We start from the raw sequence: 288,358 nt of genomic DNA, 5'->3' as shown, positions 1-288,358 counted from the left end.
TAGCCATAACATTTATCATTCTTAGCATGATTGATATACAGTTTAAGGCCATATTTTACGATTTCTACCCAGATTGTCGTTATCATTGAACACCAAAAATACCTTATTGATATTTTTCGCCACATTTGTAGGGGATTTTAAAGAACCAGTAGCGGTACCGTCCTTTTTTGTATTTCGCGAGTTTCGGACCGAAATGTGGATAAAAAGTTGTAATTCGGAAAATTGTTAACAAAGGGCAATGTTTTCCATAAACTAAAGGAAACTAATTATTCAATTTTGCTTCAATACTAAATTTAAATCGTTTTTGCTTGCTATTCATTAAGTATATACTTACATAAAGGTTTAAAAATATTGATGTAAAAATTATTCATATTACGAAAAAACTAGAACGTAGCCCCCCTAGATTAGATCCTGGCTAAGCCCTTGTACTTGTATAACTGGCCTTAAATGGCTTTCTTAGTATTGAATGTAAATAAATTGAAATGGATGAGACGATATTTGAAATTTTTCCTGATATATTTGCCCTTACTCTGAATCTGTTGACACAACCTGGACTACCTTAAAATCAATTTTGAAAAAAAGTGAAACAAAATCTGTTATTTTTTATGATGCAAACAGCGCAAATCTAGGTATTAGTGTACTTAGTTTGTGAACTCACCTATCTGTCTATTATAAATATCGAATGTTTCCCGTTGTGTGACAATGATGCATCCATCCATTAGTGTTGTTTTTGTTGGTTGCTTGTTAAGATAGAGATTTGTATAGTTTTTAATTGCACCGAATTTTTATTACGGCAAATTACCTTTAGCTTTGCCAAAATGGATCGTCGCGTTGGGTTGATACATTTCATGGTCCATCATTGATTAACCCCTGTACTACATATATTAGAAGTCACAGCGTACGATTATTGGTTATGTTATAATGTAAGGTACATGGCCTGGCCTCTAAGCTCGAACATGAAGACAAAAGAAAAACCACCAAACGTCTTTGTGTTTTTTTTTTTACTTTTTCATTTGGTTTGGAGAAAATCTAATCTAGAATATTTTCTTTCGTTTTGAATGTCTTCTTTCGTTGTATAGAGTAGGATCCTAATCGATTATCCGTGGTGGTCGAAACTGGAAGCATTACAGATAATTGATTTTCGCGTTGCATTATTAATAGACAGCGGAATTTTATGCAACACCTATTTTTGGTCCGATTCATGTAAAATTTTAGGACAGGGCATCTTTTTGGCTTCTGATTAAATTGCAATCGAAACATATGACATATGCAAAATTATGCAAAATGCATAAATTTATGCATTTTACATATTTTCTTATGCAACAAATATTTCAAAAATAGGTACAAAAATGTTTGTATGTACAATTTTTCTGTTTAAAATTCTTTTCAGACAAGTCAATTAAATAGAGAAATGTATAACCACAGCCTCAACCTTAAAAATACCGGAAATCGGGAGGTACCGTACTATGGGGGCTATATGAAGGCCTGAACCTAAACCGACAAATTTTAGATGGAAAGTTGTTTGCCCCCAAGGAAGACTTAATAACAAATTTCAGCCATTTCGGAGGGATATTGAGGCCACAACCTTCAAAATACCGGAAATCCGGAAGGAGCGTTTTATGGGGGCTATATGAAGACGTGGACCTATACTGACAAATTTCAGGTGGACAGCTTTATACCCGCAAGGAAGACTTAATACCAAATTTCAGCCATTTCGTAGGGATATTAAGGACACAACCTTCAAAATACCAGAAATCCGGAGGTACCGTCGTTCTATGGGGGCTATATGAAGACGTGGACATATACTGACAAATTGCAGGTGGAAAGTTTTATACTCCCAACGAAGACTATCTACAAAATGTCAGCCATTTTAGTGTGATGTTGAGGCTACAACCTTCAAAATATCGGAAATCGGAAGGTACCGTTCTATGGGAGCTATATGAAGACGTGGACCCATGCGGACAAATTTCAGGTGTAAAGTTTCATACCCCTAACGAAGACTTAATACCACATTTCAGCCATTTCGGTGTGATTTTTAGACCACAAACCCTTGTATATATTTTTGCATATGGTTTTGCATATGCTCATTTTATGCAAATATGTAAAAATATATCAGAATATGCACGATATGCAAACATTTCTGGGCCTAATTCGTTTTATTTTGTGATAAAACGAGTTTCTGTCTAATCAGATTTTCTCTACGACCATCCTAACCATATATGCATTTGCATAGAATTCCGCTGTCTAATTATTAATTATGCAATACATGTATTTGAATTTAAAATTAAAAATTGTCAAAAGTTTTGGTAGGGTTTTAAGCAGGGTTTCGGAGTCGGAGTCTACGAGTCGGAGTCGAGCAATTTTGCTGAAGTCGGAGTCTGAGTCGAAAAAAATAACTCGACTCCGACTCCGGGCGAATTTTTTCCACGTTATAGAAATAAAACATTAAATTTGGAACAAGAACATATTTTTAAAAATCATTATTTATTTTAAAAGAAAGGTATAAGAAAACATATATGCTAACGGTATATTATACTAAGTTAAAGGACAATTCACAGGATATTTACTATCCTCTGAAGTGTAGTCTGTTCATCCTTATTTTGTTGATCCAATTGATTTTTTAAAAGTAAAGTTATATGACAATCGAATTAAGATTGGAGCTTTAACCACTTTCGTCAAAAGTCTTACTGGTCTTCTCACAAAGGTCTATTGCTATTCTTATTTTGTTTTTTATGGGAAGTCATTCTTGTTTTCTATTAAAAAAAATTGTGGTCTCTATGGTAAATCTTATCTGGGGGAGGAAAAATCCTTTTCGGAATGAAAGCCCCAATTGAGAACCCCATAGGATCCCATAGCTGAAATTTCTGAGTTATGACATAATGAATTTTTTGACTGACCTCCATCAATCATTGAGAAAAATAGCTTTATATCTCTGTTTGGAGATATAGTTTTATCATTTTTGGATGACATGTTTTCAGTTTAATATAATGAGGAACCTTTCTGTCGAATATGCTGTCCTTCTAGCTCAGTTCCTTCCATGTCCATTTTGTTCTTGAACTCAAAAAGTAAAACAAAATGAAATTTTCTTCAAAAGGTTTCCCATGTCTAAAAAATCTATATTGTCAAGTTTTCATTGTCCTTTATCAGTTTTACTCGTTACTTTGGTGGTCAAATTTTTAAGTCGATCGGAACAATATTGCATAAGCGTTGGATGGCGTAACATTTTTCTCTTTCAGATGAAGAAAAAAATCTGCGAAAAAATTGATTGTTACTCAATTAAGTAAAATGTTGGCTAACATCCAGTTTGAAACTTGGTCATGAATTGCTTATAATTTTTATTGCATGTGGTCCATATGATTTGTATTACCCCTTCATTTTCACATATTTTGAAAGCTTCAAGATTTTCTCACGCGGAAGTATTCCGTCCAGAATATACTCGTGCAAAAAAGGAAAACTTTCTAACTTTGCTATTTTTCAATATTGATATGTTCGAATGTATTCGATTGAATGCCCTTTCTAATGAATATGTAAGGAAAAACTAACGCATTAGCCTATATAGGCCAAAATATAGGAAAAAGTAAAAAATTTGTGCATATTTTATTAATTTTTAGTGGTATAGGAGGAATTCACTCTCGGAGTCGACCCGGAGTCGGAGCCGGAGTCGTGAAAAAAACTCGCCTGGAGTCGGAGTCGAGCCAAAAATACCTCGACTCCGAAACCCTGGTTTTAAGTATAATTTCGTAATGATATCTTATTAATCACACATCTTGAGTGAAACTCTTCTCTTTGATATAAAAAATTGAAAGACCGGTGCATTTTTAATATCAAAGCTCTAAAGGGCTTAAATCGCTAATCAGCAAATCAAAAAATATCTAGAGGTTTTACAAAAAACAATAGGAAATAGAATTTAAAAATTTATACGCACATTTAGAATTAATCGAAAACATGACAAAAATTTTATGTTATATACATACCACTGTGCAACACGAAAATTTTTAGCAATATTCTGACTCCACAGTGTGATAGAAGACCAAAAAAGAAAAGACACGTGCCTCGCCGTTTATCCCCATCTCATCGACATTCGCGGTTGTAGGCTTTGATGTAAAAAGGGGTCATTTTGTCAAGACTATATCTTCCAAACCTTTGGGAAATTTGAATTTATCTCATAGGCAAAGTTGTAGCTCTTGTCTTAAAGAACAAAAATTGTGAACACATATAATCCATAAATCTTCATCTGCAAGGTTAAAATCGCCAAGTTTAAATTTCTTTTAAAATTGTTTCTCGGGTTTTGGTCTACAGCTATCAAACCGATCAAATTTCAAGAAAACAACCAACTACAAAAATGTACCTCAGATCTCAACAAACATCTTTCTAGAACATACGAACTTTGTATAGATTTATAGGTCAAAATAGCAAATAAACTGGGATTTTTATCCTGTTTTCTCTGGTTCTGGTCCACAGATACTAAACCGTTCAATATTCAAGAAAACAACAAACTACAATAATGTAGCAAAGACGAAATGTGTACGAACGGTTCTTAAAGGTGAAAACAGCAAAAAACTTTTGAAAATGTTCAATTTTTATATTTTTTTCTCGGATTCTAGTCCGAATTGCCCAAAAATTAATGATACCGTCAACCAAAAAATGTACCTAAGTTTTCAATAAACAACTTTTTAGAACATATAAAGATTTTAGGAATGATTCTCAAAGCTGAAATTCACGAACAATTTAATTATATTTAACATTTCAACTGCTGAGGTTTGGAAATAACGTACTGCTAAAAACTCAAGGAAATTTGAAAGGTTTGTTATTTACGGATATGAACAGGAAAGAATGATCTAAAATAATCGAATTTTGAGCTTGAAGATTCGTTCTTAGAATCTTCATATGTTCTAGAAACTTGTTTATTGAAATCTAAGGTACATTTTTTAGTTGACTGTATCCTTAATTGTTGGGCGATTCCGTACGGAGAAAACTTGTAAAAGTGGAATATTTTCAAAAGTTTTTTGCTATTTTCACCTTTAAGAACCGTTCGTACACATTTCGTCTTTGCTACAAAATTAGAGAAAACAGGATCCCATTTGCTTTGCTATTTTGACCTTTAAGAACCGACTACACAGAGTTCGTATGTTTTGAATTATGTTTATTGATATCCGAGGTCATTCTTGTAGTTGCTTGTTTGCTTCAAATTTGATCGGTTTGATAGCTTTAGACCAAAACCCGAGAAAAATTTTTAAAATAAATTTGAACTTGGCGATTTTGATCTTGCAGATGAAGTTTGATGGATTATATGTGTTCACAATTTTTGTTCTCTAAAACAAGAGCTACAACTTTGCCTCTGAGATAAATTCAAATTTCCTAATGGTTTGGAACATACTCGAATAGTCTTGACAAAATGACCCCTTTTTACATCAAAGCCTCAATCCTTTGGAGGCCTACAACCACCAAAGTTGATGAGATAGGGAAAAACTGCGAGACACGTGTCTTCTCTTTTTTGGTCTTCTATCACACTGTGGAGTCAGAATATGGTTAATAAAACATTACTCAAAAAATTACACACATCATACTTTACTACAATAATGTATTTGAAGTCTCTTGCGGGTCTTTAAGATTGCTAATTTACGCAGTCAGTTACAGAAGAATTGGGGTATACTAGAGGGATTTGTAATGTAAGTTGCTACAATTCTCTCCTATCCAAGCCTTCTACAAATGTATCTGCATATTATCATAAGCTTATTGAGCTTATTGTCGGGTTAACCTCATTTATGAGGATTTAGTTGCGTATGTATGAATGTGCAATCGACTGGATTTACTAAATGTACTAAGTGTAGTTCCTTGAAGGGCAAAATCCAATTTTTACAGCGAATGACATTTATTAAACAATGACATTTAATATATAATAAATTCAAAGGAATTGTGAATAAGTACATACCTCGTTAAGGAACAATGTGAGTAATTTCTCTCTACTTATTGTCGCCGTAAGGTAGCAATGAGTACCACACCAATTTTGGATATATTAAATACTCATTCCAAACTTGGATTTCTCCACCGTTGATGTTATATTCTTCTCAGAATCATTGGAAACATTGACTTTGTGTGTACAAACGACAAAAGCACAGCCGAATTTGTTTTTAAACAAAATTATTATTTATTGATCATAACTGAATTTATATTCTGACCTATAACTAATGCTAACTGTCATTATAAGTATGTATATCATGTGTATGTGTGTTTTAAACATTGACTAAATTTCGCTTAGCGAATGATGAATTATTGCATTTTTTCGAGTGAGGCGACTTAGAAAGGCATGCAAATTAGAAGAACCAACTTTCATAAGAGGCTATCCAATCGTTGACACTTGCATAGTCGGGAAAACTTTCGACAAATTGTTCATATTTGGGGGTACGTATTTTATCCTGATGAATCCAGTGACCAGCAATGCCAATTTCCAAGACCGGCACATTAAAATTACCATCGGTTTTCTGTTCATATTGGGATAGTAAGTTAGTTTCAAATGGATAAGTATAACGGATATAACACTTTTACCTCTACATCAACTGTGAAATCCAAGGTACCCTTTTCGTCTTTACCATATGAAAAGTAAATGAAATAAGGCTGTTCCCATTCTTCGCGTATCATAGTATCATTGAAAGACCAATCTGTGATTTTTGCTTCACCTTCAAGTCCTATGAAAATCGTCATGTGATCGGGACCAACCAACTTAAATTCGTAACGTCTCGTGGGGCTAGTGGCACCCAAGTCGTAGTCATTCACGAGGGATAACGTTGGCTTGGCACCAGGTAAATTGGGCTTCTCTTCAATGGGTATCCAAAAACTGCGCTCTCTGGCCTTGTGCCAACGGTGATTGTACAATGGCATCCCGCAGAACATTTCCACGTCACAGTATTCACTGATCTTGTGTTTCTCACCAATGAGTTTGATGTATTCTAAGAGGCAAAATAAATGAGATTGATAACGAAATGATTTCCGATCATATCTTACCATCAGCACTGTTGACTCTGCGATCTTGGGGATATACATAGATGCCTGACTCTTGGAGTCGTATGGAACCATTGGCGTTGTGCAATGTTCTTTGTGCATGCTGAAATGGTTCAAAATGAGGATTATAAAAAAAAACTTATTTTGGAAGTGTCCATGTATTAACCTACAATTAGGGAATATCTTTCAGTGGCCGTTTTGGCTTTGTATGGAAAACCAGCAGGAGTTACAGCGATTATGATGAATAGTATGGTTATTGCCAGGAAGGAATAGATAATGGTACGGGTTTTGCGGAAAAACAGGAACAGAGGCATCTACAAAGAGAAAGAGTTGACGGCATGAAATCACTTCTTGAGCGAATCTCTAGAATACTTACAATAAAGCCCGCAAATAATATTGTCATGAAAACGGCAATGCCTGCCATTAAAATATCTGGGTTGGAGGCAGAGCCCGAACGTCCCGTCATTGGCAACATGGTCATATATGTGGCGTGAGCAATTGATGTGTAATACAGGAATGGTAAGATTTGGCAAACCATTGCCGCAATGGCAAACCAATAGGCCTTTCTATGCCACTTCGTAATGAGATTTATTATCAAGGCAGAGATATCGAACAGGACTGCCATCATGCACATAAAAGATGAACGCAAACCAATACTGGTACAGACAATGGTCAGCAGGATCAAGAACAAGCAATGGGAATGCATAAAAAGCTGAATGCGGAAACCCAAACTAAGTTGATCCTAAGAAATGCATCGACAAATTACCAATCTTTGAAGTACTATTCGATGGGGTGACAAATACCTACCTTTTTCGTTTTCTCTAAATAGTAGGCTGGAAGTATGCCCATACCAAAGAACATGGGACAAAAGAAGAGGGGTATCAGTAGCCATGTTTCCGAAAACCAAGTCATGGGTCTACCAACACCATCCATAAAGACAGCAACTAATATAGTCAATCCAGCAGCCAAAGCAATTGATACAATTTGTATGGCGAAAATGGTAAGGTATCTGGTAATCACAGCTTTCCAGCTCAGACCAGATCTGGCAGTCATAAAGAAGAGAGAAACCGCAATTGCTAATAGGGCTATGATGCAAACCACAACATTGATTATGACTCCAGTTGTTTGAGTATAGAAAACCATAAACCAGCCCAGGAAGTCATAAAAGATGACATGGCCTTCGGCATGTTCCTGTCAAACATTATTAAATAGTATTATTTATTATTTAATTCACTTTGGATTTGTGGAGAAGTCAGTCCACTTTTATTTAAAAAGCATGTCTGTTGTTGTTTTCAGCTCAACTCAAGAGGGAAAATACCCGACCTTCATTCTTACCTCTGGATTTTCCATTTCTGGAGCATTTGCCACTCCTTTGGCTAACGCAAGTACATTGTCTCCGGTATTCTGCAGTGATTGTTTGGATATAATATTAACTCTATCGTATTCGGTGTGGTAGACGTAGCCATTGAAAATGTATGCCATATCGAAGCCTGGATTTGATTTTGAAAAAAAATATATTATTTGCCTTATATGTTTTTAACAGGTCTCTTGCGAATTCTTACCAGGTACACCACCATAATCGCGGAAAATACGAAAATCTGTATCCGATGGAATAATTCCAGCTTGGAAAATTTCTTCACCCATTGATGTGGCAAACGGATGTGGTACTTCACGGTAATAACGCATTAACCAGGGATTTTCTGGTCCTGATTGGAACAATACTTCCCGTCCACCACTACCAGCAGCATCTAAGTTAATGAGAGCTCTATAGGAGCAGGAAAAAATAAGCAACATCTATTAGTAAACACAAATCATGTGCTATAATGCAAAATAGTCGGACTTGTCTATGAAGTAGCTGCTAAAGACGAAGAGTTAATAACTTTATACAGAAAATTGGTATGTTTTTTTTTTTTGTGGGAACACATATTTGTATTTTTTAAACAATTTAAATGAATAGATGAAATTGCCTTCGATTAGTCGAATTGAATTGAAATAATCTATTTTTTAAGAGTAAACTCCACTTTGCAAGAGTTTAAGAGTAATAACAATTTTAAGAGTCATATACGTTTTCGTACTGTCGTGTGCGTGGCTATTATAAATACAGATTTAATTTTTTGGTCGATTCGTATCGAATTTAAAGTATCTTCAGTGTATCTTCCATATACATATGTAGTATTAGCCCATGGTAGAACAAATACAAGGTAAAGTTAATACTACAACAAATACAACTCGAACAACAACCACAAAGGAATTTGTTTTTGTTTGTAACGTTACTGCCAGTTGTATTTGTAAACAAAACAAGGAAACGTCTATAAATTATTGGAATTTAAAAAACTAATAATTTTTCACATTTGGTTGAATATTTTGGAAAACATGAATGAAAATTCGTTACATTTTCAATTTGTATGTATGTTTCCACATCATTCCACTAAATGCATAAATTCTCGCAGAAAGTAGAATTCTTGCAGAAAAGTTTGGGGTCGCTGGAAATTCATAGAAAAAGGAGAAGCTGTTTCAATGTTTTGTTTTAGAAATCAAAGAAGCACATGTTTATTAGGGCTTTATTTTTTTAAATTTTAACAAAATACCTCACATATTAACAAATGTTGTATCGCCTCTACAAGCGGGGATTTACTGCGCGGCATATCGTTCGAACTTGGAGGAGGTTACATATCATTGATATGAAGAAGTCTTTCTGGGAAATGGTTTTTTCCGAATGACATATTTTTTTTTCTCAAAAAATATATGTCCCTAATGTACATCGAAATAGAAATAAACGTATAAAATGTCATATGAAATTTGACACTAACGTTACAACCCAGTTCAGTCAGCTGTGTATTGCTGCTACCTTTTCTTATTCTACCATGGTATTAGCCAAAGGGGATTCCGTAACACTGTGCAACATTTTTAAAGTGATCTTGTGCAAACAATTCGAACTGAGGATTTTTTGAAAGTACAGACCCAAACGACAAGAAACCCTAGTGGGGTTTTGTTGTGTCAGATCCAGCTCGGATTTTATGGCGACATCTAAACATAGTTTATTATTGAGTTTTTAAAGAAATTCGGGGCTATATCTCTGAAACCAATGCGAATCTTCTTCTGACCTCTGGAGCAAATTTGTTGATAAGGATAAGAATAAAGTATTTGGAGAAATAACGAACTCGAAAAACTACATTTATTGCATCAAATTTCAAAATATATGCAAATAATCCACAATTTTTATACATTTCGCACCGTATCTCCAAAACCGTTAATTTTTTCTGAATATTTTCTTTTGGAAAAATATTCCCTGGGATGTAATACACAACTCTTCAGAACATGTTGTAAAATGCCTCTATGCTGTTGTTTTCAGGACATTTTCAACGACGATTTAATAAAAATGTCAATAATGTAGTGAAATCCGAAATGCGAGAATAAACTGTTGGTGTGAACTGTGTTTGAAATACGTGTTGTAAAAGATATGATGCAAAATACCGCTGAAACAACATGAAGTAAGCATTTTAGAGTTTCAAAATGTTCTAAAGAATTGTTGAGAACTTTATTTGGAAGATTTTTGCAAAAGGTTACTTGGTCCAACTCCCAATAGTTTAGCCGATACTGACCAGAATTTCAGAAATTATGTAAAACTTTCTATATTTTATAGATTTTGATGCCCTAGATGGAGTTTTTCTTTTTCTTCTGGTTTTTTCAAAAGATAAGTTCTACTAGTTTAGGGCTACAATATTGCTAAAGACAGCAAGGCCAAATTCCTATTCGTTTCTGAGATAAAGGCTTGATAAATGCAAAAAAGTTTAGATTTAGTCCGGTTTAGATGAGGCCCTATTAGGGTTTTTGTAGTCTAAATATGTACTTTCAAAAAATGCATACTAGAAGTTGTTTGAATTTTCGTGTTGCATAGTGCAATACTATGTTTATTGCGAATTAAAGCAAAACAGAAAAAAAACGTTTTACATAATTTGTTTACAGTGAAAATGTACAGTAGGGTGATGACATTTTAGAACCTCATTTCGCTGTATAATATTTTGATGATTTTTTATTTAAGATTAGAGAAAATAAACCTTATTTAATAAATGTTAGAGAATGTTGTGATTGTTTGGAATCCAACATCAATTATTCAAATTAATCGCATAGAAAAGCTGCAAAAGATATTTTTAAAATTCGCTCTTTTTTCTCTAAACTTTACAAACTCTGTGCCATCTTATGGATCACGTTGCCCTCTAATTAATTTACCGTTGTTATACAATTGTAGATGCTTACAAACTAGTATGTATCTATTTAAACTTATTATTGGATCTATTAACTGTCCACATCTTTTAGAACTAATATGTCTCAATGTACCTAATCGTTCTTTAAGGAATACTGAGTTCTTTTATATACCTTTCCATAGAACTATGTACGCCATGAATGGACCAATACAGAATTAATAGGCGATATAATTTAGATTTCTCATATAAATACCTGAATTTAAAACAATTTTAGAAAATATATATATTGAAACTGTCATCTGTAAATATTTTGTATATATTTTGTTTAGTATGTAAAGTTAACACTCATGAATTCATATGTAAACGTTTATACTAATTTAAACATTAATGTGAACCTAGTTTAAGAAAATTCAACCCTGAATTGAATTACAAGTTAATTGATAAAATACAATTATGTCTAGACGAGTTCCTCGCTTCTCATAAGTCCGTGTTTACACACACGGGAAAGTAAATTCAGTTTTTAGGCAATAGGGGGTAGGAAAGAGTATTGAGGAGCTCTTTCCTCTCCGCTCTCTCCCAAAAACTCAATTTACTTTCCCGAGAAATTTGTGTGTCTAAACACAGACTAAGGAGCAGCTAATTCCGTGTTTATACAGGGAAAGTTGATGGGAAAGAAAATTAAGTTTATGGGCGAGGGAGTAGAGAGGAATAAGAGGGGGTACACACACCTCTGTACTGGCAAATTCTGTTTTGTTTCGTTCTTCTTCGTATACAACCTGAAGTTGGCTGCAGATTTGTTTTTGCATTTTCTTTTACTGTATTTTCTCTGTCGAGAAACAAACAACAGCGAAGACAATTGAAAAAATACCTTTTGGAGGAAAAACTATTTTTTTAAGCAAAAACAATTCGAAATAAGTGGAAATATCAAAATTAAAATGCAATTCAAGGGTTCCTTTAATAATTAATTGTTTATCACTTACGTCCTTGGCTTTGTTTTTGAACGGCGTAATGAGAAAATGAGTGTGAAGAAGAATAAGAAAATTTACACAAACATGATTTCCGTGTCTAAACAACAAGGAAATTTTAAAAGAAATTGAGAAGAAAAATTTTCTTTCCAGTTTGAATGTCTAAACACGGTCTAAGTGGAGTAAAATTTAAAAAATTCACTCATTCAGCAAAGTCCATTCAAACGCTTTGCATAGTAACTATCTGATAACTAGACATCGGATATTTGCATATTTTTGAAATTTCAACCAATTGTATGTATGACAGAAATTCGATGTCGTATTGAAAATAATATTACGTACAAAGATCCAGTTTATATTGTTTAATAAACGAATTATTTGCATTATAATTTTCAAAAATATGCAAAAATCCGATGTCTAAAAATGTGAATAAAAGTGTTCATTTGAAATTTAACTTTTCGGTGTTTTTATTTAATTTACCAGTTGAGCGGCAGAACTGTTTCAATATTATTTAACATTAGTCTGTAAGGAACATATTTTCCATAGACGAAACAAATAAATAAATGTTCATTCATTCAGGCAACAGGAAATAATTTTTGAAAAAAGGTGAAAAAGTCATCATCCTAATGTACAGTACAAATGGTCTAAAGGCACTTTCACATTAAAACAATAGCCAAAAGCTATTAAATTATCAGGCGTCTACGATATAAAGTTTGTGAACTAAACTAATCTCTTTAGATGTTAAATAACCATATTTTAGATATTTTTTAAGAAATCACTAAAATTTTGTTTGTGGTTTTTTATAGTTCCTGTCCACGGAGACCCTAAAATACCTAATTTAAGCAATATCTCTTTAAAAGACAATGTCGAAATATGATTTTTTTGTAAGGAATTCGTAATTACAAATTAATTGGAAAATATGGCTAATAAGATCTACAAAATACCTGCTATGGAATATGTGAAAGCATTTATGAAGCCTTTATACTCCCAATAGATTATACATTAGGTAGTAAGTTGTTTACTACTTCACTCTAAATCAGTGATAACGATTTTTTACTTACTTGCAATTCTTGGCCCATTTGTGTTGTGTGATGAAGGCGTGGGATGCCTGTAGAGGATTCTCTTCGGCACCATTGAATAGAAATACAATAGGATGTTTAAGGGGTCCGTCTGATTTCGATATTACCCGCATTACTTCTAACATAACTACGATCATAGAGCCAGCATCTCCAGCACCCGGACTACCAGGCACAGAGTCATAATGACTGTTAATAAGCAAATAATTTTCACTTGTCGAATCTTTGGCACTCATTTTCACCACCACATTCTGAATATTTTGGTACATGTTTATCATGGACCAATGCATATAACTACCAGTGGCCAATTGTACATCAATCTCAAATTGAAAATAATCGCTGGCTTGTGCTTTAATCTCTTCGATTTGTTGCTTCAGAAACTCAACGGCTGTCACTTCATTCGCAATGCTGCCCACTACTTTAGGACCAATACGTGATAAATTGATAAGCTGCATTTCGGCACGTTCTGATATAAAGGCGTCAGGGTGTTTGGCTTCATCTTTCCGATATAATGGATCAGGTAAATGATTTATCTGTGTTACCACCACAGCCAAATAAAGGACAAACCAAAAAGATGCAAACAAGGGGGCATAGTACCATGGTATCTTTTTGGGTACTTCAAAATCAACATCTATGTGGTATTTTGATTTTATCTGAAATAAATAATAATACAATTCGTAATTAATGAGTATGCCTTTAAGCCAAATACAATATTTTTTCTATTAGGCACTATCTTGAACCTAACCATCTATAATAATAAGCAATACATTTCTATGTTATGTCATTTTATGATTATACAGCACCATTCCATCGTTACTTCCAATATTTTTTATAGACAACTAATTTTATAACAACGCAGCAAACGAAAATCGGAATAAACATACGAGATCGGATCGAATACGGTCCGAAAGTCGACTTCGGATGCATGGTTGGTTGACGTGTTCTTTGACCGAAAGTCGGATGAAAATCTGATGTGTTTCCGATTATCGGACCGAATTCGTTCGGATGAACTATCGCATGAATTTCTGACTTATTTACCGACATTCGGAAGTAGAATCTTTTGAAATTCAGAAGTTTTTGTCGACTTTCGGGTGGTATTCGGTACGAATTCTGATCCACTATCGAATGAATTTCTGATTTTTTTTTATCGCCATTTGGACATAATTTGTTTTTACGAGGGCTAATCGAAACGTTTCGAGCCTAATAATGAAATCGCGAATATTTACCATAAAAAATAGTTTTTTTGTTTTCATGATTTATGCACTTGTTCATGCGCTCAAACCACTTGTAAAACGCTTATTCCAGAGAGAGAAATTCTTAAAAAATCGGGCAGAATTCGAACTGAAGTCGGTCAGACGCGTCGGAAAAAACTTTCGACTTTGAGCAGACGCGTCGGACGTCCGACATTTGGTTTGCTGGGAAGGTGTGTAGTCCTGTATGGACATACATATTAAGTTTTGGGAAGGTGAAAAGTAGGCGGTGTCCAAGTCCGGTGAATAATGTGGTTGAGGCATGATAACGGTTTTGTTATTGGCGTTGTTATTGGTGCGTTCTCATGGCGCAACATTCATGATTGGTTTTTCCACAATTCTGTGCGTTTCTGACGAATTTCTTCGCGCAAACGACTCATCACTTCAAGCTAGAATTCCTTATTGGCCGTATGACCTAGTGGTAAAACCTGGCTTTTTAAATCAGATGTCTTTAGGCTTACTGAACCAAAATAATTACAGCGCTCTCGAAATCAATGTATTTTCATAAATGTCCATTGATTACTTCTAGGTTATGCCCTATAACATCGACATAATCTATATTAACTAATATACATATTTTTTGAATGATTAAAATTGCTTGCTAAGTCATTACCATTAAAACTCTTATTTCGTTCATTGTTACGATAATACGATATTGCTTTACACTTAATACCAATTATTATCATTATTATTATCATCATTATTAATTAGTTATGCAATAAGGCACAGTGGTGCCCTTACAACTCTTACACCCTTCATAAGAATGCATGCTTTTGGAATGTAAACAATTTTTGTTCTTCAGCAATGCGTTGCTTAATTTTTTCTTAAATTTCTTATCTCCTTTTTTTCGCAAAATATCGGAACGGCATGGACTTTGAAATAATATTTCTTGGCACTTTATTGAATTATTACAACCCCAAATTTGAGCAGAGCTTCCGTTATGTGAACAAGAATTTCTCTGTTTATTAGACATCATCAAAATTCGGCTGTAAAAAATATATTTGAATTGAATTACTAACGCCTCTTTTTCTGTTAGGAAATTGCTACGATATCTACAACCAATAAATGTAGGAACAAACCCCCAATTTCCTTCTGACCATGATAAAACCATAATAATAATTGCAAATACTATGATAAACTTTTGCGGGCCTTTTTTGAAATTCTTTTCAATTGTATAAAGTCATAAAATGGCAGCCAGCAACTGGTTGATTAGGAGTAGACGTTAGGAAACACACACAACCACCTATGGTGTATCGCAAAAGTATGTATGTATGTTAATACGGACACCTACAAGAAAATGTGTTCGTAATAAAAATATGTGCTACGCTATGGGTTAAAAAGTTAACTTGGTATCTTTTGTTATTGGCTGGATACACTGTAGAGTTGTATAGTTCATGAACGAACTAGTTCAATTGAACGATTCATTGAATAGAGCGTATGAACTAGATCAGTTGATATAGTTCATTATAGTTCAATAGTTCACTGAACTATAATCAGTCGGCGACCGTACGATCAACGAACGAACGATTCACAATCTAGTTCAACATGTCGTTCACATATGCATAAAGTTACGCCGTCGTCAGTGTTAAGTGATGCCTTCGTAATGTGATAAGTTTGTTTACGTTTTGGATCAAGGTACAATGAATAGATGTTGGAAAGTGAAGATTTCTTCAAAAACACAACAAATTCCACATATTCCCATATTGAATGTGCCTTGTTCTGGATAGAAAAAAAAAAATAAACACACACGCACAAAGCTTTTTCGAGCTGACAGTTTCTACACACACACAACATAAGATGTTTGCTATTGTTTGTTTCTCTTTGGTGTATGTATGCGTTTGATAGAACGATTATGATCCGAATGATTGAACTGGATAGTGAACTATGAACTAGATTACTGAACTAGTTCAGTTAAAAGAGCTGAACTATTGAACTAGATCTTTCAAATGAACTAGATTGTACAACTCTAATACACTGTGCACCACAATGGAGGTGAAAGTGTGGAGAACTGAAAATTCCTGTTGGGGAAGAAAGGCCTTGGTGAGTATATTAAGAACCCCGAAGGACAGATCCGCCGTGAGTCGAACATCCGCGTTATGGCGTGATGAAGTTTTTGCTAGAGACCCTGAAAACTATCAGGAATTAGCGTTATATCTTTGTTCGCTATTGCAAAAATGTTGCTCAGAAAATTTTAGGTACGGCTCTCATTGACAAATAATCGATTTTGTCGCGTTTTTATAGTAATTCTTGACATTTACCCCTGTTTGTGTTTTTGTAACGAATATACAAAAAAAAAATATAGTCTTTTTCTGAACAAAAACAGGGTAAATGCAAAAAAAAGAACAACGGTTTAAATAATGATGTAATACCTGAACACCTACTTTGTATTGACATATTTTGGAATCATATTTGCATCATTTTACGTATGGTTACGAATTAGTAATAAGTTGCTCATTCGTCTAGATGTCCACTAAATCTGTATGAAAACTAGATTTACATGACAACAACTGATACCAATTCTTTATGAAGGTTGTTTTATAGCGAAGAGTCTTAAAAGGCAACACGTACCGAGAATCCCTACAAACTATTGTTTAGATAAGTTATGGATACTTATAAAACTGCCTTTGACCTTATCGGGATAATTTTCACTCGTTTTTAGAGTAATGTGTAAAACAACATTCATCATCGAACGAAGTATTTGCAAAATTGTAAAATTAATAAGTTTTAATCAAAACTCATCATGAACTCGGGTGGAGGGCTCGAAATAAATTGTAGGGATCAAAGCGTTTATAAAAAACTCAACGCAGACAATGGCAGGAACATTTTTGTTTTAAGATTGGATACTTTTTTACACTCGCAATTGAAGGCAGAAAATAGTTCAATGAATCAGTCTCTAAAAAATTGTGCGCCAAAATAATATCATGGAAAAATAATTCCAAGCGCAAAGTAATTTTCTATTAATTTGCTGGACAAGGGAAATTTACTATTATTGACTATTTAGAAATATTCTAAAAAATAGTTCTTGTTTACCAAAATACACAGGGCAAGACAGTTAGTTGAGTTTATGCATTGATTGTCAAAAAATGAAAATTTGTTCTTGTGATACAGGCGGCCTGCAATAAAAACCACGAATAAAAATGGTAATTTTATAATATTTTTTTCGAAATTTTGTTTTTGCTTTAACTTGTAATAAATACATCTCTGCTCTCATTTTCATTACTTAAAATAGTTTTTTTTATGTTTGTGTCGAATAATTTAAAACACTAACAGGGTAAGTAGTAAATTGGTCGCTGGTTCTTCTTTTATTACAACATTGCTATTATTATAAAGAAATGCTTGATTTTAACTCATTTCGATTTTGGTCAGACTTTTTAACATCTTTTGCAGATTAAAATGCAGGACATTTATATTTCCAATCGATGACCATGGTTAAAGATTAAGGTTATTCAGGGGCGAATTCCAAAAAAAATACTACTCTGCACCTAAATTTGTCTGATTTTGTTTTAATAAAAAAATTGTATTAATTTCGATTTTACACACCACACAACAAAAAAAGTATTCGTAGGAAATCACGTTTTACGAGACTTTTTATATTTTTTTTTTCATTTTTCACATTTATTTAGTAAACAAACTAATTGCATTTTTCATATTTTTGCAATTGGTAACTATGTTTTTGTTCGATTTCATATCACAACAACATATTTTAACAGCAATTGTTGATATCAGCTGGACTTACTGCATGACCTTATAGGTGGGTCATGATCTAAGTCCTCCACTGACTATATGTGTATATAAAGGTTAGTATATTCTAATGTTGTCACTATTTTGTTATAAGATTTTTAGTTACACGATCCACATTTAGTTTTCTGTTTCAATTCCAGTTGATTGATTTGATTTATACGTACACCCATTTTGTTAGCAACGTTTTCCTTCGAGCGAACCGTCAAAATGTTAGTTTTACTTCGACAATTTTATTTTCTACGTTTATATCCTTTGAAAAGGATATGATAGAAGATACCGTCACTACGTGTCACTTCACTTTTCTCTGTTAGTTACGACAATATGAATTTCAGTTTCAAGAAAAAAATCGAAGGCGTCCTAACGGTAACGACTTTCATATCCAATTGAAGAATTCAATTGATGTTCAGTCTTCAAATATCCAGAAAATAACGTTTCTTCGGCGTTTTGTTGTTTGTGTCATCTTATCAGAAAATGGTTGATATCGTAATCGATAAAAAAGTAAATGGTAGTAATTGCATGTCTATAATGAATGCCTCCTAAATATAAAATTCAGATTACCGTTTTATCATAGCGTCTAAGAGTTTAGTTTACGACAATATTGAGTGTTTGGATGTGTGTTTGTACATACATACATACAAACATACTTTCATTAGTCAACTTTAACATTGAACTTCGTGTGAAACACGAAACATCATTGGTCCATTTGTTGGCCTATAGAGAAGTGGTAAAAGGCAAACAAAACTTATGATACGTAGAGGATGGAGGTATTGATAAGAGTACGTTTGTTCGTTTGGCTGATACTTCATAACTATAGACCCTTATTTGACGTTATCCATACTTACATTTATACATACATTTGTTAAATATATTGATCGAAAAGGTTAGTTAAAAACTGATTTATAGTTTTTCCTGAATTTCCTCCATTTCAAAAGAACTGATTTATTATGTCGATTTGATCGACTTGCGGAAAGTTATTAATCGCAATTCGCTTGTCTGCTATGAAACATTCCATTTAACATTAATCGGCCAACTTGATTAAGATCATATCAAAATGTGGTTCTTTGACTGATATAAGAAACACTCACCTACTAATTAGTGAATCTTTTCGTTAAAACCAATATTCAACATTAATTTTAAAATTGGAGATAATGCTTTAAACATTTGACTTACAGCGGATTATCGGATAATGACAGTCTATTGCAAAATATAGATCGAATATCTTTGACTATATGTCAAATACATACATACAAACGATGTCTATACTGAAACTGACTGACCACTTACATTTCTAATAACCAGGGGCTCAATTCTGTTTCTATAAACATGTGAAATGAAAACTTTTATAAAGGAGAAAACTGTCAAATGAAAAAAATTATAAAGGAAATATTTTTCATTTCAAATTTTCATAGAACAAGAATCCAGCCCCTGGTCACGTAAACAGTACAACAACAACATTTTTCAATTTATTCACAATAACAAAAAATTTGACAGATTGAAACCAAACAATTAACAGTTTTATGCCAGCTTATACTTTCATCAGGAACTAATACATGCAGGAGCTGTTTGGTGACGTAGTAATGAAGGACCTCAAATACTTGGCAAAATACCAACCTAGAATCCTCCAGCCAGATCAGGGGCTGGATTCTTGGCTGGATTTTTTTCATTTGACAGTTTTTTCCTTTATAAAAGTTTTCATTTCACATTTTCATAGAAGCAGAATTGAGCCCCAGGACTGACCCGTCAAATCATTAGCAGTCGGAACGTGATGAATAAAATGTGTATTTTTTATTTCTAATCTAAATCAGTCTGTTCTGAAAGCATGGACTATGTCGTGTGAGGTGATTATAAACAATTATAAAGTCATTAGGGAATAACAATATCTAATCTCTAATAAATTCTTGTATGATTCGAACACACACACATATACATACATATGTGTATTATTTCTGTAGGTACTGTTTAATAAATTATATCGGAAAATTCAAAGAATCTATAAAAGAAATGAATATAAAACTGACGAATCATCAACCAATCACCTATAACGGTAGTAAATAACAATTTAGTTTGTTCTAACGAGAAAGTCTACCTTTTTGGGGAATATAAAATTTCAGTCTATATAGGGAATGGAATGTACTTCAATATAAATGGATGTCAATCTCCAGCAAGATACAATTATGTTCTCTAAGAAACCTGGCAATATATTGTTTATGGATAGTACGGAAACGGGTGAAAATGATTATATGGTGTTAAAAGTAGGCAGCTTTAATTTTTGTTGCATATTTTAATTTATACAAGACATATTTCGCTAAAATAGCTTTTAAACATATGGAAACAGAACTTTTGATCCTTCCCTTGATGCGCATTACAATGAAGTAGCTGTTAAATAACGGAAATGCCTAATGTCCAAGTGTTATTATATAATCGTAATATTTTTCTAAGGTTAATTCCGATACAAAACCAACATTTTTTACTTCTGTCGTTTTAAGGAACCTCCATAAATGGGCCCGGTATGGGACCTTTATTCACAGCAGATCCTCTAAATCAGTCAAAAATGTGAAAAAATTCATTAAATTTATATTGTGTGGGCTTCATAATCAACTATAACCTATTCTTAAGGATGTTCCTAGATTATATTCTCCCGTTATACAATTTCCTAGGACTTTTCCAAACTTATCAAGTGCCTAATAAAAATTAAATTAATGGGTCGCAATTCGGCGACACGAGTCGTGTTGCGTTGCCAGATGCAATTTTTGCATTACGTATGGCAAAAGTAGTCCGACGCCGTCAAGGTTCATTTTCGGGCGACAACAAATTAGCTGTCGCCGTGCATATTTACAAGTGAATAAATACGAAAAATTGAAACATAAGTAACATTTTCATTTATTTTAAGTGTATTAGTTTAATATTATATACGTTTTTTGGTGTTTGAGTACTTATAATGGCAAAAATTTCTACAAAACAACAATTTGAAATGGTGGTTGAAAAAATGGAAGCCCATCCAAACATAGCTCGTGGAGTCAGGCTTTTTTGCGAAACTAAAGCTGGGTACACATTGTCAGTTTTGAATGACAGCTTTGTTGGTGCTTGCTAGTGTGGCCGTTCATTTTTGTCATTCATCATACAACCACAAAATATTTTGTGGTTGCTGGACGGTTGGACAGTTATCGATAATTGCAAAAAATCGTCATTCAAAACTGACAATGTGTACTGTACTTAAGACCACTTTTAAAGAGATATGGAAGGATGTTGCGGAGCAATTAAATAGTTGTGGTACACCAGATGAATGACGCAGAGTTTTGATCCATTTAAAAGCAACAATAAAGATAAAATTTGCTAATAATAAGAATACCGCAACTACACCAACGTTTATACAATTTTTCCTCTATTGACTGCAACAATTCACTGATACCACTGACAATGTGGGTTGAGCCATACCGATGTAAAAAGTCATTGCCATGGGATCTTTGAAAACTTCCCAATGCAAAAAAACCGAAAAGCAGCACACACTTAAAGGAGTGGCTGCATGGCTGTGACATACTGCTTTTTTAACACAGATAAAGCCCCTGGTCGTTTAAACGCCACAAAAAATGGTTGCAAAAATTTACGTAAAACTCTGGTTTTTCGAATATTTTTGTGGTTTTTTTTTTGCATTTTGTTATAGTATTGTATGTTATCTGTTATTTCACGCTTATAAATCTTTATTTGACCCATACATTTCCACGCAATTGGCAATTTTCGACTTTTGATAAAAAATTTAAATTTGCGATAATTAATTAATTAAAATGTTAGAAACGTATAAAGTCAAGGATTTGTTAGGAATATAGTAAGAGTATTTTCTCAATCAAAAACCAACGGATTGGCATATAAGGACATACCCTCCAAAGTTTTTTTGCACTTTTAAAAGAAGGCCCGATTGCAGGAAAGCTATACGTTTTAGAGAAAAAAGTTATTTATTAAAAAATGCTTAAGAAGTTTCCAAAAATATAATTTTCAAAAGAAATTTTAAGTTTTCTCGCAAAAAAATTCTCGGCGCTAAGTGGGTTAAAGTTATTTTAATACCTCTACTATATAAGGAACAGCGTCTTTTGGAAGCCGAAAATAGCATTTAAACCTAAATTATAAACAATTATTTTGATGATTGTTGGAAACAAAACATGTACTACAGTTATAACTGTAGAAAAATATTCCTTTTGTTTACTATTTGTTCTGATATTTTTTTCTCATTTATTCAAATCAAAACAAATAACGCTCCGCTACATCGCCGATAACTTCCTCTCGGGGACTATTTTCTATCGCTTTACGTAATACAAATTTTAAATTTTGTCGCAGAGACGATTGACAATGCGACACGACTCGTGTCGCAATCGACCCATAAAATATTCTGTCCCTATTCATAATGTAACTTTTCTAGCTTTATATTATTGATGTATTCAGTCTTAAAGAGACCGTTAACAAATAAAAATCTGGATATAACATAAAAGTAATGCAAAAAGGCATAATTTTGAGCCTTATTTATATTTTGACGGAGTGAGTTGCAATCGTTTTGTCTTGCTAAAATATGATATATTTTTTCTAAGTACGCTACTAAAAGCAGAACACCGTTATAAGGTACAAAAAAACAATTGTGGGTGTTTTGTTCGGAGTATAAAGAAGAAGAAGAAGAAAGTTGGTTTTTACAAATAAAATAGTATGTGTCAGTTGCAAATGTTTTGTTCGATTCTGTAGATTCGTCACTTTTGCATCAACAACCAAATCAAATAGTTTTAAAAAAATGAAACTTTCTTAAAACTTTTGGAAGATTTGGAAGTATTTGATGCCCCAAACACAACTTCTGTTAATTTTTCACATATATTTTTGGCCGATTTCATGTATTTGACGCACGAAACACAAAATTATACAGATATTTTGAAGAAATTTGGAAAATTTAACGCAATTTGGTCAAGAAAAAATTTAGCCAAATCATATAGTCGGCTCCGCCCGACTTTAATGCTTTCCTTACTGGTTTAACTTTATGATTTTTCCTAGAGAGTAATATTGAAATTATAACCAATATTATTCTCTATTTCTTATTCTTTGCTTATCACAGAGGGCACATAAATATACTTTCTCGACGACAAACTATTTTCATAGTAGTATATCTCCCAAAAATTTGTATTTAATTTTTTTGTATTAAACCAAAAAATATAGTTTTGAAATAATATACCTACAATAAATCTCATTTCCTACTTCTTTATTTCCATTCATTACTTCTTTATTTTCCGTGAAAATGAGAACCATTGTCAGAAATATTAAAGCAAAATCTAATTTTCTCTAATTACTACTAAAACGGAATTTTTAGATATTTATTCTTTATAAGGGATCAAAACCCCCATAACTTTTGGATCAAGGAAAATTGCCTAATATAAATATGGACTTAATTTGTCTTCGTTGGATCGAGTGGCAGTGTCAATGTCGCCAGCATTGGTATCTAATGTGGACTTTAAGTAGGCAAAGGTGGTGGTAGCGGTGGTGCTTATCATTGCATCACGATCAGCGTGACCGTTGTGCCACTAAAGTATCAATTTTGCCACTTTTTTCGGCGTTGATTCTTCTGTGACACTTTTTTATTTTGATACCAAATGTGCCACTTTTTTCAAATATTGTGCCACTTTTTCATACCTTGTGCCACTATTTTTAAATTAAATGCATTGTAATGAAAACTCTCTACTTAAATCACTAAGAGCAGTAGAAAAATCGTCCAACTACACGGGTTTAAATTAGGGAGTTGAAGTAACATATGCGGCACGTTTTCCTATTAGGTTGTATTTTAGGAGATATTTGCATCTATAGGAATGAAGCAAAATGTTTGGTAATGGTAGTCAGACAGTTTGATCCGCATAACGGCTACACTCAAGACTCTTTTTTTCTTATCAAGTGAAGATATTTGCAATGCCATCCTGTCTACATTGGGCCACCGTGGTGCAATGGTTAGCACGTCCGCCTTGCACTCAGAAGGTCTGCGGTTCGAATCCCAGGCCAAGCAACATCAAATTTTCAACGGTGGCAAAATTCCCCCTCAGTAATGCTGGCGACATTTCCTGAGTATTTAAGCCATGAAAAACTTCTCTACAAGTGGTGTCGTAAGACACGCCGTTCGGACTCGGCAATAAAAAGTAGGTCCCATATCTTTGAGCCAATATGAATCGGCGTGCACTCATTGATATGAGAGAAGTCTCCCTTGTCCCATCTGGGATGTTTGTGGAACAATTATTATCCTGTCTACATTAGACTGTCATAACTTTCCGTAAAAGAGTTTTGTGAGAATTTCTACGGATAATGAATTTAGGACCTTTATATCGTATCTTTATAGTAAATTTTTGTTATCCCTTACTTTAAGACAAGTAAGGAATAAAGTTCGCATTACCAGAGATTTTTTATTACATCTCATGTAAGATTTGGTCTGATCCTTCACTTTTAAAAATGGTAATAGTAGCAAATTTTTGAACTACTCTCATATGAATTGTATGGTATCTGAAATAAGGAAATGCTTTTCGAGTAAAAATGGTAAAACTTCAAGATAATTGCACGTTATGTTGGGTTGATTTGAATTTGCTGTCAAATTTTCCATGGTTTTGGTGTATCTTTTTCACTTTCACTTTTAAAAGGAAAGCGAAGTTCCTTTTAAGTTATTTGACACTTATTCTTCAAGCAAACTTGTAAGAATAAAAAACCTGTTATCTGTCCGATAACTTATTAACCCTCAGAAGTTCAAAGAAAATGTGATATAATCTATGTTTTAATATATTATACATTAATACTTATGTATATGTACACGAATTGTTTCTGTTATGCTCTTATATTGTTTTCAGATTTTAATAATAAAAAAGCGTGCTACTTTTTGCGCCACTTTTTCGAAAGACGTGTGCCACTTTTTTCCGAAATGATACTTTTTGTGACACTTTTTGAAATTTTCCAGCGGTCACGCTGATCACGATGGTGAAGTAGGAAAGGAAACACCATTACCCAACCCTCGATGTTGTTAAGAAGGGTGAATGTACTCTGCCATGGACCTTAAAACGAACAATGTTCCTTTTCTTTGAGGCGAAGAAAATTCATACATTCGCATTTTGGGTGTATCTTTTTGGGATTTGGGCAAAATGTGTCAATTTTATATTATTCCATATATGAATGTATTTGTTAGCTTGTTTTATAAAATAATCAGGATCATAATTTTACCACTAAAAAAATTTCATTTGTCCGCTGAATGGGCTCTCTTGATATAAGAGAAGCCTTCCTGTCTATTTATGTTATATTTCCAGGAAAATTTCATTAGCTGGTTGTTACTTAGGATATCCTATTTATGCCACAGAACGTTTTCTACAGAATTTCTCTAATGCATGCAGACAAAATTGCACGCTTTTGTTTGCAACGAAAAAAAAATTGTACCGACAATCTATGACAGAGATATAAAATAACTGCCGAAATACGCGAAACGACGAATCGGCTTATTCGAACGAAATGATGATTGTAAACAAATAAAAAAATTAATGTTTTTGATAAACACAAATTGCCGCTTTGGTGTTTCATTTTTGCCGTTAAGTTGTAAAAGTTTATAAAATGGGACTACTGAAGAAGTCGTAGGTTCAGTAGCTCGTGAAGCGTCCATCGGTAGGGTAGTTGCTCCGGGTTATTCCAACTGAGTTCGGTGTTGACCTCGAAACAAAGACATTGTCGCAAATATTTTTCAAAAGCAAAGAATGATTTTCGGGATCAACTTTTAAATCGACCACAAAAGAAAATCTTCAATCAAGCTAAGAGAACCGAATCAACGTCTTCAAAAGTTTGTACGTTTTCCAATACTCTTTAAATTAATTATAAAGAATCACAACAGCATACTCTTCATATTGATATGTAAAGTGGACACACAGAGAATCTCATCATGCTGACACTCAGAGATAGATGAATGGGATAGAAGCTGGGTAGCAATCATTTCAATTCTCAGTTGTTGTGTTGCATTGAAGGCGTAAACATTTATTCGAACATTTTACCGGCAAGATCATTGCGTCAAAGACATAAAAAACCATTTATATACATACATATATTTCCTTATATATAAAAGCGCGAAATGTTTTAGTCTGTCGGCTGCATTGTTATTCCATGTGTGTACCAGCGAGCCTCCCCATCAAAATGTACAAATGATCAAAGTTCGGTTGCGGTCCAACATATGGTGTGAAAAAAAAATAGTTGTCTGGGCGCTCAGACGCATATTCTATATTAATATTCGCAAATTCTATATTAATAATTGTCATTCTTGGCCAAAATTTGAAAATCTAGTCATGTGTTTTAAACAAAAATAAAAAGAAAATGAAAATACACACATACATATGTATGCATAAAGTACATAATTGGTCAAAGTATCCCAAGTGTTTTTAAATATATTTAAGAAATCAGTGGTCCAATAAAAGTGTTTTAATTTAACATCCATACATATATAACGTGCGATATCGTATGTAAGTAATACGTGGTTGAAACTATAACTGCACTGCGTACATAATGGGACAATAAAAAGTAACGAAACAATATCGAAGTGAAAATACATACATACATATATTTGGTTTATGTATCCATTACTTTAGGGTCTTCGCTATGAAGGCAAAAACAATGATGTGCCTCTTAAAATAATATTTGACTAATGACACAAGCCAATATCAATTTGTACACTCCGCTTTCCAAAACCCGTGAATACACCATTTATTGTTAATGACATTGTTTTCCTATCATTAACAGGATTCGAGTGTTTAAGTATTTGAAGTTCCCTCCTTTTTTAGTGGCAAATTCATGGTACATGAATCGTGCTATAATAATAAATAATACCTGTCGCCAAAGATTTAAATGTCTGACTTAGCTGCACAAAATGAACAACTCAACCCAATATATACATATTACACATCATACATACATATGTATGCATTTCTTTATTCTTGAATATGAATGGCAGACTACTTCGTGTTCGCGGTCTATTTCCCGCTAAAAGGCCAAAACATAAATGCAATAAAATGATAACAAATGCCATTTTCCATTTCGAGAATATTGATTGATAATAATAGGTGGAAATATGACAGGCAGGTTAAGAGTTTACAATAAATCTGGGAAGCTGTATTGACACACTTGAATGGTTTCACAGCATATGTATATTAGGGTTATGCATTTTTTCATAATAATTATTTCCTCTTGTTAGAATGAAGGAACGTTGTTGACTATTAATATATATTTTTGTGAAGAAATACTATGATATAAAAATTTTTTCATGGATTGGAAAATAATTGTGGCATGTAAGGCGATTTTCTGAAAATTCTCCCTTAGACCCCAAATTCTCCCTTAGACCCCAAAGTACTATGGAAATAAAGATCGCTAGGTTGGCACTTTAACCGATCGCTATAAAATTTCATATATAAGTTTTTGGAACAAATGGAATAAATTTAGGGGACAGGAGTTCCAACAAATTTTTGTTTTTTTGTCACTCTATATATGTATGTATCTGCTTACAGTGACTTTACATAATTATCCAAAGCGCGATAATTAATTTATAATTAGTCTTAGTTAAAACTCATCAAAATATGATACAATGTTGTAAAAAAGTCTTAACCCTAATGTATATACAGATAATTGGGATGATAAAAAGTGAATGTAGTTTTAGTTACAGGTATGTGCCTTATACAAATATCCTTAAAATCCGACTTTGTTAAAAAAGACAAAAAATAGTTTTAACTATTAAGGCAATTCAATTGTCCAATGCACTTTTAATAATTAAATATGAAAATATTTAGTAAATTTATGAATCGAAGGAAATGTTTTAGCTTTATTATTGTCTCGTGTATGGGCCCAAGGGGTTTTCAAATATTTCATTCCAAAGTATGCAACATTAGCTCTCCTGAGATTACGTTGTAGATGAATGTTTCTAGTGTGCTTGTAGGTTTATGGTATATGATTTATTTTAAAGGACATATTTCCACGCACTGGCTTGCCAATTAATACCCATTGTTTATACATTCTTTTTAAAAATATTTCCAATTGCAGACACTCAGAGAGGAAATGCGAAATATACAATGTACATATGCGTATGTCGGTCTATCGTAAACACCGAAAAATGTACAATACGTCAGGGAAAACAGATACTGTTCCGATGGCATAAATATCACTGTGCAACATGAAAATTATTAACCATATTCTGACACCGCAGCGTGATAGAAGACCAAAAAATAGAAGACACGTGTCTCGCCGTTGTTCCCTATCTCATCAACTTTCGCGGTTGTAGGCCTCAAAGGTTTGAGGCTTTGATGTAAAAAGGGACCATTTTTCAAGACTATGTCTTCCAAACCGTTGGGAATTTTGAATTTACTTCAGAGGCAGAGTTGTAGATCTTGGCTTAAGGAACAAAAATTGTGAACACATATAATCCATCATATTTTATCTGCAAGGTCAAAATCGACAAGGTCAAATTTCTTTTAAAAATTTTCTCGGGTTTTGGTCTGCAGCTATCAAACCGATCAAATTTGAAGCAAACAACCACCTAAAAAAATGTATCTCAGATCCCAATAAACATCTTTCTAGAACATATGAACTCTGTATAGACGGTTCTTAAAGGTCAAAGTAACAAAGCCAATGGGATTTTTATCCTGTTTTCTCTGGTTCTGATCCACAGATACTAAACGGTTCAATATTCAAGAAAACAACCAACTGCAATAAATTCAAAATTCCCAACGGTTTGGAAGATATAGTCTTGAAAAATGGTCCCTTTTTACATAAAAGTCTCAAACCTTTGGAAGACTACAACCGAGAGACGTGTCTTCTATTTTTTTGGTCTTCTATCACGCTGCGGTGTCAGAATATGGTTAATAAAACATGACTCAAAAAGTTACACACAGTGTATTCTATAGGAGATTTTTTCTATATTAGTTTTGTTCGTATAAATACTTACGATAAGCTTTGCAATATCTACACGTCTATTTTAATCATAATAGTAAGAAATGCTATAGTCGGTCGACCGGTCATGAGCCTGTATCGGATCAAATTGCTTTCAGGATAAAACCAAAGTTATTCTTTTAAGATAAGTGGAAGTGCTTGATTATTAGCGTTTTCCTCGACCAAAACTTTAAACTTGTCAGTATTAAACTATATCTGCGACATCCAGCTTGATTATGGTTACACTGTGGGATCCATGTATGTATATACTAGGCATAGGAAACGTAACTGGCATCAATGGAAAGGTCAAGAGTTCCTCTTCTAAACTTACTATTCCAGAAATAACGATATAATCATTATACAAAATATTTTACCAACTTTCACACAAATGTTTTGGTCCATTTAACCAGCTAATTATTACCTGATCATCATGTTAAATTACAAGCTTCTTCTTCGTCGTAACCCCAAACCTTACTTAAAAACATCATCACCAATGATCACGACGATTGGTCCGTAATTGCGGCCTGTAGTTTGATTACAATTAATACTTGATATATGTGATTAGAGATGGGCGCGTGGCTAACAAATTAGGCACGAACATGCACGAAAACGGACCAAAATTTCAATGCACATTTACGCACAAACACGGCATTTTTCGAGAAGGCACGAACACGCACACTCACGCATGAAACTACAAAAATAGATAAATCGATATAGGTGTACGTTTATGTCTTCAAAAAATATTCATATGTACTTCTAATTTTCCTATTCTTATTTAATTATACCCTCAGCATTTATGCTAACGAGGGTATATACACTTTCATACGGGCAAAATGTGCCTCATCGAAATAATGGTTTTAGACCCCAAGTATGTTTGGACCAAATGTGTTTCAGACAATTTGGAGTCGATTGAGCAATGTCCGTCCGTCTGTCTGTCTGTCTGGCTGGCTGGAGCGCACGATAACTCTCGAACGTATGAACCGATTCGGTTCAAATTTTGGCTTTCGTAATATTTTGCCCAAACTTAGTTTAAGTTCGAAGATGGGATATATCGGTCCACTCCTTCCGGTACCTCCCACACAAAAGTTCGAAAATGTTCGGAAAATTTGTGCGCACGATAGCTCTTGAAGGTTGTAACCGATTTGGTCCATACTTTGCACATTCTGAAATGTATATCAGACTTAGATAAGTTTTCAATGTGGACTCAATCGGTCCACTCCTTCGGGTACCTCCCACACAAAATTTCGGAAAAGTTCAGTTTAGGGTAATCTCTCGAATCGCTTTGATTTTTGTTTTAGCAACTTGTATTTACTGTTCCCCATACGACGGTACAAGTTTCATTAGGGGCAAGTCCATACTTCCTAAGAAAATAGCATGAAAGTTGCAAAAAAAAACCCCAATGACACCGTGTGAGGTGGTTGGAGCACAAGATAACTCTAGAAGGGATCTGCCAATTCGGTCCAACATTTGGCCTTAGTAATATTTTGTCCAAACATAGTTTAAGTTCGAAGATAAGCCATATCGGTCCACTCCTTCAGGTACCTCCCCCACAAAAGTTCAAAAATGTTCGGAAAAATTGTTCGTACGGTAACTCTTGAAAGGAGTGGCCGCATTAGTCCATACTTTACACATCCTAATATATCTACCAGATATATATCAGGTTCAAATATGGACTATATTCGTCCACTCCATCCGGTACCTCCAACACAACATTTCGGATAAGTTCACTTTAAGACCTGATATCGAATCACTTAGAATTTTGGTGGAGCAACTTGCATTCGCTGCCTCAATTACGATGGTAAACTTTTTTTCAGCAGCAAGTCCATACTTCTTGAGCAAACAGCCCGAAGAGTGTAGAAACCCCATAGGCACCATATGTAGTGGCTGGAGATCCACTTTCATAATGGTCAATGTCGATCCATTCCTTTAGTATCTCCTCCGCAAAACTTTTGATCTTTAATCCTAATCAACATTTTTGTCCGTTCAAACGCCCAAAATTTTTAAAACCCCCTAACTACATACGTTTTTTGGGAAAAAAATTTTTCAATATACAAGGCTGAGGGTATGTATATCTCTGTCAGCAATGCCGACTGATACTTTTTTACTTGTTTTTATTCTTATTTAAAAACATTATTTTTTCCAAATTAGAACTGAAAAGTCTAGTACGTCTTTCCTTGAAAATATTTCCAGATGTGGACAAATTTTTCGCTCGTTGCTGAGCTGACGGGTATAGCCAAAAATTTCCTGGCTAATTGTTTTAAATATTTTAGATTAAACTGTTTCCAAAAGTTTAAAACATCAGTCTGGCTAGATACGGCACTCGATAATATGTATCAATTGTAGACTTTTTCATTTTTTGTCTTTTTGTCATTTTGATCCAAAAAATCTGAAAGTTCATGTAAATGTGGCATTGTAATTTCACCATTAGAAAACTTTATGTTCTCACTTGGTATATCAAGTATCATTGCTTTTACATTAGCTATTAAAAAATTCATCTCCTTAGACGGCGGAAATGGTACAAATCGTTTAAGCAATGATTGTTTAGTTCAGCAATCTGCACACAACAACCACAATATTAGCAAACACTGTTGTCAGTGCATGGATTTTCAATCTGTTAAATTGCGTGAGTGGAGAGAGAAGCTCTATTGGCTTGCTCGCGAGTAAAGGGGTGCCGAATGCTGATTTAGTGTTAGCTTTCAAATTTTTCATGAATTTAGAGTCAATGGTATCAATGAGCAGACTTTCAAAAGTCAGATATACGATCAAACTCATTCTTTTGTAGCAAAATACTCTTAATCTCATTCTGGACTTGGTGTATGCTCTGAAGCAATTCCAACGTGTTCTTATATCTTGTTTTAACATTTTCGACAATTTGTTGTTTAGCTCCGAGTGTTTAAAATATCTTACAACGTTTTTTGGGCAGTCAATCAGTTTTTCCGATTCCGGAAAAGGATGTTTTTCCATAACATCATCCTGTGTTTACTTGCGGCAATTGCCAGTTTGTAGGTGAGAGAGGGTGCTGAGATGCAAAGGGTTACCATATGCCTCACCTCTCTCTCCTACAAAATGACAATTGCCGCAAGTAAACTCGCCCAATGTAAATTCGGACATACTCTGGCCTCTCCATAACAAAATGGCAATAAGTACCAGACCACAAAAACGAAGCAAATAATTTTAGGAATTTGGTCGGTTTTATATTCTTGTTCGATTTTCATGTTTAGCATGGTCTCTTGCACGACTTCTAAAGGGAGGCCAAAAATTTAGCACGATCGTGTCACATAGTGCAGATCGTGTTTAGTCAAAACCGTGTCGAACAAAAAACACGATCACGCACGGCGTTTTTCGAGAAGGCACGAACACGCACTACTCACGGCACGACACGCGCCCTCCTCTACATGGGATACCATGAGTTGTGGTCCATAAAATGTGTTTTCCTGCATGGAGCAATTCAATCAACCGCTCTAAATGCTCTAAAATACCAGAAATGATGCTGATACTATTTTTAGGTGGTTTTTTAAAACATGGACCAAAATAGGTCTAATTTAATTTATATTGAAGCTAAAATTTGCTAATTCACAGTGTTTCCTTCTCTAAAAATGTGGATTACGATTAAAGTTCAAAAGTGATGCGAAAAACATAACATGGTGTGACAAGAAGTGCATTGGATAAATTATACCCATAACTCACAAATCGTATGTATATTATAGTACGGTTACATTTGCGGTGTTAACACACTTTATGAGGATTTATTTGACGTTTACGAAATGGAATTGACATCTGAAACCCAAACCCACTGGATTAATACGGTTAAGTGAAACCGGGGTATTATGTCCCTTACACTGTTCAAGTTGATTTAATTAAAGATCATGAAAGTGAAACGCTTGCATACGATTTCGTTTTCTAACAAATAATATTCATTCAGATAACATCACATCATGTTTGTATAAAATCCGGACCCACAAACATATGTATGTATGCATGTATGTATTTAGATAATTTTATCTTGACATTTTCTTTTTATGTGGCAGAGAAATATGACAAAAATATATATATATACATACATAAGCATAGGCATGCATCAGGGCATCATCATATCAAACAACTGCATACATATGTATGTATGTATTCATATGTTCTATTGTGTAACATATAAATATATTGGGTTGGCCCGTAGACACATTAAATAAACGAAATAAATCAAAGAACAAAAGGGGGGATAATGCTGATCCACAACCTTCGTCCCGAAATAAGTAGCTACGTTGTAGAGAAGTTCGACTGTATTTTATGTAATATGTTCCTACATACTGATGAATGAATATCTACAACGATGATATTGTTAAATTATTCTCTATTTGTTTTGAATGGAGAACAATCATCAGTGATCAAATTTGTTGTGCTGTGTGAATAATACAAACAAATATTTTTGGATGCCAATGAATGAATGAATGAATGAATAATATAATACTCATCACCGAAGAACTTTAACGACATTAATTTGTTTATGTAAGTGGTTGGTGATGCAGGTCTAAAGTATGCAAACATTTGTTTTCAATACATACAATTTTATAATCGACATACACATATACTTATGTATGTATGTTTATATATATGTATTTACAAAGTGCCAGTTCCAGAACCTCAGGTTTTCCTTTATGTTATCAAAACAAATAGTAAAAATTGATAAATTCTTGCAGTTCTGGAACAGAACAAAATCAAATGTTCATCGTTGTTTTTCATTTTCAATAATGACAATGATGGAAAAATGTTCGACCTCTACTTCCAATACAAAGCGAATTCATGTATGTTTGTATCGCTTTAATGTAAAAATTGGTTGCCACAGCGCATAAGATTTTCACATTACAATTATATTATATTCAACCTACTATTTCTAATTGCATTATTTATACAGGGGTCTTTTATATCGAGTAGAATTCGATTTTCGAATTCTGAAACTGCACATGTCGAATATCACTTTATGAATGGGAAAGGACAAAAATAAGAGTAGACTATAAGAAAACAACAAAAACCGCAATAAAACATGTGTCTATTGGCTTTTTCTTCATTTTTGTGCAAATTTTTTAGTGGTGTTTAAACAACACCATGGGTTCATGTGGGTTAAAGTATAAAGACGTATTGGTATACAGGACATTGGCAATTGTGGTCTATATCATTAGTTGGTGTTTTGGTAGTAGAAATCCGCGATCGCGTTCGATTTGTTAATACTTTATAATCACCGAAAAGATTCCTAATTAGTACGTGGGACTAAAAACCCCAGAGAACACTGACTTCAGTGCTTGGAATAACTCGATCAAGACCACGTCTTTAAGTACAGCAATGTCTCGATAATTACAACTTGCATTTAAAGGTTATTTCTTATGAATTATGTTTAGGAGAATAAAATAAAAACATATTCAATGAAACAGTAAATTGTTAACAACATGTAAAAACGGCGTTATGTTCAACTGGACCGAACTTCAGTCATTTCGGTTGGATAATGTTGCTAAAACTTTCACAATTCCCAAAAATCGAGAGGTATTGTTCTATGATGGCTATATCAAAACGTAGGCCTATACCGACAATTATATGCTAAAATATTTTATACCTCGAAGGGAGATTAAATACTAAATATAATCATTTCGGTTGAATAAAATCTGGACCTGTACGAAATATTCCATGCGGGAAAGTTTCGTACCCACGGTAGGATAATGAAACTAAAACCTCAAAAATATTTATAATCGGTAGGTAATTTTCTACAGTAGCTATATCAGGACGTGGAACTAAACCAATAATTCTATGTAGAAATATTTTATGCCTATAAAGGCGACGTAATACCGAAATATAGCCATTTCAGCTGATTAATTTAGGTAAATCCCTTAAAAATGCCGAAAACCGGGTGGTACCCTGGGCCTGTATCGACCATTCTATGCGGACATATCCCCAACTAACACTAAACACCAAATTTAAGCCACTTCGGTAGGATAATGCGGCTAAAACCTTATAAATACCGAAAATCGGGTTTTGTACCAAATTACAAAGTTTCAGATGAGGGACGTCAGTATTTTAACTTATTTTTATTCTGATCAAAAAATTCGAAGTGCTACAAACGGGATCAAAAAGTTAGTTATACCCTCTGGTGGAGGGTACAATTGAAGGATTTTTCTATTTTAAATATGGTGATACCATTACATGAAAGTTGTGCTAAAAAATTGTTTTATGAAGTTTCAAGAAGAATGCATAATTATCTTCAATTCTGTTCGAAAAACTAGAGGTATCAATACTACATCTCTTGCAGATGTAATTTTAAACATTCCAGTTGTAATTCGATTATTCCATTTGTAATTCGAATTATTTTATTTGTAATTTGAATTATGCCGTTTGCAATTCGAATTACTCCATTTAAAATTCGTATTATTACATTTGTAATTAGAATAAGTCCACTTGAAATTCGAGACAAAAAAAAAATGGTTGCATTGATTTTATGTTTAGTTTTTCAAATTACAAATGACATGTTTCGAATTAAAAATGGAATAATTCGGGTTACAAATGGAATAATTCGAATTACAAATATAATAATTCGAATTACAAATGGATAAATTCGGATTACAAATGGAGTAATTCGAATTACAGTTGGAATTTTTCGAACTAAAAATGGAATTCTCGAAATACAAATAAAATGTTACGAATTACAAATGGAATTCTCGAATTGCAACTAAAATGATTCGATTATTTTATTCGATTATATATTAAGCATAGTACACACGGTCCAACAAAACTGACAGTCATCGAGGTCTATTTCGTTAATATCAAAGGCTAGCTGAATAATTACTTTTCTAATCACTAAATTATACCTTAAATGTTGTATTTCAATCATTTTTAGCTAACAAAAAGTTTTTATTTGCCAGAAAATTGCCGTAAAAGTACGTTGACTGTCAGTTTTGTTGGACCGTGTGTACTATGCTTTAGAGTTATGACTTTTCTACATTTTTTTCTCAAAAATTGAAATTTGACAATTCTTTGGTGGGAGTATAAAACAAATGGAATAATTCAAATTACAAATGAAATAATTCGAATTACAAATGAAATAATTCGAATTACAAATAGAATAATTCGAATTACAATTAGAATAATTCGAATTACAAATGGAATAATTCGAATTACAAATAGAATTCCCGAATTACAAATGAAACGTTACGAATTACAACTAAAATGTTTCAAATTACATCTGAAAAAGGTGTTGACGAACGAACAAAAATTAGTTACAAAATCTGGGGGTTACTCTGGAAAAATTTGTATCGTTGTATAGGGACCGTGAAAACATTAATTTTTTTGACATTTCCTTATATTGGTTTTTTCGTTGTCATATGAAAGTAAACACTCTAAAACAATGACAATAAGGTTTGTTTTTTAGAAACTTTTATTTGTCGTTATAAATGAATGCTGTCAAAATTAATATGTATTTGTTTACTCAGTTGATACCAAAGTCACGTACGCAGTAACAGCGAAAACAAAAATGATTTTTTTTTCAAAGCAAAATATGGAAATGAGAGGTGGTAGTAAGAGGTGTAAATTTTCAAAAAATGTTGAATAAATATTATTTACAAATAGTATTTTACAAATGGTTTTTTGATAGCTTATAAAATTTTAATTAATTTTTTTAATTCGAATTTTGTTCTAGTCCTAAATAATTTTGTGACACCTCTAAGAAAATCGAAATTACTTTGAAGTCTGTGGATAATAAATTTAAATATATACATTTTTATAGGTTACATTCGTTTAATAAATTCACAAATTTTTGGCTTTTGGCTGTAGCAATGAACAGAATATCAAGTAAGAAAAATTTTCTCAAGATAAAATAGGATCCAACGATTTCTCCACAGATACTCGCCTAAGTAGTATAATGCTAAGATTTCACATAGTGTATGCAAAGTTGTGTCGAAATTGGAAAAATTTCTCAGAAAGTTGACTATTTTCGAAGAAAATTGTCCTACTGGCTTAAATTAAATTTCCAAATGAACGTAGAATCGACAGAACTCCAAATCTCTCTACAGACAAGTAAATAAAATTAATAACAAGTAAATGAGTAAAAATTAGCAAAAGAAGACAAACACAAATTTAAGTACATATGTATCGTCACCATAAATGCCCGAAGGACGTAACCGACATGAAAATCGAAATTAGTTTTTTGATGGAATCTGATACATAAAGCTAAAATACATGCTCTGGCAAAATGTCTTGTTAAAGAGCGCAGAAAGGTGGACTCCTACATTTCTCACTACGAAAATGGTTAACTGATATAATTCGAATGTGAGGCAAAAAGCTCAAACTACCTGTATTCCAGATATGTACCTAAATATAGCTAATCTGGCTGGAAATTGCTAAGAACTTTAAAAAAGCTCATAAAATCAAGTTTGCAACATTGTTTTCTTTAAATTTTGGTTAAAATATATATAAAATATTGACTAACGTGAAAAGTCATGATTTCAGGGCTTAAAATCGTCAAATCGTTATTTTCCAATTTTGAGCCAAAAAATCGTCAAAATTGCGATAAATCGTCAAATTCACTGGGGGCAATACCAAATCATCGACGTACAAAACTAGAAGTACGTATTAAATTACTTTAAACTAAGCTTGGAAGAAATTTTTGAAAAAGTTTTAGAGCTATCTTCCATCTTATCTTTGGAGCTTTTGGGCCATTATCTCAGGAAGTATGGACTTACTAAGGAAAATTTTGTACCGTTGTAAATAGGGTCAATAGGGCAACCTAATGAAAAAAGTATCAAAACGATCCAAGATGCGCTTTAACTTCGCTTTTTCCGAATTTTGTGCGGAAGATACTAGAATTAGTGGACCGAAATAGTCCATGTTCCAACCTGATACATGACTGGATGAAATAATACGATGTACAAAGTATGCACCAATCAGAAACTCCCTGCGAGAATTATCTTGCAGATTTGCCATTTTGGTTGGTGGCGTCAATGTTTGTTGGAGCTTTTAGGCCAATATCTCAGGAAGTATGGACTTAGGCAAGAAAAAAAGTGTACCGTCGTAAAGGAAGCCGCAAGGACAACCTGATGAAAAAAAATTTGAAACGATCCGCGAGGTGTTCTTATACTTCACTTTATCCGAATTTTGTGTGGGAGGTACCCGAAGGAGTGGACCGATATAGTCCATATTCTAACCCGATCTACATATAAGTAATGAAAATTTCTTATCATTTCAATTTTGGGTTTAATGAAATTCAAAGTTCAGGTTGCCGTTATATGGTTTATTAGCAAAAGTCAGAAGTTTGGGTTTCGATTTTGCCCTTATTTAAACGATGAATACTCATCGTTCATTCGAAATTAGGGATTCTATAAAGATGGAAAGTTTTACAAAGGCATCCAGAAAGGGTGCAGGATGTACCAATAGGAAAGTGGATAAATCATTTCTGGTGAGAGTGTGTCAGTTATTTATATATCTTAATAATAATAATGTAAAAAAATTGAATTTATCCAATACTTCATTTCGAAATAAGCTCCTTGTTTTATTTCAAGAAACACTGTTGGTCTATGGTTACCGCAATCATGTTTGTTCGGTGCGCTTCCATTACTTTGTTTTCATAACCCCGGAACCGGCTATATTTGGGACCAGTTATACCAATGCCTTATAAGCTAGGCATTGTTAGGAGTGTTATTATTTTTCATATTCTTTTCTATTACTTTTTTTAGAAATTATTTAGATTTTACTTATATAGTTGCAATACAAGTGTGGCTTTTTAAAACGATGCATATTGTAATAATTTATTGGCACTCAATCATTACAATATAAAGAATTAATTTTATTTATGTAATTAATATCATTTTTAACATTTTACTCACATTTTAAGTTGGCAAAATAAAAACAAATGATTTGAATCATATAAAAATATATATTTTACAAAATATTGAAGATTTTTAAATGGGGATTTTGTTCAGTTTTTACCATTAAAATTAAAGGCGTATTATGTATTTTCATATTTTTTGTTGTACCTACATACATATATCGTGTCAAAACTTTTCATTTTCTTATTTTTGAAGCAATGATTTTTCACTTTCAGAATATATTATTAGGCAAACAATTACGAACGATGGGCGGGTTATATGATTCTAATATGTTTCGGTAATCAAGCATCTGTATACATAACTGAACCTTTGAACCATTACTCACTTCCGAGAGAAATTCTACTTAATCAATTTCAACTTAAAAACACCGTATGAGGGGACCGACAAATATACAGACATCATAAGCAGTATGCATTTCTAAAAAAATAATAGATTATAATTCGTTTATCTCGAAACACTCACTACCAGTCGGATACTAATTCGACGAAGACATACTGACAACAAATAGTTAAGTTTTGAAGTGGCTCTAAATTGGTATTATCAGAAATTGTTTTATGGGCAAATTAACAGTTAAGCGATGCCTGCTGATACAAGGCATTACTTGATATGGGTAGTCGTTGACGACGAGTGTCGGCTCTTTTGAAGAATTTTTGGTAACAGTGATAATCCCTAGGGTAGAATGAACTTTATTTTCGCAAACGTGCTATGACTATTAATTAAAACGTTATATTATCACAACTTGTTGTTGTTGTTTTCTTTTTGTAAATTCAGATATTCAAACGCCACCTCTCGTCGTCATGATGATGAATTCCAAATATGAGAATATGAAAATCATTTACAATCGAAGCAAATTCGGCTGGTATTGGGCTCCGGTGTTTGTAGCATTCTGGTTCCTGCTGTTTTATTTGGCTGTCATACCCAGTTTCCATTACTTCCCCGACACAATAACCATTGACGAAGAAGCAAATAATCCAGGACGTTTTATTGGTGAACGAGCTGAGAATACACTGTTGAGACTTTCGAAAATTGGACCCAAGGTTGTGGGTAGTCCGGCGAATGAACAAGTGGCGGTTCATTTCCTACTCAGCGAAATATCCAGTATTAAAGAAGATGCCCGACTTGATTTGTTCGATATTGAAGAAGATGTTCAGGTTGCTTCCGGAAACTATGTGTTATGGAAAATGGTCAACTACTATCAAACAATACAAAATGTAGTGGTTAAGGTATCACGTAAGAACAGCAACAGTAGTGCAGCCTTGCTGATAAACAGTCATTACGATTCGGTTCCGGGTAGCTCAGGTGCCGGTGATGCCGGTATGATGATTGTGATTATGTTGGAAACTATGAGAATCATAACCAAATATGATACACCTCTGGAGCATCCCATTGTATTTCTTTTCAATGGTGCTGAAGAGAATCCTCTACAGGGTTCGCATGCATTCATAACTCAACATCCATGGGCGAAAAATGTCAGGTAATATCTTTTTTTATTATTATAGCGTTGTATAGAATTTTAATTTCCATTCCTGTTTTATGTTACAGGGCGGTTATTAATTTGGATTCGGCTGGATCTGGAGGTCGCGAAATTCTTTTCCAATCCGGCCCTGATCATCCTTGGCTCATGAAGGTTCGTATGAAAGAGATATTGGACAATTAAGACGTTTAATAAGCTCGAACAAGGCAATTGCTTTGGCAATTTCAGTTTTGACGATAGTTATAAGAGTTATAAGAAGGTCAATATCCCATAAAAAAACATAGCACAGAACCATAATCATGGTTTCGAAAAAAAAAACTTTCAGAAAATCGGTCCAATTTTTAGGAGAAATCAGCAAATTTAAAAAAAAAAATATTCTGAAATTTTAATCGAAAATTAAAACACTCGGACACCGCATGCCAGACATTTTTTTTGCAACCGGCGTTTGGAGGTGAAGTAGAACAAAGAAAATAGTTGTGTATGCATACAATTAGCAATATATCGCACCTTTTCCACAAAAGGGTAGTAACTCAAAATTTCTTATTTTTGAGTAGAGACATAAAATTGTTCATACATTACTAGTAAGGCCATGTTTATATTATAGCCTTTTACAGGGTTAACCTTCTTAATCAGGATTTACTTGACGTATACGAAAAGGAATTGGCATTTGGAACCCAGTGGGTTTGTTAAATCCGGTTATATATAAACGCACTATAACTCTGAAGACATGAAGAACGACATAACGGTTTTTTGATAAAAAAAGTAGACAAAATCATGGAGTGAAAACTTCAAAATTTTGAGTTACTACCCTTTTGTTGAACAGGTGCTATATGTATGTGTTCTGACATTGCTCGTATTGCCAAGATTTGAGAAATCAACATGTGGACATGTGGAGTGCGATGCTGCCGTTACTAGATGTTGATAGACCAACAGAATGAAATGTGTATTCCAGACAGCTCTGCTTGTTTTTCTTAATCAAGGTTACAAGTATTTTCTCCATTGCAGTATTACGGTGCCAATATTGTTCATCCTTATGCATCTACAATTGGTGAAGAACTTTTCCAAAATGGCTTTGTGCCTTCTGAAACAGATTTTCGTATCTTCCGAGACTTTGGAAATATTCCCGGTTTGGATATGGCCCATTCTTATAATGGATTTATTTATCATACAAAGTTCGATCGCTTTAACACAATTCCCAGAAGGACGTACCAGTTGACGGGAAACAACATTTTAAGTCTAACAAAGGCCCTGGCAAACGCGCCAGAATTGGAAGATCCCGAAGTAAGATAAAAATTATAAAGATTTCAAATTTAAATCTCTAAATAAATATTTTTATTTTTTTTTTCAGAAATATGCCGAAGGTCATACTGTTTTCTACGACATTCTTGGCTGGTTTATCGTATACTATTCAGAACAAACCGGCCTAATTGTTAACATTATTGTATGTGTGGCATTCATATTGACTCTGCTGGGCTACATATGGAATATGGCCCATCAAACCGGAATGTTCCGTCGTCGAATTTTCACCAAATTTGGAATCTTGTTTGGTATTCAATTGGCCGCCGTTATCTTATCAATGGGTCTAACAATATTGATTGCAATCTTCATGGATGCTGTAAATCTATCAATGGCATGGTTCTCACAACCATGGATGATTTTTGGTTTATACTTCTGCCCGATGTTCTTTATAATGGGTATCTTACCTGCGATGTACTTTAGCCGAACCAAGGAACATGGTCTACCATTGGCCTATTCCATACAGCTACTTATGCATGCTCACTGCTTGATTTTGACCATTATAACCATAATTATGGTTTCCTTTGGCATACGATCGGCATTTGTCATTATGCTCTGCATTGCATTCTATACATTGTCGGTGTTACTGAATATTGCTACGTGCTTCCATAAGAAAAGTATGTCTTGGCATGGTATAATTTTAATTATTAATTACTGAGCTTTATTTACTTTCGATTTTTCACTTTAGATTTCCATTGGTTGATCCCCCACACGCTTTGCCAAGTTTTGCCATATCTCTTCTACACCTATATCTGTTATGCTTTTTATGTTACATTTATACCAATGCAGGGACGTGATGGTGCAAACAGTAATCCCGAAATTCTAATTGGTGGTTTTACGGCACTGATGTGTCTATTATTTGCAGCATTCTTGGTAAATTATTTTCGATGGTCCATGATATCTCATAATACCTGATGACGGCTTTATTATTTACAGGTTCCACTTCTCTGTTTATTCCGTAAGGCAAAGACAATTATTTCATTATTTGGTGTACTTTGTGTGGTGTTCATCATTGTGGCAGCGACACCCGCTGCTTTCCCCTATGTGGAAAAGGATGCTCCACAAAGATTCTATGCAGTGGTATGTAAATGTAGAATCTGTAACAGATTGTTGTACCTACCTGGCAGGTATTCCAAGTAGTTAGCGTTTTTGTGTGTGAGGGTTTCGATTAATAGTGAATGCCTATTGTTGGGGATGATGAAAGATGAAAGCAGAATAAACGTTTGGATGTTGTTTTTGCTCTTGTCAACTCGTAACGTCAAGCTTAAATCAACTGTTTATTCTGTTTTCAGCTTTATTGTTTACAATTACTCGTGTAATAGAACGCCGTATACATTAGAGCATTTTTGCCGGATTAACCTTCTTTGTCAGGATTTATTTGACATATAACAAATGGAATTGACATTTGAAACCCAGTGGGTTTGTTAAGTCCGGTTATATATAAACGTACTATAGTAGAGTTACATTAGAGTTGTTTGCCAGATTAATCCACTTCATGAGGATTTATTTGACGTTTGTGCTATGGAATTGACATTTGAAACCAAAATCCACTGGGTTAATCCGGTTAAGTGTAACCGGTATATTAGTGGTTAGACACAGACGCCTGCAAACATGGATAATATTATGGCTCTCATGTGGTCATAATGGGAGCTAACGTAGCTAAGCTTGGATTGTCCATGTATACCATTGGGACTTCCTACAACTGTGAACGTGGTGCAATTATCATGGATTGCCATGTAAAATATATTTGCAGTAGTGTGTGAAACCTCTTTTGCCCGAAAGAATATTTTAGTTAACATCTTGGTATAACTATGCTGCAATATTAGTGTCAAATTCCATACGACTTTTTCTATTTTTATTTATATTTTCTATGTACATTATACGGTCCATACACTATTGGCATACAGGGGCTGGATTCTTTTTCTGTGAAAAATTGAAATGAAAAATATTTTCTTTATATTTTTTTCATTTCACATTTATTTCCTTAGTCCCGGTCCACACTAGAGTGATTTCATTGAAAAAATTGCATGAAATTATGCGTGTCTAGATCGACTTACATAGTAGTGTAAAATCATAAAATTGGTGTAGTGGGGAATTCGATTTAAGAACGCCTAATTTCATGAAATTCACGCTAGGGTGGACCGGGACTTAATAAAATTTTTCATTTTTAGATTCACTTTTGGCAGTTTTGTTGAGATGTGTATTATTTTATTGTCGTAAAATAATGCAACTTAATCTCGGGTTTTGTTGTTTTTCATTTCACATTTTCATAGAAACAGAATTGAGTCTCAGGACAGCATTTATAATACTATTATTACATTTTGAAGTATTTGTTATTGTATGTATGAGTATTTTAAGCAGGATAGATATCAAACCAATGATTTTTGTTTATTTTCGAGGTAATCAACAAATAGTTTTCGAAAATAACAAATATTATGCCAATTCTAGAACTTGCAAGAATCTAAAAATTTGTACAGAGATAACAATTGTTTCGTTATGCAGTTCTACATTGTATTGTTATACAATGAACTTCTAGTAGGCATTTTCTGAATGGTACATATTGTTGGATTTTGCAATGTCAGATCGGGTTTGGATTTTATGGCCTCATCTAAACCGGGCTAAAACGACAATTTTTGTACTGATGCGGACTAACTCAGAAACGAATATAAACTTTGGATTGCAGTCTTTAGCAATATTATAGGCCAGAAGTAGTGAAATTAAGTGTCCAACATCATATGTGAAATTTTTCTTCCTGCTCTTATCTACAAGTTTGCTGCTAAGGTTAAATCAAGATTCGAATTGGTTTCAGAGATATAGCGCCGAGAGATTTGATACACATTACACACAAATAATGGTAGTTTTGTATTTCGCGTGTGTAGATTAGGGTTATGACTACTTGTTGAACTTTTTCTTCAAAAATGATTTCCTGTAACGGGGATCAATAGAATTATTAATTCCTAAAATATCGTTCATTCCATTTAATTATTAAAAAAGGTACCGCACAAACCACTTTCAAATTTTGTGTTTGTGAAAAATACTTTGACATTTTTTCTCAAAAAATTATTTCCTGTTGCACGAATGAATGACATTTTGCCCATTAATGACTAACATACGTTTTATTCCATTTAAATATTGAAAAAGGTCACGCACAAACCACCAATTGTTATGGAATAAAACTAGTATATATGATATAAAATGGTATACACACATGTAATGATGATATGATGGTAAAATTGGTGAGAATCAAACGGTTATGTCGTGTGGCTATTAAGCTTGTCTTCAGTGATATACAGACCTGCTCAAAATAATAGATACACCTTGTACATTTTTCGTGAAAGTTCAATATAACGGTTATATTTATTTAAAGAAATTGAGAATATGTTTTTTTTCTTATATGTACCACAATGTCATAAAAGTATAGCAATCAACAACAAACGCAGGTTTCATTTAAAATGAATTAAGTTTATGTAATGTTTCAAATAAGGGCATTAGATTTGCTGCTCATAATAATAAATACACTTCAGTTATAGTCGGAAACAATGAACATTTATTAATTTTGCATGTGAAAAGTTGTTGAAAATAATACAATAGACTAGTAGCTGGTATTTCGAATCTTACCCCTAGCACTTTCCTTACATAATTTGAAATTCCAGACCTCACTTCTTGACTTAGCCCAAGAGGCATTCCGTAGCTTACTTGCATCGTTTTTACCCATAAATATTTACCACAATGTTCGCATTCTGGAGGGAAATGGTATTGTATGCAATAAAAAACAACAGAAATAAGAAAGTATGAAATATTTGAAAAATTTTAGGTGAGAACTGATGAGTGCTCTAAGGACTCCATATCCTTTTTCCTAGTAAAGTAGCATAAACTGGATAGGAACCACTTTAAATAGATGATTTATTAATTAACAATAATTTCAAAGCGGAAATTGGCCCAAAAAAAGCATACTTTCCATTGTACGGATGAATCTACATGGGTGGAACAAGGGTGCCTTCAATAGCATACTGACACCTTCCTGGACTCGAGTACGATGACGTCATATTTTGGAGTGAAATGAACGAAAGCGATTAGTTTTTAATCGAACGTGAATTTGGGCACTATAAGAGTACAAATTAACTCACTTTTGTATTCAAAAACAACTTTTAACCAATAAATACTGCATCTGAAGATTACAGGTCAGTACTCCAACGAAGGTACCTTGTTTCATCCATGTAGATTCATCCGTACAATGGAAAACATTCTTTCTTTGAGCCTATTTCCACTTTGAAATTATTGTTAATTAATAAGTCATCCATTTCAAATGATTCCTGTCTGGTTTATGCCACTTTTTTGGGAAAAGGATATGGAGTCCTTAGAGGACTCATCATTTTTCACCCAAAATTGTTCAAATACTTCATCATTTCGCATTTGGATTCTTATTTTGGTTGCTTTTTATTGGCAAATAATTATGGGAAAAAATTATAAAACACCTTTAAAAACCTTTGGTCAATATTTGTATAAAACAAGAATACACCGGGCTCTTACCAAGAAAATATCAGTGTGTTTGATACATCAAAAATAGGTGTAATGTGTGCTGCATAAACGCTTTGTGTTATGTTCTATACAGTTAAGATACAGACACAAGGTGCAGGTCCGTAAAACTCGTTTTCATCCTCCGTAGAAATTGTTTGCACACGACTAGCTTAAAAATGTTGCACCACAAATTCCTTGACAATTATTACATTTATATCTATGTTTAGCACACTACCCGTACCTTCCACAATGGTGATGCTGCCATGACAGTTAGACGTGAAGATTCAGGTTTCTATGTTGTACCCGTGGATCGCCATCCCCACTCAATTGATTTTATGTTTGAAAATACAAACCTAACCAAAGCTGATCGAGAAGAAGACTGTGAAAATGAAGTGCAATGTGGTTTTCCAATTTACAGCACCCGTTGGCTGGGATGGAGGTAAAATGTTATTAACGGTATTTCTTAAGAATTCCTATTTATGACAAATTTCATTATTTTTATAGAAATCAAAGTTTCTGGGTTCCAGCTTCCCAACCCATACGTAGTGGCTGGCCTACTATGCAAATCATTTCGAAACAGAGCACAGCACCAGATACGGTTGTGTTCAATATGGAGATTTCTGGTCCCAATCACATGAGTATGTTTATACAACCTCAGGAAAATGTGACATTGATGGATTGGTCATTTACCAGATTACCGTTGGAAAATAACTTCGAACCACCATATTTTGTGTATTTTTCGTATGCCTTGGATCCATCACCACTTAAATTCAGCTTAACATTTAAGGCAAGAAAGTTAATAACAAACTAATTAATTTCAACTAATGATAACTTCTTCTACTCATTGCAGCACAAAGATGCCAACTGGTCTGGATCTACATTTGATATTGCCGTTATAGGGCACAAAGTCACAGACAATATCAATATCACCGATGATTTCAGAGAATTCTTATCCAGTTTCCCTCATTGGGCCCATGTCAGTTCCTGGACCAGTTCATATGAGTCGTGGAGATTGTGATTGTTAAAAGAAACAAACAAAAAAACGATAGCTTAGTCTTAAATTATTACAGTAGTCCTACCTTTTTACCAACTAAAATAACCTCGAGAACAAAGTGTTTTAGAAACAAAAAAAAACCGACAACATTCAGATTGTATCTTAAACACCTAAAGTTAAACATAAGTAACTGAATATATTTACATATGTACGTATTGTATTTTATGAAGATTTATTTATTCTGAGTTTTTAATTGTAAGTAAACCCTTTAAAACGTACCGAACAAAATAAACAAACAAAAAAATAAATAAATAAATAGAAGTGTAAGGGCGTGTTTTTATTTCTTAGAAGTATAAACGGTTTAACTGTTTACCCGTTTCCACGGTACGTCGTTCGTTTTCTACTCGTTGTTCGACCCATAACTACAAATAAATGACTTATTTTCCCACACAAATTATATGAACGAACGACGATTTCTCTACGTTGTTCGATTAGAAATACTCTCTGAACGACGAATAAGTGTGTCCCATCCCTAACAAATGAGAGAATTTATCGAAAAAATTAATTATGACATGTCTAAATTCAAAATTGAAAAATTGAAAATTTTGATGAATGAAAATTCATTAAACATTTTATATATGGTCTGTTCCTTTACTTTTGAAAATAGTAAAACCAGCAAAAGTATTAAAAGTTGTAAACTGCTCCCATATGAATTGTACGGTGTCTAAAGTAAAGGAACGCTTTTCGAGTAAAAAGTGGTAAAACTTGAAGATTCTTGCACGTAAAGGAACAGAGCTATAGATGCAGAAGGAAGATGGTTGTGTTTCCTTCTTAATTACACACACATTTCTTGTCCATTAGTTCAAAATCGCGTAAAAATCAGAAACAAAAAGGAAACAACTAACTGAAAGTCTGTATACACAAACATTGTTTTGACATATCTTTCTCGCTTTAATTTTGAAAATAGAAAAATACAAAAATATATTGAAAATACAAAATTGTTCAGAATTTATGGAAAAAATGAATGAAATGTGTGTAGATAAACATAGAAGATACATTTGAAGGAAAGTCTATTGCTTTTCCTATTCATTTAACTGCTAAACCTAAATAACGATGGGACGTACACAAATATTTCAACTTTCTACCACAACAACGCTCTCTGAGCGTCCGTATTACCCAAATACGTTGAGTACAAAATCACATTTAAAACACCAAATACGCGACCAAAACTTATTTAAATGTTGTCATTCGTAGAATAAATAATTTTCCTTTGAAATTGATTGGATTTCAGGTTTTGTTGGGCTTTTGTTTTCAAAATTCGAAAACACCCATACATGCATACAAAACGTTCTGTCATAGTTGAATTTGTTTAACTTACAAAAAGTATACGCTCGAGGTATTTCGGTAGTTCTCATAAGAATACATGTTTTCTACTTTTTTCACCAAACACGCCCTGGGTATACGGACGTATATAGGTATGGGCCTAATGTATATTTTATGTGTTTTCGGTTCAAATTTTCGTAAAAACAAGGAAACAAAAATGAAGGAAATTTTTTTATGTTTCTGTTAATTACGAATGGTGTTGTGGAAACGGTTTAATTCGTGTACGTCGTTCGACAGGCGAACAACGTAATTGAAACGCTCGTGTGAACATGACATTATTTTAAATACAATACATATATTTAATTTCCAAGATTGGTAAGCCAAGCTGTTAAATCCAAAGAATGAGACTGCTTTTACTTCAATTCAGTTGTTTAATGTTTATTTACAAGAAGTTAACTTAAGACTAAAAAAAGGCAGTTTAATTCAAAAGTAGAAAAAATTTTACATATATGGTTGCCATATATTATGAATGTCAAAAACACAAAACAAAGTATAGAGTTGCCATACTAATACTATTAGACACATTTATAAGGTAATACATAACATTTCCTCCCCCTTGTGTATGTTTATTATGGAGAGAATAGGATTCTTTGTCGTCTTGGCCTTAACGATCTCCGTGGTAAAGTAACAGGTTCTCCTTCAGACGTATTCGAAGTAGGTTCCATGCCAACAGATGCGAATCCATGAAAATCTGACTGCGGTGTAGAGAATCCGTCCTTGTTGTTCGGCTCTTCCGATTCACTCTCTGCTAGAGGACCATAATTTACCGCGATGTTTCCGCCATCCAAATTAGAACTTGACCGTTGTGGCGTTGAACCTAACCGAGGAGGTGTTGGGCATCGGATGACATTCCTTGACTCGGCAGGTGCTCAGTTCCCGTTTGCATTATCCTGGACTCTGTTTCTGATCTGGTCAACATGTCTTCTGACTTCCTTCCCTTCATGCAAAATTGCATAATGCAAGTCGCCTGTTCGCCGTATTATTATACCTTTAAGCCATTTATCCAACCTCTTGTTGTTTGATAGAAAGTATACATCTTGCATTGGCTCAAATACGCGATATGACGGGGTGAACTTGATATACTGCTTTTCAGACATGCTAAATTGTAGTTCATCGGGTTTCAACAGATCGAGTCGTGTTCTCAGTTTTCTTCCAAGAAATAATGAATCGGACGATTTGCCAGTGGTTGCATGAGGGGCAATTCTGTAATATCGTAAATACTGATTTAACCGCAGTTGTGGGTTTTCCTTGTTCGCACCCAACGTTTTCATGGCCGCTGTAATGGTTTGCACTAATCTTTCGGCTTGCCCGTTCTTAGCCGGGTGATAGGGGGCAGAGAATTTGTGGTATTTGACTCCAATTTTTGTCAGATAATCTTTGAATTCTTCAGATGCAAATCCCGTACCATTGTCTGATACAACTGTTATCGGAATTCCATAACTCGCAAAAAGCTCATCCAATGCATTAATCGTAGCTGCTGACGAAGTTGATGATGTAATCTTAACTTCAATCCATTTACTGTAAGCATCAGTAACAACCAGCAACATTCTTCCCACAAAGGGACCGGCGTAATCAATGTGGATACGTTCCCATGGCCCATTTGGGTATTGCCAATGATGTCCTCCAAATTTCGCTGGTTCGTTTGCGAACTGTCCACATTCCTCACAAGCCTTCGCCACATCTTCTATATCCTTGTCTAGCCCTTGCCAGTATACAAAAGATCTGGCAACACCTTTCATTTTCACCATGCTAGGTGAGCAGCATGAAGGTCCTTAAGTACCTTGTGTCTGAGTTTCTGCGGAATTACAACACGATGTTCAAATACTAAGCAGTTACCGGACAGTTTGTAATTTACAAGTGATGATTTTTAACCATGCGATTTTAGACATTTCCCCGCTAAGAGTCATTTACAATTTTCTCTTTGGTGCGGTCCACCACAACCCTGGCATTTCTTATCTGTCATTGGACTCGATGTCTTTTCGCTCCGTTGACGTTGCTGAATCCTACCTTAAGCGTTGCTTCTTCTCCGGTATCATGGTGGTTGTTTGCTTTCATTTCATTCGCCGATTTGTGTGAAGCTTCTAACCTTACAGCAATATCATATGCATCATTAAATGTGGTAGGCACTTTTGCAATTATTTCATCACATATATTCCGTGCCTCAAGGCCACAAAGAAATTGTTCCGTCAACATCCTGTCTAAAAATTCACCATACTCACAATGTGCTGCTCCTTGCCGTAGACGTAATTTGTAGGCCGATATTGTTTCCTCCTTTGATTGTATGATGTTTCGAAATTTGATGCTTTCGGCATATTTGTTTTTCTTGCCATCAAAATGGTCACACAGTACCCGCTTCATTTCATCATATTCGACTTCAGTTGGTGACTTAGGACTTACCAACGTCCTGAGAGCGTTATTAAGTTCTGGTCCCATGTGAACTAACAAAAACTTCTTGTATTCACTCGTTGACACACGCCCCAACTGCAGTGCCCATTCATATCTTTCGAAATAATCTTTCACCAATGTTCCTTCTGAACTTTTGTACGGCGAGATGGATACAGCCGCATTTGCTGTTCTTGATCCATCGCCACTGGTTGGCTGTGTCGGTGTTGAACCAACAGATTGTTGCAGAGCTTCAGCAATCAACTTTGCAAGCTGCTTATAATCCTCGTTGTCCAACGGCATTATCCCACTTCTGACACCAAATGTTAAATCCAAAGAATGAGACTGCTTTTACTTCAATTCAGTTGTTTAATGTTTATTTACAAGAAGTTAACTTAAGACTAAAAAAAGGCAGTTTAATTCAAAAGTAGAAAAAATTGTACATATATGGTTGCCATATATTATGAATGTCAAAAACACAAAACAAAGTATAGAGTTGCCATACTAATACTACTAGACACATTTATAAGGTAATACATAACACAAGCCAATAAAGCCGTTTATGCTATAAAAACAATATATATTGTATTGATGTTTATACCCTCAGCATTTATGCTAACGAGGGTATACGAGGGCGGTTCGGAAACTTCTTAGCCTATCAATGAAAGAGAATAGTTAGTTTTTCAAAAATATTTTTATTTTTCAATATAATCTCCTGAAACTTCAATACACTTAGTCCAGCGCTTTTCTAGCAATTCTATCCCTTGATTAAAATAGTTTTCCTCAAGGTCTTCAAAATAGTGGTTTACAACTGTAATTGCATCTTCATTTGAGGTAAAACGCTTACCAGCAAGGAATTTTTTTTTGATTTGGGAACAAGTAAATGTCGCTGGGAGCTATATCAGGAGAATAAGGTGGGTGGTCAAGCAACTCGTACTTTAATTCGTTGATTTTAGCCATTGTTAAAACACTCTTGTGCGCTGGTGCGTTGTCTTGATGAAAAATTATTTTTTTGTGTTGTAAGCCAGGAAGTTTTTCTCGAATTTGTACATTTAATTGATCTAAAAGGTTGCAATAGTACTCTGAATTTATTGTTTTACCCTTTTGCAGATAGTCAATCAATAAAATACCTTTGAAGTCCCAAAAAACCGTTGCCATATCCTTACCAGCCGATTGAATTGTTTTTGCCTTCTTTGGGGCACTTCCTCCAGCTTCAGTCCATTGTTTGGATTGTTCTTTTGTCTCTGGAGTATAGTGGTGGATCCATGTCTCGTCAACAGTTATGAAACGACGCTTAAAATCCATTTTATTTCGCTTAAACGATCCAAACAAGCTTGAGAAATGTTCATTCTTATGCGTTTTTGATCGACTGTTAACAAATGCGGCACCCATCTTGCAGAAAGCTTTTTCATCTGTAGTTCTTCATGCAAAATTAAATGGACTCGATCATTTGAGATGCCCATGATAGTAGCAATTTCACGCACTTTTATTCGTCGATCATTTAATACCATATCATGCACTTTGGCTACAATTTCTGTTGTTGTTGCTGTTTTTGGACGTCCACTACGTGGTTCACCTTCAATGCTTGTACGACCACGTTTAAATTCAGCAACCCAATTTTTGCATATGAAGGAGCACTTTCACCTAACACATTCACCATATCATTATGAATTTCTTGTCCCGATAAAACTTTTTATGTAAATATTTAATGACAGCATGCATTTCTAATTTTTCCATTGTAAAAAAATTTCGGATGCGTCTTTTTTGAACACGTGTTTCTATATGAAGGAGTTGCCAGATCGAAACAAAATTTAACATGTGTTCATAACAGAGATGGAAGTTTCCAAAACAATTAACTTTTTTCTGTTTATACCGCGCTTTTTGTGCTAGGCTAAGAAGTTTCCAAACTGCCCTCGTATACACTTTCATACGGGCAAAATGTGCCTCATCGTAATGGTTGTTTCAGACAATTTGGAGTCGATTGAGCAATGTCCGTCCGTCTGGCTGGCTGGAGCGCACGATAACTCTCGAACTGGTCAACCGTTTCGATCCAAAATTTGGCTTTCGTAATATTTTGTCCAAACTTAGTTTAAGCTCGAAGACGGGCTATATCGATCCACTCCTTCCGGTACCTCCCCCACAAAAGTTCGAAAATGTTCGGAAAATTTGTGCGCACGATAACTCTTGAAGGAAGTAACCGATTTGATCCATACTTTGCACATCGTGAAGTTTTTACTAAACTAAGATGAGGTTCCAAAATGGACTCAATCGGTCTACTCCTTCGGGTACCTCCCACACAAAATTTCGGATAAGTTCAGATTAGGACCTGCTCTAGAATCGCTTTGGGTTTAGTTGCAACAACTTGTATTCATTGCCCCCCATACGACGGTACAAGTTTCATCATACTTCCATACTTCCTGAGAAAATAGCTGAAAGATGCAAAAAGCCCCTATAACAGCGTGTGTAGTGGATGAAGCGCAAGATAACTCTCGAACGGATCTGCCGATTCGGTCCAAAATTTGGCCTTCGTAATATTTTGTCCAAACATAGTTTAAATTCGAAGATAAGCCATATCGGTCCACTCCTTCAGGTACCTCCCCCACAAAAGTTCAACAATGTTCGGAAAAATTGTGCGCACGATAAATCTTGAAGGGAGTGACCGATGTAATCCATACTTTGCACATCCTAATATATCTACCAGATATAGATCAAATTCGAATATGGACTATATTTGTCTACTCCTTCCGGTACCTCTCACACCCAATTTCGGATATGTTCACTTTAAGACCTGCTCTCGAATCACTTCGATTTTTGTTGAAGCGATTTGCATTCGCTACCTCCATTACGACGGTAAAAGTTTTTTCAGGGGCAAGTCCATATTTCTTAGAAAAAACATCCCGAGTACCTCCCCCACAAAGGTTCAACATTTTTGTCTTAGTGCAGTTAATTCCTAATCCACATTTTTGTCGGCAAGTTCAAATGTCCAAAAAGGGCCACAAACTTAATACATTCGATCTGTCCGTAGGTGAGAGTTTCACTTCACATTGGCTGAGGGTATATATCTGTCGGCAAAGCCGTCTGACACTTTTTTACTTGTTTTGGTGGTAATTGTGGTTAAGTTATGCGCAAGCTCAGGCTTATGTTCCATAGACTTTTGCTTACGGTGATCGACCGTACTCTATTATAGAATACAGTACTTTATTTCAGGCATCTGTGCTCTATATTTTTAACACCCTGTATCTACTACTTATTGGTGTGCTTTACAAATATATATGAGTACACACCGATTTTATAAAATCAGAAAGTGCAGAAAATATTTTTTGATTTAAATGAAGTCACTGAGATATCTGTTGGAACAGCGCCCAAAAAAATGTTTAAGGCAAATATCTAATTTATTTATTTATTATTAACAATGTAGTAAATACATAGTTAGTAAAGCAAGATTTAGCATTGGCTACTGTGGCCATCAGCTAAATTGTGAACTAAAATGACGTGTGTTATGAAAATACTTGTGATGGAAATACAGCTTAACCCCCATTATTATATGTCTTCTTTTGTTATAGTTTGGATTTACCGAACAGATTTATAGCGTTCCGGTTAACTTAAAGTTAAAAGTGATGATGGAATTTCAGGGAGGAGCTTCTTGTTATTAACTTTCAATGTGAACATTATATGTTTTATGCCTCCAAGTTGGTTTATTTTGTATTTTCAAATCCATCAGATAGTAAAAGAACACATGTAATAATGGTCCTAAAAGTAATAATAATAATAGCTGCATTCAAAATATCGCTCATTTACTTAAAGAGTGACACATCTCGAAAAATCAAGTTCTGAGAAAAACACGTTTTAAGTTGGCGATTGAAATTTGACTTCCCAACTTGAAAAGATTATTACACTAAAACTAAAATTACTACTTGGGCCATATTTTGCAACCGGATAACCAGATAACAGTGCTAAATTTCTGTGCATGATCAAGCATGATTTGAAGTGTTTTAATGCTTCATAAACTCAAAAAACTTTTGTGTTGGATTATGCGAAACTCGTAGTAAATGAGCTGTAACTCGTCGAGTTTGAGAGATATCAGCATGAAAATTTGACACAAGATAAAGTAGAAATCGTAGAAAAAATAGAAATTGCTAACTCAGAAAACGCATTTTTTGAGTTATGTCACTCTTTGAGTAAAAGAGCGATATGTTTTAGATGATTCAAATCTTTCTAAGATCAATTGAACTCCGGTTGATTTAAAGTAAAAAGTGATTATTGAATTTCAAGGAGGACCATCTTGGAATTAGCTATCACTGTAAAAAATATGTTTTAATTCGTCTAAATTGCTTTATTTTGCGTTTTCAAATCTATCCAATAGAAAGCAAACATATAATGGCCCTTAGTTTTAAGGAGGCTTCGATATTGCATTATAAAATAAATAAAATATTAAAAACACAGTCTTCACTTTGGACCCTAAACTTTTTAAGCGCTTGTGTATATGCACTCTATTTTCATCCAACAATCGGGCATGTTCTGGCATTGACCTCTGCACCTCACGTATCGAACACACCTAAAGCTGTTCTGCAACACACTTTACACCTAATTGGGGTATATTCTTCACACTGTAATTTTGATGGCGAGAGCTGAGAGAATCCTTTTTTTAAAGAAACTAATTGCAAATTCCTACAAAAAAACTGAATAGGACTACAATTTAAGCTTCGTTTCCGTACTTTTTAATAGTAAAACTCGTAAAAGAGAGAAATCATTCTCACATAAAAGTTTTTTGAAATAGTTTGGGAACGGAAAAATGGAAAATACGTAAAAAAAAATCAAAACAAATGTCAAAGTCAGCGTAAAAGCCAATCAGACGCCGGCAACCACTTTACTATTTTTTACACGCTCAAATTCTTCGAGTAAAAAGTTTTTAAAGCAATGGTGAGCAAAATAAGAAAAGAGAACATTTAAGGGAGAATTAATATTTAATTTTTCTTGTTTTTTCATTACATATTAAGACATTTTTAAGCACTAATGTTACCTAAAATCGTGCTACAAATGAATTAGTAAAGAATTATTAAAAAAAATACTTAAACGCCCAAGTGTTGTTGAATTAATTAAATTAAGAGTATTTTACAGAAACCACCAGTGGATGGCCGTGCACAGCATTGTTTTAAAGAGAGCGTCATTAAGCGCCATTTTTGTTTAAAGAGAAGTGAACATTTTACAACATTTTTGTGTTCGGGAACGCTTTTTTGGCTAAAATGTGTAAAAGCGGTAAAAATTGTAAAAACTTTTTAGTTCTGGAACAAAGCTTTAATGTGTTTTCTATGTGTATTTAAAAAAATATTTAATTTTCTTAATACAATATGATTTAAAATGTATTTTTTCTTAAAGTACCAAATTCAACATGTACGCGCTCTTGTAGAAGTTCGTTTCTTTGTTTACGCCTGTTTCGTAAGGCCGCCATCAGACCATCTGCTTTTTCACATGTATGTATGTAGTCACTTTGGGTATACTAATATACAGAACAGCTGATCCCATACATGTGAAGCAGGAACAAAGCGTACATACCCAGCAAACCAAATGTCGGATGTCCGACATATCGGAATAATTTCGGAAGCAAAATCGTTCAGATTTCGTTTCGATTTCTATACGATTTTTGTAGGGGAATTCGTTCAGATTCCGTTCCGATTTCGGAGAAAATGTCGGATGTAAATTTCCCTTCTAATATGCTAATGTTTTTCTTCGGATTTCGTTACGAATTCGGATCGATATGTCGGAAACAAATTTCCCTTCGCACTACAACCACCTTTTGTATATATCAAACAAGCAACATTTTAGTTTGTTGTCGAAAAACAAAATGGTTGGTTATAAAATTCGCATATACAGTTTTTAAAAATTTTAAATAATTTTTGAGGTTTGTTCGGCTATAGGTCTCTTTTTAATAAAACAAAGTTATGTTTGTTTTATTTGTTTTTTATTTCCAATATTTCGGCCGTCTTTGACGGTCATCATCAGGGATCTTTTTTGAAATAAAGGTAAACATAAACATTAATTATATAAATTAACAAACAAAAATACAAAAAACAATAGATATTTACATTTTTTGTATTATGCAACTAATACACAACTTTCATCCTTTGTCACTGCTGATGTTTCTTCTTTGGTTTTGATGTTTTTGGATGACGTTTCGATATATTTGCGCACAGTGTTCCGTGTCCGACTTATAATTTATTCTTTTTTCTGTAGGAACATTTATTATGTGGAGCATTTCCAACATATACCGTCGTTTATAATTGTCTTCTTGACATAAGATCTTCACATCCTTAAAATTTGAAGTGTGACCTGTTTTGGAACAATGTGCTGCTAGAGCAGTTTTTTGTTCTATTGGTTTGTTATTGGCCTTTTGGTCAGACTTATGGCCGCTGAGTCTGGTCTTTAGTTTTGTTTTTGTTGTGCCATGTGTATTTTAAATAATATATAGACTCAACATATTCATACACAAGGTTTGCATTGTTCTACTATAACTACAAAATGATAACAACAGTGAAAATCATTAGATACATAAAGATATTTCTTGTTAGTTCCTTCGATTACTTCCTAAAGATAAGATATATGCTGTTTTTCTATAAAGTGTTTAAAGTCCAAGCCCCTTTCTATAAAGTAGAATTATTTGTTTTAAGCAGGTTGGTGAGGAATAAACAAATCTTTGTACCACATTTGACTTCTTTGTTGGAGAGGTCCTCGTTGTAAGGGTAGCTTGTATGTTCAGTAGTTTGCCACAGTGTCATAAATCGTTCAATGGCTCCGTAAAGTGTTATTTATAGTAGGTTATTGAAATATGCCAATCTCCATGGAATTTACCCCCTGTTTTTGTAACTATTTTTTGTTCGTTCGTCTATATTTGTAATAATTTGGGCATCCATAGCTCAGCCCCTAGATGACATACAGATCTAATTCTTCGTAGACACGTTGTATATATAGTTAAGAATTCCTCATTCAAAAATCAGCGTTTTAAATTTGCGCTAAGGCGAGTAAATCGATCTAAAAAATTTGACAATTCGTGTGAAAACATAAAATTATTTTACAAAAACAGGGGGTTAATGTTTATAGATTTCAGAGTTATTGTTGATTTCTTATTTCCATTAAAGTTATTCATTAACTTTTTTCTTGGTCCTGTGGGCTAGGTTCTCTTTTATGGAAATAAATTAAATAACCTTTAATCATAAATAAATGGTGGGTTTTCTGCAAAAGCATTTTAGGTATAGTTTGTTTTGTATAGTTTACATATTTATTTAATATACCTATATTTGTTTCGCATTAAACTTAATTATTGCCAAAATATGACTTCGGAATAAATGTACATTGTCAAAAATTACTATATACACTTTTCTGAAAAATAAATACATACATATATGGATATGTAAATATGTATAAGAATGCGTCACAAAAGATTATATTCTAGAAATGCCAACTTTCATAGGAGGCAACCCAATGTGTGGGATAGGTCCAATCAGGGAATGAAGCCAAAAACTCATTAAATTCATTTGTGTATGTGTGAGTGTGATATAGAAAATGCGCTCCGATGCCCAAACGGAATGAAGGTCCTGTTAGAATGGCCTCTCTCTGAAATTTAAAATGATTTTTTGTAGAATAATTAAGCGGCTTACAGGTAGCTATATGTCTATATTTATACCTCAACTTCTATCCAAAATAGGAACGGTTTCTCATCCATGGAATAAACATGATATGCAAAATATGGCGTCTCATAATCCTCATCCAAAAGGACCCGATTAAATGACCAATCAATAATTTCATTTCCTGTGTGTGGTTCAATATAAATGACAACTCGATCTGCGGCCTTTAGAGAGAATTCATAGCGTATTTTTGTCGGTTCCAGATACACTTTGGATATTAATTTTAATTCGGTTGGTATAATAGGTTGTGGAGGTCTAGCAGGTATCCATTTTGTGGAATTTCTGTAAAATAGTAGAGATTAGAGGGAATATAGTTTCACAAAGAAGACGATCGTAACAGACTTCCAATTCATCCACCTCGAACTATATAAAGGCAAGCCACAGAACATTTCCGTTTCACATTCTTCATCTGTCCAAGATTGTGGTAAAGCATTCTTTAAAGTAGTGTCATCCAAGCTGTATGGCCTCGTGTCCACTGGTTGAACATAGAAGCCTGTATCGTTTTTAATTACCATGCCTGCATTGTCGTGTATAATTCGTTCGGTGTGCTAAAAACAGTGGAAAACAACAATTTCATATATCCAGAAATGTTAATCGTCAGACGCGACCCCAGCAAAACCAAATAGCACTGGTTCGACTTAAAACGATAATTTCATTCCGAAGAATTGGTGAAAATAGCATCTAAATGAACAGGTCACGCGGGAAGAAACGATTCAACTTATTCGATGTCATTCCAAATCACTTGCATCAATAATAACATTCAACCATTGAAATCGATTGCAATTTCTTGAAAGTACTTGCAACTACTTCTCATTTCTCTTTTACTGAACACGTTTGTTATCGAACAGAATTTCGTAAAAGTTTTTACAAACTAAACTTTTGGGTTATCGAACAGACCTAATGACATTTTAAAGTATTGGAGAAAGTGTGTGTCCTTTCAGTGCCTTAACAGATTTGGAATAAGTTCAAATAAATGAATGAAACTTGCAGCCAACGTTTTTTTTCATTGTCAATTGGCGAAAGTGTGTGTTAGAATAGTGCATCCATTTTTACACCATTTGACAATGATAAAAACTGACAAGATTTAGTACTGAAGATTTTTTTTAGTATTGAAGATTTCGACGCGCTCTAAACACATTCGAAGTTTACTTACCAAAACATAAAATCTTTGCGGATGTACATCTTTCGTATATGGAAACCCGACAGGTGTGGCAGCAAGTATTACAAACACTACGCACAATGCAGCGAACATTGAAGTAATTGTTTTCGATTTCTTGAATTTATTCATAATAGGCATCTGAAATGTGCAATAATAAATTGGCGAGTTGTTATAAGTCTTAAGATTGAATCTTCATTATGTCATATCCACTTACAATAAAACCTCCAAAATGCAACGTACACAGCACGCAAAATGCTGATAGTAACAATTCAGGTTTACTTGTGGGGCCATCACGTCCTTGCATCGGTATGAAAAATGTTAGAAACAAGAATGCCATGTAAGTGTAAAACCAGAATGGCATTATTTGGCAGATGCAATGAACGATGAAATAGTAATCCTCTGTAATAATAATAATATATTCCTTTTTAGGAAGAGTTAGGGGTACGGCAAATATTTTTACTTACTTTTGGTAATTTTGGAAAGAGCCAAATTTATAATTACGGAAAGGGTATAGAAAAACAAAGCTATCATTACAAAGAATGCCGATCGTACGCCAAGTCCGGTCAAAACAATACAGATAACAGCCAATATAAGAGAATGGGCGTGCATAAAGGAAATAATGATGTTGTGTAGGTGCATTGTGTTCTGAAATAACAGAGTTAATTACATACTTATTATTTTATTGCACTTTTTACATCTTTGCGTTTGCACGAATCCATATACTTGATAGGCATTATTATTCTATGACTTTATCACCAACTTCATCAATGAAAATCACAGTAGTTTTAACATAACATCAACATTTACATTTCATGTTTGCAATTGGTATTTTTGGTTTACAAATTTGCCATACATATGTATGTATGTATATGCATCGACCTATTACTATGCACCGATAGTTGATTCACAAGCTGTTAATTTAATTCAGGGAGAAAATTTTCAAGTAATAGCATCAGAGTCTCTTTCAGTTTAATTCCTTGTACATAAGATTGCAAATAACGTCTAAATTTCGTATACAAGTTTCAACTCCATTACACATAACGTCATGTTGTGTAACGAAATCTTAACAGCTTTGTTCCTTTGCTCTTGAATTAAATCAGCGCAATGTTGCATTTATGAAGTCAGCCAAAGTTTCATCATCGCTTACCTTATTTTTCGTCCAATGTATGTAAACTGCAGGCCCCATAGCCAAAACAAAGAACATGGGACAGAAATAAAGGCCAAAAATAAGCCAGGTTTCACTATACCACGACTGAGTAATATTCAGGGCATCAACAATAACAGCAATTAATATCGTTAGGCCGGCTGCAACTGCGACGGTAACAAGCTGTGCAATTACTATAACAAAGAATTGCATATAAAAGGGTTTAGACTCTTCCTTATCTCCCTTTCCGGTCATTAGAAATACACTCAGGAAAATGAAAATAATGGCACAGCAACTTGTTACGACGTTAACGATTGTACCCGTTGTTTTTGTATATGCCACCATAAACCAACCCAAGAAGTCGTAGAAGACCACATGGCCTTCAGCGTGTTCCTAAAAAAAGTATGAAGTATTAACGTAAGAATATTGCATATGTATGAACGTAAATCCTTACTTCGGGATTGGTCAGTTCCTCTGCATTCGCTAAAGCCCACGTTAAGGCAAGCACATTATCACCTGTGGTCTGATAAGTTCCTCTTTCTAAATTATGAAAATTGTCATATTTCGTGTGATAAATATAACCATTAAGAGCATGAGCCATATCCAAACCAGGAACACCACGATGATCACGAAAGATTCGAAAATCAGTATCAGATGGCACAAAATTATTTTGAAACAATTCCTCAGCCAATGTTGTGGCAAAGGGATGGCGGGCAGATTTCTTATAATACTATAAAACGAAATGAAATGGAGTTAGTAGGATGATACATACATATGTATTATACATATGTACATACATATGTAAAAATACCTTTATTAGCCATGGATGATTGGGGCCAGTTTGGAACAGAACTTCTTTACCACCTGAGCCAGTAGAATCTAGATTAATAAGCGCTCTGAAAAAAGAGTGGTATCATTGCTTTCGTATATGCCAAAGTACACAAATGAACCTTTTCTTTAGAATAATGCAAACTCTTTATAAGTCAGTTAAGATGATTCTACAGTCTAAAAACCCAAACTTTAAAATGTCTGCAGAGTCATTTACATAAGTAATGCAAGTCATAAGTAATCCAAAATGTTTGACGGAGACTGATTTATTATTTATTTAATAATATTAATATTATAGTGAATATAATTTTGTTTTTCAAAAGAGTCAGGCTTAATCCGATAGTCGTTGTTTTAATATCCCAGCAAAATTAAATGGAAGTGATTCCATGTGAAATCATGATTTCACTGGTTGTTTTGCATGAGTGCGAAAGGAGTCGTGAAAGATCCCATCTTTTTCATCGAATTTTCATGAGTGCAATTGAAGTCGTGAAAGGTCCGATCTTTTTCATCGAATTTTCATGAGTGCAATCGAAGTCGTGAAAGATCCGATCTTTTTCATCGAATTTTCATGAGTGCAATTGAAGTCGTGAAAGATCCGATCTTTGTCATAATATTGTCATGAGTTCAAATAAATTGATAAGTAACCGCACAATAAATTATCAAATACTCATATACCCGAATAATTGTGTACTTGCAAAAGTAATTGTTAAAATGAAAATAAAAGTCAGATGAAAGTGGTCGATAGTGGCAAAATTTATACATTTTAATTAAAAATGCAATGTAAATTGATATAAAACAAAAGAAAAATATATTTTGTGTTTGGAAACCTGTTTCGTTTTGTGGATATTAAAAAGAAGTATGAAAGAGACCCGGTCTATAAACCACGAGCTCCACCAGCCGACCAACACCGATATAATAAAACATATCGAGCTGCAATTATTGAGTTGACTGGGCCATGTTAACAGGATAGATAAAGATGCCACCGGCATATGAATACGAGCCATTTGACGTTATGCGACCCGAGGGAACAAAACTCCAATTGAAAGATCACGATATCACAAAACATGGCATGCAAAGTGAGAGAAGCAAAGTAGAAGATCGGTAAAATAAGTATAAAAGAGACCATAACGTGGTAACTATTACAGGATAAGCTTTTTCTTTTGAAATAAAATAACAGAATTCAAATTTATACTAGATTTCCCAAACGATGAGCTCGGTTCAGAGATTGACACATAATTTATCGAATATTGGAAAAACGGAACCCCCCAAGTTGAAAGAAGTATCTTGCAGTCATCGGAAGAGATAAATATGATATTGCAGATATTATTTTAATCTGCAATATCATATTTATATAATTTTGAAAATTACATACAAAATAAAGAAAAATAACATCTGGCGATACAAATCATCTGCGCATTGTATTCTTATTAATTCAACAAATTACATATTGTATTTTATTTCTGATTGGCAAAAATCCGGATCCAATGCATTGGTGCAAGAAGCCATGACGATGAACTGGTGCAAGAAGCCATGACAATGAACTGGTGCAAAATGTCATGACAATGAACTGGTGCAAAATGCCGTGACAATGAACTGGTGCAAAATGCCGTGACAATGAACTGGTGCAAAATGTCATGACAATGAACTGGTGCAAAATGCCATGACAATGAACTGGTGCAAGATGCCGTGACAGTGAACTGGTGCAAGATATCGTGACAATGAACAGGTGAAATCAGGTGTCACTCCCTTGTAAATTTCATCGGTGATTCACCTAAATTTGCACCTATGACAAGTCACTTGCACCTATGATTCAACTCATGATCTGTCATCGAACATTTTGCTGGGATTTTATTAAAAAAACTTTAATTTATTAGTGGGAAAAAATTGGCGATGTTTACCAAGGGGTAGGGCAGGGAATACAATAGTTTCGATTCTCGCCACAGAATCTCATCAGTTCCCTTGTTTTTTGTTTGTGGATATTCTCCACCGAAGTTATTTTGCAATAACTTCAATCGTCAGCTCGAAGTATAAAGATAAGCAAAGAAAAAAGTTCAATTAGAAGTTTTTCCTTGGCAACTTCACACAACTCCGACGAGGTTTGAATTGTTTTCGCAGACACTTTCGTCGGAGTTGTGTGAAGTTGCCAAGGAAAAACTTCTCATTGAACTTTTTTCTTTGCTTATCTTAATACTTCTTTATACTAATTATCACGTAAAAAAAACACAGCTAATTACTTACTTGCAATACGGCGCCCACTTATGTTGGGTTATAAAACCATGAGCTGCTAGCAGGTTACTTTCCTCAGCACCATTAAATAAGAATACAATAGGGTTCTTTAGTTCCTTTTCGGATGAAGAAATCACACGTAAAACTTCTAACATAACCACTATCATTACACCAGCATCAGCAGCTGCGGGCGACGCTACTTCGGAATCAAAATGGGAATTCACCAACAAATACGATTCACTTTTGGTATTTTTAGGTGCCAGCTTGACAATAACATTGGATACATTATGATATGAAGTGGCCATTCCCCAAAGTTCAAAATCACCTGATGAATATTGAACATCTACTTCAATATCGTAGAGCTCTTGTCGTGATGACGATTTGATTTTTTCAATTTCATTCAATAAAAATTGTATGGCATAAACTTCATTCTCCACAGTGCCAGTAAGTTTTACACCAATCGATGATAAACCGAGCAATTGTATTTGGGCCCGTTCCCCAATAAACTCATCTGGATGATGACGTTCGTCACGTATCAAATTAGTTTCGGGATATGAGAAAAAGCTCGGAATCACAACGATATAAAAAAGCACAAACCAGAAAACACAGAATAACGGAGCCCAGTACCAATTGATTTTCTTGGATTTTACAAATCCCTTTGGATCAGGATTAACATCGAAACTCTCCTTCATTTCTTTTGCCACTGATCGGAAGTACGCCTAAAACGATACTAAATTCAATATACTACTATGGGTAACGACAGTCGAAAGTAGATCTTATCAAAAGCCAACAATAAACGATATTTGTTATAAAGCAATAAAAACTACCGATTAGAAATGTAGCACTCATTATGAAAAGTAGCCTAATTGGGTTGTTGCCCAAAGTATATTGTTGGCTATTTCATATCTGTTAAGATTAAAATTAGCTAATCCATCGATAGTATGAGATCACATAGGAATTTGAAACATCAACAATTTATTTGTAAGATTAGGTTTGGTAAACGTTAGTTTATTGTGAAGACGTTAGTTGCAGATAATACTCCAAAACTTATTAACATATTTTTAGAATATTCAACACCCGATCAGGAAATGGTATCGACACTGAAAATTTCCTAGAATAACCATGTATCATAGGAAGCGGGCCAAGCAATGGGGTCAACATATTGAGGGAAGCTGGCAAGGAATCTCTTAAATTCTGGCGTCTGTTTATCTTCATCATGATTCCAATGGCCACCAATTCCAATTTCTATATTGGGTTTACTCCAATCACCATCCTTTTTCTGTAATTAAACAAACAACCAAATGAAAAATATTCGTCAAGATATATTCTGCCCAATACGAAGGAACATAAAAAGTTATTTCTCTCGAACATACCAGGAGCAATGCCAGATTCTCTCATGTCAATGAGTACATTCAAATTCTCCAAGTAGTGTTGTACTACAAACAACAAGTCGTTCGGATTCCGAAGAATGCCCTCTTTGACATGGGATAAGTATAACATTGTTCCTACCGGTATATTCTTGGTAATGAGCTTTAAATATTTCTTAAGATGGCATAAATAATTTTAACTCACTTCAATTTCCAACCAAAACTTTAAAGGATCTCCATTGATGCCATAAGAGAAATAAATAAAGTATGGTGGCTCCCAGTCCATGCGCAAAGGTGTCCAATGGAAAGACCATTCTTTTACTTTACCTCCATTCAATGGTCTTATGAAGATACCCATATGATCGGGTCCAGTCAATTCAAAATCATAACGTATTTTTGTTTTACTTATTTGGTTTTTAGAAGTAACATTTATAACAGGCATACTATCGAATGCAGGATCTGGCCCAGGTATCCAAATACTAGAAGCTCTGTAAAATAATGAAAGAAACAATCAAATAAGAAATCATAAGTTTTAGGTTAGTAGCCATTTTTAAATATGTATATCGGAACGCACCTTGATTTATGCCATCTATGGTTGTACAGAGGTAACCCACATAACATTTCCGCTTCACAATCATCCATAATTGGTTTAGCCAGTGTCATATTGATAACATGATCTATTATTTGGATTATATTGATTAGATTTTATAAGGATATCGAGACTAATCAAATTGCTTACTCTTAACTGAATAAGTCCTCCTGTCCTGAGGTAATATATAGTAGCCAGTTTCTACCCGGCGCACTTCATTGTGCATATCACGGAAAGTACGTCGTGTATGTAAAATGGAAAATCGTTGAACATTTGTTTCTGGCCTATATGGAAAGCCCAATGGAGTGGCTGCTATGATCAAGCAAATCAAGGTAATGCCCAGCAAAGAGCAAATAATAGTCTTTGATTTTCTGAACAAATTCAGACAGGGAATCTGGTAGAAACCATTATAGTCTTAAAAATAACAATATTAAAACCTAGTTGAAATGGAATATAACCTACCATAAAACCACCAGTCAATATTCCCACTCCAAGAGTGAAGGCACAAATAATTAGGTCCGGATTTACAGAAGCACCAAAACGTCCAGTCATCGGAATAAATGTAACAAAGAACCCATGTGACAGATATGCATAAAAGATAAACGGTGGAATGCCACAGATAATGTGTGGAATGATCCAAGCCATGGCTAAAATAAATATAAATTAATTATTATGTTCCTACTTTCGATCAATGTATTTCCTACGTTTGTTATGAAGTTTTGTGGCTAAGTTAATTATCAAGGCAGTCGTGTAAAATAGAATAGAAATGGTAAACATGAAAGCTGAACGAATTTTACAAATCGTCATAAGTAATGTTAGCGCAGACAGGAAAAGACAGTGGCAATGTAACAACAACTGTACACGATAACCCATTGGGAAACGATCCTAAAAAAACACGAATTTAATTCATTTTAGTAAATTTAGTAAATTAAGCATTTAAAATCAGTACTTACGTCCTTTGTATAGTGGAAATACAAAGCAGGAATTATTGCAAAGCCAAAGAATAGAGGGCAGAAATATAGACCCAATATCAACCATGAATGGGTAAACCAAGACATTGGCAAGTGTATCAGGTCCATAAATATACCCATTAGGAAAACCAAGGCAGCAGCCACTATGACAGCAATAACTTGGACTAAGAACGTGTGTAAAGAACGTCTCAAAACATGGCGCAACTTCAGACCGGTGCAATTTGACATTTGAAAGAATGAATAACCACAAGCCACGATAGCTGCCAAGCAAACGACAATATTCAAAATTATACCCTCGGTTTCAGTATAGAACACTAAAAATGATCCCATGACATCAAAGAAGATAGTATGACCTTCAGCATATTTCTAATGAAAATAAAAACCATGCAATATGTTATAGCGGGAACTCATAATAGCTTGAAAGCAACTTACCGAGGTGTCCTCTAATTCCCGAGCATTAGCTATTTCTTTTACCAATGCCAAAACATTATCCCCAGTGTTCTGCAAACTACCTCGAGGTAGGATTTCCGGACGATCAAATCGTGTATGATAGACGTAACCGTTATATTGATGAGCCATATCGAGACCTTTAAGAAGAAAGTGCCAAATTTTAGTAAAATTAATAGGAATATGTGGCTAAAACTTGCGTTAGCAGAAGGGTACAATTATATTGTGGATGTTGTTGTAGCAGCATATAATGCTGGGTTGGCAGCCGCTGGCCGAAACACTTTTGGTTTCGGTTCAATCCGGCACGTAAGAACCCGCTGCTGTGGGATTGTTTATTTTGTGGATATACACAATATTCTGCTCTTAATAAATTTAACAACAACTTTTTTGTAATTTCCGAAATTTTTTTCTCATTCCTAATTAATGAAAGTTTCGAATTGTTACCTATAATTAAGTCACATCTTAAATTTTCAATTCAAGCTCTGTGCATTGTATGTTATATTTCCCATTTTAGCACGTTGGTATCCAATGGCAAACATAACTATATTATTACAACAATATTCAAATCGCAATTTTAAACTATAAAGCTTGTTTTGTTATAATTTTTATTTAACAAATGAAAATCTTCTTTGAAATTGAGGTCAGTGTTGTTTATTGTTCCATTTTTTGTTTCGTAATATTTCCACAATTTATGAAATTGCATCTTCATGGGATCACCTACAACGACATTATAATTGTATGAATATTATTAATATACTATCATAGTATTTTTAAGACATTTACCAAACATACAAAAGAGACATTATTGGTCTGTTCCAGTACTGCAAGAATCTACTAATTTTTACTATTTATTTCGATAGCATAAAGGAAAAAAATGTTATCGTAGTAAAAAATGGCAGCTTCTTGCAGGTTCTGGAACAGAGCATATTATTTACTTACAATACGTAAAAATATTAACAGTCAAATAATTTCACTACCAATGTCTGTTCCTTGTAAATATAGCACTGAAGTTACTATGTATTGCATGATCTCTTCTTTGTTAAATACATATCTATAACAGTAGGCTGCATTGTATGTATCGCTCTTGTAATTTATCTTCGTATTTGTTGGTATATTATTGATGTGTATAATCTCCACTGTTAGTCGTCTGTTATAGTAATTTTCTATTTTCACATACATATATCATTTCCCGAAGATCTCATTAAAAAAATTGCGAAATATTGGGAAACAAACAATGAAACAATAAACAAATCTCAAAGATCTTCATTTCTTGAATTACTTTTAAAAGGTCGAAAAAACTCATATGTACTTAAAAATATAATTTTCATATCAAATTATTTGCTCATATTTCTACAAAAATAAACTGTGATTAAATCTTACCGGGCACTTTTCCATGATCTCTGAAAATACGAAAATCGGTATCAGATGGAATGAAATGCCTCTGGAACATTTCTTCGGCAACGGTTGAAGCATATGGATGTACAATTGCGTTTCTATAATGCTATAATCATAATGGAAGGAGTGTTGAGCAAGTGTGACAAGTTTATTGGTATTTTTTACATACCTTCATCAACCAAGGGTGATTAGGGCCAGATTGGAATAAAATTTCACGACCACCACTGCCAGCGGAGTCCAAATTTATCAAAGCCCTTGATTCATTAGAAAACACTTAAAATTATACAAAACGATCTCTTAATTCAATGCATCAACTGAACTTACTTGCAATACTTGGCCCATTTATGTTGTGTAATAAAAGCATGCGATGCCTGCAAAGGATTTTCTTCGGCGCCATTGAACAGAAATACAACTGGATTTCTCAAAGGTTTATCGGCTTGCGATAGTACTCGTATAGTTTCCAACATAATGGCAACCATTGCTCCATCATCACCTGCTCCTGGGCCACTGGGTACTGAATCATAATGACAATTTACCAACAAGTATGATGTTCCGTTGTAGTCTTTTGGTCCAATTTTTATCACAAAGTTTTGTATATTTTGATACATATTGATCATTTCCCAATGTACATAACTGCCAGAAGCAATTTGGACGTCGGCTTCGATTTCGTAAATATCTTTCGCTTCATTCTTTAGTTTTTGCACATAGGTATGGAAATATTTAATGGCTCCTTTCTCATTGGCATCACTACCAACTACGCGTGGCCCAAGTTCAATCAATTTCTGTAAATTTATCTCTGCCCTCTCGGCTATAAATCGATCAGGATATTTTGCTTCATCTTTGATGTTTAGGGGCTTTGGTAGTCGATGGAATGCCGGTATGGCAACAGTAAAATACAAAATTAACCATAGGCCAAGGAATACCGGAGCCCAATACCATTTGATTCTGTTGCGTGTGACAAAGAGACTTTTTAATCCCACATTCTGAAATAAATCAATGAACGAAAGCAAGTTATAAAAATATATGTAATAGAAAAGATAATTTTCGTCTTATAATAAATATTTAACACATACTATATATATATCCTATATCAATCATTACTACCTGGTACTACCTGGTGACTTCAGTATGTATGTACCGTATCTTATCTCACATATTGATGTCTACCCTTCGATATCGAAATCAAATATGTATTTATAAGAACAACTCACCTCATCAGAAACTTGGGTTTGCCTTAGTAATGGATCCGTTGTACTTTGATCGGCACTAGGAGTGTTGACTCGCCGTCTAACATTTTTACCACGACCATCCATTTTTTATGAGGACAGGTAGCCAGCAAACTACTTACTTAATAAATCCGCACCAAATGAAGATTCTCCAATCCACTAAAACACCGTATTTCATCAACACTCTAATACAGACTGACCGACCTGACGACCACCACCTGTTTCTACGTTAGTATGTACATTTTTTGTGAGTTCTTCGTTCGTAAAGCAAATAAACATTGTTTTATTTTTGGTTATGCGATAAAGAAGAAATCAATCGGGGAAATTGCGTATCTTATCTATTGGTTTATTTGGATGGATTTAAACTCACGGCTAGATGCATATTGTTTTGATTACTTGATGTGTGTTAGAGTTATGTAGTACCGGAAAGAACTAGTTCAATGGAACTATTCCGAAACTGGAACGATATCCACATCTCGCTCTTTTTGTTTACATTTACGAAATCCACTCGATTTCAACTGTCAATTCCATTGCTTAAACGTCAAATGAAATCCAATGGATTTCAGATGAGATTTCATTTGACGTATAAGCAAAGGAATTGACAGTTGAAATCCACTCGATTTCGCAAATGTGAATGTACTTTAATTTACTGTAGAGTTGGGCAATTGAACGAGGTCGTTCAAAAACGTATGATTAACATCATACAAACTAACGTGAGGTATTAAGTATACGCATTTGTTCATACAAACGACCAGTGTCAATTGAACTAGATTGTGAACTAGATCGTTCAATTGCCCAACTCTACTTTACTGTACATTAGTAATGGGTACTTTACACGATATGTTTTTTACATATGAGTTGTCACTTCTCCCGTACTAAATATATATGAAAAGTGACAACTCATATGTAAAAAACATATCGTGTAAAGTACCCATAAGTAGAGATTTGTGGTGGTTTTTAACACAACATTTCTGTAGCGATTTTTACATCGGACAGTCGGCATCCCTGGTTATTGACGTGTGTTTATGTCTATATCACACCATATCGCACCTGTTCAACAAAAGGGTAGTAACTCAAAATTTCCTATTTTTCAGTAGAGACAAAAAACTATTTATATTTATGTTAAAGGTATATTATACAAAAAAACTATGCCATCATAAAGATATCTTATCCACTACACTACAGCAGTGGATTTCTTTTTATTTCGTTAAGTTTTTTTGTTATATTTCTAACCATTTTTCGAGTTACTACTATTTTGTTGATAAAATTCTTTGTGTTAGTAGGTATATTACTTCGACTTACGCCCGTTTAACTGAAAAAATGGGCGGCGATTAATAACAAAATGAGGGAACAATTCGAAAAACTACTCTTTTGTTGAAAAAATGGCGATGTAAATGCCTGAAACACGTAGGCGCAACTAGATATACGTCTCTTTTGTTGACATACAGAAGTTACTCTGAAGACATGAAGAGTGACTTAATGGTACTTTTTTATGAAAGAGTTGATAAAACAGTGGGAGATTTTTATAGTAGGTGCAGTTGAATATTGTGTATCGTTTTTCGATGAAAAGTGAAAATTTCAAAATTTGTAGTTACTATCCTATTGTTGAACAGGTGCGATATGCTTTTTCACATGTATGACATCAGCTGGGGCTCAATTCTGTTTCTATGAAAATGTGAAATGAAAACTTTTACAAAGGAGAAAACTGTCAAATGAAAAAAAATATAAAGGAAATATTTTTCATTTCAAATTTTCATAGAACAAGAATCCAGCCCCTGGTCTGTGTATTAGTATACCCAAAGTGACAACATACATGTGAAAAAGCATATGGTGTGATATAGCCATTATGTGTATTGCATCCCAGTAAAAAGTTTGCATCCGCGGATGCAGTTGAATCACTACAAGTGTACGGTACATTTGCCGTTCGAGTACATCTTTTCCTATGAATTCACTTATGAATTTCACAAGAGAGCGCGCAGCTAGGATGCACGCCATTTCGCTTCCACAGCACACAGCTAGGATGCGCTCCATTTTCGATCCAAATTACAACTTTAGATGCAGTGCTTTGGATTCGGATTGCATTTTTAATCAGTCTAAAGATGTAATTAAAATGCAAGCCATTGCGAAATATCCCAAAATAAATAAAATGCATTTATTATTTGTGTAAAACAAGAACACAAAGAACTTTATTATATAAACACAAATTAAAAAAAAAAAATCCATTAAATTAAATCACATTTGAGCTTACTTTCTCCGTTCTCCAATTAATACAAGCGCATCTGATTTTGCTTCATCAGCTTTCGACATGGACTCCATTAAAAATTTCCGTCTCGTATATTACCGCAAAAATGTTCGCAACTTAAGTTGTTATTTCTTTATTTTATACAAAATTCTTCGAAATGTATACACTCTTGTTTATCTTTTGAAGAAATGTGTAGGGATCAACCAACTGTTTTTTTCTTTTCTGCTTATAAAATGTATCGAACGGAGTGCATTTTTCATAACTCTTTTGGACTACATCGAAAGATGTTGTGAAATCATAACTCCAATTGCACAACTTCCAAAATTTTTTGCTGGGTTGTGTTTGGTTTACATTCGGCATCGTTTCGTGATTTTGCGCGAAATCAAGCAAAGTCAGACTAGAGAGGTTTCGTTAAAAAAGTTGGGTTTAATTAGGTGTTCCACAATCGACTTTTCCAATACTGCAATTTTATGATTTTATTCTAGTGTGGATTCCACACTGTGGAAGTCGATTGTAGAACGCCTAATTAAACGCAACTTTTTTTCACGAAACCTCTCTAGTTTGACCATCGACTAAGCGGGAGACGGACATGGACGATAATAAATCTTAAACAGCATCAATGGGCGAAAAAATCCGACGAAGTCCGTAAGAGAAAAGAAAGGCTACAGACAAAATCTGTTGATAAATTTAAAATCCTCCTCGGTTTGACAATGGACCGAGCAAGTGAGGTAGAAAGTACTTACTTTTGAATTGTCAAGCATAAAGTCCATAAAAAGTTGTCATTAAAACTCATTACAAGGGTCAGCAACGCGGACCGGGGTCTGCTAGTAATAAATAATGGAATTGCAATATTTGTAGTGTTTTTCGACAAAAATCAAACAAACATTGAACAATTGACCATCAACATATGATTGAAAAGCAGCTGATCGAACTTGCTAAATTAATGTTGCTGGGAAAAATTCTTCTTGCAGCCTTTAGTCCCGGTCCACGATAGAGCGATTTCAATGAAAAAAATTCATGAAGTTAGGCGTTCGTAGATTGGGTTCCCTACTACAGCAATTTCATAAAATTACTTTATAGCTGGTTTACATTACGAAATCGAGTCGATTTCAAACTGTCAATTCCTTTGTGTATACGTCAGATGAAAACTTATATGAAATCAATTCGATTTCATTTGACGTTTGAGCAAAGGAATTGACAGTTTGAAATCGACTCGATTTCGTAATGTAAACCAGCTATTAGTATGGAACTCGATCTAACAACGCCTTATTACATGAAATTCTTTCATTGATAGCGCTCTAGTGTGAACCGGGACTTACAGTCAGTTTCAATATGTCGAACGAAAAACAACTAAACTCGTGTATGAATTTTAAATTTTGTAATTGTTTTTCGTTCGCAATCATTTTCTTTCTACATAAGCTTTGTTCCTTTACTTTTTTAATGGTAAGGGTGGTAAAAGAGAAAAGTATCAAAATTCCTCTCTCATGAACATTTTTACAACTAAAGGAACACAGCTATAGTGTTACATTTACGGTTACATTAGCTGTGTTCCTTTACTTACCTGAGGTTACCATTTTAACCATTTGTTACCATTTTTAAGCTGCAAAGCGTTCCTTAACCCCGAAAAGTGGCAAAACTGGAAACAATTTTTAAGAGAGTGAGAGTGGAGAGAGAGCGAAAATGGCTTTCTCTTCTACCACAGGCTACCAGCAAAATTTCGGCAGGTAAAAATGGCAGAACTGATTTTTCGACTTTTGTTTGACGATTATTTCACAATGAAAAAGAAAATGGAAGAAAAAATCGAACGCTGACAAAACTAAATTAAAAACTGAGAAATAAAAGACGAAAATTGATTTTTTATGTTTTTTTTTGACATTGCTGCCACATCTACCATTTTTCCGTTCCTTTACTTTTCTGGTAAAAATGTTCATGAGAGAGCAATTTTGACAATTTTTTACCACCCTTACCATTAAAAAAGTAAAGGAACAAAGCTATTATAGTTTTTTTGCCGGGTTATCTTATAGGCCGTTTACATATAACTGGATTAACCCAGTGGGTTTGAGTTTCAAATGCCATTTCCATTGCTTATACTTCAAATAAATCTTCATAAAAAATGTTAACCCTGCAAAAAGCTGTAATATAAACGCCCTATTATATTTATATATAACCGGATTTAAAAAACCCACTGGGTTTCAAATGTCAATTCCTTTGGTCCCGGGCCACACTACAGTAATTTCACTGAAATTTTGACACGAAATTATGCGTCTCTAGATCGAGTTCCATAGTAGAGTAAAATCATAAAAATGCTGTAGTGGGGAATTCGAGCTAAGAACGCCTAATTTCATCAAATTTTTTTATGAAATTCATACTAGTGTGGACCAGGACTAACGTTGAATAAATCCTCATTAAGAAGGTTAACCCTGCAAGAGGCTATAATATAAACATGGCTTTAACCTACTTCATGAGGATTTATTTGACGTTTGACATTTGAAATCCAAACTGATTGGGTTAATCCGGTTGCTAGCAAATTGTTAAAAAGGTACTCTTAATTTTTGTACTCCGTATATGCTTAGGGTGTCTACTATATAATCCAGTATTGAAATGTATAAAGTTCATAGCCCACATGATTCGGCCATAACCTAAAAATCGCCATGAAGTACCATATGAAGATCCTATGACTTCCCCCGATGACGTAATTACAGCTTAAAGTACTCAAAATAAGCAATTTTTACAAGGTCCGTCGTATATTTTCTATATTTTTTTGATATATACTCACCATAAATATTTCAAAAACGACTTGTATCGAGCGTACAACATCTCCTTAATATATTAATGTCGAAAACCCCACAAAAAAATATTTGTTTGTATCCGAAAATAACGAAAGTCTGGGTTAAACTCGCAAAAACACATTTTGAGCTATATCTCAAAAACAAGAGCTGATAGAGAAAAACCGGGACCGGATTTGAAAATAACTCGCCGATTTCATCTAGAAACAACTGCAACTTCGTCTGAAACATCCAACTTTTTCAATTTTGTTGAGCAGTGTTATTTATGAAAGCAACCAGTCCAGTATGGCGATTCTCTAACTCATTTTATGAGTTCCCGACAATTGTCGGTAAAATTAAAATGCTTATATTTTCGGTAATTAACGATATTTTTCGGTAAGTTAGCGACGAATAAGGAGTAGCCGTAAAGTTCTACCGATAGCAAAAGTATTCTCAACTTTTATTTGAACTTTTCATTCATAATTTTGCGTTTTAATGTTAACGATTTTTGTCGGTAACTCAAAAAATGAGTTAGAGAATCGCTCTACTGGGGCATGGTAGTTGTTGTTGTTTAAATGAAGTGACTGCGTAATAAAACTTTACGTTGCAACTCAAATTTAAAGTAAAGGAAATTCAACTAAATTAACTTAAATTTATCAGTTACATTCGAAACAATAGGTCTGTTCGTTTACTCAATAATTTGTACATGTCCTGTAACTTCTTGTAAACGACTAAAGGCCTCGTCACATAAGAGAAATTCTGGCTTAATTCATTAAGTTGCATTAAGTTGCCGGAAGAAGCTTTAAGTCAAAAGTCAAAGCATACGAAAATCGTGTTTCAGCACACATTCAACCGCGTAGAGATGTGCAACTCCACGCGGCTGAATGCATGCTGAAACACGATTTTCGTATGTTTTGACTTAAAGCCGGAAAAACATGCTAATTAATGTATTAAGCCAGAAATCCTCTTATGTGACGAGGACTTATAGTACGTTTATATATAACCGGATTTAACAAACCCACTGGGTTTCAAATGTCAATTCCGTTTGCTTATATTTCAAATAAATCCTCATAAAGAAGGTTAACCCTGCAAAAGGCCATAGTATAAACATGGCCTTAGGGTCTTTTACATTGTACTGTAGAGTAAACGAACAATATCCGGTAACAATTTGTACAAATTTTGAGTAAACGAACACACAATATCTTTGATATTCTTTTGAAAATTCATGCTCGATCAGCTGTGATTATACATCTACCTCGATTATTGTAATGTGTTTGAAATCAACAAAAACAACAAAGAGGTGTATTTCAGGAATTGGTGAAATCCAGTGGATTTTAGAACGTGCGTGCAAACTTGCCTTATGGCCAGCACGAAAAAAACATTTTTCATGTTTTTTACTACTATTTTTTACAACGATAACAAATTTTCCTTTATGAAAAACATAGTAAAAAATTGTAGATTATTGCAGACCAATAAATATATTTGTTAATGGCTATATTACACCATATGCTTTTTAACATGTATAGCTCTGTTCCAGAACTAAAAAGTTTTTAAAATTTTTACCACTTTTACACATTTTGCGTTCCCGTACACAAAATTTATATGAAAATCGTTTACGACTTTTACAACTTTTACCACTTTATAAAGTACGGGAACAGGCCATATGTTGTCACTTTGGGTATACTAATATACAGATCAGCTAATGTCATACATGTGAAAAAGCATATGGGTATACATACATATGTGCATATGTATGCAATCATTTTTGGCAATGAGATGTCAAACACATATTTTTGAAAAAAATGTAAATATATGATTGTCAAAGGTTACCTTTTTTCATTGTACCATGAGATATACAGTGACTGTCACTGAAAATGATGCAACCTGAATTAAAAAATGTAAACGTTGATAAATTGAAAACGAGTTGAGATTTTTTAACAATTCAAAAAAACAATTTTGTAGACTGAAAATATGGCATACAAAAATATTCCGTTTACAGTAACGTTATACTAAAATTTTTTCATGGTCATTTTTTGGAATATAACTTCAAAAACTAGAAATTTCTACCAAATTGACTACAAAGGGACATTTATTACAATCATGCCAAAATTACGTCAGGAACATAATTTTTTATATAGGAATCAATGACAAAGCTACTGAAAACAATAGGGAACCAATTATTCCACCATTCTGATTACTAAAATGGCATAAAAAGCGAAAAATTTGGAAATTATAAATCGATTATTGTGGTGCATCATTTTCAATACATTTATAATATACTAGCAAAGTGCCCGCTACTTTGTAAGCGGAAAAGGAATAATATACAAATAAACAATATTGCATGCTGCGTGTGTGTTAAAAAAAAAAAAAAAAGCATCAAGGCCTACATAAGGTCAGCCAATAAGTCCAGCTGATTATTATGTTTGATGTCAAAAACATTATTGTGATTTAAAATACAAAGAAACTAAAATCACAATAATGTAAAATCTATTATGTTTGTTGTCAAGTGTTGTTAACAGGCTACCACCTTCTGTAGGCCTTGACATGTATTTCAAATTTAAAAAGATGCATTTTGTTTTTGTTTTATTGAACGTACACGCAACACGCAAAGTTATAGGTTTTGGCCATATCATATAACAAGGTTGTTGTTTTCTTTTTGCTAACGAAACGCAGAGCGCAGAGCTTCTTTCAGAAATAAAAAAACCGGCAAACGACATACGTACATATTCTGGTAATACTCTGCTTGTCAAAAAAGCATATCCATGTCCTTGCTGTGCAGAAATAACGGTTACTTGTCACTACCGAAAATTGAAAAGAGAGGAGCAAACACTCGCAGAGCTTTAGTTTGTTGCAGCGCTTTGGTGTGAACGGTCGGAATTGAATTGTAAACGAAGTCCAACGGTATTTGTATCGTCGGTGGTGGTGCAATAAAAGAATAAATAACAAATTGAAAGTGAGTGTTAGAAAAAGGATAATAAATAATATGTTCATAAAAAAATATTGTCCTCGGGCCAAACCGTCTTCTTGAGATATTTACCGCGAATACATATAGTTATATTCTCATTTACAACTGAATATTTATACATATTTGTTACTGAACAAAATATTGTGTATATATACATAACGACATACATTTATGTCATTATCCTAGAAGTTGTATGTGTACATCAAGTACTCATCCATCGCATGTAAGCGTAGACGATATAATGTGTGCCTGTCCACGACAACTTGCTACTCCTAAGTGGAATTTTCAAATTGCAGAAGATTTGTATACAATAACCATGCATACATACATACATTCATACGAACATACCAAGATTAAAAAGAGACTCTTTGTGCCCCATTAAAATGACATTAAGATAATATATTCTATATTCCTATGGATTCTAAACTGTGCAAACATTTATGTAACGTTTCTGGCATTTCATTTCATTGTAGCTGTGCACGTTGTTGTTGTTTCATTGTTTGTTTTTTTTTTTTTTGTACCATCACTCACTGATTGGAACATACATAAAAACAAATCTTCTCACTGGCCTGTAGGGCAAGGCGAATGCTTCTACGGTGGTTAGTAATTCAATAACTGGGTCAAAGACAAAAAATCTCACCCCTATCACATAGCAAATGAATATACGCCCGCTAAAACAAGTTGAGTGCAATGGATGTAAAATGAAAACAGAAGTGCGGCAATTTCGAAATAATATGAATATGTTCACAGGGCTCACATTCAAAGGATAATCGTACAATGTTTCGACATGTGTACATAAACAAATGTACTTATTCATCAACAACGACTACTACTACTACTTTTTGTAAATGCACTACTACTGTTACCCCGACCACTGTCTGCATGGCCATTTATAGTATAAATTTTATACAACCTCCCCTGACCATTTTTTTCTACGGTCGGCTGATAGCAGTTTTACGCCATTTCCATATGTGTTTGCTACCATTGGAAAGTACAGAGTGCTGCAGTAAAATTTACATGGTTATGTTTTGTTTTCACTCCGAACTGTAGAAGTGATTTTCTTTGTAAAGTTTATATTTTAAAACAACACCACAACAAGTATCGTTATTTATCACACAGTATATATGTGTCTTGTTTATTGTACATTGATTTGTTAGCATAGGACTTGGTGTTGTTGCGATTCAAAAATTCGGATTATATTTCATTTCATTCGTTTCCACTCGTCTTTTTGGCGTATTGCCTCTTCCTTCTCTGTTATGTTTCCTTCCATTTCCACTGTCACTCAAGACGCAGAAGTAGGTCAGTAAAAATACTCGAGTACCTCTATTGCAGTGGGTGAGTGAGAACATTCCACCCCAAACCCCAGTTAAGTGCTTATAATTCAGCAAAAAAGGAAAACACCTACAAAGCGAATGCACGCAGTACAAACATGTCAACAACTGGCGCAATTTTGTGTTTTGTGTTTGTCGTTGAATATGGGGCGGCTTAAATTACAGTTATTTTTATTACAGTCGAAATCGTTTATAACATCAGTCAAGGGACCGACCAAAATCGGACGCTATAAGTGATATTCGTTATATTTTATTTTATTTTAATATATTTATTATAATTATAAATTATAATAAAGAAAATTACAAAAAGGACTAGCAATAAAAGCTATCGGCAAAGTCGTTATAAATAATAGCTCTGTTCCTTTACATGCAAGAATCTTCAAGTTTTATCACTTTTTACTCGAAAAGCGTTCCTTTACTTCCGAGACCATACAATTCATATGGGAGCAGTTTACAACTTTTACTACTTTTGCCGGTTTTACCATTTTCAAAAGTAAAGGACAGACCAACTGTTTACAAAAGAGGTGAAATTATATTATGTATAGTGACTTTTGTTGTTTGTTGTTTTATTAAATAAGTAAATATGTAGATTCAATTCAATTTTTTTTTACTTTTTCATTCTATATACATACGTATGAATGACTTAAAAATAAAATAAAAAATAACGATGCATTACGTTAATGGAGGATATGGATCTATTTAAAATAGTCTGTTATTTTAGTTTGGGCTTTTGAATTCCAAAGTAAGTTTTAAATTTAACCCAGATCTACATTTTGAAAGGGTTTCCAAAAAAACATTCTTTGCTTGTAACATCTTCTGACTAAATAATTATTTGAAGAGTTTCTACAGCTAGACACGCCTCAGACACTGACGGTAAGTGAAATTCTGGTTTTGTAGTATCCTCAATTTCTTCGTTAGAATTGCCTTCATCTAAAACTGCCAATATTACGTCGTCATTATATACAGATGTGAAAACATTGTCATCGATGGCGACTAATTCATCAACATCTTCTACGTGTTTGTAGAAATCGTTGAAAGGACCATAAACAAATACCGCATGATGAAAACAATTAGCAATGACAGAAGACGTCACATTTTTCCAGGCTTCATCTAACATTAATACTGCATCTAACACGTTTAATTTCTTACTTTGACCCTTTTCTATTCTTGCCAGTATAGCGGATATTTACCGATTCCGTCAATGCGATTCTAATCCGCATACATGTGAGTCGTAATTTAGTTGTCCAACCCCATCTCAAACATGTTATGCGTATGTTTGGTATTTTATTGTTGTTTGAGTTAAAAAAATCATTAAAAATGATCTTCGATCTAACAGGCAAAATTTCAAAAAATAAAAAACAGCCTGAGCCCGGCTGGGATTTGAACCCACGTCCTTGAAAACATATCAAAACTATTGTCTCGACGTGTTAGAGTTCAAAGCCAAAACTCATAACAAAAGCAGCGCAAAAAAGGCGTTTGTCATGAAGAGAAATACAATTCAACGGCCAAATATCCGTGGTTGTATAAAAACACATTTGCATTTGAAAAACCAAAAGTTCTAGGACAGAGAAACCATCCCAAAGTCGATATGTCTGAAGAGCTGCTCAACTAACAGCGAAACCAGGTCACGTAATTTGGTGACTGTGTGGGTTCGAGTCCTTGGCTTTCCTTTTTTACTTGCAAAAAATTTTCGATCATTAAGCTTAACTCTAAACGAGAAAATTAATAAAAAAAAACAAGATATTGAGAGAATTTTTTTCTTTTTCGTATAGTTCGACGTTATAACCTATAGAAAAGTTTCAATATTTCACAAAAAACTGACGTTACTGACGATATGACGTTATAAGCGGTATTTATTTGTGTGAAATATAAAGGGCGGAAATTCGGGACTTTTGGATTTCGTCGTTATAAGCGATATGACGTTATAAACGACGACGTTACAAGCGATTTCGACTGTATATCATATAAAGCCACTTTAATAGCATATTGGTACAAAACCAACCTCCAATATGGATTAATTGCTGCATAGGCAATAAAAGTTTGAAATCTGTTAAGTCATCTTTGCTTGTAATTTATGTTATCCACCCCGGGGTTTCGATTCGATTTCCAGCTATGTCCCGGTCCACACTAGAGAATTTTCAACAAAGTAATTTCATCGGTTAGGCTAAAACTTTTTTGCAGCTTTAGGAAAATCGGACAGCTGATTACATCTTTTTCTTATGGCCTATTCTGTCAAAAGCAGGGTTGTAATTTTTTACTGTTGTCGACATTATACAATAATAAATATAGACGCATTGGTGAATTGTTCCAACAAAAAACTTCTGCTACAACTCTATATCTTCAAATTGAAAACAAGGACAAAAAAAAAATTATTCGCCTGGCAAAATTTAATTGTTGGTTTTTCAATTGTAATACTTGAAAATAACGATTTGTTAAATATTGATATTATTTGAAGTATGTTCTAAAAGTACGGGAACAGAAAAATCTTGCTATTTTTGGAACACTTTTCTAGCAACGATATTCTGGGGCATAGCTAAAGTGATTTTTATTTTTTACCCTTTCAGTAAATTCTAGAGTTTTTAGCGATGGAGAGAAGGTAGCACAACATTTGTGTTATTTTGTAAAAGTAAAAAAAAATAAAGCCCTAATGAACGTAAGTTTTTTTGATGTCAAAAATAAAAGTTTGAAGCAGCCTTTCATTTCATTAAATTAAATTTCTACCGACCCCAAACATTTTTGTAACAAATATTCTTCATGCTTCATACTATCCATTTAGAGGAATGGATTGGAAACATTAGAATTGAACATAAATCAAATTTTCATTTATGATTTTTAAAGTTCGAAATCGATTTCACATGCCTTTTTGTCCATTCATTACAATACCCAGCAAAAAAATTTCATCCGCGGATGCACTTGAATCACTACAAGTGTACAGTGCAAGTGCCGTTGGAGTACATCTTTATACCCTCAGAATTTATGCTAACGAGGGTATATACTAGGGTTATGACTTTTTTACAACATCATATCCCTGTATCATAGCGTGATGAGTTTTGTCATAAGATTACATAAAATCATAATTATAAGGTGATTCGGTGAAAAAACCACACGCACAAAATGATTTTAAAATTTGAATTTATCAAAATTATGGACAATTTTTTGAAGTCACTGTAAGCAGATATACAATTTAAAACAACCTTTAGAGTCACATGAGATAATTAAACTGACATAACATTTATGTCTCACTAATTTTCTTCAATTCTGAGAATCGTAAAAATGTCGTAAACGCTTTTATTTAAATATATAATTTTTTAACAAAAAACAAAAAATTTCAAATTTTTTCAAAGTGGTTTGTGTATGACCTTTTTCAATATTTGAATGAAATAAACATTATTATAGTTATTAGTAGGCTTATATTTATTCATTCGTGCAACAAAAAATAATTTTTGAAAAAAATTTTTTTTCATTTCATACATTTTTTTCAAAAAATTATATTTTTAAAATCGATTTGTGCGTGAACTTTTTTTATATTTCAATCGAATAAACGATAGCATAGTGATTATTAGGCAAAAGTTCATTCATCCTTGCTACAGGAAATCATTTTTGAGGAAAAATGTCAAAAAGTCATAACCCTAGTATATACACTTTCATACGGGCAAAATGTGCCTCATCGAAATAATGGTTTTAGACCCCAAGTATGTTTGACGAAATGTGTTTCAGACAATTTGGAGTTGATTTAGCCATGTCCGTCTGTCTGGCTGGATGGATGGAGCGCACGATAACTCTCGAACAGGTCAACCGATTCGGTCCAAAATTTGGCTTTCGCAATATTTTGTCCAAACTTAGTTTAAGTTCGAAGATGGCTTATATCGGTCCACGCCTTCCGGTACCTCCCCCACAAAAGCTCGAAAATGTTCGAAAAATTTGTGCGCACGATAACTCTTGAAGTGAGTAACCAATTTGATCCATACTTTGCATATCCTAATATATTTACCAGGCATAGATCAGGTTTAAATAGGGACGATATTTGTCCACACTTTCAGGTACCTGCCACACAGAATTTCGGAAAAGTTTGTTTAGGAGCTGCTCTCAAATCACTTTGATTTTTGCTGTAGCAACTTGTATACACTACCCCCGATACGACGGTATAAGTTTCATCAGGGGCAAGTCCATACTTTCTGATAAAATAGCCTGAAATATGCCAAAAGCCCCTGTGACACCGTGTGTAGTGGTTGGAGCGCAAGATAATTCTGGAACGTATTTGCCGATTCGGTCCAAAAGTTGGCCTTCTTAATATTTTGTTCAAACGTAGTTTAAGTTCGAAGATAAGCCATATCGGTCCACTCCTTCAGGTACCTCTCCCACAAAAGTTCAAAAATGTTCGGAAAAATTGTGACCACGTAACTCTTGAATGGAGTGACTGATTTGGTCCATACTTTACACATCCTAATAGATTTGCAAGACATACATATGTAGATCAGGTTTGAATATGGACTATATTTGTCCACTCCTTCGGGTACCTCCCACACAAAGTTTCGGATAAGTTCAGTTTAGGAATTGTTGAAGCAACTTGCATTCGCTGCCTCAATTACGAATGTAAATGCTTTTTCCGAGGCAAGTCCAAACATCTTCAGAAAACAGTCCGAAAGGGGTAAAAACCCTATGGCACCATTCGTAGTGACTGGAGAGCACGATAACTTCCGAACCGATCAACCAATTTGGTCCAAACTTTGGATCTCCTAATATTTTGTCTAAAATGGCCAATATAGGTCCTCTTCTTAGGGTACCTCTCCCACAAAAGTTAAACGCTTGTGCCTAATGGACTATGTCGGTTCATTCCTTCAAGTACCTCCTCCGCAACACTTTTTAACTTTAGCGCGCAGCTAGAATGCACTCCATTTTGCTTCCACAGCACACAGCTGAGATGCACTCCATTTCGATCCACAGCTTTTGATGTAGTGTATTGGATTGAATTTAAAGACACTCTTCGGATTGTGTTTTTAATCAATCTAAAGATGCAGTAAAAATGCAAGCCATTGCGAAATATCCCAAAATAAATAAAATTCATTTTTTATTTGTTTAAAACAAGAATATTAAGAAATTTATTACATTAGCACAAATTAAAAAATGGTCCGTTAAATTCAATCGCAATTGAGCTTACTTCCTCCGTTCGCCACTAAATCCAAACGCATCTGATTTTGCTTCATCATCCTAAAGGTTTTTTATGTTGCCTTCCCATCACTAGTTCAGTTTTCGACATGGACTTCAACTCCACTCCATTAAGAATTTCCGTCTCGTGAATTACCACAAAAATGTTCGCAACTTAGTTTTTATTTCTTTATTTTATAAAAATTCTTAGAAGTTCATACACTCTTTTTTTGTTTTTGGAAAAAATGATTTCGCCAGCGGCGGGTAGGGATTAACAAACTGGCTTGTTTTGTAGGGATCATTAAGCAAGTGCATATAAAATGTATCCAACGGAGTGGATTTTTCATAACTCCGTGTGGATTGCATCCATCATAACTCTACATGCACAACTTCCAAATTTTTTGCTGGGTATTTAAATTATTATCTTGAAATTATGTGTTTTTCCCAAAAATTTACTCTAGTGTTGGCCGGGACAAATTGTACAAAGGTGAGAAATACATACAGGTGTCACTTATATATGAAGGTGTGACAAAAGTACTTTCAGAAGAAATGTGTTGTCTGCGCACTTTTGGCCACCTATCATCCACTTTCTGTACTTTATGGATTTAAACTCTTAAAATGAAGACATGATTTTTTTTTTTACTTTTGTCGTTGGGCGCATCCACTGTGCTATGGGGTGATAATTTACTATCGTGTTTATTATGGTATAGCCCAATAGAAACCATCCGCAATCAATGTATGATGCTATTATTGTTTATACTCAGTTTCTGGTAATTTTTAATGTTACATGCCGGAAAATTTTGTCAGTTCACATCTGCTTCTTAAGCGATTTTAGATTTTTATTTCCTTCCCTAAGGCGATTCGATTCGACGATTTGCTTGTTTTCTTTGCAACTGCCACTTATTTCAATAGATTATGACTTATTTTTTTCGGCGAGTTTGGGTACTCTTATTTATGGGTACTTTACACGATATGTTTTTTACATATGGGTTGTCACTTTTTGTATACAAAATTTATATGCAAAATTACAGCACATGTGTAAAATAACATATCGTGTAAAGTACTCATTATATTGAATCAACGTTTAACTCCGAATTTATGTAGAAATGTTTGTGTGTATGCATGCCATGTATAGATCCTCAATCGTGTAGCATTTCATCCTGATTATAAATTAAAAAAAAAAACGGATACATCACACAATCGAAGTCGATAGTGAGAACGAATAAAAAAGTGTAATACATTTTTAAGAAAAACAACTCCCAAAACATTCAAACTGTTTTGTGGATGTATTTTATTTGGAAGGGGGCCCGATAACACAAATACGGAAGGCCTAAGGAGTGCTTTAGCCCGTCTACGCAATAGAACGGGCCCCTCAATTCCACAACCATCTCCACCTACCTCACCTCATCCCTCCTCAGCGGGCGTCAATTGCGGACGTGACTTGACCACAAGCACAACAACAGCGAAAACAGCATCCACTACCACAACTACCTTAGCCAACAGCGCCAATGGATCGAAACGGAATGTAAGTAAAAATACCTGTTTTATTAATTTATTTGAAGATAAATGATCATCAGTGTTTACTTTATTTGATTCTTTATAAAAAAAATATTTGCTGTTTTTTATTGTTGTATTTCCATTAAGCTTTAAGACCTTTGATATTTTAAGCAGTAAATTATTGCTTTTATTCAAGACGTTTTGTCGCGTTTTTGGCGACTTCCTCTGGGGACTTTGTGATATTTTGAATGATGATTTAAATCAAGAAATAATAAATATAAAATCGCCTATAACTGAATTCTACCACTGTTTATTTAATAGCAGTATCTTCTTTTAAATTAGAATTTTTGTTTGTTTGCCGATTGTCCGATTCATATATATTTTATTGGATTAACTATGTTTGAGAGATTGTGGAAAGATCGATGGAATGTGGAAAGTAGCAAACATGATCAAGACATTGTACAGTGGCGCCAGCCATTGGCCAAAAATAAAAAAAACTGAATGTCAAATTTTTGGTACAACATCTGCCAATTCTGACATGACACTTTTTAGAAATATATTACTTTTTGTTTCATTCGAACGCGTTCTTCTTAAGAATAGCTCCAAAATCGAAACGTTTGACTAATATTTTTTGTAGTGAGTACAACTTACAATTTAAATATTTTATTGCAAAATATTATAATGGATTTTGAAGGAGGACGTAATAGCTTAATGTTTAAAAAATAATGTTTTAACTTGTTGTAGAATTCCAGTTAGCTGTGTGTATTCTTAGTGTATTTTGCAACGCCAATTCGATCATATACTTCAATTTGACCTAAGGTTTTTTAGTTATGGTGCTTACCAGTGTCAGACTTTAACTGATGGGTCGCAGACTAAAGCTGCCCCACAATATGGTTTATATAGATATATTAGGGTATACCTCTGTTATCTGACCACGTACATTAACACAATTGGCATCAATGGAAAGGTCTAGAATTCTTCTTCCAAATATGACTTACATACGTGGGGGTACGTGTCATCCTGGATGTACGCTATAAGATTGCTTGGAGATTGTTTTGTTTCTCATTCCTATTTTTGTATCATAAGATAATCGGTACTTTTGTGTATGATGAAACGATTCTTACCGTAAAGCCCCTTCATAGGGGAAAGAGGCGAGAATGCTACGCTCATGGTTTCTTAAAATAATCTTCGCAGCAGCACAAAGCTGTACCCAGTAGAGTGGTTTTAAAAATCGGTGCCGGATTTTTTATGCGGTAGTTTAGATTTTAAGGTTGCCAAAGTGTGAGCATAATCGGAATATGGTAACACGTGCCACTGGGGCCTCAAAGTTTCCATAATAATCTGAATGAGGCCAAAGATAAATTTTCACCAAATTTCCCTAAAGGCAACAATCGATGAGATAATTTAACCAGTACCTTGCTGTGGCTAAACAAGTAATTCTACAAAAATTTATGTAAATCGGGTAAGATTTTGATATTGTTTCAATAGTATATTTGGCCAATTGGCCCTATATTAAAATCCAGCAGATTTTCACAATTTTTTGTAGGATTACTTGTTTATCCTCGGTGCCCGGATATAACACCCACGGACATTACTGCCAAAATGATTCTGAGCGATTTTAAACAAAAATGTTTTCACTATCTAAGAATACGAAACTGCTGTAAAAATATGCAAATATTTTAAAAATCGCCGTAGTCTGGAAAAACTTCCCCGAGTTTTAATTTTGAAACTAAGATAAAATTCGTTGGGAGTTATGCCCGTGAGGCAAAACCGACATAACTCCCAGAAAAAACGCGGACATAACTCCCAACGATTTTTATCTTAGTTTCAAAATTAAAATTCGAGGAAGTTTTTCCAGGCTACGGCGATTTTTAAAATATTTGCATATTTTTACAGCAGTTTCGTATTCTTAGATAGTGAAAACATTTTTGTTTAAAATTTCCTAGGTAAGTAATGCAAATAGATATTTCGTTTCTTTGGTGACTTACTGTGAAATTTAGCGGAAAACATTTTTGTCTCTGATGCCATACTTCTAGAATAAGGTTTTGTATGACAATTTTGCCAAAACAAACATTTTTCTGGAGTTTAGGTAAGATATAGAGTTTTGGTGTATTCCAGGACCTATGGTAAAAATTGAAGGCGAACACATTTGTAGAATATTTTGATCTGATCCGAACACATTTTATAGGAGAAGAGACCAGTTTGACCCCATTCATTTTTAGAGTTTTGGCAAGTTTTTTCGTAAAATTGGACAATTGGACTATGTTTGCCTGGTCGAGGAACGACCCTCAGCGTGCAAGGCGGTTAAGCATATCATTGCACCACGGCACAGTAGAAAAAATACCGATCTAGCGCGCCAAAAAGAAAAAAATCACATACCCCAATTTAAAAATTATTCATGCAGTATTGACCTAAGGTGTCCACGGAATCCAACGGCAAACCACGGTCCGCGTTGCTGGCCCGTCGTAATGAGTTTTAATGACAACTTTTTATCGACTTTATGCTTGACAATTCAAAAATAGGTATTTTCTACCTTACTTCTTCGGTCCATTGTCAAACCGAGAAGGCTTTTAAATGTATCACCAGATTTGGTATGTAACCTTCCTTTTCTCTTACGGACTTTTTCGGATTTTTTCGCCAATTTATGCTTTCTAGGATTTATTATCGTCCATGTCCCTGTGATTATACTAAAGCGATCTAATTATAAAAGTTAAAAAATTGTTAAGTAGAACTCACCCGCTTATTGAGACTTACAGTCGGAATCGCTTATAACGTCGTCGTTTATAACGTCATATCGGTTATAACGACGATATCCAAAAGTCCCAAATCTCTGGGGCCCTTTATAGCCCTATCGCTTATAACGACATATCGGTTATAGCGACAAATTCCGTCGGTCCCTTGACCGACGTTATAAGCGATTTCATGTATATGTTTTAGCTTTTCATGGCTGATGGACCGTTGAACCTCACCATTTAAGGAAATTTGTAAATATATAGTTTTTCTTGATCGGGGGCGCAGCCACCGTTGTCTCGAAAATTCATTTGCAACCCGATGCACTCATAAGTTTAGCAAATATAGCGATTATAAAATAATAGGCCCCGAAAATCGTCTATAAATATATAGCATTTTGGACCACGAGACATTCTTGAACATTTTCTTAAAATTAGGTTCAGTAGTTTTGGAAAAATAATGTTTTGAAAAGAGTGGGCGTGGTCATCAGTTTTCAAGATATGACATATTAAAAAAGTGAGCGTGGTCCAAATATGTACCTAGAGTGCATATTTGCTGAAACCGATATAATCATAAGTTTGGCTTATACATATAGCGTTTAAAAGAAAGACATGGGGAAGGTACCCCACCTCTTCCGAAATTCATAAAATATACATAACAATAGCAAACATTGAGCTTTTGCTGCAAATTTTATGGAAATCCCATCAGTAGTATTGGAGTTATGACGTATTAAAAAAAACAAGCGTGGTCGGTTCTTTAGACCCTAATCCTAATCCGTAAATTTTTAAACCGATACATGCATAATTTTTGCAAATATAACGTTTTTTGTATACCCTCCACCATAGGATGGGGGTATATTAAGTTTGTCACTACGTTTGTAACTACTCGAAATAATCATTGTAGACCCCACAAAGTATATATATTCTTGATCAGCGTGCAATTCTACATCGATATAGCCATGTCCGTCCGTCTGTGGAAATCACTCTAGCGTCCGAACGGATTGACGTAGGTTGATGTAATTTTGGGAAAATATGTTATATTTACGTAGGACTTTTGGTATTGAAAGCGGGCTATGTAGGTCCACGCTTTCGTATAGCCCCCATACAAAATGACGCGTGACGCGTCGTCGTTTTAAGGAATTTTTAAGATATTTGGCCCATTTTACCACCGAATTGGTTGTAATTTGGTACTTTGTGTCTCCAGAGGCCAAAAAATATTCCTACCAAAGTTGGGTTATATAGGTCCACGTTTTGGTATAGCCCCCATATAAGGCCCCATATAAAGTACGCGTCATTTTAATATATTTTGAATGTATTAGACCCATTTGACCACAGAATTGGTTGTAATTTGGTATTTTGTGTCTTCAGAGGCCAGAAAACATTCCTACCAAAGTTGGGTTATATAGGTCCACGTTTTGGTATAGTCCCCACATAAGACCCCTTATAAAGTACGCGTCATTTTAATATATTTTGAATGTATTAGACCCACTTGACCAAAGAATCGGTTGTAACTTTGTATTTTGTGTTTCTAGAGGCTAAGAAACATTTCTACCATAAAATGTTTATATAGGTCCACGTGTTGATATAGCCCCCATAATACAAGATCTCCCGATTTTCGATATTTTGAACGGTTTAGCCTCATTATCACACCGATATGGCTGAAATTTGGTATTTAGTCTTCTTTAGGCGTATAAAACTTTCCCCCAGAAATTTTTAGGTATAGGTCCACGCCATCATATACCCCCCATAGAACGGTACCTTCCGAATTTCGGTATTTTGAAGGTTGTGGCCACATTAATCCACCGAAATGGCTGAAATTTGTGGTGGAGGGTATAAAAAGTTCGGCCCGACCGAACTTAACGCTTTTCTTACTTGTTAAATATCGCATATGGGAGGTTCAATAAAATATGACATCTTATGACATCTTATGTTGCCAACAATTGCCGATGCGGCTACATGTGTATTTGTACCATGTTCATAAAGGTAAGGCGTTTTTTTTTTAAATATGCCCCCTTCAAAATTCAAGAAAATATGCATACTATTTTTACCGGGGACCATTCCCTGACATTTCAGGAAAATAAAATATTTTTAACAAAGTAGGGTATGGGGGAAGTACCCCTTCCCTTCCGAAATTCAACTAAATTTGTAGCCTATTTTAACCGGGGGCCATCCCTGTACATTCCCTGGCAAATTTAGGAAAATAGGTTCAGTAGTTTTTGTAGAAATCATAAAAATTTAAAATTGAAAAAAGTGGGCGTAAAAGTGGATGTGGTCAAATTTTCATTGCATAAAACCCAAGTCGGGTTATGACGCACATTTTCAGAAAAAATTATCCAAATCGGTCCAGCCGTTCTCAACAGATGCCATTACCAACGAACGACATTTGATTTTTATTTATATATGTAGATTGTTTTTATTATTATTACACTGTGACACAAAATGGAGGTGAAAATCTGGGGCAGAGATAATTCTGCCCCATATCGTGCCAATATCGATAAGTTGTCAATGAAAACCGTACCTAAAATTTTCTGAGCGACATTTTTGCAGAAAATTTGAAGCATAAAAACGTCATCTTGTGGTACTTTTATAGCGGTTCTTAAAATAAAGGACAAAAAGGACATTGAAGTAAGCGAGTTAGAAGGTCGAAATTCTCAACGAAAATAATCCTCATTTGATTTGACTGAAGACATATAATCTTCTAAATAAGCTAAAACAACAGTTAATAAAGATATAACGCTAATTTCAGATGCCTTACAAGGTCTTCTGCAGAAACTTCAACATGCCATAATTCCGAAGTTCGACTCACGGCGGATCTGTCCATCGGGATTCTTAATATACTCACCAAGGGCTTTCATCCTCAAAACAAATTATCTCTGCCAAAAAATGCCGGTTCACAGTGTTATAAGGCCCTAAGCATTTATGCTAACGAGGGTATATACACTTTCATACGGACACAATGTGCCTCATCGAAATAATGGTTTTAGACCTCAAGTAGGTTTGAAATCTGTTTCAGACAATTTAGAGTCGATCTAGCAATGTCCGTCCGTCTGTCCGGCTGGTGCGTACGATATCTCTCGAACAGATTAACCGATTCGAACCAAATTTTGCAATTCTTAATATTTTGCCAAAGTTTAGTTTAAGTTCGAAGATGGACCACATCTAGGGTGTCCAAAACCGAAACCGGTTAACCGGTTTTGAGTTACAAAACCGAAACCGGTTTTCGCCAAAAACGTCATTTTCGGTTAACCGACAAAACCGGTTATTTGTGTCGGTTAACCAGTTTTAAAAAAAAGTGATATTTTTAATATTTCACTACAATTGTTTCCTTAAAAGTAAACTAAACTTAACTATTAAACTTTAAATTTGAAATATATTTTGTTTAAAATGTAAAGTTGTGCCAATCCAGTTGAACGATCTAGTTCACTACGCAGTTCCAATAGCCCACATCGTTTTTATGTGAAAACTGCGTATACGTAATATCACACGGCAGTTAGTATGACGTTATTCACACGTTTTGGAACTAGTACAGTGAACTAGGAACTAGAGCTGTAGTATCTACAATTTAAAACCAATGTTTAGTCCAACATAGTAATTATTAAACAGATCGCCTAATGTTCACTATGATCAGCCTTACTAGGGGAAGTATGTGCATAATTAACACAATCTTTAGACGAATGTCAGGTTATAAAGGGTAACGGTAACAAAATGAATGTTGGATTCAGGCATTTCACTATAACATGAGGTTGGCAAAGCGAGACGAAGAATCCGGACTTAATGAAATGTAAACTTAATAATTTGATATGGTTTACCATTGCTAGAGCACAATTTCTGTCTTAATTTTGCAGCTCTCTTTTCGAGGTTGAATACCAAATAACAAGGATATTTTGAGATAATTATATAATAACGAAGTCGTTATACTTAATTTGCCCCTTGTCGCACATTTTTAATCAACTATTTATAAATTATGAGCAATTTTGTACCTATTTAACAAAAACGGTTTAAACCGGTTAACCGGTTTTGACAAATGCTGAAAACCGAAAACCGGTTTTTGAAAAATTGAAAAATTCGGTTAACCGAAAACCGTTTTGTTTGGAAAAACCGGTTTTTTGGACACCCTAACCACATCGGTCCACTCCTTTAGCTACCTCCCCCACAAAAGTTCGAAAATGTGTACGAACCATAACTCTTGAAGGGAGAAACCGATTTGGTCCATACTTTGCACATCGTGATATTTCTACCAGACATAGATGAGGTTTCAATATGGAATCTATCGGTCCACTCCTTCGGGTACCACCCACAAAAAATTTCTAAAAAAAGTTCAGTTTAGGTCCTGCTCTCGAATCGCTCTGGTTTTTGTTGTATCTAATGAAATGATCGGTGATCTAATGAAATGATCTAGCAAGGTCGATGATTACCAGAGTTGTGCCAAAAGAACTATATTGAACTATCTAGTTAACTAAACAGTTCCAATTACCCACATCATTTGCATGAATAAACTTCGAATAAGTAATAACACACGTTAGATTTTATGACGTTATTCATAACTCATACGCTTTGAACTATTTACAAAGTAATCTAGGAGCTAGATTACCCAACTAGAATGATTACAGAGATCTAGACAGCCCAACACTATTCCTTAAATACTCTTTCTAATCATAATCTGATAGCTGACTTGATGATATATAAAAAAATTGTGATGTCCGGATAACAGAGTATACTATGTAAACTATATTAGTGTCTGGATCACCGCGTTGTGCGGATTAATTTTTTGTGTCAAGGCTACAACTAATAATTTTTTTATTTAGGAAGGGATGTTCTTTACAAAATAACTTAACAAAGGACCAACAATTTTTAAATACATAAATAAACTTTAAAACCATTTGTGCGTTTTAAAGATTTCTCCCGCCGTAGACGGTGGGACAGAATACCCCGATCTAGCACGCCAAAAATTAAAGTCGATATGTTTTTCGATGTTTATTCATAAGAATAGCCTTAGATTGACAATAGGTCCACGTTTTAATAGAACTGTATTTTCGGTATTTTTATATTTTAGCTACATCATCCAATCGAAATGGGTGAAATCTGATTTGAATATGCATATGCACATAATTTATGATGGACAGCTCAAAGCTCCTGCACTTTTTAGTAATACAAACCTGTATTTGACAGTTTGTTTGGAGACGCATCACTACATTCATTTTCAGACTTTCACCCATTTCGCAGGAAGGGTAGGACGGTCATTTTCAATTTGTATTTTTTTACCTGCTATGCTGTGACCAATTCCAAGTAATATCTGATCTATTATATCAACAATTTTCCCAACATCATGATTTTATTTAAACCAAACTTTAAAAAGCATCCCGCGCCACTTTGACATTTTTCCTTAAAAATGGCAAAAAAGTAGCAGGAAATAATTTAAGACGTTATTCTAGACAGGATATATAAATATTTAAAGGAAAAATTGTAGGGAAACTCGATGGATTCCATCAACGGAAACGTCAGTTGATTTGTATTCGTGCATCAAACAAGGGGTTTTTAGATCGAGTTCCATACTAAAGTAATTTTATGAAGTTGCAGTAGTGTGGAATTCGATTTAAAAACCCCTAGTTTTATGCACGAATACAAATCATCTGACGTTTCGGAAGTCAGCCCCTATTTTAATTGTATATACTTCTAAAAACGATATCGTAAACACTGTAAAAAACATATATGTATTTTAAATGTACCGTTATTCCGTTCTGATTAATTAATTCTAATTATTGTATATGTCGTTAAGTACAATAGTCTACTTTAATGTCTCCCAGTTTCTTTCAAGTCAATTTGTTGATTATTGGAGAGGTAGATCGGAACTTTGTCCCACGCTGCGTAGCTATCTATTTTTACTTTTTATTTTATACTTCCAATGTTATCCACATTATTCATCTTGCTGGGGGTTACGCTTGAAAAGCAAGCGCAACAAGTCCTAGCTGAAGCGTACAAAAATAGAACAGACAAAACACCATGGAAAACCTATTTTTGTTCGATAAGATTTCCTTTTCATATACCTTCATTTAGCTTGTCATTGGTTTATGCATGCTTCAACCAACCGCTTGCTTATAGTATTTATATCTAACAATCGGCGTAACACATCATCGACTTAAGGGGTCATTTCATTCCATCCAAGTCTACATAATTAAGAGGAAAATATAAAAAATACATCCATCGTCCTATCTCTCTTCACAAAGAGACATCAAACGAATTTTATACTTAATTGGGTATAAAATTAAATTAAACTTCTACCCTCGAACAAATACTTGAATATGTCCAAGTAAATGGAAAGTATACACAAACACACATTCACTGTCGTACATAATGTATTTGTGTATATGAGTACACATCATATAGCAATAAACGAAAGGATACATAAGGATGCTTAGTTATGTGTGTTTGACGTTGTTTGTATCCTTCTGCTGCACCACGAGTGAATGAAGGATTCAATGAGTTCTCAATCGCTGATGAAAATGTTGAAAGAAAGGGCAATCGTTTCAAGGAAACGATTGTGAATAATGTTGACATTAATAAGAGTGCTTATGAATATCTTTCATCCCTCTCCCTGCCCATTAGAATGTCCATAATCCAAACACACAATGACGAGCCAATGATTAGGACCTACACTAGCCATTATGATGCGGCACTCAATTCTGTATTTCATAAGTAATTATTTTTTAATAAGTTTGAAATAATGTTCTAAGACTTGTGTAGGATAAGTAGTACACTTTGGCGACTTTCTATGACAGAAACCTGTTCAACCCTCCCAGAGATTAATGTGCTACTCTGCGAGAATTCCCAAGAGGACTCCTTGTTAGTGTACTTTTAGCGATTGTTCTATTGACAGACAACTAGATTGAATCCTAATGGTTACAAATTGAAATATATACAATTATCTATTCATAATGTTGCCAATACATGCTTTGTTCCAGTAATCTGGCCGAAATGTCAAAATCAAAGTATCAGCCAATCAGATGCCAGTCACCATAGTACAAAAGAGCGTCATTAAAGTGCAAGTTGTGGAGAAATAGTACAATTTTGCAGGTAGTGGAACACAACTACAATTGTTGTCTGTTGGAGTCTCTTAGTGTGTGTGAGTATCTATGTTTGTTGGTACCCGTTTAACCCCCTTATTGCCGCCGGTCCAGAGTGGATGCATTTTCATTAGAACAATGAGACAAAAATAGTAAATATTGGTCTATAATCTTAAAACTTAAGTTACTCAGTGTTTATCACTACAGAAGAATCATCACAAATTTTGAGAACGTGTGAATTGAAATGTTTTTCCCAAAATATTATGTATTTAGGGGTTTTCAAAATATATCTATATATATAAACAAGTAAGAACAGACTATAGTCGGACGGGGCCGACCATGTGATACCCTATACCACTATCCCTGTGCACTAGCTTTCCGGGCTAGCTGTTATAAGATGTGCATTAGAAATTTTACCAATTTTCACACAAAAGTTTTGATCAATTTAACCCGCTAAATATTATCCGATCATACCGTTGACTTGCACGCTACTTCTTCATCTCAAACCAAAACTACGTTTAAAATTTCGCGCCGATCGGACTATTATTGCGACCTACAGAGCGGCTACAAAATCGAGCAAAAATTTTGTTTTTGGTCCATTTCATCCCTTTAACATTTCACGATCATCGCCAAAAACTAATCAGTTCTATTCTGGTCCAAACCCGACCTCCATACTAAATTTCGTGACAATCGGTCCATAATTGCGGCCTCTAGCTTGATTACAATTTTTAATGGACGGACAGACGGACGGACGGACGGACGGACACACATCGCTAAATCGCTTTATCTCGTCGAGATATGAAGTTTGGTATACCACATGAGGGGTCTACGACGAATATTTCGCGGCGTTACATGAATTTTTGGGAAAACAAACTTATTATACCCTTTTCCACATTGTGGTATAGGGTATAAAGAGCTTAGTGAGTGAGTGAGTGAGTGACTGACATATCATCGCCCAGACGAAACCGCTGAAGCTAGAAAGCTGAAATTTGGACTGTGGGTTGCTGTCGGTGTGTAGGGGTGAGATAAGGCTGGGTTTTTGGAAATTCGACCTAGAAGGGTACGAAAAGTACTAAAAGGTACTAAATATGGTACCCTTTGTATTAGGCAAACGGGAAGAGCTAGAATTCTGAAATTTGGAATGAGGGTAACTGATGGAGAGTTAGAAAGATGTACCAAAGGGTTTTTGGAAATTCGACCTATAAGTGTACGAAAAGTTACTAAATTTGGTACCAATTGTACATTTTGAGCGGATATAGCTACAATCTTCATATTTGTTATGGGAATCAAGGTTGGGAAGTGGTGTTGATATAAGGAAATGATTTTGGAAGTTCGTACTAATGTGTACGAGTAGTACTAAATGGTACTAAATTTGGTACAATTTGGATTTGGGTGAACGGATAGAGCTGAAAACCTGAAACTTGGAATTTAGATTACCGTTGAAGCGTACGATTGAGATATGGGTGTACTTTTGGAAATTCATACTTATGTGTACGAAAAGTACTAAATGGTACCAAATTTGGTACAATTTGGATTTAGATAGACATGGAAACCTGAAATTTGGAATTAAGATTACTGATGGAGTAAAGGATTGAGGTAGTTTTGGAAATTCTTACTTATGGGTACGAAAAGTAGTAAACGGTACTAAATTTGGTACAAATTGGATTTGGGTGAACGGATAGAGTTGGAATTCTGAAATTTGGAATTTAATTACTTTTGGAGTGTAGGATTAAGTTAGTGTTGGAAATTTATACTTATGGGTACGGAAAATACTAAATGGTACTAAATTTGGTACAATTTAAATTTAGTTGAACGGATAGAGTTGGAATCCTGAAATTTGGAATTAAGGTTACTTATGGAGTGTAGGATTAAGATAGTTTTGGAAATTCATACTTATGGGTACGGAAAGTACTAAATGTACTAAATTTGGTACAATTTATATTTGGGTGAACGGATAGAGTTGGAATCCTGAAATTTCGAATTATGGTTACTGTTGGAGTGTAGGATTGAGGAAGTTTTGGAAATTCTTACTTATGGGTACGAAAAGTACTAAATTTGGTACAATTTGGATGTGAGTGAACGCATAGAGATGGAATACTGAAATTTGGAATTAAAACTACTTTTGAAGTGTAGGATTGAGGTATTTCTGAAATTCGTACTTTTAAGTACGGAAAATACTAAATTTGGTATAAATTGCATTTGGATGGAGAGATGGCGCTATAATCCGGAAATTATAATAAACTAGCAAAGTGCCCGCTACTTCGTATGCGTTAAATATACAAAACAAATAAACAATATATAATATAGAATGGTGGAAACATTTTGTGTACTAATACGTACCACTTTAGTCCGATTTTCGTTACGCCTACACATCAAGAGCAGTCCACATTTTTTGAGATATTTTAATTGAGGTTCTCAGCGCAAATACGGCCTAACCCAACAACCGCCATCCTCATTTCCAGCTTTATCTGTTCCCCCAAAACCAATTATAGAACTATTTAGTACTTTACATGTAAATGCATAAATACGAACCTCCTCCTAAATTCCCTTCACACAATAACAAATTGTACCAAATCCTGTGTAAATCGGACGTTATAAGCAAATGATAACAGTAATCTTAATTCCAAATCTCACGAATCCAGATCTATCCGTTCAACCAATACAAAATTGTACCACACATGGAACCATTTCGTACCCCTAAGTGTACCTAATTCCACATTTTAGGATTCGAGCGCTATAATTTCACCCAAATCCTAATTGTACAAAATGTAGTTCTTTTCGTACTCATAAGTACGAATTTCAAAAACTACTTCCATATCTCAATCCTACACTCCAACAGTAATCTTAATTCCAAATTTCTTGATTCCAACTCTATCCGTTCGCTCAAATCCAAATTGTACCAAATTTAGTACTATTTAGTACTTTTCCTACCCACAACTAAAAATTTTCAAAATTGTATCAATCCTACAATTCAACAGGTATTTTAATTCCAAACTTGAGTATGGCAGCTACATCAGATCACCGAAATCCAAATTGTACCAAATTTAGTACCATTTAGTACTTTTCGCACCCATAAGTACAAATTTTCAAAACTACCTCAGTGCTATGTTCAAACAATAAGCTTAATTCCGAATTTCAGGATTCTAGATATATCCGATAACTCAAATCCAAATTTGGTACCATTTAGTACTATTCGTATCCATAGTACGAATTTCTAAACCTACATCTATCAACACTCCAACATCAACATCACATAAATTAAAATAAAATATCCGTTCAAAATGCAAACTGTATCAAATTTGGTACCATTTAGTACTTTTGTACCCATGAGTACGAATTTCTACAACTACCTCAATCCTACACGCCAACAGTAATCTTAATTCCAAATTTCAGGATTACAGCTGCATCCGATCACCGTAATCCAAATTGTACCAAATTTGATACCATTTAGTACTTTTCTTATCCAAAGTACGAATTTCCAAACCTTCCTCTTTCAACACTCCAACAATAATTCCGAATTTCAGGATTCCAAATGTGTCCGATCACATAAATTAAAATTTGGTACCATTTAGTACTTTTCGTACCCATAACTAAAAATTTCAAAAACTTCATAAATCCTTTTTACCAACAGTAATCCTTATTCCGAATCTCGGGATTCCATCTATATCCGTTCACCCAAATCCAAATTGTACCAGATTTGGTACCATTTAGTACTTTTCGTACACATAAGTACCAATTTTCAAAACTACCTCAGTGCTGTGTTCAAACAATAAGCTTAATTCCGAATTTCAGAATTGCAGATACATCCGATAACTCAAATCCAAATTTGGTACCATTTAGTACTATTCGTATCCAAAGTACGAATTTCCAAACCTACCTCTATCAACACTCCAACAGCAATTTTAATTCCGAATTTCACGATTCCAAATCTATCCCAACATTGAAATCTAAATTGTACCAAATTTAGTACTATTTAGTACTTTTCCTACCCATAACTAAAAATTTCCAAAACTTTATCAATCCTACACTCCAATAGTACTCCTTATTCCAAATCTCGGAATTTCAGCTATATCCGTTCACCCAAACCCAAATTGTACTAAATTTGGTACTATTTAGTACTATTCGTACCCAAGAGTACGAATATCCACAACTACCTCAAGCCTACACGCCAACAGTAATCTTAATTCCAAATTTCAGAATTACAGCTGCATCAGATCACCATAATCCAAATTGTACCAAGTTTAGTACCATTAAGTGCTTTTTGTTCCCATAGGTCCGAATTTCCAAACCTTCCTCTATCCAACACTCCAAAAGTAATCTTAATTTCGAATTTCAGGATTCCAAATGTATCTGATCACCCAAATCCAAATTGTACTAAATTTGGTACCATTTAGTACTTTTCGTTGCCATAAGTACGAATTTCCAAAAGTATACCAATCCCACACTCCAATAGTAATCTTAATTCCAAATTTCACTATTCCAGCTCTATCCGATCACTTAAATTCATATTGTACCAAATTTGGTACCATTTAGTACTTTTCGTACCCAAAAGTACGAATTTCCAAAATACCTCTATCCTACACTCCGACAGTAATCCTAATTCTAAATTTCAGGATTCCGGGTCCATCCGTTCCCCCAAATCCAAATTGTACCTTATTTGGTACTATTTAGTACCTTCCGTACCCATATGTACGAATTTCAAAAACTACCTCCATAACTCAAACCTACACTCCAACAGTAATAGTAATTCCAAATTTCAGTATTCCAACTTTATCGGTTCGCCCAAATTCACATTTTACCAAATTTAGTACTATTTAGTACTATTCGCACACATGAGTACACATTTTCAAAACCACCTCCTAATATCAACTTATCTTCTAAACCTTGATTTTCATTCCAAATTTCAAGATTTTAGCTCTGTCCGTTCACGTTATACCAAATGGTACTAAATTTAGTAACTTTTATTACTCTTCGTACACTTATAGTTCGAATTTCCAAAAACCCTTTGGTACACCTTTCTAACTCTCCATCAGTGAACCTCATTCCAAATTTCAGAATTCTAGCTCTTCGCGTTTGCCTAATACTAAGGGTACCATATTTAGTACTTTTCGTACTGTTCTAGTTCGAATTTCCAAAAACCGAGCCTTATCTGACCTATTCGGACCATGAGTGACCCTCACCCAAAATTTCAAGATTCTAGCTCCAGCCGTTTAGTCTGGGCGTTGATTATCAGTCAGTCAGTCAGTCAGTGAATCAGTGAGTCAGTGAGTCATCATTACTGAACTCTTTTATAAGTATAGATAGTAAATAATAAATCATAAATAATAAATAATCTATATATATAAAAGAGCTTAGTGAGTGAGTGAGTGACTGACATATCATCGCCCAGACGAAACCGCTGAAGCTAGAAAGCTGAAATGTTGACTGTGGGTTGCTTTCGGTGTGTAGGGGTGAGATAAGGCTGGGTTTTTGGAAATTCGACCTAGAAGGGGAAACGGGAAGAGATAGAATTCTGAAATTTGGAATGAGGGTAACTGATGGAGAGTTAGAAAGATGTACCATAGGGTTTATGGAAATTCGACCTATAAGTGTACGAAAAGTTACTAAATTTGGTACCAATTGTATATTTTGAGCGGATATAGCTACAATCTTCATATTTGGTATGGGAATCAAGGTTGGGAAGTAGTGTTGATATAAGGAAATGATTTTGGAAGTTCGTACTTATGTATACAAGAAGTACTAAATGGTACTAAATTTGGTACAATTTGGATTTATGTGAACGGATAGAGCTGAAAACCTGAAATTTGGAATTTAGATTGAAGTGTACGATTGAGATATGGGGGTAGTTTTGGAAGTTCGTACTTATGTGTACGAAAAGTATTAAATGGTACCAAATTTGAAATTTCGAGATAAGGTTACTGTTGGAGTGTGGTATTGAGGAAGTTTTGGAAATTCGTACTTATGGGAAATTTGGAAGTAAGATTACTTATGGAGTGTAGGATTGAGGTAGTTATGGAAATTCGTACTTATAGGTACGGAAAGTAGTAAATGGTACTAAATTTGGTACAATTTAAATTTAGGTGGACGGATAGAGCGTGAATACTGTAGTTTGGAATTAAGATTACTTATGGAGTGTAGGATTGAGGTAGTTATGGAAATTCGTACTTATAGGTACGGAAAGTACTAAATGGTACTAATTTTGGTACATTTTGGATTTGGGTGAACAGATAGAGCTGGAATCCTGAAATCTGTAATTAAGATTACTTATGGAGTGTAGCATTGAGGTAGTTTTGGAAATTCGTGCTTATGGGTACGGAAAATACTAAATGGTACTAAATTTGGTACAATTTAAATTTAGGTGGACGGATAGAGCTGGAATACTGTAATTTGGAATTAAGATTACTTATGGAGTGTAGGATTGAGATAGTTATGGAAATTCGTACTTATAGGTACGGAAAGTACTAAATGGTACTAATTTTGGTACATTTTGGATTTGGGTGAACAGATAGAGCTGGAATCCTGAAATCTGTAATTAAGATTACCTATGGAGTGTAGCATTGAGGTAGTTTTTGAAATTCGTACTTATGGGTACGGAAAATACTAAATGGTACTAAATTTGGTACAATTTATATTTGGGTGAACGAAAAGAGCTGGAATCCTGAAATTTCGAGTTAAGGTTACTGTTGGAGTGTGGTATTGAGGAAGTTTTGGAAATTCGTACTACTAAATTTGGTACAATTTAGATTTGGATGGACGGATAGAGGTGGAATCCTGAAATTCGCAATTACTGTTGGAGATAGTTATTGAAATTCGTACTTTCATACGAAAAGTATTAATGGTATTATGAATAGAGGTGGAATTCGGAAATTTGATATTATAGCCGCTGTTGGTGTGTAGGGTTGAGATATGGATGTGGTTGTGGATATACGTACAATAAGTGTACGAAAATTACTAAGTGGCACAGAATTTGTTCCAAATTGTTATTGTGTAAAGGCGTAGAGCTAAAATTGTGAAATCCGGTATTAGCATAGCAGTTGACGTTTAGAGTGGAGATAGAGAGGAAGTTTTGGAAATTCGTACTAATGTATACGAAAAATACTAAATCGCGGTTGGGATATAGTTTTGGATAAAAGGAAGTAATTTTTGAAACTTATACATACTATAAGTATTAAATTTGGTACCAGTTTGGTGTTGCATGAAGGGATATACATAGGTGGAATTGTTGTATGAGGGATTGTGTTGGTGTTTAGATACGGATTTTTTGAAATGCATACAAATTCTAAAATTAGGCTGAGGGCTGGATGATTTATTGAGAAATACGAAATGTACTAAATGGTATTAAATTTGACGTTGGGTTGGAAGATGGAAAAAAGGCCTAAAAATGTCTCAAGAATTAACTGCTATATATAGGGTAACATCCTCTGAATAATAGTTTTTTTCATCTATATATATAAAATAGAAAAATGTTTGTATGTTTGTTTGTTTGTTTGAAATTTATAGACTCAAAAACCGCTGAACCGATCTTGCTGAAATTTTCAGGGTATATTACTACATCGCCTGAAAGTAACATAGGCTATAAAAAGATTCGAAATTCCGCTCTGATCCGGAGATATAGCATCAGAATCGGAGGTACCTCCAAAAAATTTAAACTTTGTATGCAAATATCTATAGAACGGTTACAGATACAGACTCCAAATTTGAAATGAGTGATGGATTTTAGCCTTAAAATAAATGTGCCAAAATATATCGAAATCGGTCCAGATTTGGATATAGCTCCCATATATATTTTCGTCCGATTTCAAGTATTTGATGTACCAAACACGCTATGTATGTCCGATTTCCATGAAATTTGGAATGCGTGACGGAACGTGGCTTATGATAAAATGTACCAAACTATATCGAAATCGGTTCAGATTTGGATATAGATCCCATATATATTTTCGTCCGATTTCAAGTATTTGATGTACCAAACACGCCATATATGTCCGATTCTAATAAAATTTGGAATGTGTGACGGAATTTGGCCTATAAGTAAATGTACCAAACTATATCGAAATCGGTCCAGATTTGGATATAGCTCCCATATATATTTTCGTCCGATTTCAAGTATTTGATGTACCAAACACGCTATATATGTCCGATTTCCATGAAATTTGGAATGCGTGACGGAACGTGGCTTATGACAAAATGTACCAAACTATATCGAAATCGGTCCAGATTTGGATATAGCTCCCATATATATTTTCGTCCGATTTCAAGTATTTGATGTACCAAACACGCTATGTATGTCCGATTTCCATGAAATTTGGAATGCGTGACGGAACGTGGCTTATGATAAAATGTACCAAACTATATCGAAATCGGTTCAGATTTGGATATAGATCCCATATATATTTTCGTCCGATTTCAAGTATTTGATGTACCAAACACGCCATATATGTCCGATTCTAATAAAATTTGGAATGTGTGACGGAATTTGGCCTATAAGTAAATGTACCAAACTATATCGAAATCGGTCCAGATTATATATTTTCGTCCGATTTCAAGTATTTGATGTACCAAACACGCTATATATGTCCGATTTCCATGAAATTTGGAATGCGTGACCGAACGTGGCTTATGACAAAATGTACCAAACTATATCGAAATCGGTTCAGATTTGGATAAAGCTCCCATATATATTTTCGTCCGATTTCAAATATTTCATGTACCAAACACGCTATATATGTCCGATTCTAATAAAATTTGGAATGTGTGACGGAATTTGGTCTAGAAACAAATGTGCCAATTATATCGAAATCGGTTCATCTTTGGATATTGCCCCTATATATATATTTTCGGCCGATTTCCTGTAATTTATTCACCAAACACTGTATGTATGTCCAATTTCGCTGAAATTTGGAATGTCTGACGGAATTTGGTCTATACATAAATGTGCAAAATTATATCGAAATTGGTTATAATTTGGATATAGCTCCCTTATATATTTTCGGGCGATTTGCTATATTTTATGCACCAAACACGCTATTTATGTCCAATTTCAATGTAATTTGGAATGTGTGACCGAATTTGGTATAGAAATGAATGTGCCAAATTATATCGAAATCGGTTCATATTTGGATATTGCCCCTATATATATTTTCGGCTGATTTTCTGTAATTTATGCACCAAACACGCTATGTGTGTCCAATTTCGCTGAAATTTGGAATGTGTGACGGAATTTGGTGTAAAAATAAATGTGCAAAATGATATCGAGATCTGTTCAGATCGGAATATAGCTCCCATATATATTTTCATGTTTTTGTTACATATGTCTAATTTGAATGAAATTTTGAAGATACTAAGAAGTCATCATTATATACACAAGTACGAGTACTTATAGTTGAGAAGGAATTGACCAAGGCTACAGCATTAAATATTATATCTTTGAGGAGACTTCCTAAGAATAATGTTTTAATATGATATAACTAAATCATTATTTGAGTAAAAATTTTGAATACGAGTGGGTGTTATCCTAAGAGTAATTTCAGATATCACAATATGTTAATGTGTATATGACCTGGAAATAATACGTCCCATTTATAAAATAAATTACAACTATCCTCAAACCTAAGGTTCTCAAACCTGGTTCTATTCTTAATTTTATTCACTCCAAAGCCAATCTGTACAAATAAAGAGAAATTAATACTGTAAGAGTATATAACTACCGTAGGAATACTTATAGTCGAAAAGGCTTTAGGAGGAGTGTTACCTCCTGAAACATACAAAAATACCATAGTAGCTCCAAAACAGCCCTGAATGGGTAGAGAACGCCTTCATATCTCCTATATTTATACGTTAAAATATCAAAAAAGCATTGCATTATATTTTATCTAAGTCGGGGTAGCAAAGCGAACCGGGTTCAGCTAGTATTATATATAACTTTATTTCATATATCATAAAATTTAAAAGTGGTTTATGCGGGACCTTTTTCAATATTTAAATGGAATACAAGCTTTTGTAGTTATTAATAGGCAAAAGATCTTTCTTTCGTGCAAAAGGGGGCCTATTCAGTAACTTTTTAACAACTTTACTAATTGTTTATTTTATAACAATTTCTTTTGTTTGTTTTGTAGTTGTTACAAAAACAAAAGAAATTTAACAACTTTTTAATCGAAACTTACAGAATAGGCCTACAGGAAATATTTTTTGAAAACAAACTTTTCATTTCACAGTATTAAAAAGAAGACATTCAAAGTGGTTTGTGTGGAAGCTTTTTTATAATAAAATGGAATGCTTTTTATTTTAGGCATTAATAGACAAAAGTTCGTTCATTCTCACTACAGGAAATAATTTTTGAGAAAAATGCCAAAAAGTCATAACCCTAATATACATGCCTATGTAAAAGATCCAAAAAATAGTGCTGTCCGGATTATCGAGTAGAAAAATCGCAAAAATCCGGCCAATCGTAGTGTCCGGATTATCAAAACTATAGTGTACATTACATTGTACAACACAAAAAATAATTACAAGATAATTCGGCCAGATTATGAAAGACGGCCGAAAAAAGAAGACACGTGTATAGACGTTTTGTAGGTTTACGTCGAGAAGTAACCTAAATAGGCGTGGCAAGTTCCGGCCATTTCTACAGGTTCAGAAATATTCGATATCAGTATGGAATACTCAGTATGGAATAAATTTTAATTAAGAGTCTAAAGAGTCTACCTATAATATCTAATTTTGTAACGACATTTTCTTAACAAAGTGTTTTCTTAGATATATAGTTTGTATTGGGACTTATAGTGAAATTTTGTGTAGAATATTTCTTCTTTTAACAACTTGCGTCTAAAACTAAATTTCATGTTACTTTCATGCATCAACCCGAAAAAAGAACAAAACAAATTTATTCAAAAAATATTTGGGTGTTTTGTTGGCAAATTTGATGTACATATGTATATATTTTCTTGATATATGTATATTGTAAATACATATTTCATTTATTCGGCGATTTATATTGAAATTTGATGGAAAATATTTTTGTCTTTGACGTCTTCCATCTAGAATGAAGTTTTGTTGGACAAAACTTAATAAACTCAGATAAAGTACAACATTAACCCTAAAACGTGATTTTACTTTTGGCAGATTCCTGGCGTTTAGGTACGATTTATAGTTTTATGACAAATAATTTTGTAGAATATTTTGATCCGATACGATCACATTTTAAAGGAGTTTTTAAACGTTTTTGAAAAATGGGACCAAAAAGACCCCTATACTCGCATGACGGTTAATTTTTTTACCCCGCATTGTTGTCAGTAATATTGCCAAAGACTCTTTATACCTAAAATGCAAGGATTCCAAGGAATCCGATGTCGAATATTTCAAAACCTGTAGAAATGGGCGGAACTTGCCTATTCAGGTTACTTCCCGACGTAAACTTTCAAAACGCCGATACACGTATCTTCCTTTTTTTCGGTCCTCTTTCATAATCTGTGCGGGGTTTCTTGTAACTTAAAAAAAAGTTCAATTTTGTTGTACAGTGTTATAGGCATATTTTCACTTATAATCGTGAATATCGTGTTACAGGTCAATTTATATAAAAAAAATCTTAATGTACAGTACCTAATTATGCCAAGAAAAATATTTCCTCAACTTACATAGAACGCTATCTCCACGTATTAATATAGAGTACAGACAAATTAAATTAAATGACATTAATAATACGTACCATTTATTTTTATCAATCGAAAACAAATACAAAATACATTACAGTTTTATTTCCTGGGTCTTCCTTTGATAATCATATTTTCTATGGCTCCAACATTTGGATCAGCACTTGAGATTGGCCTTTTACCATCCGAATCGTTGCACAAATCAGAAATACAGGAACGATAATAGGTTTTATATGTCGAGTCTGTTACAACAGAATTGTATTCCTGTAACAAAAGATAAATAACAACAACAAACAATTAGTACTCCACAGTCTCCGGCGTCCGACTGGCGGCAGACAATATTAATACAGTATTCTATTTACTTCTAATTTATCTTCACACCCCCGCAGAAATGTTGCCACTTTGCCATGTTCTCGCTGCAAATGAAATGAAATGAAAAGAAAAGAAAAAAAGCTCGAATAAAAACGAACATCAATAAATTAGTTGCTCCATGTCATCTTTGGCAAGCATTGATGAATGTTTTGTGATAGTTACCACCAATTCCTGGCGAACGATGGTGCAGTATTTCTTAGTGCAGTTTGTTTTATGCGTCGGATTTGTAATGCATGAATCATCCACACTGCCCCAGCTGTAACTACAGGTATAACACAACAATGCTGAAAAAGAAGTAATCGCCCAAACAACCATAAATAACTAAATGTACATACTTTTAATAATACATATGTATTAATATTTTGGCAGATCGGTAGAAGTGAGAATAGTGTCCTTTTTTGCTTGCAAATTGTCAGAATTTTAAATGTTGACTTACAATTTTTTTTGGCTCCAAGTGAAATATGTATTTGTAATTCTTCGTGATTATGTTTGCAATTAAATCGGCTTATTGACATGTTCAAGATAATTTTTAAGAATTTTGTGAACAATGTTAACCCTGGCGAATTTAATCTTTCTTGATGATGTTAACATTGAACGTTTCATTGACATTTTACTTCAAATTAGAATGCGTCCTGTCCATAAACTTAAAATTATCTTTGGTCAATTTAATCCAAATTTAGCAATGATAGAGGACAGGAATTCATCGCGGGTGTTGGACGTTCGACCGATCTAAGGAGCTAACATCGACTGGAACCATGCTAAGATGTCAGCGCCATCTGGCAAGAGGAACGCATACTCGATAATTGGGTACTTAGGCATACCCTGCCCCTCCGCAAAAATACCCCATCGTTAATTAACTTATAAAGAATATGTTGCCACAAACATACCCGCGGAGACAGACTTCTCTCATATCAATGACATTCATATTAGCTGAAAGACCCACTTTTTACATAGCTGAAATACTCAGGAAATGTCGCCAACATTGCGCTGAGATGCTCCCCATTGCATCACGGTATCATCCAATGTATACTGTACTAAAGTAATTGAGTCATACTAAGTGGGATTTAAAACTGGTAAATCTACAATAGCACATAGGGGAAAATGGCCCAAAATTACGCGAATATGAAAATTGCGTCCTTATAAAAGAACTGTTGGTACACAGTAACCTGACTCCATTCTTCCTTTTAGAGAGCCATCCTAAACATTATTTTGGTATTTACTTTTGTGAATGTATGTACTATTGTGAATAAAAACAATCGCAAAACGGTCCACGTTTTGATCCATTCAATACCAAACATCCTAGTAGTAATTGAAACTTCTGTACCATATTAAAAAGCTCTACATTAAATATTGGGAACTGTATCTTGATTTCAACAGACGGATGAAAATTGATAAATACTTTATAGGGTCTCCGACGAATATTTCGATGTGTTACAAACGGAATGACAAAGTTAATTATAGCATATATACGATTTTGCAACATTCTTCAGATTTTATAGATATAAGTAAGCCATTCTTGTTGATTTTTTTCCTTAAATTTTTTTACAGTGTTTTATTTAACTTGCTTTGGTTCGTTTAGTTCAAATCTTTTCAGATTTGTTAAACACCTAAGAAATCTATTTTTGTTTAATAAAACTTATAGTGTGGAAACTTTTCACTGTGAGGTAGAACAATCGCAGTTTTAATGAAAGAAGCTGAAGTGGCTACTTTTGATCTCTTTCGGTTTTTGTTGAAACACAATTAAGTGAATGTTTTTCCATTGGTACCCTTTTTTACCATGCAGAATTGTCCTTGCTGACGCAGGAGTTAGAATAATCGTCCTGACTAAGGTTTACCTCCAAAATGGTCAAATAACTCGGAAACTAGATGAACTTTTCGACTGTTTTATTATTTCGGTAGATGCTACTCTTCAAGAGTAGTACGTAGTACGCAAATGACCGCTATACTTCTGTTATTACATACAGGTTGTAAATAACTATAGAGCCGGGATTGCTTGGTAAACAATATAAATTAGTAAAACGTGTCGTTTTTGATCCTTTTTAGGCTGAATTGAGTAAATAAATTCGATTTTTAGCAAAATCAAAAAAAAAAAAAATTGGGAAGAAAATTTGCCTTTCCAGTTTGAAAGTATAAACACAGACTTTCACAGTGTTTTAACGGTGTTTTATTTAACTTGCATTTAAAATCTGGTAACTCATTTTCCATACAGTTGCAGTTGACCAATCGAACTGAAACTTTGCACACTTTTCAAATTTGGATGACAATACATGAATATGGGCCCAATTTTTCCTACAGCTCCCATATAGCGGTACTACCCGATTTCAGGTATTTTGAGGATTTTGTCTTCATTTTTGCCCGAATTAGTTGTCATTTGGCATTTCCAATGATACAGACATTTCCCCATTGTGAACATAGGTCCAGGTTTTGATATAGCCCCCATATAGTGTTACCACCCGATTTCAAGTGTTTTAAGGATTTTATCTTCATTTTTTGTCAGAATTGGCTGTAACTTGGCATTTGAAGTCCCCAATGCACTATGGGACCAATGACAGGTTTTTGAGGCAACAAGTCACTGAAAGCTGCTGGACCTTTCAAATTTCGTACTGATGTTTATAGTGAGCATAAAAATATATCAGCAAAATTTAGAAGGAATCGTTTCAGATATAGATATAGCTTTCGTATATATGTTTCAACCGATTTTATATTTAAGCCGCACTAAGGTCACAATTTGCATCCGATGACTTTACAATTTGCTATGGTACATCCTGATCAATTAAGAATCACATCCAGAAAATTTGGTTCTGATCGGTATAGGTCCGAAATATAAATCCTCCGAAATGGCTGGACCGAATTGGGTAAATTTTTGACTGTAGATTCTTTTGGTCTTAGAATAGATCGCAAGGTAGTTTTTATACCGAAAAATGGAGGCGGCGGGGGACCTCCCCCACAACGGGTTTTAGCCAAACGCGAAATCTCAGAGATTATTTGACGTATTGGGATACAATACAATAGTAATTGTGACCTCCATCATTAATTGATGATTTGGAAGTAGAATACCGCGATCGCGTTCAATTTTTGAATACTTTGTAATTACAGGTCAAGATTTTTAAATTTAGTAGGTTTTTGTACTCCCAATTACTAAATTAAGAGATCTTGAACATAAAAAATTCCAATGCTTGGTATAACTCGATTAAGATAACTATCAAATTTCGCGACTTGTGTAATATTGACAAGTCCAACTCCCAGCCCAGCCCAATACTTAAAAATTTCCAAATTTTTAAGTGTCACGCTATCTGTAAGTATTTTTCTATAAGTTTTCGGATCCATACGGACATGAAATTTTCTACACATATAGTACTCACTATTACCGTCTACCACATACATATATATATAGTTTCGACAATACGCCGCAATACCGAGAGTTCTCTTCCAAAAACCATACAAACTACAATATAAACGACACAAAAAATACACCACAAGTCTACATCAAATATTCCTTACCAAATCTAACTTTTTTAATTCCTAATCAGAATATCCATTAAAAAAAAAAACTGTTTATTATGTTAGCGGTTTTTAATTGTCGAGCGAAACAAATTTGTTCTTCGTTTGATAGATTTTTATACAATTTTAGAATGTAAGATGCAATATCTTTGACAGCCCGGTATGTGGCCATGAAGCGTTGGCAGGTTGAAATGATTTTGTTTCTAAATGGCTCAAAGTGTTAAGAATCTTATCCAAATATATGACTTCAAAAATAGACTTTTTGCCTCAGAAACCTGCAATGGTACAGAAACTTCCCCACCAAAAATTATGGACATGAGTCCGGTACTACACGATTTCAGGCATTTTAAAGTTTTTATCTACATTTTCGGCCTAAATTGAATATAATTTTGTTTCTCAGTGGTCAAAAAATTATATTTACTAAAAAGTTCAAAATAAAATATAATTTAAAAATATTAAGTTTCAGTGTTTTATTTAGAAATGCACTTAAATCTAGGAAATAATTTGTCGCTTAGCCTCAATAAATATATTCTTTCTCATGATGGAATCTCTCAAATAAAGCGCTAGCATTTAAATTATAAATGGTGCCAAAGTTAAACGGCAAGCGTTTTATTTGAGAGATTCCATCATGAGAAAAATATATTTATTGAGGCTAAGCAACAAATTATTTCCTAGATTTAAGTGCATTTCTAAATAAAATACTGAAACTTTTTTTTTAAATTATATTTTATTTAATATATTCTTAAAAAAATATTTAAAAAGTATCATTTCAAAGAATAAGTACCATTTTAATACTTTTTGAAATTTTGAATTTTCCATCGCTTACAACTATCAAAAGGTTCTTAAAGATCAAAAAGGTTCTTAAAGAGCTAAAATTGTGTTGACACAGTGCATTGCAGCAAATATTTGGGGGAAAATTGCTTATAAGTTATAATTTCATCATTGCCCATGAATCCAGAAATTATTTCTGCAATTAAGTCCCCTTCAGCAGTTGAAATGATGGAAAATGTTATTTCAATTTAACCCACTGTTCTAGAACACGGTCAGTTGTCGAAGCGCATGATAACATTTCAAAGCTGTTATAAATTATTACAACTGCACCCAGTTAGTATATGACGCATGTCACTGTACCGAAAGTAAAACCGACAAAATTAGAAAAAGTTTAAACTGCTCACGTATGAATTGTATGGTGTCAGAAGTAAAGGAACGCTTTTCGAGTAAAAAGTGGCAAAACTTGAAGATTCTTGCAAGGAAAGGAACAGAGCTAATCTGACATTATTACTCAAAAAAGAAATTCCCAAAAAAATCCCCAAATATTTTTTAGATTTCCCCAATTCCCCAATTCGAAAATGTTTTCCCCATTTCAAAAAAAAAAAAAAATCCCCAACTTTGGGGAAAATCTCCAATACTGACGACGCTGTATGTGGGTACCACATTAAGTGTGAGATTGTGCGAACATGAAGCAGATATAAGAAAAGGCAAAGAAGACACAGTCTTATGCCTACACATGAAACCAAGGCATATTTATAGAAGGTAGAAGTGACAATCAGCTGTATTCTTACTTTTTTTTTGTAAATTTAATTTTCACAATGTAATAGGGTCTACTCAAGAAATTTGTTACCGTAAAATACTGTTTCTCTTCCTAAATGTGTAATAAAAATTACCTACGACAGTTCTGAATGCTTTATATTTACATTGTAATTCAAATTTATTCTATTTTGGAGGATTTTCAAAACGTATTTATGTTTTTCCTGAGAAAATTTTTGGAACGACCCTATTATTTAATATTTTCTTTGACAATTAGTTTTCAATAACAACCATCTTGTTTTTGTAAATTTGATAGTTGTTTTAATTCATGCATATACCTTCTATAAATTTACCTTGCATGAAACAGTGGGAACATAATGCAGATTTCGAGAGTGTTAAAATACGAGGGCGGTTCGGAAACTTCTTAGCCTATCAATGAAAGAGAATAGTTAGTTTTTCAAAAATATTTTTATTTTTCAATAGCAATTCTATACCTTGATTAAAATAGTTTTCCTCACGATCTTCAAAATAGTGGTATACAACTGTAATTGCATCTTCATTTGAGGTAAAACGCTTGCCAGCAAGGAATTTTTTACCTTTGAAGTCCCAAAAAACCGTTGCCATAACCTTTTCAGCCGATTGAATTGTTTTTGCCTTCTTTGGGGCACTTCCTCCAGCTTCAGTCCATTGTTTGGATTGTTCTTTTGTCTCTGGAGTATAGTGGTGGGTCCATGTCTCATCAACAGTTATGAAACGACGCTTAAAATCCATTTTATTTCGCTTAAAACGATCCAAACAAGCTTGAGAAATGTTCATTCTTATGCGTTTTTGATCGACTGTTAACAAATGCGGCACCCATCTTGCCGAAAGTTTTTTCATCTGTAGTTCTTCATGCAAAATTAAATGGACTCGATCATTTGAGATGCCCATGATATTAGCAATTTCACGCACTTTTATTCGTCGATCATTTAATATCATATTATGCACTTTGGCTGCAATTTCTGTTGTTGTTGCTGTTTTTGGACGTCCACTACGTGGTTCACCTTCAATGCTTGTACGACCACGTTTAAATTCAGCAACCCAATTTTTTACTGTTGCATATGGAAGAGCACTTTCACCTAACACATTCACCATATCATTATGAATTTCTTGTCCCGATAAACCTTTTTTATGTAAATATTTAATGACAGAACGCATTTCTAATTTTTCCATTGTAAAAAAATTGCGGATGCGTCTTTTTTGAACACCTGTTTCTATATGAAGGAGTTGCCAGATCGAAACAAAATTTAACATGTGTTCATAACAGAGATGGAAGTTTCCAAAACACTTAACTTTTTTCTGTTTATACCGTTAAAAGTTCTACTAGGCTAAGAAGTTTCCGAACTGTCCTCGTATTCGATAAAGAACGTAATGAGAAAAAGAGATATACCCTTGAAAGTCTTAGAATCCAAGAGAGGATGCAAACATCCACCCTGCCAGCATTTGGAAGTGAGTTTCTCACTCCCTCGCCTAAGAAGTCACTCCGGAGACACGCCAAGGAAGATCGTTGGTGAATTACACAATTTCTATGGCCTTATTGTGATTACGTTTTATCGCATATGCCGACACTTCGGAGTGACTTCTGAGTGACTTCCAAAGCGATTGTTTACATTTATTTAATGATTCAACACATTTGAACAAATATAGAACATTTTGCTATCTGATGATTATATGAGACGGTGGTGCAGTGGTAAGCATACTCGCTTTGCACTCTGAAGGTCCGAGTTCGCTTCTCAAGTCAGGCAACAAAACATCACAAAACAAAATTAATGTAGGCGGAATTTCCAAAGAATAATGGGCCAAATATGAACAATATCGGCTAATGTTTTGGTATAGCCCCTATATAACGGTACCTTCCGATTTTCGGTATTTTGAGGATTTAAGCCACAATTTCGTAGCAAATTAGCTGTAATTTGGTACTTAGGGTTCCTAGTGGTCACAAAATATTTCCACCAAAAATTATGGACATAGCTACACGTTTTGATATAGCCCCCATTAAGATATTTTGAATATCATGACCACATTTTTAAACCAACTTGACTGTAATTTTGCATTCCGTGTTCTCACTGCTTATAAAATCTTCTTACAAAATATTTTCAATACGGATTTATGTTTCGATTTAGCCCCTTTTATGGTACCCCCGATTCATTGAATTATTATTAATTATCCCATATTTAATAACATATTTAGCTATAATATGGTAATATAGTGTCTCCGGGGGTAGAACTCCTACTTGCAAACATTTCTCAAGATAGGTCCATATTTTGATTTAGCTCCCATACAAATGCACAGCTAAATTTGTATGAATTTCATGCAAAATCCCTTATTTTAAAAGTGCAGTCATCCAAAGATTTGCAGCCCTAATGTAGTTATTCCGTATCCGGAGAGTCCAATTTCATTCCCCAAAAAATAATCGAACCCAAGTTCGGCCAAGTTTACAAGATGCACTCTATAGAACAAGCGCGTACAGCCCATAAAAACACTAAAAAATTTATTTTTTGGAAATTTATTGCTATATAACCAAGTACCTCCAGACCCCAAACTAATTTTTATAATTTAAATCACCCCCTCTGCTATTAATTAAAAATTAATATTGTCCAGTTTCATTACGAATTTATTTCACATTTAAACAAATATGAAGCTAATTTTTTAGCAACCATTTTTTAAAATCTGATGCAACAAAATTTTTTTTTATTTGATAGTGAATAACTGAGCGAATATTTACAACAACAAAAATGAAAAAACAAAATCTTTGTCTGCAAAGTGTCTGTAATCGATACAATGGAAAATATTTCGCAGTTTTATAGTCCGATTTTTTTACTTTCGCGCCGCTAGATCAGTGGTTTCGACCAGTGTGCGGAGGTTACTTCAGGGTGACTTCCGGGACTATCGCCACGACTGTTTTCATCGCCCTGGGCGACAAGCCTAAGTCACTTCCGCGATAGTTTTTGCTAGCAGGGCATGAACACAAAAGAAGATAAAGACAATACTCCGTTGCAATAGTTTGAAAGATGCAGTACTGTAAGTAAGTTTGCTGCAATATTAGTTTATATTTATTTTAGTGATTATTATTTTTATTTATACAAAATTAGTGTCGTAATGTCCCGTTTTTATTATAAAAGAAAATATATAAAACAACCAAAATATGTAAAAATAAACTAATTGTAAGTAAACAACTTCACGATGTCCGCTGTAAAAAAGACTTCTAATTGGAAATTGTTTTTGTTCTTAGAATTTTCTAATAAACAGCTCCTGTAGTGCGATTCTCTAACACATTTTTTGAGTTACCGACAAAAATCTTTTTATTCATCGATAACTTACCGAAAAACATCGCTAATTACCGAAATTATAAGCATTTTAATTTTACCAACAATTGTCGGTAACTCAAAAAATGAGTTAGAGAATCGAACTACTGATGACGTTGGAATAAAGCCAACGAAACGTTGAGCAAAAAATGAAATAAATTAGTTTTATTTACATCATAAAAACTACCTGACCGATTCAGCTCGGTATAATTACAAAACAAAAGTAACAAATAAACAACAGCGCGGTCATAAAATTTAAATCCAACGAAAGCTGTTCATGGAAGAAGACCTTCGAAGCAAATGGTCGTCTGTTTCTTCGAAGTCTCCCGAGAAATTCGTAAAACGAACAAGAGAAGACAAACTATTCGCCCATCCCCCTTGTAGCCTTATTTAATTCCTTTCCGACTGTAAGTACACGCGTACTATAACGATGACTTCTACTGATTTCGAAGTACTATTTCTCAAATACTAGCAAAATGTCCGCAATTTCGTATGCGGAAAGGATATAAACAACAAATAGAGACATTTTCATATGGAAATAGCCAACATTGAAAACTTTGTTGTACTAATACCAATTATAATCAATACTTATTTTTATTTATGTATCGTTCGTGCCACTTTAGTTCGATTTTCAAAAAATCAGCCGTATCTCAACCTTATTAATAAGGGGTTTCTCTACTCAGAAGGTAAACCCTTCTTGTAAAAAAAAATAAATCCAAGACCAATTCCAGCTCAGATCCAAATTGTACCAAATTTAGCACTTTCCGCATCCATAAGTACAAATTTTCAAAACTGCCTCAATGTAGTACTTTTTGTACCCATAAGTACGAATCAAATCGTATCTGTTCGCTCAGATCCAAATTTAGTACTTTCCGTATCCACAAGAACAATTTTCCGAAACTACTTCAATCCAAGGCACATTTATATAAGGTAGAAGTGACAATCAGCTGTATTTTTACTTTTTTGCAAATTTGGGTTGGGTTGGTTCATAAAATACGTGAAATCGGCCGAAAATAATCTAAACCCTTTTCGATATAATCTAAACCGATTTCGATTTCACATTTGAGAAATTTATTTCTACCAAAAATTCCATCACACATTCCAAATTTGGAGATGCGTGATGGTATTAGCATACAAAATCTACATTTTTGGTGCTATTTTCAGGATCGCTGTAGAAACAATACAATATATTTTAATATCTCCTCACCTTTTCAGGGGTTTGCTATTCTTAAGAAGAAGAAAATGCTAGAATAGAGCATTCAAATAAATTGCACTACGATGTATTAGGCGTCCTTGTTTTTTCTACGTGTCAACACCGAACATGTACCCCACCAAATATTGTTGTAACGTCAAATGAAATCATTTCTTTTTAATTTCAATTTGTTAGACATTTTTGTAGCATTTTAACATTTTTTTCCAGCGAAATGGAAACCTGTGTATGTGTATACGATTGTGTTCTTGCTATTTTTTATTTTTTTAATAAAATGTATCGCCTTCATCAGAAATCTCAAAAACAGACACTTATTTAAATGATTTCTCTCTGGGGGACATTGTCACAATTTACGTAGCAATTCACGAAGCAACCATTCACCCACCCACACAATCACTCCCAAATAATTATACGTCATCACTACAAATAGACATTTAAATATGTTTGCAGTCGACATTTGTACAAACGGTTTTTAGAAAACATACAAAGCGAATACAACAAGTCAAGAAAAATACAAATACGTGGACGTGTCTATGTACATACCATCTGTGATGTATATCATGGAGACCATTGTGGTGACCATAGAAATTACCACAAAGAAACGATACATTATTCCTTCAAGCGCACTGAGTAGTGTCTATCTGTTGTTGTTTTTCACTCAAAAGTCCACGGAGTACTGACATCAGATACAGCCACCATGCCAGACCGATAAGACATTTCATTACTGCAATTGGCCAATTAAATGTTATCATCATCTACATTAACATTGGAAGACGTTTGCTTATCTTTTTGACATATTGATATGTATGATATGAATCATCATTTCAATTATAGACAGGTGAATGCTTTGTCGGAATATGATAGGTGAGGCTAGCTGTCTTGATAATGCACCCATTAAAAACATCGATTCCTTAATTCATTTATTTGAAGTTTTGTATGTGTCTTATTGGCAGCTTTTCGATTTCATATGTCCCATGTTTATCTGTGTTTATCTGCGTTATCTGTGAAATTCTTTGGATCAACTACAATCGGTTCACTGAGCGTCGCATCACAACTACCATATAAAACTTCAAGAATATTTGGCATCAATTACGATGCTTTCCTATGTGTGTTGTTAACGTGGCGCTCAATGGACGGATTGGAGATTTTTCAACCTTAAACTTTATGGCTGGAGGTGTCCCCCTCATTCTCGACCTTCACCTGCTGCATGTAAGTTTCTAGCGGGAGCGTAGTAGAGTTGGGCAATCTAGTTCACTGAACGGATTGATCTTTCTCGTTCCTTTTATAAAAAGGAACTACAGTAGGACCTCGATTATCTGTAATGCATTTACGGATAGTCGATTTTCCCGGATAATGGAGTAATACTGTCTCTCATATATGTATTAATATAATAAAATAAAAAAATGCCTTCTTGGAAATATTTATAAATAAGATCAAATATGAATTGAATGTTATTGTTATAAAATAATTCACTTGTGCATGAACCAAAAATTATGTGTTTTCCTTTCCCGGAAAATGGAGGTTTAAGGATAATCGATTCCCGGATAATCGAACTTCGACTGTAATTCCTTAATATCGTTCTCTCGTTCTTTATAGTTCCTTAGTTCATTTGACATTGCCACTCAATCGTTTTTGGGTTAAATCGCTCCTTTGGTTCAATCATGTCGTTTTGTAATTCAAGGTGGAAATACAAGGTAGTTGTGTCGAGCCAATCTGTTTACATACGAAATGTCAAACCCCGACAACCCCAATTTCCCCAACAACATAGAGAAACTTTTTGACATCATATGTACATTCAAATATGTCGACGCCACTACCTTGTATATCTATCTTGCAAGACAAGAACGTATGAATCCGTTGAACAAAAAGAGCGAATGGAACGAAATAAGCGAATAGAACAAGATGAACGAAAGGAAGTATATAAACGAACGAGTCGGATTTCGTTCCAGTATCTCCAGTATTTAAATAGTTCCATTGAACTAGTTCGTTCCGGTACTACACAACTCTAGAGCGTGATGTATTCTATCAGCATTACTTGCCCGGACACTTTATGGCTTCATCTACAGCTGGCTAATCTTAATGCCTAGGTACATAAGAAGCCTCGCCTGCTTGCCTTGCTTGCTTCTGATAAAAGAATAAAATAGAAAAGGGCAACCTAGTTCGAAAATTGGCTCGGTCTTCTTTATTCTTTTATCAGAAGCAAGCAGGCGAGGCTTCTTATGTACCAAGGCCTTTAAGGTAAGGTCACATTAGGCAAATATTTGCTTCAACGACCAGTGCTCTTACTGCGCTTAAGTGAGCGTAAATAAAGCGTTGAAATTTATGCTCACTGGCCCTCTGTAAGCGCACATTGCCGGTTAATGGATAAAATATTTGCCTAATGTAACCTTACCTTCAGTTTGTTTTTATAATTTGTTTGTCTCATACCCGGAAATGGATGGGATTTTATAGCAGTTCCGTACTGCTATTATTTCGCATGGTATACAACGTACTTCCGTTATCTCTATCCATTCACGTTCTCTTACTTTATTCTGTTAAGACTGAACTAAGAATGCCTTAAATGACTAATAATTTTTGTATAATTTTACATATTGTTTATTTTTCATACTTTGCAAATTTTTAATAAACATGACGTTTTTATCTCTGTGTTTCAGAGCGGAAAAAAATCCCCTTGTACAGGTACATTGGTTGAATCAAATCAGATGTTACCGATAACGTCAACCCACAATGGAAAAGGTAAGGAAGCATTTTTGGTGTCAATTAAAGTCATCGCTTAGTACATCAATGTGTAGGTAGCATTTGTGTTTACATAAGTACATATACATACATAAATACAGATCAATTAGATATTGTACATACATACATACATACATACATACATACATACATATATGAAATATACATATTGATGCATGACACATATCAACTCGAATCATTCCAGATGCTGGCCTTCCCGACAATACCTCCCCTACCCACTTCCAGACTCTTAAAAATGTCACCCCAACGAAAACTGTAGTTAGTAAAAATAAAAGCACGCCGAAAACTAGCATCCCCACATCATATACCAGCACAAGATCTGCTGCAGTTATGGCATTGGCTTTAAGAAGCCAAACACCTGCTAGCCAGGGATCGGGACCGAAGAATGGTACAATGTGTCGCCCAAACTCCATGGTTGCCAGTTCGGCCGAATCGACATTCTCCACGAAACTGCAGCAACATTCAGAGCCACTGGATGTGCGACCTGCCACCGCAGTAAGACCTAATGGTATTGGTGAGTTGTATTCGGGTGGATCTAGCAGTTCCGACAACGATGGTGGAAATAATTCCACTTCCTCATCCGCTACGGCATTGCGTCGTTTTTATTTCAAAAGTGGTCGTAGTTCAAAGACGAAAGCCAATGCGAAATCTTCCGCCACTACCAGCAACAAACTAACGAACAACTCTGCTGCTCCTGTTAGTAACACGGCTCTCCTGTACCACGCCTCAGTTGAGGGAACTGTAAGTCATCATAGCAAAACTATGTCCAATAGTAAAACTGTGCCCAAGGTTAGTAGATCAACCCGATTATTTTTATTTATCCCGTTTACTGTACTGTATTTCAATACTCCATTCCGAACACCTCAGGTTGTAGTTATGGGTTCTTCCACTGCCTCAATGGCCGATGCTATTATAAACACATCAACTGATTCAGCATCGACAATGGTTACAAACGTTACCCAGACGGACACCTCTGAGACCTGCGATTCTTTAGATTTAGGTAATGTCTCGTGTTGTTGTACCTTGAGTGAATTATTTTCTGTAGAGTGACGTTGCAAGGCATGTTTCGTGCATGTCCTAACACCCATTCCACGATTTTTTGTTTGTTGTTCATCCAATATCATCACTAGATTTCAAAATGAGACAAATTTTGTTTTCGCAGGTGACAATTCTGGTCAAAGTGAACCAATATTTAGTTCCTTAGAAGAACCCCTACTCACCGCCATACAAGTTGACTCCGAACAAGAAATTACGGAATTTGAATTGACCAGCTGTTCATCCCATTCAAGGCCTGATGTAAATCTTCAAGACAGTACTGAGGAGGTATGTGTTCGTTTTGCGGAAAGTGCACAGTGATTCAGAATTTTGCATTATAATGCAGAATTTTCAATTGTTATATTTTCAGTTTTGTGGAAAGATAGTGATTTGGTCATAGTCAAGGCAAGTTTACGACAAATTTTGAATATGTTATGTCAACATTTTCTTTAAGTAGTTGGGTAAATTATAACAAAAATAATTTTGTTACAAAAGAATAAAGGATACGCAACGAAATATTGATTTCACTATTTTTTTGTTCCTTAAATAGAGGGTGCTTTAGTTTTGCCCACTTATATTTGCGACCTAAAATGTTTTTTTTTGCTTTTCTTTTTAATTTTAACTTTTTTTATTTAATTCAGAATTCTTTAAGTTTTATTTTCTATAATAAAGATATAAATAAATAAATATAAATAAATTAATTAATTAATAAATGAATAAATAAATAAAATGAAAAATTATCATTAAAAAATGTACTGAGAGAGTACTTAAGTTTTGGCTGATACTGTTTTTAAATAGAGAAACTTCCCTGCCAATATTTATTATTGTGGATTGTTTACATTTTTTTCTAAGATGATCGTCCTCATGGTACAAATACACAGGTAGCCGCATCGGCAATTGTTGGTAACATAAGATGTCAAAATTTGACATCAGTTCAATGCAATTGACACATTATGTTACCATCAGCTGGCTTGATAATGCTACCTGTATTATTGTACCATGATCGTCCTAAAGAATTGGCCAACATTGTTACTAACATTTTTGATTTGCTTGTATATAATTCTCATACCCTGCAAACATTTTATATTGAGTAATACTAATTCGTGATTCTTCTGGAAGATCAAATGAATGGCGGAAGAGCGCGCCAAGACATCTCCCGCTTACTACAACAACCTAAAGTAAGTATTTATTCAAAGCGAATCGCTACCAAGAGTCGGAGACGAATCATTTGAAGATGAATAATATATAAAGAAACAAGTAAAAAAGAGTCAGTCGGCTTTGCCGTCAGATACCTACGGACAGATCGAATGTATTTAAGGACTCTTCAGAATTTTGTGGCCCTTTTTGGACATTTGAACTTGCCGACAAAAATCTGGATTAGGAATGAACTGCACTAAGACACAAATGTTGAACTTTTGTGGGTGAGGTACCCTTAGGGAGGTCCGGTATGGTCTATTTTAGAAGTTAAACTAAATTTTGACAAAATATAAGGAGATCTAAAGTTTGGAAAAAATTGGTTGCCCCATTAAAGAGATATCGTCATAGCAATTTGGTCATAGCGACATGAAACTAAGTTTGGATATAATATGACGAAGACCCAATGAGGGACCAAATCGGTTGAACAGCTCGAGAGTTATCGTGCTCTCCGACCGCCGCATATAGCCTTCGGCCTGTTTCCTCAAGAAATAAGGACTTGCCGCTGAAAAAAACTTTTACCGTCGTAATGGAGGTAGCAAATGCAAATCGCTTCAACAAAAATCAAAGTGATTCGAGAGCAGGTCTTAAAGTGAACTTATCAGAAATTTTGTGTGAGAGGTACCAGAAGGAGTAGACAACTATAGTCCATATTCGAACCTGATCTATATCTGGTAGATATATTAGGATGTGCAAAGTATGGATTACATCGGTCACTCCCTTCAAGAGTTATCGTGCGCACACTTTTTCCGAACATTTTTGAACTTTTGTGGGGGCGGTACCTGAAGGAGTGGACCGATATGGCTTATCTTCGAACTTAAACTAAGCTTGCACAAAATATTACGAAGACAAAATTTTGGACCGAATCGGCAGATCCCTTCAAGATTTATCTTGCGCTCCAACCACTACACACGGTGCCATAGGGGCTTTTTGCATCTCTCAGGCTATTTTCTCAGGAAGTACGGACGCGCCCCTGATGAAATTTGTACCGTCGTATGGAGGGCAGTGAATACAAGCTGTTGCAACAAAAGTCGAAGCGATTCGAGAGCAGGTCCTAATCTGAACTTATCCGAAATTTTGTGTGGGAGGTACCCGAAGGAGTGGACCGATTGACTCCATATTCGAACCTCATCTAAGTGTGGTAGAAATTTCACGATGTGGAAAGTATGGATCAAATCGGTTACTTCCTTCAAGAGTTATCGTGCGTACAAATTTTCGGAAATTTTTCGAACTTTTGTGGGGGAGGTACCGGAAGGAGTGGACCGATATAGCCCATCTTCGAACTTAAACTAAGTTTGGGCAAAATATTACCAAAGCCAAATTTTTGACCAAATCGGTTGATCCATTCGAGAGTTATCGTGCGCCCAGCCAGACAGACAGACAGACGGCAGACAGACAGACGGACGGACATTGCTAAATCGACTGCAAATTGTCTGAAACACATTTCGTCCAAACATACTTGGGGTCTAAAACCATTATTTCGATGAGGCACATTTTGCCCGTATGAAAGTGTATATACCCTTTCTAGCCTAAAGGCTGAGGGTATAAAAAGGTAATTTCCTTTTTCGTTCTTCTTTGTTTCTTTCATTTGTTGTCTTTGATTTTTATCCCTTTTGTTTTCTTTCCTGATTTGTTAAGATTTTTAATTATTCCTTATGAAGAAAGTGAAAGTACTAACCACTATTTTCACTTTCTTCATTTCACTTGGCGAAACCTGGACATGTTCAGTTTGTTAATAGCCCGTTTCCACGGTACGTCGTTCGTTCTCTATTCGTTGTTCGACCCATAACTACGAATAAATTACTTATTTCCCCACACAAAATTCTATGAACGAACGACGATGTTTCTACGTTGTTCGATTGGAAATACTCTCTGAACGACGAATAAGTATGTCCCATCCCTAACAAATGAGAGAATTTATCGAAAAAAATAATTATGACATGTCTAAATTCAAAATTGATAAATTTGTTGAAAACACAAAAATGTTATTATAAAACAGGAAAAAGATTAATGAAAATTAATGAACTAGACATTTTATATAGATGCAGAAGGAAGATGGTTGTGTTTCCTTCTTAATTCCACACACATTTCTTGTCCATTAGTTCAAAATCGCGTAAAAAAATCAGAAACAAATAACTGAAAATCTGTATACACAAACATTGTTTTGACATGTCTCTCTCTCTTTAATTTTCAAAATAGAAACATATAAAAATATATTGAAAATACAAAATTATTCAGAATTTATGGAAAAAATGAATGATATGTGTGAAGTTAAATATAGAAGATACATTTGAAGGAAAGTCTTTTGCTTTCCCTATTCATTTAATGCATATTTTATGTGGTTTCGGTTCAAATTTTCATGAAAAAAAGGAAACAAAAATGAAGGAAATTTTGTTTATGTTTCTGTTAATTACGAATGGTGTCGTGGAAACGGGTTAATTCGTGTACGTCGTTCGACAGGCGAACAACGTAATTAAAACGCTCGTGTGAACATGACATAATATTCATAATATTATACGTGACATTTATATCAAAGTTATGTAGAAAGTGTATATGAGTGTATTATAAAAACAGCTTTCAGAAGATGATAGTTTTCCCTGTGGTTATCGATTTTACAGTAATGCAGCATGGTAAAGCTCGGAAATCGACAAAAACTGTCATTAAAGAGGGCATCGGTAGGAAGTAGTTTATCTCGAAAACTTTTCAAGGAAGATTTTCATCCATTATCAATGAAAATTTTCAGCTGATGTATATCGAAGATGAGGCAAAAACCTGTATTCCATATATGTGCCTAAATATAGCCAATCCATCTGGAAATTGCTATAAAACATCAAAAAAGCTCATAAAATCGTGTTTGGAACATTGCTTTCCTTAAAGTCTTTCGTGAAATTTTGGTCAAAGTATAGTTATCGTCTTTTATTTCATGCAATTCTGGATTACGTGAAAAATCGTCATTTTGGACCATTAAATCGTCAAATCGTCATTTTTGAATTTTGGGTCAAAAAATCGTCAAATTCGGAAACACTGGGTAATTGCCAAATTCTAAATGTCAGATACCTTTAAATTTTAAAAATATTTTGTGTCAAATGTATAGTTGTGCCAATCTAGTTGAACTGAACGATCTATGAAAAAATGCGTATACGTAATATCAGAAGGTAGTTTGAATGGCGTTACTCATACGTTTTTGAATTAGTACAATAAACTATGAACTTGTCAAATTTAAGGTTGTAAAGGGTAACGATAACAAAATGCACGATAATTAGAAGTTCTCGCATGAGGGAGAATCCAGACTTAATAAAAAGTAAACATAATTCTTTTGGTACACAATTTTAAATATGTAAGGGTGTTAGAGCACAATTTCTTAATTTTGCTGTCCCCACTTCGAAGTTGAATGTTAAATAACAGGAATATTGTTTTTTTTTTCAAAATAGTCTGGCTTAATCCCATTGTTGTTGTTTTAACATTTTAAAACAACTATTTTATTAGTGGAAAAGATTTGGCATTGTTCGCCAAGGGGTAAGGCAGGGAATACTATAGTTTCGATCCACGCCACTGGATCTCATCAGTTCCCTTGTTTCTTGTTTGTGGATATTCTCCACCGAAGTTATTTTTCAATAACTTCTTCAACAAGAAACTTTTTATACCCAAACATCAATCGTCAGCTCGAAGTATAAAGGTAAGCAAAGAAAAAAGTTCAATGAGAAGTTTTTCCTTGGCAACCTCATACAACTCCGACGAAAGTGTCTGCGAAAACAATTCAAACCTCTTCCACTTGTGTGTGTCGTCGAATTTCGACAAATGCACACACCAAAATTTGGTTGGTTTGCTTTACAGCAAAAACAACACACGTCGTGCCAGTGTCTTCAATTTGAAGCATTGTGGCGTTTTTTTTATTGGGATAGCGTTTGCAATTTTGTTTTTTTTTCATTGAACTTTTTTCTTTGCTTACCTTTATACTTCGAGCTGACGATTGATGTTTGGGTATAAAAAGTTTCTTGTTGAAGAAGTTATTGAAAAATAACTTCGGTGGAGAATATCCACAAACAAGAAACAAGGGAGCTGATGAGATCCAGTGGCGTGGATCGAAACTATAGTATTCCCTGCCTTACCCCTTGGCGAACAATGCCAAATCTTTTCCACTAATAAAATAGTTGTTTTAAAATGTTAAAACAACAACAATGGGATTAAGCCAGACTATTTTGAAAAAAAACAAAATTGCAAACGCTATCCCAATAAAAAAACGCCAGAATGCTTCTAACAGGAATATTATGTGATAATTATATAATAACCATGGTAGAATCATTACAAGGTAGGGCATAGCAAACAGCTGATTACAAATTTTTTATTGGTTTGCTTATTCTTTCAAATCAGTACACACAAATTGTGTATGTATGTGTATGGCTTTGAAAAATATGACATAACATTTTATACATATTAAAATTCAGTCGAAATGAAATTTGTTATTACAACATTTATTATTTGTATTTATTACAACATTAGGTTTGTCCTTGTACTTTCTCAGTAAATATTACTCAGTAACTTGTTTTTAGGGAGTAAAGCATTTTATACTCTTTCAAAGGAAAAAAATTAAAAAAGTAAAAAGACAACATTCAGTAAAAAATTTCAGTTTGATTAATATTTACGAATATGATATTTGAATATTTTAAACTTTTGACAACTACCTGAAGCTACAAAATGTTACTGAACAAAATTCCTTCAGTAAAAATTATAAGTTCTCAGTAATAAAAATTTCAAAACAAGTTTCTCAATTCATTCTCTTTTACTGAACATTTGTGTAAAAAAACAACATTCAGTAATAATTTGTAATAATTATTACAAATTATCGTGTACGCAGACACACTTATTGTGACGAAACAAACTTTTGAACATATACAGAAGCTGACACTGTAAAGAAAACTTAGCCTCCCATTCATTTTTCGCGTTTTTAGTTAATGATCCAAACTATGAAATAAACTGTACAACCTGTTGCATATTCAGTTATGGTAATTCTGACAGAATAAGCAAATACACCCAGGCCTTGTTTTTCAAAATTTATTCGAACCTGACCTACCTTCCAAATTATTGTACCATGATAATAACGAAGTCGTTCCGCACATTTTTAATCAAATGTTTATCAATTATGAGCAATTTTGTACGTATTTTACAAAACCGGTTAGCCGGTTTGAACATTTTTGAAAACCGAAAACCGTTTTTTGAAAAAATTCAAAAATTTCGGTTAACCGAAAACCGTTTTGTTTCAAAAATCCGGTTTTTTGGACACCCTAGGTTCAATCACTGACCAGTGTATTTCTGGCTTTTACATTTCCTGAGTATTTAAGGCCATGAAAAACTTCCCAACAAGTGGTGTCGCAAGACACGCCGCACAGTGTTGCCGCTTCCTTGTAAACGTGGACAAAAATAGAAGGTGTTGACCTAGGTCGATGACTTTTTATACAAGTACTTATGCGGGCATAGGAATGAAAAATTCCCATTTTGGTCCATATCGGTTCAGATTTGGATATACAGTGTTGGTCACACAATTAGCACACCCTGCTACCAACATTTATTTTGCCTAAAAATACCTTCAAAAGTAGTTGTATTTAATAAAGTTTTTGTACTAATATATTCTCAGTAGTATGCTTAAAGAATACAACGCAATAAAGAAACTGAAACATAACTGTCAATTTGAATAACCTCCAAAAATTTAAAAAAATGTCCTAAATTCACTGGACACGTAATTAGCACACCTTAAAAGAATCACTAATATTGTGAATAGTTTCAATATTTTCGTCCATATTCAGTTTTAAATCCCTTTCGTTTGGGAATAAGTTCCAGTCTGCTAGTTATACTCTCCACCAGTCTCCAAAATTTCAGTATCTGAAGGGAATTATATGGGGTACACCTTAGGTCCTAAGGACTGATGGAAATTTCAGTTTTTTTAGTGCTCTTTATCGATTTTTTCACATGTAAACAAATTCATTGAGGCAAGTAGTTCATAGAAACATCAAATAAAACATCATATTCTTGTTCATCTTTGTAAATATGCGAATAGTGGGATGTACCCACCAGCAGTGTGCATCTGTAAAGTCCGTTTGACACAAAAATTTTCATAAAAAACTGTAATATGATGCTTTGAGCTATTGATTTTATAAATACTTATCCATCTGGACTGAATTTTACCGATATGTCGTGGTGTATGCCAAGATAAACCTATGTTCATCTCTATGGGACCTACGCAAATTTCAATAATTTTCTAAACATAAGGCAAATGGGAAATTGTCTAGTGAGACCGCAAGATAATATGTTTCCCGGAGCTTAAAACGATTAAATTTAAAATCAATAATCCAGAAAACATTTATCTTGAATAGTATATGCCTACTTTGATGGATTTTAACCAATTTCAGCAAACCTCAAAATCCTTTATTGTTAGAATGGGGTTATACCTTTAAACATACTCATGTGCTACGTCTTCACCTAGTGCTTTGTTGACAGTTTTGTAGTGATAGGTCTTTGGTGTTATTCAGACGTGTAATTTTGAATAACAAATGGTGTTATAAGTTGATCCTTTTTCACATAAGGGTGCATTTTATTGATCTTCTTTCTATAAACCCCTTCCAAATCGAACATTTTCTCGAATGAATCATCGGCCTTAAACACTTTTTGAAAAGTTTTTGCACTTTATATTTAAATTTCGGTAATCGGTTAACAATTCCAATAATTTCAGATCCAATTGTACATTTGTTTTTAAAGTTTTGGCGACTTTCTGACGTTTAAGTGTACATTACGAAAAATGGTCCGCTATTGGGATATATTTTGAGATTCCGGGGTGATAAATTATTTTTTCTTTCAAAAGATGATTTGTTCAATACGTTTTGAATATGAATTAACTTCAATATAAATTAATTGTTGTATATTAATTGAATTAAATTAAAAAATCTTATTGTGTGCTAATTACATGTCCCCTTGATAAATTGGGAATCTTCACAAAACTTTTATTTTCAAAAAACCACTGATAATACTATTCACTTATATCATTAAATCTGTTTAATACATTATAGAAAAGGATTTAGTTTACGAAAATATTTCAATTTGCCCTATCAAAACTCTTAGCTGACTGAAATCATTTTACCCCAAAGAGGTGTGCTAATTCTGTGACCAACACTGTATCCCCCATTTATATAGTTCTCCGATTCTGCTATAACTCAGCCAATTTTAATTGTACCGCCTTCAAATTTAATATGCGATATTTGCTTGGGCCTCTGATCAGTTTTACCGATTTTGTTAAAAATCGGATCAGATTTCGATATAGCCCCCACATATATATATTTCCCCGATTTTGCTATAACTCAGCCAATTTTAATTGAACCGCCTTCAAATTTAAAATGCGATATTTGCTTGGGCCTCTGATCAGTTTTAGTGATTTTGTTAAAAATCGGATCAGATTTCGATATAGCCCCCATATATATATATTTCTCCGATTTTGCTATAACTCAGCCAGTTTTATTTGAACCGCCTTCAAATTTAATATGCGATATTTGCTTGGGCCTCTGATCAGTTTTACCGATTTTTTTAAAAATCGTTTCATATTTGGATATATAAAACGAAGCAGTCAAATCAAGTGAATTTATCCACTGAGGCAAAACATGCATTCTTGCTCCTTTCGTACAAATTGTTTATGATGATATGGTTGTGGCTCCGAGAATCGGATTTTATAGGATGTAAACTTTGCATTTTTTAATTCGAAAGGGATGTCTGTTTCATGTACCAAATGGTCGAAACTGCAATTTGCTGCAATTTTTAGATACACTCCATGAAAGAAGCGAAATTCGTGAGTTTTGTATAACACGTTACTGTTTCAATCAACATAACGGTACTTTATGTATACGCATTATATGTAAACTTTTTTTCATAAATTGCAAGACTATCGACCACTCTTTAATTCCCTATTCAAAAGTTGTGGGATATGTCAATAACTTCTTTAAAAAACTTCCATGAACATGGGTTGCTTTTTTAAATACATTTTAGTAAATGTCACATACAAAAAATGTTCTATGTTTAACGAGCTATAACTTTATAGTAACACCAAATATCGACAACATCTTTGAGGTTTGTCCTATTTGAAGTGTTCTCAATAAAATAAAACCATAAAATTATAAAAAAGTCAAGAACACATTTTTCGATTTTTGTCCACTGAGGCAACACTGTGCGCCGTACGGACTCGACAATGGAAAGTATGTCCCATATCATTGAGCCAATATGAATAGGCGTGCATTCATTGATGTGAGTGAAGTCTCCATTGACCCTTCGGGGATGTTTTGGGAACATATCGTCCCCATAAATGCCCGAAGACGTAACCCCAAATCGAAATTCGAAATTTCTATGTTCAAAAACAAGTGAGCAAAGGCTATAGTCGGGACGGGCCGACCATGTGATAGCCTACACCACTACTCCTGTGCATACGCTTTCCACTGGTAAACAATTCTTTTACGGAATACAATCCGACTACCACCAAACATAATATGCCTCTTTCTCTAACATGAGCAACCAACATTTCGTGACCATCCGATCAAAATTACGACCTGTAGCGTGATTGCAAAAAATGGAAGAATTGGATGCATTACCGACTATTGTGGTATCTCCCTTGTTTGACTACCTTCGCCAACCTACTTTAAACCAATGTAAAGGTAATATGTTCTTATTCCATTGACAGGCTTTCCCGTTGGAATACCCCTACTAGAAACCGATATATTCACAATGAATAAAACTTTGAATTTTTCCCCATTCCGACCCCTAAATAAATTTTTAATTTTGGCCTAATGAGGCTTAATTATTACATTATGGAATAAATAAATAAATAAATAAAAAATAAATATTATCCGACTATTACCAAAATCAATAGGCTTCTTCTTCTTCGTCCGTGGGGCCCCCATCTACATCCAAAATTTCGTGACTATCCGATCTGAATTTCAAAATATAGCGTGATTACAAAAAATTAAAAAAATTGGATATATTACTGACTTTGGCGATATCTCGGCTGTTTGCCCACTTACGTCAACATAATTTCCATCAATATAATGGAGAAGCGGAGATATTCGCATAAGAAAGAAACGTTGATTTTTCTCCACATAAGCTTTTTGCTTATTCCGGTTTTAGTTTCATTACTTACTCCTATTCGTGCATGATTGATAATACTCCAAATACTGGCCCTTATAAGATTGATATTCTATAAAACAGTTTTTCATTTTATAACGTTTTTTGCTTTCCCTGTAAAGTTGTGGTTTTGTGGGTTACGTTTTCGGGCATTTATGTCTTTCTGTCTTTCTGTGAAAATATCACCCATTAATGTTCCATGCCTGTATAGTTCAAGTCCACTAAAGTTATAAATCGAATTCTGAATCACTGTGCCGTGTAGATTTTAGAGTTTGGCAAGCAAACATATAATTCCGCCAAAAACAAATATGTATACATATGTCAAATTTTTAACAATTTTATCTTTTGGTTTATTTTTTCATCAGAGTCAAGAGTCGTGCCTCTCGATACTGACAGGCGATGTAACATCTACAACACCATTATTGTCATCCCGCCGGAAGTATGATGCATCACTCTCAAGTGTCACGAATGTGGATAAGCCAAGATTACCCAACACGGCGCCACCACCATCCAGCGGTGGTAAACACTTCACATTCGATCAGCCGCAGTCGCCGAAATCTGCTCGTTGTAGTGACAAGTCACGTACTTGTTTTACATTCAAAACAGAAGAAAGTTGTCCACCACAACAGAGGAAATATTCGCAAAGACATAACAGGCAAGTCTCTACCACATGTCTGGATGATGACTCATATGAGATGCAAAAGTATTCCGGCCATTTTCACGGAGAACGTATACATTTGAGTGACACATCACGAAAGTCAAGGAACGAGGCTAGTGTCGCCAAGCAACGCAATAGATATTCGACCGGTGCAACAATTGCCGCCCATAGAACAAGTCCAAAGCGTGAGAGACGGCATTCACCCTCGTCAGCAACATCGAAAGTAAATTCAGCTCCGCCCACAATTAAGGATAGCAACTTTTTCGACAACTCAACTATGCCAACTCGCAAACAACTCTCCCCGACCTCGCAAACCCAACGAAAATACTCATCTAGTTCGTCCTCCGGAGGCAGTGAACGCTACAAGGACACTATTCTTTTCCCCTTCGACAGAGAAGCCCTTGATTATGAGCGCATACAGAGGGAATGCTTTGCCGTCAATGAAAATTCCAGTTCCTCGACCACAACAAGCGATACTGATGAAGCAGAAAATTGTTCCGTTTACGAGAGAACCAAACGCTGCGATACAACCACAAACCCTGCCGATTTTTACCAACAATATACGCTGCTCTCGCAAACAGAGCAAAAACAATTATCCCGCAAGAACTCCAAACGATTGCGCTCAGATTCTTTCGCACAAAAATATGTACCCAAATCAGATGCATTCTGTCCAAAATCCATTAACAGCTCACCGACCAATGTCAATCATTCCCCCAACTCCCACATAGAACTGAGAAAATTCGAAGATATTGCTTCAAAGTTTGAACAAATGGCACCCAAGCATGGTTCCATTTCAAATCTCGCCTTAAAACCGCCCAGTCCCTCCAATTTAAAGAACCTCACTAATATTAACAACAACAGCAACAGCGATTGTTTATCACCAGCTACAAGCAGTCCCAGTCATTCGCGCAGCACCACACCGCCGCTCCCAAACGTGCGCGTGGACTTCTTTGCTGAGAAATTGTCGACAATGCAGTCGCGTAAAATATCGTTTAAAAATAAAACGAGTGTTGTCATCCCAGCCATTGAGGAAATCGAAAGTGTTGCCTGCAGCAATACAGCAGCACACGACTTTTTGGATGACTGCCAATACAATGATGTTGCCGATGGAGGGGGTGCATTGACAGGCCCCAATAATGGTGGTATAAATCTTGCAACAGCAACAAATATAGCTGGTGGACCCATAAATGTAACAGCTAATCCTTTAGAAACGACCCCCGTATGCCCTCAGCCACCGAGAGCCACAATTGTCGTCCAGCAAGTAAGTATAGGCACTTTGTTTAACTTAAAACTTAATTATTGGCTACACACACACACACATACTATGTATGAACATGTACATAGCTACATACATACGTATGTATGTTTGACTGAAATTGCTCCAAATAAAATTGGAAATTTCGCATTAAATTTTGACCACACGCTGTCAACACTCACACATCTGTCTGTATGCACATGTGTTTGTATATTATGTTAATAGGAAAATGGGGATTCACTTGCCATGCCCACGTAAAAGAAAACAAAAGTGAATACAACAACGAAAACAACAACTGAAATTAATAGGAAATAAAATAACAATACACTTTATTATATTTCATCCGAAGAGGGACTGAACTGTGATGCTCTGGACTGGCCGGTAATTCATGATACACATACATATGTACATACATATGTACATGTCTCTGTCAAAATTTGTGAGTTCATCGTCGGTTTGAGGAAATCTGGCCCAATTCTTTATTGTGAAAGGCTAGTAAATCGGTGGTAATGTCATGTTTATCGTGAATATGACAACAATAATATTATCTGGACGATATAAACAAGATCAATCGAAACGCCAGACACAGAGACGCGGAAAAATTAGTGCAAAAGAAATTTGAAATAACATTCACTTCTTTGGCACTGAAAATAATTAGGAAGTATAAATGGACTCAATATTTTTGACGGTGGGTGTAAAGCGGCGATTGGAGAAATAATAAATCTATATATGTATGTAATACCCCGTTTATATATAACCGGATTTAACAAACCGACTGGGTTTTAAATGTCAATTACATTGCTTATATTTCAAACAAATCCTCATAAAGAAGGTTAACCCTGCAAAAAGCTCTAATATAAACAGCATATATGTATATAAAATAGAAAATGTTTGTAACGTTGTTAATTTGTTTGTTTGAAATTTATGAACCCAAAAAACCGCCGAACAGATTTTCCTGAAAAGTTCCAAGTATATTACAGCATCGCCTGAAAGTAAAATAAATTTTTGAAATCCGCGTTGATCTGGATATATAGCATCAGAATCGTGGGTATCTCCAAAACCTATAGATTTTATATGCGAATATCTATAGAGCGGTTACAGATACGGTCTCCAAATTAGAAATATGGAATGGAAGCATAGCATTCCGGTTAACTTAAAGTTAAAAGTGATCGTTAAATTTCAAGGTGTACCTTCTTGGAATTAACTTTAAATGTCCGTGTCAACAGTGTTTGATATACACTAATATATGGATTTGTGTTGCCTCGATTTGCGTTAATAACAAATAATAGGAAGAATCACATAATGTACCGCAGAAAATGAGGTTTAAAAGTCAGTTAAACAATTGTAGTTAAGTTTGTTGTAAATGAACTGATTTTGATGTTTTTATATGTTAATAATAGTATCATTTGCATAAAATATTTATCAATAAATATTAAAAACCACATGTTTTGGATTTTTTAAGAAGGCAGAAAAAAAATCGGAATAAATTTAAACTAATTAAAAAATGCTTCGCACAAATATGTATGTGAAAACATGAGTTTCGATTTGCCTTGAAGTTCGTCGGAACCAATCATTCACGCAAATAAAAAGTATTAGTGTACGAATATTTTGTAAAAGTCATAATATAAGATGGATTTTAGAGCTTCGTAATGATCTAAGGAATTATTTAGGAGATTTTTTGTAAAGGTGACTTGGCTCAACTCCCAACAGTTTTAGCAGTTATTGACATATACATAATTTCTGCTGCCTTAGAGCTACAATACTTCTAACGACTGACATTTTTGACTTTTACAACTGGCTGACAGTCGAAAATCTCGCATTAAAAATCATTAGTTGATTATTATCAATTCTTGTTCTATGAAAATTTGAAACGAATTTGAAATAAAGGAAATAATATACATATAATGGTCTGTTTCTCTAAGATTATTCAAATTCATTTGAATTACTACCAAACTCCTTTCGAATATGTTTCAAAAAAAGCAGAAGTTTGCTAGTAGTTCGAACGAATTTATATTCGAATCGTCTTAGTGAAACAGTCCATAAATGTCTATACTTTCTTTCGGCTTATGTAACATTTTCCTCCTATACACAAAATAAATGCATACATATTCTATGATATTCAAACATTTCAGTTCCCTACAGTAGGTCGATTCAGCAAATTGTTATTTGCTTTAATAGTTCTTTAGTTTTGTTTCTGCAACGTTGCAAAGAAAATATATGCGTTAATCCCGTACTTTTTTAATGGTAAAGCTAGCCAAATAGCAAACTGTCAAAAATTCTGTTTACCGTCAAAATTAATTCAAAATATATTGGAACGGAAAAATGGCAGAACTTGTAAAAAATCTGGCGAAATGTCAAATCAACGTATCAGCCAACCATCAAACAAGCTACTATTTTCTACTCAGACAAATTGGTGTGATAGAAAATAACAGAAGATAGCATCATTTAGTGCCATTTCGTTTTAAACAGAGTGCAATTTTAGCTACATTTTGGAATACGGGAACGATTTTCTAGCACAAAATTGAAAAAAATAGTACTATTTTGCAGGTTCTGGAACACAACAATAAATTAATGGTTCTAATGGTGGTATGCACACCCACCTTGTACGCTGAATGCCCGCGTTCGATTCGCAGGTCGGACAACATCAACATTTGCAAGAGTGGCAAAATACACCTGAGTGTAATATAGGCGACATTTACTGAGTATGTAAAACGTGTAAAAAGTCAGCCAAATACAATAAAAACAAAACAGCAACAACCCTGCAAACATTTGGAAGATTGTTGGACGATTTTTGATCAGATTTTTCTTCTGTGCTCCACCACAACATAAGGGATAATTAAAAATCTCAACGACAAAAATGAATGAAACAAAAAACAAAGAAGAATAAATAATTAAATTTCTTATAATTTGTTCTTTATATTTACTTTTTCTAAAGATCTTCCATGATTCGATGTTTAGGCGCGCTCTTCTGCCATTCACTAGATCTTCCTGGTGAATCGCCAATTATCCTTAAGGTAAGGTCACATCAGGCAAATATTTGCTCCAGCGACCGGCAGTGTGCGCTTACTGAGAGCAAGTGAGTGTAATTAATGCATTGAAATGTATGCTCACTTGCCCTCAGTAAGCGCACACTGCCGTTCGGTGGAGCAAATATTTGTCTAATGTGACCTTACCTTTACGCGATACAAAATGTTTGTAGAGAAAATATACACGTAATAATGTGTCAATACGCACTAACAGCACAATAATCACAGATTGGTGCCCGAATCCTGCCGAATACCAAATGCACGATTTAATCTGACTATCTACCTATCTGCCTTTGTGGTTTTTACGGAATCACCATCGCATCTGTAAATGGTGTAGAAGACAAACAGTTTTTGATTATTTTTATGTGGAAAAGTTCACATTCATGTCATTTTTCCACGAAAAATCTTGTGGTCTTTCTCTCTCAATATGTGCGTGTCTCTCTCCGCTGGCGATGATCTTTTCCTTCACACACAATCGGCACAGAATACTAACCTACATATATAGTTCATATAAAAATGGAAACAGTTGTACGATCTCTTATTATTTGTTTACGATACGTGGTTAAAGGCACACACAAAACAGACAATTCCGCCAAGAAAATTCACACACAATTCTTAAAAAATAACAACAAAACAGAATATTTTAATTACAACAAAATCTATTAAACAAAAAAGAAAAAGTTCGGAGAAAATTAATTTATAAACATTTCGAACAAAGTTCTATATTATCATCAATATTCCTTCCAATTATTTTCAAGTGTTTATTGCAAAAAAAAAACAAAATATACACAAACGACCACATAACAAATATAAACAAAATAAATACGTATATAAATAAAATAAATTCAACAGATTTTAGCTATAAATGGCATCTTAAAAAAAACAGTGAAAGGCACATTACAACACAACAACTATAGTGAGAAAAAATATAAAGAACTACAATGACGACGTTATATAAACGCATCTGTAAAAAACTTTCCTTTCGAAAAAAGGTAAAATTGTTGTGGAAAATCTTCAACAGTGTCCGCATATATGTACATACATACCTACATATGTGGCTTAGAACAAAATTGTTGTTGTACTTTTTATTGTTCTCTTCAGAAGACAAGGGCGAGGTCATCGGTTCTTAAATTAAATCTGACAGTCAGAGAAGGTGACATAAAATATAAAAAGATCATAAATCAAGTCAAGACAAAATTTGTTCGTGGGCAATTAGCCTAAAAATATACATTGTGACGTACACATGTACATATTTAGTTTTACAACCCCAGCAAACCAAATGTCGGATGTCCGACACATCGGAACAATTTCGGAAACAAAATCGTTCAGAATTCTTTCCGATTTCTATACGATTTTTCGTAGGAGATTTCGTTCCGATTTCGGAGAGTATGTCGGATGTAATTTAAATATAAATGCAACATATAATAATTCAAGCTAGTGCTGATAGACTCAACATAGTCGTGCACAAAGTTTACATTGTTCTACTATAACTACAAAATGATAACAATAGTGAAAATAATTACCCAGCAAACCAAATGTCGGATGTCCGACACATCGAAACAATTTCGGAAACAAAATCGTTCAGATTTCTTTCCGATTTCTATACGATTTTTCTTAGGGGATTTCGTTCAGATTTCGTTCCGATTTCGGAGAGTATGTCGGATGTAAATTTCCCTTCGAATATGCTAATGTTTTTCTTCCGATTTCGGCACGAATTCGGATCGATATGTCGGAAATAAATTTCCCTTCGCCCAACATCCACCTTTTGTATGTATCTAACAAGCAACATTTTAGTTTGTTGTCGAAAAACAAAATGGTTGGTTATAAAATTCGCATATAAAATTTTTAACTATTTTAAATATAAATGCAGCATATAATAATTCAAGCTAGTGCTGATAGACTCAACATATTCGTACACAAAGTTTACATTGTCCTACTATCACTAAAAAATGATAACAGCAGTGAAAATTATTAGATACGTTTGAAATTACAATCTTCCAATAAAAAACATAAAAAAGAAAAATTGATCAATAAAAAAGAGACGTCAGGAAAAAAATTTTTTTTTTTTGGATATTCATACGACATTGTTCCAAAATCGTTCAGAAATCTCTACGAAGATTTGGAAGTTACCTCAGATTTTCATACGACATTGTTCCGAAATCGTTCAGAAATCTGTACGAACATTCGGAGGAAAAAATTCGCATTCCGAATTTCCCGAGGATTTTCTTCCGATTTCGTTCCAAATTCTGAACGAAATCGATCCGATTTCGCTCCGACATTTCGTTCCGAAATTATGTCAACCACTCCATACAACTTTCGTTAAGATATCGTTACGATTTCGGATCCGACGGCGGGCGTAGGGTTCGAATTGTGTTCCGATTTCGTTACGATGTCGATACGATTGGTTTGCTGGGACGTTACCGTGAAATATTCTGCACAATATTGGATGCACATACATACCCAGCAAAAAAATACTAGCAAAATAATGGGTTTTGTAAGGGATTTTTGGCAGCCGTAACTACTTACAAACCCATTATTTTAACAAGGGCATGTCGCACTGAATTACTATTTATTGTATGACCACTAGAATAACTGGTTATTCTACTGCCACTGGAAGTTGAAAAATAAGCTATATGTTAAAAAAAATATTTATTTTTTTATTTTTAGAACAGGAATTTGTTTTCAATTTCAACACACTTCATACTTTTATTTTATTTCGCCCCTTACTGGATTTGAAAACACGAACTTCTGCTTTGTAGCCGAACACACGACATACTAGGTCACGCACACGAATATTAAGGGTTGTTTCAATGTTTACATGTGCACCACTAAGTGTTCATTGTTTTTTTTTTTAACAAAACGTACCCTGCCGGCGGTGAGCGTTGAACACACAACACTCTGATTTGTAGTCGGACACACTAGCTCTGTGCCACCGTACTCATAACTTAATAAGGAGTAATTTAAGTATTTTTTTTTGTTTACATTACTTTGTAATGGTTTACATAATGACTAACGGATCCGAATTTTTGCTGGGTACATATGTATTTGATAAAGAAATAAATATGAAAAGTTGGGAAGTCAAATTTCAAACGCCAACTCAAAACGCGTTTTTCTCGAAACTAGATTTTTTGAGAAGTGTCACTCTTTGAGTAAATGAGCGATATGTTATGTTAGGACTGTTGCAAACAAATAATAAGTTTGGATCCAAACACATTATTTGTTTGCACCCAAACATATTATTTGTTTGCTCCATTTTTTTTCTGCGTGTACAAATTATGGAGTACACGGACACACTTCTTGAAGGACATTTTCGAATAATCGAGATCTAAAACATCTTATCGTAATGTAATGTTATTTTTCCCCACTAATAAATCAAAGTTATTTCAATAGCATATTAAATCATCAGCACCGGGCTTCATTTTTCCTTTGTTACATTTTCGGGATATTCGTTGATGGCACTAATCACATGTTGTTATTATTATTTTCTTTACAGCCATCACTTAGCCTAGATAGTACTATAGAAACGCTTTTGATAAAAAGCGAAAATGACTTTATAAGCGTGGAACAAGACAAAGAACCACAACAAAATGCAACAACAATGACCGGACGTAAACGTAATTCCCAACAGATAAATCAGACGACAGCCGCCATGGGAGGTCAACACTATCAACAACAAAAGCGTGATGATAACATAAGGCAATTATTGGATGTAACCAATACCCTAACACTAGAAGAGTTGCGAGATTTTGAAATGAGGTAGGTCACCGCATAAGCGGACATTATTACTTAAAGGTTTAAACGCTTTCATTATTTCATACAGATATGGCTCGCCCCACCACAGCCGATCACAGTCTGTTAAAACTCCTGGCAGTCGGGCGTCGGGTAGACCAAATCAGTTGTGTTTGCCACAACAGCGTTCAAGGTATGTATTTCAAGGTGCGCCGAGTACATTTTAGCTGCAATTGATTTATCTTTATCAAAGGCAACTAACTAACTGACGACTGACGTCTTGTTAGACACACATAAACATACATACATACATGTATATGATATTAAATGCATATGTGTGTAATTCTCATTACTCCTCGTTCTTCTACTTCGTCTTTGTAAAACAATGCATTTTTCACATTTTCATTTCTTTGTTGCAACAGAGTGGCGTCAATGCCAAATACAGGCGTCGAAGAAGAATACTACAGACTGCGGCATTTCTCTATAACAGGAAAAGGTGTAATAAATCGTGGAGATTCATTAAAGAGTCGTCGCAGTCGTTCCAATAACAGTGTGGCCAGCTCGAATTCCAGGTAAATGACAGTAGAAACAATTTATTTTTGAAAGTACTTCTATTATTTATTGCACTTGCAGTAATGAACATCTCACCGCTCCCCAAGTAACGCAATCAACACGTAATTCCGCCACCCACAGTTTAGCATCAAGTCGAGAAAGTAGCACTTCCAATCCTGGCAATGGGCCCTACAGGTATGCACCCATTCTTTTCATAACTTTCGAATACCGTTTGTGACCTCCTGTGGTTACTTAATTATTGTTTTTGTTCTTCCAGAGTGCTTATGATGGGTGGCCCAGCGGTGGGTAAAAGTTCTTTGGTTTCACAATTTATGACGTCAGAATACCTGCATGCCTACGATACCAGCATTGGTAAGTCCACAAAAGAAAAACTTTCGTCTAATAGGTATACCTATTAGTATATTTAATGTGGGTGTGTGTGTGAACTTCGTCCAGAGCATTTCTTTTTAATCACTGATATATTATTTCGATCAGTATTTTTTATGTTTTTGTGTTTGTTTTTTAAAGTAATCCCACTTTCAAAGCCCATATTATTTGTGTAACAGTGTGTGTGCTTAATCATTTTGTGTTCAAGTTGATTGTGGGTGTGTTTGTGTGTGTATTGTTGTGTGTGTTCTTCACATATAAAATTGGAAAACTGAGACCACAAAGTACATACAGTGTTGCGAAAAGCAAAAACAACAAATCAAGGACTTTATTTATTTGATTTTTCAGAGCTGTTGTTTACTTTTATGTACAGATTGCTTACAAAAAGCTATTTTTATAGGACAGGATAACAATGATACTGTGTAAAACAAAGGCAGCAAAGGAAATTATGTGCATTTATATCGGTCAACATTAGTAGTACTTCGGAAGTAAATTTGTTTTTTGGGACAATTAAGAACTATTTTTGGAAATATCAGCAATGTCATAAAACCATCACATCATAACTTGTTTCTGTATATAGTTCCGATCATGGTTCATTTATCCAGGTTACCCAGAAAGCAAATTCAGGCCTTAGTCTTCTCTTGATGTAAAAAGTTTTTGTAGCGAGGAATCCACAAAAAATATAAAACAACGAAATAATATTTGCAAAATTGAAATTAAGCAATTGTAGTATACAGCCTTAAGGTCGAAAGACTGGACATATGAGAAATGAAATAAATAAATATATAGTTTTCTGTTTGCGGCTCTTGCTCATTGCTCTTTCGAAGTCTATTTACAATAATTAGTGCAAAGAGTTATCAGAAACTACGATTTAACGGGATTTGGATTAAACGGTGTTAGTATTAAAAAAACACCATATTAAGGAGGTTTTCATTGGGAATAAATCACAGCATTTACATCTTTGGCAATTATTATTTTTGAAAAATGTCATTCATAAATATTTAGACTAGAGCCACGAGAAAATGCCTTCAAAAAAGTGAAAGTTAAATTTTGCGTGGAAAATCTCTTAGAATATATTTATTATCCACGTAACCAACAAAAATGAAGAATTATTTAAAGTTACACAGACTTCGAAAATCAAGAAAAAATATCGAGGGAACCAAATAGCAAGTAATTTTTACGGATTGTCGCGATTTGTGTCAGGGACCAGTAGTTTATTCCAATGTACCTTTAAAGCGGGGTACCCACCATCAGTTTTGACTGTAGATTTTTCGGAATCAAACGGTACTGTCAAACTATCTAACAATCACAAAACATTTTGCGGTAGCGGTTGCTTGATGACTGAACGGCCACACTAGCAACCAGCCTATATATGAGGAAAAATCGACAGTCAAAACAAAAATGGGCATACTCACCCGTTATGACCACTTATTGAGCACGAAAATTGACATTGTTCATGAATTTTTTGCAAGAAACATATGAAGGTCGGATCATCCGTTTTCGAGCTACAGTAGGCACCGCATTCAAAAATGCCGCGAGAAAACCGCTTTTAAAACTTCGATGTTACATACAAATCACAACAACTAACCTATATCTCAGCTAATTTTGGCCCGATCGCCTCGCAACATATTCTATACTACCTGTACTTTAAATAAATAAATTCGATTTTGTAAGTGGCCATAACCCCTTAAAGTATGAATTCAGCATGAATCATAATAACGCCACTTTTACAAAGAAGTGTCGAAGTAGATTATTATTAGAAGATGAAGTGAGAAACTCACTTACATATGCTTGCAGGGAAACCACATTCACAACACGTAATGCCACCATCAATGTATTTTACTTGCATCATCCTTCAATCAATCAATCAATCTTTTCATTCGACCAGTTAACGAACTTCAGTGTAACTTAATTGAAATCCCTTCCATATCTATAGGTCAGTGTCATTGTTACCTCCTGTGTGCTCCATTTTAATTTATTTCGATTTCATTTCAAATTCTGAATGTAACTAAACAAATGACATTTTGAATATCCCAAAATCTATTTCGCACCCATCCAACCAACCGACAACACCAATCATCATCTATGCATCCAACATGGACGACTAGCAGGCAATATACAGATACACATAGAAAAGCCAGTTGACGGTAAAAAAAATAAATCAAATAATCTGTGCACACAGAAAATAAACAATATACAGAATATCGTACCACTTGCATCCTGTACATAAATACACCATACATATATTTTTATATACGTACATACATATGTATGTACTTCAGGGATATAACTTTTTTGACTGCAATACAACCGACCTTTGCCATGTAGGAAAAATGTTAACACACCGAACTAACTTTTTAAGATACTTTCATTTTTATTTATGTATAATAATGCGGTCTCTTCAAACCTTTAGATTAAAAATACATATCGCTTATTTACTCAAAGAGTGGCATAACTCAAAAATACGTATTCTGAGATAGCAATTTCGATTTTTTCTACAACTTCTATTTTTTCTTGTGTCAAATTTTCATGCTTATATCTCTAAAACTCAACGAGTTACAGTTCATTTACTACGAGTTTGGAATAATTTAACAAAAACGTTTTTTTTTGAGTCTATGAAGCACTAAAACACTTTAAATCATATGGTCCAAGTAGTTATCGCCTTAAATTTAAAACTCTTTTTTCTCGAAACTGGATTTTTTGAGATGTGTCACTCTTTGAGTAAATGAGTGATATGTACATATGGATTGATATTTATATTAGATGCTAACTACTTTTTATAGGCATTTTTATTTTGTTATTGAGAATAAAAAACCAAAAAACCCTAGGTGAGTTTTATCTTCTTAGATTGCGTTTGGATATATAAATCGGTCTAAAACTACCATTCCTGTATTGAAATTAAAATCGATAAAATATAGAAAATGTGAAATAATATCTTGAATTTTGGTCAGTAGCCGCTAAACTATTGGGAGTTGACCACGCAATCCTTTGCAAAAATCTTCCAAATAATGAGCTCAGCAATTCAGTAACTCTAAAATGATTAAATAATTTTCTGTTCATATTACGGATTTCTCTACATTGTTGATATATTTATCAGATTGACTTTGGAAAATATGCCTTAAACAACGTTATAGAGGCATTTTAGAACAATGACATGTGCTGAAGAGTTGTACAGTACATTCGCTACTAGAAAAGTTTCTGACCTAATAATGGAAACGATAATTATGGAATTTGATATTATAAATTTTGAGGCACTAGTATAGTATAGTATAGTATATAGTATATAAGTATTTTCTTCTTGATCTTACTTTAAATTTTACTGCAGAGGTCAAAACGTGATTTGTATTGATTTCAGAGATAAAGCCCCGATTTGTTTTAAAAAACCAATATTTAACCATGTTAAGATGAGGCCATAAAATCCAAAGTCGATCTAATAAAACAAAACCCAAATAGGATTTTTGTCGATTCATACAATTCTCGACAATTGATATCGTATTTAGAATATGTTTGTGCCCTACATGGCTCTGCTGTGGTACATTCCATATTTGAAAAAAAAATTAAGAAGTTATACCCCTAAATACATACATATGTACATATTTGACACTTTTCCCATTGATTGCTAAAATACAAAAAAAAATCCACCGATCGGAATTCCAAACTAGTCCCCACTCAAATTATTTTTCAAATTTGCCTTGATTTACAATTGGTAGGTGAGGGAGTTTGTGAAAAAGATCCAAATCATGAACCAAACATAAGAACATACAATAAGGCGCCTCCTAATATCTGTCAAAATATGTTGTAAATTTAAATCGAAAAAAATGTTTAATATACATAAAGTTTTTTTTTGTGAAAATTGTTAATTTAAGAAGAATAGGTTTGTGTTTGTTTTTATTATGACGTTGTTTTATTTAACTTGCTTTGTTGTCTGTATGGTTTACATTCGAGTAACACTTTTCCACAGTTGCAGTTGACCAATCAAACTAAAACTTTGCAGTTATTTTGAAGCTTTGCCCAATTTTCCGATTTGAATGACAACACATGAATATGAATCGAAAACCAATATGAGTCCATTTTTCCTACAGCCCCCACCCGATTTCACGTATTTTGGTGCTTTTATTTAAATTTTTAGCCAGAATTGTCTGTAAATTGACATTCGGAGTTGCCAACGAATGGTCCAAAAAATTCCCCACCAAAAATTATGGACATAAGACCAAATTTTGATATAACCCCTATATAACGTACAATCAAATTTCAAACATTTTAAAGTTTTCATGTACTTTTTCTACTCAAATTGGTCATAATTTGGCATTTGGGGTTCCCAGCAGTCGGAAATTTTTTGCACTGAAAATTGTCCACATAGGTCCAGGTTTTGATGTAGCTTCCATATAAGGGTACCAAAAAAACCTTTCTTACCAGTAGTGGAATTCTGTAACACGTTTTTTGAGTTACCAAAAAATCGGTAATAATTAAACGTAAAATTATGAATGAAAAGTATCAATAAAAGTTGACAGTAATGATTTTTCAAAATAGTCTGGCTTAATCCCTTTTGTTGTTTTAATATTTAAAACAACAAGTTTATTAGTGGAGAAGGTTTGGCATTTGTTCGCCAAGGGGTAAGGCAAGGGAACTGATGAGATCCAGTGGCGTGGATCGAAACTAGTCTTCCTTGCCTTACCCCTTGGCGAACAAATGCCAAACCTTCTCCACTAATAAACTTGTTGTTTTAAATATTAAAACAACAAAAGGGATTAAGCCAGACTATTTTGAAAAATCAAAATTGTAACAGCTATCCCAATTAAATAAACGCCACCAATGTTCTATTTGACAGTAATGTTTTTATCAGTAGGACTTAGCCACAACTTTATTTTCGATGTTAACATACCGAAATTTTTTCGTTAATTACCGAAATTAAAAGCATTTAAATGTTACCGATATTTGTGGTTATTGGGTTCTTATTTACTAAAAAAATAAAAATAAATAATTAAAAAAATAATTTACAGTGTTTTGTTTTTCAAAATAATCGGGCTTAATCCCATAGTCGTTGTTTTAATATTTTATTAAAACAACTTTAACTTATTAGTGTGGAAATATGGCGATGTTTACCCAGGAATAAGGCAGGAAATATTACAACTTTTGCTATTTTTGCCGGTTTTATCACTTTCAAAAGTAAAGGAACAGGCCAATATGTTATTTGAATTACATGCAGTGTCGGACGAAGGTATTAATTCGTGTACGTAGTTATGAAAGCAAACAAAGTAATTCAAAGGCTTGAGTGTGACGGAAGTAAGGGGTTTTCTTAAGTACAGTACACATTGTCAATTTTAAATGACGATTTTTTGCAGTTATCGATAACTGTCCAACCGTCCAGCAACCACAAAATATTTTGTGGTTATATGATGAATGACAAAAATGAACGGCCACACTAGCAAGCAACAACAAAGCTGTCATTCAAAACTGACAATGTGTACCCAGCTTTACTCTCACCTTGCCCATGAATGGATGGTGTAAATCAAGACAAACATAATCACAATTTCTAATATAAATTACATGCTCCTTTTCTTTTTGCTGTTTTCATGTATTTTGAATGTAATTTGAAGTATTTTTTTTTTTTTAAATTATATGGAATATTAAAAACAAATTTTTGTGGGAAAAGGGTGGGGAGACAATGAAAACGTAAATATTATATCTCCAAAGTTTTTTTCCTTTAAAAAATTTTTACAGTATCTGATTATACTTTTTAGGTTTTTAGAACACAATGACCATTCTCCATTTGTCTATTTGTTTTGAATTTAAATATATCCTTACTTAAATTTATTCAAGTTTTCCTAAATTTAATTTTTGAATGTCTATTGTATAAATTTTATAGGCTTTGCGTAAGACTTATCCCCATCAATCTCCCTATTAAATGGACATGTACAGATGATGTATGTATGTATACTACGGAGACCAAAATAGTTTTTTTTTTCAACGCCTACGCCCTAATTTTTTTCATTTGATCTAAAAACCTTATAAATGAAATTTTATGGTGATCGGGTCCAATCGATGAAACAATTTGAGAACTCGGTCATTATGTCCTCCATGGGTAATAAATTTCTTTAATGTTTTACGTAGCTTCAGTATAAAGGGACATAACAATTAGTGATCATACAACGCGTTTAAAAGAAATTATCAGTCTTTGCGACTTCCCGTATAATTTTGTACTATTCATTTAATTTGATTTCCATATATAATATTTATCTGCCCACTATTTATCAGAGATTTCACATATTTACACATTATGATGGGGATACATCTTTGTTACCATTCGGTAATCCAGACAATTCGATTATCGAGATTATACTATATACATATATATACATATGTATATGAAGAGTAATTGTGCTACCCTTGAACATGTGATGTAGATGTGGCGGAACACTCTATAATAGAAAAGAGCTTCAAAAAGCATATTATCCAAGAGTTTTTTAAAGCTAATTGCATATGTGTAGAAAACAACACACGAGGCTCAATACCAAAAATGATTTTAGGATCAAATTAAGCATTTTCTGTGATAAACCGACGAAAAACTAATTGTCACGATGTTTCATTGTTATCGGGTTCGAAACGAATTCCAAAATGTACAAAGTATAAGTTGTATATGTAGTTTTCTACACAAGGGTAATTTGAGGGGGTTAACTGCCTATGAACTGATCTGTTGAAAATATCAGATCTGACGAGGAATTAATTAACACTACACCAATGAATTGCGTAGGCGAAGTCTCCCTATTCGATTGTTCGCAAAATAATACGGCGGTAAACATCTGTTATCCTATCTACGTACGATAGGATTAGGATTGTAGGCAACTACAACATAAATACTAGTATGTTCTCAACCTTTATTTAGTCCATCAGACACCCAACATTACATTCGATCAATTCTATACATAACAGCTGATGTACATAAATATACAATGAATTTGTGAATAAATTTGAATGTTTTCCTTGTTTTTGATACATATGCATGCCTGCACTACTTTTATATACATAAATATATATTTCGAAATAAGTATATTTGATTATCTTTAGAAATATCACTTCAATTATAATGTAACCTATGATGGCTCTTTTTATAACAGATGATGATTCTGGTGAGAAATCCGTATCAGTATTATTAAGTGGTGAGGAATCAGAGCTAATATTCATTGATCATCCCTACGCTGAGATGACGGTAATTGCGGACGATGGAATAAAGACGGAGAGATGTGTTCTAATAAATGATTCGTTTCTTTTTACAGCCTGACGATTGTTTAACCTGCTACGATCCACACGGATATTGTGTTATATATTCTGCATCGGATCGGGAAAGTTTTAATGTAGCCGAACATATTTTACAAGTTCTATGGACAAATCAAAATATTGCACAAAAAGCAGTTATACTTGTTGCGAATAAAGCCGATTTAGCACGGAGTCGGTCTGTCAGTGCAGATGGTGGGTGCCAACCAGAATTAAGCTTGAAAAATGTGTTTATTATTGTAATTATTATTTGCAGAGGGAAAATCTATGGCAACTGCATACGATTGTAAATTTATAGAAACTTCAGTGGGCATAAATCACAATGTTGATGAATTACTGGTGGGTTTGTTGTCACAAATACGCTTGAAATTGGAGAATCCAGAAAAGTCAAGGTCAGTAGTAAACAAAACTGTAAAGTATGTGAAAAGTACAAAGTCTTTTTATACTAACAGGGATATGTTCCGCAAGCGTTCTATTCGGAAATCCAAACGACGCGCATGTTCACCATTAAGTGGAGCTTGTTTGAGTGGCAATGCAAATGTCAATACTCCACTGGGCCCCACGGCAAATATTATAACGGATGTCAATACACCACCAGGAAGCGCTCATAGCAGGTAAGTTACAAAAAATAAGGAATTCGAGCAAAACCAAAAAACAATTATGTAAACAACTCAATAAATAGGTGTTAAATGCGAATAAATATTAGGGTTATGACTTTTTGAAATTTTTTCTCAAAAATGATTTCCTGTAGCAGGGATGAATGAACTTTTGCCTAATAATCACTACGCTATCGTTTATTCCATTGAAATATAAAAAAGTTCACGCACAAATCGATTTTAAAAATATAATTTTTTGAAAAATGTATGAAATGAAAAAACATTTTTTTTCAAAAACTATTTTTTGTTGCACGAATGAATAAATATAAACCTACTAATAACTATAATAATGTTTATTTCATTCAAATATTGAAAAAGGTCATGCACAAACCACTTTGAAAAAATTTAAATTTTTTTGTTTTTTGTTAAAAAATATATCTTTAAATAAAAGCGTTTACGACATTTTTACGATTGTCAGAATTGAAGAAAATTAGTGAGAAATAAATGCTATGTCAGTTTAATTATCTCATGTGACTCTAACGTTTATTTTCAATTGTATATCTGCTTACAGTGACTTCAAAAAATTGTCCATAATTTTGATAAAATCAAATTTTAAAATCATTTTGTGCGTGAGGTCTTTTCACCGAATCACCTTATAATTATGATTTTATGTAATCTTATGGCAAAACTTATCACGCTATGATACAGGGATATGAGGTTGTAAAAAAGTCATAACCCTATTCTACAAATATCTTAAAAGGCACTCCTAAAATATTGGTAGCATGAACAGAAATATGTTGAGACCTACTCAGATTATAAACGAATCGGACAATCATATTAAAAAGTTTCTCTAATTTAATAAAATTTTCGTCTGTTGTTCCTGATATGACTTCTATACCATAAGAAATTAGTGATATTAGCATAGAATACGCTAGATTTCTTTTCACAAAGAAGGGCAAAAAAATATTTGTAGCGTACAATTTGCGAAGCATATTTATCACTCTAGGATATAAAGCATCAATATGTGCAGAAAAATCTAGTTTAGAATCAATAATAACTCCTAAACACTTTATTTGATTAATAAAATCAATTGCCAAACCATCAATACGTATGTTCAAACTACTATCAACACGACAAATAGTTCCAAACAGGGGCCTAATTATGTGATTCGATATCGAGTTGTTTCGACCTGAGTACTCAAAGTTGGGATGACAACATTCGTTATCGAGTAAAATTATCGAGAAATTGAGCATAAATTTGCGAGTAATTTCTCGAGGCCAAATTACCTATCGTAAACAAATAAAATGAAAGATTTCCTTATTGTCTTTTTGTTTAAAATGTAAAAATTGTTGTTTGTTGTCGTTTTATAGAAGAAAAACGATGTTAGTAAATAATTGGCAGCATTTTTTAGACAATATAACAAGAAAAATTGGGAAAAGTCCTTTGCAGTCGTTTTGAGAAATTGTGATAAATTTAGAATTAAAATGCATGCAATCATTAACCAAAAATTACTTTTGCAGTCGTTAAAAAATAAGTTGAAAAATAAGCATTTCTGGAAAAAAGAAAAAAAAATATTTAATATTAATAGCCTTTATTGTATAAGGGAAGTACATTTTAAACATTTCATCCCCCGTTGTTTACCAAAGAAAATATTCTCTCAGAGAGGCTAATGCAAAACATCCACCAAACTCTCTCTCATTTATTTTGAGAGAGGATTATTAAGGTAGATGTATCAGCAATCCGTTACAACAATGTCAAAAAGATTTTGCAAGAATTAATAATTTTCTTATTTCCATAGCACAACTTCATTCCGAAATTATTATTGAATGTATTGTTAAACAAATTCCACAAATATTTACATTTTTCATTCATAATTTAGTTTTTTTTGGTTCTTGCTTTCAAAAAACACCTTTTTTACATCTACCTTCATAATATTCCCTATAGTACACATAGGTTTTCATAGTTCGATTACCGGTTACTCTCGAAACATTCGATCAACGATTTCGATCGAATCTCGTCATGCCGCTTTTTTATCGTGTCGAAATCTTTTTCACGAGCAAATACTCGATCGAATCGAATCACGTAATTAGGCCCCAGCATAGCTTTGGTCTTGGAAACATTAACTAACAAATGATTGTTTTGCAACCAACGCGAAACAGCTCGTAAGGTATTATTCACATTTAACTCTAATGGAGAAACAGCCTTACCACTGAAAAATAAATGAATATCATCCGCATACAAAAAAGGACGACATTCATTGCTAACAATACATCTACCAATATCATTCATATAGAGAATAAAAAGAAGTGGGCCCAAAATGGATCCTTGGGGTACGCCACTATATATATTACGCCTTCTGGAAGCATTATCGTTAAGAGAAACATACTGGGAACGTCCTGTTAAGTAAGAGGAAATCAACTTGCATGATGTTAGATCAAACATATATTTAGATCTTAGTTTCTCAATCAGCGTTGAATAATCTACTCGATCAAATGCTTTGGACAAGTCCATTTTTTCTTCTATAAACCGACAACAAACAACAATTTTTACATTTTAAACAGAAACACAATAAGAAATCTTTCATTTTGTTAGTTTACGATAGGCAATTTTGCTACGAGTAATTTCTCGCAAATTTTTGTTCAATAACTCGATAACGAATGTTGTCATCCCAACTTTGAGTCCTCGGTTCGAAACAACTCGATATCGAATCATATAATTAGGCCCCTGATTGTATAGTATTTGTAAAATTATAATATACTAGCAAAGTACCCGCTACTTCGTATGCGGAATGGATATACAAAACAAATAATATATAATGTTGAATATGGAAAAATGTGTTGTACTAATACCTATTTTAATTGATATTTATCTCCTGTAAGTACTATTCGTGCCACGTTAGTTTGATTTTCCTCACGCCTACACATCAAGAGCAAGCCACATATTTTGAGATATTTTAATTGAGGTGCTCAGCGCCAAGACGGCCTCACTCACCAACCGTGATCCTCATTTCCCGATTTCATTGGTTTTCCCCATTTTGTAAAGCTAACTAAATTTCCTTCTTGATAATAGTAAATAATTACGCAGTTTGGTGTCTTCTACGCAGCCTAGAGCACGAGAAAAAGCATTTTCCTGTTTTTTAATGCGTTTTTGCCACACTTAAATCACTATAGCTTAACCATTTGTCACCCGATTAAAAATTATGGCTTGTTCGAAAGACATGATTTTCACCTTTTAAATAAAAAATAAGCTGTAAATGTCCGTTATGGAAAAAAGAAGTTATGTCCGTTTTAAATTGAAAATCCAAGAAACCCCGTTTTCACTACATTTACCGTTATAAAATCAAAAAACGAAGTGACCCAAAGAAATCAAAGGTATTTTCGTTTGTCATGGACTCCCACAAAACTGAATATATGCATCAGAACCCCTGCAACAAAATTTTGTCAACTTTTGTAGCACAGTGTTATCAGTCAGTCAGTCATCATTACCCGTTCCTACATCTTGTCTTTAAGAAAAGTAAAGTTTGCATAACGAGGAATTTGTTATTACATCTTCCATTTAGAATAAATGTTATATTTTGTAGAAATAACTTTTGTCACTGTCGATCGCTTTCCTCTGACTTGTATTTTCATCGCAACAATTGCTTTTGGGGTGACGTAGGGGGTGGTTTTAACATGGCAAAGCATAGGTCTCTGTTTCATCTCAAGTGGACACTGACCTAATCGCGGTGTCACCTGGGGAGCTGCCTTCAACATCCGTTATATAAAGGTATTGAGCTAACATGCGCCGCATGTTCAAAAATTGGGTTGAGCGTTGGCCTTCAAAAATAACGTACTTTGAAAAAAAGAGAGAAAAACAAGAAAAACTTCAAAACAAACTTTTGAAGGACCATGATCTGCGAGACTGCACCTAGATAGTCCGGACTCTTCACAGAGCAGTTGCAGATTCACTTCGGCTGATGAGAGAATTGCCACAATCCGTATGAAAGCAAAGTTGTTTTAATATCAGTCTCATCTACGCCCATGCCCGACCGTAGTAAGTGGGACTGCGAAAACGCCATGTACATTGATTATAATTGGTCTGTTCCTGTGCGAATCTCAGTTGACGAACCGGCTATTTCTCAGCAACCAGTTATTTTCAGTTGCAGTGAATATTTTCGAAGAAACAAGAAGTTAAATTGAAAGGAAAAAACATTTTCTTTTTTTTTTGTCTTTTTTTCCTCCTCCGACAATTTTGAACCGATCCAATTTTGGCACATTTTGTCCTCTATCAAGTAGACAACTTCCTTCAATATGTTCGACAATGTAGATTGAGCCATGCAATTGTTGTAATAATCATTGTCATGGGACTTTTGGAAACTTCCCTCCGCAAAAAATCTCAACGCAGCGCACACTTTTAAAAGTGGGGGTGACGCCAATTCCAATGGATTCGACTTGTCCCTCAAATTTCTTCTAATAGATGTCATGCCCTGTACATTTTCTTCATCATCAAAAAATAATTCCACTGAACTTATCACTTTAAAATAGTTTTTTTTTTGCGAATTGTGCTTTTGGATTAATTTAGAGTTTACAGGTTTGAAAAAACACTGATCGATAACAAGTTTATCGACAACCCAGTTAGGTTGACACCAATAATACAACATTTCATCTCAGTTGTGCTGACAATTGACAACGCAACTCAAGTTTAGTGGCAATGCATAATCGACCCCTAAAATTATCAAATTCAAAGACAATGCAGTATGTGAACTATGCCACCATGGCGAAAACAATGTGAAACACACACTTTTTCAGTGCGAAATGTGGGAGGATACCAGAGTGCAATATGAAATATCAAATCTGTTTGAAGGAAAGCTGGAGACAAAGAGATTATGGAGGAAATTAGTCCGGTCAAAATAGACATGCGTATAAGGGGGAAATAGCAAAAATTCCCACAAAGCTGAATTTTGGTGGAGAACTAGGGTTGGCCATTAGAAGCAACGTCCTAAATATCCCCATCGATCCCATGTGTGCAAAACGAGTTATTCGGGGTCAAAGGTCATTTTTGGAGGCATTATTCAGTTTTTTTTTAATTTTTCTCAAAAACGGTAATACTTAGCAAAAGCCCGCTAGAGTAAAAGTTGTAGATTCAATAATTGTCTACAAGATTGGTCTTTATGAATCTTTAAAAAGACTTACCATTTTCGAGATATCTCGATCTAAAGGTCAAATAAAAAATTAGCCGCGTAAGTACATTATGAGGCGAACCGGTTAAAGTAACGACACTATGTGTTAGATACTTCCGTAAGCTTTCAAACGATAACTACTTTGCAGTAATCGGTTCAGTAGAACCGGGTCTAACCCGGTTTTTAAATTTGGCCTTTCGGGTCTAATAACCGGCGAACCGGATCCGCAACCGTTGAAAATTATACATTTCCGTAATCAGCGCAACAAACCCTACCATCAGACAAAACTTGAAAAAAATCGGAGAGTTTTCGTTGGGGTCGTTCCCGTTGGGCTTTCGATTATACATGTGGGTTAAATGGGCTATTTTTGCATAAAATGACTCTAACATTGAATAACTCTACTAAACACAATCCTATTTTGTTGGAATTTTTTTAGAAGATAGCTATAATTTCGCTCTTCAAGAAAATATATATTTTTTGGGGGACAGACCCGACTACTTCGCTTATTTTAGCCGGTTCGTCTGAATATGTGCATATTTCCCTTATAAGTGCATAAAAATCATCTGTTTTTTAGAACATCTATATCTCAAGAATGGTTCCTTCTAAGAAAAAAATTATAAGGGTCAAACTTGTAGATAATTTTTCTGTCTACAATATTTACTTTAGTCACTTTTTGATTAGATCAACCGTTTTCAAAAAATAAATCCGAAAACCTAAAAACTCTTAAATTTTGACCTTTGACCCCGAATAATTTTTTTTTTTGCACACATGGGATCGATGGGGACTTTTAGGACGTTGCTTCTAATGGCAAACCCTAGCTCTCCACCAAAATTCAGCTTTGTGGGAATTATTGCTATTTCAATGTCTATTTTGACCGGACTAAAATATGGAGAAACACAAACATTGCAGAAGACTAATCACAATATACAACTAGGAAAGCTGATAATTCCAGTCTGTGAACTCCCTTCGAACTAATGAGATAGACAGATAGATAACTAGATATATTACAAAGATTTGCACGGAGAACCTAACCAACGGGCCAGCAACGCGGATCCGAGTCAGCTAGTATTAAATACATTTTTGAAATTTGTCGTATAATGTTGGTCTGTTCCAGTACTGCAAGTATCTACTAATTTTTACTACTTTTTTCGATAACATAAAGGAAAAAATGTTATCGTAGTAAAAAATAGTAGCATCTTGCAGGTTCCGGAACAGAGCATATATGTATATAAATCACAAAAACTTAAGATTATATGCAACGAATTGATTAAAAATTTGATTTGAAATTTGAATGTTATAGCTTTCTCGTCGTCAGCATCAGCATGCTGACATGGATACTGCATATCCATTAGAGTGGTTTTAAAACTTGATTGTGGATTTTTTTATGCTGCACACCCCTAAAGTGTTTAGTTATGTCAGATTTTAAGATTGCCAAAGTTTGAGCATAATCGGAATATGTTAACACGTGCCACTGGGGCCTCAAAGTTTCCATAGTAATTTGTATGGGGCCAAAGGTGAATTTTCACGAAATTACCCTAAAGGCAACATTTATTGCCCAACCAATTTTACCAGTTCACTGCTGTGGCTAGAAAAAAAAAATCCTACAAAAATTTATGTAAATCGGGTAAGATTTTGATATTGCTCCAATAGCCTTATAATAAAATCCAGAAGATTTTCCCAATTTTTTGTAGGATTACCAAAACCTTTTTTTCTTTAAACAACTATTAAACTGTTTTTGGTCGCTAACTTACTGAAAATATCGTTAATTACCGATTTTTATCGATAACCCTAATAATGAGTTAGAGAATCGCACATCATGCATAGAAATTTCAAGAAATTATTAAAAATTGTTATATTGTATTCTCGTAATTACGGAACCAAAAGATTTAAATTCCACATTGTCTTATTCTAAGGCTATAACATTTATATAAAACAATGAGATAAAGTCATTTGCTAATGTTCATAGAAATGACAATAATACATATATGTATGTATGTATATTCACCATAATGAGATGAATTCTGAACTTACATCTTAAGAGGCTCCTGTCCCATTGACATTGAAAATCAACATGTCTACATGAGTTAAATATACACCAATTGTAGATAAGTTTCAATTGCAATTAATAACAGGAATAACAGGAATTGTCACCAAAATTACGCTGGAGTAGTCAAATTGGTGCCAGGAAAACTGCTTCCAGGTTATTATCTAGTAAACGTCCGTTATTACTGATTTTAACTTACAAAATTATATGTTTTTGTAACTACTCGGTAATCCGGATTATCGAGACTATACTGTATCATATATGTATCTCGAATCGATAATACATATGTATATTTAAATCACATATCTGTATCTAAATAAATCTAAAGTAATATTTTTTTCTCTTTTTAGCCCCAGAAAATATCGCGGTTCCCGCACATCAACCAGTCTCAAGGTCAAAGGTCTTTTGGGGCGAGTATGGGCCCGAGATTCCAAGTCTAAAAGCTGTGAAAATTTACATGTTTTGTAAACACCGACACATGCAAAAACACACACACACACTACACCAAATGGAAAGAATGTCAAACATTCCCTTTCCAGTCTAATGTTAGTCAACATTGAAATTACCCCGCATTTGTATTGAAGGATCAAGCGAGCTAATATACTGGACAGTCCAGTTCCAACTTGTTCCAGTACATCCGGCCTTAACACTTAATTTACCAGTGTATAAAATGGTTTACTAACGTAACAAATTAAGTCGGGAAATCATCCTCAAAATGGGTCCACATCTACATAATAGGCATTAGACGTAGAAGTTACAACTAACTACTCGTACATATTTATGCATATTACTTTTTACATACAAATATTTATTAAAATTCTTCCTATTTAGGTGTTTAACAAATTGACAACAAGAAAACAAAAACAAAATATGTATACAAAATTTCCCAAAACGTTTTTTCTCGAATCTGATTGTTATCGAGTTTATAAGTATTTTACAAATATTCCCCTAACAAAATTACATATATACATACATAAATATTCGTGACAAAGACATTCATACATACATAATTATGTAAAAGACACTAAATAATAATAAAAAGAAATTGAAATGTATTACTACAAAAATATTAAAAAAAACAGTTCGACTTTACACCCGAACACCATACTTACAACATAAGCAATATGAATAAAAAATCCTATACCAATTTGATTGTTGTCGGAATTTATTCAAAATTAAAGGAAGTGAACCAACTTCGTTTATTAGTCTATACAAGGACAAAATGTTTATACATAACATACATAACCAGTTTCATTCGAATTTTGGAATATGTTAACTTTTTTGTACACAATAGCTTTTTTTAATGTGTTTTAAATATGTAAGTCCCCAATTTGCACATAAAACTCAAGTCACTGTAAGTGTTGCATCCATGAATATGAGACATTTGTCATGCGTTTTGTTTTAGATTAATAAGTTTAAAAAGTGATCAATGTTTTTATCAAAAAAAAAAACACCTTTTTATGGATCATTTACCCTCGACAACTCAATGCACTACTAGAAGAATGTCAGCCACTGTAGTTTCGAAATATTCTCCGAAATGCAACATTGTAACACCTGCAGCCTCAAATTGTACAGTATCCATAAACACAACGCATAATAAGAATGCAATGAAGGTAGTTCGTTTGAACGACCTAGTTCAGTATAAATGTAGTTCAGTGGGCACTGGTCGTTTGTATGAACGAACTGCGTATGAGTTATTTCATTATTTTGTTTTTATGAACTATGATGGTACTGAACTAGTTCATTAGATTTAACAACTCTAAAAGGGAGTACACACACCATCATTCAAAACTGACAGTCAACGTACTTATAGCACAATTTTGTAGCAAATAAAAATGTTTGCTAAAAATGTTTGAAATGCAATATGTTAAGTTTCATATAGAGATTAGGAAAGTAATTGTTATATTTTTATATTAACGAAATATACCTCGATGACTGTCAGTTTTGTTGATCAGTGTGTACTACGCTTAAATAAATGGCCTTCATACATTCGCGAAGTCAGCCGTAGTTTCTGTTATTTTCAAAAACAAAATAAAGTATTGAATGTACCTCGATTTATGAAAGCAATTAATTGCTAGTATTTTGAAGTTTTCCACAAGTCTAGAACAATATAATTGCAAAGTAATTGTACAAATTGTGCAAAGTAATTGTATACAAAACTAATAAAGTTTAAGTTAACTCACTACTTACTCATAGTCCAGGTCTACAGTGATTTCATTGACAAAATTTCGTGAAATTGTGCGTTCTTAGATCGAGTTCCATACTAAAGCTGAAATTGCTGTGGTGGGGAATTCGACCTAAGAACGCATAATTTCATGAAATTATTTCAATGAAAACGTTCTAATGTGGACCATTGGATACAAAGAATCGAAACAGTTATGAAAAGAGGTTTGCAGCCCATATTGAAACCTAAATTCCCGCCACTCCGCCGATGACTGATACAAGTTTTCAAATTTTAGTCACTTTTAAATTTCCAAAAACAAAGAAACTCTAATGTTCCTTCCGATTTTTTCCGACAAAACTTTCCGAATTCGTGGGCACCTTCACACAAATTTGTTCCGATTTCGGAACGAATTCGGCATCAGAATCGGAAACTTGTGCAGAGTTTCGTTCCGAATTCGGAAAAAATTGTTAGCTGGGTATGTACGCTTTGCTCGTTTGATTGTTTACGAAACAGACATAAGGAAAGAAACGAACTTCTTCAAGAGCGTACATGTTGAATTTGATACTTTAAGAAAATATACATTTTTAAATCATACGGGAATGTTCTGGCATTCACCTCTGCATCTCACTTGTATCGAACACACCTAAAGCTGTTCTGCATTGGTTCAAATGAAGTCGTGAAAGATCCGATCTTTTCATCAGCATTTGAACCCATTTAAAGGAAGTCGTGATAGATCCGATCTTTTGATCACGAAATAGTAATTTGCAGTTGGAGACCATGTCAAAATCTGCACTGGGGTTGGGAAGTAAAAAACCAGCGGCGGTGCTAAAACTGCAACAGCTGGACTACCGGAAGTCGAGTATCTCACTAAAGTTCTCAACATGTCGCTAGCCACCCACATCGTTCCCGAAGAAGTCTGGCAAATTTCCCAGCTACTGAAGCCTGGCAAGGATGCCAGAAAATGTGAGTTGTACAGACCGATATCGCTTTTGGCTTTAGTCCTCACTAGCATTCAGAAATAACTGCCCAGTTGCCAATCAATAGCATGGGATCCGTAAGCAGCACAACAACTGAGCTGAACGCCATCTCCACACATATTAGTCGAGGACCCAATCAGAGCAACCCGTGCGATATAACAGTGATAGTGGCACTTGATTTATCAAAACCCTTTGATACTGTCAAGCACCCCACGCTGTTTGAGGTCATCGAGCAGACTACTTGGCCGGAGCAAGTTTGAAACGTTGGATAATAAATTATATGTGTGGACGCCAGTCGTACGTAGAGTGAAACAGGAAGTTGTCCAAGGTGGGGTGATATTGCCGGAACAGTCTAACCTATACCTCTCCTGAATTCTAATCGCTGCAGACGGCATTGAGATCGTAAATTCCTATAGGGCAAGGATTGATGACACCGTGCAAAAGATCTGGCTATCATGCGGCCCAGGCCCGCACGACACACTGCACCTTTCTAATTACCCTACCAAACAAACCATGAAAATAGCCACATTCTTACAACTGACATACAAACATATGTATACCCCCATTATTATAAGTCTTCTTTTGTTATAGATTGGATTTTTCGATCAGATTTATAGCATTCCGCGTAACTTGAATTTGAAAGTGAGCATTCAATTTCAAGGATGAACTTCTTAGCGTTAACTTTTAATGCAAAAATTATATTTTTAATGTCTCCAAATGGGTTTATTTTGCGTTTTCAAATCCATCCAATAGTAAAAGAAAACACATTATAATGGCCCCTTAACTACTGTTACAACAACAACAAACTGCAATTATGGGTGCAAACTTTTTGATGATAATTACATAATAGATATTTCACAAATTCCTATGAATTAATAAAAAATCATGAAAATCATATTTCAATACAGCATTTTCCATTTTCTGAACAAGACGTGAAAACTTCATGCCAAAGTGTTGGTGAAAATGACATGCTAAAGATTAGTGAAAATGCTATTCTAGGCAATCGGTTAAGATGACATGCCAATGGATTGGTATAGATACCATGCCAAACAATTGTTGAAGATGTCATTCCACCGAGTTAGCAAAGATGACATGCTTAGGATCTGAAAATGAATTGCATTTTTTTGGGGGTCACGCTCTTGTAAAAAGAATGAGTGAAGATGCCAAAAAAATTACATTCCATTTCACTTGCATCCATTCATGAATAGCATCTTTGGCATCGAACATTTTGCTGGGACACTTTAACCTAGTTGGGGGTGTATTCCTCACACTGTATTATTTTTTATTATTTTTTAAAGAAACTAATTGAAAATTTCTACAAAAAATTGCATAGGACTAAAATTTAATGTGTTCTCTATGAGCATTTAAAAAAATATTTAATTTTCTTAAAAAAATATTTCTCTTGGTGCTGGGGGAAGTTTTATATCCCCAACGAAGACTAAATACCAAATATCAGCCATCTCGGTGTGATATTGAGGCCAAAACCTTCAAAATATTATGTCGAGTAGTTACAAACGTAGTGACAATCTTAATATACCCTCATCCTATGGTGGAGGGTATAAAAATGTATTTTTTGTTAATGTTCCAAATTCAACATGTAGCTCTTGTAGAAGTTCGTTTCTTTGTTTACGTCTGTTTCGTAAAAAATCAAACGAGCAAGGCGTGCATACCCACACGCATGCGTATTCGTTGATGAGCCAACACAGACTGATATTTGTTCATTGTTAATGATAAGGTTTGAAAGCTCTTATAAAGCTTTCCAAAGTTCTTTCGTGAAATATGAAAGCTCTTTTCACGTGAAATACGGAAACGCAATTGCTTTAACAGGTGAAGTGCATGTGTGATGTGAAATGGATGGACGGTGAATTCCAAAACATGCCCGATATTTTGTTAAGAAATTTAAATATTTTTTGTAAATGCTCATAGAGAACACATTCAATTTTAGTCCTATGCATTTTTTTCTAGAAATTTTCAATTAGTTTCTTTAAAAATAAGGATTCACTCAGCTCTCGCCATCAAAATCACAGTGTGAGGAATACACCCCAACTATGTAGGTGTAAAGTGTGTTGCAGAACAGCTTTAGGTGTGTTCAATACACGTGAGGTGCATAGGTGAATGCCAGAACATGCCCGTATAATTCAGATTTAAAATAAAATTAATATTTCTTGTGTTTGTATTTACTTGTTCAAATTATAAACCGCCTTCATGGTCCTATTGATAGTAGCCCGATAAGATTTAGAAATTAGTTTTGTATTGGTCTGATTTGCTGCACAATGGTATGCATTGCAACAAACAAAATCAAATAAAGTAAAAAAACATTTTTATATTTTTCATTAGAATTTTGCATTACGAATCACAATTGCAATACGATCCATACAAAAAAAAACAATTGCGATCTCAATACAGAGTTTATAGATTTAAGAAATTCCGTTTCTTTACATAGTACAGTGTATTTCCTTAGATAAAACAAACTAAATCAAATTATTATATATTTATTGTATGTAACTGTCTCGTTTTGGTAAAGTAACTTATAAAAATATATACACAAACAATAAAGATAATTTATAAAAATATTAAAACTAATAATTGTTGATGTTTTGTTATTTGAAGTGGACAGGCATATTTCATTGAAAAGCAGAACGTATAACAAGATGAAGTAAAAAGAATAAATAAAAATAAATATTCTGCTCGTGTATGTCGTTCAGTGGATATTGGAATTGGAGCCACCAACGTAATTAATAAAATTGGCTCACATTACGTTATAGAATATATTATCATTTAGTTTAATTTTTATTATTTTATTTGAATATCGCTGAAATTATTTAGTATTTTTTTATTCTGCTATATAGCATTATGCGAGATGTGGAAAGGAACGTATTTACACAATAAGTCAAATATTACTAGCTTATGCCGAAAACATTGATATCATTGGTCGAAAAAGAATACTCTAAAATGGGTCCGACACATGGCAGAACTACCAGGTAGTGGTATCATACCAGCTGATCGAATATGAAAAGTCAAATTCCTTTATAAAAAAATTATTTTTGTTGTAATTTCCCCAACAACATAAAGAAAGATTTGACATAACATATTCAAAATTTTACGATGCCACTACCTGGGTAATTGTGCCATGGTCCGACAGTAAGCGTATATACCAATCTGATGGTATCAATGTATTGGAGCATAGGGCGATAATATCTCACTCGGTTTAGAGCTATATATGTATCTACGCTGATCCCAAGTTAATCCGATAGATCGCATGCATTGCGATATTATTGCCTTCGTGTCGATTTCAAATGCCATCACAATGCACTTTGCATTTCACCCTTTCATAATGTATGTACAAAAAGGAACGTATAAATATTTAAGAATGTGTTTTTTAATCCCACATATACTTCTCATAAAGGCCAATGTCAACATTTTAATAGCCCCTATTCAGAACTTAAAGAATTTCTTCTCTCAACCGGATATGTCAATAAGTGTTAGTGTATTAAATCGTTTTTGATCTGTTGCCTCAGTAAATGTATCAGCCTTAACCCCTGTTTTTTTAAAAAACTTTTATGTTCTCACACGAATTGTCAAATTTTGTAGATCGATTTACTCGCCTTAGCACAAATGTGGAACGCTGATTTTTGAATGAGGAATTCATAACTATATATAGAAGGTGTCAACGAAGAATTAGATCTGTATGTCGTCTAGGGGCTGAGCTATGGATGCCCAAATTATTAGAAATATAGACGAACGAACAAAAAATAGTTACAAAAACAGGTGGTTAGTATTAATTAATTTCAGTTCTATTTTATCAGCAGCAACATTATCTTTTACGAAATGGTGCTTTATATCGATATGTTTGGCTCGTTTAGCTTCTGTAGTTGCCACGAAGCTTGGTACTCCGCTTCGTTGGATGCAACAGGCTGCTGCTTTTAACTACACCATTACATTGTGCTGTCAAATACTTTCAAGACGTAACCGCTTACAGATTTTCTATCAGTTGCATCTGAAGCCCAGTCAGGATCCACGAATCCAATTATTGTTTCATCATTAGGATTAAATTTTTTATGTGATATTGTTCCCTTCAGGTACCTTACTATTCTTTTCAAGTTATGCCAGTGCAATTCAGTCGCATTTTCTTGATAGCGTGTCAAATATCCAACAGCTAAACTTGTATCTGACCTTGAACAAAGCATCAGTATGGCAATTCTCTAACTCATTTTTTGAGTTACCGACAATTATCGGTAAAATTAAAATGCCAATAATTTCGGTAATTACCGATGTTTTTCGGTAAGTCAGCAACGAATAAAAATCAGCCGTAAAGTTCTAACGATAGCAAGAGTGTTCTCAACTTTTATTTGAACTTTTCATTCATAATTTTGCGTTTAAATGTTAACGATTTTTGTCGGTAACTCAAAAAATGAGTTAGAGAATCGCACTACAGGTACATTAAACTTCCGAGCAATTTACGATATGGAAGATTACACTTACATTCGCTTTCATGCAGCAACTTGGGGTTAGGACTTTTCACGGACTTTCCATAGGACGTTCCTCGGAATTGCACTCTGCCATACCAAATTTGTAGAAAACCTTTTGAAGTTTGGTGCTTGTGAAATTGATATTTTGCTTTTGTTAATCTCAATTTTCAGATCTAAGTAAATTTCAGTACTCCACAATCGGTCGTTTCAAATTTGATGGACAGGTCCTTTTTAACCTTTTCAATTGAGGTCAACTTGGCTCCAGCAATAATCAAGTCATCGACGTATAGAACAATTACCAAATCATCATCGTGAGAATTGCTTTAGAATTTGAAAGATTATTTTTACAAAAAAAAAACACATTGCGGAGTCTTTTAAGAGTCCTTTTGGTGATCAAAAACTGATTAAGTCCCTTGTGTGATCAGAAAGAGACTCAAAATTGACTCCCTCTAATTATTAAAAAAATTATAGCAATCGAAAATAAATCAAAGAGGTCCGTATAATGTGACTATTTTTTCGTTATTTTTTGTCACATTTTGAACATCTGAAGATTGAAGTACACTTAATCAAAAAAATGCAGGTGTTTGAAAAGTGATTAGAATTATGTATCTTCTAATCAGATTTTGCAAAGATAGGTGATTAAACAATGATTATTTTGTTTGGTTGTATGTAATTCTCATATACACTTTGTACAAACCTTTGATATAAATGGCACGAAAATATTAACAGTATTGACAAATACAACAAATGTCCGGGTTTTGCCAAGTGAAATCAAGGCATATTTATATAAGGTAAAAGTGATAATCACCTGTATTTTTACCTTTTTTGTAAATTTGGTTTTCAAAATGTAATAGGGTCTACTCATGAAGTTTGAAACTTCGAAATTTGCTACCATAAAATACTTCTTTTCATCGTAAATAACAATGGCCTACGGCAGTTCAGAATACTTTATATGTACATTTTGATTCAATTTGTTTCTATTTTAGAGCATTTTCAAAATGTATATAATGTAATATTATTTTTTTGACATTAAGTTTTCAATAACAACAATATTGTTTTTGTAAATTTTTTAGTTGTTGTAATTCATGCATATACCCTATTATATTAGAGCTGGCAAAAAATCGATGGCACTATCGATAATATCGATTATTATTTAAAAATCCAATATCGATAGATAGTTTTGCCCATCGATATTATCGAAATAAAAACCCCAACCTGAAATCCATTGAAATAAATAGAAATTTCGCTGCTTTTCGGTTATGTGTGTGTAAGAAAGTAATGGGTAATTTACACGATATGTTTTTCACATATGGGTTGTCACTTTTTATATACAAAAGGAATATGCAAAGTGACATAACATATGTAAAATAACATATCGTGTAAAGTACCCATAAGTCCGTAGTCACACGTACACATTTTTCTGTAAAACAAAATGTTTTTTATATTTTTTATAAAATTAAAGCAGTTGTTTATTCTCCTTTACATTTCGGAGCACTACTTTAGCATAATTTCAAGAAAATCATTGCCATTTCCGCCATTTTCATCTCCAAATTAATGGCGATGACAACTTAACGATAATATCGATAGCAATCGATATTTAAAACATTATATCGAAAATATCTAAAGTATAGTACACATTGACAAGCAAAACTGACAGTCATCGAGGTCTATTTCGTGAATATCAAAGCCTAACTGAAAATTTTTTCTTGTAATCTCTAAATAATACCATATATATTGTATTTCAAAAGTTTTTAGCTAAATAAAAGTTGTTATTTGCCGGAAAATTGTCCTAAAAGTACGCTGACTGTCAGTTTTGAATGATAATGTGTACTCCCCTTAATGTTGGGAATATCGATGGTTTGCCAGCTCTATATATATAATGCCTTGTGTCAATTTTTTAATAACCTATAATTAGTTAAATTTTGATGTAAAACTGACGATATATTATTTGTAAGTACATATACATTTTCTTAATGCTAAGAGACGTTGAATGTAAAAAATACGAAAACTAACTATTGTGCCTGACTTCTGTATCGTCAATTGCGCTACAAATTACTGAAAATGTGCGAAGTATTATGTTTCTTAACGCCGTTGCAATTAAAAACCACGAAGCTGCGTGTTTCAAAACATCAAAAATACGCATTTTCAACACAGGTAAAAAGCAAACATGTATCACGTTTATTTCTAATACATTTATGTAGTTGCATTTTCGAGGAACAATGTACAGTGCCCGGCATAATTATGACAAAATTTACATTGGCCTTAGAAGGCGTGTAATTATTGTCAGCATTCATAAAACGGGATATTAACAGCTTAGGGATTTTCTTTGACCCCTCGGCTAAATAAAAATTAATGGATCAAAGAAATTCCAGCTAAATTTCTGATTAGATAGCCCAATGTTTTAATAGGGAGACAAAAGCAAAACAGCATAAGTATTTTGACACGTCATCTTTTGACATTAATGGTACAACATTTCGTCTCAGTCGCGCAGACAACTGACAACGCAACTCAAGTTTAGTGGCAATACAAGATAGACCCATAAATTATTAACATACAAGTAAAAATGTACTTGACAGTTGTACAGAAAGTTGTAACAAAATTTAAAATTACAGTTTCGGTGATAAATGTAGCTAGTGATTAGATATTGCTGCAGTTATTTGTCTTCTGAACAATTTCGATCAGGGTTTAAAAGCCAGCATCTTAAAACATTAGCATTAGCTGTACACTTCAACTGCTACACAATATTCACACACACGGCTAATTAAGCAACCGAACGCATATTTATTTTTGTACATTTTTGCTTATTTGGTTTTTTACGCCTAATCTTTTTTTTTCGTTAGGCATAATCGACAACCACGCTACATATTTAGCAGTCGGCCGACCATTCGTCGCAGCGAATTAGCCAGAGAGGATGTTTTTTATGATTAGAGTTGCCAACGCAGTAATAAAAAAGATGTTATTTAATGTCAAAATGCTCCCATCATATGGGAGAACCTAAAGAAAACTAATTATTATTGTTTAAAAATAAAAAAAAAATATATATTTTAAACGGCTTCACCAAATATTCACATGTCCTTTGAACGAAAAAGTGGAATTAATTATATCGTGATTTTTAATGCATTACACTGGTAACCCTGATCTCAAAAACAACTGTTTGCTGAAAACATGGCTAAGCCGTTAAAACTATGTTGCTTATTCTCTTTTCTGATATGTGTTGATCATGTGTGCTGCAAAATATGAGTATGCGTGCCCGTTGCTTTTTTATTACAGCAACAATATCAAATAGCATCAGCATCGCTAGCAATATTTTTGTGAAATTTGTTGCTACATGTTGCCGTTGTTCATTGTTGCTAAACATATTTCGAAGAAATTTTAGGAGGCAAAGCTGCAAATATTCGGTGCTTTTGCTAATATGGCGTTAGCATTTTAAACCCTGATTTCGATGTCAAAACAAGTTCTCTATTAAGACTAGAACCTCTGGGCATTAGAAAAAAAAATAACTCGAAGTCATATTTTGCTATTCCACTCGGTTGAAAAGGCATAACTACAAAAATTGCCAATTAGATTTTTAATAAAAATCATTTACCCTGCACAGTCATTTTGGTAGAGCATATAATAGACTGATAAAAATATATTTGAACATAATTCATCTTAAAACACACTTTTCAGCAAGCTAGAGTCAAAAAACCGGGTATATTTGGGTATCTTTGTGAAATAAATGTCCTTCTGATGCTATTTTCATGACCAAATGCTCCCAGGCATGGTAGTAAACTGATCGAGGTGTTACGTATTCATTTGCAGAACACTGCTACTATGGTATGGCTGAATTTTGTGGAGCACGTTTTGAGCGTATTTCGGGTTCAAACTTAAAGGCACTTCCTTCAAATATCACATTTTTAAGAGATAAAATTTTCTTACTCACATAAAAAGTCGAAATCCGCTAAATATTCCGAGATAATAAGAGAAAACCATCGAAAATGTTGTTTATTGATAAATCTCTTGAATATCCCTATATCCTTGAAATATCGATCCGTAAATGGGTCCATAATGGTACAGATGTGTGTGAAATATATTATATTATAATACCGTAATGCCGGGCATACACTATGGGCATGCAGGACAGCATTTGTAATAGTATTAGTAAATTTTGAAGTTTTTGTCAATGTATTTGGGAGTAGTTTTGGCAGGATTGAAATCAAAATAGTTTTGATTTTGTAAATGAACCCCTTTCAATCCTATGAATTTTGTTTATTTTCCAAGTAACCAACAAATAATTCTTGAAAACAACAAATATTATTTGTGAGGAAATTAAAAATTTGGAAAACTTCAACCCAAAATCGAGTTCTGGAGGAAATTTCATCATTTTTGCAATATGGATTGAAGGAATGCCACACACTATTCAATCACACACTTACACAAGGGTTCATCGGTTACTGTCGTGCATGCCCATAGTGTATTCCCTGGCATAACTGTTAATAATCAAAAGTATAAATAAGACATTTTTAATTGTTTAGGTCTAAAAATCAATAGAACAATTTTGTCAAAATACTTATGCCACGCAGTGAAATTTTATTTCCATTACAAATGTGCAAGCGTATATTCGAATTGGTAAAATTTATTACTAATTTTAAGTACTCTAGTAAAGGATTAGCCAGAACATTTTTTCATATTTTTGTAGAAGACTAATCCGTAAAAAAACTAAGCACATAATTTTTTTAAGCTTGTCAAAATAATTATGCCATGCACTGTATGAGTGTGAAACTTAAATATTTTGACGAAGTTTAAACAACACAAAGCAAAGCAGCCTGTATCTACATTCGTTGTCGTTGCCAGATTAATAAAACATTATCCCTGAAGATGTTGGGAAATCCCAAAGAAACGTCGGATAGAAAAATGAAATGGTCTTAATTTTCATTGATCACGAAGACCTTATAGCCCGATAAGACGAAGTCTTAAAAAAATCATAAATAAAAAAAGAATTTTCTTACATTATTCTGCCTACCCTTTCTTTTTACAGCTGTACCATGATTCAAACAATTTGCTGACATGTAATTTCGAATTCTGTATAATTATTATGTTAACAGCAAGTTCATAATTTCTTTCTTAATATTACGCTTCTTATCTTCGTCCATTCGTTTAAGCATAGCTGTTACAAGTTCTCCAAATATAACGTCTTCACAACGTTCTGACGTCGATGAAGCTGGCGCGGATGATGTCTCTCCAGATTTGCTGTTAGGATTGCTTTCTCGACACATTTCTTCAGGCCTTTTTTCCGATGCACCAGCACTATTCGCATTTTGTTCTTTAGCTTGATTATGCACTGCTACGCTGTTGTCGCTACTTTGATTAAATTCCTTACCTTTTCCGTCGTCTGATGATTTTGTAACATTACATTTATCTGCAGGTTCAATGGTATTATCAACATCTTCCACTTCTAGAAACATGTTTTCTTCTTTATTACTTCGCCACTCTGCTACATCATCTTCGGTAATTTCAAATTCTGGCCACTTACTGATTTGTGTTTCATTTTTACGCTCAACGAAATCCATAAATTGGCCATATTTGAAATATTCATTCGCTTGATAACGTTTCAGTAATAAATGCCATCGGATTTTCAACAATTGTTCTGAAAAATATGTTTTTATATATTATTTATGTTTGGGAGGAAATTCCTACATAGTTATGGAACATTGGAAACATTATGCATTAACAAAATAAAACTTGATCAGAAACATTTGGTTAAGGCTTAATTTCTTATATCATATTAAAACATCCAACCCACCTAATGAATTGATCTCGGATCTGTGCTTCGCAATTACGGAGCATTGGTCAACATATTTTCCGTTATCATTTCAGATCCTACATCGTTATTGGGTTCGTAAGTTACACCTTCAAAAGAAGTTAAATTGTGGTGAAAAAATTCTACATCCTCATGAGGGTTAAGATAGCAGCCATACCTTTTAGTTCGGCATTGCGTGTACTTAAAGTTCAGGTGACATGTGATCAATAGATTAGTGACAATAGTAATCTATATAGAAAATTTTGACTATACCAAATTCGATCATTTTTATACCCTACACCACTATGTGGGGAGGGTATTATAAGTTGGTTTTTGCCAAAAAGTTTGTAACGCATCGAAATAATGGTCGTAGACCCATACTTATATATACCAAAATGAATGTCTCGACGAGCTGAGTCGATCTGGCTATGTGTGTCCGTCCGTCAGTCCGTCCGTCTGTCCGTCTGTCCATCTAAACCTTGTAATCACGCTACAGGTCGCAATTTTGATCGGATCGTCACGAAATTTTGGATGTTGATGGGGGTCCCGGAGGGGAAGAAGCCTATTGAGTTTGGTGATGGTCGGATAATATTTAGGGGTCGGAAAGGGCAAAAAACTTGGGTGGATAAAAAGACAATGTTTTTTTCCAAAGCGAATATCTCAGCTTCTATATGGGGTATACCAAAAGCAAAACCTGACAATGAAAGCAGAAAATATCGCCTTTCTAATCATGTAAAGTAGGTGCTCGTAGGTGATCAAACAACGAAGATATCACAATAGTAGCAAATAAAACCCCAATTCTAATTTTTGCGATTTTAATTATATTGACGAATATCACAGCTTTGGTTGAAAATTTTCCAAAAGCAAAGCCTGACTATGAAAGTAAAACATACCGTCTTTACAATGATGCAAACTAGGTCGGCGTAGTTAACCAAATAACGGAGATATCGCAATAGTCGGTAATGCATCCCATTTTTCTATTTTTTGGAAATCACGACCTGTAGCAATTTTGATCGGATCGTCACGAAAATTTGAGGGTTAATGGGGGTCTCACAGATGAAGAAGCCTATTGATTTTGGTGATGGTCGGATAATATTTAGGGGTCGGAATGGGCAAACACTTATTTGGAGAAAAGTCAACATTTTATTTCAAAGCCAATATCTCTGTTTCTTTAAGAGGTATATCAAAAGCAAAACCTGGCCAGGAAAGTAGAAAATATCACTTTTACAACGATGTAAAGTAGGTTGTCGTAGGTGGTCAAATAGCAGAGATATGGCAATAGTCGATAATGCATCCCATTTTTCTATTTTTTAGGAAATCACGCTACAGGTCGCAATTTTGATCGAATCGTCACGAAATTTTGGGGGTTAATGGGGGTCCCAAAGAGAAAGAAATCTATTGATTTTGGTGATGGTCGGATAATATTCAGGGGTCGGAATGGCAAACACTTATTTGGAGAAAGGTCAACATTTTATTTCAAAGCCAATATCTCTGTTTCTTTAAGAGGTATATCAAAAGCAAAACTGGCAGGGAAAGTAGAAAATATCACCCTTCCAGCGATGTAAATTAGGTTGTCGTAGGTGGTCAAATAGCAGAGATATGGCAATAGTCGATAATGCATCCCATTTTCCGATTATTTTGTAATCACGCCACAGGTTGCAATTTTGAGCGGATCGTCACGAAAATTTGAGGGTTAATGGGGGTCCCACAGAGGAAGAAGCTTACTGACTTTAATGTAGGTCGGATAACATTTAGGGGTCGGAATGGGCAAAAACTTATTTGGAGAAAAGGTCTACGTTTTATTTCAAAGCCAATATCTCTGTTTCTTTAAGAGGTATATCAAAAGCAAAACCTGGCAAGGAAAGTAGAAAATATCACCTTTACAACGATGTAAAGTAAGTTGTCGTAGCTGCTCAAACAACAGAGATATCGCAATAGTCGGTAATGCATCCCATTTTTCGATTTGTTTGTAATCACGCTACAGGTCGCAATTTTAATCGGATCGTCACGAATTTTTTGGGAGTTGATGCGGGTCCCACAGAGGAAGAAGCCTATTGATTTTGGTGATAGTCGGATAATATTTAGGGGTCGGAATGGGGAAAAACTCATTTGGAGACAAATTCAAAGTTTTATTCTTTGTGAATATATTGGCTTCTAGTAGGGGTATTCCAGCGGCAAAACCTGTCAATGAACGAAGAAAATATTACCTTTACATTGGTGTAAAGCAGGTTGGCGAAGGTGTTCAAACAAGAGAGATACCACAATAGTCGGTAATGCATCCAATTCTTCTATTTTTTGCAATCAAGCTACAGGTCGTAATTTTGATCGGACGGTCACGAAAGTTTGGTTGCTTATGGGGGTCCCAGAAAGAAAGAGGCATATTATTTTTGGTGGTAGTCGGATTATATTCCCTAAAAGAAATGTTTACCAGTGAAAAGCTTATGAACAGGGGTAGTGGTGTAGGGTATCACATGGTCGGCCCCGTCCCGACTATAGCCTTTGCTCACTTGTTATATACAGCGAGTGTCAAAAATATTCGTTTTTCAATTTTACCAATAATAACACCTCAGTATTTTAGAAATCCCTGCGAAATAACCAAAAATCAAATACTAAAAATATGTTGGCCCTGTGGCAATTAAAAAATGTGTATAACATGGATCCACCGTAACCGTATAATCTAGAATAATAAATAAAAGTTTGTTAACCCTGTTTCCGATGCGTCAAAAATATTCGGTTTTAACGTTTTAAATACTTTGCTAAATAACTGGTTATTATCGATCTTTTTCCGCAATATTAGTACACAGATTAATAAATGCGAATATGCGAACCTTTGATCCTGTGTTCAAAAATAATACATTTTATACCAATTTATTAAATTTATGCGCCAAGGAAAAACGCTATCCAATAAAAGGGAAAATCTGTTATATTTCATAATAAAAAGGGCAGAAATAAACAGAAATTGTACTTATTTTTTAATAATTAGTCGAATATAGTTAAAAACATGTGCAACCGTCACAGTAATATAGAAATAACAGATTTCATTTAACTAATAATTCAGCCAAAACCAATGATTGGGTGGGAAGATAATGGAATATTTTTTTCCTGAAATTGGTCAACGAGTCTTAAATGAGTTTAAGAAGAATGAATCAACACTTACATTCCAAAAAATCATAAGGTAACAAGCTTTACATAGCCTTGTAACACATCTCAACCTGACGGTTTATGCACGAAACAAAGAATCCAGAAGATTCGCCTTGAAGTACATACATAAAAACCTTATGTACATAAGAATTTTGATGAAATGGAGTTAGTTTTGAAGACCTAAGAAGAAAAATCATCATACCACCAAGTTTCCGGCCATTTTGTGTACTTCAGGGATACATGTATTTACCAATGACTTATTATGTGTTACAAGGTTTAGCCGTAATTTTTCACAGGATTCCACTATCTTCTCACCAAATCTTTGGTTTTGGCTGAATTATTTGTTTCATGAAAACTGTTATTCATATATTTTTGAGACTATTGCACATGTTTTCAACTTCAACTTTCAACTTAATATTAAAAAAAAGCAAAATTTCTGTTTATTTCTGCCGTTTTGTACCGAAATATAACAGATTTTCCCCTTTCTAGGATAGCTTTTTTCTTGGCGCCAAATTATAATAATTTGGTATAACTGTATTATTTTTTCAAACAGGAGCAAAGGTTCTATTAGCATTGATTAATATTGCGGAAAAATATCTATAATAACCCGTTATTTAACAAAATATTTATAAAAGTTAAAAAAACCGAATATTTTTGACGAACCGAAAACAGGATTAACAAAATTTTATTTATTACACTGCTCAACAAAATTTAAAAAGTTGAATGTTTCAACCGAAGTTGTTGTTGTTTCTATATGAAATCGGCGAGCTATTTTCAAATCTGGTCACGGGTTTTCTCCATCAGCTCTTGTTCTTGAGATATAGCTCAAAATCGGTTTTTACGAGTTTTGCCCAGAATTTGGTTATTTTCGGATACAAACAAATATTTTTTTTGCGGATTTTTCGACACTAATATATTAAGAAGATGTTGTACGCTCGATACAAAATGTTTTTTGAAATAATTATGGCGAGTATTTATCAAAAAATATAGAAAACATACGATGAATCTTGTAAAAATTGCATATTTTGAGTACTTTAAGCCAAGCATGGTCACATTTGGCACGGCGGTGCCGATGATTTTCGGCAATTTACACGCACACGACCCGAATGCACAGAAAGAGCGTACAAAAGATAACAAATGTTTTGATTTGTTATTGTTTTATAGCTTACGTGAATACAAACTTACTAACACACTGTTATAAGTTGCCAATATTTTGAATACATTTACATTTTCTCCGTTCTCTTTTTGGTCATGCCTGCTTTAAGCTGTAATTACGTCATCGGGGGAAGTCATAGAAGCTTCATATGGATATGCTCAGGGTGTCTACTATATAGTCCTGTATTCAAATATATAACATAAAGTTCATAGCGCCCACGATTCGCCCATAACCTAAAAATCGTCATGAAGACTGCTAAAGGGAAATCATTAACCTGTGATATCATTACCAAATATGCCATTTACTTTTCAATGGCAGTCTTCATGACGATTTTTAGGTTATGGGCGAATCGTGGGCGCTATGAACTTTAAATTAAATATTTGAATATAGGACTATATAGCAGACACCCTGATCATATCCGGAATGCCATATGAAGCTTCTATGACTTCCCCCGATGACGTAATTACAGCTTAAAGTACTCAAAATATGCTATTTTTACAAGATTCATCGTATGTTTTCTATATTTTTTGATAAATATTCGCCATAATTATTTCAAAAAACATTTTGTATCGAGCGTACAACATCTTCTTAATATATTAGTGTCGAAAAACCCGCAAAAAAATATTTGTTTGTATCCGAAAATAACGAAATATCTCAAGAACAAGAGCTGATGGAGAAAAACCGTTACCAGATTTGAAAATAGCTCTCCGATTTCATTTAGAAACAACAACAACTGCGGTTGAAACAAAAGCCGTGTTGACCAGTGTTATTCTAAGTTATAGGGTTGCCGTGAATCATTTTTTACACCCTGTTTTTGTAACTCAAATTTTCCGATTCGTTCGTTTTTGTCACACACAAAAACACATTTTGGTTTTTGTATCCAATGATGTTTGTATGTGCGTGAAAACCAAAAGAAACTTTTGATTTCTCTTGATTTGATTTTTATAACAAACAAAATACAAACGAAAACGTCTGAAAAAGACGATAGAAAGAGACAAAACGTCTTGAGCTGAAATTTTGTTGTTTGTTACAGAATTTCGCTGAAAACGCATGCATACGATGGGAGAGAAATTTTTAGATACTGAAACTTGTAAAAATCCGCCATACGGGCCAATTATCATCTTTCAAAAATGTATTTTGACTCATTACACATTACGATTACTGAAATACAATCGATTACTCAAATACAATCGAATACATCGATATGTGTTTTACTTAAAATATATGTGTTAATTACTATTCGACTATAGCTCGGCCAACCTGATAGGTGTGACCGCGGTCACATGGGGGTTAAATTAACTACGCAAGTGTATAGTGTACTTAAACTATGGGACTACATACTTAAACTACTTAACGACTACTAAGTACAATTTATTTACAACTATATACATGGGTCAAAGCAGCCCTAGATCCCGTTACCGGTGTCATCTGTCTTCCACAATCTCATATTACACGCTTCTTTGATACCATTTTCCTCAGATCGCTGTTCGTTATATTGTTGCGTCCTCGCAATAGCTATTTCGGCCTTGTCTCTAATCTCTTTCATACCATATATATTATATTTTTCTATCTTTTGCTTTATCTCTGGGAACCAATAGTGATCTTTTATTTTCAAATAACACTTTTCTACTCACAGGTGACCCAATTTCTCATGAATATTTCTAATCACTTCAGTTTCCATGTCCTTCGGGACGAAAAATCGTAAATCATCGTTCTAATAACCACCCCATTTACCATATCATATCCATTTACAGGGCCCTGTTCCAATTTCGCCTTTAATTCGATCACGTCCTTATCCTTAGCCTGCGCATAGCTGAAAATCTATATCCTCTACTTCCATAGTTGCTACCCTGCTCTACTCTGGACAACGCGTCCACTTGGGCTATTTTTTCGCCTGCCCTATGAACGATGGTGTAACTATAGTTTCTTTTTGCTAGTGTTAACGCGAGTGAATTACAGTCCGTCACTATTTTAAATTGTATTCCCTATAGGTATGCTCTAAATCTTCGTAGTGAATATATGATTGCTAAAGTTTCTAGCTCGAAGCTGTGGTAACTTGTTTCCGCGACAATGCTTCTCTCCGAGAAGTAGGCCACTGGGTGAAAGACTCCATCATCCTGTTTTTGTATTAGGATAGACCAAAATGATGTGTATTTTACCGCGTCCTCTTCTAGCCTCACATGGTAGAAACTGGATTTCAAATCCATTATTGTGAACCATGATTTTCCCTCATGGTACTCTAAACAGTCCTCAGTTAAAGGAAGAGGATAATAGTCCCTAACTATCATTTTATTAAGTGCCCTATAGTCCACGCACACCCAAATTGGCAAGTCTTCTTTAAAACCCAAATTGGCAATACTTCTTTAAAACCCAAATTGGCAATACTTCTTTAAAACCCAAATTGGCAATACTTCTTTAAAACCCAAATTGGCAATACTTCTTTAAAACCCAAGTTGACAAGTCTTCTTTAAAACCCAAATTGGCACTACTTCTTTAAAACCCAAATTGGCAATACTTCTTTAAAACCCAAATTGGCAATACTTCTTTAAAACCCAAATTGGCAAGTCTTCTCTAAAACCCAAATTGACAACTCTTCTTTAAAACCCAAATTGGCAATAATTCTTTAAAACCCAAATTGGCAATACTTCTTTAAAACCCAATACTTCTCTAAAACCCAAATTGGCAATACTTCTTTAAAACCCAAATTGGCAATACTTCATTAAAACCCAAATTGGCAAGTCTTCTCTAAAACCCAAATTGACAAATCTTCTTTAAAACCCAATACTTCTCTAAACCCCAAATTGGCAATACTTCTTTAAAACCCAAATTGGCAAGTCTTCTTTAAAACCCAAATTGTCAAGTCTTCCTTAAAACCCAAATTGGCAATACTTCTTTAAAACCCAAATTGGCAAGTCTTCTCTAAAACCCAAATTGACAAGTCTTCTTTAAAACCCAAATTGACAATACTTCTTTAAAACCCAAATTGGCAAGTCTTCTCTAAAACCCAAATTGACAACTCTTCTTTAAAACCCAAATTGGCAATACTTCTTTAAAACCCAATACTTCTCTAAAACCCAAATTGGCAATACTTCTCTAAAACCCAAATTGGCAATACTTCTTTAAAACCCAAATTGGCAAGTCTTCTCTAAAACCCAAATTGACAACTCTTCTTTAAAACCCAAATTGGCAATACTTCTTTAAAACCCAAATTGGCAATACTTCTTTAAAACCCAAATTGGCAAGTCTTCTCTAAAACCCAAATTGACAACTCTTCTTTAAAACCCAATACTTCTCTAAAACCCAAATTGGCAATACTTCTCTAAAACCCAAATTGACAACTCTTCTTTAAAACCCAAATTGGCAATATTTCTTTAAAACCCAAATTGGCAATACTTCTTTAAAACCCAAGTTTACAAGTCTTCTTTAAAACCCAAATTGGCAATACTTCTTTAAACCCCAAATTGACAAGTCTTCTTTAAACCCCAAATTGGCAATACTTCTTTAAAACCCAAGTTGACAAGTCTTCTTTAAAACCCAAATTGGCAATACTTCTTTAAAACCCAATACTTCTCTAAAACCCAAATTGGCAATACTTCTTTAAAACCCAAATTGGCAAGTCTTCTTTAAAACCCAAATTGGCAATACTTCTTTAAAACCCAATACTTCTCTAAAACCCAAATTGGCAATACTTCTTTAAAACCCAAATTGGCAATACTTCTTTAAAACCCAAATTGGCAAGTCTTCTTTAAAACCCAAAAGGAAATAGGATCCACAAATGAAGTTGTATTTAGGCGGTTATTTATGAAAATACTGTAAAACGGTTGGGCAGTGTTCCTTCCACATCTGTTTACTCCCATTCATTCTGTTCAGAATCGAATATATAAACTGCAACAATGTCCTTTGCGTAAGGTCAACCTTTTTAATGGCAGCTAGATTCGAGCGTGTCTTACTCTTAAGGTAAGGTCACATTAGGCAAATATTTGCTCCAGCGACCGGCATTGTGCACTTACTGAGATCAAGTGAGTGTTAATAATACATGGAATTTATGCTCACTTGCTCTCAGTAAGCACACACTGCCGGTCGCTGGAGCAAATATTTGCCTAATGTAACTCTACCTTTATCGGCCATCATGCTTCTGTTAGTTGAATTACAGCATACTGTATTCAAACCCCTTGCTAAAGAAAAATTAAAAAACAGGGTCACAAAAATACCACGATCATAATTGCTATACTTATGATCACCATGATAGTTCTTCAAGACCAAGCCAACACCATACCATAAGGCCAAAGAGTATGAGGCATAAATAACGAACCACAATAGACCAAAACCCAGACCAGTAGTGCGATTCTCCAACTCAACAGTGCAACAGTGTTGTCAACTTTTATTTACACTTTTCGTTCATAATTTTGCATTTTAATGTTACCGATTTTTGTCGATAACTCAAAAAATGAGTTAGAGAATCGCACTACAGAGAAGAAATTACGTTTCATATTCAGCTTGCGGGCATCAACAATTGTCTCTCTGTAGGCGTTGATTTCCTTAGATTCACCTTCGAACGCTTTTACCGTGCTTATACCACTGAGAGCTTCCTCATTTATGGTACACGGAGCCTTATCTACTAAAATGTTTAAATTCATTATACTTATTTTCTTAGTTTTAGGTTTTGTTGTAGTTTCTTCAGTTTTTGTTTTAGTTTTTAGTAACATCAGTTCCTCAGTTTAATTTATTAATTTCCATTAGCTTTTGCTGTATGAAATCACTATTTCATTGGTGGAGCGTCGTTCTTTTTAACACCTGAAGTTTTTGAAACACGTCCGTTCAGTTTGCCGATCACACAATGAGCGTCGCGTGACGCGATTATTCATTGTTATCAACCTTTATTCTCTAAAGTGGGTTACACACGATCAATTTTGACTGTCAGTTTTGCTCGTTGGGGGTATAAAACTTTCCACCTTAAATTTCTCGGTATAGCTTCACGTCTTCATATAGCCCCCATAGAACGGTACCTCCGGATTTCTGGTATTTTGAAGGTTGTGGCCTCAATATCCCTCCGAAATTTGGTACTAAGTCTTCCTTGGGGGTATAAAAGTTTCATCTTGAAATTTTTCGATATAGGTCCACGTCTTCATATAGCCCCCATAGAACGGTACCTCCGGATTTCTGGTATTTTGAAGGTTGTGGCTTCAATATCCCTCCAAAATGGGTGAAATTTGGTATTAAGTCTTCCTTGGGGGTATAAAAGTTTCAACCAGAAATTTGTCGATATAGGTCCACGTCTTCATATAGCCCCTATAGAACGGTACCTCCGGATTTCTGGTATTTTGAAAGTTGTGGCCTCAATATCCCTCCAAAATGGCTGAAATTTGATATTAAGTCTTCCTTGGAGGTACCTCCCGATTTTCGGTATTTTTAAGGTTGTGGCCTCAATATCCCGCCAAAATGGCTGAAATTTGGTATTAAGTCTTCCTTGTGGGTAAACAACTTTCCACCTAAAATTTGTCGGTTCAGGCCTTCGTATACCCCCCATAGAACGATAGCTCACGATTTTCGGTATTTTGAAGGTTGAGGCTGTGGTTATACATTTCTCTATTTTATTGACTTGTCTGAAAAGGATTTTAAACAGAAAAATTGTACATACAAACATGTTTGTACCTATTATTGAAATATTTGTTTCATAATTTTGCATATGTCATATGTTTCGATTGCCATTTAATCAGAAGCCAAAAATATGTCCAGTCCCAAAATTTGGCATGAATCGGACCAAAAATAGGGGTTGCATTTCAAAGATTTTCGGAACCAAACGAATGCTTTACTTTTTTATTAAAACCAATTTTAAACAGATTCGTTTGAGTACGAACGATACGTTTGAAAAATATTTTTGGTACAAAAACAGGCTGTTTATTTCCACAGGGCCAACATTTTGGTTTTTGGGCAGGGGTTTCTAAAATACTGAGGTGTTATTATTGGTAAAATTCAAAACCGAATATTTTTGACACTCACTGTACATAATATAGAGCTTAGGCATATTAAGAAAGAGTCCGCTTTCTTAGTGCATCATAGAAAAATAACGAATTAAAAGAAACAAAACAAAACCATGTGATTAGAAAACACTGTAGAAGCATGGTTTAATAAGAAAGGTTAGCTAAAGATTCCTGTCTATTTAAATTTTTTCTTTCGACTGTTCATAAAAAGGCCAAAACAATATACACAATCTTTGTATGTGTTTGCTGTTTGAATTATATACCAAACAATTTTAAAAGCAATCGAATTCAATGGCTTTTAAAATAGTTTTAAGAACATTTGTATGGAAGAAATTTGTCAGCTTTTCATTGAAACAAACATTTTATCATATCCACAACTCGATTATGTGGAAAAACCTTGGACCTGCATTCGTTTTTCGTGTTTTTTTATAAAATGCTCAACATTGGTATTGTAAACAAACCCACTTGTTGCTTTTGTGTTTACTAATTTTGATGTTTTAGGAATTCAGGAAAAACAAGGAGTCTATAGATTTTTTCCATTTAAATCTACCTCTTTACTTATACCATGTGTAGAAGTGGAAATTGTGAAAATAATAGTAGCGTTCCTTTACTTACCTGAGGTTACCATTTGTTACCACTTTTAACCTGCAAAGCGTTTCTTAACCCCCAAAAGTGGTAAAACTGGAAGCAATTTTGAAGAGATAGGGAGAGAAGAGAGCAAAAATACCATTCTCTTCTACCACAGGCTACCAGACAAATTTCTTCGGGTAAAAAATTGTAGAACTGATTTTTCGACATTTGTTTGACGATTATTTGACAATAAAGAAAAAAAAAATGAACAAAAAACAGAAGAAAAAAAGCGAGTGCTGATAAAACAAAGTTAAAAACTGTAAAATAAAAGAAGAAAAGTGAATTTTTATGTTTCTTTTTGGCATTGCTACCAGATGTACCATTTTTTCGTTTCTTTAATTTTCTGGTAATACTGGTCATGATAGAGCAATTTTGACAGATTTCTCTTTTACCATAGACTAATGAATGTATAGACGAAGGACTACTCAATTTTTCCGCGGTCAAGTAACGTTTTTTGGGGAAAATTACAATATTTTCTTGGATATTTTTATCTGAGAATATAGTTCACATCAAAAACTAGCCACATGTATTCTTTTGCCACAAAATATTTTTTAACTTGTATTTTTTTGGCATTTTATCTTGAGTTTCTTGGTCACAAACTCAATTCGAACATACTCGGTGAGAGCATTCCGTCGTCTATACATTCATTAGTCTATGCTTTTACCACTTTTACCATTAAAAAAGTAAAGGAACAAAGCTTTTGTTAATAATTGGTTTCGTTGATCGAGGAATAATGGAAAAGTGCGATTTTTTTTTAAATAAAATGATAAAAAAAATATGCAATTAAATGTGATTTTGTTAATAAAACAATATTTTTATTATTTTTAAAGTCATGTTCACACGAGAGTTTGAAGTACTTTGTTCGCTTCTCGAAATACGTACACGAATTAACCCGTTTCCACGACATCATTCGTAATTAATGTACACACATAGGTATTTTAAACAACAATTTAAAATACAGTGCTGCTCAAAACATTTGCAACTCAAATGCCTATATCACATTTAGACTATTTTTAAGAACATTTTATGTTTTGAAATATATTTATTTTTGCAATTTGATTCTTTATTGACACTACATTCAAGATTTTAAAATGATTATTCAGTTCTTAACGCTTATGTTACAGAAATGTGTGAAATATCCGGGGATCACGTGTTTTAGCCTGCTCAAAACATATGCAACTCCGTGGTTCGAATATTTATTACGTAATTTTTGTTGAGTTTTTTGTATTGATTGGCATAAAATGATTTTTAATCAGAAGAAGGGGGCAAAAAGCTTTCATGGGAAATACATTTTATGCCGCCTATGTTTAATTTTGACAGACAAATATGCCGAAAACAAGACATTTCTAATTTGTTAATAAAAACAAAAGTTATGGTCCGAAATTTGTATAAAAGAAATGAAAATTTTTTATTTCTGAAAAATGTGGATTCAACGCAGTCCAGAAATAAATATAAGAACATGACAATATTTAAAATTGAGCTGTATACCGCGTAAAAAGTACTACAATTGCGATAAGATGAGAAGGAGGGGAATGTACAACTAGATATACTGCAGGGGATAATCAAATAATGATGCGAATTATTAAGCAGATCCCTCAGAGGTCATCAACAGACTTTAAATAAAGGCTTTACATCGATAAATCTAAACAAAACCCTCTGACACATACCATAGATACCGGTGTACCAATATGGGCAAATTTTAGGAAAACAATAATTTCCAAGAAAAGTTCATATTTTCATATAAATTTTGCAAAAAATGTTTGGAATTGATTTTTGGAGTTATAAAATCGAATATTTTTCGTCGACTTAAATCAGTATTTGAGTTATATGACTTTAAAAATGTACTTGATCACCAAGTCGAATGATAATCGAATTTGTCCCCTTATACAAAAAAGTTGACCCAAAACGAAGATGGTGTTTTATATTGACCTGAAGGTATTTTTATGGACAGAGATGGTACTAGAGGCATAAGGTTGAGATATTTATTGGATTTAAAAACTAAACCGACATATAATATGTCGAAATCGCACCATGTACAAACCACAAATGTCATATAAGAGGGTTCTTTGGCGTAATACCGCCACTAAAAATATGTATAACCACGTAAAACTAGCAATTTTTTGCAAATATTTTTTGTGTCCTTATCGGACCCGACCAGCTTAAGTGATCTGAATTCATATAAAAGGTTCCGAGACCCTAAAATGGACTCTACGCTATTAAATATCTAATAACACTTTTGTATTTAATAATTATCCTTAGAGACAGGATTCAAAAGGATATATTAATTTATTTAGTTACCTGGATACCTTTATGATGTGTCCAGATAATAAATAAAATATTAAACTCACAATATGTTATCAAAACACAAATCATATCTTCATATTTTGAATCAAATTTTCTAAGTTGCAAATGTTTTGATCAGGACCAAAAGTGAGTCCGAGCTTTGTTTCGTGTATTTTTGTAAAATAAGTGCAATTATTGCTAATTCTTTTTTAAATCTGTAAAAAGGGTTCAATAAACAATCGACCTACAACAATATTTGCATTTCAAATCTATAAATGACCTCAGGACTATATAAAAAGTGGAGTAGTCATTCCAGTTGCAAATGTTTTGAGCAGCACTGTAGGTATTGCAAACATTTTTATTAAAGAATTTTATTTGTAAAACAAAGAAATTCATATTTTTTAATTTAAGGATTTGGAATAAAATTACACATAAAAAATATTTTTTTTATATTAAACTATTAAATATATCGTAGTTGTCTTGTATGGATAGCACCCTGTTTATCATCAAAGGGCTTAAATTTTACCTTTTTGCTGTCACTATTGATCCAGCACTTGAAAAAGCTTTTTCTGATGATGCGCTCGTTGATGGGATACATAAAAGTAAAGAGGCTTATTTCGCCACATTGGGAAACTCCTAAAAATTTGTATAATATTAGCCATAAATTTGAACACATATACGCTTTGTTCCCGTACTTTTTAATAGTAAAACCCATAAAAGAGAGAAAGAGAGAAAAATTGTTCTCACACAAAAGTCTTTTCGAAAAGTTTGGGAACGCAAAAATGGAAAAAACGTCAAAAAAGCTGGAACAAATATCAAAAGTTTTTAAAGAGAGCGTCATTCGGCGCCATTTTTGTTTAAAGAGAAGTGAACATTTTACAACATTTTTGTGTACGGGAACGGGTTTTCTGGTAAAATGTGTAAAAGTCGTAAAAATGTTAAAAACTTTTTAGTTCTGGAACAAAGCTTTAAGCTTTCCCTTCCTAGAAATACCACATTTACTCACCCTTTTAGTCGCATAGGAGACTCCTCGAAGCAAAGTTGGAACTTTTTTTAGCATAGGTTTGTTTGCAATTACTAATTGACCAAAATAGTGCCAAACCACTGATCCTCCTGAGGACTTCTTTGTTAAAACAATTTCATTTTTTTCTTTAATTTGGCTTTTAGTTCTTAATATTTTGTCATATACATTAATGTCGTTATCAATTCCATTAAAACAGCCAGGTCGTCATCTGATTCTGAACTAGATTCATTTAAAAGATTATTTTACATCTGTAATTTTTTGGTTCGCCATTCTTGTTTATTTTGATTTAGCTTACGAAAAAACTAACGTACACCTAAAAATGTTACCCCATTCGCCAAAAACAGAAAAGGTGTTTCAGTGTTACCATATTGCAAAAATAAAAAAGTAGATGAGGTTACCATTTGTTACCACTTTTAACCTGCAAACGTTTCTAAACCCCCAAAAAAGGTAAAACTGGAAGCTATTTTGAAGAGATAGGGAGAGAAGAGAGCAAAAATACCATTCTCTTCTACCACAGGCTACCAGACAAATTTCTTCGGGTAAAAAATTGTAGAACTGATTTTTCGACATTTGTTTGACGATTATTTGACAATAAAGAAAAAAAATGAACAAAAAACAGAAGAAAAAAAGCGAGTGCTGACAAAACAAAGTTAAAAACTGTAAAATAAAAGAAGAAAAGTGAACTTTTATGTTTCTTTTTGGCATTGCTACCAGATGTACCATTTTTTCGTTTCTTTAATTTTCTGGTAATACTGGTCATGATAGAGCAATTTTGACAGATTTCTCTTTTACCATAGACTAATGAATGTATAGACGAAGGACTACTCAATTTTTCCGCGGTCAAGTCACGTTTTTTGGGGAAAATTACAATATTTTCTTGGATATTTTTATCTGAGATTATAGTTCACATCAAAAACTAGCCACATGTATTCTTTTGCCACAAAATATTTTTTAACTTGTATTTTTTTTTTGGCATTTTATCTTGAGTTTCTTGGTCACCAAACTCAATTCGAACATACTCGGTGGGAGCATTCCGTCGTCGATACATTCATTATTCTATGCTTTTACCACTTTTACCATTAAAAAAGTAAAGGAACAAAGCTTTTGTTAATAATTGGTTTCGTTGATCGAGGAATAATGGAAAAGTGCGATTTTTTTAAATAAAATGATAAAAAAATATGCAATTAAATGTGATTTTGTTAATAAAACAATATTTTTATTATTTTTAAAGTCATGTTCACACGAGAGTTTGAAGTACGTTGTTCGCTTCTCGAAATACGTACACGAATTAACCCGTTTCCACGACATCATTCGTAATTAATATAATATATATGTACACACATAGGTATTTTAAACAACAATTTAAAATAGGTATTGCATACATTTTTATTAAAAAATTTTATTTGTAAAACAAAGAAATTCATATTTGGTCTGTTCCAGAACTGCAAGAATCTACTAATTTTTACTATTTTTTCCGATAACATAAAGGGAAAAATGCTATCGTAGTAAAGAATAGTAGCTTCTTGCAGGTTCTGGAACAGAGCAATTTTTTAATTTAAGGATTTGGAATTAAAATTACACATAAAAAAATTATTTTTTTATATTAAACTATTAAATATATCGTAGTTGTCTTGTATGAATAGCATCCTGTTTATCGTCAAAGGGCTTAAATTTGACCTTTTTGCTGTCACTATTGATCCAGCACTTGAAAAAGCTTTTTCTGATGATGCGCTCGTTGATGGGATACATAAAAGTAAAGAGGCTTATTTCGCCACATTGGGAAACTCCTAAAAATTTGTATAATATTAGCTATAAATTTGAACACATATATGCTTTATTCCCGTACTTTTTAATAGTAAAACTCATAAAAGAGAGAAAGAGAGAAAAATTGTTCTCACACAAGTCTTTTCAAAAAGTTTGGGAACGCAAAAATGGAAAAAACGTCAAAAAAGCTGGAACAAATATCAATGTCGGCGTACCAGACGCCGGCATTCATGTTACTATTTTTTAAACGCTCAAATTTGTCGAATAAAAAGTTTTTAAAGAGAGCGTCATTCGGCGCCATTTTTGTTTAAAGAGAAGTGAAAATTTTACAACATTTTTGTGTACGGGAACGGGTTTTCTGGTAAAATGTGTAAAAGTCGTAAAAATTTTAAAAACTTTTTAGTTCTGGAACAAAGCTTTAAGCTTTCCCTTCCTAGAAATACCACATTTACTCGGTCCCACGGTCGGCAAATTCAGTCTTCATGAGGTAACATCCGACAACGGAATGAGGCTGATTAATTTTGCAGCGGCAAAGAACATGGTAGTGAGCAGCACCAGATTCCCACACCTCGACATACAGAAGGCTACGTGGATATCCCCGGATGGGAAAACAAAAAATCAGATTGATCATGTTGTGATAGATGGAAGACACTCGTCCAGTGTGTTAGATTCGAGGTGCGAACATCGATTCGGACCATTTTCTTGTATCAGCCCATGGTAGAGCAAATACAAGGTAAAGTTAATACTACAACAAATACAACTCGAACAACAACCACAAAGGAATTTGTTTTTGTTTGTAACGTTACTGCCAGTTGTATTTGTAAACAAAACAAGGAAATGTCTATAAATTATTGGAATTTAAAAAACTAATAATTTTTCACATTTGGTTCAATATTTTGGAAAACATGAATGAAAATTCGTTACATTTTCAATTTTTATGTTTCCACATCATTCCACTAAATGCATAAATTCTCGCAGAAAGTAGAATTCTTGCAGAAAAGTTTGGGGTCGCTGGAAATTCATAGAAAAAGAAGAAACTGTTTCAATGTTTTGTTTTAGAAATCAAAGAAGCAAATGTTTATTAGGGTTTTATTTTTAAAAATTTTAACAAAATACCTCACATATTAACAAACGTTGTATCGTCTCTACAAGCGGGGATTTACTGCGCGGCTTATCGTTCGAACTTGGAGGAGGTTACATATCATTGATATGAAGAAGTCTTTCTGGGAAATGGTTTTTTCCGAATGATATATTTTTTTCTCAAAAAATATATGTCCCTAATGTACATCGAAATAGAAATAAATGTATAAAATATCATAAGAAATTTGACACTAACGTTACAACCCAGTTCAGTCAGCTGTGTATTGCTGCTACCTTTTCTTATTCTACCATGGTATCAGCCAAGGTACGCACTCGTCTTAATGTTGCGGCAAAAGTGCGATCTAACACAGGACGGAAGCTGGATGTCGAGAAGCTGCAAACACAACAGACAGCACAAGCCTACTCCGCTCAACTGACTCGCATGCTGGAAAACAGCACTCCTTGTCCCGATAATGTAGAAGCACGTTGGCAAAGAATAGCCCACTCCCTTCAGACTGCCGCAAAAACCATAATTGGGTACCAAAAACCTCCACCTAAAAATTTATGGTACGATCAGGAGTGTCGTAAAGGTACAGAAGAAAAGAACGCGGCATATAGAGCAACACTGCATTCAGTAGCAACACGAAGAACGAAAGAAACATATCGGGAGAAGAGGAGAGAGGAAAAGCGTATTTTCAGGAGAAAAAAGAAGGAGCAAGAAAAACGTGAGCGTGAGAAACTCGAGACGTTCAGGAGTCAGAATGAAGTCCGAAAATTTTACCAGAGTGTAAAACACCAGACTGAAGGATATGGTGCAGGCACATTCTTCTGCAAAGATGACCAAGGGAATCTGGTAACTGATACATATAGCGTACTGAGGATCTGGAAGGAGCACTTTATGAAGCTTTTGGTATCGAATATGGATGCCGATGAAGATACCCCAGAACCAATAGTAAATGACAATGTTGAATGTCTACCACCTAGCCAAAGCGAGGTTACGACAGCCATTAATCGGCTGAAAAACAATAAGGCAGCAGGAGCTGATGGACTTCCCGCCGAATTGTTCAAGACCGGTGGCGAAATGCTGGTAAGGAGTATGCATCAGCTAATTTGCAAAGCATACCCAACGATTGGAACCTCAGCCTACTATGTCCCGTACATAAGAAAGGAGACAAAACGGTTTGTGCAAATTACCGAGGTATAAATCTACCTCGGCACCGCCATAAATAAAACCAACAATATAAGCCATGAAATAAAGAGAAGAATAATATTGGCCAACAGATGCTACTTTGGTCTAAATAACCTGTTTAAAAGCAAAACCACCTCTCGTCAAACAAAACGTACACTTTACCGGACACTGATACTACCCGTTCTTTAGTATGGATCTGAAGCATGGGTACTTGCGAAAGCAGATGAGGCAGAACTTGGTGTGTTTGACAGAAAAATTCTTCGAAAGATTTATGGACCAATATGCGTTGAAGGTGAATACCGACGTCGTATGAACCAAGGGCTATACCAGCCGACCGACATCGATATAGTAAAACGTATCGAACTACAACGATTGCGTTGGTTTGGCCATGTCAGCAGAATGGATAAAGATGCCCCCGTCAAAAAGGCATTTGAATTCGAGCCACTCGACGGTATACGCCCCAAGGGAAGGCCAAAACTCCGATGGAAAGACCAAGTTGAAGAAGATATCACAAAACATGGCGTCCAAAATTGGAGAAGTAAGGCAAAAGATCGGTGCGTTTGGAAATCTATTCTTAGTTCGGCTTATGGAACAAGACGTTCTGTTTAGTATAAAAGCCATCTAAGTAAGTTTTACTATTTAAGCATTAAAAAATTAATATTTTCATATTTTTATTATTTTATCGGCGGCTCGGCTTAGCCGGCTGTGAGCTGATCGGCGCATGTCTCTGATATACGGTGAGCGTCAAAATAAAGTTTACACCTCTCAAGGTTTTTTTATTGCGTTCTTAGAGGAATGGGGCTAATAGCAAATGTATATGTTTTTGTACTGATCCCAACGATATATAATTTTCTTCCGGGAAATGTATAATAGTTCCCGAGATATTGCCATCTGAAGTTTCGATAATTCCTTATTTACAGCCTGTTTTTGTAAAAATGCTTGTCTGTCACACGAACCGTTCGTACTAATTGAGATTAATACCCCGGTTACACTATTGAAGGTTAACCCACTGGGTTTAATAGATCCAGTGGGTTAATCTTTGCTGTTTACACTTAGCTTTTCGATGATATAAACTGTCAGCTGATGTTTGTTTACGTACTAGCTGAACCCAGTGCGCTTCGCTACCCCGACTAAGGTATAATACATTTGACACATTTGTTTGTAGGCCAATTTTCTTCCAAATTTCATTAAAATCGGGTATACATAGCGTGTTTGGTGCATCAATACATGAAATCGGACGAAAATATATATGGGAGCTATATCCAAATCTAAACCGATTTGGAAGTAATTTGGCACACTAATTTCTATACCGAATTCCGTCACACATTCCAAATTTCATATATAGCGGAGATATATAGCGTGTTTCGTGCACCAAATACCTAAAATCGGCCTAAAATATATATGGAAGATATATCCAAATCTGAGCCGATTTCAATATAACTTGGCAAATGTATTTCTAGACCAAATTCATTCACACATCTAAAATTTGGAGATGGTAAAAGATACCATTCTATAGATATTTGCATACAACATCTAAATTTTTTGAGGTACCTCCGATTCTGATGCTATATCTCCGGATCAACGCGGAATTTCAAAACATTTTATAGCCTATGTTACTTTCAGGCCATGTAGTGATATACTCTGAAAATTTGAGGATGATCGGTTTAGCGGTTTTTGAATCCATAAACTTCAAACAAACAAATAAACAAACAAACAAACGTACAAACATTTTTCTACTTTATATATATAGATACATACAAAATAACTAATAATGTCGTGTTTTACACTTTTACAATTTCTCGCATGAGATATCGCCCCCTCTTTGCTCATATTGGTATATTTTACACACAGGGATACATTTTTGTATCATGGTATCAAGCGTACTTTTTGTTAAAAAAGTATCTAATGTAAAAAATAAATAATTTTATGATTTTCAAATAACTTTAGATTTATAAACTCCATAAAATCTAATGCGACCAATCGTAAACGTGTAAAACACGACAAACTCTGTTGCAAAAACAGTTGCAACTGTTGGTACTTTTTGAGTAGAGTTGGATTTTTTTGCACAAATACCGAATACAACACTGTATTTTTGGTGGATTTGTGCCGGATTTAAAATAAACCCAGTCGTGAGAGGATTTAATTTTTGTCAGATGTGACCAGATTAAGCAATAAATCCTCATGAAGAGGTTTAACCCGGGAAAAACCTGTGTTGTAACCGTTCTATAATCGCACTGTTTTTTAGATAATTCATTTTATATGATTGCGATACGTTATGTTATTGATGTGATTGTTATTATACCCTCCACCATATGGAGGGTATAATTAAATTTGTCATTCCGTTTGTAACACATCGAAATATTCGTCGGAGACCCTATAAAGTATATATATTATTGATCAGCATAAAATTCTATGTCGATTTGACCATGTCCGTCTGTCCGTCAGTCCGTCCGTCTGTCTGTCTGTTGAAATCAAGATACAGCTCGCAATTTTAAAGATAGAGAGTCAAAATTTGGTACTGAAGTTTTTATTACTTGCAGGATGGTTGGTATTGAAAATGGGGTATATCGGTCCACGTTTTGATATAGCCCCCATAGAACGGTACCTCCCGATTTTCGGTATTTTGAAGGTTTTAGCTTCATTATCCTACCAAAATGGCTGAAATTTGGTACGTAGTCTTCTTTAGGGGTATAAAACTTTCCCCCAAAATTTTTTGGTATCGGTCTACACCTTCATATAGCCCCCATAGAACGGTACCTCCCGATTTTCGATATTTTTAAGGTTTTAGTTTCATTATCCTACCAAAATGGCTGAAATTTGGTACGTAGTCTTCTTTGGGGGTATAAAACTTTCCCCCAGAATTTTGTCGGTATCGGTCCACACCGTCATATACCCCCATAGAACGGTACCTCCCGATTTTCGGTATTTTGAAGGTTTTAGCTTCATTATCCTACCAAAATGGCTGAAATTTGGTACGTAGTCTTCTTTAGGGGTATAAAACTTTCCACCAGAATTTTGTAGGTATCGGTGAACACTTTCATATAGCCCTCATAGAACGGTACCTCCCGATTTTCGGTATTTTGAAGGTTTTAGCTTCATTATCCTACCAAAATGGCTGAAATTTGGTACGTAGTCTTCTTTAGGGGTATAAAACTTTCCACCAGAATTTTGTAGGTATCGGTCCACGTTTTGATATAGCCCCCATAGAACGGTACCTCCCGATTTTCGGTATTTTGAAGGTTTTAGCTTCATTATCACACCGAAATGGCTGAAATTTGGCACTTAGTATACGTTGGTGGTATAAAACTTTCCCCCAAAACTTTGTCGGTATCGGTCCATGGCTTCATATAACCCCCATTAAACGGTACCTCCCGATTTTCGGTATTTTGAACGTTGTGGACTCAGTATTCCATCGAAATGGCTAAATTTTGGTATTAAGACTTCGTTGGGGGTACTAAAACTTCCCCTTTAAATTTGTCGGTATAGGTCCACACCTTCATATAGCCCCCATGGAAAGGTACCTCCCGATTTTTCGTATTTTGAAGGTTGTGTCTTCAATATTCCACCAAAATGGCTGACATTTGGTATTTAGTCTTCAATGTGATATAAAACTGTTCGCCAGAAATATGTCTGTACAGGTCCACGCTTTCGTATTGCCCCATTTCTCACTAAAATTCGTCGGTATAGGTCCACGTTTCGATGTAGCCCCCATAGAACGGTTCCTCCGGATTTTCGTAATACTGAAGATTGTGATGTCAATATCCAACCGAAATGGCTGAAATTCGTTATTTCGTCTTCCAAGAGTTATAAAATATTCCAGAAGAGTATTATCAGTATAGGTCCACGTCTTCCTATATCCCCATAGGAGCTTACTTCTTGATGTTCGGTATTTTTTAAGTTTTAGCCACATTCTCTTACCGAAATATAGGAAATTTGGTATTTAGTCTTTTAGCCTAAAAACTTTCCGTCAGAAATTTGTCGGTATAGATCGACGTTTTGAAATAGCCCCCATAGAATGGTGCCTTACATTGTTTAACCGAAATTGCTGAAATTATTCCATTTTACTTCAATACAACTTGTGGTGGAGGGTATAACAAGTTCGGCCCGGCCATGATACAATAAGAAGGTAGCAGCAACTGCCGTTTTTGGTAACATAAGATGTCAACATTTGACATAAATTCAATGCAATTGACACATTATGTTACCATCAGCTGGGCTTCAGCTGGGCTGATAAAGCTACCTTCTTATTGTATCATGGGCCCGACCGAACTTAACGCCGTTCTTACTTGTTTTTGCATAATTTAGAGCAGTTTTTGTAAAAAAAATATTTTTCAAACATATCGTTCATACTCAAACGAATAGGTTTAAAATCTGTTTTTTATAAAGCGCCCCACACACTATCAAATTTTGATGTGAATATTTGTAGTAGTATGTGTAAATTTTTAAAAATTTGAGAATGTGTGTGTGAATTTTATGGATTGAGGAAAATCAAAATAGTTTTGATTTTCAAAATGAACCCCAATCAATCCGATGAATAAGGTTTATTTTAAAATTGTCAACAAGCTATTTTGAAAAACAGAACATTGTGTTTGTGAAAAAATAAAAAAAAATTTAAGTTCATGCATTTTTTGAGGAAAATTCGAAGCTTTCCGTTGCAGATTAAAGACTGATTGAATGCTTTGCTCACACTTATCAAGAACACGCATATAGAAAGAGTTCGGTTGGACAAGCCAATTTGATAGTGTATGGGCCGCTTAAAAATTGAAAAGCTTTCGTTTGATTGCGAATAGCTTTGTATATCAGGGTTTCCATTATGTTAATTTTTAAAATGTTTTTAATTGTTCTCATTGAAAAATATGTCCCTTGTGGCAATCCCAAAAAATAAAAAATATTCAATATACAGACAAATTTTGAAAACAATTTTCAAAAAATGTCAAACTACATTTTGGAAAATGTAAAAATTTCTCTAGATCAATTTGCCATTATATGCATGGGTTTTCAGCGAAATTCTGTAACAAACAACAACATTTCAGCTCAAAACGTTTGGTCTCTTTCTATCGTTGTTTTCAGACGTTTTCGTTTGTATTTTTTGTTATGAAAACCAAATATGTAGGTATATGAGGGAAATCAAAAGTGTTAGTGGTGTTTTACATTTACGCGATTGCTAGTACGAGAAATCGTCTCCTCGTTGTTCATATTCTAACCCTGCTTTTACACTTGACAGGACAGTTGAGTGTATTGATTGTCAAAAACCCAAAACTTGCCTGTGGCGTAGGTGTCCAGACAACTGCAAAAACGGTTGATAAAATTTTGAATGAAAATCGTCGATTTCTTTTTGTTTTCCGTTTACATATTTTGTTTCATACCAGTCCTGGGTCTGCATTCTCGTTCTATGAAAATTTGAAATGAAAAATATTTTCTTTATAATATTTTTCATTTGACATTTATTTATTTCCCATTATTTATGCCCCAGCTGTCTTTTTGTTATTTTTTGAAATAGTTTTGTTTTCATTTATTCAAAAATTGCCGAGGCAACTAGCCAAATGTTTGTATTAGTAAACCAGAGTTGTATTTGCAGACAGTCTGTCTTGTGTTAACGCCAAGTTAAATTTCACACACAGGGTTGCTTTTTTTTGTAACTTGGTATCGAAAGTACCTTTTGTCAAAAATACCTAATGTAAAAAGGAGGCATTTTATAAAAATATTTTATAATAATATTAAAATGCTTACAAAAAATAATAATTTTATGCTTTCAATAATTTATTATGCACAAATCCGTTGCAAAACTACGTTTTGTTTCAGTTTCTCTTACTATGTTTTGCAACTCTGCTTAATAAGAATAACAAACGCAAAGAGGAGACGATTTCTCGTACGAGCAATCGCGTAAATGTAAATCACCACTTCATGGCCCAAATACAGGTCCCCCAGCAAAATCAGATGATTTAGATTTGAGCTGTCAAAATTCATTTTGTAATTTGAATTCGCTGTGAGGTATAGAAGTGTCAAACTGTACAGAAACAGGTAGATGTATTTCGAAAAAAGGCAACAAATAAACAATGTTGTACACGTATAATGAGAATTTAATTCACAATAGTTTATTTTAGCACTTTACGATCGATCAGATTTTATTTTCTGTTTCGTCATACAAAAATAACAACGGTAAAAACTTTTTCTCGGAAAATGTTCTGTATCTACCTGAATTGATAGAAAATAAATTCGGCCCAAAAAAATTTTTCGCCTCTGTTTATGAATTTTGACGTTTCAAATCTTTGTTTTTCTTTGAATTCGCTTGCTGGAGGACCTTGGGCCATGCACCACTTACAAAAACAGGGGGATATAATTTGCATCAAAGGAGAGGTCAAGAGTTGGTCTTCTAGTTTCGTGTGCGTAATTTATCGGAATATGACCGAAAATATTAAAATTTGGACAAAAATTAATTATTGGATATTTTTCCCACAATGGCCACTTTCAACCGCTAAATGCTATATATCCGATCATTTTTAAAAATTATTGCAATCTTCCTTGATCAAACCTCTACTTCGTGCAAAAATTTTTCAGTATTAAAATATAATAACTTATGGTAGTGGATGAATAATGATATAGTGCAAGAATAAGGATATTCTGTATACTAAAAATTTTACCCATTTTCACACAAAAGTCTTAAATCACTGGCTGAAGGCTATCTATTTAGAGAAAAATTTAGAATTTAAAAGAAAATGTTGTTCCAGTACATAGGAGAAGAAAGTCTTAAAAACGCGACACAATCAGAGATGTTCCCAATTCAAAACATTGAAAATAATATGTCTGTTCGATAACTGTGCAAGTAAAAAGAACTTGCAATTGCATCTCAGTTCTGTTTTATTGAACAAATTTGTAACATTTTGTACAAATTTTTGGATTATCGAACAGATTTAATATCAACTACGAAAAAAATTACGATACGAGCATTATTTTACTTCCATTTTCCTTACACTCCTACAAACAGAAAGTCGCAAATTATTCCTGCGACTCGTATTAACATTTTTATCCGTTTATGAACAATAGTAGTTATGTACAGTGATGGTCACAGAATTAGCACACTGATTTCAGTCAGCTAAGAGTTTTGATAGGGCAAATTGAAATATTTACGTAAACAAAATCCTTTTCTATAATGTATTTAAAAGATTTAATGATATAAGTGAGTAGTATTATCAGTGGTTTTTTGAAAATAAAAGTTTTGTAAAGACCCAGCCAGCATTATTTGAAAATTTTAATCAAATTCGAGTCTTTTTTGATCCGACTGCACGATTAAAAACCTGGAATATGAGCTCATTTTCTGATCATAAATGACTCCTTTGTCGGGAGGAAAACGTAACCTCAGGCGACTCTTCTAAACAAATCACAAATGAGTCTTCCTCTGCATTAGTTTCGAGTCATTTTTGCTCATTTTCATGAGTCTTTAGGGAGTCATTTATGAGTATTTTTATTAGACGAAATAAATTAAAAAATTTATTTTTATTCTTTTTTGTTCCTTTCCTTTGTTTTATTGTCTGTTCTGCTTTGTTATGTCTTTTAATTATCCTTTATGTTGCGCGGTGGTTAGTATACTGCTTCTTCATTTCACCTGGCAAAACCTGAACATGTGTTGTGTTTGTCTATACACTTAATATTATACATTACATTTATATCAAAGTTTTATAAAAAGTGTATATGAGAATTATTTACAACCAAACAAAAATAAAACAAAACAATCAGTTTTTAATCACCTAACAGTTCAAAATATGATCAGAAGATACATAATTATAATCACTTTTCAAACACCTGCATGACCCTTTTTTGATTAAGCATTTTTCAATCTTCATGAAGATCAAAATGTGACTATAAATAATGAAAAAATAGTCACATTTTAAACGCCTCAATGATTCATTTGTGATTGCTACACATTTGTTGTTGTATTTTAAATTGAATTCTTTTTAATCATTACAGGGAGTCACTTTGGAGTCCCTCTCTGATCATACAAGCGACTTAATCAGTTTTTGATCTCCAAAGGGACTTTAAAAAGACTCCGCAATGTGATTTTTGAAGAAACAATCTTCCAAATGCTAGCTGGTGACGCCCAAATTATCAAGGGGACATATAATTAGCACACCCTAAGATTTCTTTAATTTAATTCAATTAATATACAAAAATTAATTTATATTGAAGTTATTTCATGTTCAAACGTATTGAAGTAATCATTTTTTGAAAGAAAAAATAATTTATCATCCCGGAATCTCAAAATATATCCCAATAGCGGACCATTTTTCGTAAGGTACACTTAAACGTCAGAAAGTCGCCAAAACCTTGAAAACAAATGTACAGTTGGATCTGAAATTTAAATATAAAGTGCAAAAACTTTTCAAAAAGTCTTTAAGGTCGATGATTCGTTCAAGAACATTTTCGGTTTGAAAGGGGTTTATAGAAAGAAGATCAATAAAATGCACCCTTATGTGAAGAAGGATCAACTTATAACACCATTTGTTATACAAAGTTACACGTCTGAATAACACCAAAGACCTATCACAACAAGTAGGCATGCAAGTAGGCATATACTATGCAAGATGAATGTTTTCTGGATTATTGATTTTGAATGTATTCGTTTTAAGCTCCGGGAAACATATTATCTTGCGGTCTCACTAGACTATCTCCCATTTGCCTTATGTCTAGAAAATTATTGAAATTTGCGTAGGTCCCATAGAGATGAACATAGGTTTATCGTGGCATACATCACGACATAGCGGTAAAATTCAATCCAGATGGATAAGTATTTATAAAATCAATAGCTCAAAGCATCATATTACAGTTTTTTAATGAAAATTTTTGTGTCAAACGGACTTTACAGATGCACACTGCTGGTGGGTACATCCCACTATTCGCAAATGTACAAAGATGAACAAAAATATGATGTTTTATTTGATGTTTCTATGAACTACTTGCCTCAATGAATTTGTTTACATGTGAAAAAATCGATAAAAAAACACTAAAAAACTGAAATTTCCATCAGTCCTTGGGACCAAAGGTGTACCCCATATAATTCCCTTCTTACAATGAAATTTCGGAGACTGGTGGAGAGTATATCTAGCAGCCTGGAACTTATTCCCAAACGATAGGGATTTAAAACTGAATATGGACGAAAATATTGAAACTATGCACAATATAAGTGATTATTTTAAGGTGTGCTAATTACGTGTCCAGTGAATTTAGGACATTTTTTGGAGGTTATTCAAATTGACAGTTATATTTCAGTTTCTGTATTGCGTTGTATTCTTTAAGCATACTACTGAGAATACATTAGTACAAATACTTTATTAAATACAACTACTTTTGAAGGTCTTTTTAGGCAAAAAAAAGTTGGTAGTGAGGTGTGCTAATTATGTGGCCAACACTGTATATCCCTTTACGTGCCAGAGTCTTCCAGTTTTTACCACTATTAGAACAAGTCTCGTTTAGGGGCACCTCTCGGATCGGGAAATTTTGACCATTGGAATTCCTAGGGACCCTGATCACAATTATATATAGCTTCCCGGGGAAGTCCGTACTTCCCGAGATATGGGTCTTGACATTTCGGAAATGTCAAACTTTTGCACCGTTGTCTTGATTATGGGCACCTCTCGGATCGGGAAATTTTGACCATAGGTAGTCCTAGGGACCCTGATCACAATTATATATAGCTTCCCGGGGAAGTCCGTACTTCCCGAGATATGGGTCTTGACATTTCGGAAATGTCTAACTTTTGCACCGTTGTCTTGATTATGGGCACCTCTCGGATCGGGCTGAAATTATTGCCATAGGTTGTCCTTGGCATCCTGATCACAACGATATATAGTATTCCCGGGGCAAGTCCATATTTTCCGAGATATGGGTCTTGACTTTTTTACTCACCATTATTAATTAACCCCCCGTTTACACATGCAAGTGGCAGTTCGAAAAACACAAATACACTCACACATATTCATTGCCACACCAACTAACAACCTCACTGCCGACAAAATTTTCTTGTCAGTAATCAATGTAAGTGCTTTGAAAGTAACTTCAATTTTTTTCCGAACGTCTACACATGCAAGTGTCAGTTCGAAAAAATTGAAGTTTCGACTATAATATGTATACACAACTGTCTGTAAGTTACTTGCATGTGTAATCATTGGGTTACCTAGGCAATATGGGTATCATTTTAAAGCTCAAGAAGAGAAATTTCTAATTCCGTCATTAATTTGAAGAGGAAATTCAATTTTCTAATACTAATTTATTTTAAGACTTTCTCCTAGGGACAGGTGCAAATCTCGGGAACGGGACCAAAAATGTCCTTAAAATTATAAACTTTTCTATAAATAGTATACATTTCCACAACAATAGTTATTTGCGTTAAAATCTCTATGAAAGCAATATAAATGTTAAATTTTTAAAATTTTCTATTTTACGGCTCATCATAAGAAAGTATAGATTTCCGCAACAAAGGAATAAATCGTTAGAATCGGTATGAAAAAGCACCATCTGCAGTAATGCAACAATACACAACAACCTCGTCTGCAATGCAACAATAAAAAAAATGTATATCCATCTTACCTTAGGCGTCATTATAATACGCATACAAAATATCATTTAATGACGGGAAATGAGCGAAAAAAAAATAATATGACAGCTTAAAGATAATTTAACAAATAATAATAGGAGGCTTAATATTATAAAAGACAAAGGCAATTATGATAATGCCACAATCAAGGCCTCATATAAGATTGCTCTGGAATTGGCCAAGAAATGTAGACCTTTTGAAGATGGGGGTTTTTAAAGAAGTTTTTATGTCAGTATTAGCTTTTTTGGAGATACTGGTAGAAAAATGGAAGACATTTTCAAAGAGGTGCCTTTATCTCGGTCCACAATAGTCTGCCGCACCGAGTCAATAGGGAAATTCATAGAAAAAAAAACGTTTTTTGTATGCTTAGAAAGTCTTAAAAATCATTTTTATATAAAATTTGTTTTTTCGCTCAAAAAATTAACATATGAAGAAAAATACTCTTCAAATTATGAAGTTATTTATATTATTTTTAATTTAAGTCATACAAAGCGAACACGCCAACAATATATTTTTCATTTCACACTTAATATGAAAATCATCACCCTGTTCTGTCAGTGTAATTTTACCCACACATAAACAATTCGCTCTTCTTGGTCGGCTATGTTTTAGACCCCAAGTATGTTTGGACGAAATGTGTTTCAGACAATTTGGAGTTGATTTAGTCATGTCCGCCTGTCTGTCTGGCTGGCTGGTGCGCACGATAACTCTCGAACGGATTAGCCGATTTGGCCCAAAATTCGGCTTTCGTAATATTTTGTCCAAACTTAGTTTAAGTTCGAAGATGGGCCATATTGGTCCACTTCTTCAGATACCTCCCCCACAAAAGTTCGGAAAATTTGTACGCACGATAACTCTTGAAGGGAACAACCGATTTGGTCCATTTGGCACATCGTGAAATTTCTACCAGGCATAGATGAGGTTCCAATATGGACTCTAACTCCACTCCTCCCCAAAGGAGACCTCCCACAAAAAATTTCGGAAAAGTTCAGTTTAGGACCTGCTCTCGGATCGTTTTGATTTTTGTTGTAGCAACTTGTATTCGCTGCCCCAATTACGAAGGTGCAAGTTTCATCATGGGGCAAGTCTACACTTCCTGAAAGAATAGCCAGAAAGTTTGAAAAATTCCCAATGTGTAGTGGCTGGACCGCACTATAACCTTCGAACCGATCTGCCGACTCGGTCTAAAATTCGGCCATCGTAATATTTTGTCTAAACTTAGTTTAAGCCCGAAGATGAGCCATATCGGACCATTCCTTTAGGTACCTCTCCCACAAAGGTTCGAAAATATTCGGAAATGTTGTGCCCACGATAATTTTTGAAGGCAGTAACAGATTTGGTCCATACTTCGCACATCGTAATATTTCTACGAGACATCGTTCTGGATTGAATATGGACTATATATGTCAACTCCTTTAGGTACCTCCCACACAAAATTTCAGAAAAAATGCTTTAAGGCCTGCTTTCTATTCTTTTTTATCTTTGTTGTAACAACTTGTATTCGCTGCCCCCATGACGACGGTGCAAGTTTTTTTTCAGGGGCCAGTCCATACTTCCTGAGAAAATAGCCCGAAAGCTGTAAAAAAATCCCTATTAACTCTCGAACGGATCAGCCGTTTCCGTCTATAATTTGGGCTTCATAATATTTAGTCCAAACTAAGTTTAAGTTTGAAGATTGGTACTGTCTGTGCGCACATTCCGGTACCTACCCCACCCCCAAATATTACAAAATTTCACTAAAATAGTATGCGCTATATCTGCTAAACGGAGCAACCGTCCAAATCCTTGATCTATTAATATTTTGTCCAAATGTATTATACCGATGCTATTCATTGTGGTCCTTTTAAAGCGATTTTATGTTTTTTGTGGGCAAGACCATGCTTCCTGACATCGTGGCCTAAAACCTCTGAGTTATACGGTGCCCAACTGAAATGACTGGTGGGCACAAAATCTATCAAAAGGAATTAATCCCAAAATTAGATCCACTTCCAAAATGAACTATGCCGGTCCATTCCTTCAAGTACATCCTCCGCAACACATTTGAGCTTCAAACCAAATATATTTTTTGGCGACAAATTTCAAAAAGGGCTACAAAATCCGTAATCCCTAGATTCAATATTGTCAATAGATGGACGTTTCAATTCACACAGGCTGCTGAGGGTATATCGGGTATCTCTGGCGGCCGACTATACTTTTCTACTTGTTTTTTCATAATCATCAGCGGTGGGTCGGTAAAGGAAAGATATGCCCACATACAGTTAGTCAACTATATTATTGCAATCGATAAATTTTTAAAAATTTAGATATTTAATTAGGAATTACTACAAGTAATTCTCTCAATAATGTTGGGCTTTTTGTAAATATCTGTTGATTTACTTGTTAATGACAACATCAAACCAATAAATGCAGAAATCGGTCGGAAATAACAAAAACAATGGGCAAAATGGATAGGTACCTGGTTTTTGTGATGTCAACTAAATAATTGCAAAATGAATGAATGTGCAATAAAATCGTGAGGTTTCCCCCGCGATTTTTTCCAATTAAGGATTTTTATGACTTTTATGGTATGTGGACATGTAGATCCATAATTTCTGATCGTAAATAATTTTTTGTGTGTGTAACATAGACAGTATATTCAGAAAAAGAGAAAGTCAGGTAAACGGTTTTGGAAAATATGCTACATTTGGTCTATTCTAATTATAATAATGGCAAATCCGAAAGAGAAATCCTTAAAGTCACCTCTCGTAAGCTGAGAGGTGTATACGACATCATTTACCGCACCGAGAAAGAAGTCAGTCTCAAACTGAAGGCGTTACAAGGCAGACCCAAAATAGTAACCACGCGAATTGACAGGAGTATGATTAAAGAAATTGACGAAAGAGCCCAAATCAGCACGAGAAAATTGATTTTTTTAATTAAAAATGATTTGGGAGTAAGTGTGTCACATGGAAAAGTCAGAAAAGTGCTACATAATAACAAGCACTCATCACGAGTGACTAGGTAAAAACCATTGCCCTCCCAGTACAATATATAGAAACTATTCAGACTCGTTACAGACAACTTTTCACGCCATCATCAGTATTGGCATGTCGTTATATTTTCTGATGAGACAAAACTATGCTGTACTATCACGATGGGTCTCAAAAAGTATTGCGAAACCCCCTTTACAGCCATGGAAAACAAAAATTTAATACATACCGTAAAGTTCTGAAAAGTGTTATTTATGGTATGGGGTTGTATACCAAGCAGTGACGTTGGTAACATCCAGATTTTGGAGGAAACAATGACAGATGAAGTTTATTTAGATGTTTCAAAACATGATTTAACCAAAAACGTCAAGAAATTTAGGCCTATTGGCCCTGGAAAATTGCAATATAAGTACTACCAAGACAACGCCCCTAAGCATAAATCTAATTTATGTAGGACTTGGTTGTTATACAACTGTACCAAAGTCATTTACACCCCGTTCCAATGTCTAAATATTAGCCCCATCGACAATTCATGTGTACACCTGAAGGAAAAAGTCGAGAATAGGCCGCCCACTAACCTGGGGGACTAAATAAAATGCAATAAAGAAGAATGGCAAAAAATGCCATTGGAATATGACATTACGAAACTTATTTATTAAATTCAGATACGTTTACAAGCTGTTTTTGATGCCAAAGGTGAGCATACGAAATATTAGAACCAACTTTTCGAAAAATACCGTAAAATACTGAAAAGTTGTGGATTTTGCAATTCTTTAGTTGACAGTGCAAATAATGAGTTGTTTTCATTTTTGTTAATTTTAAGAAAATGTTTAGTGAAATTTAGCTGTTTTTTATTTTATTATATTAATAAACATCTGTATGAATTGTACTGTCAACAAAAATATCAAAAAATTTATTTATTTATATCAATAAAATGAGGTTTTATTTAAAATTTTGTAATAATTTTGGTTTTGCAATAATTAAGTTGACTAACTGTATGTGCATATCTCTCTATATATCGTTGTGATCAGGATCTCCCAAGGACTACCATGCCCCTATGAGACTTAAGCCCACTCCCATAGCTTACTACCATTCATTTCATACACTTACCATCCATCACTAATTCGTCTGATAGTTGCTTCCAAGCCTCATTCCTTTCCTTGATATTACTTGATTTGTACAAGCACGCTTTCTTCCTTACACCAAAAATTATTTTTTTATTTAAATTATCATCCATGTTTGTTTTCGTTTAAATTAATAATAATACCAACCAACGACACGCAAAATTCGAATAAGGGCCATAAAAGAGAATCAATGATGAAAATGAAAACAAAAAGAAATAGCCGACTTGTTTCACTTTGTCTGTCTTCTATTATTGGCATCATTTGTCAATTTTCGGCCTACAAATCCCCGCAGGATTCTTCGACAAAGATGTCAATATTATAAGATAGGAATAGTCAATTGTGAAAAATTAACTGTAGAGGGAGTTAACCTCTGTTGCTACGATATCATAGCAACATTCTGTTAAACGAAAACTGTTACTAATTGGAATATTGACAAGAAAAACATTAAAACTCAACTTTGACGGCATTCGCTTTTGATTTTTTCATTGAATGAACAATAAAAAAAGAAAAGAAATAAATTTCAGCCACAAAACACGACGTTAATGTTTTCTGCCGCGAGAAATGGGAATCAAAAACGATTGGCATTGCTGTTATCAATTCCAGTGAGTTGTGTAGCCATCTGTAACCAAAATGTGGAACTATTAGCATATGTTTTTGGAAAATGCATTTGTTCGGGTCTTTATTGCTATACGTCTTTGTCTTCGATGATTTGGTTGTAAGTCGGTGATGCCATGGCACAATCACCAGGTAGATGCTAAGGCGAATTGCTACAACAAAGCAACTTTTTGGGGTACTGTGAAATGTCAAAAATTGTAAACAAGCGAATTTAGTTATGATTGTGCCATGGGTGATGCTCAAATATTTTGTGTCTCTCTGAGCGAGTCTTTCCTTTGGTCGAAGGTCACACTAGAGTGGTTTAGGGATAGGTAAGTCGACTTTCGATTAATCGATTAGTCGACTTTTTGCAGTGAAAAGTCTAAAAATCGTAGTCGACTTTTGGCTGGAGGGAAAATCGCATAATCGATTATCTTGTGATCGATTTCGAGTTTGCCAATTGATTGCTTACTTGGCGGTTTTACATTTTCAAAAGAAAACTCGAAAATCGACGAATAATCGATCATAATCGATTTTCTGCGGTTATGAAAAAGTCGAGTTTTATGACAAGTTAAATAATCGCCAGAGGGAAAAATCGCATTTTTAGTTTTAGACCAAAATCGAAAAGTCGAAAAATCGATTATTGCTTTCCATTACCTATTCCTAGAGTGGTTTCATTGAAACTTTTAGGTATTTATAGATCGAGTTCCCCACTACAGCAACTTTATGATATCACTCTACTGTGAAACTCGACCTAGGAACCCTTGTTTTCAAGAAATTGTTTCAATCATGGCCTATAGGTCCTCTGACAAAATCAGATGATTTCGATTTGAGCTGTCAAAATTCATATTTTTCATTTTAATTCGCTGTGAGGTATTGAGATGTATAGAAACAGGTAGATGTATCTCGAAAAAAGAAAACAAATAAACTTAATGTTGCACACATAAAATGTCAACATTTGTTGTGTTTGTATGAGAATTTAATTTACAATAACTTATTTTAGCAGTTCAAGTTCGATCAGCTCATGGTACAATTAGAAAGGTAGATGCCTCAGCCCAGCTGATCGAATCTAAAACGTCAAAAAACTAGGAATTCGCCATGAAAAATGAAAACAAAAAACCATATGATTCGGTAAGTAAGAGATAGCGTGTCTACACTTTATAGACAAACACAAGCGATAAAAAGAGACAACAACAGATCATTCGGCGAAAATTTTGACAGTTTACATTACAAAAAAAGTTGCTTTGTTGGAACAATTCACCGATACATCTACCTTTATAATTGCATAATGTCAACAACAGTTGGTCTGTTCCTTTACTTTTAAAAATGGTAACAGTGGCAAAAAATGGTAAAAGTGGTGAACTGGTCTCATATAAATTGTATGCTTTTTAAAGTAAAGGAACACTTTGCAGGTTAAAAATGGTAAGAAATGGTAACCTCAGGCACGTAAAGGAACAGAGTTAGTAACAAATAGCTTTGTTCCAGAACTAAAAAGTTTTTACAATTTACGACTTTTACACTTTTTACCCGAAAAACCGTTCCCGTACACAAAAAAGTTGTAAAATGTTCACTTCTCTGAATTACGCTCTCTTTAAAAACTTTTTACTCGAAAAATTTGAGCGTGTAAAAATAGTAACATGGATGCCGACGTCTGATTGGCTGGTACGCCGACTTTGACATTTGTTCCAGTTTTTTTGACGTATTTTCCATTTTTCCGATTCCGAACTATTTCAAAAAACTTCTGCGTTAGAACAATTTTTTTTACAGTTCTCTCTTTTACGAGTTTTACTATTAAAAAGTACGGGAACGAAGCTAAATGTAAACCCTGCTTTTAACAGAATAGGCTATAACATGGTGGAATAAGAAGGTGTTACATCAAATCATACCAAACGTCAAATTTGATCACAATAATGCAGTGCTGTGAATTGCTTGTTTACATTTTGTATAAGATTTTATTCACAATAATGCATTTTGACAACTAGTCTGAAAATCAGCTGTTTTTGGTGCTGTACCTTCTTATTGTGCCATGGGCTATAACCAAGATCTATTTAACAGGTCACGTAAGTAGCACAAATACAACTCTGTTTCGGCCAAAAATTCTTCAATATGTCAAAATGTTTGTTTACGTTTTCATACAATTTATTCACAATAACAAAAAATTTGACAGATTGAAACCAATCATCTGGTCATTTTACGCCACCTTATTATTATTTCATCATGGCTATAACAATAAAAATATTGTAATCAGCTGTTAGCTGTGGCCTACCCATGGCACAATCGTACAGGTACTCGCATCAGACCAGCTGATTTAATGCGAGCTGTCAAAAAGTTGTTGTAATTGAAAACACAAAATTGAAAAACAAAAATTTGCAGTTTTTCTAAAAATGTTCGGGGATTTAATAAATTTTTATTTTTTTATTTTTCCTGTCATAATAAATTTATGGGGTTTCTACACGGTATGTTTTTTACATATTCATGCATAGCAACTGTCACTTTTTTCGCCCATATGTAATTCCTTCTGCACGGCAGAATTTTATTTTTCATTCGTTTTCTGTTGTTTTCTTTATTTATATCGCGTACAAACAAAACAGCTGTTTACCTTTAGTTGTACAGACGAGAATAGAGCGCGTTCTATTCGAAAAATATACATATGCATGGACATAACACTTTGATGCATTGAAATTTCTGTATGGTTCACACCATGTGTACAAAATTCAGATTTGTAAAAAGTGACAGTTGGTATGCATAAATATGTAAAATACATGCCGTGTAGAACACACTTTATTTCGATACATTCTCTCATTTGTTAAGCTGAGTACACATTGCCAGTTTTGAATGACAGCTTTGTTGGTGCTCGCTAGTGTGGCCGTTCATTTTTGTCATTCATCATGCAACCACAAAATATTTTGTGGTTGCTGGACGGTTTGACAGTTATCGATAACTGCGAAATATCGACATTCAAAACTGACAATGTGTACTGCTCTTTAGAGTTGGGACATATTTTATCGTCGTTCTGAGAGCAATTTAAATTTAACAATGTACAAAAATCGTTGTTCGTTCTCAAAATTTGGGTTCGAACAACGAATAGAGAGCGAATTAGCCTTAGTATGAACAAGGCATTACCCATGGTTTAATAAGAAAGGTTAGCCAAAGCTTTATGTGAATTTAAATTTTTTCATTCGAGTATGCCTAAAACTTCAAAACAATATAAACAAACTGTGTATGTGTGTGTGGTGTTTGAATAATATGCCAAACAATTTTAAAAACAATCGAATTCAATGATTTTTAAAATTGTTTTTAGACCATTTGTATGGAAGAAATTGGTGAGATTTGCATTGAAACAATCAGTTTATCATATTCACAACTCGATTATGTGGAGAAAACTTAACTCTTCATTCATTTTTCGCGTTTTTTATAAAATGATCAAAAAATACATTGTAAACAAACCCACTTGTTGCTTTTATTTTGAAGTTTTAGGAATTGAAGAAAAACAAGGGTTCTATAGATTTTTTCATTTAAATCTACCTCTTTACTTATACCATGGCATTACCCAATTTGTTCCTGCACTTTAAAAAAATGTGTATATGGAACTCATCTTTATATTCTTTTCACACTTTTAGAATTAAAAATGCACGGGAACGGTACTAATGTGTATGGCAAGTTTGACATTCATTTCAATCTGTCAAATTCGTCCTTATTGTGAATCATTTGTATGAAAACCATGATGAAAACGTAAACAAATAATTTGACAGTTTGGAGGATTTTATTATATCGTCTTGTTTGTTATACTATACTCTTTATACTCTTCTTCTATTGTTACTATTGTTTTGTTTTGTTAACAAAAAACATTAAAACTTTAAGACATCGACTAAAATAATGTGATAATACCCAAAGATAATATATTTGTTTATTCAATACGAAATAAATTATGGAAAACGGCAATAATCGGGATGTTGGGGATGCTTTTATATTTCATAAGGGTTCAAGGGTTTTTATTGAATGGAATGAAAATGCTAGACCACCACCCCCATTACAAATACATCGGATATGTTCTATAAGACCAGACTATTTTATATTGATTGTTAATGATTCCCTATATGAGGCCAGATTCGAACAAAGTAAATCAACTCTCCGTTTGTCCTTCATTCGGAATTCGGCATATGATGTTCAATTCTGCAAGGATTTACAATGTTTGTACATAGTTGGAAACAATGGAAGTGTTATGGCTCAGTCATTATTGAGCGACCATCAACAAATCGTCTGCAAAGATAAATGGCGTATATTAACATTCGATCCTTTAGAATTATCAGAGGAAGGGGTGCAAATTAAACAAATCTGCTGCTCTTCTGATGGAGTTATTTTCGTTTCGGTTTGTTCCGATATATATGCTATAGGCAATTATGGAAGTAACCATACTTCAGCAGATTGTTACCAGCCAAAATTGTTGCGACTTTTTTCAAATCCGGTAGATATTTTAGATGTAAGGGCCGGAACTAGCTTTTTTGTCTTTCTAGTCAGAAAGAGAATGGAAAATGAAAGACAATCGTATACAACAGTTAACAAATATGGTAATGTAATGATGCAATTCATTTCGTCTTCAAGAAGAGTGTAATGTTTGTATGTTTCTTATATATTCTAGATGAACTTCCAGATCTCGTTTGCTCAGATATGCCTAATCAAAGAGAAGATTCCGAAACACCAACGACTTTGGATTCGTCCTTATTGCAGAACAATTTGATTTTTCATGGCCAAACATTACTTCAAACTGAAATTTACACTATCGGATCTCCAAATAATGGTGTCCTTGGAACTGGGGACCATATTAAGCGTGACTCAATTTTTGCAGTGCAAAAGCTGAAAGACATAGGTGTTTGCAGCGTTTCAACGGGCAATGAGTACACTATTGTAAGGACTATTGATGGAACTTTTTATCAATGGGGTAATACATCTGTGGCCTGTGAGCTAAGTAGTCCGACGGAAATGTCTTTTCACACTATAACCAAATGCAATATTGTGGAAGCTAGTTGTGGTGACAGGAAAACAGTATTTATGACAACTCAAGGAGATGTGTATGAATGGGAGAATTGTCTGTTACATCATGCGAACGAGGTTTCTTTGCAAAAAATAAAACCACATAGGCGCCAAAATTCATGTCCTTTGCTGCTCACTTGTTCAAATCTTATAATTTATAATCACAAGCATTTCAATAGTGCATTCACAGCCATATATGGTCAATTTCAAACACAAACTAAGTCAATGCTGCGTCATCAAACTGATTTTCTCAAATTGAAAAGAATAGTGGAGAAATTTTTCTTAAAAGAATTCCAAGAGATATGCAACCAGTGGCAGAATGTACTTTTCTTTTTAGCTGCGTTATTAGACTCTTTAGAGCAATTGTATTGGTCAGATAATGAAGATGTCTCAATATTATGTCTAATTTCCCACTTTCGTGAATGCACCCAAATACTTGACACTTACTCTAAACTATTCTGTGACATGTATTCAATAGACGGCTTTCAAGCGGTACAAAACATTCCCCAAACTTCAAAAAATATATCGCTTGAAAATATAAATGCATCACCATCAGTGGCCTACGAAGGCGATGAGCATAATATCATCAAAATATTCAAGGCTCCTTTTCAATTGTTTCCCCACATCACTCAATTGTTGGAAAAAATACAAAAATACGATTACAAGTACAAAGAGAATTTAACATTGTGGTTGGAATTTGTAAGAAAAAATCGAATTGATATGGAATTGGCAGAAAATACGCGCGACTTTTGGCGGTCGAATCAAAAAAATGCCAAAATTATCCATTTCAAACGAAAGAATCGCCGTGTTATACTAACATCCTCCGCAGTACCTATTAAATTAGCACACTCGATAATGGGATTGTCCACACATACATTTATTTTATTCACCGATTGTCTGTGTCAGGTGGGAAACCATGTAACCACATATCCGCTGGAGGCCGTGTGGATGAAAAGAGATGAGTTGGGCATAACAATAAAGACACCCGAAAAGAAATTCATATTGATGGCACGCAGCCAACTTGATAGAGATCTTTGGTATGACCAGTTGGAATCGTCAATAAAGAATATACTGCGTTTGCCGGAAAAACTAAAGATACCAGAAGCGCGAAATATCTACTATCATTTTAATAATCATACTGTATATGCGGGTGTTTATGCCAAAGGTAGTTTTTCAAATGCCCTTATGCATGGCAAATGTCGTCTGCAATTTCCCAATGGAAAGCTTTATGCTGGCGAAGTTATTCATGGAATTATTGAGGGTTATGGACGCATGTTCTTACCAAAGATTGGACTGTATAAGGGTCACTTTAAAAATGGCAAATTTTGCGGCCATGGAACCCTTATAATAAATGAAAAGGAAGTCTATGAAGGAAATTTTCGCAATGGCCTTTTCCACGGTCATGGACACCTGCAACATCCTGAATATGTATATATTGGTGAATTCGAAGACAACCTCAAATGTGGCTATGGCGTACTTCATCAAGTGATAACTGGCGAAAAATATCTTGGAATGTTTGCCGATAACAAACGAATGGGATCGGGAATCTGTATTACTGAATCCGGAAACTATTTTGAGGGTTGTTTTGCTAATGGTGAACTTTCAGGCAAATGCGTTGCAATATTTCCTAATCAGTATTATTATGAAGGCGAGTCTTCGTTACATGGTCCAAATGGTGTCGGAAAATATTACATGGTTAATCGTGATTCGAGCAATCAAGAACGACTTGTGGCGGTAAGTAGTGTGTGCTTACAATGGCACAAATACAAAGTTAATTAAAATGACACAATTCCTTATTATTTAAAAATTTCCATTCTTTAAGGATTATCTTGTTTCTCCAAATTATGAAAACGTAGTAACTGGAAACGTCTTATGCGGACAATTAAGTGGAAAATGGGAAAATGTAAAAATAAATAATGGATCAATGGAAATAAACGAAAAATTTTCTCAATATCCAAGGTATGTTGAAACGTTATTGTGTGGTGTTGTACTAATAAGTACATTTTCCTTGAAATGTGCGAACTGATGTAAGCATATTTTAATTATTAGGCAAAAAATAGGAAAATAATAGGAACTTTTTAAGTTTGTAACGAATTTAAAAATTGTACATATGTTGGTGTCCATTCGGAATAATTTGAGTTAGGGGTTTAACGAGTATATCGCTAGCTTTTTATTCCTAATGATCGCTATAACTCGTATTTTGCATATTTCTAAAAAAATACAATCACGATTATAAAAGCAAAATGTAAATTTTAATAATGTGGACAGTCGGTAACACAGTTCTTCAATAAAATTTCAATAGAAGGGTTTTTTTGGACCATATAGAAGTTATTACGTCAAATGTGAAAAATGTTAATAGTCGACAACACAAAATTCTTCGTACCCCCTAGCAGAATTTACTAAAACGGGCACTAAATGGGTACTAAAATTTGATGTCACTGATTCGTCGCGACCTTTTTCTTCTAGACTCAATATTTCGGGGGTTATTATTATGTCGTCAGCGTAAAAAGATCTTATATTGGCTCATTTGTTGCTAGAAAGATAAACTTAAATCATATCGTGAATCTAGACACTTTTCGAAACCAAATTCATCCAACATTTGACGGATTTAACACCACTCTCCTGTACTTGGCGTTTTAAAGTTATTTACGTCAGATGTAACCTAATATTTGAGGTCATATACTTCAATTATGTACTTTGTTTATGTCATAATGTCTTAAATCAACCCAAATTTACTGAACGGGGATACAAATTTATTTCAAAAATCTTAATTTTACATAGATTTTAGGTTCATTCCAAATAGTAAACGCCACTAACTGCTGTATAGCTCAATATCACTAGAATATTAGTACATGCCTATCGACAAAATTTCTTATTTAAAGGAATCATGTTCACAATCACACTTCCAATTCGCCATATGAACGAAAAAGTGTCCCATCCAAATGTAAAAGTCACGTGCAACGTTCAGGCTTTATTTACTTTTTACGTCATTTACAAGAGAAGGTTTGGTATAATATACCAAACCAAAATATTATGTCTAATATTTTCGAATAGCATATATTGCCGCATTTTTTTGCAAGCTAACTTTGCAGCCGCGTCAGCATGCACATTTATTTATTTATTGACGTTGTATACACACACCACAAGATGTAAAAATTTTAATTTTTCGTTTTTTCTTTCGTTTAAAAATATAAAAATTTCCTATTTTCTTAAATAGGGAAAATATTTTTGTAAAAAATAGCGCGATTTTTGTCAAAAATATATTCGCCTGCGGCGCTTTTCGATATTAAAAAATAGTTGCATTGTGGCGTTTTTGCTTTAAACTTAAAAGCAGTATTTGCATATACATATTTACACTAGTTTTCTATTTTCTCAAGTAATAAAAATATTTTTGTAAAAAATCGGGCGATGTTTTACAAAAATATTTTCGACTGCGACGCTTTTTGATTTTAAAAAATATTTGCATATTTTTACAAAAACGTTCTAGTTTTTAAATATTGAAACTATTTTTGAAAAAATCGAGCGATTTATTACATATATATTTTGGCGTATGTTTACAAAAACTTTGTATTTTCTTAATTTGTTAAAGTATTTTTGTAAAAATCGCACGATTTAAAATATTTTCGCCTAATGCCCTTTCGTTATTTAGAAATTGTAATTGCATACTTTTAAAATAACTTCGCATTTTCTTTAAATGGAAAAATATTTCAGTAAGAAATCCTGAGATATTTTCAAAAAAAAAAAAAAAATGCGGCGTTTTCTTTATTAAGAAATGATAATTGAATATTTTTCAAATAAATTTGCATTTTCTTAAAATAAAGGATATTTTAGAAAATCCCAGTATTTTATTAAAAAAATATAATTAAAAATTTACTTAAATTTTATAAACGGTAATAACTCCCGTTGGGAGTTATGTCCGCGAGGTGGTGTTAGACATAGCCATGGCGGACATAACTCCCAAAATCGATTTGGGAGTTATGTCCGTTGGGGTAATGTCGCGGCACCTTTTGCCACAGAAATGAACTGGTAATTTTTTTCTTTCATTGGACAATTGAAAATTCACCATTGACTCCATACAAATTACTATGAAAACTTCGAGGACCAGTGGCACGTGTTAACATAACATATTCCGATTGTGCTGAAACTTTGGTAATCTAACAAAACTAAACACTCTAGGGATCCGACATCTATTATTTTCCCTTTGGGTTAAAACCAGTCTAATGCCCAACCCATCGCATTAGCTTGATATTTACAACGGAAATATTTTTGGCCATACAAGTGGATTCACTGTGCATGTTGCAATGTTTCTAAGAACTATTAAAGAAATTTGCTAAAAGTGTTTTTCTATCAGTACATACTCTAGGCATAACCGTGAATGTTTTTCCATAGTCATTTGTTGGAAGATAACTTAAACAACTAGAAATTTTCTGCCAAATCCTACAAAGGGACACTAATTACGAACATGATCTTATTTCAGGAAAATCATTCTTTCTGTCGGAATCAATGAAAAAGGTACTAAAAACGATAGGGAACCAATTATTCCACCATTCTGATTACTAAAATAGCACAAAACGCCAACAATATGGTAATTATTAATCGATCAATGCTCAATTTAAAAATGCTCATTTTTTGTTTTCCTGTAAAGTTTTAGTATAACGGTACTTACTGTAAATGAAGAATTTTTTTATGCCATCTTAAAGACAAGTTTTCAGCCTACAAAACAGTTTGTTGAATTGTTAAAAAATCTTAAATCGTTTAGAAGTTATCAACGTTTACATTTTTTAGTTCAGATTGCATCATTTGTAGTGACACCCACTGTATATAATTTAGCGAGTTTCTTTATTCCTGCTCCATTAGGGTGGCTTTAAAATATCTATGCCAGATTTTTTTAAGGCACCTCCCTAAAGTGTTTAACTTTTTATTGATTGTATTGGCATGGTTACACTATAGCTTTTTGCCGATGATTTATTTGATATTTGCGCTATGGAGTTGACATTTGAAACCCAAATCCACTGGGTTAATCCGTGTTATAAGAATGACAATGTTTGAGCACAAATGGAAGATGTTAACGTTCCAATGGTGCCTCGATGTTTTGAAAATCTCGACTATTTGGCGATTTTGGCGACCCATATCTATGAAACGACTAAAGCTATTTATCTAATATATATTTGAGTTTGGTGATAAGTGACTGACTGACTGACTGACTCATCATCAACGCCCAGCTAAAACGGCTAAAGCTAGGAGCTTGAAATTTTACGAGTAGGTCACTGTTGGTGCAAATGTGCGAGATAAGGCCGGGTTTTGCAAAATTCGTCCCGGAACCACAAAAAATAACAATAACAAAAATCCTTATTATTCACTGTTATTACTTACTTATGTACTTTGTTGGCAACACATCTGTCAAATTAAATGCTATAATTTCTTAGTACCTTCTTCAATAGTTTGTTTGGCTCGAGGTCAATAATAAAACAATGATAAGTTTGCTTTATTATTTTATTTTACTTCCGATATTTCGATCGTCCTTGACGATCATCATCAGGGAATTCCGATTTTAAATAGAACATAAAAACATAAATTACATCAATGTCAACAAAAATACATTAAATAATAATTACATTTTATAACAACTTCACTTTCATTTCTATTGCACAGGTGATTTGCTACTGAAACTTTTGTTCTTACTCTCTTACCCTGCGTTTACAAATGCCAGTATTGGCAAGACAATAGCAAAAATACAAACCTTTTTCACAAATACATTTATAAATTTTTAAATATGTATAGAGAAAAGTATGAATGTATTGGTGAAAATGGTTTGTAGCTTTGCTATTGCCTTGCCAATACTGTCTGTGTGTAAACGCCTAGTTAATTGTTTGGTCTTTTGGACAATGTTCCTATATATTTGTGCACAGTGTTCTGTGTCGGTTTTGTAATTCATGCGACTTTCATTTGGTACGTTAATAATATGAAGCATTTCCAACATATATCTGTGCTTATAATTAGTTTCCTGTGCCATAATTTGTACGTCCTTTAGGTTTGGAGTATGGCCAGTCTGAGAGCAATGCGCAGCAAGAGCTGTCTTTTGTTCCAATGGTTTGTTTTTGAGCTTTAAATCAGACTTATGACCACTAAGTCTGGTTTTGAGTTTCGTCTTTGTAGTGCCAACGTATATCTTCGGCGATCGAAATATCGGAAGTAAAATAAAATAATAAAGCAAAATTATCATTGTTTTATTACTGACCTCGAGCCAAACAAACTATTGAAGAATTATCAGATCAAAGTCAACTATCAACATTAATGTATTTCTTAATACCGTAAAATATCACAAACAATTTCAAATTTTGTAGTTTACTTCTAGGCGCATTTATTTTATCGTAAACCAATATAAACATATTGGAAAGACAATGATTGGTGATAATAGTATAAACTTCATTCTGATTTACGAATGATTTACGTCTCTTTAATAATTTTGTTTTCACATAACAGGTGTCGCACAAAAGATTACAAACGATGAATTTGTAAAAATTTTGATTTTCAATTTCCAATTAAAACAAAAATTTGTTCAATAATGTTTGGTTTGTTGAACATATGAGATGCTGTTGAAGACAAAATTAGGGTATTAAATTCATAAATAACAAAAATAATTTCTATTAAAAAATAGTTTTAATGTTGAGATTTTCTTTATAATTGTGTCACTTGTTCCACAAACATCCCAGAAGGCACAAGGGAGACTTCTCTCATATAAATGAGTGCACCCCGATTCATATTAGCTCAATGATATGGGACATACTGTTTATCGCCGAGTCTTAGACACCACTTGTAGAGAAGTTTTACATGGCTGAAATACTCAGGGAATTACTGAAGTGTATTTTGCCACCGCACAGTGTCCAATTTTCCGAAAAACCTGGCCAAAAATCGAAAAAAGACTTTTATAAATTTACACTAAATAGGTCAAATATTGTTTATAGGGTCCCACTGCATATAGTTACGAAAAAATATATACGTTTCTTGTTTAGTAAGTGGGTATAAAAGCAGGTCAAAGTGACCCTATTTGGAATTTAGTTTTTGTCTCAATATTTAAGTTGTTTATAAAACTATGATAACATCCAAAATAAACAACGGTTTTTATTTTTTTTTTGTTTGCAATTTTAATGAAATGTATGTGAAACGTATTTAATAATTGATGTACGTATTTGTTGATTTTTTTCAAGATCCATTTTCACAATAAATGATTAAAATAGTTGTGAGTAAGATCGAGTTGGGCTGTGTACCTTATCATTATAAAAAGGGAAGAGTTTTTTACCAATTTCCATCGAAACATCCTGCATATATTTGCACATTTAGTTTTTATGTGATTTTTTGTCTTGCTGGTATACAGATGCAGATGTCAGAATATAGTATAGGGTAACTTCCTGGCATTTAGGTAAAATTTAGAGTTTGATGTATTCTAGGACCCTCTGGCGATATTAAAATTGTGTTGGATGACCTAAAAACTAAAGTAGGTTCGAACAACCATAACCTACGCTCCACAATGTCGCGAGTTCATATTAACTGTGGCCAAAAATAGAAGGAGTTGTCGTAGGTGCATCAATTTTGGTACACGTACCTATTATTGAATTACAATCTTCAGGACAAAAAATTGGGTTGGTCGGTCCACGTTTTGATATAGTCCCCATAGAACCGTACCTCCCGATTTTCGGTATTTTGAATGTTTTAGACACAATGACCAACCGAAAGTATTCAAATTTTGTGGTTAGTCTTCGGCAGAGGTATCAAACAATCCAACAGAGAATTGTGGGCTTAGGTCCACGTTTTGATATAGCTCCCATACAACGGTACCTCCCGATAATCGGTATTTTGAAGATTTTAGCCTTATTATTACAGCGAAATTGCTGAAATTTGGTATTTAGTCTTCGTAGGGGGCATTATACCTTCACCTTGAAATTTGTCTGCATAGGTCCACGCCTTCATATAGCCCCCATAGGACGGTACCTCCCGATTTTCGGTATTTTGGAGGTTTTAGCCTGATTATCACACCGAAATGGCTGAAAATTGGTATTAAGTCTCCATTGGGGGACTTATAACCTTCCAGCAGAAATATTTCGGTATAGGTCCTCGTCTTCCTATAGCCCCCATAGAACCGTGCCTCCTCATTTTCGGTATTTTGAGTGTTGTGGCCCCAGTATCCACCCGATCGTCTTTAAATATGAGAATTTTCGTTTTTTGGACCGATTAGTGGTCAGAAAACTGTCAATTTTTTGTAAAAAATCGAATTTTGATTTTCGCTGTTCACAATTTTTTTTAAAAATTGATATTTTTAAAATTCTCTCGTTTTAAAGCAAGATTATTAGGAACTTAATAAGCCCACAAAAATATATGATGATCGGTTCATTCGTTTTCGCGCTATAGCCAACACCGTAAAACGATTTGTTAAAAAAGGGGGTATCCTCTCAGTGAGGTGGTCGCTGAAAAAGAGAAATGACACATTCGTCTGCAAACCTCTGCAGCTGGGACCTTTATATGCAAACAAAAGTGTAGCCAAGTTTATTACATCCTAAGAGAACTTAAGGCCTGCGTACATAAGCTGCTTTGCCTGTTTGCCTTGCTTTGCTGCTTCAATAAAAAATAAAAGAACAAAGAAGGTCGACCCAATTTCCAACTGATGGCAACCCAGTTCAAAATTTCGTCTTTATTCTATTATTTTTATTACGTCAGAAATGAAGCAGGAAAGCAAGGCAATCAGGCAAAGCAGCTTATGTACGCAGGCCTTTAGGAACAATATTTGCAGCGACCGTTTCTTTTAAATTTTAAATATTAACGCATAATATAATTTATTAATTTTAGAAAAAAAAACACAAAAATACGTATTACCTAAAATTGTCGGATTTAAATCCTTATATAGCAAAAACTACTTCACGTATCAGTACCAAAATTCAGATTCTTCTTAATTAATATGTTTTCTATCACTCCGCATCAATAAATTTGTTCAACGAAGTATTTAGTTTTTACCATTTTTGGCCACGGTCGTGACACTGTGCGCTCAATAATGGTGGTACCAGATTCCCGCACAAAGACATACATAAGTACGCATGGGTCTCTCCCGATGGCCGATACAAAAATCAAATAGATCACATACTGATTAGCAAGCTGTTTTTTGGCTCCCTTATTGATGTAAAGACGCGAAGAGGTGCAGATATTGACAGCGACCACAATCTACTGGTCGGCACCTTCCGCCTCCGTCCAGCAGCCATTGGAAAAAAAAGAGCGCAGTAAAATACAACACTATTAAACTACAGGATCCACAGACAAAAACTCTCTACAACAATGTCTTAGACACAGCACTACGCGGATTGCCAACTCATGATTGGGACAGCATTTCGTCTGCTTGTAAGGATACCGCCGAGATTACGCTTGGTCGACGTCAAAATAATCGTACCCCTTGGATAAGCGATAATTCCTGGAGAGAAATCGCACGGAGAAAACATTTGAAAAAGAAATTACATCAGACACACTCCAAAAGGATAATTAAAGAAGAATACCTTTCAACAGCAAATGCGGTAAAACACCTAGTGAACGTGGACAGAGAAAACTACTATAATTCTATAGCTGACGAAGCTGAAAGAGCAGCTAACAATGTCAGGAACACATCTGAGAAACACACCATCCATAAAGGATAAAAACAGAAATGATATTCACTCTATAAAGGCCTGCGTACATAAGCTACTCTGCCTGATTGTCTTGCTTTCCTGCTTCATTTTTGACATAATAAAAATAAAAGGAAATTTCGAACTGGGTTGCCCTTTTCTTTTTTATTCTTTTATCAGAAGTAAGCAAGGTAAGCAGGCAAGGCAGCTTATGTACGCAGGCCTTAAGCGACCAACTTGCTAGATGGAAAGAGTATTTCTCGGATTCGACCGGAATACAAAATAATGCTCATACCGAGACGCTACCAATCTCACGACGTAACCCTCGAAGAGAAATATCAACATCAGCGCCTACGATGGAAGAAGTTTCAAAAGTGCTAAAGTGCTTACAAAACGAAAAAGCCCCGGGACGAGATGCCATTCAGGCGGAGCTTCTTAAATACGGTGAACCTGCTGTCGTAAACCACATAACCCAAATTGTGCAAGATGCATGGAGAACGGGCGAAATACTGAAATCTTGTAAAGATGGTGTAATTGTAACGATTCCCAAAAAAAGGTGACATGAAAAATTTTAAAAACTGGCGAGGTATAACTCTGCAAACGCCATATCAAAAGTCATGGCCTAAATACATACTTCTAAATAGGCTTTCCCCTGTGGTGGATACATTTTTGCGTAAAGAGCAGACGGGTTTCAGGAGAGGACGATCATGCTCAGATCACATAAATACACTCCCTATCATCATTGAACAGTCGTTGGAATATAACTGCCAATTGTATCTTCTATTTATAGATTTTCAACGTGCATTCGACACTGTGTCGAGACCTGCACTCTGGACCGCTCTAGCCGTAAAAGGTATCTCCTATTGGTGTTCTCCTATTCTCACCAAAATGATATAAACAAAGGAAAATCAAAAACAGCACTGTCACAACACACAACGGAGAGTGGCCATACTGCTGATCTGTTGAATGTCAAAATATTAGATTGAGAAAAAAGAATAAAAGACTTAAGGCCTGCGTACATAAGCTGCCTTGCCTGATTGCCTTGCTTTCCTGCTTCATTTCTGACATAATAAAAATAAAAAAATAAAGGAGGCCGAGCAAATTTCGAACTGGGTTGCCCTTTTCTTTTTTATTCTTTTATCAGAAGCAAGCAAGGCAACCAGGCGAGGCAACTTATGTACGTATGCCTTTACATTGGAAAGCCACGAATACAACAAAGGATTGCCAGATCAATTAATACAAAAGAAGACAAGGATAATACGAAGCTTCAGTATTCTATTGCGATTATTTAGAAACGGTTCTGTGATTTAGCTTAAATTTAACTGTGTTTTTTTTTTTTTGGATTGTTTATTTATTGTTAAACTAAATGTTGTGGAGTCCCGTTTTTTTAATAATAAGAAGAAATGTGTAAATAATAATGCAAGGCATTTAAAGTAAGTTAAATTTAAGTAAAATATTTCACGAAACCTAAATCTAATCAAAATTCTCATTTGTTACCAGAATTAAATAAACAAGCCCTTGAAAAAGTTGGAAATCCACCAACGAAACGTCGAGCATAAGGGCGAAACCTATAGCTCTGCGTGTGCGTTCAAAAATACATGTATTTCAAATTGAAAACAACAACAAATATATGTATTTTGTTTTTGTATTTTTGAACGCACACGCAACACGCAGAGCTTTAGGTTTCGCCCTAACATGAAATAAATTCGTTTATTTTCATTCAATTTTTAATTCTATTTTTAAATGAAGCTGATGAAGTAGATTCTGTAGCTGGTTTTCAATTTCCCTCTCATACCCCATCATGATTGCGGATCATGGTGAGTACGCGATCCCTACGTGAAAGGGAGGTCGCTTCCTCGGTCGGCTGGGGTGGGAAACTGAGGCGTGGGAACGTTCATAAAAAAAGACAAATTGAGCGACAGGGTAAGCGAAGTTGTCACTGTAAATTCTTTCAGGTTCTGAAACAGACATTATTACAACCTCACATTGTATATACATATTTTATCTTGCAGAACTCTTGAAGCCCACGTTGTCAATAATAATCATAAATGGTGTAGCTTGTTTACGTAAAATTTTGTAGATTCTTGCAGGTTCTGAAATAGACATTAGGTTTGTCCTTGTACTTTCTCAGTGAATATTACTCAGTAACTTCTTTTTAGAGAGTAAAGCATTTTATACTCTTTCAAAGGAAAAAATTAAAAAAGTAAAAAGACAGCATTCGATTTGATTAATATTTACGATTATGATATTTGAATATTTTAAACTTTTGACAACTGCCTAAAGCTACAAAATGTTACTGAACAAAATTCCTTCAGTAAAAATTATAAGTTCTCAGTAATAAAATTTTCAAAACAAGTTTCTCAATTCATTCTCTTTTACTGAACATTTGTGTAAAAAGACAACATTCAGTAATAATTTGTAATAATTATTACAAATTATCGAGTACGCAGACACACTTATTATTACAACCTCACATTGTAAGCACATATATATTTTTTTCTTGCAGCACTCTTGGAGCCCACGTTGTCAATAATAAGCATAAATGGTGTAGCTTGTTTACGGATTTTGAATACGAGATATTCGATGATTTGTCAAGTTCAAGAAATAATTCTAAAGCCATAACTTTTGCTCTTTGGAATCGTGTGGTGGCCTTTGTAAACAAGCAACAAGAGATTGAACATGAAAAAATGACGGATCTTGACATTGTCAATGGGAAAAGTTATTGCAGGGATTGGAGTATCTTAGAATTGGATACAGCGGATAAATTAAGCTTAAATTCTACGAACTTTTGCTACGATCAGCAATCAGAGATGAACAAGTGTCATTCTCAATCGCAAGATACCCTACTACATGGATGGGATTTTTATAATTTGGATTTGTTAAGTTCCTTTGCTAGTGGCAAAGTAAAGTGCCAAAGCAACGAGGATCCTGCAAATATTTCGAAATTTTCAAAACTTATAGAAATTATGGAAAGTCATGGTACTACAGTGGATTCCTTCAATGACAGTGCTTTAGACAATAGCGACATGATGGATGATTGGTAATTATGAAATGGCTTTTCAATTCTTTGATAAAAAAAATAGGATACATTTTAATTTATTCAGCATATCCCTGCAAACAGAAATGGACTTGATACCTTCGTTTGGAATGTCTGATCTAAGTGATCTGGATTTAGATGCCATCAAATCGTATCTTAACGATGCATTTCGATATCGCTATCATCCCTTAAAACATCTGAAAGATCGTATAACACAAGCATTTTACCGTTCTTATGGCTGTTGGAAAATGAAGCCAACACCTCTTCTGGCCAAACAGGCAATGCGAGAGTGGGAATCAATATCACAAAGAGTGTATAAATTTATACGTCGTCTATTTCCAGCCTTACCCGAGGAATACTGTCTTGTTGGTGAACAAAAGGAGGTACTTTCCCATGTCACATTGCTATATCCGATACTCCTGTCGGAGAACATTTACTCAATGCTATTTGTATTGTATGCAAATCAATACAGCCATAAAGATGAAATCTATCGTCAAAATATTATTCAAGCTGAAAAGTTAAGTGATGAGGAACTGATTAAACGGTTGGATTTTGATAGGTAAGGACGTGAGTTTTCATTCTGGATCGCTCGTTACTAACACTTTGTCGTTTAGAGATTTACTAGGCGTAATCAAAGCAAAACAATTTGCGGAAGCTATTGAAATGCTAAATAAGCTAAAAGAAAAATACAGCCCCATTGCTATGTTGACTGTGATAGAAAACTGCATGGAAAAATTGACTCAAGCCCATAAAGCTATATCGCGAGGTAAAATAAAAATAGTTTCTTAAAAAAAAAGAACACTTGTAATACTCCACTTGCTCATAATTTCAGATACTAAAAACAGTTTTAATGCTGATATTATTATGCCTCTAACATTAGTACTATTGCTAAGAGCTGGAATACACCATTTAGGAGCTGAATTAGCACTCCTCGATGATTTGACCGATGGCAAAAATTTTCAATCCGAAATGAATGGCATACGCGGATATTGTCTCACTACTCTTAAGGTATAAATACAGTATACATGTCAATGAAAAAAAGAAAAATAATTTTGAGTTATGTTTTGTTTTAGGCCTCATACGAACACTTGGCAAATAAAACTTCGTTGCTAGAAACCAAATAATCCGTTTCAAGTGGATCTACATGTTTTAATAGTATAAGCCGATCAACTACATGTTGTTTAAGTATTTTTAGCGGGTCTAAAAATGATCCGCCCATATACACTCATGTTTATAGTATATTATATTTCGTTGATATGTCTATGCAATGTTGGAAGTAACTAAATCCAATGACTTATAAAGCAAACAAACAAAAAAAGAAAATATAATTTTTAATAAGCATGATGGCTTAGAATTAGTGTTGATAAATAAATTAATAAAAACGATTTACTACAAACATAATTGTTCTCATTTTACTTTTCTTTATTGAGTTCATGTCCACATTAAGTAAGTAATATGTAATAGTATGTATTTATATGTAGACAGGTGAGAGCACTTATTTGCTCCTCATTTGAATTAAAATTTTTAACTTTACAGTTCGTGTAAAGAAAAAAATGGTAAATTGGTTGTAATACTTTTTGATAATTAATCGGCAACACTGAAAGAAAGATTGATAACCACTAAACTACATGTTTCGCACTTGCCGACGGTTCTTATCGGGTGTATTACAGTGGAGGCCATTTGCAACAAAATTGCACGTTTTAGGATTTATTTATTAAATATTTTTTTTGAAAGTAAAATTAAGTTTTTTTGCAATTATTTATAGTTTACTAGCGGACCCGGCGAACTTCGTCTCGCTATTAAGGAATAAAATTTCATACAAAAACTCAATTTTCGATCTTTCCAATTTTCCGACTTTTCCAGAGAGATTTTCCAAAATTTTCTCCCGTAAAGACCTTCTCCTCGAAAATACGAATAACTGACAAAAAATTTTACAGAAATCGGCCTAGCCGTTCTCATTTTATGAATTACTATACATTTTTTACACCATTTTTATATATATAGATTGTCTCAAATATAAGAATATAAAAAGTTATGACACGTTATACAACAACAAATTTGAAAATACATAACATGTCTAAAAATTTAGGGGTCGATTATCGATAGCAATTATCGTTGAGTGGAGTTGTCAGTTGTCAAAATTACTTTATGTATGGCAACCTTCAACTGAAGTTGCGAATCTCAGTTGACGACCCGGCTATTTTTCAGCAACAAGTTATTTTCTGTTGCAGTCAGCGTTCGAAAACATACAATAACGTTTTGTACCGTACCTAGCATGAAAAGTTACACTACGATAAGGTACCGTACATGTACACAAACTTTAAAAAGTGTTTTAGTGTTTATGTACATGTACCCAACGAAAATCTTAGCGTACATGTTTGGTACGCAACCACCATTGTAAAGTAACAACCACGTACCCAACCGAAGTGGTTGGGTAAGTACGTGTCAAATATAAAAAGTTATGACACGTTATAAAACAACAAATTTGAAAATACATAACATGTCTAAAAATTTAGGGGTCGATTATCGATAGCAATTATCGTTGAGTGGAGTTGTCAGTTGTCAAAATTACTTTATGTATGGCAACCTTCAACTGAAGTTGCGAATCTCAGTTGACGACCCGGCTATTTTTCAGTAACAAGTTATTTTCTGTTGCAGTCAGCGTTCGAAAACATACATTAAGGTACCGTACAATAACGTTTTGTACCGTACCTAGCATGAAAAGTTACACTATGATAAGGTACCGTACATGTACACAAACTTTAAAAAATGTTTTAGTGTTTATGTACATGTACCCAACGAAAATCCTAGCGTACATGTTTGGTACGCAACCACCATTGTAAAGTAACAACCACGTACCCAACCGAAGTGGTTGGGTACGTACGTTATAAAGGTTGTCATTACGTACCCTAAAAACAAATAGAGGTTTTGTATACTTGAGTGGTGTTTATAAAGAAATATTAAATATGAATGGTATGAGGAAAAATACAACCATAAAAATAAGAGTGAATATCGTATAAATAACATACAAAAGTAACTACTTTTATATTTAACCAGTAAATATGAAAACATTTATTTATTTTATAAAAACTTAACGAAAATATAAAAATGTCACATGTGAAAACATATGTAACAGATTATATAAAATACTAAAGAATTTAGAATTTGACAGGAGAAAGCTCAACTTTCATAATTGAAATCCCTATTGACTTTTACCATTAATATATGTTCAAGATTTATTGCCATGCGATTGCGCTGATCAGATAAAATGTGCTTCATAGCAGAAAATAAACGTTCCACGCTTACTTGGTTTGACGGTATTGCCTGTACAATATTAGCAATCTCGCTGATGATGGTCTTCCGAGAGTTCCAAAAAGATTTGGTTGCATGTGGTCTGCTTGTTGATGGGGTTTCCTCTTATGATTTCAGATAAAAACGATCAGGTACTTTATAGTTTTAGTGGGAATTGCTACTTATACAAATACCTCCACCCAAGGACAATATATGTATATGGTAGGTGCATGAATTACGACTAACAACATTGTTGTTATTCAAAATTAAATGTAAAAGAAAATATTGAATAATAGGGTCGTTCTAAAAATTTTCTCAGGAAAAACATAAATATATTTTGAAAATCCTTTATGATAGAACAAATTTGAACCAAAATGAAGTATGTATATAAAAAGCATTCAGAACTGTCGTAGTCATTTTATTACACGTTTAGGACGGAAGGAAGTATTTTATGGTAGCAAATTTGGAAGTTTCAAATTCAAGAGTAGACCGTATTACATTTTGAAAACCAAATTTACAAAAAAAGAAAAAATACAGGTGATTGTCACTTCTACATTCTATAAATGTGCCTTGCCTCTACCTTATTTTCGATGATTTTCTGATTTTCAAACTATACCTATACAATAAACTATAAAAAAATAGAGCAGACCCAAAGAACGGATGTTGAATTCATCGCTAGGTATAAGTCCTTGAGTACATCAACGGCAACTCATAATTTGGAAAAAAACACAAAAAAGTAATTCTTATAGTGATTTAAAATTTATTTTTATTCTGAAATCATAAAACGACAAGATATTTTATTATATTAGTGTATTGGTATCAAACTTAAAATAAATTATTTCCAACTGTTCTTCTTGACGTTGCTAAACAAATATTAAAAATAACTCTAATTACCAATTGGAATACATGCAAAACGTCGGACAATATGTATAATAATATTTTGTAATTATGGTTCCACTTGTTTTCACAATACAAATGGAACAACTTTAATACTCTTCGTACCCTTAAAGTTCAAATTGTCAAAAATATACCTCTATCACCCATAGCAACCCTTTAACAAATTGTCAAGATTTTAAAAATTAGATAGGAACGTGTTGCTTAGGCATTACCAATTCTTGCATATGTATTTATGACATTTAAATAATGTCATTATAGTCCTAATAAATAGAAGATAAATATTCATTTATATTTAATTATATCTTATTTGTATTTATTCCACAAAAAAATAAATAAACCTAATATTTTCTAATAATTTATTAACCAAACAAATGTAAGTGTACCCTACCACCACTTCCTTTGTAAAGGTACATTATGATGTACACTACGTGGTTTCTTAAGGTACGCGCTTCTGTACGCAACCATTTCGGTTGTTACATTACGATGGTGGTTGCGTACCAAATATGTGTGTTTGACGAACTTTTGGATTCTAGTTAGGTACATGTACGTAAACGCTAAAATGGATTTTTTAAAGTTTGGGTACGTGTACATAAACTTTATAAATTTGTTTAGTGTTTGTGTAACATGTACGGTACCTTATGATAAGGTACTGTTTGTTTTCGAACACTGGTTGCAGTGAATATTTTCGAAGAAACAAGAAGTAAAATTGAAAAGAAAAAATCAAGGCACATTTATAGAAGGTAGAAGTGACAATCAGCTGTATTTTTACTTTTTTGTAAATTTGGTTTTCAAAATGTAATAGGGTCTACTCGTGAAATTTGAAACTTCGAAATTTGCTACCATAAAATACTTACATATTTTCATCATAAACGAGTAATAAAAATTACCTACGAGAGTTCTGAATGCGTTATATTTACATTTTGATTCAAATTTGTTCTATTTTAGATGATTTTCATAACGTATTTCTGTTTTTCCTGAAAAAATTTTTGGAACGACCCTATTATTCAATATTTATCTTTGACAATTAATTTTCAATAACAACAATGTTGTTTTTGTAAATTTGTTAGTTGTTGTAATTCATGCATATACCTTATATGAATTTGCCTTGATATGGATCTATGATGCTATAAAATAAAAAAATGATCGTAGTATGTCGTTTTTCATCATATAAAAAAAGTAAACTACGCCTACGACATTAGAACGCATACGACTACGCCAACCGTAATAAGGGTGAATACCGTCCGCTACAAATTCAATGCACCAGTATCCATCGTTCTGATATGGACCAAACCCTACGATCATATGTTTTTCAACACCCAGACTTCTGGCTTTTGCAAATGCAACTGCACTCTAAACTTTGAATTTTATAAGATTGACAACTGAAATGTGAAGAAATTCCCATTAGTTTTGAAAATTTTGACCCTTGGACCCATATCCATGGTTCTCCCGTATGACCCGCCACTCCCCCGAAGGAGAACGTATTACTGATATCAGTTTCAAAATTGTATTCACTTTTAATCATTCCAAAACAAATACAAATGATTTGAATCATACAAAAAAATTATCAGCCCTATTCTGAACGCATGGGAGTTGGGAATTTTTTCCCATTCCCACATTTTCGTATTCTGAATAAAATTTTTGTGGGAGTTATTTCCCATCTCCCCTCATTCTGAATGAAGTTCGAGTTGGGAATTTATTCCCATGGCAAAAAAGTATACATTCTCTATCTTGAATTGTGGGAGAATTTTGTGTCTTTTTGTGGGAAAAATCTCCCCAGAAAACAGTGTTGGAGTTTGAAAAAAAAAATTTCAAGAAATTTCATATTTTTATGAAATTTCATATTTTAAGACATCTACACGACAAAATTATTGCAAATATTTATAATCGCCATGTGTTTGCTTAATAAAAGTGTTGTGTATTTATATTGAAAATAAGCACGCGTTTGATACTGATTAAATAATGATGCTTTATTTAATAAATAAGTAACAACAAAGATATAAAAGATTAACAATGGAGTCGAACGGTTTGATCTGGTTGATAGTTGAAATCGAAGTGAACAAGCTAATCATAACTAGTAGGCAAAATGGCAGTTACCAAAATGTAACGAATACTAATTAGTACAAAAGATACTTTGACTAAAGAGAGAATTTATAACATAGAAACAGAGTTGCCATGTGTATGAAATGTAATAATGAAATACACTACAAAAAGCATACAAAATGTACTGTAAAATATGTCATTAGTAGACTTCGGATTCTGCATATTTTTATATAATACAAAAACCTGCAACAATCTAACATTTTTACACCGATAAAAATTTTCCTTTATGTTATCGAAGAAAACAAAAAAAGTAGTAAAAATTAGTAGATGTTTGCAGTTCTGGAACAGACCATATGTATTGAAATACGAGAAAAAGAGTCATGGTTGATTCTATTAACGCAGCACAGCAATTAAAAACAAATCAATTTCAAAAGAATTTTTGGCAATAATTATTAAAATATGAAGCATTGTGGCGTTTTTTTATTGGGATAGCGTTTGCAATTTTGTTTTTTCAAAATAGTCTGGCTTAATCCCATTGTTGTTGTTTTAATATTTTAAAACAATTATTTTATTAGTGGAAAAGATTTGGCATTGTTCGCCAAGGGGTAAGGCAGGGAATACTATAGTTTCGATCCACGCCACTGGATCTCATCAGTTCCCTTGTTTCTTGTTTGTGGATATTCTCCACCGAAGTTATTTTTTAATAACTTCAACAAGAAACTTTTTATACCCAAACATCAATCGTCAACTCGAAGTATAAAGGTAAGCAAAGAAAAAAGTTCAATGAGAAGTTTTTCCTGGCAACCTCATACAACTCCGACGAAAGTGTCTGCGAAACAATTCAAACCTCTTCCACATGTATGTGTCGTCGAATTTTGACGAATGCACACACCAAAATTTGGTTGGTCTTCTTTACAGCAAAAACAACACACGTCGTGCCAGTGTCTCCAATTTGAAGCCTTGTGGCGTTTTTTTTATTGGGATAGCGTTTGCAATTTGCAAAAACGCCACAATGCTTCAAATTGGAGACACTGGCACGACGTGTGTTGTTTTTGCTGTAAAGCAGACCAACCAAATTTTGGTGTGTGCATTCGTCAAAATTCGACGACACATACAAGTGGAAGAGGTTTGAATTGTTTTCGCAGACACTTTCGTCGGAGTTGTATGAAGTTGCCAAGGAAAAACTTCTCTTTGAACTTTTTTCTTTGCTTACCTTTATACTTCGAGCTGACGATTGATGTTTGGGTATAAAAAGTTTCTTGTTGAAGAAGTTATTAAAAAAATAACTTCGGTGGAGAATATCCACAAACAAGAAACAAGGGAACTGATGAGATTCAGTGGCGTGGATCGAAACTATAGTATTCCCTGCCTTACCCCTTGGCGAACAATGCCAAATCTTTTCCACTAATAAAATAGTTGTTTTAAAATATTAAAACAACAACAATGGGATTAAGCCAGACTATTTTGAAAAAACATTATTAAAATATATTGGAAAATAACCATACAATCTTTACAATTTTTATTCATTTTCGTAATATAACCTTCGGGTTTTTTAAATCAGACGACTAACGTTCTATTGAAACTGTGTTAGTCTCCTCAACGACACGACAACGATCACACAAACGTACATACATATATGCAATGCTATTACATTTTCCGAAATGCCTTTTCTTGAATAGGATCGTTATTTTTGAACGCAGAAGCTTGAAAATTTGCAATGGCATGTATTTTAGTTTTAGATTCAATTAAAAACGTATTTTTTTTTTTTTTTTTTTTTTTTTTGAGATACGTCTTCGGAAATTTATGGTGACGATATGTAATAACACGCAAAAATATGTAATAATAGAGAAAAATATCCGAATTTATCTTTTTGAATTTTTTTTTTTTAAATATGCAAAATACGAGTTCTAGCGATCATTAGGAATAAGTAAAACTAGCGATATACTCGTTAAACCCCTAACTAAAATTATTCCGAATACAATTTTTAAATTCGTTACAAACTTAAAAAGTTCCTATTACTTTATACACAAAAATTATGTTTGTTTAGAACAACACCACACATCGTTGACTCCATTCACTTAAAAAATCCATAAATCAATGCACGGTTGTTGAATTAACAGCCCTATTCTGAACGCATGGGAGTTGGGAATTTTTTCCCATTCCCACATTTTCGTATTCTGAATAAAATTTTTGTGGGAGTTTTTTCCCATTTCCCATCTCCCCTCATTCTGAATGAAGTTCGAATTGGGAATTTGTTCCCATGGGAAAAAAGTATACATTCTCTATCTTGAATTGTGGGAGAATTTTGTGGGAAAAATCTCCCCAGCAAACAGCGTGGGAGTTTGAAAAAAAATTTCAAGAAATTTCATATTTTTATGAAATTTCATATTTTAAGACATCTACACGACAAAATTATTGCAAATATTTATAATCGCCATGTGTTTGCTTAATAAAAGCATACAAAATGTACTGTAAAATATGTCATTAGTAGACTTCGGATTTTGCATATTCTTATATGATACAAAAACCTGCAAGAATCTAACATGTTTTACACCGATAAAAAATTTTCCTTTATGTTATCGAACAAAACAAAAAAAGTAGTAAAAATTAGTAGATTTTTGCAGTTCTGGAACAGACCATATGTATTGAAATACGAGAAAAAGAGTCATGGTTGATTCTATTAACGCAGAACAACAAGTAAAAACAAATCAATTTCAAAAGAATTTTTGGCAATAATTATTAAAATATATTGGAAAATAACCATAATATACAATCTTTACAACTTTTATTCATTTTCGTAATATAACTTTCGGGTTTTTTAAATCAGACGACCAACGTTCTATTGAAAACGTGTTAGTCTCCTCAACGACACGACAAAGATCACAGGCGTACATACAGTTGCGTTCAAAATAATAGGAGTGCCCTTACACAAAATGGAATGGTCCAAAAAAACATGGTTAAACTCCTCCATTTTGGCTTATTTTTTATTTTATTAACATTGTCGACATTCCAACTGTTATTTCATTAACAGAAATGTGGCAATATTTATTAAATTATGTACTGTTTACACCAACATTATAAATCGTCTTAAATTTTTTTGTTCAAAAAAATAGGAGTGTGGAAGAAAAAGGACAATAAAAATATTTTTAGTTGAATTTAAGACCAAAACTGTAAATATGTAAGTTGATAGTACTAAATTCAATATATTTGATTTTTTTTTTTTGAAAACAAAAGTCCTTTGGTAGTATCTAAAAACAGGCTATTGTCCTTGTTGCGACTTTTCCAATAACTTAAGCTCTTATTGGGGAATTCAGTGGATTTTATACACAATACCTTTATTGATTAGACTTGTTTAACACTCTGACTGTTACCTCAAACAAAACATAATGATTGGTATCCCATAAATTGGTGTATTTTGAACCATGAACCAAATTTCAGCCAGTTTCCATTAATCCTTTATGAAAGGATCGGCCAAAACAGTGCATTTATAAGTCATTTATTCTTCGACCAAATAAAATTATGAGGTCCTCAGGATGTTAGCTTTATGTGCACAATCAATTTCACTTCTATTCCAAAAATATTTTAAAGCGTGAACGGTTGAAAATAGTTTTACACCATTTTGTGATAATCCGGCTTTAACTACTCTATGGTTGGCATACACCGTACTATATTTTTCTACATAAATTCACGTTTATCGTTCAAAAGTACTTAATTTAGATTAGTTCTCATAGAAAGTTGTATTTTATACGATGCAAAACCTAATAAACATATTCGCAGGGCAACTTCAGAAGTATTTCCTTAAAATTAGCTTTTTAACAAAGCGTGTAGAAAAATTGCTCATATCTGCCAATCATCCAATTTTTCAAATATAAACAAAATAATTGTTCCGAGTGTAGTTAAGATGCTAAGGGCCTTAAAACATTATTTGGTCGAGAAATTAATGCCTTATAGATGCGCTTTTTTGGTCAATCCTTACATAAAAGTCTAATGGAAACTGGGGCCTAATTACGTTATTCGATTCGATCGAGTATTTGCTCGTGAAAAATATTTCGACACGATAAAAAAGCGGCATGACCATGGTATAAGTAAAGAGGTAGATTTAAATGAAAAAAATCTATAGAACCCTTGTTTTTCTTGAATTCCTAAAACTTCAAAATAAAAGCAACAAGTGGGTTTGTTTACAATCCATTTTCTGAGCATTTTATAAAAAACGCGAAAAATGAATGAAGAGTTAAGTTTTTTCAACATAATCGAGTTTTGAATATGATAAACTGATTGTTTCAATGCAAATCTCACAAATTTCTTCCATACAAATGGTCTAAAAACAATTTTAAAAATCATTGAATTCGATTATTTTTAAAATTGTTTGGCATATTATTCAAACACCACACACACATACACAGTTTGTTTATATTGTTTTGAAGTTTTAGGCATACTCGAATGAAAAAATTTAAATTGACATAAAGCTTTGGCTAACCTTTCTTATTAAACCATGGGCATGACGAGATTCGATCGAAATCGTTGATCGAATGTTTCGAGAGTAACCGGTAATCGAACTATGAAAACCTATGTGGACTATAGGCAATATTATGAAGGTAGATGTAAAAAATGGTGTTTGTTTGAAAGCAAGAACTATAAAAACAAAATTATGAATGAAAAATGTAAATGTTTGTTTAACAATACATTGAATAATAATTTCTGAATGAAGTTGTGCTAAGAAAAAAAGAAAATGATTAATTCTTGCAAAATCTTTTTGACATTGTAGTAACAGATTGCTAGTACATCTACCTTAATAATCCTCTCTCAAAATAAATGAGAGAGAGAGCTTGGTGGGTGTTTTGCATTAGCCTCTCTGAGAGAATATTTCCTTTGGTAAACAACGGGGGATGAAATGTTTATAATGTACTTCACTTATAAAATAAAGGCTATTAATATTAAATATTTTTTTTTTGCAAAAATGCTTATTTTTCAACTTTTTTTTATGACTGCAAAACTAATGGTTAATGATTGCTTACATTTTGATTCTAAATTTATCACAATTTCTAAAAACGACTACAAAGGACTTTTTGCAATTTCTCTTGTTATATTGTCTAAAAAATGCTGCCAATTATTTACTAACATCGTTTTTCTTCTATAAAACGACAACAAACAACAATTTTTACATTTTAAACAAAAAGACAATAAAAAATCTTTCATTTTATTTGTTTACGATAGGCAATTTGGCCTCGAGAAATTACTCGCAAATTTATGCTCAATTATTCGATAATTTTACTCGATAACGAATGTTGTCATCCCAACTTTGAGTACTCAGGTCGAAACAACTCGATATCGAATCACATAATTAGGCCCCTGGCTTAAGCTTGGCTCAAGGATCAAAATACACAAAATTATGGCGAACCAATCATTATGTATTGTTCGAGGTAACAGCTAGGGTGTTAAACAACTCTAATCAACAAAGGTTTTGTTTATAAAATCCATCGATTTCGCAATAAATGCTCAAATTATAGGAAAATAGCTGCAAGGACAATATCCTGATTGTGGCCACATCCAAAAGCCTTTTTTGTTTTCAAACAGCCTTCACATCTATTAAATTCACTACTAATAACTAAAATATTGTCAATTCTGGTCCTAAACTCAAATAAAAATTGTTTTATTCTCTTTTCTCTTCCACACTCCTATTTTTTTGAACAAACAATTTTAAGACGATTTATAATGTTGGTGTAAACAGTAAATAATTGAAAACATATTGCCACATTTCTGTTAATGAATTAACAGTTGGGATGTCAACAATGTTAAACAAATGCAGAATTGACGAAAATGGAGAAGTTTAAACATGTTTTTTGGACCATTCCATTTTGTGTATGGTCACTCCTATTATTTTGAACACAGCTGTACATACATATATGCCAAATTATTGCAATGCTATTCCATTTTCCGAAATGCCTTTTCTTGAATAGGATCGTTATTTTTGAACGTAGAAGCTTGAAATTTTGCAAGGGCATGTGTTTTAGTTTTAGATTCAATCACAAACGTATTTTATTATTATTATTATTTTTTTTTTTTTTTTGAGATACGTCTTCGGATATTTATGGTGACGATATGTAATAACAAGCAAAAATATGTAATAACCGAGAAAAATATCCGAACTTATCTTTTTGAATTTTTTTAAAAATATGCAAAATACGAGTTCTAGCGATCATTAGGAATAAGTAAAACTAGCGATATACTCGTTAAACCCCTAACTAAAATTACTCGGTATCAACATACAATTTTTAAATTCGTTACAAACTTAAAAAGTTCCTATTACTTTTTACATAAAAATTATGTTTGCCTACTAATTAAAAAATGCTTACACCAATTCGCACAATCTGAAGAAAATGTGCTTATTAGAACAACATCACACATCGTTGACTCCATTCACTTAAAAAATCCATAAATCAATGCACGGTTGTTGAATTAAGTAAGTTGTGATTTTGCTAATCTAATTCAAAAACCGCGAATTCAATGCAAATAGGCATTTTGTATTACAAAACAAAATTACAGCCCCCTAAAAGTATGCTATCATAATTTGGTGTAACTAATTTCGAATTTCGAAAATTCAATTCCCATGATTTGATGTTCCCACGTCGTTGAGAATATGGAAAACATGGGAATGGGAAATTTCGCTCCCATGGGAAACAGTTCCCATGGGAATGTTCAGAATAGGGCTGTACGTGAGTTGTGCTCTTGCTAATCTAATTCAAAAACCGCGAATTCAATGCAAATAGGCATTTTGTAATACAAAACAAAATTACAGCCCCCAAAAGTATGCTATAATAATTTGGTGTAACTAATTCCGAATTTCGAAACTTCAGCTCCCCAGCCCTATTCTGAACGCATGGGAGTTGGGAATTTTTTCCCATTCCCACATTTTCGAATTCTGAATAAAATTTTGTGGGAGTTTTTTCCCATTTCCCATCTCCCCTCATTCTGAATGAAGTTCGAATTGGGAATTTGTTCCCATGGGAAAAAAGTATACATTCTCTATCTTGAATTGTGGGAGAATTTTGTGTCTTTTTGTGGGAAAAATCTCCCCAGCAAACAGTGTGGGAGTTTGAAAAAAATTTTCAAGAAATTTCATATTTTTATGAAATTTCATATTTTAAGACATATACACGACAAAATTATTGCAAATATTTATAATCGCCATGTGTTTGCTTAATAAAAGCATACAAAATGTACTGTAAAATATGCCATTAGTAGATTTCGGATTTTGCATATTCTTTTATGATACAAAAACCTGCAAGAATCTAACATGTTTTACACCGATAAAAAATTTTCCTTTATGTTATCGAACAAAACAAAAAAAGTAGTAAAAATTAGTAGATTTTTGCAGTTCTGGAACAGACCATATGTATTGAAATACGAGAAAAAGAGTCATGGTTGATTCTGTTAACGCAGTACAGCAAGTAAAAACAAATCAATTTCAAAAGAATTTTTGGCAATAATTATTAAAATATATTGGAAAATAACCATAATACATACAATCTTTACAACTTGTATTCATTTTCGTAATATAATCTTCCAGTTTTTTAAATCAGACGACTAACGTTCTATTGAAAACGTGTTAGTCTCCTCAACGACACGACAACTATCACACAAACGTACATACATATATGCTAAATTATTGCAATGCTATTCCATTTTCCGAAATGCCTTTTCTTGAATAGGATCGTTATTTTTGAACGTAGAAGCTTGAAATTTTGCAAGGGCATGTGTTTTAGTTTTAGATTCAATCAAAAACGTATTTTATTTATTTATTTATTTTTTTGAGATACGTATTCTGAAATATGTAATAATCGAGAAAAATATCCGAATTTTTCTTTTTGAATTTTTTTAAAAATATGCAAAATACGAGTTCTAGCGATCATTAGGAATAAGTAAAACTAGCGATATAAATTATTCCGAATCAACACACAATTTTTAAATTCGTTGCAAACTTAAAAATTCCTATTACTTTATACACAAAACTTATGTTTGCCTACTAATTAAAAAATGCTTACACCAATTCGCAAATTCTGAAGAAAATGTGCTTATTAGAACAACACCACACATCGTTGACTCCATTCACTTAAAAAATCCATAAATCAATGCACGGTTGTTGAATAAAGTGAGTTGTGCTTTGCTAATCTAATTCAAAAACCGCGAATTCAATGCAAATAGGCATTTTGTATTACAAAACAAAATTACATCCCCCCTAAAGTATGCTATAATAATTTGGTGTAACTGATTTCGAATTTCGAAATTCCAGCTCCCATCATTTGTTGTTCCCACGTCGTTGAGAATATGGAAAACGTGGGAATGGGAAATTTCGCTCCCATGGGAAACAGTTCCCATGGGAATGTTCAGAATAGGGCTGCCCATGTTTTGCTGTTCCCACGTCGTTGAGAATATGGAAAACGTGGGAATGGGAAATTTCGCTCCCATGGGAATGTTCAGAATGTTCATATTTTACAAAATATTGAAGATTTTTGCATCGAATTTGGTTCAGTTGCATATGTTTTGACCTTTAAATTTTAAGGTGTGTTATGTATTTTCAAATTTTTTGTTGTATAACCTGTCAAAACTTTTTATATTCTTAGGGCAAAACCTATAGCTCTTCGTGTTGCGTGTGCGTTCAAAAATACAAAAACAAAATATATGTATTTCAATTTGAAATACAAGTATTTTGTTTTTATATTTTTGAACGCAACACGCAGAGCTATAGGTTTGGTCCTTATATTTGAGACAATGAACTAAAGCGGCCCATAGACTATCAAATTTTGATGTCAATATTTGTATTAGAATGTGTAAATTTTTCAAAATGAAACCCAGTCAATCCGATGAATATGGTTTATTTTCAAAATTGTCAAAAAGCAATTTTGAAAAGGCAGAACATAGTGTTTGTGAAGAAATAAAAAAATTGGGTTCATTCATTTTTAGAGGAAAATTTAAAGATTTCGGTTGCAGATTGAAGGCTGATTAAATGCTTTGCTACACACTTATCAAGCGCACACGTACATAAGGAGCCAATTTGATAGTGTATGGGCCGCTTAAATAATTGCAAAAAAATTCTTAATTTTACTTTAAAAAAATAATTTAAATAAAATTTCCACTGTTTATAGTTTCGCACACGCTCCTTTTTTGAATAACATTTTTAAAATACATTTTCAATTTCAATAAAATATTCAAAAAAAGAGTCGACCGTTTTCCATCACATACCTGAATAAATAATGAACAGTGAAACAAGGGGTTGTACAAACATTGATAAGAATGGATATATAAATTGGATTTCATATCATTTAGGGGAATACTATATTATTAAGAGTAAAATACAGATACATATTTTTAGTATTGGAATAATATGAATGTAAAACAGCTTGCTGTCTTAACTATGTAATAATAAGAATGCCATGCATAATTATTTATCTGCTTTCAATTTATCGATATTCCCGCAAAAGAGACTTCTAAGGCAGCGTCATTGGATTCTATGCGACTTTTAATGTGTGCCAAAGTGTTTTTATAGTGCATTTCGATTTGTTTGGTTTCCTCGCTTGGCTCCAAGTTGGGCAGTTCTTCATTGATTTTTGCAATTAACTAAAAAAGAAGGAAAATAACAAACAAATATTTACCTAATAACTGGCTAAGTTACCTGATTAAGCATGGCAACTGTAATGAGGGTGTTGCCACGCTCAAAATAGAAAAGATAATGATTCAAAAGTTCAACATAAAGCTGGACTTGTACACCATTATCCAAACACTGAGAAGCAATGCGGGCACCCTTCTTCAAGCAATCTAATGTCTTTTTCTCGTCACGCATTTCTTCGCCGTTTTTCCTGGAAAGATACAATTATTTACAAACTCCTATATGCACAAGTCCCCACTTACTTTCCACTCCAAAAGAGAGCAGCACATGCCACAACGCCACGACACTGGTCGGGTTTTTTAAGCAGTTTTGATGCTGCCAAAGCGCAATTTGTTCGTAAAGGGTCTGCGTTCTCTTCTCCGAAACATTTCATTTGCTCCAATGTAGACATTATCAGTGTTATGGCTGCCAACTGAGCCTTTGAATCGGATATTTCATCCTCGTAAAGCGAGAAAGCTTGAGTCATAAATTCATAGGCCACAGTTTCATGATTAGTATAACCAATTTCTCCAATGACCAGTGCACCTTGTAAATACAAGCGCAGCGCCAATTCTGCCAAATCAGCCTTTGCAAGGGCGGAGATTGTAGTGTGACAGTATTGAATGATCTTTTGACATTTTTTATCCCAATTTTCATCATGTTCCGATTCTTGAGCTTTGTATTTGTAGGCTAACTGGTATGCCGAGAAAACCAATGGTGGCAAAACAAATTTGATACGATGTGGTCCTCCTGCGCCTAAATGCTTGCGAGCTGATTGCAAAATCTTATATTGCATATCAGGATCTTCGGATTTTAGCAAGTGTACAAACCTACAAATAAAATAAAAAACTAAATATTTTTACATGAAAAAAAAAACTGATGCGTTTATTTACCTTGCAACAATGCCCTGTTCCTCGGCAAATTCATCAAAATCTACCACTGGCTCCTGGCCTTTGTTATTGCTTGCAGTTTCATCATCTTTTATCAATGGCGTTATAATGTTGAGGACAGCATCTACTTGTTCTGCTGTGGGTATAAGCGTTTCAAATTCCAAAACGTTCATTACCAAATATAATGCCAATGTCTTGCGGGAAGTGTAGTCAAATTTATCCAATAGGGGACAGAAATTCTTAAGTTGAATAACTGTTAGGACGTTGTTATAGAAATCAATGCATATGCGTAGCAAACGTGACAATTCTTGATTAACAGACAATAAGTGTGATATACTGTTGAATAGAACATACACGTGAAGAAGATTCATTAATTTTATGTATACACATTTTCATACTTATTCATATTTAAACTCTCAAGTATTTGTGCTGTCGTTCCCAACACTTTGTCTACATAATCAACACGATCCGGATACACTTTTTGTGCCAAATTTAACAAAGCAATTTGTAGAGAAATTGTGTCTTCGAGCGGCATATCAGAACGATTCTAAAAATAAAGATTTTGAAATGCAGCATTTGCTTTTAAGATTTAATTTCTTAAATACCTGAACAATATTTGCCACCTGCACACTGAATACTTCAAATAGCTTTACTTCAGGCGGAATAATAGATTCGATGTCTGTGCCGTTATTCTACAAAAAATTATATGATTGAATGAGGCTTCTGCTGAGGTAGGAATATTTGCAATCCACATACTTTACCACTTCGTTGATTGTAGGTTGCTAAACGATCGATTAAACATATTATAATATTCTTCACATTTACTCCAGTCTGAAGCTGGGCACAAGACTTTAAAAATGGATCTAAAGTTTGCAAATGAAACTCATCTGGAAATACTTGAATAATACACTCCATTAGGTACTCTTGGGCAATAGCATCACGACAGCTTACAACTTGTTCCAAAATTCCTGGCAATATTAAACGCTGATAGATCTCAAGCGATGCCGATTCTAACTGTGACAACCGCACCAAGTTTGTGCCAACTAAAATCTTCAGTTCTTCTCTTTCTTTTTCACGACGCGTTTTCTCGCTAGAATGTCCTTGATGTTGCATGCGGACCCATAATTTGTTCATTTCCGCAAAGTTGGTCAAAACGAAATCTATGGCATCGTAGACATTTCCTTCATGTTCATTTTCTGCTACCAGAACATCGGGGAGAATATTTCTGGTGCATTGCAAAAGATAGTTTCGCAGAAACAATCCTCTGAGTGGGTGCTGTACACCGCGACACATTTCTACCAAATCTTTCAGAATACTGCGTTTCAATGAGGGATCATTTTTAATATAAACAATGCCAACTGTTATAAGCAAATATAGACGAGGGACTATTGTGTGCGAATACTGCACCAGCTCGTAATGGTCCGTTTCCTTTGTTGCCTTTTCACTCAAATACAATTCCAAGCGACACAGCTCGTCCGTAATAACCATATCTAATGAGATTTCAAATTAAATAGAATACCAACATTACCTCTCAACATACGTACATAATTCGTAATAACTTTTTGGTGACAACATTGATGTGCGAAGTTCACTCAGCATTGCACTAGCACATTTTAATGCATCAAGCATGCGATCTTTATCCAAAAAATGGTTCATTTGGAAGGCCTGTTTACGTGCAGCGCCTATAGCTTCGGCTAATAACTTCTCTTGGTCATCCATATTATTTGGCATTGTCTATATAGAATAACAAGAAACAAAATAAGATTGAATACAAAAATATATATTTTTTTTTTTTTACAAATATGCAGCATCGATATGGATGAGTGATAACACATAGAATGAGTAAAGCTTAAATAATGAAGAGTTATCTGCTTGTTTGTGCTGGATGCAGCGCAATGGAATTTATGAAAAGGAATAAACAACATTAACATTAATTGGAAATTAAATACGTAGAAACTTAATTTACCGTGCTAATAACTGGCGAATACGACGCCGAACTCCAAGGATACATCTATCTTATGAATGTAATTCATGCAGTGACAAGGGAAATCTAATTAAAAATATTGATATGTTTAAGATACACGTATGTATGTATGTAGAATTCAATTTAGTTGTTTTTTTTTTGTACAGCAATTTATTTGGAGCATGCAACTTGAATAAACTTTTTACTCTGACTTTAGAATCTTCTACTTAGACGCGAAGCTAGTAGCTAGTAGAGAAAATAAAATGACTTACCATAATATGAAAGATTTAGTTTCTTCTTCTAATATTCTAATATGCACACTGATAAATTAAAAAGGCGTATATCGACCTATCGGGTAAGTGAGAAAAAAGGTCGATAGTTGTTTTCAGCGCAATAACTTATTATTTGCTTAATTACATTTGATTACTGCATTTGGTATAAATTAAAAATGTATATTATATAAAAATTGAAAAATATAATTTTACTGAAAAGAATGAATTTATTATCTGACTAAACAAATTTCCTTATTCTGATTTTGGGAACAGAGATAGACGCGAGTCGATTTTCAGTCGGCGGCGCGCCGCCGCCTCTTATTTTATAGTACGTTTACATCATGGCCCGCGGCGGCGAACCTTTAATTTTGACAAATAGTTTTGGGTTCGCCTCGGCGTACGGTCGTCGAAAGCACTGATCTAGCGGCGCGAATTAATAACTTGCAAACAAATTGAGATACGTCACTGAAATTTTGCACAAACTCAGCTTGTACCTGTGGGTAAGAATGTGACAAATATGAACAATATCGGCTAATGTTTTGGTATAGCCCCCATATAACGGTACCTTCCGATTTTCGGTATTTTGAGGATTTATGCCACAATTTGGTAGCAAATTAGCTGCAATTTGGTACTTAGGGTTCCTAGTGGTCACAAAATATTTCCACCAAAAATTATGGACATAGGTGCACGTTTTAATATAGCCCCCATGTAACCGTTCCTCCCAATTTAAGGTATTTTGAATATCATGACCACATTTTTAAACCAACTTGGCTGTAATTTTGCATTCCGTGTTCTCACTGCTTATAAAATCTTCTTACAAAACATTTTCAATACGGATTTATGTTTCGATGTAGCCCCTTTTATGGTACCCCCGATTCTACTTGTTATTTTTTACTTGTTATCCCATATTTAATAACATATTTAGCTATAATATGGTATTATGGTGTCTCCGGGAGTAGAACTCCTCCTTGCAAAAATTTCTCAAGATAGGTCCATATTTTGATTTAGCTCCCATACAAATGCACAGCTAAATTTGTATGAATTTCATACAAAATCCCTTATTTTAAAATTGCAGTCATCAAAAGATTTGCAAATATTTGCAGCCCTAATGTGGTTACTCTGTATCCAGAGAGTCCAATTTTATTCCTCAAAAAATAATCGAACACAAGTTCGGCTAAATTTACAAGATGCACTCTATGGAACAAGCGCGTACTACCCATAAAAACACTAAAAAAATTAATTTTTTGAAAATTTATTGCTATATAACTAAGTACCTCCAGACCCCAAACTAATTTTTATAATTTAAATCACACCCTCAGCTATTAATTAAAACTAAATCTTGTACAGTTTCATTACGAATTTATTTCACATTTAAACAAATATGAAGTAAATTTTTTTGCTACAATCTGATGCAACAAAAACTCTTGCATTTAATAGTGAATATCTGAGTGTAGTGAATATCAGTCATCAGGCAACCACAAAATTTTTTGTGGATGTTGGACAGTCAGCTGTTGGTTGTTTGTTTGTTTGACCGTGTGAACGAAACAACGTCAGTCAAGGAATAAATTAGCAGAGTAAACATCAAATAAAAGTTAAAAAAGTCGTGTGTTTTTATTAATTTGATTGATTATTATTGCAAATAAGAGATAAAAATAGCAGACAAAAATCTTTTCCTTCATTTTAATATCGGTCAAGCAAAAAATTGCAAACAAAACGACAAACATGGACAACGAAAATGAATTTTTATGTTGCTACGATATGCAAAGATGCCTCTGGGACATAACCAGTCCAGAATATATGATGCGCGACATTAAAACAAAAGCATATGGAGAACTACTAAATGTTATGAAGTAATACAAGAAGGATTGTTCTATTGACGACGTCAAGAAGAAAATAAACGTAATCCGCTCATCGTACAGAAGGGAATTGAAAAAAATAAAGCAATCTGAATCTTCTGGAGCTGGAGTGGACAGCGTTTACCAACCAAAGATTTGGTGGTTTGATGCCTGGAAATTTCTGCAGAGTTAAGCTGTAAACAGATACAACGTTTGGGTAAAGTTTTGTGTCGTTTTGGCCGTTTTTACACTGCTGGGCATGATGCCGAAAAATTCAAATTCATTTGAAATATATGCCGGCAAACAGATAAACGCTGGACTTTGGTATCGTCGTCGCCCTGTTGTTGTTGTTTTTTTCTCGACGCCCTACGCAAAACTTTAATCAAACGTTGTATCTGTTTTCAGCTTTATTGCGTCCTGTTGCCAAAACACGCAGAGTCAGTGCTAATCTTTCGTGCACATTTATGGCTTCTCTCATTGTTGTATCCTCCTTTTTAATAAGCGGAGTCACTAATCTGAGCAAATAGTTAAAATTCTCATCTGACATTCTAAAATAGTTTTTGAAGTCCATTGGCTCAGAATCTCGAATTTCTTTTAAAATATTCACATTCCCATGATGGGAATATTGTTTTCGGGAGGCTATCCATTTTTTACCCATTTCCTTCTTCTTGTCACTTTATTTTCTTCCTCTAAAAGCGAAATGATCAAAAATGCACATCCAATCTTTCTGTCATCCATATTTATTAATAAAATTTGTTATTTATATGATTTTATAGCTATGTGAACACAATTGCTCTGTTCCAGAACCTGCAAGAAGCTACTATTTTTTACTACGATAACATTTTTTCCATTCTGTTATCGGAAAAAATAGTAAAAATTAGTAGATTCTTGCAGTTCTGGAACAAACCAAATAATTTTTCAACTTGACTGTTGGTTTGTCATCCAACTTGAATGACTGTTTGGCCGCTACGAACAGCACAACAAAACTGAAGCTGAAAACAGATACAACGTTTGATTAAAGTTTTGCGTTGGGCGTCGAGAAAAAAACAACAACAACAGGGCGACGACGATACCAAAGTCCAGCGTTTATGTGTTTGCCGGCATATATTTCAAATGAATTTGAATTTTTCGGCATCATGCCCAACAGTGTAAAAACGGCCAAAACGACACAAAACTTTACCCAAACGTTGTATCTGTTTACAGCTTGAAGCAATCGATATTTGACCAAAAGCTGTCAGTCAAAACTGATCGTCTGAACCCCACTTTACTTTAAAAAGCATACAATTTATATGAGACCAGGGGCTCAATTCTGCTTCTATGAAAATGTGAAATGAAAACTTTTATAAAGGATAAAACTGTCAAATGAAAAAAATTATAAAGGAAATATTTTTCATTAAAAATTTTCATAGAACAAGAATTCAGCCCCAGTTCACCACTTTTACCATTTTTTGCCACTGTTACCATTTTTGAAAGTAAAGGAACAGACCAACTATCTATTGCTATGTCCCAATTTACATTAGGCGAGTTTACTTGCGGCAATTGTCAGTTTGAGGGAGAGAGAGGTGAGGTATATGGTAACCCTTTGTCTCTCAACACCCTCTCTCACCCACAAACTGACAATTGCCGCAAGTAAACTCGCCTAATGTAAATTGGGACAATGTTTAAGGCCTGCGTACATAAGCTGCTTTGCCTGATTGCCTTGCTTACCTGCTTCATTTCTGACGTAATAAAAATAATAGAATAAAGACGAAATTTCGAACTGGGTTGCCATCAGTTGGAAATTGGGTCGGCCTTCTTTGTTTTTTTATTTTTTTATTGAAGCAGCAAAGCAAGGCAATCAGGCAAAGCAGCTTATGTACGCAGGCCTTTAGATCATGGTACAATTATTACAGGTAAAAGCAAGTGTTGTTGTACAACAAACGTAACAACAACCACATAGAGATTTGTTGTTGGAAGTAATACAAGTGTCAAAGCCTTTCCATCCGAAAAGTAAATAAAATATGAAATGTCAACATATTTTGAAGTTCTACGAATATTGTTTTTAGTTTTTTAAAATATAAATGTTTAAAGAGAATTAATAAGACGCTTTGTAGATGGTAATCCTAACGTTTCTCTACCTGTCTTCTTAGCGGGAATTCGTATTAGCGGTAGGTTTTACTGTTAGTAACATGTCCAGAATGAAAAAGAATTATTTGTTTAGATGGAATCTCTGAAGCCCAGGATTTAAAATCGTTAAGAAAAGTTCTCAAACAGAGTGATTGGAAGTACAAGAAAGAAATAACACAAGAACCACATCATATTGCAGTCCAGGTCTATTTAAAACCCAATGATGCGAGACAAAACATAAGCATTCCGTTTTTCTGCTTTGCCCTTGGAAGAGAAGAGTACTTCTATACACAAACGTTATACTATTTTCAACAGTGTGAAGATGACCATCAATGACATAGAGAAATACCAATCATGGATAGCAAAAATAATTGAAATTACGGCACCATTGCTCAGAAAAAATGTCATTCGATACGTGGACACTCCCAGCTACTTTTTGAAACATAAACAAATGAAATAGACGAAAATTCTGACCTTTGTATACGTATTTATTTTAAAAAAATAATAAATAAAAGTTAAAAAGGATAAAGTTAACAAAGGAATATGCCCAGTCGGAGTGACCTATGCAAAGGTAAGAAAGTGTAAAGAAACTAGACGAGTAAACGCCAAGACTTTTCAGAAGGTTAACATGAGAAATGCTCTGGACCTGGAACCAAGTTGTGTCGTCATGTGGGCGATTGGAACCCACTATCTTCATCCATGCTAACTTCTGCACATTGGTCACTTTTGTTAGTAGTGCTTGTATAAAGTAGTCTTCATTAAATACTGCATAATTTCCGAACCCGATTGTTGCCATGACCTGGTTGTTGCCATTTGGAGATTATTATGTTCATCCTGTGTAGACGGAGATGGTTATTTATGGTAGTAGAATATAATTAAAATAAAGTTTTAGATGAAACCTGTGTTAGCACATAACTCCTGATTCATTGTTTTCCTTTAGGCTTGAGTAAAGGAATGTGGTAGCATCTATGGATGAAAGTATGACCACAATAATCATTATCATGCTATGAAACGGCAATGACATATTCTATCTCACATGTAAGATCGACTCATTTAGAAATTTTTATCTCTGTTCCCCTTATTGAAAGTTCTTCGAAGAGACATTTCCTATAACGTCTACCATACCATGTATTTGGACGAATCTGATCAATCATATTCGACAGCGGAGGGGCATAAATTCATTACAGCGTTATTTCATGTAATATCGGTAGATTTTCCATCCATTTTTTACAATTTCAAACAATTTGGATTTTATGAGGATGAGGCAAACACAGCCACCAATGTTCAACTGTTATTTTAATCAATTACCAATAATTTTAAAACGCAAACATTTATGTTTGTAACAAAAATATTTTCATCCTATTCAGAAAGAAAAAAACAAAACAAGTAATTTGACAAAGAAACAAAAGCAAAAATATCAAAACTTCAGATTGACTTTGACACTAGTATTACGGCAAAATCAAATCAGCTGGCACCTGCTTTTACCTGTAATAATTGTATCATGTGTTTAGATTTACGCTCGCTTTCAACTGTCAATTCCATTGCTCAAACGTCAAATGAAATCCAATCGATTTCAGATGAGTTTTCATTTGACGTATACACAAAGGAATTGACAGATGAAATCGAGTGGATTTCGTAAATGTAAACATAGTATATCGTTATTTAATTTTAAAAAACATTAACGATTTTTATTTTTTATTTTATTTATTTGCTTTGCAATTGCAGCCAAATTTGAGGCCAATTTATATAATTACAAAGAATCCACCTAAATATCATAGCTACTCTAAAAACAATTGCATATATATAATTCATCTTAAATATAGAAATTGGAGATCTAATTATTTTGGTTGCAATTATATTCTTTAATTTTTTATAAAATTCTTCATTACGTCAAAGCTACTCCAATTTTAAAGCAACAGATTAATAATAAATATATTGTATTAGTTATTAGTTAAATTATGAAATTATCATTAAGAGATGTATGATGTGGTATGCAAATGATAATAAGTTTTCGCGCAGTGATAAAAACTCGTTAAAGCTAGAAAAAATTCTTCATTACATCATAGCTACTCCAATGTTAAAGCAACTTGTAAATTGAATACAAATTAATAATACAACATAAAAAAATTTAATGTTGATAATAATTAACAGATATATGATGTGGTATGTATGTAAATGATAATCAATTTTCGCGCAGGGAAAAAAGTTGTTAAAGCTAGAAATTTGAGATCTAATTACTTTGATTACGGTTTGCTCTGGGTTTTTTTTTAGAAAGTTCTTCATTACATTGTAGCTACTCCAATTTTCCTTTACTTCCTTTACTTTAAAAAATGGTAAAACCGGCAAATGTAGTTAAAGTCAACTGCTCCTATATGAATTGTATGGTGTCTGAAGTAACTAGGCGTTTACACCAGACAGTCTGTCTTCAAATACAACTCTGATTCACTAACACATGCATACATTTGTCGGCTGTCTTCCAGCTGTCCATAATTTTTTCACAGACAGTAGGGTTAACAAATTCTTGACATTTTTGTGAAAAAGAAGTGAGATGATAATTCAAATGAGCTGAAAACAAAAGAATATGTACAAAAAAAATATGTGAATGGAAAGCAGTTGTCTGGACGCCTACGTCACACAGGCAAGTTTTGGGTTTTTGACAATCAATACATGAACTCAACTGTCCTGTCATGTGTAAACGCAGGGTAAAGGAACGCTTTTCTAGTAAAAAGTGGTAACACTGGCAGATGTATATCGATAAAAGAAAAAAAAAAGTTAATGTAGTATACGTAAAATGTCAATATTTGCTGTGTTTTCCATGAGAATTTCATTTACAATAACTTATTTTAGCAGTTCAAGTTCGAACAGCTGGTATTTTCCGTTTCGTCAAACAAAAATAACAACGGTAACATCATTTTCTCGGAAAATGTTCTGTATGTATATACCTGAATTGATATAAAAGCTTGATGAAATAATAAGGTGGCGTAAAATGACCAGTAGTGCGATTCTCTAACTCATTTTTTGAGTTTACGACAAATGTCGGTAAAATTAAAACGCAAAATTATGAATGAAAAGCTCAAATAAAAGTTGACAACACTGTTGCTTTCGATAGAACTTTACGACTACTTTCTCTTGGGCGCTAACTTACCGCAAAATATCGTTAATTACCGAATTTATAAGCATTTTATTTTTACCGATTTTTGTCGGTAACTCAAAAAATGTGTTAGAGAATCGCACTACTGATGATTGGTTTCAATCTGTCAAATTTTTTGTTATTGTGAATAAATTGTATGAAAACGTAAACAAACATTTTGACATATTGAAGAATTTTTGGACGAAACAGAGTTGTATTTGTGCTACTTACGTGACCTGTTAAATAGATCTTGTATAAAAGAAATTCGCCTCAAAAATTTTTTTCGCCTCTGTTTATGAATTTTAACATTTCAAATCATGGTAGAACAAATACAAGGTAAAGTTAATACTACAACAAATACAACTCGAACAACAACCACAAAGGAATTTGTTTTTGTTTGTAAACCTTAGTGTCAACGTAAATGTAAACAAAACAAGGAAATGTCTATAAATTATTGGAATTTAAAAACTAATAATTTTTCACATTTGATTGAATATTTTGGAAAACATGAATGAAAACTCGTTAGATTTTCAATTTGAATGTTTCCATATCATTCCACTAAATGCATAATTTCTCGCAGAAAGTAGAATACTTGCAAACATGTTTCGGGTCGCTGGTAATTCATTGAAAAAAAGAGAAGCTGTTTCAATCATTTGCTTTTGAAAACAAAAAAGCACATGTTTATTAGGGCTTTATTCTTTTCAAGTTTAACAAAATACCACACATATTAACAAATATTGTACCGCGTCTATAAGCGGTGTTTTAGTGTGCGGCATGTCGTTTGGACCTGGAGGAGGTTACATGTCAATGATATGAAGCCGTCTTTATGGGAAATAGTTTTTTTTTCTGATGAATAAATTTGTTCTTGAAAAATATATATCCCTAATATACATCGAACATAGAAATAAATACATAAAATGTCGAATGGAATTTGACACTAACACTACAACCCAGTTCAGTCAGCTGGGTATTGCTGCTACCTTTTCTTGTTCTACCATGATTTCAAATCTTTGTTTTTCATTGAATTCGCTTGCTGGAGGACCTGTAATTGGGCAATGCCATGGTAGAATTACAAATCAGCCCAGCTGATCGAATCTAAAACGTCAAAAAAATAGGAAATCGCAATGAAAAATCAAAACAAAAAACCATATTGCTTGGTTTACATTTACGAAATCCACTCGTTTTCAACTGTCAAATCCATAGGTTAAACGTCAAATGAAATCCAGATGAGATTTCATTTGACGTTTGAGCTATGGAATTGACAGTTGAAATCGAGTGGATTTCGTAAATGTAAACTTAGCATATGATTCGGTAAGTAAGAGATAGCATGTCTACACTATATAGAAAAACACAAGCGATAAAAAGAGACAACAAGAGACCATTTGGCGAAAATTTTGACAGTTTACATTACAAAAAAAGTTGCTTTGTTGTAGCAATTAGCCGATGCATCTACCTTGGTAATTGTACCATGGGCCATGCACCATGGTACAAATACATGCTCTGTTCCAGAACCTGCAAGAATCTACTATTTTTTACTACGATAACAATTTTTCCTTTATGTTATCGGAAAAAATAGTAAAAATTAGTAGATTCTTGCAGTTCTGGAACAGACCAACACAGGTAGCCGCATCGGCAATTGTTGGTAACATAATTGGTCTGTTCCTTTACTTTTGAAAATGGTAAAACCGGCAAAAGTAGCAAAAGTTGTAATCTGCTTCTATATGAATTGTATGGTGTCTGAAGTAAAGGAACGCTTTTGGAGTAAAAAGTTGTAAAACTTGAAGATTCTTGCACGTAAAGGAACAGAGCTAATGTGTGTTCGTTTACTCAAAATGTGTACGAATTTTTACTGGATGTTGTTCGTTTACTCTACAGTACAATGCAAAAGACCTTAGTCGTTTACAAGAAGTTACTGGACTTGTATAAATTTGTACAAATTATTGAGTAAACGAACACACCTATAATTTGTCAAAATTTGACATCAATCAATGCACTTGACACCTTATGTTACCATCAGCTGGCATGATAATGCTACCTGGATTATTGTACCATGCCATGCACGTTATGGCTTTACCTAATTAATTGCGTGTTGCGTGTGCGTTCGAAAAAACAAAAACAAAATACATCCCAGCAAAAAGTTTGGAAGTAGTGCAATGCGGAGTTATGATTTCAATACATCCTTCGATGCAGTCCACACGGAGTTATAAAAATGCACTGCGCTCGATACATTTTGAAAGCAATCGCTTAAAGATCCCTAGCCAAGCAAGCCAATTTTTTGATCCCTACAGTCGCAGTCTTTTTTCTGAACACAAGAAAGAGTGTTAAAATTCTAAGAACTTGTTTTATAAAAAATAAAGAAATAGAAACTAAAATTATGAACATTGCTGTAATTCACGAGACGCAAATTATTTTTGAAGTGGAGTTGGAGTTTTTTGCAAGTCTGAACTGAAGTAGGAGGAAAAATAAAAAACCATTTGGATGATGAAGCAATATCAATTTCGATGTCATAAAAAGCAGAGAAGAGGAAGTAAACTTAGTTACGATCAAATTTAGTGGAGAGTTTTTATAATTTGTGTTAATGTAATAAAGTTAATATTCTTGTTTTACACGAATAAGCAACGTATTTTATTTATTTTGGGATATTTGCAATGGCTTGCATTTTATAACATCTTTAGACTGCATTTAAATTCAATCCAAAACACTACATTAAAGGCTGTGATTTGGATCGAAAATGGAGTGCATTCTAGATGTGTGCCGTGGAAGCAAAATGGAGTGCATCCTAGCTGCGCGCTCTCTTGTAAAATTCATAGGTGAATTCATAGGAAAAGATGTACTCCAGCGGCAATTGTTCTAGTGATTTAACTGCATCCGCGGATGCAAACTTTTTGCTGGGTTGTATTTGTTTTTGTTTTCATTTTTTTTTCGAACGCACACGCAATTAATTAGGTAAAGCCTTACAGAAACAGAGCTAAAGTGTTACCCAATTCGCCAAAAACAGAAAAGGTGTTTCAGTGTTACCACATTACCAAAAAAGTAAATATTTTAAATCAACAGCAAGTAAATATATGGCCTGTTCCCGTACTTTATAAAGTGGTAAAAGTCGTAAAACTTGTAAAAGGCGTAAACGATTTTCATATAAATTTTGTGTACGGGAACGCAAAATGAGTAAAAGTGGTAAAAATTGTAAAAACTTTTTAGTTCTGGAACAGAGCTATAGAAAAATATACCATTTTAATAGCACGTTTTTAATATATAAGCATTATAAAAAATAATATTTTCATATTTTTAGAATTTTTGTTCTTAATATGAATTTAACGGCACAGTCGACAAAATTGTCGGCGGCGGAGGCTTTACAATTTTATCGGCGGCTCAGCGGTAAGCCGATCGGCGCAGGTCTCTGCTTTGGAAACATTGGACATTTAATTGATTACTTTTGGAAAAGACATTTAGTTGTCCGTTTTTAAATCGAAGACATCACGTCGTTATTTTGGAAATACTTAAATTGCAGTCCAGCGAAAGAAGAATTGCATGGAATAAAATTACGAAAAGACCACTTATGTTTTGTATTTGTGAGAATAAATCCCTCCCGTTGTTTTGAATGCGGTGTTAGTAATTGTGGAACAAATTCCTTAAGCGGCACCTAAGGTATGAATACCAGATTTTCATCACAGGTAGTCCTTTCGGTCCTCATTCCAACGGTATATATCTTTTGTCCCGGGAATTTATACTCTCCGAGATAAAGGCTTCGAAATTTCCGAAAGACCCACATATTTACTAAACTCGAACTGTATGAAAATGTTTGTTATTACAGGAAGTCTTGTCCCCCGGGTGTAAAATATGTGGGGAAAGTCCTTCCCAAGAAAGATGCCTCTTTTAAATTTCGGGAATGGGAACAACATTTCTTTTTAATTATGAATTAACTTTAGCCCATCTTAGGGGTTTCCGGAATGGTCGAGGCCTTTATCGCGGAAGGTATACATTTCCGGGACAAAAGTTATATACCGTTGGAATGAGGACCGAAAGGACTACCTGTGATGAAAATAGGGTATTCATACCTTAGGTGCGCTTAAGGAAATTTAAACCGTAATTGTTGCTAAATTTTAACTTGGCTTAATATATTTTCAGCCTTAACCTTCCATCATTTCTGAGCCATAGCAAAATATGTTGGAGGTCTGTCAAAAGAAACATATGCTGCTGGGACTGACACTCCTTGTGGCTCTTACCATTTGTGTCCTGATTATAGAGTCGCGTTTAGATATTAGTGGTCCCGCTAGAAAACCACAATTTGTTATTGAAAATAATTCGACATGTTGGTTAAGGGAAAAGTATACAGTTATTCAAGAATGTCACAAATGTTCGGAATTCGACTTGGTAAGTCGAAGTTTGGGTGTCTGTGTTCAAACCAAATATAAAGAATTGCTACGATGCGATAACAGCGGAGAAATTGTCATTAAGAGTTGCGATAGAATTGTAGCAATAGACCAGAAGAATTTTGTACATTTCGAAGTGTGTTGTTTTGTCTTTGGTCTACTGACATACTTCCTGTCCTTTGCTCGACATCGAATTCTGTCAAGACGAACCCACCAAAAATTGGAGAGACAACTTAATCGAACGTAAACTTTTTAGTAAGAATGTATTATATAGTGTGCTTTATTTAATATAAAATTGCTGTAATATAGGGGGTTATCATGAATGAAATTTCCCCGTGAGTTTCGTCTTTCCGCCGTTGCAACTTAAGCGACAAAGTGAAACAATTCACGGGGAATTGCCGTTCATGATAACCCCCATTCTCTTTTTAATTAATAACGAAAAGCAAAAGATAAATAAAATGGAATGTGATATTCAAGTACACAAAAGTGTTTGAAATATTGAAAGTCAAAAAAAAAATAATTATGTATGTACATATATAAGTACGCTAAATTGGGTGATTATTTCCGAATATAACTACCGACTAAAACTGCAACGTTTTTCATTCTGGAAAAATATTCGAGCCAATTTTTTTATTTTCGCCAATTCGAAATCAAATCTGGTTCATGAGAGTTAATTTCATCCGATGGGCTTGGTAAACTCTGAAAGTCTGTAAGTTTCTGAGGAATCATCTCTGTCTCCGAATTATTTGACATGTTAGAGTTGTTTCCATTCGACTTTAACGATGTGTCTGTCATGGGAAGCGGTTTGGCCACACCAATACGAACAACACCCTTTGGGGCCCCTTTCAAAGCCTGCACTGCCTGATCCAGAGTAGCATTTTCCAAATTTATATTATTTACGAATAACAAACGATCACCCGGAATTAGACGACCATCCAATTGTGCTACACCGCCTGGAACCAAGGAACGTATAACAATTAAACAATCATTAGAATCCATGGGATCTTGGTAATCAAGTATGGAAAATCCCAATCCCCGATCCCCTTTAATTAATTCGATAATTTGAGGCTCTTCAGACCACATAGCTAGTCCTGTTAATGGCTCCAGAGAACGCGATTTCAATTTAAATGATTCGTCAGCTGTTGGCGATGTTGTTGCCAAGTTACCATCAGATTTTGCTTTCACCAACCGATCAGAGGTTGGAACCAATTTTTCTAAATTACTTTCCAACTTCTTTAGAGTGTCGTCAGAAAAGGACATTAATTCCGTCTTACTACGACCACAAACCATACGCACGTCAATGGGAAGTTCCTTAAGGATTGCCACCACCTCCAAATGGTTCATACCGAATAACCGTTCACCATTTACCTCCAATAATTCATCTCCCGCACGCAATTTACCATTAATTCCAACGGGTCCATCTGCTAATATAGAACGTATATAGTGATGTGGTCTTACTTCTCGACCACCTTCGACATCGACGGTACCCTCAAGGGATATTCCAAGACCACCGACGGGGAATTTCTTGATTTGGGCCACAACTACGTCAACATCATTTCCAACAATTTTCTTCCATTTGCGTATAATTTCTTGTTCAATATCGGCAGTTAATTCGGGATCAGCGTAATATTTTTGACGGGTGAGCAGTACATTGTTTTTGGCGTGAAGTGGTTCCTAAAAGGAAATGCAAGTATAAAATGTGACGACTATGAATAACATTTATGCTCACCTCAAATATGATTTGATCTCGTTCGGTATCTTCAGCCACATCAGTGGGTATGATTTTTTTAGACACATCTTCCTGCGTTTTTTGAAAGAGCATGGTATTTCTATCAATGCCAAAGGTAGACATGCTTGTGGTTTGATTGTTTGTGACGTTACATAGATTATGCATATTGGAGGTTGGTACGTTAAAGGCTTCGGGTTCTGTGGCGAAGACATTTACACTGCTGCTAGATAGAGTGTCTCTAGCTGTTGAAGGACGTGAGGGAGTGGATGGAATACTAGAGGGAAGCTTATCATTGGCAGCAATAGCCTGTTGAAGTTGCTCATATTTAGGTCCTCTCAAGTAACGTTCCAATCTTAGATTGACGACAGTACCTGACTGCTTGAGCAATTCAACAGCCTGGTGATTAGTAAATCCTTGTAATGACTGTCCGTCCACCTCTATAATACGATCATTAACACGTATACGACCATTTATGTCCGCTGCAGAGCCCGGCGATACACTTTTAACAAATATGCCCGATAATTCCTCCTTTTCACACACATATCCAGCTATAGTTATACCCAAACCATTGGTGTCCTTGGTGAGCTCAACTTGCAATTTTTCAGTTTCGGGAAGTTCCAAAAGATCTATTATTGGCTTAGATCCCCGGTATACAAATCGTTCATCTTCGGTTGTCGTCTGTGGTGTCGAAGCATTCGAACTTTCTCCAAAGATTTCGGGATAACCAGTTGATATCAAATAACGTTCCAGTTCAGCACGATCAACCAGTACTCTGGCGGGAACAATAGCACTTCCCGGTTCTAAATTAAAGCCAACTGGAGACGGTTGTTCAATTGCGCGGCCAACAACTAAACGGACATGTGTTCCTGATTGTCGCAATACAGCTGCGACCTGCTCCGATACCATTTCCTGTAAGTTGACGTCTCCGATTTGTAAAATATGATCACCCGATCTTAAACGGCCATCTCTGTCAGCAACTCCTCCAGACAATATAGTTTTTACTATGACTCCAGAATTCCGTGCACCTATAATACCGAACCCCAGACCTGTTCCATCGTTGACCAGTTCAATCGCTTGTATTTGTACGTAGTCTGTAGGAAATAGTTCAACCCCCGACAACGAAGGCATTTTTGAATGTTTCTGCTCCAATAAGGCATTGTCTGCGACTTCTGTTGCCTTGCTGCTACCTGGGCTATTTGGGACTGAGACACTGTTTAGTGGAGTCGAAAGACGCTCATCAAATTCATACATAACATCACCACCACCGTTAACACTCAGTACCAAATTCCCTGCCATATCAATGTCAAAATCGTTTGGTAACATCGAAGGATGCTGCGTTAGTTGAGCGTTCAGTTCGGACAGTGAGTCCTGAACGTGCACAATCGAAATAAAGACAGGATCTTGTAAAATATCTAAAATTGTTTTTAGACTCTCTGCAGTTTGGCTTTGTAATTTTGGGTCATCGCTTTCATCTATGACCCGTTTTATAGCCTCAATTTGCTGTAGAGCACTGGATATGTCTGCATTCAGATGCATTTTTTCAACTCGTATATAACGATAGTTTAATATAAAATAAAGTATAGGATTGAATTTGTTTTTAATGTCACTGCTTTCGTCTTTTGTGAGATGTTTTAGGAAAAATAAATTGGATTAATATTTTAGTCAATATGCTTCTTCTTCTTTATGATGCCGAGATGCCAGATTTTTTTAAGTGCTCGTACACACTAGAGCTGGCAAAATATCTGGCCTGTTCCCGTACTTTATAAAGTGGTAAAAGTCGTAAAAGTTGTAAAAGTCGTAAACGATTTTCATATAAATTTTGTGTACGGGAACGCAAAATGTGTAAAAGTGGTAAAAATAGTAAAAACTTTTTAGTTCTGGAACAGTGCTATCGATATTTCTAACATTAAGCGGCGCATACACTATCAAATTTTTGCTAAAATCCAGAACCTGCAAGAACATTTTATGTCATGTTCACACGAGCGTTTCAATTACGTTGTTCGCCTTTCGAACGACGTAGACGAATTAACCCGTTTCCACGACACCATTCGTAATTAACAGAAACATAAACAAAATTTCTTTCATTTTTGTTTCTTGTTTTCACGAAAATTTAAATCGAAAACACATAAAATATACATGCATTAAATGAATAGGAAAAGCAATAGACTTTCCTTCAAATGTATCTTCATTATTTAACTACACACATTTCATTCATTTTTTCCATAAATTCTGAATAATTTTTTATTTTCAATATATTTTTATATGTTTCTATTTTCAAAATTAAAGAGAGAGAGGCATGTCAAAACAATATTTGTGTATACAGACTTCCAGTTATTTGTTTCCTTTTTTGTTTCTGATATTTGTACGCGATTTTGAACTAATGGACATGAAATGTGTGTGGAATTAAGAAGAAAACACAACCATCTTCCTTTTGCATCTATATAAAATGTTTATTTCATTAATTTTCATTCATCTTTTTCCTTTTTTCTAAAAATGTTTGTGTTTTCAACAAATTTTTCAATTTTGAATTTAGACATGTCATAATTAATTTTTTCGATAAATTCTCTCATTTGTTAGGGATGGGACATACTTATTCGTCGTTCAGAGAGTATTTCTAATCGAGCAACGTAGAAAAATCGTCGTTCGTTCATAGAATTTTGTGTGGGGAAATAAGTAATTTATTCGTAGTTATGGGTCGAACAACGAATAGAGAACGAACGACGTACCGTGGAAACGGGCTATTACTGCTATAATGGGTATTTTACACGATAATAATAATTGTTCCACAAACATCCCAGGCGGGACAAGGGAGACTTCTCTCATATTAATGAGTGCAGTCCGAGTCATATTAGCTCAATGACATTAGGCAATTTTCCTTGCGGCAATTGTCAGTTTGCGGGTGGGAGAGGGTGTTGAGTGGCAAAGGGTTACCATATGCCTCACCTCTCTCTCCATCAAACTGACCATTGCAGCAAGGAAAATTACCTAATATAAATATGAACATACATGGCTAAAATACTCAGGAAATGTCGCCAACATTACTGAGGGGTATTTACTTTACACGATATGTACATATGTTATTTTGCATATGTATGTGTTGTCACTTTGCATATACATTTTGTATATAAAAAGTGACAACCCATATTTTTATTTATTTAACATTATAGTAACATAACAAAGCACATTTTGCCATCTAGTTACACAAAACAACAGAAGTTATACAACTCTGAGATCAAAAAACTTAATAAAATAACAAAAATAAAACTTAAAAATATAATAATATGTAAAACACATATCGTGTAAAGCACCCATAACATTTTTTGCTTTATGTCTCGGTCCACACTAGAGTGATTTCATTGAAAGAAATTCATGAAATTATGCGTTTCTAGATCGAGTTCCATACTAGAGTAAAATCATGAAATTGGCGTAATGAGGAATTCGAACTAAGTCCCGGTCCACACTAGCGTGAATTTCATTAAAAAATTTCATGAAATTAGGCGTTCTTAAATCGAATTCCCCACTACAGCAATTTTATGATTTTACTATACTATGGATGTCGATCTAGAGACGCATAATTTCTTGCAATTTTTTTCAATGAAATCACTCTAGTGTGGAACGGGACTAAGAACGACTAATTTCATGAAATTTTTTAATGAAATTCACGCTAGTGTGGACCGGGACTATGTTAAAAAATTGAAGAATGTATGTGTGGGTTTTCAAGACTAATGAACCCCAATCAGTCTGGGTGAATTGTGGTTTTTCGGCAATAATTTTTAGATTATTGCCGTCAAAGCAATGGGTTTTCAGCTGACACATTGACTCATTTTTTTTGTTTCTCATTTTCACTGCAGTTACACATGCCAGTAAATTGGTGCCAGTTGAGTACATGTACAGTAATTTCTGGTTACCTGCATCATTCATAGCTGCATTTTGGCGTTTCCTGACCAAAAACAATGTTTAAGGCTACTATTCACTAGATTCCTTTCAATATATTGTGTTTTAGTGCACCCTCAATAGCTGCTTTTTAGACATAGCTGCATCAACAGTTTGGGGATTTTACTTCAATCTGGTTGTACATTTGCATATATCTGCACAAGAAAAAAATTAAGTTTTGTGCAAAACAAAGGCAACACAAAAAAGAGAGACGCAAACTGTGAGTACACACACTGCATCTTTTGATGCATTCATCACCAGGGATGCCAGATAAGTTTGGTCGAAAATCGGCACTTTTCGGGTGCCAAAATCGGCAAAAAATTTTCAAAATCGGCAAATTAAAAAACATTTATTTCAGTTCAAATTATTGCTATATTTAATAAGCATAACTAAAAATATAACTCTATAAGTACAACAAAACAATTAATAATTCTTAAACCAAGGCAATAATTCAAAATTTGTATAAATATAAATGGTTTTACCATCTACATATGCAGTATAAATTTATAAGTACGTGTATATATGAGTAATTTGGTGACTGTGCGGGTTCGAGTCCTTGGCTTTCCTTTTTCACATGCAAACAATTTTTGATCATCAAGTTTAACTCTAAACGAGAAAATTAATTAATTAAACAGACAAAATTTAAAAAAATTCAATTTCTTTAATAAATATTTGAATTAATGTTTTGTAACAAATCATTTTTAATGACAACATCGTAACAGTTAGACTTACTTAATTTTAAGTGTTCTTTAGTAAGTCCCGGGCCCCACTAAAGTAATTTCATTGTAATTTTGATATGAAATTATGCGTCTCTAGATCGACGTCCATAGTAGAGTAAAATCATAAAATTGCTGTAGTGGGGAATTCGATTTAAGAACACCTAATTTCATGAAATTTTTTAATGAAATTCACGCTAGTGTGGACCGGGACTAAAGAGAATTCCTTCCATCGAGTCCCTAACTAATCGATTTCGACACTTGTTTTTATTTAAATTTACTTGGCTAAAAACTCTTTCCACATTTGCTGAAGAATGTGGCAAGACCAAAATATGTTTATTAATTTTGGACCATGATACAATTAAATAGGTAGATGCCTCAGCCCAGCTGATCGAATCTAAAACGTCAAAAAACTAGGAATTCGCCATGAAAAATCAAAACAAAGACCATATGATTTTGTAAGTAAGAGATAGAATGTGTTCGCTTTCTAGACAAACACGTGCGATAAAAAGAGACAACAAGGGACCATATGGCGAAAATTTTGACATTTTACATTACAAAAAAGATGCTTTGTTGTAGCAATTCGCCGATGCATCTACCTTTCTTATTGTACCATGATCAAAAGGAACTAGTTCCTTAAGGGTTGTTTACACCATCTATCAATGTCGTATGAGATGCCAAATTTTCTACCTGCGAATGTTGTACACATAGTGTAACCACTATGAAAATTTTCATCTATCAAAATGATTTGGCAACTCATATGTAAATTTTTCATTTAGGGAGCGCTCTATTTGATACGGCATTCTCGTATGTAACATAAATTTATCAGCTGTTTTCTGTCATTCTCAAACAAAAAATGAAAAACAAAATCTTTTAAAAAAGAAAATGGAAAGGTATGTATATTTAAATATTCAGTAAAGTAAATAAATGGCGTTTATAATGTTATTTTCAGATCGATAGGTCGAAAGAAGCAGTCTTTGAAATGATTGTTTGGTGACAAAAACATGAATGCCTCTATAACTCCAAACACCAATTCTACCAATTCAGTTTCCTTCAACCAAAATTAAAATTTGCGCAAAATTGCAACTCAACAATAAATGTAAATAATGACAAAAACAGCTGTTTTTATATTTTTAGGTTATGTCATACGAAAATAACACTTGCAGGTATGAACGCACAAATTGAAAGTTGTATGGATGACGTCAATTTTGACAAACATAGAGAATGTCGAATGGGTGAAAGAAATGGCAGCTCATATGACATTGATAGATGGTGTAAACAGCCCTTTAATATCGTTCCTTCGTTCCATATAGTTCCTTCGTTCGTTTGACATTTAACTCAAATATTCTTTTTGGATAAATCACTCCTTTTGATCAATCGTTCGTTCACATGCTATTTTGCCGCTCTTTTAGTGTTAAGCGAATAAAAACATTTTATATATATATATTTTTTTAATTTTATAGAATTTATGCGCTTTATTAAAGTGTAGTAACCAATATTTGTAAATTTTTATAATTGATAAAGGCGAGTTTTTCGTTTCATTATTTAAGGAATAATAATAATGATATGTGAAGCAATTAACGACCTTTTCCAAATTCGAAAATTGAAGCGAACAAACAGCAACAACGAAAGATCGACGTAGGCGTTAAATTGAAGGAACGAGAAAAACGAAAGGAACTATATGAACTAAAGGAACTATATAAACGCAAGAGCTGGATATAGTTCCAATAGTTCCTTGTCCGGAATAGTTCCTTGGAACTAGTTCGTTCCGGAACTACACAACTCTAGTCCGATGGTTCTTTTCTCGGAATAGTTGCTATAAACTCGTTCCCAACTACACAAATCAACACACTCTTTTCCAAGATGATTTGTAGGTTGTGCCTGAATGATTTGGAGGATGTCATTAGTATTTTTGACTCTGAGGACGAAATCCATATTGCTAGTATTATAGCAAAGCACTTTTGGTTTGAGGTAAATGAAGCTTAACTGTATTTATTGGTGTGATGCCATTAACAAAAAATACTGCCATTAAAATACAATAAGTCGGATGACTTAGCCAGGAGACGGATTGCAAATTATACCATGTTATAATGGTGTGTTTATTAGAATAAAATGGTGAGTTCATTTGCCCGCGATCAGAACCAAGTTTATATCCGGTAAAGGATTTCTGGTTACTTCAAATTAGCAGTAGTAATAATCAAAACCAAGTTCATTTTAAATTTAAGTTTTGCAACGTAAATGACACTTAAGGAATAATTTTTGTGTAGATCTTCAAGATAAACAAACTTCTAAATGCGATATTAAAGTCACATGGATAAAATAATAAGTGCATTTTGGAAATCATTATTTACTATTAGTATGTATATTCAATTATTTTAGGATAGAATTTAATTTATGATATTTATGTTTTTAATATTTGGTGCTCCCACCTTTATCTTGAACTACCTTTTGTATTCTTTGCATATTGCCTAGAAGTTTGCTGTAATTTTCAAAAGTTACTTAATATGTACCACATTTTTTGTATAAAATTCCAAATTTGATGTGTATTTTGAAGGATTGTGTGCTAATGCACTGTTTTAAGAGTCCACAAGGTTTACTATTGGATTCATGTCCGATTACTACATAGGCGAGTCAAGTGAAATCAATCCAGTTTTGGACCGTTGTTCTGCAGTAAAATCCATTTAAGAAAAGATATTTTGGCATAAATAGAATACTCTCCCACCTGGCGGAAAAATCTGGAAAAATTACCACAGGTAGATCTTGTTGTCCTGATCACAAATATATAAACTTTTCCGGGGCGAAGTCCATACTTCCCGAGATATGGGCCTCTTAAGTTCCGAAAATTCCCTTGTTAAAGTAAGAAAAAATTTTAAATTAAAAAAAATGTTTTCGTGCCCTAAATTGGGCTCCTGTTCATAGGAGAAAGTCTTAAATCCCCGGCCGAAGGCCGGCTACTTAGAAAAAACTTACAATTTAAAAGAATTATTCAAATTTTTTCCGTCAGCTGGTAGAGTATTCAATTTGTTCCGATATTTTCTTCCGCTTTTGGCTACATTGTGTTTTCCAATATGTTTTTGGTATTGGAAATTGGCCCCAGCATCTGTAATGTGATATATTGCAGCAGGAAAATCAGTCAGGCTCACACCATTAGGTTGCTACCTCCGTGTTTAATTGCATTTTTGTAACCATTATATGAAATTGCTTTCCTTTGACATAGAAATTTATCTTGCCGTAATTGTTACTGAATAAATTTATTTTATTTATTTTCATTCCATTACTCTAGAATTCAAATTTTTTCGTGTACGTTTTACCGGACCAACCCATATGATTATAAGCGAAGGAGGACCTCGTCAACAATTTTTTTTTCGAAACAGTTGAACGCCTTTTGTTAATTTTTCTGGTAATTTGTAGCCCGTAGTATTCTCCGAGCTATGCGGGTGAATATAACATTGCCTATGTCAACAGTAATTACACAAGATTAATTTAATAGGTATCGTTAGCGAGGGGAACAATGGAAATATCGATTGGGGTTTGTTGTCTTTTTAGGCATACACCGGGTTTCTTTTAGACAAAACCCACCGGCCTTTCCACGGATTTGGCTATTAATTTCAATTCAATTTCAATTTATTTACATTTAATGCAAAGGAAGCCATTATCGAAGATTTTTTCCATCATTTTTAAATTTAGACGCCAATCTTCTCTCTTCAGGTTAATAGTGCTTATTTCAACCAATACATCAAATAATTTGTAGTTTGTTTTTTATTATTAGCATTATTAACACAGGTAAATTACTAACCAACCTTTATTAAAATTTACTCGACTATAATAAAAAATCCAAAATTTACTTTTTTATGTTACAAAAGCAAAGTTATCCTAAACTACACCTAACTCTGAACTTAATCCTTAAAACTGAATAAAGATATAAAAATATTTAATAACAATTTCTAATTAAACGGGTTTTAAGTAGTATATGCTTAAGTAGTATATGCTTCAAACAAATATAAAAGCATATCATATATTAAATTTAATATCTTTTTTTATATTTAAATGTAAATAAATTTAAATTTACTTATTTTTTGGCCACCAAATTTAGGACTTTTAGACAGAAGTGACACAGAAACAAAATATTACCAATTTTTTCGTTTTTTTCTGGTTGCGTGATGGATTAAAATTAGAAGTTGTGAAATGGGCACAACATCAAACAAACTACGATGGGGGGGGGGGGGGTTATCATGAATGAAATTTCCCCGTGAGTTTCGTCTTTCCGCCGTTGCAACTTAAGGGAGAAAGTGGAAAAATTCACGGGGAATTGCCGTTCATGATAACCCCAGATGTACTTATTTTGGCCATATGTGTTTTTGTATATTTAAATATTTACCACACAACAACTAACAATTTTTCCATTTCTATATTTATACAGCCTCGCAGCGATGATCCTATATCAACAACAATATGTTGCCAATGTTATAAGAAAATATGCGACTTTCATCAATTCTTTCTTATGGTAGAAAGTGCCCATCGCCACATGACCGAAAGATTTGTTATCAAAACGGAAAGTGCTAAATCAAAACGCCGATCAATAGATGATCTTATTAACTTTAGTTCATTGCCAAAACATGAACCTGTCGAAAATGAATTTAATGGCGAAGTTCCGTTTAACATACTGATAGAAGATACCACAGAGCCCGAGAGAGCAGTGCAAAAAGCTGCTGCCATCGCATTAGGTGGGGGTGCGGATGATAGTTTATCGCATGAGTTTAGTCGGGACGAGGAACAGTTTAAAAATGGGGAAGGTAGTAAATATGAAAGCCAGAATGAGTTGTCATTTGACGGGGAAGCTTTTATGAAAAACATTCTTACAAACAGCTCTAAAGATTGTGGTAATAATACAAACGATGATGGAAAAACAACTTCTAAAACAAGAAGATCAACAAGGTTGAAACCTCAGTTGCCAAATGAAAAACAATCGAAGAATAGTAGTATCAACACATTGCACAATCAGAGGGGTCGACCAAAGAAAGGAAAAGAGACTTCAAAGACGAAACAAAAAGAACCATTGAAGTCCGAAGACAAAGAATACACTACTAAAATGAGAGAAATTGATAACCAAATTAATGAATATATGACATTGCAGTGTGATGTTTGCTCTTCCGAAGCTGAAAACTTCGCTAGTCTTAGGGTTCACATGCGGAAACATGGTGTTAAAAGGGGATATGCAAAGTGTTGCAACAAGAAATTTTTCAAGAGAGCACTTTTGTTGGATCACATTCGACATCATTTGGATCCTGAGTACTTCAGGTAAAACAAAAGCTACATTTTTAATTTTATTTTTAGAAATAATGGAATATTTCTCTTGGTCTTTCGAATACGCTCTAATTACATCTAAACTTCTGTTTTTTTTTACATATTGTTATATTATAAATATTATATTAGTTTATATAATTAGTTTTCGTATCGTCTTAGTGAAACAGCTATCTCCTCTATGACCTAGGTCATAAGCAAGGCGAAATTAAGAAGGTGACCCAAAAGGCAAATTCAGGCCGTAGTCTTCATTTGCTGAAATTTTGCGCGAAATATCCACAAAAGGTAGGAGAAAACTGTAAAATATTGTAGAGAAGCTTAAATAAAGATGTTGTACAAAGACATTCTTTATAGAAGAAAAATATCTGTTATTTATTTTTGATTAAAAATAAGTTCTGACAGCAAATGAAGACATCGGTTGGTATTATTGTATCACCTTCTTTCTTGCACCATGGTATTAGGCTATAACAAATTTGAGAAATAAAATAAATAAAACTAATCACCCTTATGTCCTTAGTGAGTATATAAAAAAGACAATCGCATTGGCTGCAGAATTAACTTATTTAAGGAAACGAACAATTACAGTTTTTTGTATTTTATATAAAGTTCTAGATAGATCTGATGTTGTCAGCACTGGTGTTTTCTGGTACAAGATTCCAGTATTTATGTTTTGGACGTATTATCATATGTTGCCACATTTAATACATTTGTTGTCAAGGTTCTTATTTAGTACTAGCAGCCCGTCGTATTGAATTTTAATGACAACTTTTTGTGACCCACAAAATTCATCAACAATTATATAGAATTTTGGACAACGGGACATTCCTGGGGGCCAATTCTGTTACTTTTTAACAACTTTACTTATTGTTTATTTTACAACAATTTCAATTGTTTGTTTTATTGTTGTTACAAAAACAAGATAAATTTAAACAATGTCGGTCGATAGTTGTTAAAAGTTACAGAATAGACCTACTGAACATTTTCTGAAAATTTCATGAAATTAGGTTCAGTAGTATTGAAAAGAGTGGGCGTGGTATAAGTTTTCGAGATCTAACGTATTTAAAAAAGTGGACGTGGTCCGGTAATTTGACTCCAAATATGTACCTAAGGTCGGAGACACAACCTCATTGTCTCCCAAAATTAATGCTGAAACCGATATAATCATAAGTTTAGCATATACATATAGCGTTTAAAAGAAATGCGTGGGAAGGTACCCCACCTCCTCTGAAATCCATAAAGTACACATTACCACGACAGTCCTTAAGCACTTGCTGCAAATTTCATGGAAATCGCTTCAGTATTTTGGAGATATAACATATTTAAAAATGTATGCGTGGTAGGCTCAAAAGAAGTACCTAGATTCTAGATTATTTCGTAAATGTTCAAAACGACACATTCGTTGTTATTGCAAATGTAGCTTTTTTAATATTAAATGCAGCCTATTTTCAGCGCGGGTCATCCCTGTACATGCCTGTACATTTCAGTAAAATCGGTTCAGCAGTTTTGTAAATGCAGCATATTTTTAAAAATTTTCAAGTCTTTGGATCCCAATAAGTACGTAAGGTTGGAGACACAACCACAATTGTCTCGGAAATTAATTTCTGAAGCATTATAACATTTAAAAAAAATAGTGTATGTTTAGCGAAAGTACCTTTGCATAAAACCCTAAATTGGGTTATGGTGAACATTTCAATAAAAGAATTATTCAAATCGATCCAGCCGTTCCCAACTGATGTCATTACCAACGAACGACATTTGATTTTTATTTATATAGATAGATATAGCACAATTTCACGAAAATCAGTTCAGTAGTTTTTGTAAAAAGGATAGAAATAGAAAATAAAAAAAAAAGTTGCCGCAAAGGTGGGCGTGGTCAAATTTTCTTTGCATAAAAACCTATGTTGGGTTAGGCGAACATTTCAATAAATAAATTATCCAAATCGATCCAGCCGCACAGTGCAGAATATGGGAATTTTAGTGGAACTTTACTCAAAAATTAAAGTACATAAAACTAATGAGATTCTTGTTGAATTCTATTGCTAAGTATCCCATGACTAATGCCTCATATTCAGTTTTGCGATTTACCCCGCGAAACAACTAGAAATGCACTTAAAAGTTGCACATTTGTTTTACAATATTTATTTTCTTAAAAAATTGCTTCTAGCTTTGCTTAAGTAATATAGTGACACAAACAAATTGTACGTAGTTGACTATAGTTTTTGTTGCCGTTATAATTCGCGACAATTTTTTGATTATTTGGCGTTTATAGATTTGTAATATCTAATTTATTTATTTATTTATTTCTTCACTTGTAACACAGAAGCCTTCTTGGCCTAATAAATGTATTACATAGCATTGTAATATTCCTGATAATTCAAATAATTCCATGATATTGGCTCCCCAGCGTTATTTACTTTAAATATAGGATAAATTATTAAAAGAAAGTTACATTGTCCATTAGCAACAAACATTTGTAGTGGCCTAAACCATAAGAATTGTGCGTTTCCGTGCACAAAACTTACAAATCATTCATGATACATATATGTAACTTAAATAACTGCATAGCGTTACTGGTAATTTAGTCTGGTTGCTATTCGTTCCCCAAAAATGTGATTATTAAAAGTCTACTAAATTATTTTTTTATAAGTTTTCGAGGTTTTTTAATGTATTGTGGTGAATTGCAGAATAAATCGCACATTTTCTGAGATTTAGGATATTTTTCTATAGACAAACCAAAAATTAGCTGCAGGTACGCGCAGGTTAGCGAGATATGCGACTTTTTCAGAAAGTCATTGGAATGTTTCATAAGGACAATGACCTCAAAAGTATGGGTTTCCTTCAAGAAATTCCCGTTTTTTTCAAACAGGACAAGTCGAAAATCGATCAAGATCACCCCATATTGAAACTTTAGAGCTTTTCTGAGCATTTCATGGCTTTAGAATTCATAAACAGGACATAACACCCGGAATTTTGTCCCTACAGTTGCTGTATTTTTAGATGACCAATTTTTGTGGATTTTGCGATCCAGTGTATGTTGGACTTGTCACTATAAGTACTATAACTGCCATTAATACCAATTAATATACTGTTTATGATCTTTAGTACAGATTTAGTTTCATTTTGTTAAAAAATATCAAGAATTTTTTACACAGTTCCACGACTGCTACTAACTTTTGCGACATAAATTTTGGTCTTTTTGGGATTCGAACCGTACATTTGCTAATCTATGCAAATATTGCGCACTTTTAATTGTTTTTACGGAAGACAACCTTCTTGTCTATCAAATAAAACTAATGGTTTGTTGTTTTCAATAAGTTATAGTGATATTTATCCCTAATACATTTTGGTTTCAACGGTGTATACTAACTTTTGCGACAGACTGTACCTAAAACAAACCATAGTTGCACCAGATGCTCTTAGGTGATATACTCATTTGCGGAACCGTGTAATAAGATAAAAATATCCACAGTCGAAACGTTCAGTTTGTAAAATTTATGTTCAGGGTAATCATGAATGTCAACTCACCGTGAGTTTTGTCTTTCTGCCCTTTCAGTTTAAGGGGGAAGGTGAGAAAACTCACGGGGAGTTGATATTCATGATTGGGCTAGTTATATCAATGACACTATACAAAAAATAAAAAATCTCAAAAAATTTTTTTTTCATTTACTAACGTATGCGTATGCTCTGAATTGTTTTTTAGAATATTTAAACATATCCTCAGTCGAAGCGTTCAATTTGTAAAATGCATGTTATCAATGACACTATACTAAAAAAAATTCTAAATTTTTTTCATTTACTAACGTATGTGGATGCTTGGGGGAGGGGCCAAAGCAAGGATCTATGCTCTGAATTGTTTTTAGAATATTTTATATTCAATGAAGACAAATTTTAAAGTAAACCAAACTCGGTTGGCAATAATTACCTAACACCATTTAAATATGGGGTACTCTTATTGGGGCTATAGCAAAACGAGAAAATACGTTGCTAATATTTCGCAAAACGGTTTTCTACCTAAATAGATTATTAAATGTGCTTGGAATCTTTAAAATATGTTATATTGGCCGGTACATATGTTCATATGTTCTCCATCCACTAAAACCCCAATATACCAATTTGCAGCAAAATCGGTTGAAAAATGAACCTAATACGTAAAAACGGTCACCACCGATATGTGGGGGCTTTAGGAAACCGCAGGTCTATGTGGCCATATTTATCCACATACGACCCTCAACTATAAGAAACATTTTTGGAAAATTTTAGTAACCTACGTTCTTCACATTAAAAGTTATGAGTAAAGTTCCACTAAAGTGTCCATATTTCCCACTGTGAGTCGTTCTCAACTGATGCCATTACCAACGAACGACATTTGATTTTTATTTATATAGATATGTTGATGTGTGGTAATTGTATGTTCCATTCTTTGTCATCAACGCCTTAGAAAAGTTTTCGTCGATAACTGATGAATTAAAAGACAGGATTTTTGATAATAATTTATTTTTTATCTCAATTACCCTGTCCCTTAGCGAGGGTAAACCGGATTCAATCAATAATTCTATACGATAATCCAAAAATGTATGCAAATTTGTACAAACTTTTACAAAATGCTGTTCGGTAACAAATTTGTTGAGTACAAGAGAGCTAGTTAAGGGTAAAAGTTTTTGCAAGTACTTTCTACTTGCGAAGTTGTCGAACAGACGTAATAGTGTTTCTATTGATGTGGTTCGGTAAGCATAGTGCTAGCCTGGATGTAATAGTGGTAAATAGATGATACATATCTCATTGTAGAAATTGGACTGTTTCCAAATAGAAGATATAAGTCGTAAACCATTTTACTTAATATTAGCGTTTTGATATTTTTGCTTTTAAGTCGTTACGACACGCCAACTTGCAATTTGTGATACAACAACACCAGACGGCAAAAAGTGAATAACTTTTTTTGTGTTTCAGATGCGAGGAATGTGACAAAGCGTTTGTAGATCGTCAGTCAATGCGTAACCATTTCCTTATTAAACACCAGAAAGAAGAGGATAAGAAGTTCGAATGTCCCCAATGTTCAAAGAAATTCGTTAAAAAATATCTCTTAGAACAGCATAAAATGTTTACACATCGTGATCGAAGTACAACGTGTAAAAATTGTAACAAAAGGTAGTGTATCTTAACATTATTTTACACATGACATGACTAATGTATTTGTGGTAGATTTGAAACATTAACAGAATTAGCTGAACATAGTAAAGAACACTGTCACTATGGTACAATGTGTGATATTTGTGCCAAAGTAATTCGCGGTCCTGCAGCATTTAAGAGACACCAAATGGAACATCAAGGCATTACTTTCCCGAAAGTGCAATGTGACGTGTGTGGATCATGGCATAAAGACAAGTACGCATTAAACAAACATAAAAAACGCCATCAGGAAGCCAAACAGCCACACGTGTGTGACATATGTCAAAAGGTAAACAATTAAATGCATTTATTGTTTGCATTTGTAAAGTTTTTTTTTTGCTCCAACTCAAAGGTATCGCCGAGCCGAACAGCTATGCTAAGTCACAAACGCTATGTCCATGGTTCAGACAAAGTCTATGAGTGCAGTATTTGTAGTAAAACTTTTAAAAAACCACTCTCCCTAAAGGAGCATATGACAATGCATACTGGCGAAGTTCTGTATCGTTGCCCTCACTGCCCTAAAACATTTAATTCCAATGCCAATATGCACTCTCACCGAAAGAAAGTCCACCCAAGGGAGTTTGAAGAAACACGAAAATTAAGAAAACAAAATGCCCACTTGAGCCAACCACCGATTCCACCAATTTCTGTTCTGAGCAATGCCAAATCAGATACACACGCATTACTTATAATTGAGACTGCAGATAGCGAAGAATCTCATAATGTTCTTATATCAACGTCATCTCCCGAAGAAGTTTACGATGGTGAAGAAATTGCAGATTTATCCAATAAACAAGAAAATCCTATTATACTCTATAGTATAAGCTAGAAATCTTAATTCATCTTTTCGTAATGTATTCATATCTCATTGTTGTAAATAGGCTGTTAATTATATGTTCCATAGTTCTAGTATGTTGGAATTATTTCGTCACAGATTTGCTGTGCTTTGAATCAAACATTGATACATACTTAAATTTTTAATTTAATGTATGTATATTTTTTATTTTATGTATTTAGTAATGTATAATTTTATTTATTTAGTAATGTAGTAACAAAGCAAATTCGATCATTTAGTTACTCAAAATAATATTAATTGCACTACTCTGAGATCAAATAAACTTTATTTAAAAAATCATTACTTATAATTAAAAAGGGGGTATGTTTTAATTACTTTACCTACTCTAGTCACAGTAATTTATTAAGAAAAAGGAAAAATCGTGATTAAGGAACATTTTTAACACTAAATTATAAAAAGGAAAAAACAAATATTAAACATTGAATCAACATTATCCCAGTTTTGTAATATAGCACAGTAGAAAAAAACTAATTGTGAGATTTTTAATTAATTTAAATAATCGAGCTATATGAGCTAAGGAGATTACATTGAACAATTGATATCTAGCGAGGTCCTACATACACATCAACCGCTATGCGACGATCGTTTCGTTAACTGGTTAGGTTAACATCATCAGGCATATTAGATGTTGTTGTTGCTAGACAATTTTCGTCATTTGGAGCCCCTATTTATACGTCCAAAATTGCAAATTTGCTTCAAATTGAAGCTTTTTATTTCCAAAGACGAGTCATTTTTAAATTTATCACAATGCGTGAATGAAACCTCCGGTCAAAATTTGCTGAGTGTGATAAACACAATAAAAAGAAAAATAAATATTTTAGAATTATCTGAACGAAAATCTGGTTCTTTACGCAGCCTTGTTGTGAGAAGCAATTTTTTTTGCTCGAATCTCCATCTATAATCACTATAAATAAAAAACAACATTTTTGTACATACACTGCACCCCGGTTTACTACCTCTCTGCTTAACTGCCTTTCCCGCTTAATTGCCTCACAACCTAAATCCCCAAAGTTTTTTCATATAAATGAGTTCAAACTGTCCCGGTTAACTACTTTTCTATAAGTACCCAGTTTGCATTTACGAAATCCACTCGATTTCAAGTGTCAATTCCATTGCTTAAAGGTCAAATGAAATCGAATGTATTGCAGATGAGTTTTCATTTGACGTATACGCAAAGGAATTGACAGTTGAATTCGAGTGGATTTCGTAAACCAAGCATAATAGGGTATACTCATGAAATTTGAAACTTCGAAATTTGTTACCATAAAATACTGCTTTTCATCCTAAACGTGTAATAAAAATTGCCTACGAGTGTTCTGAATGCGTTATATTCACATTTTGATTCAAATTTGTTCTATTTTAGAGAATTTTCAAAATGTATTTGCAATTAACTTTCAATAACAATAATTTTGTTTTTCTAAATTTGTTAGTTGTTGTAATTCATGCATATACCTTATATAAATTTGCCTTGGCTTCTTGGATTCCTTGTTCTGCGACAATCAATTCAAATTATTGGTCTGTTCCAGAACCTGCCAGAAGCTACTATTTTTTACTACGATAACATTTTTTCCTTTATGTTATCGGGAAAAATAGTAAAAATTAGTAGATTCTTGCAGTACTGGAACAGACCATATATAAAATTTGTTTTCCAATAGGTATATTTGTGTAAACGTTAATTCCATTTAAATACATAACTCGTACATTTTTATCCTCAAGCTGGCGTATAGCATATAATAAAAATAGAAAATGAGGAGGGAAATTGAGCATTTGTAATAGATCTACTAACCCCTTTCACATATAATTTCGACTGCATTTGGTTCCATTAAAGTAGACTCCAAACACCTGTGAACTGCTGAACCCAAAATCTCATCCAATAAATAGTTGATCAAGCTGAAGGAATTAAAGAAAGAATTAGTAAATATATAATCGCACATAACAGGATTAGAAAAAATCTACAAACTTTTCATCCTTTACGAAACGCCACAAATTCATTTGTAGGTAATGGGTATCCACTTGGATTTGCTGTAGGCCAAATTTGCTAAACGTTCGCACCCGCACACATTCCAGTAATGTCTATAAATAAACAAGTTGAACGGATTCTTTGTTTTTATTCCAGTGATAAATACCTTTAAGCCAATTTTTATAACGCCCGTAACTATTGACACCTTAGAAAAATCCACTGATGTGAAAATTTCAACTTTTTCTGAAAACAATCTATGTATATTGGACACATAGGAAGATTCAAGCTGTGATGGTGTATAATTGGACCAATTCGAACGGAATTGTTGTTTTGAACCTGTCAAGTTACTAAAATGCGTCTTACGGCTTGAATCACTGCTCGCTGTTGTGCGTTCGTGTTCGCGTTCGTGGCTCGGTTGTTGTTCATACAGGCTTGCAACGACTGTCTCAATGGACGACATTTCCTCCACAACTCTTTTCATTACTGCTCGCACGGTTCTCGGCTCAAGACAATTAAGCCAATCACGTGTTTCCACACTTTTGCGCAACATTTGGGAAATATTAGAACCCTGTAGACGAACATAATTATCAAGCAAATTCTGTGCCGTTTCCCGCATTTCAGCAGAAATTTCGGTTTCGTGGGTTAAGGTAGTGCTATTCTCGGAATCTATTTCATACAAATCGTCAACCAGACTGATCTGAAAATTGATAGATATCTTAAGAAGGTCATTCTATGCACTCAATCAACCGTTTAAACATACCAGTACATGAATACCATTTTGTTCCATTTCCAGACAGGTTTTTGATAATACCAATAGCAAGTTGGGTGGACTTGATGTGGATGAATCACCAAAACCATTGATAACTCTGGAAATATGACGCAAGAAGCCAATTAAGAGATTTTCTCTTATGCCTTCGACGCATAGGGCACCTTTGTAGTCTGATTTGATGTTGAAAGACCAATCAGTTTGAAGAAAAACTAACAAATCTCGTAGTACGCCGCGCACTTTTTCCATTAGTGTTACGTAGAGATTGGTAATGAGATCATTTAAATGTACACCCGATACTATTGCATCGCTTTTCGTCGAAACTAACGAAAGACGCACCGAACTTAAGCTATCAGCAAAATGGTCCTTTAAATTTTTGGAATGTGTCTGAATTAATTGGTGAGCAGCTGAAATAATAATATCGACAGTATTTCGGTGAATTTCCAGTCCACAACATATATTACGCATTGCTAATAATCGTCTATGAAGACGATCCAATGCTCTGAGCATAACATGCGTATCTCCAAGACCAATGTCCGATTCAACTCGGTCCTGCACTAACGTCATATATTTCTCTATATTTTCGTTTAAAAATACGTTCAGTTCTTTAAGAGCAAATTCCTGAAAGTCATCCCGTTCATCGTCATAGTTCTTTGCTACAAACATGTCGTAATATGCAGTTACCACTAAAGTTAGATCGTTGAGGAATCCTTCGATACCCAAGTCAACGAATTCAATCATATCACGTTCAGTTTGATCTTGAAGCATAACAATCTGCTCGTGCAATCGTTTCGAAGCGCAAACTAACATTTCTGATGCCATATCCGAAGGCTTCTCATCCAACTGTAGCAAGAGTTCTCCAATTTTTGTCAAAGTCTCAGCTGTCTTCCCTGACATGTGAAATTCTGAACGCAGTTGATGCTTTAGATCTGTCATTATAATGTCACAGTCTTTTCGAATACCCTCAAATGAAGGTTGTTGACCATACTGCTCAAAAACTTTCTTTGCATGTAAATAGTCTTGTACGCATTGTACATAATTTTGATCCTCTATTAGTCCCTTTAACTTTGCCGGCAATGATGATAGAAACTGCAAACGTTTTAGCAACGAATGTTTTTCCGACAGTTTACAAAGCTGTGATCTTGTGCCTTGAAGTGTTCCCGTTATTTGCTCGCTGAAGTTAGTAATTGTCCCCATCTTTTCCTTCAATAAGTTCATATCGAACTCCATTTGCTTGAAATCATTCTTCATTTTGCGAATTGTGTCAGTTGCCGATATAAATTTGTTGTAATTCTCATATACCAAAGTTTGCATATCGGAATGTAAGGTTTGTGTGTCTTTTACAACTGCTGTTTCGGTGTCCATAATCTGCTTCAAAGAATAATCCTATAACGTCGGAATAATTGAAATATTAGATTTAGATATTATCAATAATAAGAAAGAACTACCTTGAGCAGCTTTTCCAAATATTTTTCAGAATCAAAGGCTGGAGTGTCCATATCGTAAGGATTGGACTTTGTTATTCTGTGATCCATAACTCAATCACCACTGAAGTTTTACTTTTTTTGTGCTTAAACGTAGTGTTGTTCCCTCAGGGCTTCTGGTCACGGCATTACCACAGCATATGTTTTAAAGGAACGCAAACCTTGTAACTTTTAAGAGGCTGTCCTTCTTAGACAATAGATATCAGTAGCGACTTCTTTCTGAAGTTAAATTCAAAGGATAAAATTGATTCTCTTTATGAAATTAACTAATGCAGGATTATTATCGATCCCAAACTTGTTCATGAAATCAACGGTGGATCTTGAGTCTTGAAAACATGCAAACATACACCAGGGAAAATAACAAAATAATGAGAAGAGCTGGTCAGCCCACGGTCTCTGTAATCCGCTGACCAATAAAATCTTCTTTTATCTGTTATGAAACCTATTTTTCTTCAAACAATTGCTTTATAATGGGCAAGCCAAATACCGACTTTGTAGAGGATAACCCTTTAAAAAATCGTCATCAATTATTATTTTATAGTTTTCTAAGTGCAGTGCCCCATAGAAATTAGCGATTTGTACATTATGTTCTACTCATTGAAGAGTTAGTTAGTTTTCTAAGTGCAGTGCCACTCTGCGATTCAAAAGTTTCACCTCCTGGCATGCTGAATTCTCTTTGTCTTCTCACCTTCCTTTTTCTTGTTAGATTTAGTTATCTTGGAAAATGACTGGTAACTTTTTTTCCCTGGGCAAGTTTTTTGGCACTTGAAGTGTTGGGAAGGCCCCTTCAATGTTATGATCAAGTAAATAGAATTTATTACTAAAAACAGTCGGGTACTTTGGTTTTTGTCTCGTTAACTGAGAGTTTTTCTAACGTCATTATCCGTTTAATATATACCTTGTTTCTGGCCGGGTACTTTTTCCAGTTGGTTTGTGGTCAGTATAATAGTTGGTGCATCTAACTGGCCCATTGCTACAAACATTCCCCACCTCATGAGGTGTAAAACACATTGGACATGTAGGCATTCTCTGCTTACAATGTTTAGCGAAATGTTTATAACTGTAACAGCGGTAACATTGAGCATTGAGTAATCTGACGAAGGAAATTAATTTTCGATATGTTATATATCTTAATTTCAACAGGCACCTGTACCACTTTGAACATTTTGACGTGTTTTGTCTTTACTAACTCATCACTAGACATCGGATTTTTGCATGTTTTTAATTTCTCATCTGATTGGACTCAAATTTTGGATCTAGGCGTTTTAAGGGTCAACATTTCGATATTTGGGGTCATATCAAAAACATGCAAAAAATATGCAAAAAATATGCAAAATATATGCAAAAAATATGCAAAAAATATGCCAAAAAAATATGCAAAATATGCAAAAAATATGCAAAATATGCAAAAAATATGCAAAATATGCAAAAAAATATGCAAAATATGCAAAAAATATGCAAAATATGCAAAAAATATGCAGAATATGCAAAAAATATGCAAAATATGCAAACAGTTTTTGGCCGAAAATCGTCATAAAAGTCGTAAATTTGTCAATTAATGTTAGAAAAATCGTCAAAAATCTTCAAATTATTCTAAATTAAGATAGTTGGCCGCTTAACGTCGATTTTTTAGCAGATTATTGTGTTATCGAGACCTCTTACACCAGTGTGGTGTAGGGTATAAAAGAATGGTATTGTACTACAATTTTTTTTTATTATTAAACTATGCAAAAATATAAAATTTGATAAAATATCAAACGTTCTATGTAAAATTCAGTATTTTCTTTGTTATAATTTGTAGCGTTGGGCTGGTTATTGTTTAAAGGGAACAAATCGATGACGGATTTTTTAAGGCGGCAACCGCATAAAGTTTTTAGTTTGGTCAGATTTTAAGACTGTCAAAGTTTGAGCACAATTGGAATATGTTAACATGTGCCACTGGGGCTTCGACATTATAAAAATCTCAATTTTTTGGCTATTTAGCGATATCGGCGACCGATTTCTCTGGAATGGTTAAAGCTTTTTGTCCATATTAAGCATTAAATTAAAGGCCATTCTGTTCTTAACATTTCTTGCTGAACAACAAATATATGTATATATAATAAATCTAATACTAAATAGGTATTATAGAATTCGATATAATAAAGCCAATGTCCCGAAAACGTGACTAGGTACGCCTTTGTGCGAAAATGGAGACTATTAAAAAACATTATCTTCATTTTGATCAATTTTTGGAATGAAAACAAATGTCTTTTACATTTTGTTCTAAATTAAATTTATTTGAGAGTCAGACATCATGTGGTTTTGGAGCTATCTGGGTACAGCTGACTACTTGAAGAACGCTCTGCTATGTAGTTCGCAACTTTCAAGTTGTTTACCATCCTTTGCGCCTCATGGAAATTCGGAGTTAATGTTTAATCTCTTGAACAACAAGAATTATGCCAGACCTTTTTCCAGGATTTTCGGCATTTGCTCTTTTGGAAGTTTGGATCGAATATTTCTGAAGAAATTGTAAACTTTGCTTTGTTAAGATTTTTGTCGCCTTTTGACTCTTTACGGCGTTTTGCACCGTTGGATCAAACAATGCCAGGTCAGCAAGTTCAGGACTAAGATACCACAGATTATTAATTATGTTGTTATTTCCTTTTTCGGAAAATTGTGTGTCAATTTTTTCATATTTCAATACATTTTCAATGAGGTCTAGGTCTTGTTTTGATGCTAAACGTATCGTAGAATCTGAAGAACCATCTGTCCCGAATACATCGTAACTATGCAATTGGACCCCTGTAAGGTGTATATGAACGTTACTAGTATCATTATGGCTACAGTAGAAGATATCGGAGAGGATCCCTACAAATATAAGATCTCTAGAAGCTTTATCCGTGAACAGCAGATAATAAACCGCGAAAAATAAACGCAACAGCTTCAAGGAACGAGGCTATTTGTGTACACTGGCATGGAAAACTATTACCAGATATTCTCAAAACAGGGAAGAAAAAAACGGGTTGCTGTTCTGGTATCACATGGGGGTAAAGAACAACTCCTAGGTGTTCCTGAAACTGACAGTAGCTCATGGGAGAAACAAGAACTAGCAGTGTACAAATTCCTAGAAAAATGGGGTCTCATCAGCTCGAGCAGATATTAGGTCGAGAGCTTCTGTACCACCGTACAAACTTGTTAGAAAATTGTTGAGAGGGATTTTTGACTGCAAGTTTGGAAGCACATCCGGACATCAACCAAACATATTCAAGCGACTTCTATAAGAATAGTCTGCGATTGCCAAATCCAAGTTCGAAGTAGGCGAGAGTGTTTTAAAACTACTGCCTAACCCACTTCCCAAGAACAAGAGGCCGAAGAAGCACCTTGCGTTTAAATCGTTCGAGACTGGACGCCCAGAATGTTTTTTCTATTTTATTTATTTATTTGGTATCCCACACGACAACAACTGAGTGTTATAAGTGAGAGTTTGGGTTATTGATTTTACAAAACGTAAACAAGATAATGTTAATATAGATATAATATAGGATATATTGGGTAAACATTATCAATAGTTTAGAAAGAAATAGAGACAATAGATTGAGTTTAATACAAAAAATAGTGAAAACGATATTCGGAAATATTTTTAGGTCCAAAACAAGACCTAAACTGCATTGAAGATTTACTTAATACGAAAGGCATTCACAAACAAATATCAGATAAAGGAAATAACAAAATGATAAATCATATGTGGTACCTTAGTCCTGAATTTATTGGTCTGGCATTGTTTGATCTGATAGTGCAAAACACCGTAAAGATCCAAAAGACGACAAAAATCTTAACAAAGCAAAGATAGAAATTTCTCCAGAAATAATCTATCCAAACTTACAAAAATCAACTGCCGAAATTCCTAGAAAAAGGTTTACCAGGCATAATTACAAATGAGACTTAATTGGTGTTCAAGAGATTAAACTTTAACTCTGAATTTCTTGAAAAAGATAATGCAACTTGCCCACAGAACATCAATTACCAGGAGGGGTAAAGGATGGCAAATATCTTGAAAATTGTGAGCGTCATAGCAAGAAGTCGAGTTCATCACCAAGTTGTCATCTGTACCCAGATGGTTCCAAAACTACATTATGTCAGTCCCTTAATGCCCGTAATTTCAAGATGTAGCTATCTATGAGTTCACAGATATCTCCCATGTAAGCAACATTTTATAATGTCAATGCATAGGTAACGTTACCGAGTCAAAAATGGCCGTGTTACTTACACCAAGGATTTTACGTGGTTAATCGTTGCCAATGTGTTAAAAGTTGTAAAACACTTCTATGTGACAATGATTTTGCGAAATCATGAATGAAAATCACCTATATTACCACATGATTTCAAAATTTACACGCCTCGGTAATTGGCGCGTAGGTAAAGATAACTAATAGGTAGCTACCTACTTGTTTACCCAGGCGTTGAAATTACGGGCATAAGTAAATTAAAATATGTATGAACAAAATGTAAGCGTTTGTCATTGAAGCCATAAAATGAATGTACAAATGTCCATCTTTGTAGAAACAAAATTACATTTGAAAAAGGAAATATTTGATGGATAGTGATGCCATTCCAAACCTGTCACATAATGGTGGTTGTGGGGGTTCGAATCTTCAGCTTTCCTTTTTCACTTGAAAACATCATCGGTCATTAAGCTCGACTCCAACGAGAAATGAATAGAAAAAATAGACCTTCGCCCTAATAGGCAACATTTTCAAATAAAGTAAAATATATTCGTTTTCATTCGCAAAAATTTGATAATATAGGAAGAAAAAATTTGTTTTTTTTTTTTAAATAGACTCCATTTTTGCCCTAAGGCCTTTTTCGGGACATTGGGTTTATTATCTGGAATTCAGTAACACTTACGTACTTTGTTGTTCGGCAAGAAATGTTAAGAACAGAATAGCTTTTAGTTAAATGCATAATACGGGCAAGTAGCTTTAACCGTTCCACATGTAAGGGCCGTCGAAGTCGCCAAAAAGAAAAAAAAAAATAGATTTTCATAACTACGATGCCCCAGTACCACCTTTTAACATATTCGAATTGTGCTCAAACTTTGGCAATCTTAAAATCTAACGATACTTAAAAGATTAGGCGACTCCCCGGCTAAAAAATCCGAGATCGATTTGGTCCTTTGAGTTAAAACCAAATTAAATTAAGATGCTACAAAAAGAAAATATTGAATTTTCCATAAAACGTTTGATATTTTTAAAATTTTATATTTTTACATAGTTTAATAATAAAAAAATGGTATTACGATAGCATATTTTTATACCCTACACCACACTGTCGTAAATGGTCTCAATAACATAATAATCTGCTGAAAAAATCGACGTTGTTGGTCAACAGTCTTAGTTTAGAACACTGTTATGTATTTTTTGATGGTTTTTCCAACTTTAAATGACAATTTAACGACTTTTATGAAGATTTTCGACCAAAATCTGTTTGCATATTTTGCATATTTTTTGCATATTCTGCATATTTTTTGCATATTTTGCATATTTTTTGCATATTTTGCATATTTTTTGCATATTTTGCATATTTTTTGCATATTTTGTGCATATGCAAAATATGCAAATATGCAAAATAAATACGAAATATGACCCTGCCATTGAATTTAGATTTCTTTGAAACGAATTTTGGTCCAATCAGAATCTTCGTATCTTTAATATTAAAAAATATGCAAATATGCAAAATCCGATGTCTACTCATCACTCTTCTTTCTCATTAACATTTCAATCTTTAATATTGGCACTGTGCTAATGGAATTGGCCTTTATCCCCTCATTGGCCTTTGTCCACTGGATAGATTAATCCCCGCTTGGATAAGAAATGTAGAAGAATCTTAGGATGCAGACGGGCTGATATCATACGTTCATCCTTAACCAAGGCATTGCCAGCATTTGCATTCCAATTTTGGTAACATTCATGACATCTTTGATTCTAAAGATCTGACGTGACGCGCCAAGGATTTAAGACTATTGTCACGCCATTTTTAGGCTCGGTATCAACATACACTACATAAGGACCTCCATGGGAGTTATAATAGAAATACAAATTGTCTGTGTCAACAAATCCCTCTGAGACACCCTCAATCACATTTGTTATTGCTCGCTTCCACGTAGTGCTTTCACTGACCATTGCATTATCAACTGAGTATCAATATGCATCGAATTATTTCGTATAATTCGTACTTTTGTTACACCTTTGATGACCTTTCTGCCATCCTGCACTCTTCTCACTACTGATACCCCTCTTTTCACAAGACCACTGCAGATATCACTCCAAGTTTGAAGTTTCGAAAAATAACAATTGGGATGATGGTTGAACTGAATGACTTGATGAATTCAAAGATTTTGGAATGTGATGACGAAATCCAATAAAACGATATCAGACTCCAAAAATGATTGATGAGATGAAAAAGGATTTGAAAATCCTTCTAGAGGTAGTTGGGACGAGAATGATGCAAAGTTTACTTAAAATATAAACAACTATTATATTAAATGAAATATACAGAATGAATCAAGGAACTATTCTGCGAAATTTACTATCGAAACTAGGAGTACGCAAGTCGATTTTTGAGTAATCGATTCCTCGATTTTTTGATTTGAAGAAACTAAAACTCAAAGTCGGTTTTTGACTTCATAGAAAATCGAAAGATCGACTTTCTATTATGAGCTGTGTTCCTTTACGTACCTGAGGTTACCATTTCTTACCATTTTTAACTTGCAAAGCGTTCCTTAACCCCGAAAAGTGGCAAAACTGGAAGCAATTTTTAAGAGAGTGAGAGTAGAGAGAGCGAAAATGGCTTCCTCTTCTACCACAGGCTACCAGCAAAATTTCTGCAGGTAAAAAATCGCAGAACTGATTTTTCGACTTTTGTTTGACGATTATTTCACAATGAAAAAGAAAATGGACGTAAAACAGAAGAAAAAGTCGAACGCTGACAAAAATAAATTAAAAACTGTGAAATAAAAGAGGAAAATTGATTTTTTTATGTTTCTTTTTGACATTGCTGCCAGATCTACCATTTTTCCGTTCCTTTACTTTTCTGGTAAAAATGTTCATGAGAGAGCAATTTTGACACTTTTCTCTTTTACCACCCTTACGATTAAAAAAGTAAAGGAACAAAGCTATGTGGTGTTTTATGCCTTGTTCATACTGACGGTAATTGGCTCTATATTCGTTGTTCGAGCCCAAATTATATATAGTTGTGTCTTTTACTTTTTCAGTAATTATTATTCAGTAACTTCTTTTCAGAGAGTAAGGAAGATTTTACTCTTTGATGCGAAAATAGAGAAAGGAGTAAAAAGACAGCATTTAGTAAACTTTAGCAAGATAACAGTTGATAACCAAAACAAAAACATTGGCGCCAATGCATGAAAGAAATACTAACTCCAAAGCAATGAAAAGGCTCTTAAATTTTAAGCAAAGTAAATAAAAAATAATTAATATATTAACAAAACAACCCATATATATATAGCAGAATCCTAATATTTATAGTATTTTTCCGCAAAAATAAGATAAACATTGAGCAGCTGACCATTAGCAGATGATTAAAAAACTGCTAATTGAACTTGCTAATGGGGTTTCTACACGGTATCTTTTTTAGTCCCGGTCCACACTAGAGCGATTTCAATGAAATAATTTAATGAAATTAGACGTTCGTACATCGAGTTCCATACTTAAGTAATTTTATGAAATTTCGGTAGTGGGGAACCCGATCTAAGAACGCCTAATTTCATTAAATTACTTCATTGAAATCGCTCTAGTGTGGACCAGGACTTACATATTCATGCATAGCAACTGTCACTTTTTTTCGCCCATATGTAATTCCTTCTGCACGGAAAAATTTTATTTTTCATTCGTTTTCTGTTTTCTTTATTTATATCGCGTACAAACAAAACAGCTGTTTACCTTTGGTTGTGCAGATGAGAATAGAGCGCGTTCTATTCGAAAAATATAAATGGTATGTTCCTTTACTTTTGAAAATGGTAAAACCGGCAAAAGTAACAAAAGTTGTAAACTGCTCTCATATGAATTGTGTGGTGTCAGAAGTAAAGGAACGCTTTTCGAGTAAAAAGTTGCAAAACTTGAAGATTCTTGCACGTAAAGGAACAGGGCTAAATATGTATGCACATAACACTTTCATGCATTGCAATTTCTGTATGGTTCACACCATGTGTACAAAATTTAGATTTGTAAAAAGTGACAGTTGGTGTGCACAAATATGTAAAAAACATACCGTGTAGAAACCCCATAAATGTTGCTGGAAAAAATTCTTTCAGCAACCTTTACCAATTTCTCAGCGAACAACTGTCAAATTTTTTCTCCACTTCGCTCTCTTTTACTGAACTTTTGTGTAAAAAGACAACATTTCGTAATAATCCCAGCAAAAAAGTTTGGAAGTAGTGCAATGCAGAGTTATGCTAAGTTTACATTTACGAAATCCACTCGATTTCAACTGTCAATTCCATAGCTCAAACGTCAAATGAAATCTCATCTGGATTTCATTTGACGTTTAACCTATGGATTTGACAGTTGCCATCGAGTGGATTTCGTCAATGTAAACCAAGCATTATGATTTCAATACATCTTTCGTTGCAGTCCATCCACACGGAGTTATGAAAAATGCACTCCGCTCGATACATTTTAGAAGCACTCGCTTATAGATCCCTAGCCATGCAAGCACATTTTTTTATCCCTACAGTCGCAGTTTTTTTCTGAACACAAGATAGAGGCTCTACAATTATAAGAATTTGTTTAAAAAAATAAAGAAATACAAACTAAAGATACGAACATTGCTGTAATTCACGAAACGCAAATTATTGGTCTGTTCCAGTACTGCAAGAATCTACTAATTTTAACTATTTTGTCGATGACATGAAGGAAAAAATGTTATCGTTGTAAAAAATAGTATCCTCTTGCAGGTTCTGGAACAGAGCATATGTTTTAAGTGGAGTTGGAGCTTTTTTGGAAATCTGAACTGCAATTGGAGGAAAAATGAGAAACCGTTTGAATGATGAAGCAATATCAGTTGCGGTGTCACAAAAAGCAGAGCAGAGGAACTAAAGTCAGTTATAGTACGTTTATATATAACCGGATTTAACAAACCCACTGGGTTTCAGATGCCAATTCCTTTGCGTATACGTCAAATAAATCCTCATTAAGAAGGTTAACCCTGCAAAAGGCTATAATATGAACATGACCTTATGATCAAATTTAATGGAGAGTTTTTATAATTTGTATTAGTGTAATAAAGTTAATATTAGCCCTGTTCCTTTACGTGCGAGAATCTTCAAGTTTTACCACTTTTTACTCGAAAAGCGTTCCTTTACTTCTGACACCACACAATTCATATGAGAGCAGTTCACAACTTTTGCTACTTTTGCCGGTTTTACCATTTTCAAAAGTAAAGGAACAGACCAATACTTGTTTACACGAATAAGCAATGTATTTTATTGTTTTTGCGATATTTGAATGGCTTGCATTTTATAGCTTGCATTTTATAGACTGCATTTTAATTCCATCCAAAACACTACATTAAAGGCTGTGATTTGGATCGAAAATCGAGTGCATCCCAGCAGTGTGCCGTGGAAGCAAAATGGAGTGCATCCTAGCTGCACGCTCTCCTGTAAAATTCATAGGTGAATTCATAGGAAAAGATGTACTCCAGCGGCAATTGTTCTAGCGATTTAACTGCATCTGCGGATGCAAACTTTTTGCTGTGTAATTATTACAAATTATCACGTAAAAAGACACACCTTATGTATTAATTACTTCATTTTCCATACAAAATTGTTAGAGCGAAGAACGATTTTTGTACATTGTTCAATTTAAATTACTCTCCGAACGACGGTAAAATATGTCCCATCTCTAAAGGCCTGGGTACATAAGCTGATTTGCCTGGTTGCCTTGCTTTCCTGCTTCATTTTTTACATAATAAAAATAAAAAAATAAAGGATGCCGAGCAAATTTCGAACTAAGTTGCCCTGCAAGAAGCTACTATTTTTTACTACGATAACATTTTTTTCCTTTATGTTATCGAAAATAATAGTAGAAATTAGTAGATTCTTGCAGTACCGGAACAGACCAACTCTCATTTGTTAAGGCCTGTGTAGAGTTGTATAGTTCATGAACGAACTAGTTCAATTGAACGATTCATTGAAAAGAGCGTATGTACTAGATCAGTGGATATAGTTCATTATAGTTCAATAGTTCACTGAACTATAATCAGTCGGTGGCCGTACGATCAACGAACATTTCACAATCTAGTTCAACATGTCGTTCACAAATACATAAAGTGACGGCGTCGTCTATGTTAAGGGATGCCTTCGTAATGTGATCAGTTTGTTTATGTTTTGGATCAAGGTACATGGAATAGCTGCCCGAAAATGAAGATTTCTACAAAAACATAGAGACATAACATATTACAATATGTCGAATCGATTACCTAATGAATCTGCTTTTTTGGACAGAAAAAAGGGAAAACATAAAAAGAAACACACACGCACAAAGCTTTTTCGCAATGACAATTTCTACACACACAACATAAGATTTTTGCCAGTCACCTAAATGAAGTATGTTTTTTCTAAAATTAATTAATCTTTCTTTAAGAATGCAATAAAACTATGTAAATTTAATATTTTTGATATGGAGTAGTTAAATTATATTAGTCTTTTGTTTGTTTGTATTTGGTGTATGTATGCGTTTTCATCAAACGACCTATTAAGAACCGAGAACGATTTTTATCCGAATCATGGTTTAATAAGAAAGGTTAGCAAAAGCTTTATGTCAATTTAAATTTTTTCATTCGAGTATGCCTAAAACTTCAAAACAAACTGTGTATGTGTGTGGTGTTTGAATAATATGCCAAACAATTTTAAAAACAATCGAATTCAATGATTTTTAAAATTGTTTTTAGACCATTTGTATGGAAGAAATTGGTGAGATTTGCATTGAAACAATCAGTTTATCATATTCACAAATCGATTATGTGGAGAAAACTTAGCTCTTCATTCATTTTTCGCGTTTTTTATAAAATGCTCAAAAAATGCATTGTTAACAAACCCACTTGTTGCTTTTATTTTGAAGTTTTAGGAATTCAAGAAAAACAAGAGTTCTATAGATTTTTTTCATTTAATCTACCTCTTTACTTATACCATGATCCGAATGATTGAACTGGACAGTTAACTATGAACTAGATTACTGACCTAGTTCAGTTTAAAGAGCTGAGCTATTGAACTAGATCTTTCAAATGAACTAGATTGTACAACTCTAGGCCTGTGTACATAAGCAGCCTTGCCTGATTGCCTTCCCAGCAAAATTTGATGGAAGGTGTTCTTTGCGATGACGTGATTTCATGTCATCTTTTGCATTGGTTCAAAGGAAGTCGTGAAAGATCCGATCTTTTCATTAGGATTTGAACCAATGCAAAGGAAGTCGTGAAAGATCCGATCTTTTCATCAGCATTTGTACCCATTCCATCGCTCCAATAGAGATGATGTTTGTGTTTTTATTACACACCTGTTTATTTTCATTTTGGTATGTTCCAGTACTGCAAAAATCTACTAATTTTTACTATTTTTTCCGATAACATAAAGGAAAAATTGTTATCGTAGTAAAAATAAGTAGATTCTTGCAGTTTCTGGAACAGACCAAAGTTGTTAGAACTGTCGTCGTGATGTTGTCTTACATTTCCTGCATATCAAACAACTAAAACTTCTAAACAATTGGTATTATATGAAGTCCCAACCATCGAGCTAAAAATAGAATCGGACTGCACACATTGCTATTTTAAAAGTTCCCTTGTCTGTTCTAAATCTGACATAGAATGAAATCAATCAAATCTCGCTTCTTGGAATTTGAAAAAAAAGTCCGAAACGAAAAGGAACAAGAATCTGAAAATAAAGAAGAAACTACTTTTGGAAAGAAACAATTAAAAATAAATTAATTAAGCATAAATGGTATTTTCCATAAAAAGTCTCTCCTCCCCGTTCGTTACATTTTGTTCTTAGAGATCCCTAAAGCAAGCCGGGTTGTAGATCCCTACATATTTCCGTCACTAAACAAAAGAGTGTAAATTACCAAAATGTTGTTATAAAATAACAAAATTATAAAATAAAAGTAATTTACGAAATAAAAATACTTAAAGGAGTGCATTTGGAGTCCATGTTGAAATCTGAACTGGTGATGGGAAGATAATTGAAAAAACCTTTTGTAAGATGAAAGAATATTGGCCCCGGCACATACGGTCCGTTTTGTGACACGTTGCGCGTTGAAAACAACAACCACATGTAAAATGTGTAAGTGATGCCAAGTTTGTTCTTGCAGTTTTCATGTGGTTGTTGTAACGCAACGCTCAACTCGCCGTATGTGCCGGGGCCTTATCAGTTGCGGAGAACGGAGGAAGTAATCTTTTGCGTTGCAGCGGTGGTGATTACATTGCAATTTTAGATGTAAACTTTTGAAAAACTAAACTGATAAATTAATTGTAGCTTTTTCATGAATTCGTTTGAATTAATAAAGAGTTTTGTTTTTCATGAAAACCATATTTCAATACAGCATTTCCATTTTCCAAACAAGACATGAAAATTTCATGCCAAGGGGTTGGTGAAAATGACATGCCAAAGCATTGGTTAAAATGACATGTCAAAGCATGGGTGAAAATGACATGCTTAGGATCCAGAAAAGAACGTCATCTTTTGGGGTCCACGCTCATACAAAATTCATCGATGAAGATGCTAAAAAGATGACATGCTAGATCACTTGCACCCATGATTGAATGTCATCTTTGGCATCGAACATTTTGCTGGGCTTGCTTCATTTCTGACATAATAAAAATAAAAGAATAAAGAAGGCCGAGCAAATTTCGAACTGGGTTGCCCTTTTATTTTTTATTATTTTATCAGAAGCACGCAAGGTAAGCAGGCAAGGCAGCTTAATTTATTTCCGTAACCGCATCATGGTGTAAGTAAAAAGGTACATTTAAATGAAAAAAAATCTACAGAACTCTTGTTTTTCTTGAATTCCTAAAACTTCAAAATAAAAGCAACAAGTGGGATTGTTTACAATGCATTTTTTTGAACATTCCCAGCAAAAAAGTTTGGAAGTAGTGCAATGCAGAGTTATGATTTCAATACATCTTTCGTTGCAGTCCTCCACACGGAGTTATGAAAATGCACTGCGCTCGATACATTTTGGAAGCACTCGCTTAAAGATCCCTAGCCAAGCAGGCCAATTTTTTGATCCCTACCGTCGCAGTCTTTTTTTTCTGAACACAAGAAAAAGTGTTAAAATTCTAAAAATTTGTTTTATTAAAAATAAAAAAATACATACAAACTAAAGTTATGAACATTGCTGTAATTCACGAGACGCAAATTATTTTTGAAATGGAGTTTTTTGGAAATCTGAACTAAGTAGGAGGAAAAATGAAAAACCATTTGGATGATGAAGCAATATCAATTTCGATGTCATAAAAAGCTGAGTAGAGGAAGTAAACTTAGTTACGATCAAATTTAATGGAGAGTTTTTATAATTTGTATTAGTGTAATAAAGTTAATATTCTTGTTTTACACGAATAAGCAATGTATTTTATTTATTTTGGGATATTTGCAATGGCTTGCATTTTATAACATCTTTAGACTGCATTTAAATTCAATCCAAAACACTTGTTACGAGCCACCTACTGTGGCGCTATGGTGAAGGTTCCCAGCAAGCTCAGGGTGCCATCTTCAGGGCGGTCCCATCCCAGTCAACCATAGCCCTAGGGGACGAACAATTAAAACTCACCGAGGACTAACAAAAAAAGCACAAACCAATTAAACGATCACAAACACACGGTACACTTGAAACAAGGGAGCTTGGTAGCATTGCTCCCACACTTCGCCCGCCCATCCTTGACCCTTAGATCCACTCGCAAAATAACATAATAAGGGCCCCATTATCCACCGACACTCCACTTATCATCCTCTCTTTAATAAAGAGAAAACAATTAACTCATGTTGTCAATTTAAAAACGTTTAAAATTCACAAACATTTATTGACATATGATCATTATTCCTATCACATAAACATAACAACATGATTATCTGAAACACTAACAACCTGGTTGAATTTTGGCTTAGGCGAGTCACTTATTCGGTCACCCTTTATTCCAATGGACACAGAATTAGTGATGCCAAATCTGGCGTAATCATACCTGCTCTGTTCCAGAACCTGCAAGAATCTACTATTTTTTACTACGATAACATTTTTTCCTTTATGTTATCGGAAAAAATAGTAAAAATTAGTAGATTCTTGCAGTTCTGGAACAGACCAACCATTTAATAATACCTTCCTACCAAGGCATATTTATAAAAGGTAGAAGTGACAATCAGCTGTATTTTTAATTTTTTTGTAAATTTGGTTTTCAAAATGTAATAGGGTCTACTCGTGAAATTTGAAACTTCGAAATTTGCTACCATAAAATACTTCTTTTTAATAATAAAAATTACCTACGAGAGTTCTGAATGCGTTATATTTACATTTTGATTCAAATTTGTTCTATTTTAGATGATTTTCAAAACGTATTTATGTTCTTCCTGAAAAAAAAAATTTGGAACGACCCTATTATTCAATATTTATTTTTGACAATAAAATTTCAATAACAACAATGTTGTTTTTGTAAATTTGTTAGTTGTTGTAATTCATGCGTATACCTTAGTCCCAATTTACATTGGGCGAGTTTACTTGCGGCAATTGTCATTTTGTAGGAGAGAGAGGTGAGGCATATGGTAACCCTTTGCCTCTCAGCACCCTCTCTCACCACCAAACTGACAATTGCCGCAAGTAAACTCGCCTAATGTAAATTGGGACTTATATGAATTTGCCTTGCTTCCTACTAGAGCTCTATTAGGTGGCCTAGGGACATAACAAATTGTCCACATAATGAGATAATTTATACCACGAAGGAATATCCTTAGTAATCTGGGGTAACCCTACACTCAATGAAAAAAAAAACAGGAGTTATAGGCCGTTTATATATAACAAGGTTAACCCAGTGGGTCTGGGTTTCAAATGTCATTTCCATTGTATATACTTCAAATAAATCCTCATAAAGAAGG

General features: G+C 34.0%; 12 protein-coding genes and 1 long non-coding RNA gene across 40 annotated transcripts; 5 read left to right on the top strand and 8 right to left on the bottom strand.

Moving 5' to 3' along the window:
* Positions 1–6,124: 6,124 nt before the first annotated feature.
* LOC141406784 (endoplasmic reticulum metallopeptidase 1) lies at positions 6,125–18,539 on the bottom strand. The gene is made up of 10 exons (XM_073992815.1): positions 18,401–18,539; positions 13,231–13,898; positions 8,562–8,764; positions 8,335–8,489; positions 7,807–8,190; positions 7,376–7,741; positions 7,170–7,313; positions 7,003–7,102; positions 6,547–6,947; positions 6,125–6,482 (listed from the first exon to the last, which is right to left on the bottom strand). The coding sequence occupies exons 1-10, from the start codon at positions 18,404–18,406 to the stop codon at positions 6,315–6,317; spliced, it is 2,595 nt and encodes an 864-aa protein (XP_073848916.1). The 5' UTR covers positions 18,407–18,539; the 3' UTR covers positions 6,125–6,314.
* A 7,307-nt stretch (positions 18,540–25,846) lies between these two features.
* On the top strand, positions 25,847–47,646 carry LOC141406783 (endoplasmic reticulum metallopeptidase 1). 3 transcript variants are annotated; one of them, XM_073992811.1, is made up of 11 exons: positions 26,231–26,442; positions 26,550–26,725; positions 39,809–40,511; positions 40,580–40,664; positions 41,517–41,792; positions 41,860–42,424; positions 42,496–42,680; positions 42,744–42,887; positions 46,553–46,764; positions 46,830–47,112; positions 47,176–47,646. In XM_073992811.1, the coding sequence occupies exons 3-11, from the start codon at positions 39,835–39,837 to the stop codon at positions 47,341–47,343; spliced, it is 2,595 nt and encodes an 864-aa protein (XP_073848912.1). In that variant the 5' UTR covers positions 26,231–26,442; positions 26,550–26,725; positions 39,809–39,834; the 3' UTR covers positions 47,344–47,646. The 3 variants fall into 3 exon arrangements, with proteins under 3 accessions (XP_073848914.1, XP_073848915.1, XP_073848912.1); XM_073992813.1 differs by lacking the exons at positions 26,231–26,442; positions 26,550–26,725 and adding an exon at positions 25,847–26,059; XM_073992814.1 differs by lacking the exon at positions 26,550–26,725 and having other exon boundaries at positions 26,209–26,442.
* A 10,688-nt stretch (positions 47,647–58,334) lies between these two features.
* LOC141406739 (endoplasmic reticulum metallopeptidase 1) lies at positions 58,335–65,059 on the bottom strand. 2 transcript variants are annotated; one of them, XM_073992708.1, is made up of 11 exons: positions 64,948–65,059; positions 64,133–64,839; positions 61,878–61,962; positions 61,521–61,796; positions 61,070–61,459; positions 60,387–60,567; positions 60,137–60,321; positions 59,917–60,060; positions 59,106–59,311; positions 58,763–59,045; positions 58,335–58,692 (listed from the first exon to the last, which is right to left on the bottom strand). In XM_073992708.1, exons 2-11 carry the CDS (start codon positions 64,810–64,812, stop codon positions 58,528–58,530), a joined length of 2,595 nt encoding a protein of 864 aa, XP_073848809.1. In that variant the 5' UTR covers positions 64,813–64,839; positions 64,948–65,059; the 3' UTR covers positions 58,335–58,527. The 2 variants fall into 2 exon arrangements, with proteins under 2 accessions (XP_073848809.1, XP_073848810.1); XM_073992709.1 differs by lacking the exon at positions 64,948–65,059 and having other exon boundaries at positions 64,133–64,848.
* Positions 65,060–65,094: 35 nt separating this feature from the next.
* On the bottom strand, positions 65,095–70,810 carry LOC141406738 (endoplasmic reticulum metallopeptidase 1). The gene is made up of 12 exons (XM_073992707.1): positions 70,101–70,810; positions 69,214–69,872; positions 69,059–69,143; positions 68,875–68,995; positions 67,480–67,634; positions 67,030–67,413; positions 66,781–66,961; positions 66,539–66,723; positions 66,227–66,470; positions 66,062–66,164; positions 65,693–65,975; positions 65,095–65,399 (listed from the first exon to the last, which is right to left on the bottom strand). The coding sequence occupies exons 1-12, from the start codon at positions 70,200–70,202 to the stop codon at positions 65,232–65,234; spliced, it is 2,670 nt and encodes an 889-aa protein (XP_073848808.1). The 5' UTR covers positions 70,203–70,810; the 3' UTR covers positions 65,095–65,231.
* A 7,129-nt stretch (positions 70,811–77,939) lies between these two features.
* Rgk1 (Rad, Gem/Kir family member 1) lies at positions 77,940–157,412 on the top strand. Of its 6 annotated transcripts, none has more exons than XM_073992698.1 (17): positions 77,940–78,075; positions 85,668–86,088; positions 120,107–120,188; positions 120,394–120,998; positions 121,077–121,209; positions 121,372–121,532; positions 131,954–133,507; positions 140,021–140,283; positions 140,348–140,449; positions 140,679–140,828; positions 140,890–141,003; positions 141,086–141,180; positions 148,311–148,402; positions 148,470–148,662; positions 148,724–148,859; positions 148,920–149,081; positions 156,616–157,320. In XM_073992698.1, the coding sequence occupies exons 3-17, from the start codon at positions 120,155–120,157 to the stop codon at positions 156,731–156,733; spliced, it is 3,912 nt and encodes a 1,303-aa protein (XP_073848799.1). In that variant the 5' UTR covers positions 77,940–78,075; positions 85,668–86,088; positions 120,107–120,154; the 3' UTR covers positions 156,734–157,320. The 6 variants fall into 6 exon arrangements, with proteins under 6 accessions (XP_073848799.1, XP_073848796.1, XP_073848798.1 ...); XM_073992695.1 differs by having other exon boundaries at positions 77,960–78,075; positions 85,699–86,088; XM_073992697.1 differs by having other exon boundaries at positions 77,964–78,075; positions 85,715–86,088.
* Positions 107,541–202,773, bottom strand: LOC141406737 (uncharacterized). Of its 4 annotated transcripts, none has more exons than XM_073992704.1 (4): positions 202,570–202,773; positions 108,033–108,154; positions 107,861–107,914; positions 107,541–107,762 (listed from the first exon to the last, which is right to left on the bottom strand). In XM_073992704.1, the coding sequence occupies exons 1-4, from the start codon at positions 202,694–202,696 to the stop codon at positions 107,601–107,603; spliced, it is 465 nt and encodes a 154-aa protein (XP_073848805.1). In that variant the 5' UTR covers positions 202,697–202,773; the 3' UTR covers positions 107,541–107,600. The 4 variants fall into 4 exon arrangements, with proteins under 4 accessions (XP_073848805.1, XP_073848806.1, XP_073848804.1 ...); XM_073992705.1 differs by lacking the exon at positions 202,570–202,773 and adding an exon at positions 117,996–118,178; XM_073992703.1 differs by lacking the exons at positions 107,541–107,762; positions 107,861–107,914; positions 108,033–108,154 and adding exons at positions 168,923–169,309; positions 169,388–169,501 and having other exon boundaries at positions 202,570–202,766.
* Positions 202,774–205,871: 3,098 nt separating this feature from the next.
* Positions 205,872–222,287, top strand: Als2 (Amyotrophic lateral sclerosis 2). Its single transcript, XM_073957511.1, has 8 exons — positions 205,872–207,745; positions 207,817–209,942; positions 210,031–210,167; positions 220,356–220,889; positions 220,954–221,445; positions 221,501–221,652; positions 221,719–221,894; positions 221,960–222,287. Exons 1-8 carry the CDS (start codon positions 207,106–207,108, stop codon positions 222,008–222,010), a joined length of 4,308 nt encoding a protein of 1,435 aa, XP_073813612.1. The 5' UTR covers positions 205,872–207,105; the 3' UTR covers positions 222,011–222,287.
* Positions 222,288–236,418: 14,131 nt separating this feature from the next.
* Positions 236,419–240,299, bottom strand: Vps35 (Vacuolar protein sorting 35). Of its 3 annotated transcripts, XM_073991775.1 has the most exons (11): positions 240,028–240,214; positions 239,883–239,958; positions 239,614–239,697; positions 239,192–239,381; positions 238,404–239,137; positions 238,253–238,339; positions 238,046–238,194; positions 237,651–237,983; positions 237,021–237,587; positions 236,785–236,968; positions 236,419–236,729 (listed from the first exon to the last, which is right to left on the bottom strand). In XM_073991775.1, the coding sequence occupies exons 3-11, from the start codon at positions 239,656–239,658 to the stop codon at positions 236,568–236,570; spliced, it is 2,451 nt and encodes an 816-aa protein (XP_073847876.1). In that variant the 5' UTR covers positions 239,659–239,697; positions 239,883–239,958; positions 240,028–240,214; the 3' UTR covers positions 236,419–236,567. The 3 variants fall into 3 exon arrangements, with proteins under 3 accessions (XP_073847876.1, XP_073847878.1, XP_073847877.1); XM_073991777.1 differs by lacking the exon at positions 239,614–239,697; XM_073991776.1 differs by lacking the exon at positions 239,614–239,697 and having other exon boundaries at positions 239,883–240,299.
* Positions 240,300–244,427: 4,128 nt separating this feature from the next.
* On the bottom strand, positions 244,428–245,244 carry LOC141386964 (uncharacterized). Its single transcript, XR_012408448.1, has 3 exons — positions 244,860–245,244; positions 244,723–244,789; positions 244,428–244,657 (listed from the first exon to the last, which is right to left on the bottom strand). It is a non-coding gene; the product is annotated as an uncharacterized lncRNA (long non-coding RNA).
* Positions 245,245–250,324: 5,080 nt separating this feature from the next.
* Positions 250,325–251,809, top strand: JTBR (jumping translocation breakpoint protein JTBR). 3 transcript variants are annotated; one of them, XM_073989522.1, is made up of 2 exons: positions 250,325–250,522; positions 251,079–251,809. In XM_073989522.1, exon 2 carries the CDS (start codon positions 251,115–251,117, stop codon positions 251,568–251,570), a length of 456 nt encoding a protein of 151 aa, XP_073845623.1. In that variant the 5' UTR covers positions 250,325–250,522; positions 251,079–251,114; the 3' UTR covers positions 251,571–251,809. The 3 variants fall into 3 exon arrangements, with proteins under 3 accessions (XP_073845623.1, XP_073845621.1, XP_073845620.1); XM_073989520.1 differs by having other exon boundaries at positions 250,325–250,598; XM_073989519.1 differs by having other exon boundaries at positions 250,327–250,558.
* Patj (patj crumbs cell polarity complex component) lies at positions 251,573–254,760 on the bottom strand. Its single transcript, XM_073989518.1, has 2 exons — positions 253,053–254,760; positions 251,573–252,997 (listed from the first exon to the last, which is right to left on the bottom strand). The coding sequence occupies exons 1-2, from the start codon at positions 254,586–254,588 to the stop codon at positions 251,954–251,956; spliced, it is 2,580 nt and encodes an 859-aa protein (XP_073845619.1). The 5' UTR covers positions 254,589–254,760; the 3' UTR covers positions 251,573–251,953.
* A 4,569-nt stretch (positions 254,761–259,329) lies between these two features.
* On the top strand, positions 259,330–269,320 carry LOC141387213 (transcription factor grauzone). 3 transcript variants are annotated; one of them, XM_073956543.1, is made up of 5 exons: positions 259,330–259,672; positions 262,122–262,999; positions 267,950–268,147; positions 268,202–268,457; positions 268,521–269,320. In XM_073956543.1, the coding sequence occupies exons 1-5, from the start codon at positions 259,565–259,567 to the stop codon at positions 268,995–268,997; spliced, it is 1,917 nt and encodes a 638-aa protein (XP_073812644.1). In that variant the 5' UTR covers positions 259,330–259,564; the 3' UTR covers positions 268,998–269,320. The 3 variants fall into 3 exon arrangements, with proteins under 3 accessions (XP_073812644.1, XP_073812645.1, XP_073812646.1); XM_073956544.1 differs by having other exon boundaries at positions 259,508–259,816; XM_073956545.1 differs by lacking the exon at positions 259,330–259,672 and adding an exon at positions 260,040–260,327.
* Positions 269,321–270,372: 1,052 nt separating this feature from the next.
* Positions 270,373–279,838, bottom strand: Vps51 (vacuolar protein sorting 51). 11 transcript variants are annotated; one of them, XM_073956530.1, is made up of 7 exons: positions 279,731–279,838; positions 273,199–273,453; positions 271,745–273,136; positions 271,151–271,681; positions 270,985–271,097; positions 270,811–270,914; positions 270,373–270,740 (listed from the first exon to the last, which is right to left on the bottom strand). In XM_073956530.1, the coding sequence occupies exons 2-7, from the start codon at positions 273,283–273,285 to the stop codon at positions 270,736–270,738; spliced, it is 2,232 nt and encodes a 743-aa protein (XP_073812631.1). In that variant the 5' UTR covers positions 273,286–273,453; positions 279,731–279,838; the 3' UTR covers positions 270,373–270,735. The 11 variants fall into 11 exon arrangements, with proteins under 11 accessions (XP_073812631.1, XP_073812633.1, XP_073812637.1 ...); XM_073956532.1 differs by having other exon boundaries at positions 279,769–279,838; XM_073956536.1 differs by having other exon boundaries at positions 279,747–279,812.
* Between the last annotated feature and the right edge of the window lie 8,520 nt (positions 279,839–288,358).

The sequence above is a fragment of the Musca autumnalis genome, unplaced genomic scaffold, assembly GCF_047663935.1.
Source record: "Musca autumnalis isolate F117 unplaced genomic scaffold, ASM4766393v1 scaffold_5, whole genome shotgun sequence".
In the NCBI taxonomy this organism is placed as follows: Eukaryota; Metazoa; Arthropoda; class Insecta; order Diptera; family Muscidae; genus Musca; species Musca autumnalis.
Note: the sequence above shows the minus strand (reverse complement) of the source record. Positions and strands in the feature narration are given on the sequence as shown.

Bases quoted from the DNA above. Each gene is read 5' to 3' on its own strand.
- LOC141406739 (XM_073992708.1), bottom strand. From the start codon at position 64,812: ATGAAGGAGAGTTTCGATGTTAATCCTGATCCAAAGGGATTTGTAAAA. The intron at 59,312-59,916 runs GTAAGTAAACTT...CACTGTTTTTAG, and splicing joins CGCAAAGATTTTATGTTTTG to CACACCGAACGAATTATACA. The intron at 59,046-59,105 runs GTCTGTTACGAT...ACTATTTTACAG, and splicing joins TCGAGGTGGATGAATTGGAA to AAATTCCACAAAATGGATAC.
- Rgk1 (XM_073992698.1), top strand. From the start codon at position 120,155: ATGTTACCGATAACGTCAACCCACAATGGAAAAG. The intron at 140,450-140,678 runs GTATGTATTTCA...TTGTTGCAACAG, and splicing joins TTGCCACAACAGCGTTCAAG to AGTGGCGTCAATGCCAAATA. The intron at 148,403-148,469 runs GTAATTGCGGAC...TTCTTTTTACAG, and splicing joins ATCCCTACGCTGAGATGACG to CCTGACGATTGTTTAACCTG.
- Als2 (XM_073957511.1), top strand. From the start codon at position 207,106: ATGGAAAACGGCAATAATCGGGATGTTGGGGATGCTTTTATATTTCAT. The intron at 220,890-220,953 runs GTAATTATGAAA...TAATTTATTCAG, and splicing joins AGCGACATGATGGATGATTG to CATATCCCTGCAAACAGAAA. The intron at 221,653-221,718 runs GTAAAATAAAAA...TCATAATTTCAG, and splicing joins CCATAAAGCTATATCGCGAG to ATACTAAAAACAGTTTTAAT.
- Vps51 (XM_073956530.1), bottom strand. From the start codon at position 273,285: ATGGATCACAGAATAACAAAGTCCAATCCTTACGATATGGACACTCCA. The intron at 273,137-273,198 runs GTAGTTCTTTCT...CCGACGTTATAG, and splicing joins ATTTGGAAAAGCTGCTCAAG to GATTATTCTTTGAAGCAGAT. The intron at 271,098-271,150 runs GTATTTATCACT...GTTTATTTATAG, and splicing joins TTATAAAAATTGGCTTAAAG to ACATTACTGGAATGTGTGCG.
- LOC141406737 (XM_073992702.1), bottom strand. From the start codon at position 202,696: ATGGATGATAATTTAAATAAAAAAATAATTTTTGGTGTAAGGAAGAAA. The intron at 169,502-202,569 runs GTAAGTGTATGA...CATATTTTTCAG, and splicing joins AGACGAATTAGTGATGGATG to AACAATTGTTGAAAATCCGA.
- LOC141387213 (XM_073956543.1), top strand. From the start codon at position 259,565: ATGATTTGTAGGTTGTGCCTGAATGATTTGGAGGATGTCATTAGTATT. The intron at 259,673-262,121 runs GTAAATGAAGCT...ATATTTATACAG, and splicing joins CAAAGCACTTTTGGTTTGAG to CCTCGCAGCGATGATCCTAT. The intron at 268,148-268,201 runs GTAGTGTATCTT...TATTTGTGGTAG, and splicing joins TGTAAAAATTGTAACAAAAG to ATTTGAAACATTAACAGAAT.
- Patj (XM_073989518.1), bottom strand. From the start codon at position 254,588: ATGCATCTGAATGCAGACATATCCAGTGCTCTACAGCAAATTGAGGCT. The intron at 252,998-253,052 runs GTGAGCATAAAT...ATTTCCTTTTAG, and splicing joins GAGATCAAATCATATTTGAG to GAACCACTTCACGCCAAAAA.
- LOC141406738 (XM_073992707.1), bottom strand. From the start codon at position 70,202: ATGGATGGTCGTGGTAAAAATGTTAGACGGCGAGTCAACACTCCTAGT. The intron at 66,724-66,780 runs GTAGGAAATACA...TATTTATTTTAG, and splicing joins CACAAAACTTCATAACAAAC to CCATGGCTTGGATCATTCCA. The intron at 65,976-66,061 runs GTGCGTTCCGAT...ATTATTTTACAG, and splicing joins CATAGATGGCATAAATCAAG to AGCTTCTAGTATTTGGATAC.
- LOC141406784 (XM_073992815.1), bottom strand. The intron at 8,765-13,230 runs GTAAGTAAAAAA...CTGCTCCTATAG, and splicing joins AAATGGGCCAAGAATTGCAA to AGCTCTCATTAACTTAGATG. The intron at 7,103-7,169 runs GTAGGTTAATAC...GAACCATTTCAG, and splicing joins CTGAAAGATATTCCCTAATT to CATGCACAAAGAACATTGCA.
- LOC141406783 (XM_073992813.1), top strand. From the start codon at position 39,835: ATGATGATGAATTCCAAATATGAGAATATGAAAATCATTTACAATCGA. The intron at 40,512-40,579 runs GTAATATCTTTT...TTTATGTTACAG, and splicing joins CCATGGGCGAAAAATGTCAG to GGCGGTTATTAATTTGGATT. The intron at 42,888-46,552 runs GTATGTAAATGT...ATCTATGTTTAG, and splicing joins CACAAAGATTCTATGCAGTG to CACACTACCCGTACCTTCCA.
- Vps35 (XM_073991775.1), bottom strand. From the start codon at position 239,658: ATGTATCCTTGGAGTTCGGCGTCGTATTCGCCAGTTATTAGCACG. The intron at 238,340-238,403 runs GTATGTGGATTG...AATTTTTTGTAG, and splicing joins ACAATCAACGAAGTGGTAAA to AATAACGGCACAGACATCGA. The intron at 236,969-237,020 runs GTAAGTGGGGAC...GTATCTTTCCAG, and splicing joins GCTCTCTTTTGGAGTGGAAA to GAAAAACGGCGAAGAAATGC.
- JTBR (XM_073989522.1), top strand. From the start codon at position 251,115: ATGTTGGAGGTCTGTCAAAAGAAACATATGCTGCTGGGACTGACACTC.